The sequence below is a fragment of the Phyllopteryx taeniolatus genome, unplaced genomic scaffold (assembly GCF_024500385.1).
Source record: "Phyllopteryx taeniolatus isolate TA_2022b unplaced genomic scaffold, UOR_Ptae_1.2 contig_24, whole genome shotgun sequence".
Lineage (NCBI taxonomy): Eukaryota > Metazoa > Chordata > Actinopteri > Syngnathiformes > Syngnathidae > Phyllopteryx > Phyllopteryx taeniolatus.
Genome location: NW_026903162.1, coordinates 3,404,531 through 3,692,888, shown reverse-complemented (window position 1 = coordinate 3,692,888; position 288,358 = coordinate 3,404,531). Strand labels below are relative to the sequence as shown.

Below are 288,358 nucleotides of genomic sequence, written 5' to 3'. Positions count from 1 at the left end.
TAGTTCTCAAACTGCGGTCACGGGACAACTGTGAGCTATAACTCAGGGGTTTGTGAAATAAGTTGCAATAAATGTCTTTTATTTATTTATTTTTTTTTTTTTTTATTGTGTACCTACAAGCCGACCAACAAATATACTAAACCAATTACAGGCTTAGTCATCATCTCCTTTTTTTAATTTAATTTTTTATTTTTAACATTACAAGCTGATGCTCGATCCAATTTACTTCTGAAGTACAAATACTTCAGTACGTACAGTAATTACTCGGGATGCACCGAAAATGTTTGGCCAAAAATGTCACAAAAGTGTATTTTTGGTTTTGGGCTGAAAGACTTTTGTCGGCGAAACAAAGTGGCCAAAACAGGATGCAATTCTCTGGATAAAGCTTGGAGGGGCCACCGACAACAAAGTGGCGTGCTCCGTGGGCTTCTCAGTCTCGCTGTTAAGCAGTTATGACAGTCCATCAAAATATGGCTTAATCAGGCCTCGGCGGTCATAAAACAATAAAGATGCATATCTCAAAATAGCTCTTCCTTGATGAACATTTGATAGCTGGCCAGTAGACTTGGATAGCTTGCGTTCATACGTTTTGACAGACATTATGAACAGCCAATATGAAGGCAAGTTGCTCCACGCTGAACCAATCATGTGGCGTGAATAGAACCATATAAAGTTGGGTTGACACACAGAGTATATTAATTAAGCAATGTGCAACAAGCGCTAATGTTTGTAGCCTACTGCTGCAACTGTGGGAGATTAGTTTCTTGTGAGACATTACCAAACCAAAATAACTCGACACTGCCAAAATTTACAGGCCTTTCTTGTGAACGATGTCATCATGTACCCCACCCCCCTCGGAAAACAACAAAGAGATTGTTTTGCAAAAAACATGCTACCAGTAAGCGCATTTGAAAATATGGGATTCAAGTGAATAATTAAATTAATGCCAGGAAATGGAAAACTTGAAAGCTTTTGCATGAATAGATTATTCATGTTTATGAATATGTACGTTGTATTTGTCTTACACAGTTGTACAGTATAATGTGCAGGGATCTCGTTTGACGTGTGTCCTGTGTCTGAGATGCACAAGAATGAGCGAGGATGTATAAAGTAAGATCAATCAATGTATAAGGGAAAATGAAAGACTTTCACATTTTATAAATGTATGCCCCCATCGAGAGGTTATGAAAAAGCTGTACACTTTCATTCTAGTATGAGGTGTAGCCGACACGTTCATTCCAATATGACAGGCGTACATATTACTGCGTATATGTACAATTGTGCTCATAAGTTAACATACCCAGGCAGAATTTGTGAAATATTAAATCAACCATCGTTTAAGTTCTTTATGGTTCTGTTTTGTTTAATGATAATGCTTATCTGAAATGCTGGACAGTTTATTTTTGTTTTCTTTAAAGAATTGTACACATCTTACAAAATTCTGCCTGGGTAATCAAAAATATGAGCACAACTGTGTGTTTTCTCATTTACTAAATACAAGTAGGGCTGTGAATTTCAAAATAAGAGCAAGTAAACAAAAGTATTTCAAAATAAGAGCAAGTAAACAAAGTATTATGTGTTCAAATAAAGTGCTTAACTTCAGAATAATTACAGTGGGTATGGAAATTTGTCAGACCCCATTAAATTTTTTCACTTTGTTATATTGCAGCCATTTGTTAAAATGATTTAAGTTACAATTTTTTCCTCATTAATGTACACACAGCACCCCATATTGACAGAAACAATGGAATTGTTGAGATTTTTGCTGATTTATTAAAAAAGAAAAACTGAAATATCACACAGACATAAGTATTCAGACCCTTTGCTGTGACACTCATATATTTAACTCGGGTGCTGTCCATTTCTTCTGATCATCCTTAAGATGGTTCTACACCTTCATTGGAGTCCAGCTGTGTTTGATTATACTGATTGGACATGATTAGGAAAGCCTGTCTATATAAGACTTTACAGCCTGTGTATAAGACTTTACAGCACACAGTGCAGGTCAGAGAAAACGAGAATCATGAGGTCAAAGGAACTGCCTGAAGAGCTCAGAGACAGAACTGTGACAAGGCACAGATCTGACCATGGTTACAAAAAAATTTCTGCTGCACTTAAGGTTCCTAAGAGCACAGTGGCCTCCATAATCCTGAAATGGAAGATGTTTGGGACGATCAGAACGGGAGAAAGTTCTAGAAAGTCACCCATCACTGCAGCCCTCCACCAGTCGGGTCTTTATGGCAGAGTAGCTCGACGGAAGCCTCTCCTCAGTGCAAGACACGTGAAACCCCGCATGGAGTTTGCTAAAAAAAAAAAAAAAGACCTGAAGGACTCCCAAGATGGTGAGAAATAAGATTCTCTGGTCTGATGAGACCAAGATGGAAATTGTTGGCCTTAATTCTATGTGGCATGTGTGGAGAAAACCAAGCAGAGCTCATCACCTGTCCAATACAGTCCCAACAGTGAAGTGTGGTGGTGGCAGCATCATGCTGTGGGTGTGTTTTTCAGCTGCAGGGACAGGGAGACTGGTTGCAATCGAAGACAAGATGAATGCGGCCAAGTACAAGTAAGGATATCCTGGACGAAAACCTTCTCCAGAATGCTCAGAACCTCTGACAGGGGTGACGGTTCACCTTCAAAAAAGACAATGAGCACACAGCTAAATTACCGAAGGAGTGGCTTCAGAACAACTCCGTGACTGTTTTTGAATGGTCCAGACAGAGCCCTGACTTAAACCCAATTGAGCATTTCTGGAAAGACCTGAAAATGGCTGCCCACCAACGTTCACCATCCAACCTGACAGAACTGGAGAGAATCTGCAAGGAGGAACGGCAGACGATCCCCAAATCCAGGTGTGAAAAACTTGTTGCATCAGTCCCAAAAAGACTCATGGCTATCTTGTGTCAAAAGGGTGCTTCTCCTAAATACTCAGCATTATCTGGGTCTGCATTATACATGACAAATTACGGAAATATATTGAGAGACAGGGAGAGAGAGAGAGAGAGAGAGAGCGTGCACTGGATACCACAAAAATATTGTCAAAACAATATAAAAAAATATAGTAACAACTGTAATAATCTGCAGTATAGTGGGACAGCAAAGCAAGATCTGTGATATAGCGGAGGATTACTGTATATGTATTCCGTGATGATAAGTTGCAGGGAATCATTGTTCTAGGGCTGGGACTCACTGTTTCTAGACGTGCATCCTGGGACTCACGTAGTTTCAAGTGTGAAATGATCTATGAATGTGCCATGTCATGTTAAACCTTTGACAGAAAATAAACATTTCAATCAAAAGTATACGGGTAACTGGGAAGATTTAAGTTTCATATCGTGATATATATTAATATCGACTCATATGAAAAAAATATTGTGATAGGACTTAGAGAGGTTAGTACCGAGTTATGCCATAAATGCAATTTTACTTATACCTGGCATAAAAAGTTCTTTTTTAAGTTTTTGTGCCTTGGTTTCCTCATTTTTGGTTTCGGTTTGGGCCAAGAATTTTCATTTCGGTGCATCACTAGTAATTACACTTATAAAACCTATTTTATTAATTTTTTTACATTCACCTTTATTATGTTTCATTATGTTTTCTATACAATACATTGATATTTTTCTTAATTAATAAAATGTAACAAAAAATGTGTGCTTTGTTTCCGGAATGAATTTATGTATTGAAACTCATTTCAATGGGGAGAATGGATTTAATATATGAAAAATTTAGTTACAAGCTTGGTCATGGAAAGAATTAAACTTGTTAGTCTGGGGGGGGGGGGGGACAAATTAGTTTGACAACCACTGCGTTACTTGTCAATGTGTCACCTTGACGCCGCCGTTTGTCAGTCTGCACCCTCAGGTCCGCTGGTACCAGACGTCCACATCATTGAGCGTCACGCTGAAGATGAGGGACCCGCAGCGTCAGCGCTGCGACTTCCACCCCGACCGCGCAGTCTACAGGTCTGTCAGGACGCCGCTGCCCGTTGTTCGCGTGCCTCACTCGGCCATCGGCGGCCACTGGGGCCTTTTGGCCAGAGCTCTGTACACTGGAGGCAGTGGCTACATGTTTAGCAAGGCTCACTTTGTCTGAAGGGAGCGCTCACGCCCTCATCATGCTTGTGTTTTCAAATCATTTTACACTTGACTCATCATTCGGAGTCTGTCTACAAAAGCTGCTTGTCTTTTGTGCTACAGTGGCACCTTCACTTACAAGTGCCCCACTTAGGTTTTTCCAGTCGCGAACCATCACTTGGTTAATGTTGTGTGTATGTGATCATGTAGTTTATGCTTTATTCATTTTATTTATTTATATGTACTCATGTATTTATACAATACAAAGCTATTTTTCTTTATTAAAATTTTTTTGGGGGTCTGGAACAGATTAATGGCATTTCAAATCGTTTCAACAGGCAAAAGCGATTTGATATTTGAGGAAATTCTATTCAAAATTGGACACAGAACAAAAATAAACTTGTCAAGGTACCACTGTATATTGAAATAAGGATGACTGGCATAGTTGGAAAAAAGCATTTTTTGTTCTTACATTTTAAATTGGCCATATACCTGTAACAGACTGTTGAGCTGTCATCTTTTTCAAGAATGTTTCTCACTTTTAGTTTGTCTTGGTTGTCAACGTTTTTCTCAAGCTTGTAATAAAACCTTGATTCAATCGTTTAACATCACATGATTATTACTGTATTTTTCATTCATGACTGCTCGCTTGCTGTGCTAATATGTAGAACATATGTAATATGAGACGTCTTATTGAGAACACAATGTAGTACAGTATATTCAAAGTTACCCACTATAACAGTGAAAAAAAATGATTGAAGTGACAACAAGGTTCATAAAGAGCGAGCAGCGTACATTATAAGCCTTGATGTGTGTGTGTTCAGTGGAAACGTGGATGGTCGCCGCTACAGAGCAGATCTGGATCTCTACGCGGGCGTGTTGGCCGAGCGCTGCCGCTGCGAGTTGAAGTCCAGCGAGCCTGTCCTCACACTGGTCAAACGAGAGTGCGGCTACTGGCCCACGCTTCTCAGGAGCAAGGTGCTCATTGATGTCAACCCCTCGCATTCCCATCAAAGCAACATGTTGAGCCCATTGTGATTTTCCCCCACAGAACATTTTTGTGAGTTACGATATGGAGCACCTGGAGGAGGAGGAAGACAACGTGTCAACTCATAGTAAGCACATTACAAACACTCTTCAGTAGGCCTGGGTGATTAACTGATTTTATCCATTAATTTGAATTTAATAATAATAATTTTCTTTGAGCGGAATTATTTTCATATTCTTTCTCGTTTGATAAAAGCAAAAGTCGTAATTTATCCACAAGATGGAAACTTCTGTGCTTTGAGCCGCTAATATTTTGCAGCAGTGGCTGTGCCTAACCTGTACAATGTCACGTGAGAAAAGATTGTGAGAGAGCTGGCAATAGACGTGGATCAGCCAATACATAAAATTGGACAGGTCATTTGATGATGATAAATTGTTAATGATCGTGTTCACATACACTATTTCTATTTTCTTTGGAAGTTGATGCAAGTCAATGCTGTTAAAGGTTCCCCTCCATCAGAATCCATTTTTTACTGTTTTATGCATGACACGGTTCAAGTTTGACATCTGTGATTTGTCGATGGAATGCAAAATTTAATAAACGGCACGAGGCTTGCAAAATGGGTGGATTTGAAATCGCTGACATAGTAATGTAGTTTTGGCAATTAATGTTCAAAGTTCCTGCCGACTTCGTGGTTGGTACCCACTTTGTTGTTGGTGCCCACCCGCTCAACTCAGCGGAACAGCAACATGTCATTTCCAGGTTTTAAACAAGCGAGTCTCAGCCGCTGCCAAGCCTTAAAAATAGCCTATAAAGTATATGTGTTGTCTTTTACAACAACACTTATTCATACTATATTCATAATTTATGATGTAATCGTAGATGAAATAGCCAATCAGTGGGAGCGGACGACCAGCATAAACCTTCTTTTCATCAACGTCCTCTTTCGGCTTATATTTCCCCAGTAGGCCAACAATCCAACGCTTTGGCGAAATGTGCTTCACAATGATAGTACCGGGGGACAGGCGCCGGCTGCGATGGTTGCGCGTTGGAGGGGCTGAAATGGAGAGCAGAACAGGGAAGGAAAACAAAAAAATAAAGGAAACAATTATCAGATTTTTAGCACCACACATCTACTGACGGAAAAATAACCACCATAAGTCGGGTTTTGTGGCTCCACATACAATATACGTATACTGTATTGTATTATTTGTATACAACTCCAAAAGCATGGCGTGATTGTCGAGGAAGAATCGTATTGCCACAAAGAAAGTAAACGGGAGAATAAAGGAGAGACTAAGAACATTTTTACAGGCTGTTGGCAATGATTGAGCACCGTCGCTCAATGTACGCAGGGCCTTTCAGCTGCAAATATTCGCATTAAGTCATGATGTGAATGTCAGCGTTTGCTGTAATTGTTAATTGACGAGTGCTCAGAATGAGTGTGTGTGTTTGTGTACGTGTGTACTTCATCTATGTGCCCTGAGCAACCTCGGCACACGGGACACTGCTTTGTTGTTTAGGTGTCGCGTTTGTGGGCGACACGGGAGGAGACTACCACTTTGTCGACAGAGACAGCAGCACCGACAGCGACTCCACATGCTGAAGATTGTCAATTTTATGCTGCAAGGAGACATCCACCAAGCCCTTTGTGACAGTGCTTGTGTCACAACAAGAGGTTTGGATTCTAGAAGTCCTCCAAAAGACTGAAGAACATTGTAGAGATGTGACCAAAGCCGTAAAAAACAAAATCTGGACCGTGACCCACGAGGGTCCCATAAATTAACCCAGCTTGACATCGTCATTATGCAACGCAATTGGCTAGTTCCAAAATTGACCATATATAAGGAACATTTTCCACAGAAACCTCTAATTTATATATACAGTTCCGTGAAAAGGTATTTGCCCCCTTCTCAAATTATTATTTTTTGCATAGTTTCCCCACTTTAAGATGTCAAACAAACATAAAATGCAGCTTTTTAAATGATTTCATTTATTAAGAAAAAAAACCTCTTCAAAGCCACCTGGCCTCGTGTAGAAAAAGTATTTACCACCCTTATTAAATCATGAATGTGGCTAAACACATTTAAATAGAACCCGTCTGAAAAAAGGAAGTTGGAAAAAGTTCTCAAAAAACTGCAACAAATGCCACAGTGCTCATCTTTTGCAAAAAAAAAAAAATAAAGAAACATCTGAATGATTCCCAAAACTTACGGGGAATATTCTGTAGACTGATGAGACGAAAGTTGAACTTTTTGGAAGGTGTGTGTCTCGAGACATCTGGCAAAAATGTAACACAGCATTTCAGAAAAAGAACCTACAGTATCAACATTCAAACATGGTGGCCGTAGTGTGATGGTCTGGGGCTGCTTACTCCTTCAGGACCTGAACGACTTGCTGTGATTGATGGAACCATAATTCTTCACCAGAAAATCCTGAAGTAGAATGTTCGGCCATCATTTTGTGACCTATTTCCACAGAGATGTGAAAGACTCATTGGCAGTTTGAGAAAACGCTTGATTTCAGTTTTTGCTCCTGAGGGTAGCCCAGTTTTTGAATGGGGATTTTATTTATTAAGGAAAGAAAAAAAACAACTATTCAAAAGCTACTTGGCTCTGTGTGAAAAAGTAATGGCCCCCTAAACCTAAAAACTGGTTGGGCCACCCTCTTCAGTTTTCTATTACTGGCAATGAGTCTTGAAGATCTCTGTGGAGATATTTCAGCCCACTTTGCTTTGCAGAATTGTTGTAATCCAGCAATACTGGACGGTTTTCAAGCATGAGCAGCCTTTTTAAGGTCATGCCACCGCATTTCAATCGGATTCAAGTCCGGACTTTGACTAGGCCACTCCATAACCTTCTCCCTCCGAGCCATTCATAAGTTGACTTGCTGTTGTGTTTTGGATCGTTGTTCTGCAGCTGAAGCCAAGTGCGCTTCAGCGTGTGGTCACCAACTGTTGACCAAACATTCTCCTTCAGGATTTTCTGGTAAAGAGCAGAATTAATGGTTCCATCAATCACAGTAAGTCGTCCAAGTCCTGAAAGTGAAAAGCAGCCCCAGACCATCATACTACCCCCCACCATGTTTGAATGTTGGTATGATGTTATTTTTCTGAACTGCTGTGTTACATTTACGCCAGATGTCGCGAGACACACACCTTCCAAAAAGTTCAACTTTTGTCTCGTCAGTCCATAGAATATTCCTTGAAAAGTCTTGGGGAAACAATCAGATGTTTCCTGTGCTCTTGGAGTCATTTTTGTAGGCTGGCCACTCTTGGGAAGGTTCACCACTGTTCCATGTTTGTGGATATCTGTTCTCACTGTGGTTTGCTGGAGTGCTAAAGCTTTAGAAATGACTTTGTAACGATTTCCAGACTGATGTCAATTATTTTATTTCTCATCGGTTCTTGAATTTCTTTGGGCTGTGGCATTTTGTTGCCATTTTTTTTTGAGGATTTATTATTTTAATTTTTTCCCCAACTTAATTTTGTCAGATTCTAGTTAGATTTCTTGATTGAACAAATCTGGAGGTCATCAGGCTTGGGTGTGGTCAGTGAAAATGAACTCATCTTTAAAATAAAATAAAAAGTGATTAGCCACAGATAATTCATGATTTAACAAGGGGGTCAATTATTTTTTTCACCCACGGCCAGGTAGATTAGAATATTTTTTCTATCCTAAAATGATAATTAAAAAACTGCATTGTATGGTTATCTTTGTCCGATATTTACATTTGTTTGATCATCGTAACGTTAAAGTGTTGGTACTATGCAAAAAAGAATTTGAGAAGGGGGGGCAAATTCTTTTTTTGTGGCACCGTACATTGAATAAAACAATACGCGAGTTGAGTGCGTGGGCGTCAGTTGTGGCCGTAGCAGCTAGTTTATGAATGTGTTTATTACATGTATATTTAGTTACCGTTTGTTCAATAAAGCGATTGAAACCTCTATCCTTGAACACTTTTGGGGGCATTACAATTCGTTCAAACTAGCAGTGGCAGGCTATATTTATTTAAAAAGGATCCCCATTAGCTTATGTCATCGGGGTTTGATTATCTTCCTGGGGTCCACATTTAATCAACAATACATAAATCTGTATCATACATCAGTACAGTAGTTACACTTGATTCATCGATTCACTCGTTACCCAAACTACATGCTACATAGTTGAACAAAAGTAAACTAACACAAAACTCACCAGTTGTTAATCTGATACGGTGTGAAAAGAAAGTTAGAAAATCAAAAAAATTATTTTGATCCTCAAGCAGCACCTCTCAGATGCAAAGTATCACATAGATAATAATAAAATCAAATAAATAATTTGAAAAAAGTAAAATAAAACAAAGCAATAACTTGACATTAATAAGTGTAACTTTTGTTTCTTTTTAAGTTAATGAAATAAAAAAAGAATTCCTGGCAGATATCGAGTGCTATTTCATTCCATATTGAATCATGGTCTGAGCATATAAGTTTAACCTTGTCAACTTGTTTAAAAGGTTCTTTGGATATATAGTATGTAGATTCAGTTTAGTTTGTTATTAGACCTGAAAACAATACTCTTAGGTCTTTGGTCTATTAAAAACTAGCTTGTTTAATCATGTAATCCATCCTTGCACTAATTCCAATTCCTTTGATAAAACTATATACGTTATACATTTTCGCTGCAATAAATTAGCATCGATACCTTGTGTTGGCGATCTTGAATGTGCTGTTGTACTACACAATGCACTCTCTCTTCTTTTTTAAGTGTGAAATGATGCCAAACTTCGGACATTCTTTTCCGCACTCTTTCGTCCTGGCTTGGCAGTGTTTTGTTCGCTCCAAACATAGCTGTTGGAGTAACGGCAAAAAAGTTTAACATTGGTGTCATCGGACCTTAATACATTTTCCCACATGCGTTTGGCAGATTTCAAGTGTTTTTATTTTGTTTGTAAGATAAGCCCCAGACATATGAAGAAGACAGGAGATTGTTGCCACATGTACAACCCCAATTCCAATGAAGTTGGGACCTTGTGTTAAACAAATAAAAACAGAATACAATGACTTGCAAATCATGTTCAACCTATATTTAATTGAATACACTACAAAGACATTTAATTTTCAAACTGATAAACTTGATTTTAGCAAATAATCATTAACTTAGAATGTTATGGCTGCAACAGATTCCAAAAAAGACTGAGAAAAGTTGAGGAATGCTCATCACATCCCACAGGTCCAATCCATCCATTTTCTACCGCTGATCCGAGGTCGCGGGGGCAATAGCTTTAGCAGGGACGCCTAGAATTCCCTCTCCCCAACCACTCCATCCAGCTCCTCCGGGGGGATCCCAGGCCAGCCGAAGGACGTAGTCTCTCCGGGGTCTCCTCCCGGTGGGACATGCCCGGAACACCTCACCAGGGAGGCATCCGAATCAGATGCCCCAGCCACCTCATCTGGCTCCTCTCGATGTGGAGGAGCAGCGGCTGTAGTCTGAGATCCTCCCGGATGACAGAGCTTCTCACCCTATCTCTAAGGGAGAACCCGGACACCCTGCAGAGGAAACTCATTTCGGCCGCTTGTATCCAGGATCTCGTTCTTTCGGTCACGACCCACAGCTTGTGACCATAGGTGAGGGTAGGACTGTAGATCGACCGATAAATCGAGAGCTTCGCCTTTCGGCTTAGCTCCTTCTTTATCACAATGGATCAATACAATGTCCGCATCACTGCAGACGCTGCACCGATCCGCCTGTCGATCTCCCGTTCCATTCTTCCCTAACTCGTGAAGTAGATCCCAATCTACTTAAACTCCTCCACTTGGGGCAGGATTTCATCCCCGACCCGGAGAGGGCACGCCGCCCTTTTCCGACTGAGGACCATGCTCTCAGATTTGGAGGTGCTGCTTCACACTCAGCTGCGAACTGCTCCAGTGAGAGTTGGAGATCACGGCTTGATGAAGCCAACAGAACCAGATCTGCAAAAAGCAGAGATGCAATACTGAGGCCACCAAACCGGACCCCCTCTACGCCTCGGCTGCGCCTATAAATTCTGTCCATAAAAGTTATGAACAGAATCGGTGACAAAGGGCAGCCTTGCCGGAGTCCAACCCTCACCGGACACGAGTCCGACTTACTGCCAGATATGCGGACCAAACTCTGACTCCGGTCGTACAGGGACCGAACAGCCCGTATCAGGTACCCCATACTCCAGAAGCACCCCCCACAGGACTCCCCGAGGGACACGGTCGAATGCCTTCTCCAAGTCCACAAAACGCGTAAACTGGTTGGGCGAAACTCCCACGCACCCTCGAGGACCGTGCCAAGGGTGTAGAGCTGGTCCACGGCCAGGACGAAAACCACACTGCTTCTCCTGAATCTGAGATTCAACTTCCCGACGGACCCTCCTCTCCAGCACCCCTGAATAGACCTTACCAGGGAGGCTGAGGAGTGTGATCTCCCTGTAGTTGGAACACACCCTCCGGTCCCCCTTCTTAAAAAGGGGGACCACCACCCCAATCCAGAGGCACTGTCCCCGATGTCCACACGATGTTGCAGAGGCATGTCAACTCGCACACTCGGTGACCTCAACCCCAGCGGCAGATGCTGCGCTTCCCATCGCCACACGCAAGAAGACTTTGACAGGAAGTAGTCGATGAAAGGTGAGAAGAAGAAACCCGACACGTTTGACACCTGAGATGATGACGACGTTCTCACACGCCCAAAGATGACAACACCTGACTTTGGAGTGACTCAGCACTTTGTGCAACTTTATTCAAGAGATAAAATATCTATTGTGTGTGATGTCATAGGATAGGGTATCACAGATAGATGGTTCAGTCCAGTGTGTTGAATGACATCATGTATAATGTCGTTAATATACAACGGCATACATACTATGCTATCAGAGAGTATGATGTCATAGTAGTGGACCCCTACAAAAATCTGCAAATAATTGACACTCATTGTACTGCATTGAAATAAAAATACAAAAAATAGATACAAATTCCTGAATAAGCGTGAATATACCACAAATAAGCGTGGAGTGGTTTTTTTTAATTGAAAAAGAATTGGGGGGGGGAGGGAAGGTGAATCTGCGGTTAACGAACTGCAAATATGCGGGGGTCCACTGTATATGATGAGATCCGAGTGATTTTTGAGTCACGAGCCTTGTCCTCGTGTCGCTTTGTGTAAAGTTTGGCGCGTCAGTGCGCGCCAATGGCGTCGTTGAGGTAGCTGGAGGCGGCTGCGTCCTGCAGCAGCGTCTTGGTGACATCGTCGAGTTGTTGTCGGTACGCCAGGCGGTAGCGCAGGTAAACGTCGTCGCAATACGTCAGTAGGCGACGCACGTTCGCGGTCACGCCACAGGGGGCGCCGTCCAGCCTGAAATGCAAACAAGTGATGTCGTCACAATGTACGGTGAACCTCCCTGCCGTATTTGCAGTTTGGCACGGCAGTCACGTATTTGGATTTTGTATATGCGGCCAGTGACTCACTTCTTAAAAATGTCCTCAAAGAGGCCAGAGGTTAGTGGGCGGAGTCTCTTCAGCTCATCCAAGTAGGCAAAGTCGGCGTTAAGGACAGTCTTCTGGTACACCAGCTCCGCCCAGTCCGGACTGTAGCCGTACGCCTCCGACAACACCAACACCTTAAACGTGTGACGTCATCACGTCACGTGACATCATGTGACGTCGTGACGGCGGGCACCCACCTGGTAGCATCTGGGCAGCGCCACGGCGGCGTCCATCATATCAGCAGGCTGCAGGTTGACCAAGCGGAGGGCGGAGCCTTGATCGAGGAAGTGCAGCTGAAGCGTGACCAGCTTGGCCAATCGCACGCAGCGACTGGCCTGATGCACGCACGAGTCCTGTCACGCACACGCACACGTACAGAGTAAACGCGGCTGTCAGGCAGACAGGAAGTTGGCGATGGCGAGCCGTGAATGACCTTGGCGAAGCTTTCTGCGGCATCCTTGAGCAGAGACAAAACTTTGAGCAGAGAACTTTTGAGCTCCGGCGACGACACTGCTGACGACAACAAGCACACAAGGCACTGTGTCGTGATGCCTTGAGATATGAGCTTTTCTTTTTTTTTTTTCACTTCTACTTGCGACCGCAAACCTGAGATGCGAGCTAAACTCAACTCACTTGAAAACAACCAAACTACGTTGCACTACGAACGACTACCGCTAGCTTAAGGCTAAAAGAAAATCAACACCTCGTGAAAACTAGTTGCTGAGGGTCAGCAGCCAGTACAACTAGTTATAGGTGATAATATTGCTAACGAGTTACTACATGTAGTTATGGGAGGCCAACAACTTTTGTACAGTTGGCAATTCAAATTCTTTTTGGGGCTCGGTGCGGAACGGCCGGCAAAAGCGAGGGGGTTCGCCGTAGCCGTCGACATCTCACCCCAGGCCTGAGACCGGATGATCTTGAGCTGCGTCCGGGCCGCCATCTCGTGGTTCTCGCCGATCTCGCGCCTCATGCTGAAACACAGCGCCACCATGTTGTGCTTCTCGCTGTCCGCCGGCAGGCAGCACTTGATGTAGTCCAGCAGCGCAGTCTTCAGGCTCGAACTCTGGGGGCGGGGTGACACATCAGCATCAGTGCATCTGCGCGTGTGTGCACGTGCGCGTCGCACCTGTCCCCTGTCCATGTCCGTTTTCTTCCCAAGCAGCATCTCAAAGCGATGGTTCTGATGCAACAGGTCAAACACGTACGTCATCTCGTTGTATCTGCCAATTCCCGTCAGCACGCGCACCTGAACGCACCATTGCTTCCTTCAATTTCTACGACAACAGTTGGAAATGCCAGCCTTGGTGGTGAGTTCAATGTCTTGCAACTTATGTGGTTAGTTCAAGGTGTGGAACCGCAGCGTGTTAGTACGTGTGCAGGTTTTAGAAGAAGCGACGTCAGCGCTCACCAAGAGGCCGTAGTGCTCGCCGGGCGCCAAGTAGGCGTGGCTTAAGTGCCTGGCGGCCTGCAGGACTCTGACGATTCCTTCCATGTTACACGTCACGCTGAAGCAGTCGTGGGCCACGATCAGCAACTCCACAACTACAACAACAACGTGAGTGACTGAGACACAATCGTGTGTATTAGGCGTGTATATGTAGATGCGTTTGTGTGCGAGCGTCATACTGCAGCCGAGGTCCCGCAGCGGCACGCCCTTCAGCTTTTCCAGAACTTTGAGTCCGACCAGGTTAGGATCCTCACACAAAGTAATCAGCTGGACCAGCGAGTCCCGACCCTCTGCCGGCCGGAACGCTTGCCTCTCTGCGCACACACGAACATCCAAACGTAAGCACACACGCGCACAGACAGAGACCGTATGTAACGCAGCCACGTGAGCGTTGCAAAGGTGTCCGCTCTGTTGCCGCCACGTACCACTTTGCATCTGGTGGGCGTGCTGCTCCTGCTTGGCGCGCACCAACGCGGCCGCCACCATCGCGGCTACGACGTCGGCGGAGAAACTCTGAGCTCGGATGAACATTTGAGCGTTCCGGAAGCGTTCGGGATGATCGCGCAGCAGAAGCTTCTCGAGAACGCGGCCGGGGTCCTCGCTGCTCAGCTCCATAAAGGGACACTGCAGCTCCTGTCAACAGGCACGCACGCGCAAAGACACACACATACATGCACCCGCGCGCACACAAAAAGGCGCAAAGACGCACAGACATAAACGCGTAAACGCACACAAAAAGACGTGCGCACAAATACACACGCAAACACGAACAAATAGCCACATACACACAAAAGGATGCATATACACACACAAAAGGCGCATTAACACAGGCAGATAAAAACACACAAAACTGTGTCAAGACTCCAAGAGTTGTCCCGAGAGGACATTTGATCGATTAATCGATTGATTGACCTATGAATGGATGATGCTGCCGTCTACCTTGGAGAGCTGGTAGAGGCTGAGGACTTGTTTGCAGTAGCCGTTACCATGGCGACACTGCTCGGCCATCTTCTGCAACTGGACGGCGACGTCGTCTTCGGCAAGAGGAGGAAGCAGCGCGAAGGACGACGAGCTGCTCACAGACGGCGCTGACGAAACAAAAAGGTGACTATCACTTCGCGATGATGCTAACATGCTAGCATAGGGAGCGACGGTTCCAGATTGTCAAGTCGTGAAAACTAGTTGCAGACGGTCTGCAACTAACAAGAAACTAAATATGTGCGGGGAACAACGAATGAAATCTGTTTACAGATGGTAGTCAAATCATGAACATCAATGAAAAGTGGTCACCAACTGATGAAATCGAGTTGCTGACAGTGTGTTCCTCACAGGCGTGTAGGAGCCTCCGGGGCAGCACTTCGGGCTCATCCGGCATCTGGTGCGTTTGGGGTCCGAGTTCTCCGGACGCCAGGGCTCGGCAGCGCAGAAGCAGCCAGAGATCTGGATGGTAGAGCGAGAAGTATCGACAGGCGCGGCTGACTTCGTGGACGCTTCCCGCGTCCAACGCGGCGTCCAGCAGCAGCGCCAGCGTCTTCTTCTCCGCCGGCTCGAGGAGCGGATCCGCGTCCGCGCGTTCCTCGGCCGGACCGGGAAGTCCTTCCGGGCTGAGGAGCGCGTCCGTGCGGAGCTCCGGAATGTCGCAGAAGGAAAAGTCCTTCATGAAAAGGTCGTACGCGTTGACGTCCGGCGGAAGGAGGTTGAAGACGCTCTCCCTCCGCATGGCGGCCACCAGGGCGTGCTGTCGGACGCGGCCCACCCACAGCCTCTTCTCCAGGCTCTCCATCTGCTCCACTGGAGCCGGCCGGCGCAGTGACAGCCAGCGGGCGGCCGCGGCGAGCAGCAGGCAGCCTTCTCGGGCCGCCCGCAGCTCCGACTGAAACTCCGAGGCCGTCGACGACTCGGACAACGCGGAGTCCGCCTGGGACAGGAAAAAGCGTGCAGCCGAGTCGGGATCCACGTGCTCGTCCTCCAGCTGTTGGTGACACTTCCTCCAAAAGCACACGCGACTCTCTAGCCGGGACCACTGGCGCGTGGAACGCTGAAGCTCCAGCTCCTGGACCAGCTTCACAGCCACACAACCAACATGGCGCGTTTTAGAATCAAAACATCATACGGGTACACACAGGGATTCGAAACAAGGCCAGAAAAAATGCCGAGACAGGAAGTAGAATCATGGCGACAAGTAATGAGCAGACAGGAAGAAGAAGGTTGCTACCTGACACATGAGCAGCCGTTGTACAGGAAGTTGCGCGAGCGTGGCGACGCTTTGTGCTCGTGCGTAGAATCCTCTCGCCTGCAAAGCGTCGACAGTGGCCTGGAACTCCTCCTCCTGGACGGAGGACGAATTACATTGCAGCAACCTGGGAGACACCGCCACTCCTGAACCCTGCAGGAGGTCACTCAGCTGACTCAGCTTCCTGAAGTCGAGACCTGCACGCACACACGCACGCGATCAGAATCCACTTTCTTTTGCCAAGTATGTCCAAAAAAAAACACACAAGGAATTTGTCTCCGGTAGTTGGAGCCACTCTAGTACGACAACAGACAGTCAATTGACAGAGAACACTTTGGAGACTTCAAGGAGTGTACGCGGTTTAAAGTGACGAGTAGTGCGATCATCTGGGACAATGTCGATTGTGCAAATGTTGCAGATGTGATGTGACATGATAACAATGTGTCCATAAGCTCCTCCTTAGGGTGTTGTGTGTCCTCTCACCGTTGTCCTTGTTCATCATGTCGACGTCAGCCAAGACCTGCAGGAGGCGCCGCAGCTCAAAGTGTGAGCGCGCACACTGACACAACTGTAAGAGTAAAAACCACGCCTCGCTGCACAGCCACTGCAGTGGCAGACCACCAGGGGGCGCATCGCCGCTGATGCTCAGCTGCACGGCACAGGAAGGAGAAAAAGGAGATAAAGATGATGAGCCATGGAGAGGAGGAGTGGTGAAGTGTGAAGATGATGAATAAGAAGAGTGGTAAAGACGATGTGATAATAATGAGGAGTGGTGATGATGATGAGTGATGAGGCGTCATCAAGAAAGATGCTGATGATGAAGATGAGGCATGCTGCGTGTGCGTGCGTCGTTTACTGACTTTGGTGATGTTGGTGTGGAAGTTTTGGAGTTTGACTTTGGCTTCGGTGAAGTTCTTGTGGTCACAGCAGAGCAGGAACATGCTGAGCACGTCCAGCAGGGGGCAGTCCTGGCAGGACAAAAAAAAAAACAACAACAACAAAAGCACCATCAGGAGCTGACGCCCAAGACATGGCACATTTTAAATTTGGGGGTACAATTTTTTAATTGCCCTTTAACACACACACACACACACACAACAACCTCAGGGTGTAAGACAGTGGTGGTGTTTACCCGCATGAAGAGTTGGAACCCCCGCAGGAGGGTTTGGGCCCCCAGCAGGCCCCAGCCCAGGAGGGTCCTCCAGATGACTGACAGGTGGTGCAGGGTCCACCGATGGGGCTCGAGGGGGGGCGACAGGCAGGCGGCGACTTCCTGGGCGCTGACGTCGTCGATGACGGTGAGAAGCCACGTGCACAGGCACGGCACAAGCCCCGCCTCCTGTCAATCAACACACGCACGCTAAGCGATCTGGCTAACGCTAGTGGTGTGAGCTTTGACGGTAGGCGGGGCTAAGGTCACCTGTACACAGGCAGCGAGCACGGCCAATGAGTGGCTGCGATGCGTCAACGCCTCCTGCAGCAGGTACCTGCTAGGCTCCGCCTCCTCCTGACTCCGCAGCAGCAACTGGAAGAGGCCTCGGGGGGACGCCGGCGCCCCCGAGGACCCCCGGGTGTAGAACGGCAGCTCACCAAACGCCACGTGAAGGTGGTCCTGGAGGGCGGGGCTAAACTGAGACACCAGAGAGCCAACCTGGCCGTACAGGAAGTAGAACCAGGGTAAGACAGGAAGTAGAAAGTGACGAGACCGGAAGTAGAAACATGGTGGTCACGTCACCTGCTGTGCCGTGAAGTGATGAAGTTGTACGAACAACAGGAAGTTGAGGAAGTGTCCGTCACGCGCACAGTGGGCGGGATAAATGCTGCTGAGAGGAAGTCCGTGAAGACGACAAAACTCCACTGGCAACGACCAATCCTGAGCCGCCTCCCACGAACATCTGACCGCACAAAACAAACATGACCACGATGACGGCGAAGATGACAACGACGATCTTACAAACAACGATGACGATGATGATGCTCACCTGTTGACATCTTTGACTTCCAGGCTGTCAATCACAGCTGCTTCCAGGTAGCCAATCAGCTCCTCCGCTGCTCCTGGCTCCGCCTCCACCAGCTTGACACCTTTGGACACTGACGATGCCGTGTGCGTCTTTACAAGCTACTTTGCGTTTATAAGTTGTGCGTCTGTTTGTGTGTAGATACTGTGTATGTGTGTGCGAGAGAGTGCTGAGACCGTGTGTGTTTGTGTGTCTACCCAGTGTGTGCAGAGGCCGCGTGTGTCCACAGTGCGTTTGCTTGAGTTTCCAGTGCGTCCAGACGGCGTTGAGGACCTTGACGTCCACTCGCATTCGGTGGCTGCCGAGGCCGAGAAGCTCACAGAAGCAAACTGCGGCCGACACCGCCGACGGCGAGTCGAAATTCCGCACCGCCAAAATGTGTACCCGCTGCCGGGCCTGCTGCAAACTGACACGCATGCGCACAAGCTCAAAGGCTGATCTCACCAGTGACACTGAGCGGTTCATGTCTCACGTTTGGCCGATGCGCTGGCAGCCGATCAGCTGCTGCAGCAGGAAGGTGGCAAAGGCGACGGCCGGCCGGCCGCGTCGCAGGTAGTACGGGAAGTCCAGCCGCTCTACCAGCGCGAAAGCGTCCACCAGGTGCAGGCTGGAGAAGTGAGGTAGCTCCGTGGTTTCTGCGGCGACGCGGAACACACGAATTCAGCTGGCCGTCACGCGATCGGGTAGCGCGTGTGCCAATCGACCCACCGACGGAGTTCAGAGAGTTTGCCGCCTGCCAGCCGAACAGTCGGCAAGGGTCCAGAGGATGCAGTGCCTGCAACGACCACGAGGAGGCACTGAGCACCACAAGCAGCATTTTTGAAAACTTGTGACCACAATATTAAAGATAAACCCATTCAAATATACTAATTTGTGGCTGCCCAATAGGCAGACAGTGTATTGTGAATTTGTATTTTGAGCACATTATAGCTATTTTATTTATTTTCTTGGCCCACCTGCAGAAGGTGGTACACGGACACGTCTGTGAAGGGGCCGGGCGCTCGCTGTCCTGCCGGGAACAGCGCTGCCTTCAGTTTGGGGTACGCCGTCAGCGCCATCTTCATCAGCTGAGGGTCCACTGAGCACTCCGCCCGGGAACGATTTTCACCCTGCACCACCACCTGCCAAACAGGAAGCAGCCCACAACTCTGTGAAAGGGGGACAGGTCAGGGTGAATGAGTGTGGAAAGTAGTGTGAAAGGGGCACAATTAGTGTATAAGTCATACTAACTTAAACTATAAAGGGATAGAAGTTGGCATAAAAGGGTATGTGTCAGTGTGAGGTCTTTGTAAAAAGGGTGCAAGTCAGCGTGAAAGTCCAAGTCAGCGTGAAATAAGTAACGTAAGGGTCAGTGTGAAAGGGGGTCGCGGGCACAAAGCCGACCTGGTCGATGCCCCCTGGGGCGAACATGATGGTGGCGAGGGCGAGGAGGCTGTGACCCTCCAGAAGAAGAGAACTGAGGGACGGCGGACTTCCTGGTAGGAGAACTTGAGCGCACGTCAGACTGGCCTGGTAGACCAGCGCCGGCTCTGAAGGACACACAGGAAGTAGAAGAAGAGAATAACTGTGATTAGCTAATGTGTGAAAAGAGGCGGGTCTTGGGGTTATCATCATCCAATCTACTGGTTTCACATCTATCTTGTAAACAATGAACAATGGCGACCAGATTGATTCTCCAACTGACAATGACTTGTCGTGTGATAAAACGGTCGGGGCAAAAAAAAATTATTATTATTATTATTTTTTTTAATTAAGTTGGGGCCACTGAAGTTAGTCGGAAGCGCTTATATGTGTATTTTACTAGATAAATCCCGTATACCTATGCAACTACCGGTATGCATGCGTTTATTTATATACAGTAGATCTATGCGACGTCCCACCTGTCAGGTTCGTGGTGATCTCTTGCATTTTCACCATCAACTCCGACCAGGGCTGGGTGTGAGTCGGGCCTCCGTTGGACAGCACAGGACAGTTCCTGGGAGTCAACCTGCCCACAAACAACACGCTAGACTTTCCCTCACAAGATAAATGAAGTACCTACCGACCCACCTACCTACTTACCCACAGTGCTGTGAAAAAAGTGTTTTCCCCGTTCCTGATTGTTTTGCTTACTTATCACACTGAAATGTTTCAGATCATCGAAGCAATTTCAATCGCACCAAGACAACCCAAGTAAATACCGTAATCCCGCTTTCCTTACCACCCCGTGATGGACTTTCCAGGTACGAGACTTCTGGCCCACCCACCGTGCATAAGTGGCTCATGGGAGCGCAATTGCGTCAGCGGTTAACTGAATCAAAACAAGTGATACGATGTTTAATTTATTCATTAAGGGGAAAAAAATACCAACCTTTCTGACCCAAAGTGAAAAGGTAATTGCCCCGTGAACACTAAATACAATCAAGTGTTTTGCAATTGCTGTGGTGAATTTCTGGTGACACTCTAGTTCGCAAAACTGTTTGAACTCACATATTGGATTTTTTTTCCCCCAACATGAACTGCAAGTTTAACATCTAAAAAGTGGCGAGCGCACCTGTAGTGCTCCAGGTAGGCGTAGAGGAGAAACTGCAGGTGGCGCTCCAGACACCAACCGATGACCCGCGAATGGAAGTCCAGGCCGAGGTGCCGAGGGACGGGCGGCGGCGACGACATCAGACCGTCGGCCTGAGCTACGCGCCACAAAAGTTGATCCAGATCGGACAGCTCGTCAGGGATGAACACGCCCCGCCTACGGGGGTGGGGAATATGGCGGCGTGAAAGCAAGAAAACAAGTCAGTGTAGAAGAGGTATAAGCCAGTATGAAAGTGAGAAAGGGGTACGAGTAAGCGTCAGAGGGGAACACGTTAGTGCGGAAGGGGTACACACATGTCAGTGTGTAAGGGTTATGTCGGCGTGAAAGGCGTACAAATTAGCGGGAAAGTGGTAGAAGCAAATTTAAAAAAAGGCGTATACAGTATGTCAGCGTGCAGGAACGACACAGGAAGTCTTCGACGTGTTTGGCCGCATGACGGTGGTGAACGCGTGTCCCACCTGGCGAGCGTGTCCAGGATTTCCTCCCTGAGGAAGCGGCTGCTCAGCGTGTTGCCGTTGACCACGTCCGCCGTCAGCTTTGGCCACCGGGCGGCGCCAGAGGCCTCGCCGCTCTCCATCCAGGACACCAGGGCGGCGTGGTTGTGCAACGAGGTCATGTGACCCCACAGCACCGCGGCCTCGCACCAGCTTAACTCTGAACATCGCATCAGGGATGTACGTTCAGTTTCAATACAGACAAAATTGTTGGTACCCCTCAGTTCACAAAAGACAAAACCCACAATGGTCACTTAAATTCAATTATATATATATATATATATATATTATTATTTTTTAAATGATTCTGTCGAACCACAATTCAAAAGCATTGTTTGATTTTCACTCATTGAAACAATGCGGCCACATGAGGAATGTTGGCTCTCCTACCGCAACGCTGGCGTCTGGACAACAAGATGGCCGCCCTGCTGCTCTGTTCCCAGTTCATCACCCAATCCAGCCTCACTTCCTGCCAAAGCCCCGCCTCTTGCTGCTCACGCATTTTCTGTCCCAGTAATTCCTCCAGGACGTCCCCGCCTCCCGCCGCTTCCTCGCGCAGGACCAACTGTAGCGGCCTGGACGATGGGCAGGTGATGTCACGTTATCACGGCGACCGCCAGCGCGGCCGCTCGACGGCGGGTTTGGTCACCTGCTCCCCGAAGCGCCGTCTGCGTGGCGGCGAAGCGGTAGAGAGGCCAAATGCGTCGCCTCCTTGATGAACGCCATGCTGCCCAGCTCCTCCTCGGAAAAGTAACGCCGTCTGCACAGCTCCTCCCCCTGACGAAGCAATGACGAGTCAGGAAGAAAATGAACAAAACCAACACCGTGTGACACTAACATGTGATGTCACACATGAGCATATGACTAAGTGTAAAGGGGGTACAAGTCATTGTAAAAGGTGTATAAGTCAGTGTGAAAGGGGTACGATATGGCAGTGTGAAAGGGGGTACACGTCAGCACAAGACAGGAAGCAGACGACTGACCACAAAGTCCCTGAGGTCCCTGTCATGCGTGTAGACGCAGATGCGATGCAGTTCCTTCTTCACGTTGAAACCCTGACAAAAAGACAAGAACAGGTGTCGTTGGAGGAGGAGCTAAAACAGACTTCCTGTCCAGACACCCACCATGTTGGTGAGGAGCGTGATGGCGGTCGGGAGGTCTCGTCCCTGCAGACACGAGTAGACCAGGCGCAGACCCATCGCCCGCAGGGCCGGAAGACGCCCCTCGGGGAGGCCTCGCCGTCTAAACACCGCCTGGGCTCTGGGGATCTGATTGGTCAGGACGGACAGGCGGACCACTTCCTGTAAAAGGGTTATATGCCCGTTTGAAAGGGGAACATGTCACTGTAAAAGTGTTACACGTCAGTGTAACGGTGCGTTCACACTGGACGCGAATTGAACCATTTGCAACTGTTGTTGCTTGTACTTTACTGTGAGACAAGCTAGCAATAGCATTAGCTAAAGTTTTAGCACAGCCACTGCCCACCAGTGATACCAAAACAAAAACAAAAAACAAAACTGACACAACACTGGTTTCCGGTTACGTGTGTCGCGAATGAAGCGAATTCCCATTCGGCGTGTACACAGCGATACACAACTCCCACGATCATGCTAGTAAAACGAGGTGAAAGTTTGCTTCGCGTCCGGTGAGAAGGCAGCATAAAAGCGTTACGTTTCAGTGAACTGGGAAGGGGTTAAATGTCAGTGTGAAAGTCATACATGACAGTGTGAAAGGTGCGCGCCAGTATGCCCGACGGAAGGCCACGCCTCCTAAACACCTCCTGAGCTCTCGGAAACTCATTGGTCGGGACTGAGCGACTGAAAACTCCCTGGCGTTCCCTGGGGGGGGAAATAAACGAGCAAATGAGGAGTCACCTGTGTGTGAAGCCCCTCCCACTCGTCCTCCTCCTCCTCCACGGATGCTTTGTGGTCTTTGGTGCCGTGTGCAGGCCACGGATATTTCTTCAAGAAGGTCCTGAGCTCTGTCAGGTACTCGCTCAGGACGTCCACGCATCCGCGCACGTCTTCGTCCTCATCTGCACAACGCACACCCGCACACGATGCTAATGCTAAAGTAGCATTGTGCTGTGTGTGCACGCTCGCCGTCTTACAGTTCTTGTGCGTTAGCACGTAGCGTATCTGCGCGTTGACGAAACTCAGCGTGACGTTGAGCAGCTGCTCCGAGAACTGGCGGCTCTGCGCGTCGTTGCTCGATTCCCTGATGGCGGCGCACAGCAGGTCCAAGGCGGGACATAATGTCTGGACGCCTGTGCGGAGGAAAACACGCAAACATTGTATGTGCATTCCCCCCCCTCACCCCCACCCATTTTCTCCTCAAACGTTGGGTCGTACGTTCCGTGAAGCCGGCGTCGCTGGGCGCCGTCAAAAGATCTTCTTTGCTCTTCAGGTAGAAGTCCACCGTGTCCAGTTGCCGGTTCTTAACTCCCGCCTGCAGGACGACAGCGGCGCACAAAATGGACGACGCGGGCGAAGGCACGCCGGCGGGACGACTCGGGCTCCGCCTCCTACCTTCAGGGAGTGGATGGGGATGGAGCAGCGCCCCCATTTGTTGAGGTGACAAAGCGCGTCCGCGGTGGCCGCGCTGCCGAACATCATCAAGCTGCTGAGGAGCTCCCGCTGCGACACCGAGAACAAAACCTGGAACATTCCCGACTCTGCGCAGGACATCGGACGAGCACCAATCAGAAATCCCAAAGCTGTTTTTTCTTAAACTAAAGTGAAGCCCCTTTGTGCATTTATTCCATATTCTTAATATCCGGCTTACGGTCCATTAAGTAGTACACTTTTTTTCCTCACTAGTATGACAATTCAGCGCACTAGTAAAATGACTGTCATACTACTAACACTGCTAAACTGTGCGCTCCTTGACATGTATGTGCTACTAGTGAAGCGCTATAGATGTTGACTAGAAGAATGCTATGTTGTCTTTCATAGTACTAGTCGCACGCAGTTGTACTACAGCAGTAACATGTAGTTCGACGAGTACGCCAAATTTGCCCTACTAGTGAGGATGTCGAGCATACTAGTACACGGAGCTATAGCTGGATATCAATGATCGAGAATATTTGCTTCTATTTGATGGCTTAGCCTTGACATCCAACTTAAGCTTCCTGTACTAGTACATTGTTCATACAATTCGGCACACTAGTAGAATGACTGTCTTACTAACAGCTGGACATCAAGGATGGAGAATAAATGCTCAAGGGGCTTCCCACAGACTCACTCTTGAGGAGCACAGCGTGATGTTTCTGTCCGCACAATTCCACCGCCGCCGCCGCCGTCGCCTGGTGGTAGCTCACGCTCCCGGACCCCAAGTCCCACAGGACGGCGGTGGTCCGCATGTTTGCGGGGGACGCTAGCACCAACATAGCGGAGAAGTCGCAGACGGACAGCAGAGACGGGACGGACAACTCCGGGACGGCCAGGGCGACGGTGGCGCCCCCCGCAGGGACTCGGGCGCGGGCCGGCGGCGCGGCCGGGAGGGACCCGTGGCGCGGGAGCGACGAGGACCAGGAGGCGGCGACCGGTCGGAGCGCCGAGGGCGAGGAAGACTTCTGGGCCGCGTTGAACATGGACGCCAGACGAGACCCCCAAGACCTGCTCGGGGAGTCCGAAATCAGAACTGCGAGGCGGGTGGACTAACCGCGAGGTCTGAGCGCCAAAAATAAGAAATCTGAGCAGGAGTTCACCGGTCAGCATTGAAGTCGCGTCCCAGCGCGGCCAGGCTGCAGTTGGCGCTCGTCACGTTGTCCTCGTCCATCGGTCGCTGGGGTCTCAGGGGCGGGCCGGTGGGCGTGGCCTGACACAGCAGGTGCTCGGGGTTCCTCCTGGAAGAAGACGAGGACGACGGGGGAGGTCAGAGAGGGCGGGGCTAGGTCATCGCATTCACACGCACACAAACGCATTTGAATAATCAATTCAGCTGTGTTTTTGTCCAGTAATGAAAAACAAAAATATTTAATCTTTTAAATAAAACCATCACCAAAAATAATAATACAAATAGTACAAAAATCAATCAAAAAATATTACCTGCTTTGTTGAAAAGGTATAATCCATTTTTTTTATTTAAAATTTAAATAGTGCTATAATTTATTAATTTATTACTAATGATCATCTAAACTAGATTTTAAAAAGATCAATAATAATTTATACTGTAAATCATATAAATATATCATTAATAATACAAAAATATAAAAGTACAAAACTCAAAAAACTTCTGTGAAAAGGTATAATCAATTCCAAAATATTATTGTTAAACAATCAAATATAACAATGATCGTAAAATACTTCAAATTAAAAAATATATATTTTAAATAAATCATAAAAAAAATAAAAACAAAAATCGAACAAAAAAAAAGACCTATTTTGAAGACGTACAATGAATATAAAAAAAATATAGAATTTTAATATTTCATCAACTATCATAAATTAACTAAAAACGATAGAAAATTTAAAAAGAATGTTAAAAACAATTATATCTTATTAATTAATAGCATGCAGCACATAAGACAATATATTATTATTATTATAATAAAAAGAGAAAGAAAAAAAAGAAGAAAAAGATGATGATGAACTCTACCCGAAGTAGTGGTCAAGGTCGATGGCGGCGGCGGCGTTGTCGCGCGTCACGACGACGGCTGTGCTCATGTCGGCCGACACCTCCAGGTGGCGCAATCGTGACCACGTGGCGGCCGTCTCCGTCTCCGCCGTGAGGCTCCCGCTCAGGTAGGCGGGAACGTCCACGAAGGCCAGCAGGTCGCCGTCGGTGACATCGTAGATGGCTGGGCGCCCAGTTAAGAGGTTTGAACACCATCCTGCTCCTTTTGTTTGTCGCTTTTTCGACAAATAGTCGTTCGAGGGGTCGGAGAAGTCACCGACTGCTTTTGCGAACCACCTCCTCTCTATTTGCAGCCAATTAATAGAGCGACGTAATCGCCCAGCCCTACGTGAAAGTCGCCATGACAAACCCTTGTTGTTAATGATAAATCTTCAATCTGGTATACGTGCGAACCTACGTCCGCATTTTGGATATTTTAATATAAAATACTTTTTTGTGGATGTGTCACTTTTAGTGTAAAAAGCTCTGGAAAGCTTTTGAAAAGTTCTTTTAACTCTACATATATGTATACATCTCGCGCCATAAACAGGGGTTAACTATACGCAAAACAAACAAAAGTCATCGCCCCGGCAACCATGTCTACGCACTGAGGATACAGATGAGTCCGCTCTCGCCGAGGGTGAAGGCGACGTGTTGGCGCACGCAGCAGCGGACCGCAGCCGCGGCGCCGCCGCCCTCCGCCGGGCTCAGGCGGCAGCAGCTGAGCGCCCGTGCGGCTTTCTGCCCGGGCGACCACTCCAGCCGCAGCAGCCGGTCGCCGTCCAGGAACACTTGGCAGCGTCCCGAAGCAAATGACAGCACGCGCGCCACCTGCGGGGCGCGCGCACCTAGACATGCAATCGTGACACATGAAAGCGTTAGAACCAAGGCTCCACCTCTGAGCTTCATTCACGCCAACACGGTCGCCATACTGTTAGCTTTTTTTTGCTAGAGACATAAATTAAGGTGGTGCCAGTGCTGGAGTACTCACGCTCGTCCTGCAGGAGGCGCTGTGCAGGACACTCGCCAGCTGGGCGAACTGAGAGCGACATTCCTCTCCGGGTGTCCACCTCCAACATCCTCAGCTGGCAGCTGGAGCCCACTGCCAGCAAGCGCTTGGCTCCGCCTCCTCCAGGCCCAGCAATCACAGGCTCCTCCCAGCTAAAGCTGCGGGAAGAACGAACACGCTTCAAATGACTGACGCCAAAGAAAGCACGTACAAATAAAAGTTTCCCGATGGGTATCGTGTGACTGCGGAGGGCTTCCGCTGAATCCACGGAAGCAGTAAACAGTCGGTACGGAAAGCATTCACACCCCCCAAAGATCTTTCACTCTTTGTTATATTGCAGCCTGCGAGGAGGAATGGCAGACGATCCCCAAATCCAGGTGTGAAAAACCTGTTGCATCATTCCCAAAAAAGACTCCTGTGGCTGTATTAGCTTCAAAATACCTGGTCTGGAAGTATCCAAACAAATATCGAATTCACTAGGAGCTATTTGAAGGTTTAGAATTACAGTAACATCTAGTCTAATTTCCGTTACCCTGTCGATGGCATATCATATTCTATGTTAGCATTTAGCTAGAGGATTTGCCTCTCTTTTGGGGGGGAAGTGTGCCAGCCAGAGTGGGCTAACAATTGCTATGAAGGTAAAAGAAGGGGACTCACTCCTGGTAGCATCCGTCCAGCAAGACCGGAGCAGCCTCCTCGTCGGCCGGGTCCCACAACACCAGCGTCCCGTCGAGCTCCAGGCAGCCGAGCAAAGTGCCGCCGGGGGCCAGCTGAGCCTTGACCACGTCGGCGACCTCGCGCCAGTGCCGCTTGCCCGGCAGGAGAGCCACCTCCAGGGCGGACGCCATCTTGTCCCCAGGAGGAAACTTCTTCTTTTCGGACAACACGCCGAAGCTCACAAAAACGCGTCCAGCGGAGCCATTTTTGGTGAACTCCCGGTCAGGTGACACAGTCCAGGTGTCAGCTGACTGCGTCTGACCAATGAGAGGACAAGCAAAGAAGGCCCACTCAATCAAAAGACGAATATCAATTCTGTGAGTTGCACGTCAGTCACGTTAGCAAATCACATCAGACCATTCATTTGCTCTCAAGCCATAATACAAGCTTTTCATTTACTCGGATTAACATTAGTGGTAACAACCAAACAAATGTGTGGGAACATTCGAGCCGTCCGGAATGTCAACGGCAGACTTTTTTTGTTCCGCTTGCAGCCGGCACGACTGCTCGGGCATCGATTGCTTTTGCCGGAAACAAAATGTCCGCCTGCCGTTGTTATCTAGCGACTTGGGTGAAAAAGAGAACTGCTGACGCGCTGCCTTCTTTTCGAGTGTAAAAGTCAACTTTTTTTGTTTTTTTTTGTCGTGTTATCGCAGACCATCACGCACGGTGCCACACTTTGACGCCAGGAATGTTCCGAGGAGCAAAAGAATGGAAGAGAAAGCCTTAGAAGTGTACGGTGGGTGGCTCCGTTGAAAAAGTGCTCGTTTTAACAACAGCCGCCGTTCGGAAAAATGACTTGATTAAATATAAAGTCGTCATCGGCTTCAAGTTTGCTCTGAAAGGATTTTTTTATTTTTTATTTGTGAGCGTGTGTTGCTTTTATTTTTCGGTGCTCTGCTGCGTTCATATTTTAATGACGTAATATTAATTCCACGTTTAAAAAAAAATAATAATAATAAAAATAAACAGTTTCTTTCTTTCGATTGTATTTGATGTGATCTGATCTTTTGTGGTTCCCGCCGCGCCAGACGTGATCCGATCCATCCGAGACCCGGAGAAGCCCAGCACGCTGGAGGAGCTGGACGTGGTGACGGAGAAGTGCGTGGAGGTCCGGGAGCTGGGCCCCGACGAGTACCTCATCGTCATCAAGTTCTCGCCGACCGTCCCGCACTGCTCCCTGGCCACGCTCATCGGTCGCTCGATCTCGGCCGCTTCCCGTCGTGCGCCTCATCCTCATCCTGACTGTTTTTTGTTTTTGTGTGTGTCTGTGTGTGTTTTGTTTGTCATGCGTGCAGGTTTGTGTTTACAAGTCAAGCTGCAGAGATGTCTGCCCTTCAAACATAAAGTGAGTGCGCCACTGACAACGGCCACATGACGTCATATCGCCAATGTTGGGAATCCCTCTCCGTCTGCCTGCTTTGGTGCCATCGACAAACTGTGCTCCATTTGGACAAAAGTAGTGCTTTGCCACCACTTTGTGGCCTCTACAATCAAAATGCACCGGAGCGCCGACGCTGCCTGCTGTCAGTCGCATCGGTTGGCGTGCGACAACGTAAAAAACAACAAGCGCCGGCGCTCCCCTTCCCTTCCATATTTATGATGGCCGTTTACGTTAGGATTGAGCGGTTGCGTTTGGATTTCCAGTGAACTCCACACGTCCGTCGCATAATAAAACCCCTACACAGCGAGCGAGTGATTCCCAACAGAGTCGCTAGTGTGCACTAGTGACAAAAACCTATTTCTCGTCAGCTGGAGATTTACATCAGCGAGGGAACGCACTCCACCGAGGAGGACGGTAAGTCACTTTACATCTTTTAATTACGCGTCTCGTCTGTCATTCGTGTATGAACCTAACTCGCCAACCCTGACTCGAACCCTATGGCCAATTCATTTTAAATTGCATTCATTCTAAACAACATATATTCTATTAATTCAATTCACGTATTGTTTTAATCCACAGAATAAATTGCGAACATAATGACTAACATATATTTATATATATTACTTGAAATACATTTTTATACTCAATCCATATAAAATGTGTGCTGCGTTTTTTTGCGCGTTTTGCTTTCAGTCAACAAGCAGATCAACGACAAGGAACGCGTGGCCGCCGCCATGGAGAATCCCGACCTCAGGGAAATCGTGGAGCAGTGCGTCATCGAACCTGACGACTGACTCATCACGCCGCGTGTGTGCGTCTCCGTATATGTGTGTGTGTGTGTCTGTGTATGCATGTAAAGCGTGTGTATAGATGTGAAATGTGTGTGTGTGTCTGTAGATGCAGGCATCTTGGCCTAAACTCCCATAATTCCTCTCTGCCGTGGCGATGGGTCGGAGGTGTCTGATTGCTATTCTGCTTTCCTTCCTGGACATAAAAGTTCGAGATTTTCTTTTCCATGGTGACACGCACGCACGCACGCGCGCGCAAACTCACGCATCAATGCAAATGTCCTGTTTGTGCGTTGACTTGCTGTCAGGAAAGTTTTATTAAAAGCACCGTCAAAGGCGTCTGACTAATTGTGATGACTTCAAGTGGAGTTTGCAGCTTTTGAAAACACCTTTTCTTCGACAAAATAACATTGTATGTCATATGAAGCCAGGGAGATCGCAGAGGATTGGGGGTGGGGGGGGGAGGCAGTAAAACAAAGAAATATGAATTATACGATTGTACAGCTTTTTGGTTCGTGCATTTAGATTGGGATGAGAACGAACATAATGTGTTTGCTGCGCACGAATGTAAAGCTATGCACAATAAAGTAATTGCGTTGGAGTCGCGCAAAGAATTCTGGGACACAGCCGCAGTTTGTCCAAATGGAGTTGCCGTACTCCACCTGCTGAACTCTTAAACGCTCTTACTAGTAAGAGTATTAAATAATCCCTCCCGGATGAGTACTGGACGCAGTGAAAGCCCTCGAAAGAATACGGCCGTCAGCACGTCGCTGGACCAAAACATCAAATTGGATTTTGTTGTCGCCTCGATGCACGCCGAGCTTTCTCGTCTGCAGCTAGCTTAGCATAGTTTAGCTTAGCTCAGCTCGCTAGCCGTTAGCAAAGTGACGCGTTCGTCAGTCATCAAGTAGGGGGGGGGGGGGGGGGGGGGTAAAACGTTTTGATTATCGTGTGAAAATGTGCACGAGAAAGACAGCGGAGTGGAAGGAGGAACTTTCTGGAACCAAGGAGGAGACGGAGTCACAACTTCTCCAAGTGGACGCTGTGTTCCGACCGCCTCGAGATGCGCGGAGCGGAGCAGGTTTGTGCACTTCTTACTCTCACTCGTTGAACAACTACTTCCTACAAAATAGAAGTGAGAGTCAGTCTTCATTGGTGAGGTGAGGTGGGGGGGGGGGGGGGGAGTACCGCGGCCGGTTACTGAGGTACCCCAAAGCTCTATTCTTGGGCCTCTCCTCTTCTCCCTTCCTACACATGAGTCCATCGTCCGAAAAGCACAGCATCTCTTTTATTTCTATGCATATGCCAAAATATACATGCCGCTGACGCGGGAAAATGCAAAACCTCTCGTAAGGTGCAATGAAAACAAATCTGATTTGACTACACGTCCTTTGTTTTCAAGGTTAAAAGTCAGAGGTCCTGATGTTTGGGCCAAGGGAAGCTGTCATACTTCAGGCGAACCCGGGTCCCTTGGGTCAACATTCTAACATTTCAAGTCTTGTCTGGGAAAATAGAGCACGTGCTGACCCAAACAAAACACATCCATAATGGAGGAAAAACATTTTCAACTTGTTGGCGCCCCTCCTAAACTGCCGGCCTCACAAACACAATAAAATGGCCTGGTGGGCTGCGGGTGCGCTTCCGACGGACAGCATTACGCCTCTGAGAATGCGCCATCTCGTCTGATCTTAGAAGGGACAAAGGCAAATTCGGGGCTCTTATGCTTTCATATTTTGCTTTTACTGTACAGTGCTATTTGTTTCAAAACATGTACCCTGAGTAATTTGAGTTACAAGCTTGGTCACAGAATGAAATAAACTCACGACTCAAGGCACCGCTGTATAAACGATAATGCACAGCATCAAAGTCGCAACATGAGACAAGGCTTTAACGACGCAGATGTGTTTTTGTCTTCTGGTGTCCTGCAGACGTCAGTGAAGATCTTTGTCCTGAGCAGCAGGAGCCAGAGTCCCCTCTCATGAAAGAGGAAGAAGAGAAGGAAGAGGAAGCGTTCTTTTGCATTAAAGTGGAAGATGAGGATGAGGAGCACCTCATTAAAGAGCCAGAGCCACCGAACATTAAAGAGGAAAAGGAAGATGCTCTCACCAAGTTGCCATTGATTCTTGTCCCATTCAAGACTGAGGATGATGAAGGTAAAGCTCAAAGTGAGGAGCGCAAAGGGGCGGAGCCTCCAAGCAACAGCAGCTCAAGTCAACACATGACAACAGGTGATAGAGACCACTGTGGAGGATCACACACAGAAAGCCTCTTAGCGCCACTGTCAGATAGTGACGACATAACGTCACATTCTCATGATGATGATGATGATGAACACTCTCGAGGTGAAATGACATGTCACGCTCACAACAAACGCTGGGAATGTTCTCAGTGTGGGAAAACATTTAGTTCAAAGGGGAATTTGAAAGGACATATGAGAACGCACACAGGAGAGAAACCTTTTGCCTGCTCAGTTTGTGGTAAAAGATTTTCTAAAAAGGCACACTTGAAACCACACGCGAGAACACACACTGGGGAGAAACCATTTGCGTGTCCAGTTTGTGATAAAAGCTTCTCTGTAAAGATAAGTTTAATAAGACACACAAGAACACACGTGGGAGAGAAAACATTTGCCTGCTCAGTTTGTGGTAAAAGATTCTTTGAAAAGGCACACATGGAACAACATGCAAGAATACATACTGGGGAGAAACCTTTTGCCTGCTCAGTTTGTGGAAAAAGATACATTGGTAAGGGAAGCTTAAGAAAACATGCGATAACGCACACTGAAGAAAAACCATTTGCCTGCTCAGTTTGTGGTAAAAAATTCATTGAGAAGCGAAGCTTAAGAAACCACGCAAGAACCCACACCGGCGAGAAACCGTTTACCTGCTCAGTTTGTGATAAAAGCTTCTCTATAAAGGAAAGTCTAAGAAGACACACAAGAAAACATACAGGAGAGAAACCTTTTCCCTGTTCAGTTTGTGGTAAAAGATTCTCTTTAAGAGGGAACCTACGAACACACTTAAGAACACACACTGGAGAGAAACCTTTTAGCTGTCCAATTTGTTGTAAAAGATTCTCTTTAAGGGGGAATTTACGAACGCACATCGCCACACACAAGAAACCATTTGCATGTTCAGTTTGTGGGGAAACGTTCACTTTCAAGAGAGATTTAATAGCACATACAAAAGCACACACAGGAGAGAAACCTTTTGCCTGTTCAGTTTGTGCTAAAAGATTTTCCATTAAGGCAAATTTAACAAGGCATTCAAGAACACATACTGGGGAGAAACCATTCAGTTGCAATGTGTGTGCTAAAAGATTTTCCAGTAAGAATTATGTTACGAAACACAAGTGTGCTGGTGAGAAGAGCAGCGATCAATGAATCGATAATAATAATAATAATAATAATTAGACTGTGCTGAAGCTGATTTTTTGTGTGGTAAGGAAAAGCCTGAATAAAATACAATTCTTGAAACTCTGGTAGTGTTCAGTTGCTTTCCATCTCCTCATTCTTTTTTGTCTTGTGTTTGTCACATGATACTTGAGTTCCAGTGGAGCGCGCATATTTGCCATCCAGCATTTATGAATTTATCCATTCACGGATATTTTCCCCTTGCAAAATACTATCCAGTCTGTACGCTATACCCGTGTGTGTGCGCCTCTCTTTAATTCAGATGACAAATGGAGCCAAAATAAAACCAAACTAGTTGTCCGCTGAACCACATTGTGTGGGTAGGCCGAGGTTTGCAAGTGCTTCAAATGCTCTTAAAGTCTTTGTGGTTCTATTTTCTGGTATATTTATGGTTCAAAGTAACTATTGATATAGATAGGCAATTATAATTACTTATAATGATCGATGTTGCGTCGGTTATAACCCTTTAAACAGCGGAGATTTGAACACAAATGGTGCAGCAACAACGTAGTCAGGCAATATAACAATACTCCATCCATCCATTTTATGTATCGCTCATCCTCACTAGAGTCGCGGGCGTGCTGGAGCCTCTCCCAGCTGTCTTCGGGCGAGAGGCGGAGTACACCCTGAACCGGACGCCAGCCAATCACAGGGCACATATAAACAAAGAAGCATTCACACTCACATTCACACCTACGGCCAATGTAGAGCCTTCAATCAACCTACCACGTATGTTTTTGGGATGTGGGAGGAAACCGGAATGCCCGGAGAAAAACCCACGCAGGCACGGGGAGAACATGCAAACCCCAAACAGGCGAGGCCGGGATTGAACCCCGGTCTTCAGAAATGTGAGGCAGACGTGCTAACCAGTCCCCCACCATGCCACCCATAACAATACTCACAGGCAAATATTCTTTGTCCTCTGCGAAAAAAAATGACTCCTATTACTGCAGCCTAATTGCAACGTCTTGTCCGTGTTATGACCACCATCAAATCAAAATATTAGTATTACTGTACATCTACGTCTACATTATTATCAGTGATGGCATGAAGATCGACAATGTCTCTCACCGAACAGTAACTTGTAGATGACTCAAAGAGCAATCCAAGTGTGCAGTAGTATTGTTGTTGTTGATCGGTAGCGGCTCCCTGAGGGCAGGACCCGGAAGAGCCGTGACCAGGATGTCGAGGGTCCGAGAGGATTTGGCACGTTCTTGTCTTAGTTCTGGCAGCGTGTAAGTCCTCAAGGGTGGGCAGGGGGGTTATCGACGATCCTTTCAGCAGTTTTGATTGTCCGTCGCAATCGGAGTTTGTCCTTTTTTGTAGCAGCACCAAACCAGACTGTGAGGGAAGAACACAGGACTGAGTCGATGACCGCTGTGTAGAACTGCCGCAGCAGCTCCCAACCTCGTCCCAGATTATCGCACTACTAACTAGTCACTTTAAACTGCATACATTTCTTGGAAGTCTCGGCGCCCTTTGCGCAGTGCAATTTGTGTGTACTTGACAGCGGCGGGTCCGAGCTTGAATGGTGCCCTATGCAAGACCCCCTTGGCACCCCACCACCCAAACACACCAATTAAAACACACAATTGTATTTTATCATTTTATTTGAAAATATAAATCAACAAATTAGGATACAGCAACAGCGAAGAATAATGAGAATCAAGGCAACATACAGAAAAAAAACAAAAACTTCCAACAACTTTTATATTGTGCAAATCAAATAACACTTAAGAGTATGTTACTGCAACAATTTTATACCCAGCATGATGACTGGCTAAATTGCTCCCCAGATGCAAATGAGTATTTATTTCTGATCAACAATTTCAAGATGGTGCCCACCCTCCCCTTTCCGATTTTAAGTAACGTAAGCGAAACGATGCAACGATGTGAACTCTAAAGAATGACCGAATGAATCCCATCTCTGAGCTGCGGGCGCTTTGATTGGCCAATCGACAGCAAACGAACGGCTGCCTCACGAAAAAGAAAAATAACCCCACAGCACAAGTCCAAAAAATGTTCGGAATTATTAGTGTTTTTGTCAACGTGCTGCGGTTGTTGTCTGTTGGTCTCCTTCAGTTGCGTCATTTTGTTTGTAGCGTGACTAGAGATGAGAATTGGTGTGATTTTGGTTCCGTGATCGATACCGCTTATCAAGCAGATTTCTTATCGATTTTTTAATGGGTGAGGGACTTAAAGGGACTTCATTGATTGCTGCTCTCCTTACCTGCACACTTAACCTCTCTTAACCTCACGCTGAATCATTACTCTAAACCATGAGTACTTGCGTGTGTTGCTAAATTTGTCTTTCTGTTGAATGTTTTCCCACAAACTGAGCAAGCAAAGGGTTTCTCACCAGTGTGTGTTCTTGTGTGCCTTGTTAAATTTGTCTTTTGAGTGAAGCTAAGACCACAAACAGAGCAGGCAAAAGGTTTCTCCCCAGTGTGTGTTCTTGTGTGTGTTGTTAAAATCGTAGTTCTCGAGAATCTCTGACCGCACACTGAGCAAGCAAAAGGTTTCACCCCAGTGTGTATTCTTGTGTGTATTTTTAAATCTTCCTTTGTAGAGAATCTTTTACCACAAACTAAGCAGGCAAAAGGTTTCTCACCATTGTGCCTTCTTTTGTGCCTTGTTAAGTTTGTCTTAATCGAGAATCCTTTGCCACAAACTGAGCAGACAAAAGGTTTTTCTCCAGTGTGTGTTCGTATGTGTCTTTTCAAATTTGAGTTGTTGTAAAACGTTTTGTCACACTGAGAACATTTCACGCGTTTGTTGTCAGTGTGACATGTCATGTCACCTTTTGAGTGTTCATCATCATCGTCGTCGTCGTCGTCTTCAGTGTCAAGCGTTTGTGACATTACGTCATCGCTATCTGATAATGGCGCTAAGAGGCCATCTTCTTGTGATCCTCCACATTGGTCTCCATCACCTTCTTCGTCATCGTCGTCATCTTCACTCTTCACAATGACAGTTAGTGGAAAGTTGGTGATATCAACTTCCTGCTCTTCCTCTTTCATGTCAGGGGGCTTTGACTCCTCGATCTCGTTAATGTAAGTGGGATCCGGCTCCTCTTTTTTAATGTGACTGGGCTCTGGCTCCTGCTGCTCCGAAGGAAGATCTTCGCTGACGTCTGCAGGACACAAGAAGACAAAGCCACGGTTGGGTAAAGTCAAGCTTTGCTCAGCCAAGTCTCACCTTGTGACTTTGGTGTTTATTATTGTTGCGAAATGCTTTTCGGCTCCAGTGGGGGGCCCCGGTGATCCGCGTCCGGGCAAGGGAAAACTGAGTCCATTGTTTGTCGTCATCATAAGGGGTCTTTGAGCCGTGCTTTGTCTAGTCCCTCACCTAGGACCTGTTTGTGATGGGTGACCCTGCCAGGGGCATAAAGCCCCAGACAACTTAGCTCCCAGGATCATTGGGACACACAAACCCCTCCACCGCGATCAGGTGACGGCTCAAGGAGCGGGCAAATCAAATCAAATCATTGTATTCTGTTTTTATTTGTGTTTAACCTTTGTGGAATGCATCATACGGTCAGAAAGAGATAAGAAGGTGCTTCCTTTCGAACATAGGGGAGGACATATTTCACCTACGTGACTAAGTCGTCTTTCCGGTTCTTTTCCAACATAACGTCGCCCAGGCATTGAAATCCATGCCATAGGCTTTACTGACCCCTAGGGGTAGAAGCAGCACACAGCACATCTCGATACAGACACCACTGTTTCAAATGAATTCAGGGGGTTCACATGAATGAATTGGAGTCCAGCCCTTATCCAGCTGTTGTCCATTTTTTGGGGACATTTTTGGACTTTGATGTATTCCGCCTAAGACAAAACAGTTAAAGTCAAAGGTCAGGGGGCTGAAATTTGGCCCCCCCAGTTTTGAACAAGTTAAAAAAAAAAAAAAACATGGAGCATTTTCCAAGTTATTAGAAATAGGAGATAAACATTGATGATACACTATTTACACTATTCCATTCTATGGCGCTATTAATTCCCATTATAAATCACATTTTTCAATGTACTGTAAACCTGATGTGTTAATGCTTTTCCTATAAATACTGAATGAATCCAAGCATTGGGGTGTGCTTGGTGTGTATTTCCACCCCTAAACCACCAACCGGAACCGGAGACCAAACCATTATTATTATTATTATTATCATCATCACAGCTAATTTGAAACTGAATTTGTCGAACTGAATCTGAAATGATCAAACTGAATGTGAAGCGATATCATTTTAATTTGCACTGCGGATAAAAACAAATTTCTTACATTCACTTTCAAGTTTATCGGACTGCAGTTTTAATACAAATTCAAACTCAATTCCTGGCGGCAATGTCATCAAACCAGTAGCTGCATTTTTTTCATTTTTTTTTTTAAGTCCACTGACTTAAGGTTAACACATAATAGGAAACGCCAAAGACGTACTATTAGCCAGCCCCCACGCGGGTACCGACATTTTGACAAATTATTGACCAATCACCATCATCTTTGCATCTGCACGGTTGCAAAATGTAACTGTGTTGATTATATTTGACTCTAATGCAATCCCACTCACTAAATAAAGCATAAAGCGACATTTTTGGTGACAGTAATAACTTAGCCCCGCAGACTGTTCATTTGTGACACGTGTCAATGGCGTGACGTCATATATTCCAAATCTTGTGAGCTAACAAGCTAAACACAGGAGGAATGTTTTTTTTTTTTTTCTTTTCCATCACAGAAAGTAGTTAGTAAAGAAGTGAGAAGTGCACAAACCTCCTGTGTGTATGCCATCTGCAGGCTGCCTGCGAACAGCGTCCAGGAATCCATCTTGTGGCACCTTCTCCTCTTTCCTTGCCCAAAGTTCCTCCTCGTACTCTGCTGTCGGATTTGCACACATTTTCACACGATAATCACAGGCATTTACGCTCACACTCGATCCCCGACAAGCGATATTGTCTGCACACGTCTCTTTGTTAGCGGTTAGCAAGCAAAGCTAAGCTAAACTAGCTCAAAATGCTTCTGTGCACCGAGGCGAGTTTATCCGGACACGAAGATCTGATGACGATGTTTTAGTCCAGTTTTTGAACGCACTGCGTCGAGACTTGAGGGCGTTGAGGAGCAGAGTCCAAAGTGAAGCAAAGTGCGTGATGCGAATTCCTTTTAGCACCTCCTGACAATGTGGCGGCCGAAGAAACACTTCCGGGTCGCGTTACAACCAACCAGGAGCGACAGAGGACGTGGTGACGTAGATTATTATTATTTTTTTATATATTTTTTTAAATTAAGGTTTTATTTAGGAATACCAAACATACAAGTTCAATTAATACAGGGAATCAATCAGTCTCATTACAAAAAATAAATTATATAAAACACATAATTCCAAAGTTTTGTGTGCTTTCACGTTCGTGGATTGTACCAGTACTTTTTTTTTTTGCACGCAGGTGCATAGTTAATGAGCCTAAACAATATATCCATCCATCCATTTTCTGAGCCGCTTCTCCTCACTAAAGCAAATATATAGAGTACTATCAAATTATAAATATCTTTCCATAATTGGGCAATTCCAAAAGAAATGAAAAATATTTTCAGGGGCTCCTTCACATAAACAGCAATTAGTATCAATGTCATTGTAGTATCAATTTCTTTTATGACATGATATGAAGTTCGGACTCGATGACACACACTTTTAAAAAAACATAATGACTCCAGTATACATTGCATTTATAACAATATCAAATTCCCTAAGACAAAATAGTTCCATAGCCATTTGAGTTAAATAATTGACCAAGTGAAAGACTGCTATTCGAAAAAAGGTTTTGTTTCTATATACAATGTCTTTATTATTCCATAAGTGGTAAAAAAAAAACGTGGCGGAACCAAGTGCAGGGAAGCCGGGGAGGCAAGGCAGGAGTCTCAAAAATTTGATTTAATTTCCCAAAAAAGGGGCAAACAAGGAACATTGAAAAAGCAACCTAAACAAAGTCCCGCAACAGTTGACCAAAGTAACACTTGAATGAACCTAAAACTGGAAACAAAACATGACTGGTGACTAAGATGTGGCACAGACAGAGACAAAGACGCCTGAAAACGACACTGAACCGACAAGAAGTGAAAGAAACCAGGGAACTAAATGCAAACAGACTGACGAGACAACGAGGAACACCTGGACAAGACGCGAGCGGCCGGAGGGAGCCGATTGGTCGACACGAGGTAGGTTGACGAGAACAGGTGGACGCGCTAACTAAATGAGCACACGAGACATGAACAACGGGGAACGCAGGAAAACGTGAAACAAAACTAACTGCAAACCAAAACGCAGACGGTGATGCCGAATTCCCAAAAAATACAATTTGGGAGACAATTCCACATCGGGAATGGGTTCTTTATGAATCGCTTCCTAATAATTTGTCCACATTAACCCATTCACTGCCAGGCCTCCCAGTTAACGTGGATATTTGACTTCTAAAGCCGTCAATGGCAGTTAATGTGTTTTAAACAGTTCATTTTCGAAACGAAAAGTCACAAAGAACAAGCGAGGAATCTCCACCTTCAAACACTAGTCATCCTGGGCCTGTTTGAAGCCTCTTGGTATCTTCCTATAGGCGGTGGACTACATCAATGTCATTTGTAATTTTTTGCTGGTAGGTAGGTACCATAGCACAGCGGCATATGGTCGGCATTTGGGCTGCAAGTATCAGACTCACGATTCTTTCTTTGAGCTTGGCCGCCGTGAGTCGAGCGAGTCGGCTGGGAGCGGAAACTGAAGTGCTCAAGCGTTCTGTCACTCACTTCTGAATGTTCGGCGAGTGACCAATGAGCAGCCAGCGTCGGTCGTTGAACTTCTTCGTTGGTGATCCGCTAAGGAGCGATGAGTGATTCGTTTACGCAACGAACTGTTCTGACGTCCTCGTGGAGATAGCTGTCAAATAGCAGCTTCAAGCTAACGGCTCTTTTTTTTCTCATTTGGATCAATAAATGAATGAGGAAGCACTTGAAGGATTTTGTGGAAAAAAACTGAACGATTCGAATCTTTTCAATGAACTAATTCGAATCGTTCATCGACTCAAAAGAACTGCCGTGCCCCTCACTATCAGGCAGTTGGAAAGTGACGCCCCACGATCGCAGTTAGCAGCGTAGCTAGTTTTAGCTCAGCTGTGTAAGGTTGGCTAACTTCCGGTCCGTCAAAACGAGACAATTCGGTTGATTTGAGCTCGAAGACCGGAGTGTAACGTACATTGAGATCGGTAACTCACGGGAGGTGAAGATTGATGGTGTCATGCGTAAAGTCAATAATAATAATGTCAGCCATTGCTCAGCCCGACAACTTTGGTCCGTCTCGGTCGCCATCTTGCTTTAGTCGCGTAGAAAACCACGAGACGTTGTCCTATTTTGTCCAAGTGGAGCCGCCGTACGACTTGTGAGCACGCTCGACGTGACGTGCGCGTCACGCAATCATCCTCCCTGACGTGAGCTCTTCACGGACTAAACTCGACGCATGACCGCCATCACTAGATTACCCGACTAAAACATCATTGGTTAATTATCCGGAAGCGGAAAAAAAATAAAAAATAAAAATAAAAAAAATTCGTCGCGGTGCACGTTGAAGCTCCTCGAGCGAGTTTAGCTTCGCTTAGCCTGTTAGCCCGCTAACAAACAGAGATACAGTGCGAAGTGTTGTGATTATCGTGTGAAAATGTGCAATGAAAGTCGGGAAGAAGAAGAGTGCGAGGGGGATCTTTGCGGGACAAGAGAGGAGACCGAGCGACAAGGTCACAATATCCCTCTGCTTATTTCGTGTTTTTTTTGGGTCATAAACAGCGACGCACGGGAACGGTAATAACTTGTGCTCCGTTGACATACGAGTTTCATGCGTTCCGTGACCAAGCACGTAACTCGAATCACTCACATATGAAGTCAATCGTGGCCATTTACTTGAATTGAAAGGCCGTTCATGTATTCCGGCCGCCTTTGTTGAGAGACAACGAATCGGGCCTCAGTTAATGTGCAGTACCATGCTTGTGCCACAGTGAGGCGCAAGGTCACAAACGCATTGTACTGTATGTATGTATGTGCTATGTATTACTGTATTTCAACTGCTGTAACAGCCGAATCTCCCCTTTGCAGATCAATAAAGATGATCATTGGCAAAAAAATGTGTATCAACAATAATGCGCAACATCGAAGTCACAACATGACCAAACAACGTGCCTTTGTCTTCTTGTCTTGTGCAGATGTCGCTGAAGAAGGTCTCGGTCCTGAGCAGCAGAAGCCCGAGCCTCCTCACGTGAAAGAGGAAGAGGAGGAGGCCGATATCACCCGGTTCCCAGTGGCGGCTGGCGTTGTGAAGCGGGAAGACGATGAAGAGCGAGGTCAGCGGCCACGTCTTCATCCCAAAGTGACGGACTGAGCAAAACGGGTAGTTAGCAAAACGTGCATTTGTCTTCTTGTGTCCTGCAGACGCCATTGAAGGTCTTCGTCCTGAGCGTCAGGAGCCAGAGCGCACGCACTTTAAAGAAGAGGATGATATCGCAAAGTTTCCCTTGATTGGTGTCATTGTGAAGCGGGACGAAGGCGATGACGGATCCCAATCAGGTGGCCTCATAGCTCCGCTGTCAGATAGTGACGACATAACGTCGCACTCCCCTGACACTGTTGTTGCAGATGATGATGAATACGCTCAAGGTGTTTTGACACGTCACACTCACAACAAACTTGTTAAATGCTCTCATTGTGACAAAACCTTTTACAAGTCGTCACTGAAAAGACACAAAAGAACACACACCGGAGAAAAACCTTTCGCATGCTCAGTTTGTGGTAAAAGATTCTCGATCAAAACAAATTTAGCAAGGCACACAAAAACACACACTGGAGAGAAACCTTTTTTCTGCTCAGTTTGCGGCAAACGATTCTCTTTAAAAACAAATTTAACAACGCACGCAAGGACACACACGGGGGAGAAACCTTTTGCTTGCTTAGTTTGTGGAAAAGGATTCTCGATAAAGACAAATTTAACAACGCACATGAGAACTCATGCTGGAGAGAAGCCATTTGCCTGCTCATTTTGTGCTAAAAGATTCACTCAAAAGGAGCATTTAATAGTGCACACTAGAACACACACTGGGGAGAAGCCCTTTGTCTGCTCAGTTTGCAGCTTAAGTTTCAGTGAAGGTTCAACATTGGTTCAACACATGCGTACACACACTGGGGAGAAACCCTATTCCTGCTCAGTATGCAGTAAAAGTTTCTCTACAAAGACCAATTTAACAACACACACACGGACACACGCTGGTGAGAATTCTTTTTCCTGCGAAGTTTGTGGTAAAAGATTCATTCGAGAGGGACATTTAATCGCACATACAAAAACACACACTGGGGAGGAACACGGTTCCTGCGAAGTTTGTGGTAAACAATTCTCTCAAAGGGCAAGTTTGACAAGACACGCAAGAACACACAGTGGTGAGAAACCTTTTGCCTGTTCCGTGTGTGGCAAAAGATTCTCCAGAAAGGCGCATTTAAGAACACACACAAGAACACACACTGGGGAGAAACCCTTTTCCTGCTCAGTTTGCGGCCAAAGATTCTCCTTAAAGACAAATTTAACGATACACATAAGAAGGCACACTGGTGAGAAACCTTTCAGTTGTAGTGCATGTGATAAAAGATTCGCTCATAAGTGCCAGGTCACGAAACACAAGTGCGCCGGCGGGCAGGGCAACGCTCAAAGAATAAACCGAAGAACCTGAGGCTATGTTCGGAAATAACTGACTCATTCCCTAATCACTATGTCCCAATTTCTTATTTTGTTATAGTGGACAACAGATTCCACTAAAACTATAGATTTCACAAAGTGACAGTCTTCGCAATCCTTGGCTCATTCCCTACTCCCTAATCGCTATTTTTGAAATGCTATATAGTGGTCTGTCAAATAAAAAATGAGAACATGTTTTCGACTAGCACACATGTAAGCATTAAGCTAGCGGACCTTTGTTATACAACATATCTTTTGGATGAACATTATGGTGATTAAATATACAAAGATGAATTTTCTTTTTCTTACTGCATGTGTCAGTAACAGTAAAGCTCTACTGGAAGTTCCAAACCGCTCGAAGCAAGCACACTTTGTCTCTAATCGGAGAACTATGCGAGTGGGACAAGAAGAACGGGTGCGAATGAATACTTTCAAAAAAGTTCGAATGCGGTGTCAAATAAAATAAATATTGTCGAAATGGTCTGTACATTGTGACAATCTCCAGTGCTACCCTGTAAAGAGCATATGATTGTTTAATACTATTGAAAGAAAATCCATAAAATAAGACTGAATTGGAAAATGTAATGAAAACATCAGCTAGATTGAATGCACTGATCATAAATTGATATCTGAAGATGTGTACAAATTTAATCTCATCCGAATATTCTGTTAGTGATTAACGTTACAAAAGATGCAAAAATAATATAGTATAAATACAAGCAGCACATCGACTGTCCTACCAGGGAAAATAACATTTTGGACCACTGCTATACGACGTTAAAAAACGCATGCCGTGCCAAACTTCGTGCAGCACTGGGCTCGTCCGATCACTGCTTAATTCACTTAATACCGACGTACAGGCAAGAACTTAAAAGTGCGAAGCCTACGGTGAAAACAGTGAAAAAGTGGACCACTGAAGTAAAGATGGAACTTCGAAGGTGCTTAGACTGCACAGACTGGAGTGTCTTTGAAAATTCAGCCGGCAGCCTGGCTGAATATACGGACACTGTCACATCCTATATCAGTTTCTGTGAAGAGGTTTGCGTACCAACAAAGTCATTTCGCACATTCAATAAGGCATCCGAATCAGATGCCCCAGCCACCTCATCTGGCTGGTAAATCGAGAGCTTCGCCTTTCAGCTTAGCTTCTTCTTCACAACAACTGCCACGTCGGACCGGCATCTTCCTCCACTATCGGAGCCAACTCACAACCAGGTGGTGATCAGTTGACAGCTCCGCCCCTCTCTTCACCCGAGTGTCCAAGACATGCGGCCGCAAGTCCGATGGCACGACCACAAAGTCGATCCTCGAACTGCGACCTAGGGTGTCTTGGTGCCAAGTGCACGTGTGGACACCCTTATGCTTGAACATGGTGTTCGTTATGGACAATCCGTGGTGAGCACAGAAGTCCAATATCAGAACACCGCTCGAGTTCTGACCCTTCCAGGTCTCACTGTCATTGCCCACGTGAGCATTGGAGTCCCAAGCGGGAGTGCTCTCCAGCACCCCCTCCAAGGACTCCAAAAAGGGTGGGTACTCTGAACTGCTGTTTGGTGCATAGGCACAAACAACAGTCAGGACCCGTCCCCCCACCCGAAGGCGGAGGCAGGCTTCCCTCTCATCCACCAGGGTGAACCCCAACATATGGGTGCTTAGCCGGTGGGCAATAAGTATACCCACACCTGCTCGGCGCCTCTCACCGTAGGCAACTCCAGAGTGGAAAAGAGTCCAACCCCTCTCGAGAGGACTGGTACCAGAGCCCAAGCTGGTGTGAGGAGGCGAGTCCGACTATAACTAGTCGTACACCAGCTTGGGCTCCTTCCCTGCCAGAGAGGTGACATTCCACGTCCCGAGAGCCAGCTTCTGTAGCCGGGGATCGGATCGCCAAGGTCCCTGCCTTCGGCCACCGCCCAGCTCACACTTCACCCGACCCCTTTGGCCCCTCCCACAGGTGGTGAGCCCATGGGAAGGGGGACCCACGTTACCCTTTCGGGCTGTGCCCGGCCAGGCCCCACAGGTGCAGGCCCTGCCACCAGGCGCTCGCCTTCTAGTCCCACCTCCAGGCCTGGCTCCAGAGGGGGGCCCCGGTCACCCGCATCCGGGCAAGGGAAACCTAGATCCATTTGTTTCTTTCTTCATAGGGGTTTTTGGAGCCGTGCTTTGTCTGGTCCCTCACCTAGAACCTGTTTGCCATGGGTGACCCTACCAGGGGCGTGAAGCCCCAGACAACTTAGCTCCTTGGATCATTGGGACACACAAACTCCTCCACCACGATAAGGTGACAGCTTCCAGGAGGGGAGTAATTAACATTGCAAAGAGGAACTATGCAGCAAAGTTGGAAAAACAGTTTAGCGCTAACGACTCTAAATCAGTCTGGCATGCATTCCAATCGCGGACCAATTACAAGCGACGATCTCCCCAAGCTGAGAACAATAGTAGACTTACCGACGACTTGAATACCTTCTACTGCAGATTTGAAAAGGACACTTTCACATCCCACACCCACCCGGCCGCACCCCCAACCACAATCACACCTCTGACTTCTGCGTTAACCATCCGTGAACAGGATGTGAGATGCATCTTCAAACAACAAAAGATTAACAAAACGGCAGGCCCAGACCATGTGTCCCCATCCTGCCTCAAAGTCTGCGCGGACCAGCTCGCGCCAGTCTTCACTCAGATCTTCAATAGATCTCTGGAACTGTGCGAAGTACCATCCTGTTTCAAACGCTCCACCATCATTCCAGTCCCCAAGAAACCTGCAATCTTGGCTTGTCGCCTTGACATCTGTGGGCATAAAGTCCTTTGAACGTCTCGCGGTGGACCACCTCAAGAGCGTCACAGGTCCCCTGCAGTTTGCGTACCGAGCGAACAAGTCTGCGGATGATGCAGTCAACATGCACTTCATCCTAGAACACCTCGACAGTGCAGGAACCTACGCGAGGATCCTGTTCGTGGACTTGAGCTAAGCGTTCAACACCATCATCCCTGAACTCCTTTCCTCCAAGCTTCTCTAGCTCAGCGTCTCACCTGCCATCTGCCAGTGGATTTACAGCTTCCTGACGGGCAGGACACAGCAGGTGAGGCTGGGGGAGGCCACCTCATCCACACGCAGCATCAGCACTGGGGCGCCCCAAGGTTGTGTCCTTTCTCCGCTGCTCTTCTCTCTCTACACGAACAACTGCACCTCAACGCACCCGGCTGTCAAACTCCTGAAGTTTGCAGATGACACCACTGTCATCGGCCTCATCAAGGACGGTGACGAGTCTGCATATCGACAGGAAGCGGAGCGGCTGGAGCTGTGGTGCGGACGACGCAACCTGGAGCTGAACACGATCGAGACTGTAGAGATGATCGTGGACTTCAGGAGGCATCCTTCGCCACAGCTGAACCTCACACTGTCCAGCTGCTTTGTGTCAACCGTCAAAACCTTCAAGTTCTTGGGAATTACAGTCTGTCAGGACCTGAAGTGGGCGACCAACATCGACTCCGTCCTCAAAAAGGCCCAGCAGAAGATGTACTTCCTGCAGCTTCTGAGAAAGCACGGCCTGCCACGGGAGCTTTTGAGGCAGTTCTACACAGCGGTCATCGAATCAGTCCTGTGTTCGTCCATCACAGTCTGGTTTGGTGCTGCTACAAAAAAGGACAAACTCTGACTGCAACGGACAATCAAAACTGCTGAAAGGATTGTCGGTACCCCCGTACCCACCCTTGAGGACTTGCACGCTGCCAGAACTAAGACAAGAGCGTGCAAAATCCTCTCGGACCCTCCGCAACCTGGTCACCGGCTCTTCCAGCTCCTTCCCTCAGGTAGGCGCAACCGATCAATGCGAACTAGAACTAGCAGACATTCCAACAGCTTCTTCCCTCTTGCGATCAACTTCTTAAACACCTGTTCCATTACAACATGCTGGCAATTTTTTGACTTGAGTTCGTTGTCACATTTCTGTCGGGCCAATCATATATTGCTCGTGCACTCACTGTAGTAGTCTCGCCACGCTGCACTATTTGCATATCTGTTGTTGACCAATACAGGCCACTCATGCCAGACTAGCATCTGCTCCATTTGCACACTGACCGAGGAGTATCTGCACCATTTGCACAATCAACATTGTCCCAGATTATCGTACTACTCGCTTGAAGTCTCGGCGCCCTTTGCACAATGGTCATTGCACCGGACTGTTGCAATATTAGTCTTTCGAACTGCTCTAAGTGCTAGACGACTCTGCATCTTTTTGCACAATTGTCCAAAAATAAATAAATAAAACATTTGTACCGGCATTACCAGATATCCAACTACCGGAGACAAATTCCTTGTGTGTTTTTTGGACATTCTTGGCAAATAAAGATGATTCTGATTCTGAAGGAACGTGCAATTCTCATGCCGAAACGGTAGTAACGATCAACATATTGCCAATCGTCGTCCAATTACCCTGTCGAAGACTGATTTGACTGACTGTCTAGACCTGATTGCACAAAGATTCGTACATAGTTTGACTCCGATTATAAATGACACTTAATCTGGTTTACTTCACAAACGCAGTATCAAATTAGTAATAGATTGATGATCGCCACACGGAGCCCCCTTACCCGCCCACGCGATTGTGACACCAGGCAACGGAAGCCACCCGAGAGGCTCGTGGAACAAGCGTCACCTTTTGATAGGGGTTGACCGATATTTTGCTTCGCGCACGCTGGACACATATTGGCATCTGGTACGCAGAGATTTGGTTTGGAAGGGGATAGAGTGATATGTGCTAAATGAAGTATCGCCCATAGGTGGCAGTGTTACCTCAGGAGACATTTGTACGAGGGTTTTTTTTTGTTTGTTTTTTTTGTTTTTTTTTGTCGCTGAAGCCGAATGCGTGATGAAATAAACAGATAACTCAAACTAATATACATGTTCAAGTCGTTACTTTATTAAGTCGTATAATAACTACGCGGGCATCCTTCAACTGCAGGCTGCAGAGCCCGGATTGCAAACCACTCCTAGTTTGTCCAAGTGGGGTTGCCATACTCCGCTTTCCGTGCAAAGGTTTTCCTGGAGTTTGCCACGCTCCACTAAACAATTCTTCTTCGTTTAGTACTGAACGCACCGAAGCCTCGACGCACTTCGCTGCAGAAAGTCATCATTTGGCAAAGCTCCGTGTCCGTTTAGACTCGTCCCGGTGCACGTCGAAGCGTCTCCAGCTAGCTTAGGTTAGTTTAGCTTAGCTTGCTAGCCGCTAACAAACGGACGTCTTTTGTTTACTGTAGCAACAAGTCGGGCAGCGGAGATCGAGTTGCGATTGTCGTGCGGGAAAAACAAAACAAAAAATGTGTGCGAATATTGCGAAAGAAGAATACAAGGAGGATGTTTGTGTCACAAAAGAGGACGAGCGACCGCGTCGACAACTGGACGCTGTTTGCAGGCCTCGAGTGCTCCACGGAGCAGGTTCGTACACGTCCTCTGTTCTCCCTCCCCTCACTCGTGTTCTAACTTGCTCCCAGGGATGGGACGGAGTCAAATATGGGCAAGCAACAAGTAATAATTCGCCGATCCAGTGGTAGGAACCAACAAAGTACAAATAAGAGACGAGTCAGAAAGACGACGTTGATATCTACAATAGTGGATAATCAAAGTGCGGTTTTCCACAAATACTTGGTTTCAGCCTGCAACGCGGGGGAAGCGTCAACAACAACAACAAGAGGAACGGATTCAGGGAAGCAAGATATTCCCCATCCGTGGCCATAAGTACTTAAGTACAGCGTATTAGTACTTTTTCTACTTCTTGTTGTTGTAACTTGTATTTTATACACTATAATTTTCCAAGTTGTTATTTGATTATTTTTCCTTCATTGAGCTCATTTGATAACCTTTGCTGGTTCCTTTTTTTTTAAATTTTTTTGTTTTTTTTTAAGCTTTTGAGTTATTGCTGCGGTCGCACTAAACTCGGATAACAAAATTTCCAAGTGGCCCGCCGAAAAATGGGCCAGAAGCGCATTTTCAGTTGCAGACTGAAATATTTTTTAGCATCGAAACATCCCGTCCGAGACTGGCTGTCGTGATGACGCAAAAAACCGCAACCGGCGTGCGCCTGACTGGATAAACGAGCGTCAATCATCTGGAAGATAACGAGAACTTTATTCCTCATAGAAGTAAGACAACACGCACCAAAACAACATTACGACACTATCGTAACACTGGGCGGAATACGGCATACGGCCGGCATGTGTAAATTATATATATATATATATATATATATTGCATTATTGCAATGCCTTGGTTTTGGTGAGGTTTTGAGATGACAAAAAGGTGGATGAATTATATATATTTTTTTTAAAGAGCCACGTTGCCGGAGAGCCGAAAATCCACAACGGCTTCTGCAGTGCTGTCATCAGGCGCCGTGGTCGGCAGTCACGTTATGTCCCCGCCGATGACCGCAAGTTGGCTTGTGTGCTTATTTTATTTATTTATTCATTTCACAGTAGTGATTCCATTTTGAAGGTGAGGCGAAGTTGATTTTCCCCGCACAGGTTCAAATCCTGTTCGTGACGAATTGTTTTTTTTCCCCCCAGAAGAGGCAGGAACATAGGGGGACCTACAAGAGCGGAGGTAGAAGCACGCAGGTGGATTACATCTTGTGCAGACGATGTCATCTGAAGGAGGTTACCGACTGGAAGGAAGTGGTAGGGGAGAGTGTGGCTAGACAGCATAGAATGGTGGTGTGTAAGATGACTGGTGGTGGGGAGGACGATTAGGAAGACAAAGGCAGAGGAGAGAACCATGTGGTGGAAGCTGAGACAGGACGAGTGTTGTGCAGCTTTTCACGAAGAGGTGAGACGGGCTCTCGGTGGACAGGAGGAGTTTTCAGAAGACTGGAATGCCTGACGAATGGAGGAAAAGTGTGCTGGTGCCCATTTTTAAGAACAAGGGTGATGTGCAGAGCTGTGGGAACTATGGAGGAATAAAGTTGATGAGCCACACAATGAAGGTATGGGAAAGAGTAGTGGAGGCTAGACTCAGGACAGAAGTGAGTATTTGCGAGCAACAGTATGGTTTCATGCCTAGAAAGTGTACCACAGATGCATTATTTGCCTTGAGGATGTTGATGGAAAAGTACAGAGAAGGTCAGAAGGAGCTACATTGTGTCTTTGTAGATCTAGAGAAAGCCTATGACAGAGTACCCAGAGAGGAACTGTGGTACTGCATGCGGAAGTCTGGAGTGGCAGAGAAGTATGTTAGAATAATACATGACATGTACAAGGGCAGCAGAACAGCGGTGAGGTATGCTGTAGGTGTGACAGAGAAGTTAAAGGTGGAGGTGGGACTGCATCAGGGATCACCCCTGAGCCCCTTGCCGTTTGCAGTGGTGATGGATAGGCTGACAGATGAGTTTAGACGGGAATCCCCGTGGACCGTGATGTTTGCGGATGACATTGTGATCTGCAGTGAAAGCAGGGAGCAGGTGGAGGAACAGTTAGAAAGATGGAGGCATGCACTGGAAAGCAGAGGAATGAAGATTAGCCGAAGTAAGACAGAATATATGTGCATGAATGAGAGGGGTGGTGGGGGAAGAGTGAGGCTACAGGGAGAAGAGATAGCAAGGGTGGAGGACTTGAAATACTTGGGGTCAACCGTCCGGAGCAATGGTGAGTGTGGTCAGGAAGTGAAGAAACGGGTCCAAGCAGGTTGGAACGGGTGGAGGAAGGTGTCAGGTGTGTTATCTTATGATCTTATCGGCCTGATCGGTATCGGCCGATAATTAGCATTTTATGCTGATCGGCTTTGATGTCATAAATCTCCGCAAAAGATATTTACTCCGCGTTGCCATTGTGTACAGTATATTTGAATCCCAAAGCTAGTTTATTTTTAGCCTTGTCGCGTGTCTTTTGACGTAATACTGTAAATATCGGACCGCCAATAAAGTTATTTAAAAAAAAAAAAAAACATGTCGGCGGTGTGGGACAGACAACACGTAATGCCCCGGATCTAACTACAAGACAAATGAGCTCTTTCACGATTGCACTACGTCAGACTACTGCAATAAAATCTTGTATTCCGATACCACCGCATCCTGTTTTTTTTTTTTACGATCACTGGGCTTTATCTTGTCAATTCAAACGCGACCGGATACACTCGTTACTATGGCGACGACATCGTGACGCGTGTACTATAAAAAAAAAATAAGAATCTCACGGCACACCAACAAATAAAAATGTCACAAAAAGTGGATATATTAACTACTTTATGTACTTCCTGGCATCTAATAGAAGACCAATCATTTGCCTCACTGGCATAAATAGAGGAACAACGATACATTATTTATTGTAAATATAATTTTGGAGCAATTAAGTAAATGAACAAGTCATTTAAATAGACACATTGCTCCATGTTGTGATCGGATCGGTGGTCGTTTATCGTTTTTTTTTTTTTTTTTTAATAGCAGGCTCCATGAATAAGCAATCATTTTTTAAATTGGAAATTGGCGAAGCTCCACCATAATGACGAGCATTGCAAAATGACCGGGATCCATTGCGCTGTGTTTTTTTTCCCTGTCTGTTATGCGAGGCTGCTTCATACGACATCAGTGACGTCATTTGTCTGTAACCAATCACGCTGCGATGCACGATTCATAAACTACTTCCTGGATTTCGCAACACGCTTCCAAGCCTGGGCACAATTTGTCCCATCACTAGCGTCCGGCATTCGTCGCCCCTCCCCCACTAAAAGATGTGTTGAGCGTCGTGTGAGGAGGAGGCGACGCCGCGGAGGAGACCGCCGCCCATCCGCTTGCTGAGAGGAGCCCAGAAAGCCTGTTAGCTCGCAAGCGAGCTGTTGGTTAGCACATGATCTTTTAATGTCTTCTGCACCGAAGTGGGACAATAGTGCAGTTTTGTTGTTCACCGTGCAATGACAATAAAGATGATAAATTATAAATGGAGCACACGTGAGAATATTCTCTTCTTCAAATGTCTGGGTTATGGGGCACAGTGGCAAGACAACAAGCTTATCTTCTAACTTCACCAAAACGTGCGTTTGTCTTGTTCTCTTCTGCATACGTCACAGATGAAGATGTTCATCCTGAGCATCAGGAGCCAGAGCCCCCACACGTTAAAGAGGAAGAGCAGGAAGCTGAAATCACGGCGTTTACATTTACGGGTGTCATTATGAAGAGTGAGGATGACGGAGAGCAAGGTCAAGGTCAGCTTCATCCCTGTCAAAGTGTGGAGCAACATCAAAGTCACAACATGAGTGGACTGAGCAAAGCTTGACTTTACCAAACCGTGTGCGTTTGTCTTCTTGTGTCCTGCAGACGTCAGTGAAGAAAATCTTCGCCTCGAGCAGCAGGAGCCGGAGCGCGCACACAAAGAAGACGAGCAGGAGGACGATGTGACCGAGTTTCCATTGATTGTCATTGTGAAGAGTGAAGATTGCGATGAACACCACTATGGAGGATTCAATTCAGAAAACCTCTTAGCTCCACTCTCAGTTGGTGACCACATCGCGGAACACTATCCTGACATTGACGTTGATGGTGACGAACACTCTAAAGGTGATATGCCTTGTCACACTGACAGCAAACACTTGAAATGTTCTCAGTGTGACAGAACCTTTTACAACACGTCAACACTGAAAAGACACACAAGAACACACACCGGAGAAAAACCTTTTGCCTGCTCAATTTGTGACAAAGGATTCACTCAAAAGGGACATTTAATAGCACACACACGGACACACACTGGGGAGAAACCGTTTGCCTGCTCAGTATGCGGTAAAGGGTTTTCCAGAAAGGGAGATTTAAGTATACACACAAGAACACACACTGGTGAGAAACCCTTTGCCTGCTCAGTTTGTGGTACAAGATTCAGACAGAAGGGAGATTTAATAGCGCACTCAAGAACCCACACTGGGGAGAAACCTTTTGCCTGCTCATTTTGTGGCACAAGGTTTACCCAGAAGGGACATCTAATAGCACACACAAAAACACACACCGGAGAGAAAACCTTTGCCTGTTCATTTTGTGGTTCAAGATTTACACAGAAGGGAGATTTAAGAATACATATAAGAACACACACTGGGGAAAAACCTTTTGCTTGCTCAGTTTGCAACTTAAGTTTCAGTGTACGTTCAACATTAATTCAACACATGAGGACACACACTGGTGAGAAACCCTTTTCCTGCTCAGTTTGTAGTAAACGTTTCTCTAAAAAGACCAATTTAACTGCACATACTAGAACGCATGCTGGAGAGAAACCTTTTGCCTGCACAGTTTGTGGGAAAGGTTTCACTCAGAAGGGACATTTAATGGCACACACAAGAACACACACTGGGGAGAAAACTTTTGCCTGCTCAGTTTGTGATAAAAGATACACTCAGAAGGAACATTTAACAACACACATACGAACGCACACTGGTGAGAAACCATTCAGTTGCAGTGTGTGTGATAAAAGATTCCATGTTAAGCGTCAGGTTAAGAGACACAAGTGTGCTGGTGTCAGAGCAGTGGTCAATGATGCTATAGAATAAACCTAAGAAACTGAGGTTGTGTTGGATGTTGTTCCCAAAAACCGAATCAATTTAGGAACATTATTGTGGTCTGGGCTACAGTATATAATTGACTCATCAAATGAAAAATGGGAACATTGTTATAATGGTTAGCAAAATGTGTTGTACATAATTGACAGTAAGAAGGACTTGTTTCTATTTTCTTTATATCTCCTTATTCCACATATACCGGTGGCGACCATTCACACATTTATTTGATATCGAAATCCTTATAAATCCTATATGACTTCGATCAGCGTATGTGTACAATACATATTGAATATAAACAACCCGAACATGTTCTATGTTAATTGAATCATCTTGCGGAAAGTTGTATTTGAAATTAAAGGCGCTGTTTGAACACATAACCTCATGTCAATGACTGAAAGGATGAACTGATATCTGTCTGGGTGTACACTATACAGTACTTGAGAAGCTCAAACTAATAGATATGATCTGCATTTGCTTTTTTTTTTTTTTTTTTTTTTTTCAATATGGAACATTAACAATAGGTTGACATGTTTTCCTCTCCTATCACAATTTGTATGGGTGCGGCTCAACTTACAGACCACAAGGAAATTGTTTTCGTGTGAGAATGATTTTTTTCTTTTCTTGTACATTGGGGTTTGTGTACCAGACCTTGTGTTCCCCGATTTCAATGTTCTGATTGCTCTCATTGTATTGTCTGTCCGCAAAACATTTCCATATCCTTTCATGTTTAGAGGCCAGTAAATTTGCTGTCGAGCTCTGTAGCGCTTTCATGCTTGCTCACTGTAAATAAAGTTGTCTTTTGTTCGACAACCTTGTATCAGTGGAGTCTTCCTTCAACATCAACGCCGGATCATTTTCCATCCCGGGAAGGAGAAGGTCCCTGATGCACCACATCCCAGAATCTCACCGCTCGCCTGAGCACTTTCCGTTTTCCTATCAATGAAAGTCATTTTCATGTTTTGCTTCTGAATACTTTGTATCGCGCGAACGCAATCGGGCACGCATGTCAAGCTCGCGTCCACATTTAGCTCGTTATTTGCTACCGCAGTGGATACGTTCCACACCCACCCGCAATAGATGAAATGAGGCGGTATAGGGAGACCAGATTAAAAAATTTTACCCTCTGATGTATTTTAAACACATTTAAACTTATTAAAACACACCTTTTAAAAGTATTCATTAGCTCCTAGCCTCACGCATGCTCATACAGATTTCCAAAAAGAGGCTCCGCTTGCTTGCTTCAAGCGGTCCAGTGTGTGTTCTATTAAATGTCTTTTTATTGAGAATCTTTTATCGCAAACTGAGCAGGCAAGAGGATTTTCTCCAGTGTGTGTTCTCGTGTGCCTTTTCAACGATGAACTATAGAAAAATGTTTTGTCGCACTGAGAACATTTCATGCGTTTGTTGTCAGGGTTGCATGTCATATGACCGTTAGTGTTTTCTTTATCATCAACATCCTCATCATCGTCAGAACAGTGGGCCATTACGTCCTCAGAATCTGATAGTGGCGCTAGGAGGCCGTCTGCTCGTGACCCTCCACGGTGGTCTCCATCACCTTCTTCATCATCATCTTCACAATGACAGTCAATGGAAACTCTGCAATGTCAGCCTCCTCCTCTTCCTCTTCCTCTTTGATGTTGGGGGGGGGGAGCTCTGGCTCCTCCTGCTCAGGGCGGACATCTTGACTGACGTCTGCAGGACACAAGAAGACAAACACAAATGGTTCCGTAAATTCAAGCTTTGCTCAGTCCACTCTCATGTTGTGACTTTGATGTGTGGTATTGTTCATTCAGCGGATGTAACGGACCTCGATAGAACAGACTAATAGGGGGAAAGGGTCGTCCATTAAATTCGACTGTCCGTTAAATTGAAGCACTCTTTTGTTGGCTAAAAACAGCATTACATTACAAAATTATTTTTTTGTACTTTTTGTCATGGGCTTCACCCAGTAAAGTACAAAGTATATAAAAAAATGCTTCAAAATGTTTGAAAGGTTTTAAGGTTTTTCCAAACTTACCTGACTGGTGCATGACAGGGGTGATTTGGAGCTCCAACTGGACACTATTTTCTGTATGTTAAATTTGAAGGCCGTTAAATTGAGGTCTGTTAAATCAAGGTTCAACCGTACATGTTTTTGGCAATGTTTATTGGGAATATGTATAATTACCACCTGTGGGAGGGGCCATAGGGGTCGGGTGCAGTGTGAGCTGGGCGGTGGCCGAAGACTGGGACCTTGGCGATCTGATCCCCAGCTACAGAACCTGGCTCTAGGGACGTGGAATGTCACCTCTGTGGCAGGGAAGGAGCCCGAGCTGGTCTGTGAGGTCGAGAAGTTCTGACTAGATCTAATCGGGCTCGCCTCCACACACGGCTTGGGCTCTGGTACCAGTCCTCTTGAGAGGGGTTGGACTCTCTTCACTCTGGTGAGAGGCGCCGAGCAGGTGTGGGTATATTTATTGCCTCCTGGCTCGGTGCCTATACGTTGGGGTTCACCCCAGTGGACGAGAGGGTAGCCTCCCTCCGCCTTGGGGTGGGGGGGTGGGTCCTGACTGTTGTTTGTGCCTATGCACAAAACAGCAGTTCAGAGTACCCACCCTTTTTGGAGTCCTTGGAGGGGGTGCTGGAGACCACTTCCACTGGGGACTCCCTTGTTCTGCTGGGGGACTTCAATGCTCACGTGGACAATGACAGTGAGACCTGGAAGGGCGTGATTGGGAGAAACAGGAATCCCCTGTCAGAAGGAGTTTCAACTCCCACCTCCGACAGAACAATCCCCGAACCCGTTGGTGAACACCAACGGTGAGGGATGCCGTCAAGCTGAAGAAGGAGTCCTATCGGGCCTTTTTGGCCTGTGGAACTCCTGAGGCAGCTGATGGGTACCGGCTGGCCAAGCGGAATGCAGTTTTGGTGGTCGCTGAGGCAAAAACTCAGGTATGGGAGGAGTTTGGTGAGGCCATGGAGAATGACTTCCGGAAATTCTGCTCCACCATCCGGCGTCTCAGGTGGGGGAAGCAGTGCACCATCAACACTGATGGGGCGCTGCTGACCTCGACAGGGGACGTTGTGAGTCGGTAGGGAGAATACTTCGAAGATCTCCTCAATTCCACCGACACACCTTCCCATGAGGAAGCAGAGTCTGGGTTCTCTGAGGCGGGCTCTCCTATCTCTGGGGTTGAGGTCACCGAGGTGGTTTAAAAGATTTCCTGAAATAAGCAAGGTGAATGGCACAGTTTGGTGGGTAACAGCGGAGATGATACGGCCATCCGGGGCTGTGACCTTCTTTGGAGATGGAAGCAGTTGGAGAGGAATTTGGAGCTGGTGAATTATGGCTTCATGAATGAAATTGTCATCGGCACCGGAATCAATCAGGGTAGTGTTGGGGGTGTTAAGAGCCGAAACTATAATGCAAGCGGGAACGGTCATGCGAGAAGGAGAGCTTGAGGGTATGGCATTTTAGCTCACCGCGACGCTCTCAGGTTGCGGTGAGTCTTTTGGCCTGAGGGGACATGGAGAAATAAAGTGACCGGTTTGACCGCAGTAGATACACAGCCGCTGGGCGATATGACGCTGACGCTCCTGTGGATCTAACCGTGTCTTAGCAACTTGCATGGGCTTTTCTGGCGAATCAGATGCCCCAGCCACCTCATCTGGCTCCTCTCGATGTGGAGGAGCAGCGACTCTACTCTGAGATCCTCCCGGGTGACCGAGCTTCTCACCCTATCTCTAAGGGAGAGCCCGGACACCCTGCGGAAGAAACTCATTTCGGCCCCTTGTATCCGGGATCTTGTTCTTTCGGTTATGACCCACAGCTCGTGACCATAGGTGAGGGTAGGACTGTAGATCAACCGATAAATCGAGAGCTTCGCCTTTCGGCTTAGCTCCTTCTTTACCACAACGGACCGATACAAAGTCCGCATCACTGCAGACGCTGCACCAATCCGCCTGTCGATCTTCTGTCCCGTTCTTCCCTCACTCGTGAACAAGACCCCAAGATACTTGAACTCCTCCACCACCCCAGTCTGCCAATCCAGAGGCACTGTCCCCGATGTCCACGCGATGTTGCAGAGGCGTGTCAACCAGGACAGCCCCACAACATCTAGAGCCTTTAGGAACTCTGGGCGAATCTCATCCACCCCTGGGGCCTTGCCACCGAGGATCTTTTTAACCACCTCGGTGACCTCAACCCCAGAGATAGGAGAGCTCGCCTCAGAGAACCCAGACTCTGCTTCCTCATGGGAAAGTCGATCATCGAACTGCGACCTAGGGTGTCCTGGTGCCAAGTGCACGTGTGGACATCCTTATGCTTGAACATGGTATTCGTTATGGACAATCCGTGGTGAGCACAGAAGTCCAATAACAGAACACCGCTCGGGTTCTGATCGGGGGGGGCGTTCCTCCCAATCACGCCCTTCCAGGTCTCACTGTCATTGCCCACGTGAGCATTGAAGTCCCCCAGCAGAACGATGGAGTCCCCAGCGGGAGCGCTCTCCAAGGACTCCAAAAAGGCCTCTGAACTCTGAACGGCTGTTTGGGGCATAGGCACAAACAACAGTCAGGACCCGCCCCCCCACCCAAAGGCGGAGGGAGGCTACCCTCTCGTCCACCGGGGTGAACCCCAACGTACAGGCGCCGAGCCGGGAGGCAATAAGTATTCCCACACTTGATCGGCGCCTCTCGTCGTAGGCAACTCCAGAGTGGAAGAGAGTCCAACCCCTCTCGAGAGGACTGGTACCAGAGCCCAAGCTGTGCGTGGAGGCGAGTCCGACTATATCTAGTCGGAACTTCTCGACCTCACACACCAGCTTGGGCTCCTTCCCTGCCAGAGAGGTGACATTCCACGTCCCTAGAGCCAGGTTCTGTAGCCGAGGATCGGATCGCCAAGGTCCCCGCCTTCGTCCACCGCCCAGCTCACACTGCACCCGACCAAAATGACCCCTCCCACAGGTGGTGAGCCCATGGGAAGGGAGACCCACGTTACCCTTTCGGGCTGTGCCCGGCCGGGCCGCATGGGTGCAGGACTGGCCACTAGGCGCTCGCCTTCGCGGCCCACCACCAGGCCTGGCTCCAGTGGGGGGCCCCGGTGACCCGCGTCCAGGCAAGGGAAAACCAAGTTCATTGTTTGTCGTCATCATTAGGGGTCTTTGAGCCGTGCTTTGTCTGGTCCCTCACCTAGGACCTGTTTGTCATGGGTGACCCTGCCAGGGGCATAAAGCCTCAGACAACTTAGCTCCTTGGATCACTGGGACACACAAACCCCTCCACCACGACAGGATGACGGCTCAAGGGGGGGCAAAACAATCTAAAAAAAGTAAAACATGATTTTTTTAAAATATTTTTTTGTAGTTAATGACATATATTTTATTCAGGAACATTTAAAAAATCAAGTCCTCCCTACTCCACGTCGCCTGGCACACGAACGAAGTTTGTCCAAGTGGCGTTGCCGTACAACTTCGGCTGCAGTGGACGGTTTGCGGTTTGTTTAATCCCACGCGCTTCGCTCACTAAAACGTCCCGAATGAATATTAACTGTTTAATATTCACGAAGCCTCGACGCAGGAGATCAAAAACGATCACCCACAAAATACTCGTTTCCGGATAAACTCGTCTGTGTGCACGTTGAAGCTTCTCCAGCTAGCTTAGCCTAGCTTAGTTTAGCTCGCTAGCCGCTAACACAGCGACGCCTTTGTATTTGTTTTGACGCCTCGCCAAGCGGAGGTCAAGCGGGCGTGGAGCGCGTTGCGTTCATCGTGCGAAAATGCGTGCAAGAAGTGTGAAAGAAGAAGAGTACGAGGAGCATCTTTGTGGAACAAAAGAGGAAAACGATCGCCAACGTCAACTAGCTGTTTGCAAGCAGCCCCGAGTTGTGTTACACAGAGCAGGTTGGATTAAGTTGAAATATTTTTGTTTAGGTTCCCCTACGACACGGGTAGATTGAATTTCCCCCGTCATTAACATAACAAGTGAATCGGTCACCATCATATCAGAATTGATATTTTAAAAAGTAAAAAAAAAAAAATCCTCTGATTTCAGCCTCTGTATTTGTGAATACTTTCTGATTCCCTTAGTCTTTACATGAAAGCAGACAAATGGTCTTTTCGGCAAAACAAGCCATTCTGCTTGGGTGTCAGAAAACGGATCAACACTGGTGCCTGTTTTCTTAAATGTTCTGAATCCAAATCTACCAGTGCACTCTTTCCCAAGACTTAAGAGTGCCAGTGTCCAATTCGAAATGGGAAAATCATCTGAAACCCACCAAAACCTCAAATACATCTTCTTACCTCTCTGTTACATACTCTTAAATGTACTCCAATGTTATCTCGATTTCCGAAACTCCTATTGAACCTGCCTGAATACTCCCTAAAAGTTACACTGAAAATCAACTGAAATAGTCCCTAAAAGTTACATAAATACTCACTAAATGAACGGGTCTCGTACGTTACATAAATGTTAAATCTACTGAAGTGTCGGAGAGTTCCCAAACTCCTATTGAACTAAAATTACTCATTCACTGCCAGCCTTCCCAGTTAACATGGATATTTGACTTCTAAAGCCGTCAATGGCAGTGAATGTGTTAAGTTACCTTAACATTCCTATACCTATCGAAATCTCCCAAGTTACCGAAATACTCCGAGATGTACTCAAATACTTCTTAAAAGTTATCTACTTACAGTATATGTATTGAAATACTGCCCAACTGTTGCCTACGTCTACTGTAATGTACTACTGTTACTGTACTAAAGCTTATTGACAACTGTCGAAAATGAACTCATTACTCATTAAGCAAAAAAATGCTTTGATATCAATAAATTATTGCAGAATTTAAACAAAACTAAGTTTAGAATTTTTGGCAACAAACAAATGAAAGGGTATATATATACAGTAAGAATACATTTCTCGGCATGATCATTGATGCCAAGCTTTGTTGGAAGCCACACAAACAATGTTAAAAACCAAAATGTAAAAAAAAATAAAATAAAAAAAATGCCACAGTATTCAAAAGCTGTTTGAAATCAGATAGAGTTGTTATATATAATCTGAGGGGAACACACACACACACACACACAAAAACAAGACAAGCCAATATATAGCAAAGATGTGTCCGTTCGAAGTGTTACTTTGTGGAACCACTGAGAATGAGAATGATCTGAAAATGTGTGGTTCACTTGCACTTTTTAAAAGTATGTTGACAACTAAAGTACTAAGAAAATATATGAATTGGACATTGTTGAAATAGTTTACCTTTTGTGTTATCTTGACTGTTGGGACAAATTTCTGCATCAATTGTTTTTTTTGTTTTTTCCTTATTTCTTTTTGCTTAATGAATTCTACGGAGTGAAATGTTGAATGATATTGAAATTTGTGTTGGTGCCTTGACCATTTTTTCCCTTTTTTCCCCCTTTTACTGAAGTATTATTAATTTAGTTTCGTAAAGAAGGGCGTGGCATAGTAAATTGTAAGATAATTGAATAAAAACCATCAATTAAAATAATCCTCACTATATCGATTTTGTAAGGACAGTTAGTGTATTTGAACAATGAAGATGGGATTGGGTTTAATAACCAGTCCAATTCCCTCAGGAATATGAACATGTTTTAAAATAATCAACATTATGTTTACATTACCTATTCATTTGGCATAAATTGTCTACATTATCCACGTGCAATCGCTTTACTCAATTTACATTGTGTACAACAGGCACCATAGCCACTGTGAAAAAAAATCATTAAATGTCCACCTTGGCCACCTGGGAGCAGTGAAAGGCACTCAGATGGATATACTGTTCGTTGAGGCGTTATCATAAATCCCACTTGAGTTCTAAGCAGGCCTTGCCGACATGCGGCAACCAATCATATGGCAGCGTGTCATAACAGCCTCTCTGGGCTCATCGGTACGGCACTAATATTAGTCGTTCTATATCAACGGATAATGAAAATGACTGTTATATTGTCTGTTGCATGTTGTTGTTCACAGCCACCATACACCGCTTGTATCTCAAGTTTACACTCGCAAGTCACAGCAACAAAAAAAACAAAAAACGGCCCACTTTAGTCCCTGGTGGGCGGTGTGCGCTTGGGGTTAATGGTTTTCACTCTGTCCCGACAAAAATATTTACGTAAAAAAAAGTCACCTTTACTGTACCGTTACATCAGGTCGACTAATAATTAGTATATTGCTTTACTAACCTGAATTAAGTTTAAAAAGATGCTGGCTTTCAAAACGGGAGACGATGACGCCACGGTTTGCGCAGAATGAGGAAACAGGTGGATTTTTACATTTTGCAGACATTTTGAACGTTCGAGAGTGTCTATGGATTTATTCGCAGGCTATTTTCACCACTTTAAATTGGTTAATATTGTTTAACAAAAACCCACAAAGGACAGACCAATAGTATCGATTTGTGAAAAAATTTGAAACTGACCATATTTGGATATGCAGGGTTTCCGCCCGAACGTGACAATATGCTAAATGTTAGCTGGGTATTTGCATTTGAGTTGACCCACCGTTTTAGGTCTAGTTTAACCTGCAGTATTTTGGCATAAGACATTTTTTAAGAATTGTTAGACTTAGCTGATTCTACTTCGGTACGGTCACTGCGGTGCTTGGCCGAAGGTCGGAAGCAGAGGAAGTGGCAGCGGAGGACGGCCGACGCAGCATGCCAAAGACGGTGTTAATTCCACTCCCTGTTGCCGGAGGTCGTTTGATCATATTGGCTGTGCGACCTCCTCTGCACGATAGCCAAACTTTTTATCACCACCGCAGACACACTTGCTGTGAATTATTCTTCGTTGGTGTTCGGCGTTGGACTAAGCTTTGACATTTTTAACTGGCTTGCGCTTATCGCTACGTGACTCTTTAGTACCAGTGTGTGGCAAAATGATAAGCATAAAATTTGCGATACAAAATTTGGATATTTACAATATAAAAACCTGCAATACAGTGAAACAAGAAAAAGTGAACCACAATATGCAGAGGGCTGACTCGACAGCAGTTCCAATTACTGAACTGTTCTTAATAATAGCCCCCCCCCCCCCCCACACACACACACCCCTTATTTCAATTCAGATTTTATTTTTAAAAAAAAAGTATTGAGTAATTTATTTTCTTTCTTACTATTTGTTTGTTAATTATTATTCTTATTTGTTTTAATTACTGTAACATTTGACGTTCCCCTCTGGGGATCAGTAATGTAATGTTACCTTAAACATTGCCTTCCTGTGTCCTGCAGACATCAGCGAAGATCTTCGTCCTGAGCGGCAGGAGTCGGAGTCCCCGAACACTAAAAAGGAAAACGAGCTAGAGCCCCCTCACATCAAAGAGGAGGAGGAGCCAGAGACCCCCCACATTAAAGAAGAAGAACAGGAGGACGATATCAGCAAGATTCCATTGACTGTCATTGTGAAGAGTGAAGATGGAGACCACAGTGGAGGATCGCAAGCACTCGGCCTCATAGCTCCACTATCAGATAGTGACGCCGTCACGTCGCACTCTTCTGACACTGACGACGATAATGATTGCGAAAACCCTCAAGGCGATATGACACGTCACACGGGCAACAAGCATGTGAAATGTTCTCGGTGTGACAAAACGTTTGTCGACAAGTCGTCCTTGAAAAGACACACAAAAACCCACACTAGAGAAAAACATTTTTCCTGCTCAGTTTGTGGTAAAAGGTTCTTTAGAAAGGGACATTTATTAGAACACACAAAAACTCACACTGGAGAAAAACCTTTTACTTGCTCAGTTTGCAGTAAAAGATTCTCTCTAAAGGCACAGTTAACATTGCACACAAGAACACACACTGGGGAGAAACCTTTTCCCTGCTCAGTTTGTGGGAAAAGATTTTCTCAAAAGCCAAATTTAACGTCACACACAAGAACACACACTAGAGAAAAACCTTTTGCCTGCTCGGTTTGTGGCAAAAGATACTCGGAAAAGAAAACTTTAACAGCACACACAAGAACACACACAGGACAAGAACCTTTTGCCTGCTCAGTATGCGGAAAAAGATTCACGCAGAAGATACTTTTAATAGCACACACAAGAACACACTCCGGAGAAAAACCTTTTCCGTGCTCAGTTTGTGGTAAAAGATTCTCTTTGCAGGGACATTTAATAGTTCACACAAGAACACACACTGGGGAAAAACCTTTTCCCTGCTCCATTTGTAGTAAACGATTCACTCAGAATGAGCACTTAATAAAACACACTAGAACACACACTGGCGAGAAGCCATTCAGCTGCAGTGTGTGTGACAAAAGATTCTCTCAGAAGGGTCAGGTTAAGAGACACAAGTGTGCTCGTGAGAAGAGCAGCGCTCAATGAAGCTGTTCCCTACTCCCTAATCTACGGGTGGACAAGATTCAATACTCAAAGAGCCATTTGGACCGTCTCCCACAGAAAGAAATAACACCGGGAGCCACAAAACCCCTTTGACATCTAAAGTGAGGGTAAGACGGCATATTTATTTTTTACTTGTATGTATTAAAAAGAAAACTAGTGTGTCGCTTTTATAAAATCCGTGAACTGCTACAGAGAACATGATTTTTTATTTTTTTTTAATTCTGAAAGACTTGTATGAAGCTTACTTTTAAATAAAATAGTCTTTAATGGGCCTCCTCTTATTCATGAAATTAAAGCCAAACTTAAACACTTGGGAAAAATTTGAAAAAAAACATTCTGTTGAGTTAGATATTTATGCCAAGTAAAACTAAAATTGGCATGCTGATTCCAGAATTGCAGTCAGTTTTTTTCAAGCACGTCAAGTTTACCCTCCAGATAAGCAAAATTCCACTGATTAGCTGTAGTAAGACTTGCCATCTGATTACGATAGGACGCATCTACAGCTACGTGTCAACTTGTTTGTGAAGTAACCATTGAGAGGTGTGTGCAGCTCCCAATAGGTCAGTACTATCAATAACTGCAAACAGAAAGATAGCATATTAGGAATTAAGAGGATTCGTGCTGGCTTTTCTCCTAACCTTGTAACCATGGGCATACCGTTGTCAAGTTATATTTCGTTTTATGCTGTTTTTTTTAGTTTTCAAAGCTTGTAACTCTTCCATCTTAGTGTTTTATTTAGATAGATATATATTTCCTTTCTTCCACTTTGTTCAAACACTTGACGTCATAGAGAAAAACGGAGATCAGTTTTGGATTCTGTGAAAGATAGTGAACATAAGTTATCAAATGACCACACACACACACACACAAACACACGCCTACTGACCTACTGACCATGACTATATTATGGCATGTTTTTGTACTTGTGCTTCATACTCTCATACCATGTAATATAACCGCCCACCAAATGTAAATCAAAAGAGCTCCGCAAGGACGGGCACCAAAGAGGAGTTGGGAGAGATAAGCGTGGTGCTTGTTCTTGTAGCTGGTCTCACTTTGCAAAGTTACGTAATTGACTCAAGTTGTGATTCTTGCTTCTGTCTCCTTCCTTGGGGTGAGCGTGTTGGTTAAAATAACGCTGACAAAACTTGGTCCTTCGAGCCGGACGCCAACATATCTGTGGTCCTCGGGGGTGTTGCTGACGGCGACGGAAGACTGTGCACAGCCAGATGAGCTCTGTAAAAGAAGTCCACTTTCCGTGGCCGGTTGCGTCAGCTTCCTCCCCGGGATCGTGGATTGACGGCAGTCCGAATTCAGGCACCATCGAGGAGGACAGACGAGGAGTCACAAATTGTGAGTGCAACCTTTCTTGTGTACGTGCGTGTCACAGCTGGGTTTGATTCCCATGCCGGAGGGGGGAGGAAGTCCCGGCCTCGACCAGAAAGGAGGGTTTGTAGTCCCGCACGTACTTAAAAGTGGAGTTTAAAGCGCTCACTTAATCGAAAAAGTGGTTTTTAAGTCCGGCACTTAATCAAAAACGTGGAGTACAGTGTCCTGTCCAATAGAAAACATGGGGTACAGTCCCGCACGTAGTTAAAAAGGCTCCGCGGTACACGGGAAGGGTTGAGGTGTGAAAGAGTGGGAGTGTGTGTAGTATGAATGCAACGAGTCACTAAAGCAGCGGGCAGCCGGAAACCTGACGGTGTTAACGTAAGACTGTCGTTTGTTGTAGTAGGTGGCAAGTGATAAGTCGTTGATATTTCTTGCAGTCAAAAGGTGAATCTAAAACGAACAAGCTCCACTGAGAGATTTTCACTCTGTTTGCTGCACTGTTGTCATAGTTAATTATGGGAAATTGTTGTTGCAAAAGCCAAGCTGGCAGGGAATTGGCTGGTGATGAAAAATACATGAAACAAAAACATGAAGGATCAGTGGAATGTGCAGAGGGAGGATGATGAGACTCAACAACAGAGAGAAGGAGGGAGTGTAGCATCGGCCCAATAGTGTAGCATCGGCTTTACAAAGCTTTACAAACAGCAGCATAATAGATGACGGTCAACCAGGAGGCGCGTACCAATGGCAATTGAAAAATGTCATATTGACAGGCATGAAAGCAGAAGTAAGAGAGTGGATTAGAAAGCATAATGTGAGCATGCCAACCCAAAGCTTAGATGACTTTATGAACCATGCTAGACATGCAGAAAATGTGGCTAAAAAGAAAAAGCCACAGATTGGAAACCTACAACTGACAAAAGAATAGAATACAGTAAAAATGTACATCTGTGGAGAACCTATCTAGGATGGCATATCAGGGCAACACATAGCTGACACTTACATTTTACATTTGAAGGAAATAAATACACATACACATGGCTCAAGACCAGTGCTTCCAAAAGGCCTATTCAAATGGGCAGCAATTATGAGCCATGGGCTTTGCCATGTCTCAACAGGAGGGTTGGCGCAGATAATAGAGTATCACTTTGTTGCAGACGGATTCCCATGCGTGATCTGTGCTAAACATAACTCACAAGGAAATGTTAGACCGAAAAGAGGGCAGTTTCCTCAAGCAAAATATCTGTTCCACATGATACACATGGATTTCATTGAGTTGAACAGATCAAAACAATACAGATATTGCTGTAAACACATCATCCCACAATATGGGATACCACAAATTATTTGGACCATTTACAACCCCAATTCCAATGAAGTTGGGACGTTGTGTTAAACATAAATAAAAACAGAATACAACAATTTTCAAATTGTTCAACCTATATTTATTTGAATACACTACAAAGACAAGATATGATATAATGTTCAAACTGATCATGTTTATTTTTTTTTTAGCAAATAATCATGAACTTAGAATTTTATAGCTGCAACACGTTCAAAAAAAGCTGGGACAGGTGGCAAAAAAGACTGAGAAAGTTGAGGAATGCTCATCAAACACCTGTTTGAAACATCCCACAGGTGAACAGGCTTATTGGGACCAGGTGGGTGCCATGATTGGGCAGAAAAGGAGCTTCCCTGAATTGCTCAGTCATTCACAAGCAAAGATGGGGCGAGGTTCACCTCTTTGGGAACAAGTGCGTGAGAAAATAAGTCCAACAGTTAAAGGACAATGTTCCTCAACGTACAATTGCAAGGAATTTAGGGATTTCATCATCTATGGTCCATAATATCATGAAAAGGTTCAGAGAATCTGGAGAAATCACTGCATGTAAGCGGCAAGGCCGAAAAACAACATTGAATGCCCGTGACCTTCGATCCCTCAGGCGGCGCTGCATCAAAAACCGACATCAAAGTGTAAAGGATATCACCGCGTGGGCTCAGGAACACTTCAGAAAACCAATGTCAGTAAATACAGTTCGGCGCTACATCCGTAAGTGCAACTTGAAACTCTACTATGCAAAGCAAAAGCCATTCATCAACAACACCCAGAAACGCCGCCGGCTTCTCTGAGCCCGAGCTCATCTAAGATGGACTGACGCAAAGTGGAACAGTGTTCTGTGGTCCGACGAGTCCACATTTCAAATTGTTTTTGGAAATTGTGGACGTCGTGTCCTCCGGGCCAAAGAGGAAAAGAACCATCCGGACTCTTATGGACGCAAAGTTCAAAAGCCAGCATCTGTGATGCTATGGGGCTGTGTTAGTGCCAATGGCATGGGTAACTTACACATCTGTGAAGGCACCATTAATGCTGAAAGGTACATACAGGTTTTGGAGAAACATATGCTGCCATCCAAGCGACGTCTTTTTCATGGACGCCCCTGCTTATTTCAGCTAGACAATCCCAAAGCACATTATGCATGTGTTACAGCAGCGTGGCTTTGTAGTAAAAGAGTGCGGGTACTAGACTGGCCTGCCTGCAGTCCAGACCTGTCTCCCATTGAAAATGTGTGACGCATTATGAAGCGTAAAATACCCCGGACTGTTGAACAGCTGAAGCTGTACATCGAGCAAGAATGGGAAAGAATTCCACCTACAAAGCTTCAGCAATTAGTGTCCTCAGTTCCCAAATGTTTATTGAATGTTGTTAAAAGAAAAGGTGATGTAACACAGCGGTAAACCTGACCCTGTCCCAGCTTTTTTGGAACATGTTGCAGCCATAAAATTCCAAGTTCATGAATATTTGCTAAAAACAATCAAGTTTATCAGTTTGAAGATTAAATATCTTGTCTTTGTAGTGTATTCAATTAAATATAGGTTGAACATGATTTTCAAATCATTGTTTTCTGTTTTTATTTGTTTAACACAACGTTCCAACTTTATTGGAATTGGGGTTGTAAATTTCCAGTAACTGATTTTCCAATAACTCCTGAACAAATGCAAAATATTGATCTAAGTGACTATATGAGGAAATTATTAAAAGCTAAAGAAGTAGCAATGTGCAACCAGCTGCCGGATGAGCCTTTGTCTTTGCAGGAGGGCTAAACGCCCATCAAACCTGGTGACTGGGTCCTCGTCAAAGTCATAAAGCGGAAGTTTACATCTGGCGGATGGACGATTGGCCTCCTCAAAATTTTCACTCCAATTCTAATAATTCTATTATTGTTTTGCCTATTTACTGGTTGCATCTTTCCTTATCTTTGCGGCATGATGACTAAAATGGCGACTAAGTATGTTTCTGGCATCATGCTAAGCGATGAATACTTGTCACTCCTAAAAGAAGAAACAACTGATGTGTATTGAAATGTCACGTGATAATGAGAACAAGGGTGATGTGCAGAGCAGCGGGAACTACAGAGTTGATGAGCCACACAATGAAGTTATGGGAAAGAGTAGTGGAGGCTAGACTCAGGACAGAAGTGAGTATTGGCAAGCAACAGTATGGTTTCATGCCTAGAAAAACTACCACAGATGCATTATTTGCCTTGAGGATGTTGATGGAAAAGTACAGAGAAGGTCAGAAGGAGATACATTGTATCTTTGGAGATCTGGAGAAAGCCTATGACAGAGTACCCAGAGAGGAACTGTGGTACTGCATGCGGAGGTCTGGAGTGGCAGAGAAGTATGTTAGAATAATACAGGACATGTACGAGGGCAGCAGAACAGTGGTGAGGTGTGTTGTAGGTGTGACAAAGAAGTTAAAGGTAGAGCTGGGACTGCATCAGGGATGAGCCCTGAGCCCCTTCGTGTTTGTAGTGGTGATGGATAAGCTGACAGATGAGGTTAGACTGGAATCCCCGTGGACCGTGATGTTTGCGGATGACATTGTGATCTGCAGTGAAACCAGGGAGCAGGTGGAGGAACAGTGAGAAAGATGGAGGCATGCACTGGAAAGCAGAGGAATGAAGATTAGCTGAAGTAAGACAGAATATATGTGCATGAATGAGAGGGGTGGTGGGGGAAGAGTGAGGCTACAGGGAGAAGAGATAGCAAGGGTGGAGGACTTGAAATACTTGGGGTCAACCGTCCAGAGCAATGGAGCTGCCAGTCAAGAGAGCAAGAGGAAGACCAAAGAGAAGGTTGATGGATGTCATGAGGGAAGACATGAGAGCAGTTGGTGTTCGAGAGGAGGATGCAGGAGAAAGTCCGACATGGAAAAGGATGACGGGCTGTGGCGACCTTTAAAGGGACAAGCCCAAAGGAAAAGAAGAAGATTGATGTTATTATTTGTATACCGTCTTCTGTAGCGCCGCGGGGCCTTGAGTACCGTAATTTCAATCCTCTGTATGTTTTACGCATATTGAAGAATTGACAATAAAAGTACCTTGTACCTTCTAGTTACTGTATTTTAATGTTGGGCATCACGGTGGTACCTAGAGAGATAAAAAAAAATTGTTAGGGGGGTATTTGGTTTAAAAGTGAATACAAGAGAGCACGTTACAGAGGCGTCCACCTGTGTCGGCGCAATCTTGGATGCCAAAAATCTGTCTGGTCCAAAAACTCTGCTCAGCCGTGTGTCAAGACCCAATGGAACGTGGCCCGAGTGAGGGTGCGTGTGTCTCGGTACGGATCGCGGCCCGAATGAGGGCGCGTGTGTCTCGGTACGGATCGCGGCCCCGTCTGCTTCCTGTCTGTCTCGATCGTTGCGGGGACGCTCAAGCCGCCCGCTGTCGCTTGCTGGCCGGCCAAAATACAGCGCGGAACGCCGGCGTCTCCTGCCTGCCCGCCTGGCCGCTGGGAACGAGTGTGGACGAGGGGCCGGAACGTGTGACCTTAGCGGGGCGACGACGGAATGCCGGCGGTGTCGAAAGGGGACGGAATGCGCGGCCTGGCCGTCTTCATCTCCGACATCAGGAACTGTAAGTTCGCCGCCGAATAAACAAGACTTGACGAAGTGTTCAACTGGAGACGAGGAGTCGCTTCTGGACGTCATTGAGTGATTTCTGTTGTTTCCTGGGGTGCGGACGCTCTTCAGTCGCAACTTGGAAATGCAAATTCGTGACTTTTTGACAGCTAGCCGACCAACTAATTAGCTGTTAGCTGCTAGCTGTTAGCTGCTAGCTGTTAGCTGCTAGCCTCTAACGTCACGACGTAGGGCGTGACCGCCACACACTTTTAACACAAATGTCACACTTTCAAGTCTTGGAAAGTCCTGACAAGAAAGGGTCACAAACGTTAGGTTTGGACTCACTTGTCACTAGTTACTCGATTTAACCGCTACTTGCTAACTTGAAGATGATAGCTTCGAGTCATACGTTGTTGAGGTATCATATTTTTATTTTTTTTAATTTTAGTATAGTTATTCAGATGTCGTAAGATTAACAGTTACGACAAAAACAAATGACAGAAACAGGAGAGTGATATTAAATATTATTTTCGTTACAGGTAATGTGAAAAAAGTCAACGATTAATCGGCAACTATTTCATTTTAAATGACAGAAATAATCATGTAATTCCAGAAATAGTTGCAGCCCTATGTACGTTAACTTAGTCCATAATAAATGAAAATTTGAAATGATAAAAAAAAAGAACTATCCTGACTAATAAACTGGAAATATTCGATAATCACTCAGCTCTACAGATAAGTGTTGAAAATAACTTTTCACAAAGTCGCTGTGCTAATTGTACTCATTTATCCCTATTTAACTCAGTTTAATACATGAATTCATAGCGAACTCAACTTTGTAGATGATTGATTTCATGACAAGTGCGAGTCATACATGGTTTTGGTGTCATATTTACATTACCATTTTGTTAAAACGTCACATTATTAACAGTCACAACAGCGACCCCAGGCATCAAAGTCTTGAAATAGTCAACAAAATGCGATTTAGCCTTGACTGTCAATCATCTGCTGAAAACAGGACGTGACCCAAACAGAAGTTGATGATCTTTGTTGTTGTAATTTTGTATTGTTGTATTTGTTTACAGGTAAAAGTAAAGAGGCAGAGATCAAGAGGATCAACAAGGAACTGGCCAACATCCGATCAAAATTTAAAGGTAAGTGGACATGATAAGTGTGTACATACCAAACACCACAGTATTTTCCAAACGCACTCACAACAGTCAAAAATCTGTTTTTATCTATAGCTTATATCAGGAACACAAACAATATGTCTCCTTCCTGGCAATAGGCTGACGTTGTGTTGCACGTGTGTGTGTGTACAGGCGACAAGGCTCTCGACGGCTACAGCAAGAAAAAGTATGTGTGCAAGCTGCTCTTCATCTTCCTTCTGGGCCACGATATCGACTTTGGGCACATGGAGGCCGTCAACCTGCTCAGCTCCAACAAGTACACGGAGAAACAAATTGTAAGCCCACGTGTTCCCTTAAGACCTACGGGGTCTTACCAAATTCACTGCATAGCCGCTGTGGAAAAAGAAATGTACTGCACTTTAAATATTAACTCATATTTTATATATCATTGCTGTTGCTGACAAAATTTGTCTTGTTCAACCAACCAACAAGCTTGTTTTCGTGTTTTTTTTTCTTTCCCCCACTCTGTGAAATTCTTCAGGGACGTGCGGTAAAATTTGGTTTTGGCCTCGCGTTTACGCTTTGGAGAGCAAAAATTCGAACTTTATGAGGGGTGTTGAAGTGGAAGCTTTTGAAAATGACATTGTCTCCCGCGCTGAAAGATGCGGAAGTTCCGTTCCTGCGACACCGTTGTGACGAGAGGCGCAACAATAAAACTAGTTTGATAATCGATTGTTTAGAGTTTAACTTAAAATTGTCCATATCCTCGCAATTTCATCCTGTCAACAACAAATATCCTCAGTTTACTGTTGTCCTCCATGAAAGCAGACTGCGACGGTGTCATTTTGCCTCGTGTTGCCTTCAGGGTTACCTGTTCATCTCGGTGCTGGTCAACTCCAACAGTGACCTGATCCGCCTCATCAACAACGCCATCAAGAACGACCTGAGGAGCCGCAACCCCACCTTCATGAACCTGGCGCTTCACTGCATCGCCAACGTGGGCAGCCGCGAGATGGCCGAGGCCTTCGCCAACGACATCCCCCGCATCCTCGTGGCCGGGTGCGTGTGTTCGTATGGGGACCGACGCGCCCCCCCAAAAAAATCAACCAGTTACAGAATGAATGAGAATTGTCTTTTTTTAAATTTTATTTTTAATATATTTCTTTTTCCCTCCATTCAGCAAAACTTTAATATCATAATACCACAACCTTATCTTGGCAAAATACGGCTTTATTCTCATTTTACCCCTTTAACTTTTTATTGTTACTATTGTCCTGTTTTTTTTTTTTTTTTTCACGAACAAAAGAATGCAGTCCTATTTTTTTTAGCGAATAAAGGGCTCTTTTCCAGAATGGAATGCTTACAGTTGTATTTTTGTAAAATTGTTAAAATATGACTTTCCCCTCTGAAAACTTTGACTTTGTCACAAACTTGGGAAAAATCCGAGCTTTTTTTTTCTCTCGCAAGATTGTGACTTCCTCGACAAGATCTGACTTTGTTCTTGTCACTTTTCTTGAAAACAATGTAACTGTATTCTCATACCATTCCAGCTAGATGTTTCTAATCGCAAGATTGTGTTTAGGGACACCATGGACAGTGTGAAGCAGAGTGCGGCGCTTTGCCTTCTGCGCCTGAACAGGACGTCACCTGACCTGGTGTGCATGGGCGAGTGGACGTCCAGGGTGGTCCACCTGCTCAACGACCAGCACCTGGTAACACTTTGCTCACCCACGCCCGCCTGATGGTGGCAAAGCTTACGCAAGGCCTTTTGTCTTGAAGGCTGGCAGGATTGCTTCTTCCTATCTACCAAATAAATGTACATATGGAGTATAAATCCAAATGCAACTCAAAATCCACCCAATATATTTAAGCCGGATGAAGGGCGATACGTTTGGTATTGCCGATACTGATACCAATTCCAATACTTGATATCTGACAGATATGATTTAAGTGGAAGTAAAAAAGGATGGCTGGATGATTTAAAGTATGAATTGAAATGTAATTTAAAATCCATCCACTTGAGTTTTCAACTTGCGATGTCACGCAGGTGTTCTGCAAAGACCCGTTTGTGTGTTTTCAGGGTGTCGTGACAGCAGCCACCAGCCTCATCAGCAGGCTGGCCCAAAAGAGTCCGGACGAGTTCAAAACGTCCGTGTCGTTGGCGGTGGCCCGACTCAGCAGGGTGGGTGTCGCTGGGCAGCTAGCTGGGGGGAAAAAAAAATAAAAATAAGCTTTTATAGAAAACATTTTTGCGCAGATTGTGACGTCGGCGTCCATCGACCTTCAGGACTACACGTACTACTTTGTGGCGGCGCCGTGGCTCTCCGTTAAACTGCTGAGACTGCTGCAGTGCTACCCTCCGCCTGGTACGTATTCTTGTCCTCATGACATCTCGCGCGTGTGCGTGCGCTCAAGTCCTCACCTACGCAGATGTGATGTGATTACTAACACCGATTGTATTGTCTGTATTAACATTCCAAAAGTGGAACTCGCATTGCACAGCTGTATTAAACACGAAGGAAAATACTTTTAAGAAAGCCCACTCATACCTAATATTTATATTCTAAATCATTTTGATTATTTATTTCGTATTCTGATTGTTGAGATATTTCTCAGGGGTTTTTGTTAGCTATAATAATGAACATTATAGGAAATTGTTGAAATACTAAATGCGCTGTTCTACCACTGCAGTGCAGTCCGCTGTCAAACGAACATCTTCCCTGAAGTGAAGTGAGTGAAAGCGAGTGAGTGGTCTTCCGGTTGTCTTCCACAGAGGACACGGCGCTGCGAAGTCGCTTGACAGAATGTGTGGAGACCATCTTGAACAAAGCCCAGGACCCTCCCAAGTCCAAGAAGGTTCAGCACTCCAACGCCAAGAACGCCGTTCTCTTTGAAGCCATTTCGCTCATCATCCACCATGACAGGTCCAACTCTCAGCAGCAAAACACTCAATAGACCATTTGATAGTGTTTGGAAAGATTAGGCACCGATGTACTTCCGGGTGGCAGAATGCGGTTGACGACTACTGCTGCTTACCTCGACTCAAACCATGACAGAAACAGTTATTGACATGTTTGCAACATAACATAAATACACAAATCTAATTGCAACGGGAATTCCATTTCTTCTTCTCGACTGACTGCAGTGAGCCCACGCTGCTGGTGCGAGCGTGCAACCAGCTGGGTCAGTTCCTGCAGCACCGTGAGACCAACCTGCGCTACTTGGCCTTGGAGAGCATGTGCACCCTGGCCAGCTCCGAGTTCTCCCACGAGGCCGTCAAGACGCACATCGACACCGTCATTAACGCTCTCAAGGTCAGCGCACGCCTGCTGCTGCGCTGCTGCTCTTTGAACAATTGCAGAAACAAAACTGAAAAAGTACTGCACGCTGATTTAAAAATGATGTAGTGCGACGATCATCACGACGTATTGTAATTCAAACACACTTGGGAAGAAGAAGAAGAAAAAAAAAAAAAGTTTTTATTTTTGGAATTCATCTTGAAAAGCTCGACTAGCGCATAAAGGAACAGTGAGTCGAGCAAAGAATAAGCTCTTTGCTGTTAAATGTGCTAAAATGTGTGTACATTATACATGAATTAAATCATAACCGAGAAATAACATGTTCTACTTAATTTAATAAAGCACATTTATAAAAACGTATACTTTATAGTTAGACCTCTTTCAAAATGATAGCTTGCAAACTACTACCTATGAAATGAATCTTTACATGTGTAGATCTTTGGCTTTCTGTCGCTTATGTTGCACGCTCTGTTACGGTAGTCATCAGATTAGCCTGGAACGATCTTGTTGCCGCGTGTCTTTGTGGCAGACGGAGCGAGACGTGAGCGTTCGCCAGCGTGCGGTGGACCTCCTCTACGCCATGTGCGACCGCAGCAACGCCAAGCAGATCGTGGCGGAGATGCTGAGCTACCTGGAGAACGCCGACTACTCCATCCGAGAGGAGATAGTACGTCACGCTTACTTGTTAAGATTGCACTCCACTATAAAAAATATATCCATCAATCAATTTTTGAGAAAGTAACTTGCGCAGTACCAACTTTTGAACGTGCAGCCATCTTGCCGGAGGAGGTTTCAAACACAGACTTTTATCACTCCCCACGGTTACGCCAATGCCGTGGTTCTTGTTAGGAAAAGGCTACTTACTACAAGAGGTGAACTTTTTTTTTGGGGGGGGGTTAATCAGATGCACTTTGTAAGGCAGGTGTGTGCTGACTCTCGTTTAACAACTTTGAATGTTCATTTGGAACACGCACGTCACATCCCCACTTATGAAGATGTGCACACTCGTGTAACCAACTGCATCAACTCATCCGTTTATTTTTACTTCCCTCCTGTAAAATTTGTTTTTTTTTTTAGGTAACATATTTGAACAGGGGTGTGTAGACTTTGAGAAATCCAATTTTCAACGCCGGTTTCCTCCCCTCCAGGTGCTCAAGGTGGCCATCCTGGCCGAGAAGTACGCGGTGGACTACACCTGGTACGTGGACACCATCCTCAACCTCATCCGCCTCGCCGGGGACCACGTGAGCGAGGAGGTGTGGTATCGCGTCATCCAGATCGTCATCAACAGAGACGACGTGCAGGGCTACGCCGCCAAGACCGTCTTTGAGGTGAGCGCCGACGAGCCGGCGCGTGTGTCTCGAGACGTGGCCCTGGACTTCCATCTCACCATCGGCGAATCCCCCCGTAGGCTCTTCAGGCGCCCGCCTGCCACGAGAACCTGGTCAAAGTGGGAGGCTACATCCTGGGGGAGTTTGGCAACCTGATTGCTGGAGATCCGCGCTCCAGGTACATGTGGTAGTTATGTTCACTTGCTGTAATACACTTGCTAAACAATCAAATGGGGGGGGGGTTGTCTTCAGCCCGCTGGTCCAGTTCAACCTGCTGCACTCGAAGTTCCACCTGTGCTCGGTGCCTACGCGGGCGCTGCTGCTGTCCGCCTACATCAAGTTCATCAACCTGTTCCCGGAGGTGAAGGGCACCATCCAGGAGGTTCTGCGCTCAGACAGCCAGCTCCGCAACGCCGACGTGGAGCTGCAGCAGAGGGCCGTGGAGTACCTGAGGCTCAGCTGCATCGCCACCACGGACATCCTGGTATCACGCTTCATGTCTTCAGCTGCCACTCCTCTCGTACATTTTTATTCGGATAAACCCCTAGAGATGTATCATCTTGTTTCTGAGCGGGGTCCTGTCGTACATCACGAGCAAAACAAATGCCAAAAAGAACTTGCCTGTATACTGTAGAAGCCCATCAAAAAAATAGTGCTTTAAAATCTACAATATAGTCTATTTGAAAGAAAAGTAACCGGAGTGTTTAAACAAAGGCATTGCCGTGATAGCGCTTAGGTCAGCTGGCAAACTATTCCAATCTGATGGAGCTTTGGATTTCAAGAAGAACTTTAAAAAGCTGTTTTGCACCACAGGCCACCGTCTTGGAAGAAATGCCTCCTTTTCCAGAGAGGGAGTCTTCCATCCTGGCTAAGTTGAAGAAGAAGAAGGGACCCGGCAATCTGCCCGGCATCGACGACACGCGGCGCAACGTGAACGGCGCTACGGAACACTGCAACGGCGAGAACGGCGACGCCGCCACCACGGTAGCGCCAAACTTCACGTGCTCGCTTTGCTTTTGTCTGCACGCTGACTTTCACTTCTTCTTTTTCCCTGCTTTTTCCTCCCTCCGTCAGTCCTCTCCTTCACTGATGATGGCGCCTCTCGCCAACAGGCCCCGTCCCGCCCACTCTGTTCCCATCATGCTCTCTGCCGGCACGATGGTACATCCCGACTGTAGCATTATCTGTGCCCCCCCCCCCCCCGCTTAAGATGCAGCTGCACGACCTAATGAGAGCCAACATAGAATGATGTGTGCCTAACGTTGTGGCCCATGATTGCATATAAGATGAGGCTTAACAATGTTTACGGTGTTGTGATTTGCTAAAATATGCATGTTAACGATTCATTTATTTGTGCCGATAGCATGGAGTGCTGCATACAATACGTGAGCTCTTTTTTGGGTTTAAAACATCCCGACTTTGCTTGTCATTGTCGAGTTTAGCAAGTGCGCTTGCTGCGGCTCTGCACGACACAGCGTAAACTCTGCATGAACGTTGTTTTGTGAGAAAGCAAGAGTCTGTTTTCTTTCGAGATGAATTTTGTCTCACGCATCCCACCCAGAACTCAGCGCATCCCTTCAACGACCTGCTCAACCTGAACTCACCCGCCGCCGCCGCCAACTCCAGTCTGCTGGTGGACGTCTTCTCGGACGCCACGCCGGAGCCCGCCTTCGCCTCCCCGCCTGTGCCCGACGTGTCTGACGAGAGTTTCGGCAGGTTTGTCCCACTAAAACTAATACAAGTTCTTTAATAGTGGAGGAGGGGCAACTCATGCCGGACGCCGATATGTCGTTTTAGCCACGGCCCCCAAAAATCAGTAAGGCTGAAATGGTGAAAAGCAGTTTTAACGCTTTATCTCCACAATTCAGTACTACATAGTTCTTAAGTCCTTACACGTTTTCAGCATTGATCTTCGAACACGCCTAAACCCCGCTGTTGTGTTGTCGTGTGTGTCTTTTTACGTGTTCATGCAGGTTTGTGTGTAAGAACAACGGTGTCCTCTATGAGAATCACCTTTTGCAGATTGGCCTGAAGTCCGAGTACCGGCAGAACCTGGGTGAGCAGCGTTCATTCCGCCGAGATCTTTGCCAGTAGACTCTTGTACGTTATGCAAATGAGGGTGAAGTCCCTCCCCCTGGAAACACTTCAACTTGTCATACATAATGTGCGAGAGCCCACACAAGTGTGTACCTGGTGCTAGTAGTAGTCGTGAATGCAAAGCTCCTTGTCCTCCCTGGTAAGACAATTTAGTGCGCTAGTAGATCAACTTACTAGTAATTTCCCCCCCACTGTCCTCTACATATTACTAGTGAGGCAAAACTGTGCACTAGTGGACAACTCTGTGCTGCTGGTATTACTAGGGACATAAAATTCTACTAGTTCACATGTAGCCCTTCACTAGTAGTACTAAAAGCATACAGATGTCAACTACTATACAGTTTTGCCTCACTAGTAACACATAGTTATTCTACTCGTTTACGATAAGATATAGTCATAGTACTAGTGTGCTGAATTGCCCATGTCCTAATAAGGACAAAGAGCGTACTAGTACGTGGAATGAATGTTGCGTCCTCGTCATGTTCAATGTGGGCCCTCCAGGTCGCATGTACGTGTTCTTTGGCAACAAGACGTCCAGCCAGTTCCTCGGCTTCTCCTCGTGTGTGACCAGTGACGACACACTCCAAACTCATATCCTTTCGAAGTTTAAATTTTTTTTTTTTTTTTTAAACGCAGCTTTTCATTGCTCTGTGCGCATCTGTCTGTTTTATACTGCCCCCTGGTGGTTAAAGCACGCACACCAGGTGTGCGCTTCATTGTTGCAATAGAAGTTGTCGATTTATTTATTTTTTTCCAGCACAGGTAACTTACTAACAGCAGTGGCGTTTCGTGGTTCTTTCTTTAATCACGAAGCCACATGTGAACGTCCACGCCAAGGCGGTGGATCCCGTGATCGACGGTGGCGCTCAGGTTCAGCAAGTCCTCAACATCGAATGCGTGACGGAGTTCACCGACGCCCCTCTACTCAACATCCAGTTCAGGTAGGCGACCCTGCGCTCGCTTATTATATACAGGACATCCCAAAATGATCACGCTTTCCAAATTTGATTATGTGACAACCTTATTCCAGAATGGATTAAATTCATTTTTTTCCACCTAATATTTCGACATACAAAAACCACAATGACGATGATTTTTGGAGATTTAAAAAATAAATAAATATCATAACAGAAGTATTCACGGACAGCCTTTGCCATGACGCTTACAAATTACTTTTTTACCCATAAATTTGCATTTTTCTCATAAAACGATGGCTTTTTTTTCCCGTCAATATACAACTTAATTCTTCTGGGGAAAAAATTTGAATCGTAAAAATATAACTTGATTCTCCCAAAATCTCCCCCCCCCTCATCAGGATTTTTTTTTTCTTGTAAAATAATGTTTTCAGAAACTTTGGAGTCTTTAATAATAATATAATTTCAAAATTGTTTTCATCTCCCCGATAAAACTATCACTGAAATTCCACGTTGTGACACGATGTGGTACTAAAGGCACGCAACTCTAAATTCGGACTTGGCTGTATACTGTAAAAAATGCTTAAAAATCTTTGATATAGCGGGCGTTCACTGTACACGAGATGGACAGACTGGCACATCTGTGTGTGTGCTTGCGGGTGGGCACAGGTACGGCGGCGCAGCACAAAACATCTCCATCAAACTCCCCGTGATGCTCAACAAGTTCTTCCAACCGACGGAGATGACGACACAAGACTTCTTCCAACGCTGGAAGCAGCTCGGCCTGTGAGCCCCCGCACGCGGAGACGCCCCAAAGAGCCGCATCAGTCGTAACAGATTCGCTTGTTTTCCCTCTTCTCAGCCCTCAGCAGGAAGTCCAGAAGATCTTCAAGCCCAAACACCCGATGGACACTGAAGTGACCAAGGCCAAGGTTGGCTTTCAACAGTTAGCCCAAAAAAAAAACAACACAATCAGTTGGGCTTAATGTTTTGGTGACACTGATTTGTATAGTTAACATATTCTGTTTTGTTGTTTTACCTTTCCCTATTAACACCTCCGTTGTGGTTATTTTTGTTGCTTGTTAGATTTTAGGCTTTGGCGTGGCTCTGCTGGAGGGCGTGGATCCCAACGCCGCAAACTTTGTCGGAGCTGGCGTGGTTCACACCAAAACCTCTCAGGTGGGATGTCTTCTCAGGCTGGAGCCCAACACGCAAGCGCAGGTAACACGCACACACGAACGCACACATATGTGTGTTAGCTCAGTGCGTAACTGTGCATGTCCGTGTGTGTCTCTCATCAGATGTATCGTTTGACTCTGCGGACCAGCCGTGACACCGTGTCTCAAAGACTTTGTGATCTGCTCTCAGATCAGTTCTAGAAGCTTCTTTGTACAGTGTAAAGTCTATTTTTTTTTTTTTCTAAACTATTTTTGGCACATACAGTGAGTGCCACCAGAAAGTATTCACACCCCTTCACGTTTTCTACATTTTGCTCTGTTACAGACTTATTCTGCATTAAGTATTCACACCCTTTGCTATGACATCTGATTTCCACTGATCATCCTTGAGATGCTTCTAAAACTTGAATGGTACCCACCTGTGGTAAATTCAGTCGATTGAACATCATTTGGAATGGCACACAGCTGTCTACAGTCTATAAGGTCTCATAGTTGGCAGTGCATATCAGAGCAGAAACCAAGCAATGACGTCTAAGGAATTGTCTGCAGGCCTCCGAGACCGGATTGTGTCGAGGCACAAATCCGGGGAAGAATTTCAGCAACATTGAAGGTCCCGAAAAGCACTGTGGTGGTCCCCATTATTCGGAAATGGAAGAAGTTTGGAACCACCAGGGACCCTTCCTAGATCTGGCCGTCCGACCGACCTGACTAACCATTGAAGAAGGGCCTCAGACAGACAGGTGAACAAGAACCCTACGGTCACTAAGGCGGAGCTCCAGTGTTCCCTTGCAGAGGTCGGAGAACCATCCAGAAGGTCAACCATTGCTAACGCACTCCACCAATCAGGCCTTTATGGTACAGTGGCCACCTTAAGGATTCTCAGACCTGCAGAAACAAAATTCTCTGGTCTGGGGAAACGTTTTGGTATACTTTTTGACCTGAATTGCAAGTGTCATATCTGGAGAAGAAGAGGCACTGCTCATCACCTGGCTAACACTATCCCACTATAACACTAACACTATAACTTGCTCCAGAGTGCTGTGGAACTCAGACTAGGGCGTCGATTCACCTTCAAACACGACAAGGACCCAAATCACCCAGCCAAGATAACAAAGGAGTGGCTTCAGGAGCAGCCTGCGATTGTCCTCGAGTGGCCCAGCCAGAGTCCGGACTTGAATCCGATCAAACATCCCTGGAAAGACCTAGAAATGGCTGTCTACTGGAACTGCCCATCCAACCTGACTGACCTTGAGAGGATCTGCAGAGAAGAATGGGAGAAAAAGCAGGTGTGCCAAGCTCGCAGAGACATACCCAAGAAGACGTGAGGCTGGGATTGCTGCAACAAAATATTACGCCAAGGGTGTGAATACTTACGGACCTATTATGTTTACATTTTCAATAAATTTGCACACTTGTCTGAAAACGTTTTTACTTTGTCATTCTGGGATATTTTATATTTTAAAAGAAAACTATACTCAAATCTGCTTTAGAATAACTACAACATAGCAAAATGTGGGGAAAAAAAGTGAAGGGGTGTGAATACTTTCCGGTGGCATTGTAGCTTTACGGCCTTTGACTCGCAACTGTCCACTTCTCCAATGCGCCGACCTGTGGGCTGAGCACACTATTAAAGTTTTTATTTTTTTTTAAAATTCAACTAAGGCTCTTGCCGTCTTGTCCCCATTTTGCACGTGAGTATGATGTTACCATGGCGACGGTGCTTTTAACACACCGGCGTTGTAGCCACGTTGTTGTTGTTTGCAGACCTTTAAAGCAACACGCGCACACACTTAGTACTGGAGCTCCCAATGGTGCCTTTTACATGAAACAAAGCACACTGCCTCACTACTTCTACCTGAATGCATTTCACATGCTAGACACTCGATGTTTCTATTTTCTAATGCTTGTCACTGCCTTAAGAGTGGTTTTGTTTGGAAATAAACGCTTTCTCCTCTTAAACGGCCGCTTGTATGTCCTTTTAACGGGGATTTAGAAGGTAATGGAATGGAAATTTGAAAGTTTCACACCATTTTTAAATATACAGCGGTACAGAAGCGTAATGCTGCCTCATGATTAAAAAAAAAAAATCATAATTTATCACGTGATTAATTTCATATGTGATAAGTTCAGTATGACGAACGTTATGACGTGATAAAGTTCACGTGGCGACATGATAAATTCCATGTTTTAACGTGATAAATTCAGTATCACGCTATAACGTAAAGTTGTAACAAATTTCCTGTTATAATGTGATGTTTCACATGATTACATAAAAAAATACCTAAAAACAATTTCAAACACTTCAATCAAGGCAATGCGATAACAAGCCTCCCGGTCTGCTCGGCAACATCTGTGTTAATACATCCCGTCAAAAGTCAGACCTTCGAAATAAAAGCACGGCTTGACCACACTTTCTTGGGCTACGTAGCAGCGTAATATCGGGAATTCCGACAATCGACACAGATAAAGTAATTCTAGTGTTTTATTAAAATGACAAGTGTGCACAATAAACAAGCAGAGCTGATTAGAAAGTGTAAAGATCAATCAAAACGCGAGGTTGCTTTCGACAAAATAAGTCCAATTTGATGCAAGTGGTCGTTTGGAAGGCGGCGCGTCAGTCTCTGTAGCGCACCTCGCCTCGGAGCTCCTTGGTGACGTAGTTGAGCAGGGCGGTGACCACCTGCTGCTGCAACGTGGCGTTGCCCATCACCAAGGCCACCAGCTGGGCCGCGTCCGTCCAGTTCAGACCGGCCAGCACCGCGCTCACGTCCTCGCACAGTTTGCGCTGCTGCGCCGGCGGGAGCTCGGCCAGGATCTGTGGGAGCGGACGGAACTGACCGCTGGACAGCCAGCCGGCCAGCAGGCTGCCCACGACGCCCCCTGCAGGACGGAAAGGGGAACGGCCACACGGTCACCTGAGAGCCACACGTGCACCTTTGCTCTTCCTGATTTCCTTGCTTCCTTCAGAAAGTCTTTTCTTGCATCCTTACATCCATCCTCCCTTCACTAAAACCTACTTTTCTGCCTGCCTTCCTTCCTTCCCCTCTGACCCGCTGGCATCCCCTGGCCAGCTTCTCTTCTTTTGGCTCACGAAGCCGTTGGCAAACACTTGCTGTCATGGCAGCAGGTTATTTGGGGCGTTCAGACCCTCCCGCTGCCGCAAATAACTCCTGCAAAGAAGCGTCTGCACCAGCAGGCTGAAAATAGTCCTGACAAGAGCAGCGTCTTCCAGTTCCAGTAACTTCTCACTTTCACCGTTCCTCATTAACATCCGTTAGCTTTCTGACTGGCTCGCATTGGTGGCTATTTTCAGAAGAAAAAGCTCCCTTAAATGTGCCAAGTCATCAGAAATCCATACTTTGCGTAACTTCAAGTGGATCTTAAGGCCCCGGTAAGTACGCCACTAATTTTGGAATAAGGGTCGTAAAAACACCCAAAAAAATGGTACGTAAATGGAGAAAAACTCCAAATTGACTATGACCTCTACAGAAAAAAATCTTTGTAATTTTAACCAAGCGTTAGTCAGGGCTAGACAGCAACACTTTTCTGAAATCATCAGTAAGAACTTCAATAATATTCATACTCTGTTTGCTGTGGTACTGTAGACTGTAGAGTAAACGGTTCAGCAGCTGAAACCATCAACCTGTTCAGCCTGCATATGCTACCCTTGGGTCGAATTCTTCAGAACTTTAATTTTGACTATCATAGCTATGCAGATGACACACCGTTATATCTAGCAGTGTCTCCAGATGACTACAGCTCAATTGAGGTGTTGTGTCACTGTCTAAAACAGATAAATAACTGGATGAGCCAAAATTTTCTTCAATTAAACCACAACAAAACTGAGATAATTGTTTTTGCCAATAAAGAAAAGAGGATTGCTGTTAGTAAATACCTGGACTCACTCTCTTTAAAAACCAAAGACCTTCGTGTTCTGATAGATTCCGACCTGACTTTCAACAGTCATATAAATTCAATGACTAAAACTGCCTTCTACCATCTGAAGAACATATCCAGAGTGAAGGCTTGCATGTGTCAAGCAGACCAGGAGAAGCTCATCCATGCTTTTATCTCAAGTAGACTTGACTATTGTAATGGTCTTCTGACTGGACTCCCTAAAAAGAGCATGAAACAGCTGAAGCTCATTCAGAATGCTGCGGCTCTGGTTCTGACCAGAACAAAGAGGTCAGAGCATATTACTCCAATTCAGCTTCCGAATAGATTTTAAAGTTCTGCTACTGGTCTATAAATCACTAAGCGGTTTAGGCCCTGAATACATGACAGAAATGCTCATGGAATATAAACCCAGTAGGGCTCTGAGATGGACAGACTCAGGTCAAATAGTGGAGCACAGAGTCCAAAGCAAACGTGGTGAAGCAGCATTTCGCAATTATGCTGCACACAAATGGAACAAGTTGCCAACAGAAGTCACGTCAGGCCCAAGTATGCATGTTTTTAAATTCAGGCTAAAAACTCTTCTTTTTTCTCATGCTTTTTAGGGTATTTCCATTTTAAAATGATACCTATTGCACTGTACGCTGTTGTAATTCGACTTTTATTGATTTTTTTTCTCTCGGTTTTAAATGTTTATTTCTTGGTTTTGAAATGCTTTTAATCCTGCAAAGCACATTTGAGTTACCTTGTGTGCGAAATGCGCTATAGAAATACATTGCCGTGCTCCCTCCAATGAACTAACTTCACCGACGGTGACTTGAAAATGTCTGCAAATGAAAACCCCACCAATTAGTGCCTTCTTTATAAAGACGGAAAAAAAAAAAACCCTCGCCCAATACTTGACATTGTTTGTGCTTATTGGAGATAGTTTGTAGTTGTTCTTACCAACAGCGATGCCGGGCGGTCCGCCCACCAGGCCTCCGACGAAGGCGCTGCCGCCCGCCATCAAGGCTCCTTTGGCCGAGCTTTTGACCGCCACCTTGATGTGCTCGTGAGCAGAGAGGTCGCAGCACAGACGCATGACGTCGTTCACCCTGGGCGCCATCTTGCTAACAGCGCTGCGGGGACGCACATCACACAGAATTTAGGAAACACGTCTGTTAAGGCTGCACGATACTGGGAAGAAATCACATTGCGATGTTCAACCTGGTGATACATCCTGCGGTATTCAAAAAAATATATAGGGAAACATAAAACAGACATGGAAACCAGCACGTTTATTTTTCCCTCTCTGATTTACTTTTAAGTTTATCATTGCTTCAGTAGAAAACATACTATGTTCAGTTGAGCACAGACATATACTGAGGACTACCTGCATTTAAATTTACCATCGTGAGCAGGTTACTAGTCCTACCAGACTTCGAGTTAAAATAATTTCTTTTCATGCCAAATTATACTGTATAGCCATGAGCACATTCCTAACACGACTCATTTGTTTTTCCACCAATCTGTTATTTTATACATATGTTTTAACATACTATGCATTCTATATTTCAGGGCATTAGTTAACGCAACACGTTGTTGTGTACAGCTTCAGTTTGTCAGCCGTCGGTGCTAATTTCTGTTAGCTTGTGTATGGTTTTTCACATTACTGAATGTTAGCATTAACATTCCTGTTTTTTTTTTTTTTTTTTTTTTTTTAAACTTTGTTTTACGTGTCAGTTTTACAGCGTACTACAACTGGGAGTGACAAACAGCTTGAAGCAAACAAGTTGTGCCTCTCATTGAGAGAATTGTCAAACTGCACACTGTCACACTAAAAAAAAAAAAAATCTAGGCCTAAAAGACAAAGCAACATGAAATCTTTTCAGAATTGCATTTCTCGTAATCAATCCAAATTAAAATAAAAGGTTAAATAAATAAAATAGAACAGATACGCGTGTTTTCCTGCCTTAGCGCAACAAGTTGCGTTTGGTTCAGTTGAACAACCTTCAAGCAACAAGAGTACTCGTAGTAACGAATTACATTGCTTTCGTTTTTGTTTTCAATTTACGACAACTAAATCATCTTCATACTTGCGTCCTCGACGAATGTCAGGAAGAAGGAACACGTCTGCCTTTCAAAACGGTTCAACGCGATCATTAAATTTGACTTGAATGTGTTCAAACAGTCGTTAAAGCACTTTTCTTACCTGTACTCGTGTTGTAGGAATAATAAAGTTTGGTCGCGTTGTTGCTGGGACTCTTGTCGACGACTTCCGGAATCGTGTCGGAGAGTGAACAGTTGAGACAAGAGGGTTCCTCCCAAAACGAAAGGCCATTTAGTCTTGTTAAAAAAACGTATTAATTTAAGGAAAATCCATCAACCCAACAACTACTGACTATTTATGATACATTTTCATCAAAACGGTTCGAAAGACTTGAATGAATATGCCATCGTCGCGCTTCTTGAGGACACGTGCCGTAAGTCTACACTTTTGGTCGGATATTGATGACGTAAAAGACGCTGGCCAGAATGATTTGGCGATTAAAAAAAAAAATCAAATAGACAAATATTAAGAATCAATATTAATGTACACATTTTATCAAAACAGTTACTAAGACAAAAAAATAGAAACTATCTGCCTGAGCACGCCTGACGTTGCGGTCAAGATACGAACACACGTGGCGGCCATGTTGGGGAGGTAAACGTTACCATCAAAGGCCATGCATGTCCAATGAGATTAGAGTCGTAATTTGCAAATTTCTCAACCGATTTTAATGAGGTGTACTTTTTTGCCAATGTCAAAAGCTATCAATACAGAACATTTAGAAAAAAAAGTATTTAATAAAAATAATCACAACCACTTTGAATACACATTGTAACAAAACAAGTTCCAAAGATTTGAAAAAAGCTGGAGGACGCCAGACGTCCATGTGACGCCTCCCGCCTCTTTTGGGCGGCTCTTGATGACGTAGACGTGGCTGGGAGACGGACTCTTTGGCTAAACAACAAGCTCGCGATCAAAACAAATCTGCAGCATCAACTCAGCGCGACGACCGCGCCCTTGGGAAAAAGAAGAATAAAAGACATTTTGCAGTCCCTCAGGTGAGTTGAAAACACGCGTGTCATCTTTGAGGAGAAACATGACAACTTTTTACAAATCTGCCTGGAACCTTCTTCCTCTTTTTGTCCTCGGCCATGACGTCACATGGGCTTTTGTTGCCCAAACAAGTGAATATGAGGGATACAAAATGTCACAAAATAGCAGGCAATATACGTGCAAGTCTTAAGTCATTCTTAGGTTTTAAAGTTGACGATTTATGCAAGACCCAATCAAATTTGTTAAGTCATACAGTCTGGTCAGCCACGCAATGCAGTTTTTCTTCAACATTAGGACTTTCTCAAAACGTTAATTTCGAGAAAAATAAGTCTCGTTTTGATCCCCAAAAAAGGTATATTTGAAAGTCACTTTTGTCCAGTAATTTGCAAAATGATAAAACCAAAAACGTCACTGCCGTTACTGTATGTGATGACGTAATGAAATTCGATGCGTTTGCCTTCGAATGTTGGTTACGTCACTTGGAGGCGACGTTCCGGGGTAAGATCATATCTGTTGCTTTTTAAAAGCCATTGAAGTCACTGTGACGTCATACGTCAAACGTCTGACAACTCCTGACAAGCGTCGTGCGCAGATGGCCACAAGAGGGAGACAGTCATTATTAGTACATGTACTTGTACTATATTCTTTATTCTTTTTTTCTATTTCATTACATGTTTTTTTTAACGTTGTATCATATAGATGACCTTTTTGACCTTTATAATGAACTGATAAGTCAATTTTGGGGCCCTTGACCACTTTAATCCAGTTTTAACAAGAGAACAAAAAGCATTATTCAGTTAATATTTGATGTTGCCTTGTTTGTCGTTGCCCAGGTTGCCGTGACGATGATCGGCAAGCTCATTTCTCAGCTGCTCGGCGGCGGCGAATGCGAGGAGGGCCGGGACGCTCTGGAGGAAGTGCTGGAGTTTGAAGAGGGAGGCTGGGTCATCGTCAGTCTGCCAGGTGACAATCGCAAACGCGCGCGCGCACCTGAATGCGATCCAGGAAGACACACGTGGGTTTTGTGCGTGGTAGACGTGGGGCCCGTCCTGTCCCCCGAGGCGCCGGACCCACTGGAGGACCCCCGGATCCAACATCCCGGCATGTCCGTCTATCAGATGAAACGCCGGCTGAGCGGAGGAGCCGAGGAGGACCGAGAAGACGAGGGAGAAGAAGGTTCGGATGAAGATGAGGAAAACGCTTCTTCCAGGTGACTCGCGCTCGACGACGGGGAAAAAAAAAAACGCCTCCTTGTCTTGAAAAATCGGAGTTAAAACAAATAAAAAACATTACTTAAAAAAAACATTTTCTCAGGGGGAAAACAGTCAAAATGCTAAAACAGTGAAATTTCTAAAAACATTTTCATGAAAAAAACCAAACCTGACTTTTTGCAAGTCGGCAAATGGGGGAAAATGGCCCAAAACCCTACATTCAAAAGGTCATAGGTCACTTCCCGTTAAGGCTGATATATATATATTTTTTTGTGTGTGTTTCCAGGCCGGTCACGTCATCGTCTTTGGCGGTCCCGCGTCGTCGGGTCTCGTGGCGTCTGGCGGCGTGGGGTGTCCCGCTGCCCGCCGACGGCCTTCCGCTGGCGTCCGGCAGGGGCGCGACGGCGGCGGCTGAGCGCAGGAAGCTGAGCCGGGGCGCCCTGCTCAGGCAAAACCTGGCGGTTAAGACACGGCGCTCGCCGGCGGCCGAGCGCCGCGTCAAGCAGCCCAGCCAACGCCCGTACAACTATTGAACAGGCTGCCCTTGATGATGATGATGATGATGATGAGGTCCTCAGCTTGTTTTGTACACTTTGTAATAATTAGGTAAAGTTTGTTGTGTCTTTTGGTTGTTACGCACACGTTTGATGTGTAAATATATGCTTTTTTTTAATTTATAAAATGTAAAAAAAAAAGAACAATGCAAATAAATTGTAACTTAAATGTCATTTTTTTGATGGTTAGCTGGTATGACAATTTTGAAAAATCAAAAGTCCCATTTATTTTTTATATGATTTTTTGTGATATTTTTTGTTCAAAATTTACTGCAAACTCAAAGGCTCCATTTGAAATCTAAGTTTGAAAGAAATTTTTATTTTTTGGGGCCCAATCAAGTTAATTTTTGAATTTTGAAAGTTATCTTAAATGTACAAAAAGAAAGTCAAAATTAAATCCCCCAATTTCTTTAATGAAAAGCTACATTTTATTTCAACTTAGTGTTGATATAGTATACATTTTTTTTGTAGTTTCTTTTGGGCATGCAAAGCAATTATTTACAGCAATTTATAACTCTCAGTATATTATTTTTTAATTACCAGTTTTTTTAAATCAAGCAACATTTTATTTTCAATTCAATTGGATGAATTAGATTTTTGTGTGAAAGCCAATCTTGAAAAAAAATCAACACAGTTATGAAATCAATGAATTTACAAAAAGGTATATATTTTTTTTAAATCAAATTTGTGTTGGTGTTAATGAATTAAGGCTAGTGTAATAACTTTATGAAACTAAATCGTTTTTGGAGAATTTTGTTTGGGGTAATAGTTATGAAATCACGTCGCATTTGAAATTTTAAACATTTTGAATTTTTAAGTTTCACTTAATTTTCATTTTTTGAAAGTTATTTCATTTAAAAACTTCCTTTTTTTTAAATTTTGAATTTTGATTATATATTTTTTTGGGTGAAATCTAAAAAATAATCTACATTCAATTTTCAATATAGTAAAAAAAAAAAGTAAAACATTTGTGAAATCTATTTTCATTTAATTTACAAAAAAAATAAAATAAAAATTCTGAAATTCTCAAAAATAAAATTTTTATTCTCAACAGTCAATTATTTTTATTTTTTTGGGGGGGGCTATATTTAGTTGTTTGTTTAACTCGTCAAATTTAGGTTTGATTTGCACAAGCCTTGCTAACGTCACGCGCGCGTCTACAGACGACAAAAAGACAAAAACAAGAACATACCAGACACCGTCGGTCGCTTTTGGACCAGCCTGTTTTTTTTTGTTTTTTTTTTTTTTTTTTAGTTGGAATACATTTTATTTTTCTTATAAGTACAGTTCAGTAGTTACAAAACGAAGCATCTGCCATGAGGATACAGCCGAACAAACACAAGACATCAGGAGAGGACGCGGAACGCTCCTTCGGCGACCGCTCGCCGCCGATCCTTCCGCGCGCCATCGGAGAGCTGCTCGCCGCGGCTCCGAGGAAGTCCAAAGAAAAAGTCAAAGCCACATCGAGTATAGATCCAACTTAAGTCTTGGATGGGAGGAAGAAAACAGGTGGGGGTGGGGGGGGGGGATTATTATCATTTTTATTATTATTATTATTATTATTATATCGGGGACTGTACATTAGCGCGTTAGAGTCGTTCTCTTCACATAAAAACGAGGAAAAAAAAAAGACGTAGAAACATTTCACGATGTCAAGGGGACGCACAAACACACAACCTTCACTTTAGTTAGTTAGCTAGTGTCGCGTTTGGAATCATCATCATTAATACCGTCATCATCATCATCATCATCATCATAATACTATCACAGTGCAAAATACTTCCGAGAAAACAAAACAGTTAAAGAGTCAAATAAAAGGTCAAAAGGAGAAAGAGAGAGAGAAAGAGAGAGAGAGAAAGAGAGAGAGAGAGAGAGAGAGAGAGAGAGAAGTCCCGCTATGCGTAAGAATCCGAATGTGGTTGAAACACTTTGCAGCACAGGAGACGATTGTCATCTTTTTGTTGTTGTTGTTTTTTTTTGTTTGTTTTATTGCGTTTTGCTCATTTTCTTTCTCGATGGAGCGCGACGACGGAGGAGGCGGTCACGTGCGCCACTCGCCCAAAAAAAAAAACAACCTTCCGGATAACCGCACTTGGCGGTGAAATTTCCTGAAATGAACCTGATATGCGCCATAACCTTGAACCGTTGACCTTTCTTTGACCTTATGTTAAGTTTTGAGTGTCCACGTGTTGAATGAAATTAAGTTCAACCGTAAAAGTTCGAGAGCATTTTAAGTTCACCCGGAAATTTCACCCCAAAGTTGAATATCCCCAACTTTTTGTGAGTGGCGTATGCTCAATATATACACAACCCCAATTCCAATGAAGTTGGGACGTTGTGTTAAACATAAATAAAAACAGTGTACAATGACTTGCAAATCATGTTCAACCTATATTTAATTGTATACACTACAAAGACGAGATATTTAATGTTCAAACTGATCAACTTGATTGTTTTTAGCAAATCATGAACTTCGAATTTTGTGGCTGCAACCTTTTCTTTGAACAACATTCAATAAACGTTTGGGAACTGAGGTCACGAATTGTTGAAGCTTTGTGGTGGAATTCTTTTCCCATTCTTGCTCGATGTACAGCTTCAGCTGTTCAACGGTCCGCGGTCTCCGTTGTCGTATTTTACGCTTCATAATGCGCCGCACATTTTCAATGGGAGACAGGTCTAGTACCCGCACTCTTTTACTACGAAGCCACGCTGTTGTAACACGTGCAGAATGTGGTTTGGCATTGTCTTGCTGAACTAAGCAGGGGCGTCCATGAAAAAGACGTTGCTTGGATGGCAGCATATGTTTCTCCAAAACCTGTATGTACCTTTCAGCATTAACGGTGCCTTCACAGATGTGTAAGTTAGCCATGCCATTGGCACTAACACAGCCCCATACCATCACAGATGCTGGCTTTTGAACTTTGCGTCCATAACAGTCCGGATGGTTCTTTTCCTCTTTGGCCCAGAGGACACAACGTCCACAATTTCCAAAAACAATTTGAAATGTGGACTCGTCGGACCACAACACTTTTCCACTTTGCGTCAGTCCATCTTAGATGAGCTCAGGCCCAGAGAAGCCGGCGGCGTTTCTGGCTGTTGTTGATAAATGGCTTTTGCTTTGCATAGTAGAGTTTTAAGTTGCATTACGGATGTCGCGCCAAACTGTATTTACTGACATTGGTTTTCTAAAGTGTTCCTGAACCCACGTGGTGATATCCTTTACACATTGATGTCGGTTTTTGATGCAGTGCCGCCTGAGGGATCGAAGGTCACGGGCATTCAATGTCGGTTTTTGGCCTTGCCGCTGACATGCGGTGATTTCTTCACTTTCTCAGTCATTTTTTGCCACCTGTCCCAGCTTTTTTGGAACGTGTTACACCCATAAAATTGTAAGTTCCTGATTATTTGCGAAAAACAATCAAGTTGATCAGTTTGAACATTAAATATCTTGTCTTTTGTAGTGTTTTCAATTAAATATAGGTTGAACATGATTTGTAAATGATTGTATTCTGTTTTTATTGATGTTTAACACAACGTCCCAACTTCATTGGAATTGGGGGTGTATATATGTGTGTGTGTGTGTGTGTGTGTATAAAAGAACCCAAAATGAGCGAAATGAAAGCAAACCGTACGTCCTAGAGACTAGCACAGCTACGCGGCTTGGTCCAAGCTAAGGCTATACACAACATGTCGGCTTTTTCCAGTTTTTTTTTTTTTTTTTTCCCATTTGTTTTTCTTCTCACACAGTAAGTAAATACATCCTCGTCAGCCTCAACCTCATCTTCATCATCAGTAGTATTCAGCAACACCGTGCGACGACGACGGCTGGCAGTATTTTACAAAACCCCTTGTTTTGTTCTTGTTTTTTTTCTTTTAATTCTTCCTAAGAAGAACGTCGGCTTGATAAACGCCACTTTTTTTTTTCTTTTCTTTTACGACGCTCCTTGGGAACGTCTAGCTAAAATCTCTTTATGTACACCGAGACGAGACCCCCCTCAAAAAGAGGGCGGTGGTGGTGGTGGTGGTGGGGAGGTTATGCCGCTATGTGGGCAGAGGGGTTAAGTACATCTTGGGGCAGTTCAAGTGCTCCTTGTTCACAATCATCAATAACGTCAGCAGCGTAGCGCTGGTTCTTTCCAAAAATGGAACGTTTTAAAAAAGTGACTGATTATTCCCAAACAACGAAACACCCAAAAAAAAAAAAAAAAAAAAAAAAAAGAGATTTTTCACATTTCAGACAAAAAAAACCCAAAACTTTATTCGGATAATATTACACCCTTTTTTTTTTTCAAGAATAAAGTCCTATTTTATTTGTATTTATTTGTTTCATTATAGGAGAGTTGTTTTTGATTCACGTGCTAAAACAAGACTTTCTTCTTTCATTTAACTTTGAATTTAATGTAACATTTGGATTTTTATCTTGGGGAAAAAAAATACCCCTTTATTCTCATAATTTATTGTATTTTTTGGATAATCGGCAACATTTTTATTCCAATGACATTTAGGGGTAAATATCGTCGCCGTCGGGCAGAAAGCCCGTATGTCCAAATATGGTCAATTTAAAACAATTTTTTCTTTCAAAAACCGACACTATTGGTCTGCCCCCACTTCGTCTGTTATTTTTAGGCAATATTAAAGTTGTAAAAATAGCTTGAGAACAAACTTATTAGCGCTCTCGCACGCTCAAAATGTCTGTGAAGTGTTGTAAAAACTCTTTGTTCCGTAGAATATTTCGGATGTTTTTTTTTTTTTTATAGACAATAAATAAAGTGAAAATAGTGAGGTTAGCTAAATTTGAGTAGGCTTGTTTTGTTAAAATTTATTGCGTCATTGCAGAAGGACACTCACGAGTCGTCATGCAGATGAAGACTTGCCCAATATTTTTTGAGTTCGCGCATTGTTCTATTTATTGCATCGCTCATAGCGTTCAGACTTTTGAAAAAGAGTTTGGGAAGATGACGTAACACGGGTGTTTGCTTTTGTGACGTCTAAATCGTCCAGATCGTGAATCGAACACAGGATAAGAAATTAGCGATGATGATTTTGGGGTCAGGCCATTTTTCACTTTTGTGTTACATTAAAACAAATCAAATTCCAAAAATAATAATAATCAGTCACTTTTCGATTACCAGTTTAAAATGGAAAGAACCGACGTCACCCGGATTCAAAGTCCTCCTCTGTTTTTTTTTTTTTTTTTTTTTTTTGTATTTGTCCCCCCCCCCCCCCCCCCCCCCGGTTTAGCCACGCCTGGAAACGTCGCTACGTCGTTAACAGTTAGCCGGCTCGCTAACATCGCTAATCTACAGAAGAATACATTCCGGGTACGATATATTTATACGTATAGAAAGTCTTGGTGGTGGAATACAGGAGAGACACTCAAGAAAAATGGAAACCAAAAAGTTGTGTGTGTATGTCTGCATCTGGCTGGGGGAATGCCTGAAAGATGACAGGAAGTGCTCGTCGTCACACAGGTAGTTTCAAAACAAAAGTTTTTTTTTTTTTTTTTTTTTTTTTTTTAGGTCCGCCTTCCAGAGAGTCCCTTGACGCTCACGTGTGTGTGTGTGTGTTTAAATAAAGTTTTCCTTCTCCATCATCAACGGCGGTTAGTCTCGCTCGCTCCGGTCGAGGTCGGCCAGCTCGTCGAGGTCGCTGTTGAGGTGGTCCTGGTCCAGGGTCAGCGCGAGGTCAAGGGTCACCGACCGGTCCTCCTCTGACATCCACCCGGGCACTAGGACCCAACGGAACACAGGAAGGTCAGCAAACATTTTTGTTTTTGTCATATACTGTACATATGATACTACCACTATTACTACTACTACTACTACTACTAATTCATATTATATAATTTATGTCTAAAAATTATAAAATAAATAAATTTTAACAATATTTTTTTGGGGCTGAACAACCCATGCTAAATTCATCAGTTCTTCCAAATAATAATAATAAATAAGTAATAAAGCATAATAAGGAAGGAATCATGCCAAAGAAGAACCACGTGTGACCAGCAGATGGCAGTGCAACACAGGAAGCGCATCTGACACGTCCATCACCCTCAAAAATTGCATTTGTATTGGGAGAGAAGAATTGAAATGACAATGACATTAGATATGAATTTATATCCCCAAGTCACACTATGAAAAGCGAAAAACTTCCTTTGCTTTCGCTTCCATTTGATTTCCCGGCACGGGAAACGTCCATATTTGATTTTCACTCTTCATTAAGCGAGCCACCTGGAACGTTATTTAAGCGTCTCCCCGAACGACTGCCGATCGGCCAACTTTACACATTTAGCGCAACTTTCCTCACATGATTTCCCCCCCCCCCCTCCCCCACACACTTTTTCTTCCCATTTCCCATTTGGGCAGCAGATGTACCACAAATACACACAAACAAACAAACGCCGCACATGCCCGGCATGATTTATCCCGGGAATATTACGTTTTTTTTTTTTTTTTTTTCCTGTTTTGTTTTGTCCTTCGAGCAGAAGAGGGAAAATCGAGTCACATGACTTGACAGGTGTCACACTTAACCCTTTATACTAGTGATTCTCAAAGTGTGGCAATGCAGTTTAGTTGTATTTAACTTTTTCGTTGACTCTTCGAGTTTGTTTTTGGAACTTTTATTTAAGTATGAATTTTTTTTTTGAATGTGAAATACATTTGAATGGGAAAAATTTTTTCAAGAAAAATGTGTTTTGCAAAAACCCTGAATTTGTGATTATTTTCAGCAAAATGCAACGTCCGTCTTGTTATTTGAGTATTTGTGGCGATCGGTGGAACAGCTTATTTTGGCTTCTGGACGAATGGATGAACGGATGAACGGATGGATGGATGGATGACATTTAGGACGACTGGACCGAGCGCAATTCCAAAGGCATACGGAGAATTTTCCTGAAGTCAACAGCCAAGTGTCTACCATTTGAATTACAATGAGTGCAGCTGACATTCCCGATGACGCATATTCGTACGTCATGTTGATTTTTCAAAAAAAAAAAAATCGGAACCATTTTTTTCCATTTAAACAGAGGATTAATTCTAAATACATGTGCATACATTTGCACACTCATGCACAGTCGGTATGGAAAGTATTCAGAACCCCTTTAATTTTTTCACCTTTTTTTTTATATTGCAGCCATTTGTTAAAATCATTTCAGTTCATTTTTTTTGTCCACATTGATGTGCACACAGCACCCCATATTGACAGAACAAAAACGGAATCGTTGAAATTTTTGCAGATTTATTAAAAGAGACAAACTGAAATATGACACAGCCATAAGTATTCAGACCATTTGCTGAGTATTTAGTAGAAGCCCCCTTTTGAGCTAATACAGCCGTGAGTGTTTTTGGGAATGACGCAACAAGTTTTTCACACCTGGATTTGGGGATCGTCTGCCGTTCCTCCTCGCAGATCCTCTCCAGTTCTGTCAGGTTGGATGGTGAACGTTGGTGGGCAGCCATTTTCAGGTCTCTCCAGAGATGCTCCATTGGGTTTAAGTCAGGGCTCTGGCTGGGCCATTCAAGAACAGTCACGGAGTTGTTCTGAAGCCACTCCTTTGTTATTTTAGCTCTGTGCTTAGGGTCATTGCCTTGTTGGAAGGTGAACCTTCGGCCCAGTCTGAGGTTCTGAGAAGGTGTTCGTCCAGGACATCCCCGTACTTGGCCGCATTCATCTTTTCTTCGATTGCAACTGGTCTCCCTGTCCCTGCAGCTGAAAAACACACCCACAGCATAATGCTGCCACCACTATCTCCCGACTGCATCTCCGGAGCCCAGCCACAGTGATCTTTGGGTTCTTCTTGACCTCGGTCACCAAGGCTCTTCTCCCCCGATTGCTCACTTTGGCCGGACGGCCAGCTCTAGGGAGGGTTCCGGTCGTCCCAAACGTCTTCTATTTCAGGATTATGGAGGCCACTGTGCTCTTAAGTGCAGGAACCTTAAGTGCAGCAGCAATTGTTTCGTAACTTTGGGCAGATCTGAGCCTTGCCACAATTCTGTCTCTGAGCTCTTCAGGCAGTTCCTTTGACCTCATGATTCTCATTTGCTCTGACATGCACTGTGAGCTGTAAGGTCTTATATAGACAGGGGTGTGGCTTTCCTAATCGAGTCCAATCAGAATAATCAAACACAGCTGGACTCCAATGAAGGTGTAGAACCATTTTAAGGATGATCAGAAGAAATGGACAGCAAAATCTGCAAACATTTCAACAATTCCGTTTTTTTTCTTCCTGTCAATATGGAGTGCTGTGTGTACATTCATGAGGACAAAAATGAACTGTCACGATTTTTTGTTCGTTGTGCACGTATTGCTTCGGAAAAGCTTCAAAACGCAATGACGGAAACTCAAGTTCTTTGCAGCTTACAGCATCCCGTCTCTCTGGTATTTGTGGCAGCTCTAGGAAGGGCTCTTTACGGTAGGCAAGCCCACCGAATTTCACGTTGCCAAATCAAACTGGCTTCAGGTGCTGAGTTGTGAAAAAATAAAGAGGACAAGTTCATCTTTGACGGACTGCTAGAGACGGCCAAAATGACCATAAAATGGCTGCTCCAAACCAAAATGGCGGATTTCCCGTTTGTTGTACGCCGTGGCTTCCTGAGACTTTTTTGTGGGCCTACCCATGATTCGACTTTTTAACCAAATATCACATTGCTAAGTGACATTGGCTCCGGGGGCGCGATTTTCAAAGCATTCATGAGCCGAGACGGTCACAGAGTTTTGTGTTTTATGGCGACTGACCGACTTTGCCGCCTTGCCCCCGCCCACACGCACGGGCGAACACTCACATTCTTAGAGTGGCACATCGGTTTAGTATACGTGCACATTAAGCGTTTTGTCGTGAGTAAGAGCAATTTTGGGAGCTTGGTGTATTGGCTGCATCAGTCGCGGGTGCAGTCTACTTCCTGGGGTGACACTGAAGGACTTATTAAAGACTTATTTTGTTCCTTACAAAGGCCCGGTTCAAGCCAAAGCCACTTGATTTAACAATCATAAATATGTAAATATGAGCGCAACGAGGAGAGTCGAGGAAGTGAGCGCACCGTGCGCCCCCCCCCCCAACACACACACACACACACACACACAAAAAACAAAAACAACAACCATATTTTTAGATGGTTTTAATGAATACAGGATGTTTATAGACAGGCCCGCCGCTCTCTGTGATTCGCACAAAAGACGAGAAAAATCCACATTCTCCCTCCCCAGCCCTCAAAGCGCTCGGAGGAGGAAGAACAAGCGGCGGGAAAAGAGAATTTGTGGCGGCGGGATTGTTGTGTGTCTTCGCTCTGCTTTTTTTTTTTTTTTTCCGGCTTGCGTCCTATTAGACGAACACGCCCTGCAGTGGAGGGCGTGCGCGCCGGCACGCACATCAAAAGTCAATTTGTGTGCTCGTTGTGTTTAGTAAAGTGGCAGAAAATAACCTAAAAAGACGATTCAAAACTTGTTTTCCTGATTTTTTTTTTTTTTTTTTTTTTTTTTTAGACGGTGTGCACGGTAGGAACAAAATGAAAAGATTCCTTGTCGGAATTTAGGAGCGGAGTTGTTGCTTGTGTACATTTCTGATAGTAGCGGGCGCAAATAAATCTCTTCAGGACAAAGTTGGACAAACTCTTTCGGACAAGTTCGCCTTTGAAGGATTTTTGTAAATAAAGCGCTTTGTCGAGTGAGGTTTGACGACGTACTTCGTTACACGAGCGCCTCACCATGTTAGCGTTGTTGCGATGAGCCGCGTGAGTGGGAAGGGGCTCGGGGCGCTGCCTTGTTGCGTCCCACTTCGGTCGTTTTAATTGGATTGAAGAGGAGCTACAGCGCATGGCAACATTTTAACCAGAGTCAGAAGGTAAAGATTTAGACAACACAAATGAATGAAATAACTTTACTCATCATGAATTACATGCTATTTATTCTGCTCATCTAAAAATAGATATACTCTATGTATAGTTCACAATGTTTTTTCTTGATTATAAATATTTCTATTTATTTTTTTGACGTAGTAAAGCAGGGCTCACCAATGTGGTAGCCTGTTCTAAAAATAGCCGACGTTGCGATTTTCTAGGAATATAGCAAAAGTGCTTATTTGAAAACGTAAACACTGGCAGAGATTTATCGAAACAAATGGTCGTGTGTTGATTTTTATCTGTCTTCTAATGATTGTGAGGAAACCATGAACACGATCACGTCGTCGCATAAATGAATATCAATAATTATTAATAATTTTGCGAGTGTGGGAAAGCCCTCCAAAAATGTATTTGGCCTAAGGATAATAACAATGAAGAAAGGGAGCAATGTCAAGCCTTTAATGAGAGTGCTCTTTTTTTTTTTTTTTTTTTCTTTTAAATAAAATAAGCGAGCGAGTGAAGTGCACGTTTGTTCTCGTCGGTGGTGCGCGGCGCCTCTCAAACTATTTCTGAGGCTGAAAGATTGGCGTGGAGATAAAAGCTCCGCTGAGCAATTTAAGCCCAAACACTGCGATGCTACAATCTGTCTTGTGTGCCTGATAGCGCTTTCCTCCGCTCGCCTCTCCAAATTACTTTCTTTCATATCTAATTATATTTGCTAATGATCTTATAAGAGAATAATGGAATGTGCTTGATCTATTACCTTTTTTTTTTTTTTTTTTCCTGCAGTGCATAAATACAATGCGGCTGGAAATGACTGCCGCAGACGGGAAGAAATGTTTTTTTTTCTTTCTTCTCCCTTCTTAATGTTTTTGATGAGAGGGGAAAATGGAGCTGGGAGCGGCGAGGTCGTTAATGGCGACGGGCGGCGAGGTCATCGCTCACGTGGCGACGACGGCTGGATGCTGCGCCGCCGCCACCGGGAGGCGCTCTAACGAGGCCCGAAGGAAACGCTTTGATAAAATGCGCTTCTGCAAGCCAAAAAAAAAAAACACAATTCATGTAATTAGTAAATATTGGTTGCTTTGTTGGTTTATTTTACTGCATAGTTTCTTACTAACGTCATTCAGTTTTATTTTTTAAACCTTAAAATTCCGAACGCGCAGATTGTAAAACAACCTCAAACATTTTTCTTTTCATTCTCACCTTTTTTTTTTTTTTTTTTATTAAATATACAGCCGTGCCTTGAGATACGAGCTTAAATCGTTCCGTGACATGCTCGTAAGTCAAAACACTGAAAGCATCTTCCCCCATTGAAATGAAAGGAAGTGCCATTCATCTTTTGCAGCTCCCCATAAAGCACGAACAAAAAATGTTTGTAACGTGTTTTAATACGTGAACAGGAAAACTACTGGTACTGTACTCTTTAAAATAAATAAATAAATAAATACAGTAATAACAATGAAATAGAACGTCACGCTTCACGGTTTAATGCTTCAATTCAATTCATTGTGCTGCTCCTCATTAACGCAGCCACACAAGACAAAAAGCGAACGGTCACCGCCCATCTCAGTGATGAAATAAGATTTCTCTTGCGTCCAGAGGGTAAAGAACCTATGCCCCGTGAGTATTGTTATATTGTGTGTGTCTCCATTTCATTATTGTTTTTTTTTTCAAACATGACTTTTTAAAAGTTATCAACTTTCAAATTTTTGGGGGAAAATTTTGATTTGAAAAAAAAAAACTATCAAAAATAAATCCATTTTATTAAAAAAAACGCTTTACTGTTATTTCTGTCCAAACGCAAAATGACACAAAACGGCTCACGTTTTGCATTCCAAATCCCCTCCCCCATCCCTCCCTCCATGTCATCTCCTCGCGAGTGCGAGGACGCATCACGGCCATGACAGCCACGTTAAAGCCGGACGGAAATGGCATTCAATCTCTGTTTGATCTCCTAATCATTGGCGCTCAAATGATAATTAGCGCCCTCGCAATCCTCCCACAGAGGAGGACGGGAGGACGGGCGGTGAGGAGGGGAGCGCATGGTAGTCACATGTAGACACATCCGTCCGTGCGTCTGTTTTCCAGAGGCGGGGTTCGCGCCGGGTCCCCGTCAGGCTGGTCGCCAGACAAATTCACTCGCGGACAATTTTGAGTCTTTAGTCAAGCTAGCACAGCAACAGGCTAGCTCGTTTTTTTCGGAATGCGCCAGGAGAAACATGCAAACTCCACAAAGGGAAGTGCCGAGCACGGAATCGAAACTGCGAGGCGGGCATGCTAACCGCTAGTCCACATTTAAGACAAAACCACGTTTTCATTGAGTTTCTTCTTCTCCTGCATTTCCCATCCTCTCGCTCGCTCGCACGCACGCGCACACTCCCGCGCTGCGTGCGATTCTTTTGCGCTGACATAATCCTGATTGATTCGTTCAGCAGATAAAAAGTGGTCCACTTTTGCCCCTTTACTGGCTTGCGTGGGGGCGGGGGCGCGTAACATAATACGGCCTTTTATTCATCAACAATGTCACATAATGGCGCAGGAATGTGCAGGCAGAAAGGCCACGGCTTTAAATGGCGGCGACGCTGCGCTCTGGTGTAAAAGAGGAGAACGAGCTCATTAAGGACGACGCCCGCCCGCTGCCGCCGCCGCCGCTACACGCTAACAAGGACACAAACTTATTTTCTTTAACGGCAACCTTCTTTTCACCCCTCAAATAAATTGGGAGCATCAAAGCGCCTTTTATTTATTTTTTTCTCTCTCCCAAAGTAGGAAGTCAAGCGTTTGTGTCTGCCCGAGACAGGAAGTGGACAATTGGCGTGTTCCTGTACGATTCGGGAATGTTGACATCTTACGATAAAAAAACAAAAAACAAAGACATTGTCAAATTCACCAGGCCAGTTCAAAGGTGGCATATGCATATTCAAACTTATTTTTTGGAGTCTCAGGGAACACTCAGTTAGTTTAGTTTTCTTCGAGACTAAAATGAATAAAGTTTCAAAACTAATTTCCATACATCCATATCGTCATCATAGACTAAATAGTTTAGATGTTTATGAAAATGCGTACAAGTTATAGTAGTTCAGACTCTTCAAGGTTTTTGATGCCTTGAAGACGAAATCGTTTGATACTCCAGGTTTGTTAAAGAGCAAATATTCTTAAATGATGACAAAAAAATTTATGTTACATTAATTTTAATCTAAAACACGGAGGTGAGGTGCTATGAAAACTCATAATCCTCTTTGATGTTTTCCGATTACACTCTTGTAATTGTAACATCTTTGATGTTTATGAAACAAAAATCGTACGTTAGTTGAACTGTCTTCAGTGTTTACAAAATGTCCAAGTTGAGCAAAGACCAGATCGCACTTGATGTCGTTCGGTTCTTTAAAAACTCAAAATCGTCTTTGCTGTTTGCGAGCTGCACGTTACGTTTTCGAAAGACTGAAATTGAAGTTCGTCAACGGTCTTTGATCACAGCACGTTTGTCTTATGGTCTTCATTGTCGACAGAAAAATGGACGTATACACGCTAAACGGCATCCAACGTTCACGATAATTTATAGAACACTCAAAAATTGTCTTTGTTGTTTACGGAAGCATGCGTGCTAGTTTTTTTAAAAAGCCTTCCTTGACATGTCTGTGATTTTTACCCCCAAAAATGATGCTAAATTGTCTCCAACGCTTACGGTATTTTCAATAGTACGTGCACAATTAAATTGTCTCAATTGTCTTTAATTCATTCCATTGAGGTTATACGTTAGAGACAAGGCAACAAACAAACACCAGGGGGCGTCATCTCCTCGCCAACATGCGGGCCTTGAACAAGTTTGGATTTGTCGCCAGCTATATGGACAATAATATAATTGTACTGGATTGTAAAGTGTGAACATCTTATAACGGATGTAAAGATGTGGATCAGGGGGCGGAGCTAAGCAGCAAATAGGCCAAGACTATATAGGCCACGATGCATTTTATATGGGACAAGCCTAAGTTGGCCCGCTTAACTCCCGAACAAAAAACTACGACTAAAAACTTTTTAGTGTGTGCTAATAACAACAGACATCCCAGCATATCATAGCAAGACACAAAAAGGACATTTAATAACAACAAAGCCACTGGCTGAGTCTATTTCCACGCATCTTTGAGGCCCGCTCCATTTTGTTTTTCTTTGATGCTCGAAGACCACATTGTCTTGGAGTTTTACAATAAACAGTTACGTTTGATTTGTTTCAGACAAAAATGATCAGGTTGCGAACGTGCAGAAATTAAGTCAGTCGAAGACGCCACAATTGTCTGTGATGTTTGCAAAAACTCTTTCGGTAAGGTCACGTTAGTTCTGAACTGAACAAAGTTGATGCTAATCCACGTGTTTGTTCTCCTTTTGAGAATCGATGGGAGAACTGATCAAGAATTCAACCGTGAAGCAGTATTGAAAATGGAATCGGAAAAATCGTACCAATTCCCATCCGTAGTTCTCCTGCTGAAATCCGGTTCAAGTTTCGAGATCCCAAGACGTGCGTCGACGGGATGACACGCCGAGGATGGAGGCATGCGGCACGTGAATTTGACGCAGCTCTGTCGAAACGCGGTCTTGTACGGACGCCCGATCAACGTCCGGAGGTCAGCGTGAACTTTCAAACTTTCAAACTCGCCATCTCCACCCTCGCGTTGGGAACGTTGCCGCCCGAAACGTTCGAGTTTGAAGGGAGGTCGCGAGGGAAAGGTCCAAAGTGTCAGCGTCAATAAAAGGAAAACAAAACAAAACAAACTCTCGTCTGTGACCTCCAGATGAACTCTGCAGCTTCACTTTCACCAAATAAACCTTCTCATCTCCTTCACACCTGCTTTCTTTTTTTGGGGGTCTTTTTTTCTCTTTTCTTTTCTTTTCTCCTTTCTTTGTGTTTTCTTTCAACTTCCGCGACTTTCTTCCCGCGCTTTTGTTGTTACGGGAGCAGTCAATCATCCAGCATGGAAGTTGTTTTGTAGCCACGAGCACGTGTTTACCTTTCGTTGAAACAAATCAAACTATACAGCCGGCGTAATACCTCCACCCCAGATGTGATGCCCTCACCTGCGTGTGGACAACTTCCGCTTTACACTTTTGTGAACAGGGATGAAACAGTTGATCAATAAATCTTGAATTCAAATTGGAGACGGTTAGTTTGACCGTTTGACGCCTTCATTGTCGGCACGACCGTATTTAACGCTTGTCCACGCCTCGCCCTGTGTAAACGAGCCAGACGAGAGGAGCGGGGCGGGGTCGGGGGTCGGGGGCCTGGAGGCCGAGCTACAAGACGAGGCGGGAAGATGTTAAAAGGCGCTGGGAGGTTCTGGCACGCCGTTTCAAAGGAAAACCAGGCAGCGGCGATGCCAAGGCTGGCATCACTTTTAAGGCAAGAAGAAGAAGGACGACACAAGAAGAACCCCCCCCCAACCCCAACCCAACCCCAAACCCCCGCCGACTACCTCCTTCATCATGAGCTCCTTCCTGCTCGCAACAAGCGAGGACGAGCGCCGCGGTGCCATTATGTAAATGTAAACAGGATTTCCCGCCGTTCGCGCTCTGACCCGTTCGCCTCACAAATCTTCCGTTTAAGAGCAATCCCCCCCGGGTGGGCGGGGCCAGGGGAGGCGGTTGGGGGTTGGGGGGCGCGCGGCGCTCTTACTTAACAGGATAATTAGGCTCGAGCAAACCTTTCCAAGATCATACAAGCCCTCCCTACCCTGGTGCGCTTCTTATTCGCTGACAACTATGGCGGGCTAACTGCGGTCTCGTCAATTTGAAGTTACGCTGAATGGAGAAAAGGTGAGTACCGGGTCCAAATCGAGCGTTAGTCCCAAATCTGATCAATAGGGGGCAGTCCTTTGGTGCACGACTCAGAAAGTAAGTAGCGCTTTATTTGGCTCGGATGCCGGGGGTCCAAGCGAAAACGGGTTGAATCTGACGGACGTCTGGAATTAGACCACCGTTGCGCTGAACTTGTTCCCCCCCCCCCCCTAATCCCAACTTGTTTCTTTTCTTTCAGGAAACCGAGATGATGCTGAACAGGATCCAATTTATGAAACTGAAGATTTGGATGAAATCAAAATCCTCATATTTGGCAAAATGCCCAAATCGGGGGACGACAACAATCGGCTCTTTACACAAAATCTCCCGTGTTGCGCGAGAGCGGCTCTGTCATTTTCCAGTGAGGACGTCGCTGAATTTGGATCACGATGCATAGATCGCAACAAAACAATGTTCACCGTATTGTTTGTGTTGCTTTTGGAATTAAAAAACAAAACAAAAAAAAGAATATTCTATTTGAAAATCATGAAAATGAAATTGACTGTGAAGACGAACTCATTAGAAACTAAATTGAAACGTGTATTGTCAAAGGTCACACAACTGTTTTATTATTTTATTTGTAGCTATTATTAGATTTTGAGCCCTGTAATGAAAATAAGCAATATTCATGTTTTAATCAAATGAAAGAATCTTGGACAAAATGTTTGCAGGACTAAAATTAGAAGCCAATAATGCAATTATTCTGCCTGGTGGATACAAGTTAAATTTTATTAGTGAGTAAGGAAAACAACATGTACAACTTATTTAATACTTTTTGTAATTAAATTTAGGGAGATCAAAAAAAGAATATGTTGGATTTGAAAGCGCAAACGTCCCGCCCTTGAAATGGGAATTGTGTGCCTGAGGAATGACTTTGCCGAATGACCTTGAAGAGCTCTCGCGAGGCGAGACCCTCGTCCACGCCCACCCGTTGAAAAACGTCGATGGCAGTAAACGGTTGGACTTCAGTTGACGAGTACAAACGTTCACGGCAGCGCATGGGTTTAGCTACTTTCTTCACGCGACCCTTCGAAGATGTTATAACATTACGGGAAAAAATCGTTAATAAAGCGCAAAATGAAGGGAAGGGGCTTAAGCGCGAGATCGATTGCGACATCAGATGAAGAGAAGAAACACAACAATCCTCTCATTGGACTTTTTGAGGCGCTGAGTAAGAGCAACCTCTTCCTGAACTCCCATTTTAGCCGCTTCGATCCGTAACGTTTTCCTTTTGTTCCCGTCTTACTTTTTTGTTTAGTTTTTTTTTTTCTTTTCTTCCCAAGGCCGTCCGACTTCAGTCATGAGAACGGCGCGCGGTAAACGACGGGAAAAGCGTACCTGGATTAGCAGCCATTGACAAATAACCTTGGTGATGGACGCCGGATCACCGGGCTTCAAAGCTTCTCCGAAGAGATTAGTCCGACTTGTTATCGGCGTCGGGGAAATGTGCTTAAAGTCACATTGATTTATTGAGAGATTCCCCAATAGCGGCGGTGCTGCCGTGTCATGTGAACGCGCGCTTCAAATAAATTACACCGCCTGATGCTGCTTTAAGAGAAGGGGGGGAAAACCCCAAAAAACCAAGAGAAGAAGAACACGCTTCGTTCAACCATCCAACAAGGCTGCTTTGTTATCAACTGCGCTTCCACTAGATGGCGCAATGCAAATTCACTTACGTTTGTTGGTAACCTGAGATGAGAGGATCATAATTAGAAGTTGATGGGATTTCTGCGACGTTTTCCTGTTTCCCGTCATTGTCACTCACGTCCCGGCCCAGCCAATCACAGCGTCTCCCTATTGTCCCGCCTTTCAAGAATTCCCTAAAACACCGAGGACGACTCGATGCGGGGACGCCGCGACACGCTTGCAACTCTAGATGGCGCTCAGCTGCTACTCGTGGGGATGCGCGCGCGTGTTAAGCTGAGACAATAAAAACATTAATTTGGCCTGAAATCATTTGTGACGTGGCGGCGCGGGTCTCGTGGCCGTAATGAAGCGTGCGCCATCTCGCCGCCTCCTAATTGGACCAGTCGGACGAGTCCATTACGCGGCTAACAGACAGCGGCCAATCCTTTCTGGTCAGTTGAGGCTCACTTAGCCGCAGCCTGCCACTGGACAAATTGTCCCGGCCTCATCATCATCATCAGCATCAGCATCATCATCATCATCAGCAGCAGCATCATCATCATCATCATCAGCACCATCCTCCTACTCTTCCTCTTCCACCTCGCCGCGTTGACGTACTTCGCGCCTCCCTTTATTTATTAGCGCTCTGTTTTTAGGAACAAGCAGTGACACCTTGAGATACGAGCGACCCGACTTACAAGTTTTTTTTCGACATTTGGCAGATGGTTGCGGTTGACTGTCAAACTAAACATCCAACAAAGATAATCACACGCGTTTAAAAACGATCCCATTGCTTTGCCCTAGGACAATCTGTTTAGCTTCAGGCTAACACGCGATGCAAAACGTTACAGATCACAAAGTTAGCATCTTATAACCTTTTAAGCAATATATATTTGAACGACAGGTTGACAGATAATATAAGAATACTCACAGGCAAAACGATCAATATTACTGCAGCTTACTGAGCATTTGTGACTGTTTTATGTCTGTTTTATACTGCCCCCAGGTGGCCAAGGCGCACACAGCATTCTTTATATTCTATTTAGTTCGTTATGTTTTGAATATATATGTTTTTACAAAGTATAATATTGCAGAGTGCTATTTACCTTATGGAAAATTAGCGACCTTACCACAATACAGAAGTTAAGTTACATTTAGATCCATCAATCATGACATATATTATTAAGCAATCCATGACTCATGAAAATGAAATGTTCAAACTTTATAATATCATAATACATCATTTTATAAAAATAATGGAGCAAAAACTAATGTTACAATAATTATAACAATTGATTTGAAACTAGAAACAAAATAAACGGAAAACTATTAGTATTATGAGAGCCTAAATTAGTTGAATTATGCATTAAAATGATCAAAATAATAGTAATAATGATTTAATTTTGTGTCTTATTAAAAAAATATTTTTTTAGATTTTTTTTCTTTCTTGAGATATGATTGTTTGATTTGATTTCAACTTAAAAAAAAATAAATAAATCCGTCAATGACTTTTTGTTTTGTTTTGCTATTACTACTTTATTTCTGTCAATTTATTCAAGTACTGTAAATATAGAGGTTACTTTAAAAAATAATTGAAGTGTTTTTTTTGTTGTTTTTTTTTTTCTTCACACGTACAAAAATTCTACTGGCGTGTATCTCGACAATACGCGCACACACACACACACACACACACACACACAGACATGCTAGCAGAGAGATTAGCTGCAATCCTGCATCACACTGCGTTCTGTACTCGCAGCAACACTGATTAGCACAAGAAACATTCCACCTTTTCAACCTGGCTTGACAGCGTGAGTGTGTGCGTGCGCACTCACATGCGAGTGTGTGCGTGTGAGTGTGTGTGCGCGCCCTCGGAAGTGATGGTTTGACATGTGACAAGCCTGCATTGCTGACAGCATTCATGCCAAAATGGGTGTGTGTGTGTGTGGGGGGGGGGGGGGGGGGGGGGTGTACACTGTGTGTGTGTGTGTTTGTGCTCTAATGCAACACACACACACGCACACACACACACACACACTCTTTCCAATCACATATTCATCGCCCCCATTTGATTCTCCCTCTTGTCCCCCCTTTCTCCCCCCCCCAGCACAGTGTGTCAATAATGCTACCAGCTGTTCCACCATCACTGTGTGTGTGTGTGTGTGTGCGTGTGACAGGCAGAGAAGAAGAAGAGGGCGGGGCCGAGCTCACACACCTATAGGTATACAGTATATGCGGCGGACATAAAGGGCTTGATGTGAAAGGTAATTATGGCGTCACAAATAACACACATTGGAATTCCGCGCGAGGTGTTCTCCGTGCGTGCAGTGCGTTAGCGCCTGGGAAAAATGACACTTTCCAACGTATGGAGCGTGGCAAAAAATAAATAAATAAATAAAAAAAAGCTACTTATCGTGGGCAAATTGAGGTCAAACAAGTGACAATTGAGCAAATACAATTCTTGGCTTAAAGCAAACACAATTGATTCATATGGTGAAAAGGTGCAAAAAACAACAACAATTATTATAATTATTTTGAAAAAGAATATTGATAAAGTGGTTGCATAAGGATGCAGCACCCCTTTTATTAATGCTCTCCTGGAAACAATTGAGATTTTCAATTAATAATTCAAGTCAAACACAGAAGTTTAACATAATTACATTTTTCCCCCTTAATATTAGTTGAAAAATGACGACCATGAAATAATTTTAGCACTGACATGACAAGATATTTGTTTTTACATCAGTGTATCAATTTAAAATGATTTTAATAAATTCATACAGCATTAAAAATACATTTGGATTTCCGTACATTTAATAATGGTAATTGCTTCGCTTGTGGTAAAATCATAAAACAAAACATCATATGACAAACTTCTTCAAAAAACAAAATTTGAATCTGTATTTTGAATATATTAAAATATAGCATTGTAATGATAATGATTGAAATAGAAATTCTACATAAAAATGACAAAACGGTGTATGCAATGTTACACGAGTTGTGGAACCATTAAATAAAAAAAAAAAAAAAAAAAAAATATATATATATTTTTTTTAAATGAGTGTTTGAGTCCCGACGGTAGTCCGATAACAGACTAAACTGTCAATCCTTTCCGATGTGACAGACAGCTCCATATTGGCTTTTTTTTTTCCCTTTCCTTTTTGACACTTCCCCCCCCACACCCCCCCCCAAAAAAATAATAAATAAATAATAAAAAAAAAAGTTAAAATCTCCTTGACAGAAACGTTTGTAATTTTCATCTTTACTGACAAACTGGTTGTAAATGCTAAAGTGCCGACCGGAGGTTAATGGGAGGCCACTTTGTGCCAGTAAACATTTAACATGAATGACTTCATTCTTCTTTCCCGCGCGCGTGTGCGCGTGCGTGCTTCCTGTTTCAGATTATACTCACTGATTAAAAAGAGAATAATAATTTAAAAAAAAAAAAAAAAGTGCCACATTTTTAGCAGCTTTGCGCAGCACATGTTCGGGATTTATGCTTGATAAACGCTTTCAGTTATTTCTTACGTGTGAAAATCATTTCCAGCAGGGCTTGTTTTTTCGCGCGGGGTCTTTTCTTCTTTTTTCTTTTTGTGTTTGAACTCTCTCTTTCTGCTTGTACTTTTTAAAACATCGCAGGCCACACGTTCACGTACATATTTAATAATAACAACGGCGAGTGCACATGTGCGCTGAAGTCTTAGACCACCCTGAGAGTTGTTGTTGTAGAAATGTCACGACCGCACGCAATTACTTCAAAATCTCCAGAAAAATAAACGACAAGGATCTGAACAGTTTACATCCACTTTTATGGACTTAAAGACAATTATGACATTATGGAAGTCCTAATGATGTTGTTCTGATGGTTCAGTCTTTGTTAGGCTTTCCCGGGCTCGTGGTGCCACCACCAGTCGCCGTTTCGCCGCCCCGACTACTCACGTCGCGTTTTAACGTCAATGTCAAATCAAAACTCGGGATTGCGGACTACGCTTTGCCGCCTGTTGGCAAAATCAAGCCAATGTAATAAAAAAACCAGGCCGTAAATGCGCTGATGCAACGTCCCGCTAAGAGTGAGTCGATGCTCGGCATGCTAACCCTCGATGCTAACGAGCCGCTCGCGCCTCCGCTGGGAATTCGCGTCCACTTTCTTTCCGCGACCAGCTACAGCGTGTCAGTTGCGATCAAATGAGGTCAACTTAAGGAAGTGGGGTACTTTTTACTCATCATCATCACCGCCGTCCTTCTTCCCGACAGGCTCCGTCGTTGGCATTGACGGGCACGAAGAGGACAGATGAAATATTTCTCCTCCAGCGTACGAGGTTTTCCGCCGGGGCCCGGCCGATGCCGTGATTGGGGCTGACGGATGGACGGGGGCCGGCGGTTTTGAAGTGGCTTTGATGAACAGGCGACCGCGGCGGAAGTCGAAGAAAGCAGTCAGGACTGGCGGCGGAGTTTGTTTGAAGTTGACACGACGCCCGCCTTCCCCCTTTCCCCCTGTGCCACGCAACACGCCCCCCCAACCCCGCTTCGCGCCTTACCCACTGCCTCCTGCACTTTCCACCCTTTCCGTGTCCTTAAATGCCTCACCAGCGTCTTCCTCCAACTTCCCTTCAGTCTTCCCAGAGCGAGTGTCACTTCGACTTCCTGTTTCCCGCTTCCGTCCCCCGCAGATCCCCCCTGAGTCATCACCGTCACCAAGCGTCACCGCCAGACATTTTAGACATCCGCCGACTCGCTATCAGTTGACGACGTTGATGAACCAGGCGCTTCCCGAATGCTAACAACGATGGGATGGATACAAAAAGAAGCTATTTTTCTCCACCTAGGACCACCATTTTGTAATCTTATAACAACTTGCCCTTTCGACGCATTTAACGCCACAGCTCTAATACAGTGGTGCCTTGCGATACGAGTGACCCGACTTATGTTATGTTTTTCCAGATTTGAGCCATCATCGGGCCATCATATTACCCGTTCTTCACAGAGGATAAAGAATATATGCTGGTGAGTGGCAAAGACGATTTACTAAGCCTGTGCGCTGAAAATGTCCGCTTGCTGCGAAGTGGGAAGCGGTCGTTTCAAGTCGCAATGGGGGGAAGAAAACAAAAAAAACAGGCCAGACATTTTGTACAGTAAGTTTTGTCACTTGTAGAATTGAAGACGACATGGCCGAGGAAGTGTCGAAAAGCAAAAACAAGACTGTGACACAGGGCGTCGATGCGGGTCTTTCGACAGATGGCCTTTGCCGTGTTAACCCGATCGCCACGCGAGCGTCTCCCGCATAAACACTTTTGCCTCAAGCGGGCCTCGGAATTCGCGCGTATCGCTTTACACACAAATTGCGCGTGGCACATTAACGGGGAGCCCCAGCTGGTGGCGGCGTGCTCCTAAGAGCCCCGCGATCGAGTTACGCTGCCTCTTTTACCGCAAACTTATTAAATGCGGGAAACCACATTATTTCTTTTTTTTTTTTTTCCCAGAGTGTACGTGTAATTATTGTCACACACCTGTGACTCCCCGCCATCCACGGCAGCCGTGATGAGGAGGGATGATGGGTGAGTGGGGCGGGATGGGAGTGAGGGTGGGGTGGGGGGGGGGGGATGATGATGATGAGGGGGGCTGGATGTCGTCGGGAGCAGCGGGAGTCCTCGTTTCAGGAACGAGGGAGGGAAACAAGAGCGCTTTGCTAATCAGACACTTTCTGTCGCCGCCGACCTCATCATTCACGCCCACCTGATGACATCACGCCTGAACCGCCATTACCGCCATTCATGCCATGACAAAAGAACAACAAACAGCAAAGCAGAACATCAAGGCCTAAAAGAGTATTACACATACAAAAAAAAAAATAAGTTGCATTGTAAATCCCAATATGTACTGAGGTTTCCAAAGTGTCCTTGAATGTGGCACTTTGCTTATGTGAAATGTCCAATAGGACTCAATGCAATCTCCCCTCAGGTGGATCACTCCAAAAAAAAAAAAGAAAAAGAAAAAAAAAAGGCCTAAAAAAAAAAAAAAAAGGGGAGCGATGCGAGCGAGCGGGCGAGCGAGCGAGCGAGAGCGCTGCCTTATTTTGTCTGTGATGTTTTAATAGAAAGCAGATGGCTTCAGACGCGTTGCCGCACGCCGCCGGTGATCTTTAATATTTTAGAGTGGTCTTTGCTGTAAATATGGCAGCAGCTGTTTCCCCGCACGCTGTAAATTTACAGCATTTTTCTTTTTTTTCCCCCTTTCTTTGACTCTGCATGAGTGGCAGCGATTGGATTTGGTGTAAATTAGAAAAAGGAATACGGGAAAGTGACGGGGTGGAGTGGGGGGGGGCAGGAGGGGCCGGGATGTGTGACTTCCCGCCACTCGCCCGACTGCCGACTGTTCTCTTATTTTGGCGCGGCGTTGCGTGGAGGTGATATTCAAATGTAAAGTGATATTAAAGTAACGAGCTGATGGAGGCGCATGAGATAAATGCAATTATTTGCCGAGCGCGCCGTTGGCCGCAGGTTGCCTTTTAATGTCAGCTGTCTGCCAGATGAAGGTGATTGGCATCGGTTTGTGTTTTGGCATTTAAAAAGCGCCGCGCTCCAATATATTTGAAATGCAAATACAGCTGCCGGACGGAGCGAGAGCAAATTATTTATTCAGCTGTTTGTTTCATTAGGGTGCAAAGGCCCTCTCGAAAACCGCTTCGTTTCTTTGTTATAGTTCTTCGGCCAATTGAAGCAACATTTGGAGGGCTTTGTCCGCACTCCCCCCAAAAAAACAAAAAAACGATCCACGTTATGCAGGTGTGTTCATTGGCACTGTCGCGACGCACAGAATATTTTGAAATTCAGCTCCGGGAGCCAGTTTAAGTTAGCGACGTGATCTTCGGTAGCCATGTCTACGGCGAGTTGACCCACAGAGAAGTCTGAAGAAGCCACGCCTAAAAAGACACAAGAAGTCATTGCAGACGTGTTGGGGCCAATTGGTCCATTGCCAACGGCAACCGAGAGACTTATAGGCGCCCCCTACTGGCAAATATATACATGCAATAATGCTCTCTCTGGTACGCTGACGTCCTTCAAACTGGGTACACGCGCACTGAATCTTCCCGTCTGGCGGGGGGGTGCGAGGGGGGGGTGCGCTTGAAGCTTTAATTTATTCATCTGTTTGTCTCATTTTTATTTGGATTACAGCACGGCGCGAACCATGACAAGAAGAAGAAAAAAACAAAACTCCACTTTGTGCCTTTATTCTCCGTCTCGGGCTCTTTATGTGCGCCGCCTTTCGTGTTAAGTCAACACCGTTCAAATCCGTCCCGTCCGCTCTCAGCTGAGCACATAAAGAACACGAATTTCCATATTCACGTGTTATGATTCTTATTAGGCTCAGTGCCGGGCAAACACGCGCTCTCTTTAAACAAACAAGCGAGCGGGAATGTTTGTTTATCCCGCGTAAATATTTGCCCGGAATCGAGTAAGAGATCCCCGTAAGTGAAGACGACGTACAGCAGTAGAAAAGCCGAAGATCACCATCACCTCGCACTTTTCACGCGTTTCATTCCCCCCCCCCAAACTTCCACAATCTGCTTGTTTCCCGCCTCGCCGGCTTGTGTTCCATTTCCAGCCCCGCCCCCCCCAACAAGAAAACATGGATGGAAAATATGATTTTCTCTCGCTCTCGTCGTCCCCCGCCCCCCGCGCTCGCTCCATCTCTCTTACGCCACAGTTATTTAAACGTCGATAGCCATTCATCTTCTTTAGAAGGCACTCGTTCTCATATTGATATTTGGATATGATCATTACTCTGCACACGCTAAAGCACACTTTGTAAAAAAAAAAAAAAAAAAAAAGTCCGATACTGCAACCTCGGCATTCCAACCCAATAAGACTTTTTTTTTTTCGCTGCAAGAGGCTCTATAGTGTCAAATATTTCATATTTAAAGTGCAAAAACAAGTGCACTCATGTTACAAATATCTATCTATCTATAAATCTATCTATCCTGGGACAGGTTATTTCTATTTACGCTATTTCCCCATGAGTAAATTATAAATACAAAGAAACCATGCAGGATTCAAAACGTAACAAGAAAAAAGTAATGCACTCCAATCCTTTTCAGGTGATCAAAATGTTTGAATTATGGATAGTTTGATGAGTATGGATGTTAAAAGGTGAAAAAATGAGCCCGCCGCCGCCAAGAAAAAACAAAAATTAAAGCGCCTCCGACCTACTTGGGGAAGGCAAACAATCCTCAAAGTTCGAATTCTTGCTGTGGCACCTTTGCAAACTTTGTTGTAATGCAGAACAGAAAACAAGCCCCTCTTCTCTCTTTCTCAAAAAAATAAATAAAATACATGAGAAACGTGTTAATTTAGCAGCCTGCAAGCAAGTCGGCTCGCTGCTGTTGAGTCTCCAGGTGAGCTGGTGGCACTTTGCAACAAAGCTTCTGTCTAATAAACACGCCGTTTTATTTCCTTCGCGTGAGCGCACGCGCGACGACGGTGCCTAACCTGTCGTGCCCTCGTTGAAAACGGCCTCCCTCCTCGTCCATCCGCTGTGACGGCCGGCGACGACCCGTGCTGAGACGCTAATGACGACATGAAAGCGCCATCGGAGGGCCATTATGATTGTAAAAACCATATCAATGTTTCATCGCCTCATCATATTATTACACAGAGATAACAAATTGATGGATAACTCGTTTTGAAATCAGAAATCAAGGATAATGGTTTGTTCAACTCTTGTTCAAGTAACTGTAAAAGGGGTTTGGAGGCAAAACATGCTTGCAATAGTTCATTGCTATTTATTACATATGAATATTATGCAAAAATTTGGAACAGATTTGAGCAAGAATCGTGGAAGTTGACACACATGATTTGCTTTCGCAGGCCACATAAAATGATGTGGCGGGCCGGATCTGGCCCCCGGGCCTTGAGTTTGACACCTGTGCGGCGGATCTGCTCGCCGCTCATTTTAGGAACGTTATGATGCGATCACGAGGTGGCTCACGACAAGCCGAGATCTTGGACAAACACGAGGAAGGCGAGGAGAGGGGAGCGGGGGGCTTTGGGGGAGGTAGGGAGGAAGGAAAGGGGGCGGCGAGGAGGAGGGAGGGAGGGAGGGGGGACTGAGAAATAAAGCGTCTCCCATCTGATGAGCAGCTTGTCCATAATACTCCTCGTCCATCCGCTGCCAAGTCTGCTGCCTGATACAGAAACAGCATGCACACGTTTCTGGACAACATTTGCTTCTTGTTCATGTGTTCACGCGCACACATGCTCAAAAGTGACATTACATTACAGAGCTGGAAGTGAATAAAGACAGAGAGAGAGAGCGAGAAGGAGAGAGAGAGGAGGGGGAAAAAAAGAAGGATGCGGCCAGCAATTAGAGGACAGATGATGCGGCCATCTTGAGGTCGTTTGTCATGTGTCGGTCCGTGTTGACCTTGCAACAAACGGCGCCCCGTGCGCCGATATCATCTTTTATGATGAAGGAGGAGGAGGAGGAGGAAGAGGAAGAGAGTGTTGTTGTTGTTGTTGTTTTTTTAACCACTAAAGACAACATGAATGTCTTCCATTTGTGCGCCGCCGCTTTAAGAATCCCTCACATGGAATTGCATCGCAGAATGGTTTGAATGATCCGTTACGGTGTCGCGTTGAACGAGTGACGTGACAACAGGAGGAATAAATGGAAGGATGGAGGGATGAAAGACGGAGGATTGGGTCGGGCCAAAAACTGCGATGGAAGATGGGAGGATGGGAATTCACGATAGAGGAGAGAGTCATGACAGATGGAGAATAGAAGTGATAGAGGATGGAGAATGATGGAAGATGGAGGGATGAAAAAGACGGGTTGCACAAGTGATGAAGGGAGGGAGTAATTAGCGTGAGAGATGGGGTGATATAGGGTGGAGGTGAACAAGGGTGATGGAGGGATGGAAGGCAAGGGTGGGGAAGAGATGGCGTGATGAAAGAGGGACAGATGTGGAGGGGTGGAGAATGAAAAATGGAGTGATGGTATGATAGATGGGACTGAGAGAAGGAGATGATGGTGGCTGGATGGATGGATGAAGGAAAGCGGTCGATGTGCGAGTGAAAGAGTGATGAGGAAACAGAAGATGGACAGATGCATTTGGGGAATGAGAGATGGCGTGGTGAGGGCTGGATGGCAGGCAAGAACGGAGTGATGGATGGTAAAGTGATAGAAGGAGAAGTGGGTGACGATGGAGTGATGGCCGATGAAGTGAAAGACGACGGAGTGACGGAAGATGGAGAGAGAGGACTGAAGGGAAGAGATTTATTGACACGAGATGGAACGTCATGGGTGATAAAAAGTGATAGAAGAACGGAGCGATGAAGTGATGGAAGTGACAGAAGATGGGGAGAGAACGTGATGGGATGACGAAGGGATAGAACATAGCCAGAAGTTGTGATGTATGGTCAAAAATGGAGTGATGATAGATGGTTGCTGATGGAGTGATGGTGATGTAGGGATGGTGACAGAAGATGGAGAGATGATCACAAAGTTAGAGAAGATACAGCGATGGCGTGATGACGGAGCGATGAAATGATGGCGACAGAGTGACAGAAGATGGAGTGATGGTGATCAAAGCGGTGGAAGATGGAGAGATGTAGTGATGGATGGTACAAAATGGAGTGATGCAAGATGGGGACGGTCGGCTTCTCTGTGGTGTTACAAAAACTCGTCCAAGCCATTGTTTAGCGCAGTTAGCTTGTTTGTTAGCGCTAGTTAGCCCCCCCCAAAACCAAAAAACCCTCGAGTCGCCCTCGGCCGGCATGAAAAAATGGGGAACGCTTCCTTTTTGGGAATGAGCGGGGATGAGGTTTCACATTAAAGGAGCTTTATCTTAAAGTACGCTTCTAATCCCCCGCTTTTAATCCCGACACCCTCCCCTTCCTCTCGCGGTGCCGGAATCTGGCCGTCAACCTCGCCGCCGTCGCGCCCTCCTCTCACGGCGCAGCGCAGTTCCAGCCGAGGCCTCGCAAGGGAGATTCCGCCAACTGCGTGACATTCCTATTATCGGCAGGATTTCGAACTCCGAGAGGCAATAGCGGAGCGCGAGACTCTTCGCAGGGAAAGGTTCAAATGATTCGAGGATTCCCGACCCAACGAGAAGAGCGCGATATTTCGCCGCCGCGCTTTCCTCCGAGCCCCGCGCTCTTCATTTCACGAGGATAGCCAACCTCGCAAGAAAAGCAGGTTTGACGAGAGCGACGACGGAAATGGCGGCGCCGGAGCCAGAATCTCGCCGCCGTCCGCTGCAAGCTGCTCAGGCGAGGAAGCATATGGCCCGCGCGACCACCGCGGCCCACTTCATGAATATTTGATTCACAAGGAAAAAGGCGCACATTCATTTCAGAATGTCTTTCCGAGACGCTGCGATGACAACGCTCGGGAATCAAAGAGTCAGTCGGAGCGGGACAAAAAAAGTTGTTCCGGTGGGAACAAAGAGGTGCAGTGTTTGGAGGGACGCTTACTGTACCTCTCATAATTCCCATGAAAGCATATCTCTTAAAACGGACGATTCATGTTACTGCGAACGCGCCGCGGAGGTCCTTCCCATCCGGGAAATTCTAATCCCGCCCGTAATGACCGGCAATCTGCTGGCCTTTTGTGCGCTTTCTAACGACGGCCACATTAATTTTTGCTAATGATGTAAAGCATCACAAAGCGAGCTTTTGTGCGTCGAGGTCGGCTGTTGCCCACTGAAAACGAGGTTATATGTGATTATTAATCTGATTAAAGTGGATTGCTGGAGCCCGCCTGCTGTTTAACGAGGCTTCGGGTTTAAAAAAAAAAAAAATAAATAAAAAAATTCAATCAAAAGCAGCCATTGTTTTAGCGCATCCAGGATGTCGTTTCTAAAGATGACTTTTCCCCCTCACATCCTTCCTGCAGGACGAGTTTGGGCCAGGTAACCTCGCTAATCCTGATTAAAAGTGATCCACAATTAAAACTGTGCATATGCTGATCCATTTTTGGATTACTTTTCAATTCCAATTCAACCTGCCTGAAACGCTAACCAGTCAACGTTCATTTGAGCGTACGTCGGGAGTCGCTGCTGTTTACACATCAGTCCCTTAGGTGGCGGTAGCGGGCTTTCATATTGTCGTTGGCGGTCAGAACACAAACGACAAAGCAATACCGTCGACTGCATCGCTTGTGATAGGAAGTCAACGCTAACTAACTTACAGTGAAGCCACAACTGGACTGCTCCAGACGTTAACGCATCAAATTATCTGAATACGTCTCGTTTTGGTTCTGACGTTGTTTTGAGATGACATAGGTGGAACGTCTCAAGTCACAGCCCCCTTGTGTTGAGAGCAATTGTAGCCTGCGCTCGCTATGTCACGCGTCACATGATCTCAATGCGTGCATCTCCAACAGCTGTGGGAATGTGCACTTTGGGGAGTTTTGTCGAAAAGGCACAGGCGAATAAAGGTTTACCGTATGAGATCACAGACCAGACTTCTGAAACAACACGAATTCATCCCGACGATTGGACGACTAATCAGGAGCTGCCAGTCGTTTCCGTATGAACGACGAAGCCTGAAATAGTAAAAAAAAAAAGCGAATCGAATGGGGTGTAATTGGCACAGTATGGCGATCTTAAAAAAAAAAAAAAAAACAGCCTTTAAAAAGATGCAGTTGTTCGGATTCTGTCGTTGGGATTTGCGGCGCACTGGCGTTTTACATTTTTTGTCAGTGCTAATGATATTATTAACGTCTTTGTGTGCATGCTCGCTATTCGTGTTTTATTCCCTCCTGGTTTCCACAATCCTCCTCCCCTTCCCGAACCTTCCGTGCTTCGCCGCAACTTTGTTTACTTGACTTATTTATGTGCACCTCGCCGGTGTCGGATGTCGGAATCAAACGTCCCGATTGAGCAAGTGGTCGTGATAACGCTCGGCGAAGTCGGCGTATTTGTCCTTAATTGCCACAGAGCGCTTCAAAGTGTGTATAGCGGTGTATGTTTTTCTGTTTGCATCAACGCCGCCGCACGCCGCCATTGATGTGGAATAACACGGGAAATAAAAGTTGACATAGTTTCTTGGTTTTCACCCACCCACCTCCTGCTCCCTCTGCTGTGCGCTGCATAGTTTTTTTTATATATGTGCGCTTTTTTTCCTTGAAGTGGCGTTGTCGGCGTCTCATTACGCGTAAGTGTCGTTATTACACCCGACGCTCGGCGGCTGCCTCGCGAGCGTCGCTCTCCGCGAGTCGAGCCGGCTTTACGAGTACGATTCCTCCGGGGCGCCTTCCTCCTCACATCTCGGGGGGGGCGCCTGGGGACGGGGAAGGAGGCATCCTTAAGAGGATGGCGTCAAAGTGAACAAAGTCTCCAGGAGTCGGCGAAGAAACGAAACAAACAGCAAACTAACGAGACGGCAAGCAGAGATCATGTCAGATATATCGGGTTGGAAGGCCAATTTATGAGCCATTTCTTCATGTTTGGCAGCATCCGATGCCGTACGCAGCGCTATTGTGTGTGTGTGGGAGCGTATACATAAAAGAAGTGCACATACACAATCTAATCTTGAGCTTCCCGGGAAGCTCCCACACTATCTCTTCCCGTCCCCCCCCCCTTGCGGAATAATGAATAGAATAATTGTCGCGGAACTTTGCTGTCCTCGCCGGCGTAACTGGATCCAGGCTTTCCAGGTAGCACCATGTGGCCGTTGTCGCCGCAGAGCTTTTGAAAACGGTGAGATGAAAGCCAGCAACAGGTATGCCTGAATGGCAAACAATCGGTGAAGGGAATCTCCAGTGTGACTGCGCGGTTTTATCCTGATGTCAGGCCAGGCAGCGGATCGCATCGCAGCCTACAGACGGCTTAATCACTCCACCGCCCTCCCTCTCTCTTCCCCCAACCCACCCGGCAAAGATGAGGCAGAGAAGACAAGTGTGGGAAGTTCCCGGAGGGTCCGCAGTTTGGACCGGCGCTCCGGATCCGCACCGCTCCGCTCGGCCCTCCGCGTGGATGCCGGTCAAACTCCGGTGAAAGTTGTAATCTGGTTAAGCTGTTTACAAGACCCTTTGCCAACCCGCAATTCAATTTGCAGCCAGTAAACGGTTTAAGGGGGCGGTCTGCTCTGGCGGCGGTCGCGACTTTGACATTCTCGCTCCCGTGACAGGTCACCACTTTCATCTTGACGTGCACATGAGGCCAGCGTTCGACTCGGGGCGCCACCAAAAGTATCTTTGAACAGCAACAAACCTGAATGCTCAAGACTCACGCTTGTTTTATCATAATAAACTCAATCATCTTCTGACTCTTATTCATATGTCTGGACTTGGAATGTACCTCCTGCAATTCTTTCCCTCTTCGTTTCTAAAGAGGGAAAGAATTTAATTTTTGACCCCCAAACTATATTTTATGTACCAAGCTAAGACCAAAAATACCCTTCAACGAGAGCCCATTACTCTAACTTCAAGCCTCGAGACAACAATTCCACTTCAGCAATCAGTTGCGAGGTGCCAACTGCACTTTTAACTCGGAGCTAAGACTACAGTTACCTTTAAACACCAATTACCCTTCAACTTGGAGCTCAGAGACACACATTACCCTTTAAACTCCAAGCGTGGAGACACCAACTACCCTTTCACGTCGAGTTTGGACATTACATAAAAAAAGATAGTAGACGAGAATCACCATTCAACTCTGAGCTAAGAGACAACTTCAAATACTTAGAACTTTTAACAACCCCCTCACTCCACGCTTTGGCATGACAATTACCCTTTCACTTTTACAGACCTTTAACTCTGAGCTAAGAGATGCCAACTATGATTTAACTCTGAGCTATGAGACGCCAATGAGCCTTTAACTAAGTTAAGACGCCAAATACTCAACCGACACTCGGAGCTACGATGCTCTCCTTTAATTTTAACAAACCTTAAAGTCAGAGCTACAGCACACCATTTAACTGAGCTAAGACACAAAAGCGACTCGTCAACTACCTTCAATCTTTTACAAACCTTTTACTCTGAGTTCAGAGCTGTCAAATACCAATCAGAGAGACAATGACAAACCTTTAAAGAGAGAGACAAGCTAAGAAACACCCAATATGCTTTATTTTATTTTAATTAAAACATCTTTTAGTCTGAGCTAAGAGATGCCAGTTACCCATAATTATTACGACACCGAATACTGATCTAAGAGACATCAAATACCCTAAAATGTCATATTGAGACACAAAATACTAAGGTGAGACACATCAACTACCCTTTCACTTCAACTTGAGGCCGAACACTGAGCTAGTAGACGACTACTTCTCTTCTGTATTAAACAGCTCTTTATCTATCCGCTAAAATACACCACCTACCTTTTAACGTCATGTTAAGACACCAAACACCGATCTAAGAGACAAAAGGCGTTAGATATTACACTTTACCTCCAATCTAAGACACAAACTAACCATCAAATGTCCTTAAACTTTTAAGTCAATATACCAAATACCAAGCTAATACTCTTTAACATCAATTACCCCGTAAACATGGAGTTACTATAAGAGACACTGCCTATCCTATAACTTCCATTAAGACACCAAATACAGAGCTAAGAAACATCAACTACCGCTTTGACTTGGGGGCTAAGAGACGCAGCCTACACTTCAACTTCCAATATGTCACCAAATACAGATCTAAGGAACATCAACTACCGCTTTGACTTGGGGGCTAGAGACGAAGCCGACTCTTTAAGTTCAACAATCCTCCAAGTCAGAGAGGCAAGAGACGCCCATTAGCTTTTACCTTGAAACTCAGAAACATCAACGGCCTCTTTCACTTTGACTTAAGATGCTGACTACCGAGCTAGTACATCAACTACCCCTTTTAACTCTGAGCTAAGAGACGCCCATTAGCCTTTAGCGCGAAGCTGAGAAACATCAACGACCCTTTCACTTAGACTTAAGATGCCGAGTGCCGAGCCAGTTGACGACAACTACCCTTTAAGTCAAATGCACAAGCTGAGCGACGGCTGGCTGCTCTTTGTGAGCGTGTCATCACAAGACAAGTGAGGAGTGACTGAAGCTTGGCGGCATCGAAGCTGGCAAAGGGAACAAAGGTTCTTGTAACAAAGGCACTCGGGTGTATAATCATACGCACACTCTACGTGCACTACAAGTAGAGTCTTCACTCAACATGGAGAAGAAAGAGTGAAGCGAGGAAATGGAGAGCTAACCCGTCTTTAATGCAAACGACCGTGACGGGTCCGCCTGGATCTTTGGTACTTCTACGAGATCCTCTAGATCAGTGGACTAAGGACCAACTGCATTAAAAACAAGAGGAGCACTTACTCTACAAAACATTATACGTCCCACGACTCTTAAGTATCCTTTGAAACCATCAGAACAACCCAGAAATTGAGTCCAAATGTAGAACAAGAGTTCAGAATTTCACAACTGATCTTCTCCGTCTCTCTTTATTTTTTGTATCTTTTCTTTAGCTTTTTTTGTGTGAGTATCTTTTCATAAGGTGGATTACCACCAGGAAATGACAAAACCCCCAGAAAAACAGAATATTCACTCCAAAATGGCTGACTACTTCATGGTTCACACACAAGTTCTATTTTGATTTTTTGTGTCCTGTAATGATGAACATGCGTGCAGAATTTTGTACCGGTAGCAGTTGCTAAAAAATGTTTTCGAGGAGTTTGTTCTTGGAAATAGCCGGAACCTGTGAGCCAAAATGGCTGACTATCGACATAAACTTTCAGATGTACTTCAACGGGTCGAAAACAATAAGCAGCGCGCAGGTGAGATCTCTGTCAAGCTCATTAGTAAACACACTGGTGTCTCCAAACTCCACCCATTTCAACCTGTCAGAGCATTGTGTGTGTGTGTGTGACAGCAAGCACATTCATGGTAATTAACCACCTGATGAGGATGATATTGGCAATTACCAGGTTTTGCTTTATCACAAGTTTGAAGTGTGTGTGTGCGTGCGTTGGTGTGAATAAAAATGCGCAGGTGTGTACGCTTAAGGTGCAAAGACAACAGCGGTGATAAAAAATGAGGTGTGGTGCGAGATTGGAGTCAAGCTGTGAGCGCACAAGTTGGCTGATCGCACATGCCGAGATTGATTGCTTCAGTCTGAGAGTTTTTCCGACGTTCACCAAGTTTGTTTTGCCAAGCACTCCTCACCGCTGCAACATTTTAGTTGATCGGTGAAGTGAAAAGTGAATATCTTTAACACTTGTAACTGATTGGTGGTTGGGCGTGAATCACATTGCATCACAATTGGAGCCAATTGAATCGCATTTGAATTGGAACAAATCACATCACATCCAAATTGTAACCTACCGCATTGTAATTGTAGTGAAGTGAATTGTATGGTATCAAAATTGTATCACGACAAAATTGCCATAAATCGTATGGTATGAAAATCATATTGAATCATAATTAAAGTGAACTGTATGGTATCAAAATCGTATTTTATTACATCACAATTAGAGTGAATCATATTGCATCGCATCGTATCATCACATTGTACAGGTATTTCATCGTAATCGTAGTAAATTGTATCAAACCATAACTTTCGTGAATTGTATCATCAAATTGTATTGTACTGTAATTGGAGCGAATCGTATCCATATCCCATTACAAATTTGGGTGAATCGTATCACAACACATAGTATTTAGAGTGAAGGGATTGTATCCTCTCGTACTTTAAGTGAATCTTATTGTGAACAAATCATATCTTATCACATGGGAATTGGAGTGAATAGTATCGTATCCAAATTGGATTGAACAGCAACGAATTTGGAGTGAACCATATCGTTCAACACCATCATACCTGAAGTCCTTTCACCAAGCTTCTCCAGCTCAGCGTCTCACCTGCCATCTGCCAGTGGATTTACAGCTTCCTGACGGGCAGGACACAGCAGGTGAGGCTGGGGGAGGCCACCTCATCCATATGCAGCATCAGCACTGGAGCACCCCAAGGTTGTGTCCTCTCTCTGCTGCTCTTCTCTCTCTACACGAACGACTGGACCTCAACGCACCCAGATGTCAAACTCCTGAAGTTTGCAGATGACACCACTGCCATCGGCCTCATCAAGGACGGTGACGAGTCTGCATATCGACAGGAAGCGGAGCGGCTTGACCTGAGGTGCGGCCGACGCAACCTGGAGCTGAACACGCTCAAAACTGTAGAGATAAGCGTGGACTTCAGGAGGCCTCCTTCGCCACAGCTGTGCCTCAAGCTGTCCAGCTGCCTTGTGTCAACCGTCGAGACCTTCAAGTTCCTGGGAATTACAGTCTCCCAGGACCTGAAGTGGGCGATCAACATCAACTCCGTCCTCAAAAAGGCCCAGCAGAGGATGTACTTCCTGCAGCTTCTGAGAAAGCACGGCCTGCCACAGGAGCTGCTGAGGCACAGCGGTCATATGTTCTACCATCACAGTCTGGTTTGGTGCTGCTACAAAAAAGGACAAACTCCGACTGCAACGGACAATAAAAACTGCTGAAAAGATTGTGGGGAGCCCTCTACCCACACTTGAGGACTTGCACGTTGCCAGAACTAAGGCACGAGCGTGCAAAATCCACTCCGAGCGACCCTCCGCATCCCGGTCACCGGCTCTTCCGGCTCCTTCCCTCAGGTAGGCGCTACTGATCAATGCAAACTAGAACTAACAGACACTCCAACAGCTTCTTCCATCTTGCAAACAACTTCTTAAACAGCTAACTTACAATCTTATCACATCGGAATCGTAGTTGGGGCAAATCGTATCATAAAATTGCATTGTATTGTAATTGGAACAGATTGCATTGCCTTATAACTGGGAGTGAATCATATTGTCTCGCAACTGTATAAACTTCTAAAACAAGTCACATCATAATTGGAGTGAGTCGTGTTGCATCGTAATTGGAGTGAATCATACCGTATCATTTATCGCGTAATAATTGGAGTGAATCGTACCGCATTGTAACTGAAATGAAGGAAATCGTAATTGGAGTGAATCAAACTGGATTATTATTGGAATGAAATGTATCTCATCACAATCGGAGTAATATGCAATAATTTTATTGAATTGAATTGCATCGTAATCAAAGTGAATGGTATCATACCACATTGTTAAAATGTTACGTAAAACTGCTTACTGTACAGTTAAAAATGCTTGATAATGACTCTGGATACCTTATTTTCGATTTACATTATTTTATGTTGGAAATGTGAGTTTAAATTTGACTTCCTATCCAGTAATGGGCATTGAAGGCGTGGCACGTCGTTGACGTTCTTTTAAATCACGAGGCTCGGCGTGTGAAAGCTATCGATCGCTATCGATTGCACGTCGCACGCCACGCAACAGCCTGGCGGGTTAGAAGCGCGTCTGAGACTTCGGGGCTCGCTGTTAATCACTTTTATTGATAAATGGAATTCCTGGGCCACTTAGGCAGTTGCACTGTAGTTTAGCACTTCAGCGCCACAAATGCGGGTAAACACTTGCACTTTCGTGTACGTAGAAAGTGACGCCAACCCCCCACCCACATAGAGTGCCATAAGACTTGAAGATGGATTGACAGCCTATTCGCATGCAAAAGTTAAAGAAAATTTAGATTTCTTGAGGCGCTTTCTCACAGAGATCCCGCAAATTTCGTAAATCAAGAGTCAGAACAGAACATTCATCAGCTGGTGCCTTTAACACAAAATCCAGTGCTATTCCGCCTAGTTGGCGCTTTCACACAGTCTACAATGCATCCTACAAACAAATAGATCACTTTTAATGATCCTCAAAGATGCTTTAGAATTGCACGCATTACTCATTCTCTCCACAGTCACACCTGGCGGTATTAAGCTACTTGCGGTCATTGCTGAATGTGGGGTGTTCCGGCTTTCCGTTTTTTTCCTTTCACACAGACGTTACCCCACCTCTGATTCTACCTCGCGAGCCGGTAAGTTTCGGTGCCGACTTCAACATCGCCCATTCCGTGTCGGTACCGTTAAAATGGCTGACGGACAGACAATCGCTTTCAACAGGCGGGAGAAGAGAGACGTGTTTTTAGGTCAATTCCAAGATGCCACCCCGCCTCCGTTACATCAGGTCTTGTTAGGATGAACAACAACAAATTTAGAGTGTGGTATCTTAAGATCAGAATGCCGAAGAAAATATGCCACAAAGGCCTTTATTACGCAGGCTTATCGACAAAAGGTCAAACATTCCTAATTCCGCCTACATGCTCGTCATGGCACACAAAGGAAAAGCTTGATGAGCTGGAATATTGAACATGTTCGGTGTACGGAACCCGCAGGAATGTGTACATGTTAGCATTATAAGAGTGAGATCCTTGACGACAGACCATCTGTTGTCACTCAAAAAGGTCACAGGATGCTAATTCCTGTATCATTAATATTCGTCGTAAAGTCATCTCAGGGTGGACTGTTGTCCGATTCATGGAGCGAAACAATGCATCTTTTTATATTTGCAGTATCAGTAACTATATTTGAACATGCTGAATGACTGCTTAGCACATCTCCCTCACAGTTCTGATGACCGGGGTTCAAATCCCGGCCCCGCCTGTGTATAGTTTGCATGTTCTCCCCGTGCCTGCGTGGGTTTTCTCCGGGGATTCCGGTTTCCACCCACATCCCAAAAACATGCGTGGTAGGTTGATTGACGACTCTTAAATTGCCCGTCGGTGTGAATGTGAGTGCGAATGGTTGTTGGTTTCTATGTGCCCTGCGATTGGCTGGCGACCGGTTCAGGGTGGACCCCGCCTCCCGCCCGAAGATAGCTGGGATAGGCTCCAGCACGCCCGCGGCCCTAGTGAGGATAAACGGTAATATGAAATTCGTCATATGATTACTATTGTCGATGAATTTTGGACCAACATTGTATATTTTCCACATGAAATCCATGTGGTGATATTCACTTCTTCCATCTGTTGCTGCAATCAAGACAAAATCCCACATGTCCCACTAGGAGCTCACAAGTTTGCAACTCATGAAATTGCTTTCTGAATACATTTTTTCAAATCGTTTTTTAAAGGCTTTTTCATGGCTAATCCACCAATTGATCATCAAACTTTGATGACATGCGGTGTCCACATTACAGTACAACCCCAATTCCAATGAAGTTGGGACGTTGTGTTAAACATAAATAAAAACAGAATGCAATGATTTGCAAATCATGTTCAACCTATATTTAATTGAATACACTACAAAGACAAGATATTTCATGTTCAAACTGATCAACTTGATTGTTTTTAGCAAATAATCATTGACTTAGAATGTTATGGCTGCAACACGTTCCAAAAAAGCTGGGACAGGTGGCAAAAAAGACTGAGAAAGTTGAGAAATGCTCATCAAACACCTGTTTGGAACATCCCACAGGTGAACAGGCTCATTGGGACCAGGTGGGTGCCATGATTGGGGAGAAAAGGAGCTTCCCTGAATTGCTCAGTCATTCACAAGCAAAGATGGGGCGAGTTTCAAGTGCGTGAGAAAATAGTCGAACAGTTTAAGGACAATGTTCCTCAACTCAATTGCAAGGAATTTAGGGATTTCATCTTCTACGGTTCATAATATCATCAAAAGGTTCAGAGAATCTGTAGAAATCACTGCTTGTAAGCGGCAAGGCCGAAAACCAACATTGAATGCCCGTGACCTTCGCTCCCTCGGCACTGCATCAAAAACCGACACCAATGTGTAAAGGATATCACCGCATGGGCTCAGGAACACTTCAGAAAACCAATGTCAGTAAATACAGTTCGGCGCTACATCCGTAATTGCAACTTGAAACTCTACTATGCAAAGCAAAAGCCATTTATCAACAACACCCAGAAACGCCGCCGGCTTCTCTGGGTTTCTCATCTAAGATGGACTGACGCAAAGTGGAAAAGTGTTCTGTGGTCCGACAAGTCCACATTTCAAATTGTTTTTGGAAATTGTGGACGTCGTGTCCTCCGGGCCAAAGAGGAAAAGAACCATCCGGACTGTTATGGAAGCAAAGTTCAAAAGCCAGCATTTGTGATGGCATGGCTAACTTACACATCTGTGAAGGCACCATTAATGCTGGAAGGTACATGCAGGTTTTGGAGAAAAACATGCTGCCATCGAAGCAACATCTTTTTCATGGACGCCCCTGCTTATTTCAGCAAGACAATGCCAAACCACATTCTGCACGTGTTACAACAGCGTGGCTTCGTAGTAAAAGAGTGCGGGTACTAGACTGCCCTGCCTACAGTGCAGACCTGTCTCCCATTGAAAATGTGTGGCGCATTATGAAGCGTAAAATACGACGACAGAGCTGTTGAACAGCTGAAGCTGCACATCAAGCAAGAATGGGAAAGAATTCCACTTACAAAGCTTCAACAATTAGTGTCCTCAGTTCCCAAATGTTTATTGAATGTTGTTCAAAGAAAAGGTGATGTAACCCTGTGGTAAACACGACCCTGTCCCAGCTTTTTTGGAAGGTGTTGCAGACGTAAAATTCGAAGTTCATGATTATTTGCTAAAAACAATCACGTTGATCAGTTTGAACATTAAATATCTTGTCTTTGTAGTGTGTTCAATTAAATATCGGTTGAAGATGATTTGCAAATCATTGTATTCTGTTTTTATTTATGTTTAACACAACGTCCCAACTTCATTGGAATTGGGGTTGTACATGCTGCAACAGAGGCATCAATAAATAAATAAAGAAAAAAAGCTTCACAATTTAGCGTTGCCCATGTGTCTAGGACACCTGCTTGTGATTGCATTAACACAGCAAAAAAATGGCCAGCATAGAGCCTAGAAGGTTAAATGACAATCAAACCTGACAACACGTGAAAGAGTATGTGCCACCATAATGTTTTATGCCCCGCGTTTAAAGCAGCAACACGAGTTTGCAATGTTTTTCCTTCCGTCCGGAGACACTAAGGCGGCGGCTCTAAAGTGCACGAGAGCCCAGTAAAAAGTGTAAAAAGAGACAAAGAGAAAAACGATTTCCTTGCCGGGTCTCGGGGAGCGGCTGTAACCCGAGCACAATCATGAAAGCTGGCAGTTCATTTTTCACAGGGTCATACATCGACCAGTCTTATAAAGTAATGGGCTTCTTCTGGGAGGCGGCTTTATGAACACTGAGATAGTTAGGAGACATACGGAGGAGCTCCAGGTCCTGCTCGGACTTGCGCCGGGTTATTCCCTCCTGGCGGCGGCGCCGTGCGAGGGAGGCGCTGCTCCCCGTAATATCAACGCGTAATAAAGATTAATCTGTTGCTGGGCGCCCCACTGATTACTCCTCAACTTGCTTGAAATAAGACTGAAATCACTTCAGAGACGTTCCCGGGACCTTCTGTGGGTGTCAGTGTCTTTGCCGCCCGGAAACTGAATTTACCTTTCAGACACGAGTCTTGATCACTTTTTCTTTGTGCTTCTTTGATTGGATTTAAACAACATGTTTCAAGTCAGACTTTTTGCTCCCATACTTTGGACATACTGGACATCAGGGCAGCAGAAAGAAACAAAACAACGCAAGAAATCGGATATCCTGAGATTGGAATCAGACAACTCATCCAAATGGGATCTGTATCGGATATCTGCCAATGTAACTGCGCCATAAACAGATTGGATCTACCCTCTCAATGTGAGCCTGACGTCATCGGAACACACCACCGATCAATCATTTCCCGATATCTACGCAAACTAAACACAATGAAAGAACGCTTGTAAATAAAAAAGTACAACAAAAGCAGAGACAATCTCGTCTAATCTAATGGGTGTGTGTCTTTAGACAACATTTGGCTCCCGGGTGGCAAAATTTGAAGATGCGTCAAGACAGCATGAAGAGAAAATGAACACGCATGGAATCGGATATCGTAAGATGGGAATCAGACCTTTTTCAAAATGTGTTATGAACCTGATATATGCGGCGGAATGGACAGATCGGATCTACCTCGTTGATGAGAGCCTGACGTCGTCAGAATACGCAGATTGGTGACCCATACACGCCCACGCCTATTCAAATTTCACCAATAAACACAACGTGAAAGCGTAGACCATTAAACCTTGTTGAGTGTCTGGTCTTTGCTGTGGGATAACTCGATCACTTTCAGATGTGGGCCTTTGGGACTGGATTTGACTGGCTTTACCATGCATGCTTTAGGTGACAAAATGTGGATTTATTTTTTTTTTGCTCCCAATCAGCACAATTTGGAAATGCGTACAGACAAAAGCACGCATGAAATAAGATAACCTGAGATCAAATATGACATGAAGCAGATATCTGCAGCGGAAACAGACAGACTGGATCGACCCCGTTGATGCCAGCCTGACGTCATCGGAATTCACAGATCAGTGACATATTTACACCGAGGTCTGCACACGTATTGTAATACGTAATGTAATTGTAAAGACTTTGTGTTTCCTGAGGGGTGTGAAAAAGCGGTTCAGGACTCACCGGGTGCGTCAGGCCTCTTCACGTTGAAGGCCGGCAGGTTGTCGCCTCCGTAGGCTCGGAGCACGGACATCATGTTCATCTGCTGCTCGGCCTTCAGAAGTCCCGGTGGGGCTTCGGATTGGGGCAGGAGGTTGAGGCCTTGCTGCCAAGGCTTCTCCAGGGACAACATTTGCTTCTGGTTTTGCTGGAAAAGCGGCGACGTCATGGCTGAGGACGAGGCGACCAAAGCATCTTGCAGCTGCTTGTGGTGGTTGTGGACGTGGTCCGGTGCCGGACTTCCTTCTTCCTCTCGGTCCATGTCGTCATCTCGCTCCTCATCCTCTTCGGCAGCCTCCCTCTCCCGCTGCTCCTCGTCGGAGTGATTTTGCCCTCGTTTGGGCGTGGCTAACAGGTTGTCGCCGGTGACGTGTGCCTCCGATTTGACAACCTCATCATCGGATCCGACCTGCTCCTCGTCGGGTTCTTCACAGGAGCTCCTTTCGCCAACTTGGTCATCCCCAGCCAAAGACGCTCCTCTGAAGGCCTTGCCTGGAAGTTCCAGTCCCTGCTCAGTGGCAGCCATGCAGCCTTGGAGACCCTGGGCCGCCCCCCGGGTGGATCCATCATACAAGCCGCCGAAGCGCCTGTAGAAGTCGCTCTGGAAGGGGTTGTAGGGCTGGTCCATGTGGTTATTCCAGCCCACCTGGCTCCTTTCTCCGTCGCCGTCTTTGTCCGAAAGCAAACTCTTGATGTTAGGAGAAGTCTCTTCATGTACTTCCTTCCCCATTTCGGCCCTCTGCACCTGGGCCTGACCCAGATGGTTGGCCTGGAGGTGAAGGGCCATGAGCTCCAGTGACGCAGTGGAGAAAGAGCAGAAGAGGCAGCCGTGCCACACCACGTTGTCATGGATGGTGACAGAGGAGCCGGGGAGAGAACCGGATCCAGACTCCGGCCGGACCGACACCGACAGATCCAGCGGCTCAAACTGGGAGCCGGGTTTTCCGGATGCTGGATTCTGTTTGGCCTCGAGTTTCTCATCTCTGTCCTGGTCTGCCAGGGCTGCTCTCTTGGCTCTGGGCTCTCCGTTATCGTGGTAGGACTGGGGGGCTTGGATCTGGACTGGATTATGGTTGTCCTTCATGTCTTTCTTCATGGAGCTGAGGACAAAGTTGTCCATGAAGGCCTGCAGGGAGCCTTGGAAGTGAACTCCATTTCCCATCATGCTTTGGTATGCCCGGCTCAGATCGGAGAAGCTGGCAGGACCATCTGCGGAAACCGAGGATGCGGGACCGTCGTTGGCCTTCATGTTCTCGGTGATGGCATCGAAATGGCGATCCCCCCGGTCATTTGCCGCCATGACGCCAGCGGACGCCCACTGATGTGGCAGCAAGGGCCCCGACCTGAAGTCCAAGTTGGGGGGGATGCCCTTAAAGACATTGCGCAGAACGTCGGGGCGGGCAAAGACGCCGCCGCCCATCGCCTTCCCGTGGTCGTCCTTGTGGTCCGACGAGGGGGCATGCGGAGGGGCGGCCGAGCCGTTCTGGCGCTCACGGTGGTGGCGCTCCAGGTGGTACTTGAGACTGGCGGACTGGGTGCCGGCGTAGTCGCAATGAGGGCAGCGGTAGGGCTTCTCTCCTGAGGGAAAGAGCGGAAGAGCGAATCATTAACCTGATTATTAGCGGCTGGATATCCAAAAGCTATTTGCTGGAGCAGGAACGCCGACCCGAGGGTCATGTCACCTCCCCGGAGGAGGAAAAGGAGGTCAGAGCGGCAAATGAAACACATTTCATTATCGCGGATAACAAAAGAGGATGTTTCAACAGCGGTTTGCAAACCTTTTTTCAATCATGTAACCCCTTGGGAATGTTTTTTTTCAGCCAGAAAATTGATTAGAACATATCTTCATTTATATTTTGTAGGCTGTTTTCTCCTTTCTTGGTCTTCGTAACTTAAGCTTGCGCATTGAAAACCAAACGGCATCTTCATTGTCACTCGGGTAAAAATAACATTGAAAATAGTAAATAGTAACAAAATGTGGGACAGTGACAATGGCTTTCAACACAAAGGAGCATGCATGGCCAGTGAATCCGGCTTGTTAAACTTCACAGAACTTTTTTCTTCCAAAATATGACTTGGTTCTGGTGAGATTACGTAATTTTCCTGCACAACACAAACAAACTAATGCCGCCCTTTATGCTAACGGCTTTCGATATTTCATTTTTACATTAGTCCAGCAGATGGCGCTAGTTAGTATTCGGCAAAATCGTACACCTTTTATTGTCGTATCAACCCTAACTGAGGACAAGCGCCATAGAAAATGTATGGAAGGACAGTTTACACTTTCCCGTTATTGTATTTTGGCTTCGTGTGAACAGCAAACAAACGGCGAAAGCAGAAAACAGCGTCGAGAGATGGAGATGAAGTACGAAATCGGACTCCATATCGTCAAATCCCGTGAACAAGATGACAACGGAGTTTGACGATCATCGTGATTTGCCGTGATGCGTTCATCACTGCTTTCAACTTTAATTTTTGGTGGCCTTTTTTTTTGGAGCAAAATAGTGGATCATTTTGGTCACAAAAAAAATCATGTTAACTTTTCATGTCATTTCATTTCAACCCCCCCCTTTTTTTTTTTTCCCTCTGTAGCCCCATTTGAGAAAGGCTGCTCTAAAAACAAAAAAAGCGAGGCGGAAGAGCTGATGAAGGCGAGTTTAATACGAGTGTCGACAAGAGCGAGAGTCATAAAGATAAACATCTAACCACCCACTGCCTTGTCAGCGCCGCTCCATTTCATGTGTCTTACTGCTCGCTGTCGGGGGGTGGGGCGCTGAAGGCGTTTGAATTTGGGTCGATGCGGCCTCGGCGAGCCAGCCATCACTCATGTCTGCGTCATAAAAAATAACAAGTGGCCATATGGCCACCGCGAACTGCCATATTTCTATTTAAATCACTCCTTCGCACCCATTGGAAAGTTTGCCCAAATGAGCACCAATCGGAGGAAAGTATCCTCGAAAGATGGCCGACGCTACATTTGAAGCAATTTTGGCTAAGTCATGTCATGTGGGTGGAGCATGACGTCAAATTTTTTCAGTTTATCATAACAGGACACACGAAAAACTCTCAAGGACCCATTGGCGATACCGAACAGGAAGTTGGTCAATTTGTGTTGAAGTAGCAGTTTTTGGCCAATTTTGATACATAAACTCATTTAGTAGCACCCATTGGAAAGTAAAAAAAATAAAAATAAATCACCTATCTGATTTATATCCACAATACGAAAGAGGCCCGGGACGGAGCTGTAAAAACCTGACTTCTACTGTTCACACTGACGTGGAAACTCAGATACGTCACATTGAGCAAAGCAATCGGAATTGACCTGCGTGTGTTTGACCTCTGTGCGTGTGAACATAGCCAACTTTTGGTGGGCGTCTCTATTGTCATGGGATGCATGAAAAAGTCTCAAGGACCCTTGTCGGCCATTTTTTTTTTTTTTTTGCAGCAGCCATTCAAGGGCTCGTACTACTATGAACCCTGACCCAATCGGAAGCAGGTTAGGATTGCTAAAATTGAAGCTTTTTATTGAGCCAACCAATGCAGGCAAGCCACCGCTCAAGTCGGTGTCATGAAACTAACACGTGACCGCTCCCTGCGCAGCGCCGTATTTCCAAGCGACGGCCGTACCGTGTGGCCTGCGCCCGATTCTCTCGGACATTCGCCGATGTTTGCGGATCAAAGCCGGTAAACGAGGGGTGAATCTATTGTGATGCCGTATATTTATTTATGCCGCGCATGCATATTCATGTTGCGCGCTCTTGTTGTTAATGCTGGAAGACGAACGCGCCGCTTGCCAGAAGTGGATGTTCCACCGCGGCGATACACATCCTGCAAGCAATTATAAGAGGCTTGGAGTCACCGCCAGATTTAGCTTCATTAAACAATGAACACAGAGGGGAAAAAATGCAAAGCTCCCCTCCTTCTTTTAAAGAAAAAAAAGTTCCAAAAGTGGGATTTGTGTGCGCGCGCGCGGAGGATTGATGGGGAATAAAAGCGAGTGAAGTGCATATTTCTAAACATACAATCATATAATGTTTAGAGTCGACACATGGAAACGCTTGCGCGCGGCTGGGAGGAGAAAGGAAAAAAAAAAAAAAGGCATTGTTACGCCAGGCTGCTTTGAATGATTTAAGTCGGGCTGTGTAGTAAATCATGGATATAATTAGCAAATGGCATACTGCTCAAGTCGTTTATCATTATTTAGAGGGCACCATTCCAGAAAAAGACTGCGCAATCTGCAGACCTACTGCCGAGCCGTGGCATAAAGGGCCACAAACAGCGACTCAATACAATATTGATACAGGCCGGCAGAGAATAGGAACTTGCACAAAGGGAAATGGAGCGCGCCTCCGACTACAGATAGCGAGACGCTGATTTGATCCATTTTCTTTTTACGCCGTCAAGCTCAGCCGGCCCAGTGTATTTAAAGTCAAGCACAAGAGATGAGCTTTTAACCCAATAAGCGCTGCTGCTGGTGCAGGCTCGCTGCTGATTGAATAAGGAAACGTCCCCCATGCAAATTACCATCCGCGATTCCTCTAACTGGACAAAATGATATTCCGGCGGCCAAATTAGACGCAAATTAGACTGATGTGATTTTTTTTTCTCCTCGCCCCCCCCCCCCCCCCCCCCCCCCCAGCCTCTCCTCTTAAGAGCTCGTTAATGTGCGTGAGGGCGAATCAAGACGAATGCAAGCGTATCTGCGTCTAAATATGCCGAATGGAGGGGAAAACATTCGTTATGTTTATGGGACCGGCGCGCGTCCTCCAGCTGTCTGTTAAGATGAACACTTTAACCCTCCACTCAGCCATTTTTATTTCCGAGCCATTTGACGGTGTTGAATGAATAGAGGCCCAATTTGCCAGAGGATAGTAATGAAAACAACAGAATTGCCATCGAGCTTAAAACGCCAGAGCGACACAAAAAGCATTAAAAACAAGAAATGAAGCTGCAGCTACCGTCGCCCAATTCAAAGCGTGCAGAAAAAAATGTCTCACTGTTTTCTGCAAGGTTTTCGACTTGGAAATCATACGATTCCAACTTTGTTTCTCCAGAAAAAAAATCCGGCTTTATTTTTGGGAAAATAAAACTTTATTCTTGTTGTCGACCTTGAGACATATTCTGTTGTTATTTGGCACTGTGTAAAAATAAAAGTGGACCGAACTCTTAAATGTTAATTTTTGACATTTGTCCACCAAATGGTGCTGCTTTTCCCGATTCAAAGCATGCAGCAAAATTGTCACAACTTTCATTGCCTTCTGAGCGTGTCACGACTGATGATGGCTAAAGCTGGAAATGCCTTGTGTGGTTGTTATTACTGTGAGAAAAAGAGCGAAAAATTAAGGGATTATTGCTGGGCGGCGCGGTGGACGACTGGTTAGAGCGTCTGCCTAACGGTTCTGAGGACCGGGGTTGAAATCCCGGCCCCGCCTGTGTGGAGTTTGCATGTTCTCCCCGTGCCACATCCCAAAAACATGCACGCTAGGTTGATTGACGACTTTAAATTGCCCGTAGGTGTGAATGTGAGTGCGAATGGTTGTTTGTTTCTATGTGCCCTGCGGTTGGCTGGCAACCAGTCCGGGGTGTACCCCGCCTCCTGCCCGACGACAGCTGGTATGGGCTCCAGCGCTCCCGCGACCCTTGTGAGGATGGGTGGCTCAGAGAATGGATGGATGGATAAGGACTATATCCGTGGGAATATTGTTATATTGTCTGTCTACATGTGGTGTGGCACGGTTTTGTTCAGATATTCACCCTTAAAGTGTTTTAACATCACCACGTATGATGCATGTGCTGCTTTTCCAGCCGTTTTGGTGAGCGTTGCCACTATTTGTCATACGGATAATTAAAGGAGCTCTTCGGGGTTAAGCCTACGCTTCCACCATTTGCAAAGTGTGTGCTGGAGGAGCGCGCGTAGCTGCGAGGACATCTGCTCCGTCATACGTCAAGGGGGGGCTGCCGTGACATCTGGGGACTCTACTGTATCCTGCCTTGCAACATTACACACAATTTACAGCTAAAGGTCATTATGTAGCCGTTAATCCACTTTTAATTGATATCAGCGCAAACAGCCCAACCTCCCCCGCCCCCCGCCGCCCGACACATGACGCATCGCCAGCCAGCAGGAAATTGATGCTCGGGGAGTTAAAAATAGGACGGGAGAACTTTTTGTTGCGCGTTCGGAGATGAAAGCCGACGGCGAGGTTGTTTGCCCTGGAAAACATCGCCGATCTCGGAGAACACATCCTCCTCTTGATCACCGTGTTCAGTGTGCTCCTTTTTATTTAGCGTCCGCTTTTGTTGGTGACATAGCAACCAACAAGCGAGGCAAAACCTGCATTTGGCCAAACTCCGGTATGCACCGCGATATTTAACATGTTGACCGGGAAGGCTGGCAGTGAGTGATATGTATTGATTGCCCACGTCAGAAAGCAAAACATGTTCACTTGACGTCACAACGTAATTATCTGAATGCGCGAAATAGCCACAAGAGCTGTACGTATGCGTAGGCAGTACAAAGTGTGTATGGCGATCATGAGAAAAGATGGAGCAGTTGAGGGAGCGAATGACACACGGCATGTAAAAAAGCCACTGAAGTTCAACTTCGGTGTCGTACGAGAGCGGCTCCAACTACCGGAGACAAATTCCTTGTGTGTGTTTTTTTGGGACATACTTGGCAAATACAGATGATTCCGATTCTGATTCTGTGGGTCTCGAAAACTAAGCTCCGTCAAAATGCTTTAAAACAGCCGGCAATGTGTGGAACTCGACTTTGTAAACTGCTGGCAGTGAACGAGTGAATGAATCACGGACAACATTGATTACAAAGAAAGAAATCAATACGCCGCACGGAGAGGAGAACTAAAATGGAAAATAATTGTCTCGAATCATTATTTGTTTCTGCTTTGCTGTTCGCGATGTTCCGCACGTCTCCGGTTCCATCCCGAGAAGAACCACGGCGCGCTGACGAAATGCTAAGCTAAGGTAGCAGCGCAAAGGGAGCTGCCGTGCGTCTCGACGGCAAGGTTAAAGTAAGGTTAGGTGACACGCTCTCACGCCACCCTGCCTCAAGAAACTATTGTCACAGCAGAGGACTTTTCTTTTTTATTTTTAATTATTATTCCTCCCTCCTCCCCCCCCACACACACAGCTGCTTACTGCTAAATAGCGCCTCGTCCAGAAGGGGACAATCTGGCCCTCTAATTGCTGTCACTGAAGCCGGGATTCATTATGTGACTTTCCCATTAAAATGTGAGCATTAATTTGTATAATGAAATATCACCCACCGCAGTGTGTTCATTAGCTCGCTGGTGTTAGCTACCTCCGAAAAACTCTGCTCCATTCCGCTAATGGAGATTTGCCCACTCCCCGTTCGAGATGAAACGACGGCCGTAACGTTAGCTCTTGAGCGCTAAATTTGAGCTCACTTCATTTCTTTCAAGCGGCTGTTAGCGCCTCGTTAATCTCTCGCTCAAAGGCCTGGGAAAAAAAAAAGAGAGCGGGTCTGGATCTGGAACCGCTCCTGGACTGGATCAGCATCGCCACAGATGAGCTCATAGCAATGATTTAAGGCCGCCGCTCGCATATGCGGAAAAGATGCGCCGGGCCAAAAAAAACATCCGACGCCGGGCCCTTCGTCGCCTTGTCGTACATTCGACTTTAATGGGGGACGAAAATGGGGATGATGTGTCAAACATCAATTGAGATCTGATGGAAGTCTAACACAGGGTGAGGAAGATCAGAGATTCCAAATGAAAACACATCTGGTGGACTCAGTGACACTATTAGGACGGTCCGGGTAAGGACTAGAAGGTTAAGGCTAGGACTAGGGGGTTAGGGTTAGGATTATGGCTAGTGAGTTAGGGTCATCAACATACACAAACATTAGCTAACATTTACTCAGTTTGGCAGGACTTGTTTTGTGGACAGGTTATGGTTTAGTTTTAGGGTCAGGTCAATTGGGTTAGATTAATTCAGGTTAAATTGACTGGTTAGGGAGTTAAGGTCATCAAAATACACAAACATAACCAAACAGTCACTTTGGTTTGTGTCAATTGTCACGAGTAAAGTTGGATTTCTGTTTGGTTGTTCGGTTGTGCACAATGTTTTTTGTTTTTTTTATTATTATTTTTAACATTCACAGTTGTCATAAGTGTAAAACAAAGTGACCCACCGTTCAAAGCAAAACACGAGGAAACGAAAAAGCAATTAACTTTTGAGCGCCGGAAAACATGCGCCCGTTCCTCTTCCTTGTCCTGACCTCATTGTCACTTCCTGTTCTTGGCGGCATCCTAATCCTCGAGTGCCGAGGCGCGGGAGAGTCCGAGTGGAAATCCTTCACAGCTGAAAAACATCAATGCTGCATTCTTTGCTTCTTCTTGGTCGTCATTTTTTTTTGCGGCGAGCTAAAGATGAGACCACCCGGGCGGTGTAATCCCCCCTTGCGGTGGCCTCATACTGTACTACCAGACGAGCGCTAATGTAGCACAGTTAGCATGTGCGCATTTGACGAGGTCGCTCAGATTGCGTTCAGTTCGAGTTTCCACCATACGGCCGTTGAGCATTTGAAAAACGCTTCCCACCTGAAAATACCAACAACACGCACGCCGTATGTGTGCATAATTGTTTTGGGATAAGCAATTAACTACTGAAATCAAGAAAATGTGTTAACAGTGATTACTTTATTTGTACTCTTTTATGACAGTTAAAGTGGCTGCAAAGTGAAAATAAAAGTAAATCAATTTGACGCACCGCAGATGAGTATCATTAACAACCCTGTCAGATTTGAGATACAAAATAAATAAATCACAAAAGTGTACAAAAATGAGGCTTCGAATTTGTGAAAAATCAAGTCGCCGTCTCTGCTCTCAAAAGCTGTGGGCGTGTCTGCTGAATGCGCCGAAACCACGCCCCGCTCAACTGCCAATCAAATACCTGCACTATGACATGGAAAATTGGATGCTGCATTTTTCCAACGTCTCTCTCAAGCTTACTTATCGAAAATATATTTGCAAATGATATCTGCTGAAAGCCTCAGGTGCCTGGAATACATGCCACCGTGTCGTTGTGGGGCTTTTCTGCACCGCAACAACGAGGCGCTCGCTCCGAGCGGCCACACCAGTGCAAAGCCGCTGTCCAAACACTGGCTGTCAAGTTGGATTTGGAAAAAAACGTTTTCCCCCTACTCGGTGTTCTGTGAACGGGTGCACCCACGGCCAACAACGAGGCACTCTAAAGTGGCCACGCGCAGCGGACTGATGCGTTTTCGGGGTGAGCGCATTGCCAGCTAGCTAACTGCAAGTCGCAATTGCACCGGGTAACTGCTGATGCGAATGAAGGCGCTCACGTTCTCCGATAGTGTGGGAGGCCCGGCTCGTGCCAGCCTCATGCCACTCTGTTTTAGCCACGCCCCTCAAAAAATCTGGGAAACTGAAAGAGCTACACAAGTGAGTACTACATAGTTCTCAGTCTTCGCACATTTTCGCGGTGCCCCAAATGTGAACCACCGTTCCAGTTTGGGGGACGACTTTAAAACCAAGTGTCCTTGTGTGGGCTACTTGTGGCTTTAACCTGGATCGTCGCTGGTGCGTTTGACAGCCCGCGGAGGGATTTAACCTCACGCGGCATCTCCCGGCTTCCTCCAGGAACGGCGGCGCGGTCGAGCGCGTCGAGACTAAGGGGGGTCGTCCCGCTCGACCGAGGGGATAAAGTGAAATCAACGAGGCCCGCCGTCGCACTGGCGAGGACTGACCCCCGAGTGAGGACAGGCCGCCTTTGTTGTGCCACGGAAGTTATTGAGAGCCAGCCAGCGTGAAAGGGAGCGATGGCACCGCGGGACACTGAGGCCTTGTTGGAAGGCAAAGACGAGAATAACGACAACTTTGCTGACACACACACGCAGAGGCAAGGACTAGCTAATGAGGTCGCGGTGGACTAACGAGGACTAACGAGAGTGTGCGCGGGCATCGCTCGCACGTTCAGGGAACGTGCGACTCGGAAGCCGAGACCATCTGCGTGCTCGACATGTCGCCCGCCGCACTTCCTGTCGCTCGGAACTGGACGGCGACGGCGAAGGATGTCAATCAAACGGGTGCGGGAAACCTCCAAAGTGGAACGGGTCAAAGAGTCGGGAAAAATACACCTCAAAATTCAAACCCCCCTCCCCCCAAAAAAAAGGGTGACATCGTAACTGCATAAGAAGAAATGGAGCGATTTAGGGAAAGTTACGGCATGGCATGTGAGATGTATTGCATGGATAATAAGAACAACAATTATTTTTAAAAAAGTAAAAAAATGAAAAAAAATAAAAGTAACATTGTAAAGTGAAGACATAATAATAATAATAATGTATTTATTTATTCTATTTAGAGATAACAGTAAATTGAGCTGTAAAAATAAAGGAATTTAATAATAATAATAATAATAATAACCTGTTACTACTTCTACTACTCATACTACTAATAATAGTGGAAAGTATGAAAGTAAGTAAAGAGGTGCAAAGTCGCTAATGTGACTCTATATCCCTCATTTATAACTTTTCCTGAACTCGAATTTCACCGAAGGTGGTTCTACTGACCTGTGTGTATACGCAGGTGGACCTTGAGGTGATGCGAGGTGCGGAAGGACTTCCCGCAGTAGGGGCAGTCTTTGGAGGCCGAGCCCAGGGAGCGCTCGCGATGCTGCGACATCGACGGCGGCGCGCCAACGGCCGCCTTGCCCGCCGCCAAAGCCGCCTCCTCCCCGGCATCTGGGGACAAAACGGAGGGTGTCGCTGATAACATATTGCGCTATCATCGAAACGTCCTCATCATCATCATCGTCATCATCATCATCACGCTATCATCATAACCGTCATCGTCGCATCTGGAGGGAGAGAAAACGCTTGCTTGCCACTGCCACTGACTTACTGCTGAATCAGCAAAATTCTATCATATTGTCATATTTTATAAATAGAAATATATATACTGTATATATATATATATATATATATATATAAATATATATATAAAAATCATATTGAATACATATGCACCAAATGACCATATTTCCATCATATTTCACATTCTATATATCTCTAATGAAGCGTATTCACATCCGTATTTAATGTCTACACACCTCTAATATACCATATTTACATTTTAAAGATTGATTCACATACAATAAAAGTGAATCCCAAATTGAATCAATTGTAAACAGCAGATGAAGGCATTGAATGTACTTTATTTGTTTCACATTTAATGGATGTGTAATATATCATATTTCCCATCGTTGATGTCTATCCATTTCGAATCTATCACACTTGAACATATTTACTGATTTAATATAGAATAATAAAAGTGCAAACAAGCCAGACCAGAAGAATCTCAGCGAACAAATGGCGGACTTGCTGCAGGATGACGAAGAATCGAGAGCGAAGTATCGGAAAGCGTCGCGGCATTAGCACGCAGCAGCGGCGATGCTAAGCTTCTTCAGCAAATGCATACAGAATGTTACAGACGTTTATTTCACGTCTATTCCTTTTCAAGATGGCTGACGGGAAGTTTCCCCCTTTCGCCGCCTCCCATTTTTCTCCCCGTTTGTGGCGGCGCCGAAGACGTAGGAACAATGGCGACAAACAGAAATAGATTCGCCTGTGTCAGCACGGCAGGATTTTTCTCTCTCGCGCCGCCAGCTGATTGTGACAGCTCGCTGTCACAGATATGACGGGGTGATAACGCTTTTGACCGTGCGCGCCCCCCCCCCCCGCCCACCGCCGAGAAAAAAAACGATGACGCCGGCGCTTTAGTGCGACGCCGCGTCTGTTATCAATGCGATCACCTCCGACGACGACGGCGTTGACAGCGGCATAATGCGAGGTGAGGGCGAGCGACGTTACGCCGGCCGCCTCTGATGTGCTGACAGTCGGCGGAGCGCGGCGCAACAACAACAACAAAAAGGGGCCCAGACAACACGCGTCGCTCAATTAAAAATACCCACAATGGGCTTGATGGATGGGACGCCGAGCACAGGTGGAGCATCAAAAGCGTCGTCGACACGTCACGTGACATGAAAACGTCGTTTGTACTGATGGCAATTAATGGCATTTGAATCCAGTGCAAATAATGAACGCAATATGACATTTCACCTGTTGTGGAAAAAAATGAGAATACCTGAAACAAATACAAATACGACTGTCAGGCGGTCAGAGAAAGAAAGAAACAGCAGGTGGTCTCTTTCCCTCGTCGGCCTCATCATTTCGCGATTGTTCTTGAACAGACAGACTCGAGTCACTTCTTGTGTATTCGAATTTTAATCAACTGTTGCAGTTCACTATTAATGGTACGATTAAACATGGCACCGCGAGTACGCAAAGTCACGTGACCAAGGCAGCCAGATGACTTGAACGATGATTTTCTTCTCGCGGGGTGACATCGACGCTAATTTACGTTAGCCCGTCTGTGACGTTTCGCAATATATTAGCATTACGCTAGCGGACTTATTGTATGCACTTATTGTATATTGTACGGTTTGGTTAAACATTTTTTTAAACACAAATTTGTGTGAGGGGTAGAACTACAAATGTATATTCTCTATGTTTTCACCAATCACAGCTCTCGCGTAAACGGGTATACAGTATGCGTGAAAAGACGGCTGCAGCAAACTAGTTATGAAAAAAGAAAAACAATTTTTTTTTTAAACATCCTTTTTTTCCTGTAATTATTGAATGGCAATGAAGGCGTTAAAGTCCCATCCCGAGTCGTTTGTGAAGACTTTAACTCACCGACATTTTGTCATGAATAAAAATGTTTGCGATGATTCGATAAAAGATGGCCGCCAGTACCGCCTCACAATAAGAAGACTTTTTTCTGCGTGCGCCGCACACTCGCTCGCAGGTCGACAGAATGGAAAGAGTCAAGTCAGCAGGTCACGCATAATAAGACGGGACGCCATTCAGCAGCCACGGTGAAAAACATTGCAAGGCAGCCACAAATGCAAGCGGAGGAATTCCGACGCATTTCCGATAGCAGCAAAGAAGAGCACGGGATTCTCTTTTTAAGTAATCGAAAGTGTGCATCTGGCTTCTCTAAAATGAGGCTAAAGGATGGAATTAACTCTCCAATGAAAAAGTAAAGTTGTAATAAAATGAAAAAAAAAAGCTTTAAGAACTCTTCTCGCAGAGGGTCTGCAAAATTGGCGCATGAGAGAATGGCCTCCTGTGCCTTTCACACAGAACCGAGTGTGTGGATGTCAGGTGTTAAACGTCCCGGCTTCTTTTCTGTATTGTATTATGATTTTATTATTTATACCACTATACTGACAATTTAACAGAACAGGACAGAAAAAGACAAGATAAAGAAGGTAGCACATCACAGGAAAAGGCAGAACAGGACAAGACAAGACATGGCAACATGCCCGGCCGAGATAGGACAGCACAGGAAGAGAGAAGACAAGTCAGAACAGGATAAAACAGGTCAGGACAAGAGGTAAGGAGAGAGGAGAAGAGAAGATTGGACAGGTCGAAGCAGAACATGGCAGAGTAACAGAGGAAAAGACATGACAAAACAGGACAAGAAAGAACAGGACAACTCAGGACAAGATGAGACGAAACAAAGTCAGGAAAAGGCAGGACAGGACAGGATAAGAGGTGACAAGACTTGGCAAGACAAGAAACGGCAAGACAAGGCAGGATACGGGACAAGAAATCAAGGCAGGAAAAGACAGGACAATAAAGGACAGGACAAGCCAAGACGAAAACGGACAGGACAGATGGATGGACAGAAATAGATGCATCCGAATTGAGGTGCGCCTCTTGTTGAAAATATTGGATTTCATGCTCATTAAAGCATTGCTACTTATTTTTGCACAATGCTGTATGTTGATAAAGTACATATTTCATATTATAGTATATCATTTTTGTGAACTATCCAAGGTTGATAGATCGTGTGACTCCTCATCTCAGAGTGGAAACTCATTTGCATTGGACTCCATGTTAAAAAGAAATATATATATATTTTTTAAATGTAGCCTGTAGACAGTAAATAAATCCCAAAAATAAAGACGCGACGATTTCCCTCGAGGCTGTTGCCGTCTTAAGAAAATCGATTAGAAACTGTGAAGAGCACGGAAGCCCCCCCACAAAGACGGCATCGATTACATTTTCCCTGGTGGAGGCAGCACTTCACCACCACATCACGTTTGTCAATTAGTGTGCGGATCTGTGCATGTGGCGCATGCAGCGGAAACTTGAGCAAGCAATGGAGTATGTGCTGCTTATGAGAAGCAAACTCTTCGCATCGCTTTTGGCGATGACATCGTAGTGTTTCCCCCAGCCGCATCTTGAAAATGACTCGGTCTAAACCCAGCCAGCTGGCAGGTCACGGGCGGGATTATGTAAATTAGCGCAATTCCGATGTCAAATTTCGACTTGTGACATTTTTGCAAAATTTCGAATGGGAAGGTGACAAAGTGGACTATTGTATTTGTATACACCGCAATCACGTCACTTTTACACATGATGTCCAATTTAATAGTAAATCCCAAAACACACACACCTGTTGAAAAGTGTGTGTGTGTGTGTGTTGGCCTATAGGTAGACGTGTTTATGTGTGTGTGTGCGCGTCTTTAATCAGTCGACTGATCCATCTCTTTTAATGTGGCCGCTCCAATTACTGTAAAAGTCACGTCGCTGCACATAACCACAAATATTGACACTTTATTGCACAACACATTCATGACATTTTGAAGGTCACCTCGTATATTAGGGCCTCATCGCTCACATCCAGTCGGCCGGCCGGACCGAGGAATCTTCCGGCGATATTGATCCGCCCGCTTTTTTTCTTTTCCTTGTCTATGCAAAGCGTCCGGTCTGTCGGAGGCGTTAACGCGCGCTGTATTGCGGCCCGTTAAAGGTCGACCGACGTCTGGCGCGCCTCGCTTTAATCGCGCGCTGGTCAGATAAGACGTGTTTGGACGGCTATTCAAAATGTTGACTGACGGTCTGATTAGCGGCGCGCAAATACGCCAAAGACCAACAAGCACAAGATTGTATTTGGACGATAGATTTCAAATAACAGTCAACCTGAAACGCCCGTTTTGTTGCGTGCCAAATTGACCTTTTGTTAATATTTTCAAAATGCAAAAAGAAAAGAAAAATTCTCACATACCTTTTGATAACATTTGTAAACAATAGGCATCAGGGTAGAAAGTAATTGGCGTCTGCTGACTTGAGCTACAAACGGTGGCAAAAACTTGTTGTGTTTGGGGTTGTGTGGCCACATACCAAAAATCTAAACAAATCCAAAAATTAATCCTATTTTATTTTATTTTGGGAAAATAGTCCAAATTCGGACGGAGCGGCCACTGGAGGCTTTGTCATCGGGGACCATATCCACCCAAAGTTCGAGACCTTTTTTCGGGCAGTCCAGTTCAGTTCGTCCTTTAAAGGAGTCAGACTCTGGAATTTGCTTCCCGGTGGATGCTGATCATTAATTTTTTTTTTATTATCAGGGACCTAAAACAACGGCTCAATCTGGGCAGATCTGCTCACATGAAAATTCAGATGCTTAATGTTGACATGACTTGCCAGGACACTGATTCTAAATCTAGACTAATTAACTTGTCTGTAATCTGCCTAAAATCCTGTATTTGATCTATTTTACATTTACCTTTTTAAAAGCATTTCAAATTGTTCAGAACTTCTATATGTTCGCTATTTTCAAAATACGTTTGCTTCCAATATATCTCACTCACTGACTGCCATGGACGTTTATATTTGTCAACTGGAATCCAACCGTTTGCGCCCACATTTTTCACCGTGTCGGCGTGGTAGAGGGTCTCGCCCAGCTGGTCTGTGAAATTCAGGTTTGTAAACTACTGTGATGACGCTTTGGATTTGAGATCAGCACGGCTTTGGAGTAGAAGTCAGAGACTAGGAGGTGGAGGAGAGCAAGACAAGACTTCCCCCTTTTATAAATAATAATAATAATGTCTCGCATCACATTATTAAGACAGATGGTCAACTTGTATCAGAATGATGGCATGAGAAAAATGGGATCCAAAGCATACCACATCATGTGTCAAACTCAAGTTTGCGTTATCCGTTGCCGATGGTTTATGCCAATGTACGACTGACATATTTTGAGTACGCATTTCATATTGTCGCTTGAAAATATGTACGTTCATGCAAATTTGATGGTGGAGTGTCGACGGCTGATCTGACATCTGTTCTTTCAATCAGGCCTAATTCCTAAGCATGTACACTCGCACTCGCACACCCCAAAAAAAAAAAATATATATATTCCAAATCCATAAACGGATCTTTAAATGTGACATTCAAAGCGCTTTTATTCCATCAATGTTAAAATCCTATGAATTTATCATCTGTGAGGGCGCGAAAGCTGCGAGTGTGTCTGTGTGTGTGTGTGTGTGTGTGTGTGGAAAGCGAAGAGGAGAGGAAAGGCATGTTTAATTCAAGTGTATCTGATCTGAGAGCAGCTCCTCTCCCCTCTGCCTTTACTGGTGTCACGGCGGCGTAATGGAACATGCCAGAACAAAGGCTCCCGGATCAGATTGGAGCAGAGTTGAACGGGCCATCTGGGAGGCAGGCTGAGTATCAGTCACTCCGCCGGCTGTCGGCTGCACTCCGCGCACACTTCCCCTCGGCGTGTGCGTGTGTGTGCGTGCGTGCGTGCGCGCGACACACCTCCTCCCTGCCTTGCCGCCACACGCCTCCACAGGGACACCGGGGCATCCTCCACGACTGACTGACAAATATATAAATTGATAAAGATCTGCCACTGTGCGAGTGTGCGCGCGTGTGTGCGGAGCGACCGCAACCACACCCAGCTCTCATTAATGGAGGACAGGGGGGAAAAAAAAGACGGCATCAACAACAGCAGCCCCAAAAAAAAACAACAAAAAAAAAAACGAGATGCTTGATACAGTAACTCCCACACGCCGGCCGAATATGAAATATGACTTGTTACAGCGTATGTTCAAATATGTTCTAGAGTACAATTAAATAGGGCACCTTCTTGATAGGAATGCATGAAATTCTGAATATTTTCCAGAATATGTCTCATACGGCTTATGAATGAATTTAGTGTTGTTTCAAAATGCATTTCATGGGGCCCTACAGTTACCCATCATTTTTCAAATTCATTTCAATAGGAATCAGCATGAAATTCTGACTATTTTGAGAATGTTTTTGAATATGTTCTCGAAAGTCATTCTCATGTTGCAAAATGTTTTTTCACATCACATTGTAGATTGCATTTCAAAAACATTTCTCCAACATGTATTTGATGTATTTGAAACATTCTAGAATGCATTTAAATGATACAATTATCATGATCCAGAAAGTTCCAGAGTGCGGAGACGATTTAAAGGGAACGAGAAAAGCCCTTTCGATTGGACAGTCGGCTGTGACGACGCCCACACCGGTGCGGACGTCGCACTTTCAAACGCCCGTCCGCGGAATTGCCGAGACCGTGCAGAGTCACGCCAGGCAATTTGCACGAGTTATGAAAATAATCAAATATGTGCAATAAAATTTCAAAAATACAATAAAATAAATGACGTCAATGTTTTGGAGCTGTTTGTTTTTGTAGCTACTAATGAAGCCTTTGATGTGACAGAAGAGTTTTGGACTCCAGATGCGATGAGTCACTTGTGGATCAAGTTCAGACTGTCGAGGAGGACATTTGTGCTCACAAATGGCGTCCGTTGTCCCTCCCGCCCTGAACCCGGACGGCCGCCATATCACTTTCAGGAAATCAAAGTGTCGTAAAAAAAAAAAAAAAAAACAATACTGAAATGTTTGTGCGCTTCTCGCCGGTCCATTATTCTAATGTGTCACGTGACCGGCCCCAAAATTGGACGGGGAGGGGCAGAAATTAGGAGGGTGTGGGGGGTGGCTAAAATGTGATGACATCATTTGAAAGGCATTAGGCTTTTCAAAATGCGCCCGCCGGGACTTGATTTCCTTACGCCGGAGCAACACAACACCATCCGGCCTCACACGCACCCGCGCGCACACACTTCTTTCGATTTGGAGCGCTGCCATCTTTGCGAGCGCGCGGTCGGCGCGAGTTAATCAACTTGAGGTTTAGTTACACTGCTGACGCTCGCGTTCCCGCCGATCGCCGCGCACGGAATTTATTAAGCAAACAACAATTATCATTAAACGCCGCCGCATTAGTTGCACGTTTACTACCTGACAAGGAAGTCTTCTTCACAGCACACCCGCACCAGGGATGTACGACCAAAACGTCTTGGCTGTTGCACCAAAATTTTGAATATTTGCCTTATTACTTTAACAAAAAAAGCTGTGATTCATCAGTTTTTCCGAAATAACTATAATATAGACATTTAAACCTCGTTTTTTTTTGTTTTTGTGGATAATCTGTTGCAGAAAGTCGGACAGAAACCGAACCAAAACCAGGATGTCATGCCGATGCAGCTCTAACATGGCCGAGTGTTGCCGAGCGGACCGGGAGGCTTGTTATCGCCTTGAGTCGTCAATAAAAGCTTGCGCCGTGGACTACGCCTTGCATTGAAATAAGGCATGTTCTCGATTGTCTTTAATATATAATCGTCAAAGTGACTATGTCGATTAATGTCAAAAGTTTTAGAAGAAGTCAGTGTCAAGCTGCAGATGTTGCTGATTGTTTTCATTTTTTTATTATTATTATTTTTTTAAATCTATATTTTGCCGCTGCGGGGGTCCGGCGGGGGATGTGACAAATCTCGGAGGAATCACAACAACCAGAAGGCAGACGAGAAGAAAGGAAGAGTGAAGTGGGGGAGGGGCGACATTGCTTCCAAATTTCACACGGCGACGCAGATTCACCGCCGCCACTTCCTGTTTGACCCCGGCGAGCTGCGGGACGACAGCCAAGACAAAAACAACAAAAAGAAAAAAAAGAAAAAGAAAAAAAAGTGAGCAAATAAATGGAAATAACGGCACGTTGTTGTTTTGCGCGAGATGAAAACAGAATGCTCGCGCGCGGCGGTAAACAGGGGCACCAGATGTTCTTTGATGTTAATAATGGCATTTATTATTAATATTAATTAGACCGCACTCAGCAATACATTTGGGCCATTTCCAAGTCAATTAAGCAAAATGGCATTCGGGAGATGTTGAGACGACATTTTAAGGCAGGTGTTCACCCACCGCCCTCGCTAAACCCCCCCTTCTCTTCCCTTAATAAAACATTTTTGCAGCTTGTGAAAAACGACCCATTTTTAGGCACTTTTGATTTATTTTGCCTTTGTTTGCTCTTCCCTTCGCCTGCCGCACGCTCGCAATCTCCAAAAACGCATACGCCGCCATTGCTGCGTTTACATAAACTCCACGTTGATTCCATTTTAAAAGTGTGTAATGACACACGAGCAGACATAGACATTTCCAAATTTCCCATTTTAGATGCACTATAGTCGATATGAAAAGTCTACACACCCCTGTTCAAATGCCAGGTTTATGCTACATAAACGTCTTCCACCGTGAATGTTAACTTCTACGTCTCAATTGAGAAAAAAAAACATGTTTGCAAAAGTGTGCACACCCTCTGTTAATTGAGTATGTAGCTGTGTTCACAAGTAACCAATCCCATTTGAACTGCCAAAATGTTAAATGGGAGTCAGCACACACCTGCCACAATTTAAAGTGCCTCTGCCAAAACGTTCAGCTGTTCTAGTAGGCTTTTTTTGACATTTTTTTGTAGGACACTGTCTGCTATTTGGAACTGTACATAATTCCCTTCACCTTGACTAAGGTCCTAGTTCCAGTTGGTTCATCTTGGTCTCATTTTTTATCACATCACAAAAATGTGGTATTTGAACAGGGGTGTGTAGACAAGACGTTTTATAGCTACTATATGTACTGTAGAATGCTATAATGAGGTCCCAGCAAATAGACACGTCCAAAGTGAGCTTAAATCTTAACGAATTCGGGTCGAGCGGTGCCTTGAGATTCTCAAGTCAACTCACTTCGCCAAAAGCAGCAGTTGATGCTCACGGGCATGCATTTTTGTATTTTATTTGATATTTATCTTCTTTGTCATTTGCAACAAAACTCACTGCTGCAGCTGACAGTCAGCTGGAAATTCTTCTTCGTGTGCAACAATCCTAACACTCGCCGGATTTTATTTTATTTTTCGTTATTTTTTTTTTTCGGCTTTCCGGTGTGTTTTTCCTCCTCGGCGGCGTACGCAAGTACATTAACAATCTGCGCGTTCATTTGTCAGCGATTTGGACACTCTGGCCTGTGCGGCGTGGTGGCACTTTTTCCATGACGGGAAATTAATGGAGGAGCCTTCGCCTGACGACAAACGCGCACCTGTTCCGCCAAGATGCTAATCACAAACATTTATATTTATTAGCCACAGCCGCAAATGCACAACAACAAGAATGAGAGCACACAGAGAGATTTGAGACTTTTTTTGTTTGGGGGGGTGGGGGGTGGGGGCAGGCTGCTGAAAGACAAACTTGTGTTCTGTGACGTTATTTGAATGGAGGTGCCGGTTGACTTATTTTTACACTTGTAAGACCAGAAAAAGGACGTGTGAGGCAGGAATAACCTTCCCTGTCTTTATTAGTTACAAAGAGAGGGAAAAAAATGGGTTTCTCCCACATTCTGTGATTACATATAAAGCTAAATGCTAATTGATTAACTCAAACTCAATTAAATTAACGAAAAATCTACCTCATTTACAATAACAACAATATTATATTAGGTCATAAATATTTAACAAATATAGAGAAGGACGTCAGTAATTATTTTATCATTTGACAACATTTTCAAATAATGACAATAACACTCATTAATTAAACATGGTTTATTATTAAATGTAAAAACCTTTGTACATTTAAAAAATAGTGATATATAGTATAATTAATCTCAATAAATCAATGTTTAAATGCAAAACGACGTTAAAAAAAAAAAAATATATATATTGGCCCCCACGTAATAATGCCACAAATGAAGTTTGACTTATTTATCATCTTCATCGTCGTCACTACAAGTAGGGGATTTCATTTCACGTTTCGCCTCCTCTTCCTCCCCATCGCTTTTCTATCCTCCCCGCACGCACCCTCCCGTGGCCCCCTCCCCGACAGAAGGCGGCCCGACGACGGCGAGGAGCAAGAGGAGCGCCGCCATAAGTTTCTCCCTGGCACCGACCCACCTTTGCTTCAATGACATGGACATTGTGCTGCTCCTTCGGGTGTGCACGCCTCGGCCACCTGGGGGCACTGTAATACAGACTCACCGATATACATAGAGCCTCCTCGTTCCTCAGTAAGCCTCACTAATATTAAGCCCTTTGCAGAATAATAATAAAGAATATATGTCTGTGAGTATTGTTGTATCTGTCTACATGTGTTGCTTTACCTTTTGTGAGCAAATATTCATTGCTATGCGTTAGCCCGTCTATGGGGTTTCCCATTATGTGTGAGCCCGAAGATTGTAAAGGCTCGGGAATGGAAAGAGAGAGACGAAAAGAAAAGTTAGGGGCAGGAGAGGGAGGGCAGAGGAAAGGAAGAGCACGCGGCATGGGAAAGGAAAACGGGAAAATGGACGGAGAGTGAAAAAGGAAAGCAAAGGAAGGGTGGAAAGGGAAAGAAAAAAAGAAAAAGTCAAGAAAGGGAATTTTCAGCACAAGAAGGAAAGTGACGAGGAAAAAGGAGAAGATGTTGGAGAGTGGCAGGGGAAAGAAACGGGAAGAGAGACGGAAAAAGAAAATCAAATGAGTGGCAGGGGAACAAAACGAAAAGAAAGGGAGGACAGGGGAAAAGAAAAGGAAACAATGTAAGAAAGGCAAAACAAAAGGGAGGGGAAGATATATATATATATATATATATATATATATATATATATAGACCAAAGATATGAATACATATGTCCACATTGTTTGAATGGATGAAATATGACAACGAGATCAGACGATGTTATTCCTTAATGCGGAATGACATCATCACAAGCCCTCCGTGAGAACACGTTGATTTCCTATTCACGTCGAATCAACAGCCCGCACAATGGGCCAATCAGCGAGCGCCGTCGCCACACGCGCGGCTACACAACGCTGCACATCATCCCGCACGCGCTGCACAGCACGCAATTAAGCCCCCCCGCCCCCCTCCCAACCCCCCCGTTATTAACGCGCGCTAACCATCACCGGGTGATCGATAATGGCGTCACGTGTATTTTCAACATGGCCGAATGCAAAGAGGGGCGTGTATCAATGTGTGTTTCAATGTAGGCGTGCGTGTGTGTGTGTGTGTGTGGCCGGGCAGTAAATCCAAGGAGCAAGGACGCGTCGCTTCTCCTCCTCTATGAACTTGTCCACTGTCTCAGAAAATGAAATCCAAAGATTTATACCGCAAACGCGCACACACGCGCGCGCCAAATGGACACCGCCACTCGCGTACGTGTTGATGAGACAACAAGCGATAGCGCCGTGGAAGCTAAGTGACGCTAACACATGTGCCGGAGTAAACTCGAAGACAATTATGCGTAATAAACTAACGTACTGCACGCGTTTGCATCAACGTCGAAGGCAGAGCGAGAGAACAAGATTCGACAAATATAAAAGACAAAATGCGGCTGTGAGGCGGGGTCGACCCGGTGCTGGTAATTATACGAACAAACGACGACGCATTCAATTCATCGATTCCATCACGCGCTTGTGAATTTAAAAAAACAACAACAACAACAACAAAAAAACACAGTAAACATGCTGTGTGTGAATTATGATGTGGCCGGTGAGGAAACAGTTAAACCCTGCAGGCCTGTCTTCAGCCTCTGGCCATTGTGCAACACATACACACACACACAATCTCACACACACACACACACACACAGTGCCCATTAAAGAGCACGCTCTGTCCCACTCGCATAATTTTAATTTGTTATGAAGGTCATTGACAGCAAGTAATAATCACCATTGGGGATCTAACAATTTGCCATTTCTGAACATTGAGGCACTGATGACTCAACTATTAATAGACTGCCCCCTTCCTTACCCACTGCCCACCCAGCGCACGCACACACACACGCACACATGCACGCAAACACACAGTGTCCTCTTAAATAATTAGAAACCATTAACCTTATTTTTCCTCTCTCTCTCTCTCTCTCTCTCACACACACGCTCACATCTTAAATAAGCTTGACGCTGTTATTTCACGTGCAGTTAAACTGCACGACCTGCAGGGGGGTGCATGCGCGTGCACATTTGTCACATTTTCAAAGAACCAAATGTATGTTTTCGGCGAACACCCCAAAATGTAGCCTATTTTGACTAACCGAACGTGTGTTTTATATAAAACCCAAAAGACGATATTAATTTCGACTGCATCTTAAATAATCTTGGTGTTATTTCAAGTGTAGTTAAACAACACGACCAGCAGGGTGTGTGTGTGTGTGTGTGTGTGTAAACGAGTTTGTTTCTGCGGCGCCAAACAACAAGAACAACGACAACAATGGCGAGCTTTTTACGGCCAAAGAAACTCATTTAGCGTCACCCCGAGCAAACAAATAAGTTTCGGAGCTTAAGCTCTTATTTTTATCCCACATTGGTTCTTTTTTTTTTTTTTTTTTTAAAGTGATCGTCAGCGTTTGTCGGACGCCTTTATCTGCGCCAGGCTCAACCACTCAAGACTAATTACAAATTAATCTGCGCGCGGATATCTGCGGCGAGAACGCAGAGAAAAGACACAACACACACGCGCGAAGCCAAAAGAGACGTCAGGCCGTAATTGCCCGCTCGCCTGAGCCGCACGGCGACATCACGATGACCGATTGCGCCGATGAATAATTGATGGTTGGCCCGATAGCGTCCACGGCGCTCGACTTTTAAAAGCCGCCGCGTTGACGTTCATTCCGGGTGACTCCTCTGGGGGGCGCCATCTACTGTCACAGTCAGAGAAGCTCGACTGTCTACTGTACTGTACTTTTACAGTACGTAGTTTTTAATCCGTGACGGTTTTCAGTTTCCACTGAACGCAATGTAGAGACAATGAAACGTTGCAAACAACCGTGATGTATGGTTTAACTAAACAAAACAAAAAAAAAATTATTTATTGATTTATTATTATTTTTTTTTACAGTTTTCAAACCTTAAAGACAAACTTCAAATAGTGTTCAGTTGTCACCAAACCTACTGTATATTTCTATTCACCATCTAAGACAATTTAGAATTTAGAAGGTTTGATAACATCAAAAACTATTATTTTGTTTTCGTAAACAAACGCACTTATGTTTTTCGTGAAAGTCAATCATGAGTTTTCAGGTAACCTGATGTTGATGTTGCATGAGCATCAAATACATTTTTGACCATCTCACTTTTCAGTCCGCAATTATTGCTGCTGCTTCACCAACGCCCACAATTAGCATATTGGCTTTGCTTGTTATTGCCGATTGGCCGGGAGAAGCCAATCACGTGCGTCTCCGGTGAGGCGTTCAGGGTCCACTTGAGTTACTTGACCTATAAAGTTAATGGATCCACCTGCCGAATTGATACTTTAACCCGGTTTCTCTCCTTCTCGTGTGTGCTCGCGCGTGTGCGTGCGTGCGTGCGTTCTCAGACCACCGCTTAGCTTCCTGCTGGGAAAATCAGCTTTGATTTGCTGCCCGCTAGCCGAGCTACGTCGCTATCTATTACTCACTGTGTCTGTACAGGGTGTGTGTGCACGCCCACCCCCACTCTCTCACATCCCCCCCCCCGCCCACTCCACCTCTGGGCACCTTGACGGAGGTTTAACTGCCGGTGGCACGTGGCGACGGAGGAAATGGGTCATTAAACGCCACTAACTGGGGCCAGCCCCCCCCGCCCCCCTCCACGGAACCCCCCTCCGGTGGCGCGGATGTGTTTCCAATCAGATAGACTTCACTTACATGAGCGATGGCGAGCCAGCCGGGAGAGCAGCCCACAGCGGACATTAGCGGCGCGGCGGCACCGCGCGTCTAATAGCGGCGGCTAACAAGGAGCCCGGCACGACTTCTTCTCTCTTTTATTGATGCGCCACCGCGCTGCGGAATCTTTGAGCGCTGCGCACCTGTTCCATCCTGGATGTGGCGGCGCTAACTTCATCACATACAAGAAGCTAAATCAAAGAAAAAAATGCTTCATAATGTTTATTTGTAGACAATTTCGTGTCCTTATCGAAGAAAATAATGTACGTTTTTAGTAAACATCGAGTTCCATCGTCAGTTTTCCAAGAATCAATTTTCATTTTTTTATTATAAAGTATGTACGTTTTTAGTAAACATAAATGCCTAGTTTGTGATTTCAGCGAAAGCAGCGTCCGATTTTAATAAACAACAATGACAATTTTCCGATTTCAGTGAAAACTGTACGATTTTAGTTAACATCAATGACAATAGCAAGATTTGAACAAAAGCTGTGTACATTTTAAGGAAAGCCAGTTTTCCATTTTCAATGAATAATAAAGTGTACTTTTTTGGGGTAAACATTAATGACAATCTAGAGAATTGAATACAATTTGAGTTGTCTATGAAAACCTTGAGTCAAGTTCATGTTTTCGGAAGTATACAAAACGGTTTAGTTGTCTTTGAAATCGTCGGTCACGCATTTAAAAAAAAAAAAAAAAAAAACATCTAAGAACAGCAGGTTTTCCCGCTGTGTTTTTTTTCAACAAAGATGGCAATTCTGCATCGTCATCGGATTTAAAAAAAATAAATAAATAATCACCAAAGACGATTGAGAATCTTCGTTAAACATAACATACGTTTTCTGGAGACAATTTTGAGTGTGACTTCCTCTATTGGCAGTCTTTAACGTTTGAGAAGCGCACTTCTTAACAAGCAAAGATGGGAAAATGCCATATATTTCAACGTATGCAGACAAAACGATCGCAAAGAGTTTTGGGCTCTGTGACTTGTCCCGCGTTGAGCCAGAAAAGGGCAGACGTTTGCTACAAAAGCAAATAATTCAAATGTTAGCCTGCAGACAATCTTCGATTTGTCCTTTAGCCAGATGCTAAAGAATACACACGCGCACACACATACACACACACACACGCTCGGTCTCGTTTGTGTAAAGATCAAAGACTTTGTTTGTTGTCTTTGATGAAGATTTGTGACTGTTTTGAAATAGTAAAGACTGTATTTAGTCGTCATTGAAACTAATGTGTTTTTGTCAACAAAGAGAATTTACGACCTATCTTATGACCTTTTTTTTTTTTTTTTTTTTTTTTTTTTTAAATAAAATTATTCCAGCTAGTTGATATTTATTGAAATGAATGTACATTTGAAAAGTTTTTTTTTTTTTTTTTTTTTAAAGATTAACAAACATTTGGAGACTTCAGCTAATCATCTGTAGGCCTTGCATGTGCTCGGACAAAATTTTTGTCTTCAATGAAACTTCAATTTGCATTTTCCTAAACACCAAATACAGTTTAGAGTCTGAAACAGTAAAATGTATGGATTTTTATTTTTATTTTTTGCTTCGGTCCTTTTCCCAGAATAAGATAAATGACAGTTTTGAGAAGTTTTTGGAAACACCAAAGACATTTTGGACTTTCTTTCCTCCAGAATAAGATGAACGAAGGAGGTTTTGTTTGAGAAGTCTTAAATGGATTTCCTAAGCTTGACAAAAGAATTCGTGTCGTCAACAAACTTTTTGTATCCATTTTTGTAAACCTCAGATGTATTTGTCTTAAACTGACCAAATTACGTGATTTTTGTCTTTTCTTTTTTTTTTTCTTCCGCCGAACAAATGAGCAAGTTCCTTTTGTTGTGTCTTTTTTTTTGCGTCTTATTAGCGACGGCTCTGCCCACTTGTTGGCCATCCTTCTATTATCTCTGCCTTCTCCTCACTATTGCTTTTGTTCTTTCCCCAGAAAAAGATAAATGAAGGAGGAACGTTTGTCGCACCTGTATGCCTCCCCGTCCCCTCGTCCCCCTCACTCCTCGCACCCCCTCCCCACCGCCCGACGATAACGGATTTCATTAACGTGAGAACGTGGGTCCTGAAAGAAAACATAATTGCTTGGCTGTTGTTGTCCTCTCCGCCGCCGCCCTAATTTCCTCCTCGCCTTACTCTTGACTGTTAAGTGATCATTATATCAACACCGGGGGAGGGGGGCCAAGGGTAAAGTATTGACAAAGTGCGGTCACGTTTGTGCGGGGGGGGGGGGGGGGATGAAACACTAAAAATAAAAGCAAGGAGACAGGAGGGAGGAGGATAGCGAGGAGGTAACAGAGGGACAGCAAGGACGCAAGGCAATATGATCAATGGGGAAAAGATGGTCACGACCGCTATTAATTTCAACGGCCCCCCCCCCCCCCCACCCCAAATGATGGACAGGAGTGTGTCAAAGACACATAATGTGGCCCACTTGCCATTTACACAGCATTGCACCTGGAAGGCGGCCCGGCATAATAGACACTTTCAAATGTCAGCACGCAGAGTAAGTAAGAGAGACGGCTTGACCGGCAGAATCTTAATTAGACTTCCTGGACCGCCGTCTGGCACCTGCACGTGCACGCTAGACTGTGTGTGTGTGCGTGCGTGCGTGGCGGGCTGATAGGAACACACACAAATGAGCTCATTTGAATGCGCTTGCAAATGTACATGAGGACATTTTGTGACATGTTGCCGGTGGTGAAAGTCTTTAACTGCACACTTGATGGCTTTTCCTCGAATTACACACACACACACACACACACACACACACACACAAGGTACTGTGAGGATAAAGTGTCTTATACCCACTCGCATCCAAAAATCACAGAAGAGTGAGGCAGGTCCATCCATCCATCCATCCATCCATTTTCTATCGCTTATCCGAGGTCGGGTCGCCCGGGCAGCAGCCACAGCAGGGAAGCCCAGACTTCCCTCTCCCCAGCCACTTCCTCCAGCTCTTCCGAGGGGATCCCAAGGCGTTCCCAGGTCTCTCCAGCGTATCCTGGGTCGTCCCCGGGGTGTCCTCCCGGTGGGACGTGCCCGGAACACCTCACCCACCGGGGAGGCGTCCGAATCAGATGCCCCAGCCACCTCATCTGGCTCCTCTCGATGCGGAGGAGCAGCGGCTCTACTCTGAGATCCTCCTGGATGACCGAGCTTCTCACCCTATCTCTAAGGGAGAGCCCGGACACCCTGCGGAGGAAACTCATTTCGGCCACCTGTATCCGGGACCTTGTGCTTTCGGTCACGACCCACAGCCCGTGACCATAGGTGAGGGTAGGAAAGTAGATCGAGCGGTAAATCGAGAGCTTCGCCATTCGGCTTAGCTCCTTCTTTACCACAGCGGATCGATGCAAAGTCCGCATCACTGCAGACGCTGCACCGATCCGCCTGTCGATCTCCCGTTCCGTTCTTTCCTCGCTCATGAACAAGACCCCAAGATACTTGAACTCCTCCACTTGGGGCAGGATCTCATCCCCGACACGGAGAGGGCACGCCACCCTTTTCCGACTGAGGACCACCTTCTCAGATTTGGAGGTACTGATTCTCATCCCATCTGCTTCACACTCGGCTGCAAACTGCTCCAGTGAGAGTTGGAGGTCACGGCTTGATGACGCCAACAGAACCACATCATCTGCTAAAAGCAGAGATGCAATACTGAGGCCACCAAACCGGACCCCCTCTGCGCCTTGAAATTCTGTCCATAAAAGTTATGAACAGAATCGGTGACAAAGGGCATTGACGGAGTCCAACCCTCACTGGAAACGAGTCCGACTTACTGCCGGATATGCGGACCAAACGCTGACTCCGGTCTTACAGGGATCAAACTCTACACACAGCTTGGGCTCTGGTATCAGTCCTCTTGAGAGGGGTTGGACTCTCTTCCATTCTGGAGGTGACCACGGTGAGAGGCACCGAGCAGGTGTGGGTATACTTATTGCGCAAGCCAACATCTGGTACAGTGCCTCTGGATTGGCAGTCTAGGGTGGTGGTGCCCCTTTTTAAGAAGGGAGACCGGAGGGTGTGTTCCAACTACAGGGGATCACACTCCTCAGCCTCCCTGGTAAGGTCTATTCAGGGGTGCTGGAGAGGAGGGTCCGTCGGGAAGACGAATCTCAGATTCAGGAGGAGCAATGTGGTTTTCGTCTTGGCCGTGGAACAGTGGACCAGCTCTACACCCTTGGCAGGGTCCTCGAGGGTGCATGGGAGTTCGCCCAAGGTGAGGCAGGTCAATTTATTTCTTTATTTTTGTAGCTGCAGACTGAAAACATTTTGGCTTGTGTTTGCAGGTATTTTCAGTACGTTTAAATGGGATACACAACCGCTACATGTACACAAGTGTGAGGCGTAACCAACACGGTTGCAATACGCAATCCTATTGGTCGATGTCAAGGCACTATGTCGGGGGCTGTCGTTATATGTCAGGCCCAATGTGGGAAATCGGCCATGATAGCAAATCGGGACAATAACGGTGCTAAAAACCTGCAGTCTGATCTAGGCATAACCCAAGTTCGTAAACTTCCAAGATAGTTTTTATTCTTCAGCAGACAATACATTTTTGTAAACGACAACTTAATCTTCAATGAATGATGGTATGAGTTATTAAACTTCATTGAAGCTATCATAAATGTTTTTGTAATGATCAATGACAATTTTGATTCTCCAAAGAGCAAATGTACGCATTTTAGTAGTGCTACGAACGAATAAGTGGTGATTTGGATTGACTCGTGAATCCCAATGAAAAAACAAAACCCAAATCAAAATTTTCGCATTCGAATGAAAAAAAGTCAAATAATAAAATACTGCAGTGGTCTCCACTTACGCCGCCATTTTGACTAAGTGCACATCACGTCTGTGCAAGTACGCATTGCAGCTTCACAAAGATCTCCATAAAGTTTGTTTCAAAAAATAAAACAAAACGAGCTCGCCGTTGAAGGAGGCGTGCGTTTAGCTTAGCTCTGCAATGAGCTGTCGGATAAAATGAAAGCGCCACAACGGACAAAGTTGGTCCAAAACAGCATGAAGCTGGAGCGGCTAGGTAGCCAGCAGCCTAAATAGCAGCAGGCTAGCCGAGAAGGCGGCGACTCCGCGAGGATTTATTAGCACCGATGAGTGCAAAACAGAACCGGGATGCTACCTGGGATCCTGGTTAAAGTAAGCCATTAGAAACGCAAAAGAAAAACTTTCCTGTACGGAGAGGTGGCAGCTAAAACACGTCAGTCAAAACGTGCCAGCATACTCAACAGATAGTTTTTAAGTAATCAAAATGGAATTTTCATTTGTTGAACTTTTATTTTAGAATACGGCAAGTAGTAGTAATTCATCACTGTTGATACGATTAGCGATCGTGGTTTTAGGGGGCGGGTTCGACCGCTACATACGACAACTTAGAGACTTCAATGTACATTATTAATAAGTTTTTAGACTTTACCAATGCTATCCTACGAAACATCAAAGGATAACTTTGATTGGTCAAAGATAAAATGGACGCATTTTTTTTATGGTAAAACATCAAAGAGTGCTCAGCGAACACTGGCGCAAGTTTTAACTGAAGCCGCCGCGCGTGGAACAATTTCAAGACTCTTTAAATGAACCGAACGAAACAGTTTGCTTTGAGGACCCTTTTACGCTATTGTGTTACTGCAGCTGCACACTTGATATCAGTCTTCATATCCACACTTACAGACACACACACATTGTCAGGCATTCCAACATCAGTGCAATTAGACCCCCCCCACACACACACCCACCTCCTCTCACACCTCCTCATTCAACCTTAATTTCACGCCTCCAGCTGACCAGGGTCCGGGCGCATCTCGCCGTCGTCGTCGCCGGAACGTTCTGGAGCGTCGTGTATGGGATTTACCTATCTATCTCGCAGCAGACCTGGCTGTTGAGACGCAGCCAGCGCCACATGATTGTGTTAATTAATCTGCCATTGTGCGTGAGGGGAACAGCTGCACGGGCTCTCGCGGCGGCGCTGTCAAAGCAAAACAATGCCATGTTAAGCTTCCCGCCGCCGCATCTTCCGTTACAAAGGAGCCGGCACAACGGGGCTAAATTCATAAGTCCACAGATCAATTTTTTTACCAGCACTAATGTCTGACCTTTAAAGAAAAAAAAAAAAAAGGGGGTTTTGCTATTTATTTATTTTTTTAAATGATGTGACATGCTTCATTTGAAATATGGTCAGATATGTGATACCTCGGATTGAGTCCAAATCCCCCCCCCCCCCTTTTCCATCATCCTCCCTTCATCCTGGAAGACAAACACAGTCATGTGATGTGATGGAGGCATGAAGGAAGAACATTAGCACACAGACCAATCGGTGGCGTCACCGGCTCACACTCGAAAGAAAACAATTAGCAGGACAGCAGAAATCTGTCGTTGTGGATCTGAACTACAGACAAAATTCATTTTGATTCAAAAATGCTCGTTTTCTCCACTTTTGGGCCAGAAAGTGCGGTCTTTAGTGAAACCAATCCATGTTCTACTGCTGATTACTCAAGACCGGAAAGAGGGAGAACATATTTTTTACTGGTTGAAAGAAGCGAGTCTACTGAGTAGAAATGCTCAAATGTCGACATAAGACTTATTTTTTACACTTTGGCATTTAATTAAAGTTCCTGTAGGCCTGTTTTACTGCCGCTTCTCCTTTCTCCTCCCCCCTCCTGTCCTGCTGGGATCTGAGGTGGACCACTCCCCCAGAGGCGTTGCTGTGGAGGATTCTGCCACTGCCTGTCAAAATGCTCTCAAACAGTGCGCAATATTGGGAACTGTGCTTTTAAAACGGCTGGCAGTCAGTGAGTTGATATAATACAAAGTGCAAAGAGGTACGATAAGTGACACTCATATGAAATTTGATACATTAGGAGGAGAGGCAAGACAATTTGATTTTGTAGAAGATGACGGGCCAGTGTGCATTTTGGGCAATGCATTTATTTATTTTATTTGTTTGTAAAAGTTATAAGTAATCTTTTTATATTCCTATTTCCTAAACATTTTGCTTCCTTCTGTCCGGTCTTTTATCTGTGACACTACGGCAGGTCTTGGCGATGTGGCAATGGGTGGCTTGGCCCCCCTCGCACCTCTCTGGCGAAAGGCACGGCCTTGGTGCTCGTTTGGCATTGGCCGAGAGATGCTGATGCACCCAGAGAAAGAAAAAAAAGAAAAGCCGGGGGGAGTGGGGGGGGGGGGGGGATCATCAAGATGCCTGGCGCTCGCTGAGGCCGTCTGTCTGGCGGAAACACTCCAAGAGCCTGCTGAGTGCGCGGGAAGACGGGAGTTTGGTAGAAAAGTGGGGTGGGCGGCAGAGTACGAGATGCGCTTACATGGCGGGACGTGGGGGTCACGCCCGATTGGAAATATTGCACTTTTGAAAAGACGAACAGAAGCCATAGGAAGTTGCAATGGTTAAGAGAATGTACGATACAGTATAACACGATAAGATTTGTTTGGCTACAGTGCCATAAGTTTGCTAATGAGAAAATAAGATATAATAAGATAGACTACAGTAACTTATTGTGAAATATGTTAACATAGGATGCAGTGGGATATGATGCTGTACGATTAGTTGGGTAACCAGACAACAACATAAGGTATGAAAAGATAAAATACAGTGCCATGTGGGAGGCTAAGTTGTGCAATGAGAAAAAAGGATAGGATAAGGATAACGACAAGATACAGTACAGTACTGTTAGATATGTTACTGTAATTTCTCGTGTATAAAGCGCACCCATGTACAATACGCACCCCCAAATTTGACCTCAAAATTCTGGAAAACCCTTCTACCTATGTATAATGTATTTTTACAATGCATGATTTTGCTTCTACCCATTATCTGTATTTTGTTAGTTTTGCCAAAGAATTATTCTGAAGTTAAGTACTGTATTTGAACACGTAATACTTTCTTTTTAGCATTTCAGAAAAGTATTATCATTAAACAAAACTTAACCATAAAGAAATTAATGATGGTTGTCATTAATTTCGGTGTCAGTCGTATTTAAATTTCACAAATTCTGCCAGGGTATGTAAAAACCTATGAGCACAACTGTACATATATGTACATATATGACCCCTGTCATATTGGATGCAAAGTGGAGGCTACAGCTTTTTCATGTGGTGGTGGCACATTTGAATGAAAGTGTACACCTTTCTCATAACCTCTAGGTGGTGTTGGCATATTGGAATGAAAGTGTACAGCTTTTTATAACCCATAGATGGCGGCATACATTTATAAAATGTGAACGTTTTTTTTCATTTTCCCCAACACGGATATATAATGCACACAATTTACGCTGGACATTTTTTGGGGGGAAAAAATGCGCATTATACATGAGAGATTATGGTAAGTTTAGATACAGTGCGATACAATGCGGTATGATAAGATGCAATACAGTAAGATATGTTAAGATGCAGTGGGATACAATGCGATACGATAAGTTGGGTAATGACACAATAACATAACGTACGATGAGATGAGATACAGTGCAATGCGGTACAATAAGTTCCGTAACAAGACTGCAAAATAAGGTACGATAAAATTTGACTCAGTCAATTTGTGAGTATATTAAGAAGATCCCGTCATTATTTCAGTATATTTACTCTTTGGGACAGTTTTGTTTAGTTGTTTGCTGTTAGATGTATGTCATGTGTGCCGTGTGCCGGGCCTTAAAGGTTGAAACACCGAAATAAGATACACTACGGGACAAGTTGCTAAGATACGCTGAGACGTGTTTAAAAGATAATATGGACATTGCTGTGTTTTTAAAAGACAAGATAAAGCTACAAATGAAAGGCGATGAGAAGTTGCAATCAGCAGCCGGCGTTCCCGAGCACTGACACTGAATAATAGCGTTGAATTCCAAATCTGGGCAAATGTTCTTTGTGGCACACGCCCCAAACTTGAGTGACTTGAGACGAAGGTTTGCAGATGGCGGCGACGTCTCACCCTCGCCGCCGTCTCCGTCTTCACCTGGCCAACACGCCAAGTCTCGCCGAGGCGTCAGCTGGCGCGTTTGCCGCAACGCTGAGCGAGAAGAGCGAAAGACCGAGTTTGATGTCGGACGTATGTGACAGGTGAGATTCGTGCCGTTTACATCCCGTCATCTTACGAGAGGGCGTATCAAATTAAAAGAAGGACTTTTTCTTTGAGGCAGCGTGGTTGCCTAGTGATTACGTCTGCCTCACGGTTGGGTTTCGGAGTTTGAATCTCTCTTTCTGCTGTTCTTTTGTTTGTTCAACAGACACTCAAGCTTCTTCCCAAATTCCAAAAATATGCAATCTGGGTTCATTGAAAACTTGGAATTGCCCTGCAACTGACTTGCAATCAGTCCATGGTGTACCTCACCTCTCGTCCCAACTCAGCTGGGATATGTGTTCCATACGTACATATGTATAGAAAATGGATAAATAGACTTTTTCTTCCTCTTGCCTGATTGAGCCTCGCGCAAAAATAAGGATCATGGAAATAGATCCTATTGACAACGTGCCACGCTCCCAACTGTGAGCAGCTTGCAGCCTCGTGAACGTAATCCAGAAACGTCCTCCAAAAACTTCCCTGACGCAAAACTTTCCTTCATCCTCTCTTTGCCCTTTCTCTCCAAGCAAGGAAGAAGAAGGAGCCAACAGGAGAAAACAACCAACCAACAAATCCCGCATTGTCAAGACACAGCAAAACATTGAGGATCAGGACTTGAGGATTGACCAAGACATCCTCCTCATCCTCATCCCTGTGTCCAATAGGGAATACCTTCTGTTTACGGCGCTGCGCCGGCCCGATTACACTTCACCTGGCAGCCGTGCCAGGGGAGGTGGCATTTGGACGACTGCGAGCTCGTGTCTTAAGACCAAGGACGGCGGGAATGAGGAGCACCGCTAGGGACGAGCGCGAGACTCTCCGGGATAAACCTCAAGTCCTCAGGAGGAAAGGAGATCGCTGGATGGAAGCCCAGAGGTTGAAGCGAGAAGAGCAACAAAGGCTTTGCTTATCAGCGAAGCACCTTCATGCAAACAGCCAGCAAGGACACCAGAGCTCATGTTAGTGTCTCAGTAACTGGCTGCGAGAGGAGAAGAAACGGACTTTTGAGGCCAATGGCATCTCTTTTTCATGCAAAAGACCTCAGAATGTCAGCCTAAAAGTGGAAGGCTGGTGAAGGATGTCCATGTAAGTGCAGGAATATAAGGACTAATCCAATCCCGGGAGTGACTGTGAGTTCATTAGCGTAAACGTCATACGCGCTAGGAGTATAACACAGAACTAGTTTTCCAAGATAATACTCAAAACTACATCCGCCCCGCAGAACACACATTTGACCCATTAGTACCCCAACACATAAACACATGAGCGTGAATGAAAATACGTTTGATGCCCATTTGAATTTAAAACCTTCAACATACAAAGTGACTCTTCAAAATAAGTTTGGAATTCTGTATTCTAACCCTAACAACAAAAACGGGCTCACACTCATCCTAAGAATCTAACATGCGGTGTTGACTGTAGATTTAAAAAAAAAAAAAAAAAAGTATATCAACATGTTTTGGTTGGCAAGACTACTGGAGACATTCCGGAAGCGTTATTTTAATAAGACATTGCCATAAAACGTATATTAACATCTTTTTATTGCCTTCGCTGAAAGCAAACACCTTGGCTAATTTGCACACAAAACATCGGCCGCCCTCGTCGGCCAATCAGGTGCACCGCACGCTCCCTCGGTGCAAAATGAAAGCGAAAGATTAAAAAAAAACACAAACACAAAAGGTGTAAAGCGTCCAAATCGCAATTGCACCGCATCTTGCAAAACAAACACTTAGCTTTGTCACCACGTCAACTGAGACAACGCGATTGGCGCCACGCTGTCTGGACCGACTCCATCCACGCGTGAGCGGCTTAAGAGCAGATCTGGAGGCGGGAACGCGCAGACTCAGCCCCGCAGCCGTCGCGGATTGAAGATAGTCCGGCAAAAGCACATTCTGCACGCGCCACCTTGCCAGCCGCTTTAAGCCGGCGCTCGTCTGCACGCGTTGGACTCATCGCTGGTGTTTAAGTCGCGATAAGCTGGCCGCTGCGCCGCTCGCAACGCCGGCTTTAACATTTGTATTTAATACATCTATCTGGGGAAAACAATGACACATCCTCCGTCCGGCGCCTGCAAATGAATTCAGCTCGGGAGCTAATTAATCCACAAAGGTTTCATGTCTTAATCCCCAAAGTCAAGGGGGTCATTGTCCTCACAAATGAGGTCAGCGTCGCTCCCGATGGAAATAAAGAGCACAACACGGCGGGAGAGCGCTCAGACGCGAGATGATCTGCGCCAGCACGGGGAATATCAAGTCCATATTTGACAGGGAAGGATCAGAATTCCAGGAGGACAAGCGGACATGAAACAAAATGAGCCCCAGTCGCTTGGCAACGGTGTCAGCAGGTGGGAAGTATTTGACACCATCCACCACGCGGACATTATCAACCAGGTGGGTGAAAACATCCAAATTCACTGTCGATAGCGCGAGTCAGACACGGGACTTCCAGGACGTTCGGTGGGGTGACCGATCGCTCAGTAGCCAAGCGATTGTTCTTGGTGAACTGACCAACACCTCTGAACCCACCTTAGCCCTACCCAAGTCTCTGGAAACCAGAACCCTACCCCCACCTAACTCTAATCTCTCCCCTTCCCTAATCATACCCCTAACCCTATTTTACACACACGCCCACTCAGAACCGAGCAACACCCCTAAAACCAACCCCTAACCTGAACCGCCGAACTGTAACACTAACCCTCCCCTTCCCTCCCTCCACCGTTGACACAAACCCCTAACCTCAATCTCGAAACTCTAACCCAATTTTAACCCTCTCCTGATCTAATCCCACGATGGTTTATTGTGTGGCATTTGGTTGTACAAATGGTCTAGGCGGCGGCAAGAGTTTTTTTTTTGGGGGCTTTCCAAGTGAAGAAGGAATACGTGACCAGTGGATAGGGAAAGTCAATCGAAACGTGCTCCGCTATGGGTGCCCAGCAAGTATTCCAAACTCCGTGCCGATCACTTCGAACCGGCGTGTTTTGAGAAAGCATTGGATACACAGGTGTAGTTAGGCAGAGGCAGACGCTTTGACGATGCCGAGTTCAGTCGGTTGCTCCCGTACGTCGAAATCCTCCTCCTCCGCACATTCCGACACGTTGCTCGCCATTGCGTATAGAGGGGAGCGCGCTGTGTTTGGCAATTGCAACGTCACCTCTGGTAGCCCTTGCGGTGGATGGAGTAGTATGTTCCGGGAGGACTCAATATGCGTCGTAAAAACCTCCTTTTTAGCTAAACTATGGTTGAAAACGTGTATGTATTACATAACATATAAACAATGCAAATATGAATTTTAACTGACCCCATAACATCTTTGTCATCTGACCTTTAAATAATCTGAATTTCCTAACCCCCAAATACAAACTAACTCCACCCAACCTCTAACCCGTAATCATATGCCTCAGAACCCGCAAAAAAGCTTATTTTTAAATGTCCACAAATGGCCACACAACACATCGAGTGGATCTGTATCCGCTCAGGGGATATCAAGCCCATATTAGACATGGAAGAATCACAATTCCAGGAGGACTTGCAAACCTGGAACAAAACATGTTCAGCATGTCGCTTGGCAACAGAGTCAGCACGTGGACCTTTCGAACAGGGTGGGCAAAAAGGGTTCGTGGCAACTGTCAATAGGGAGAGCCGGACCTTGACGGTGCGGGCCTCCGTCTGGTGGAATGACCACCCAAGCCACCTGACGCACACACACCCACGCAGCAGCCAAGAGGTGGTCCGGGGGAACCAATCAACACCCCCTCGGACCACCCTCAAGAAAGCTTTCCAGGGATCCTTCAAGTCATCCAATCAAGAGGCCAGCCAATCAGAGCCAGGCGAACCTGGCAGGTCAGCCAATAGCGGGCCAGGCTGGACGTCCAAGATGACACAATCAACAGCTTGCCGCAATCTGCTGCAGTCGCTGAATGGTCGCATGCTGGATGACGCCAGACCGAACCCTTTTAGCGGCACAGAATTTTCCGGAACAAGCCAACTGGACTTGAACCGGATCACCCGCTGTCGCCAGTCACTGTGCATAATGCAGCGGACCAGTAATACCCGACATTGTTAAAGTACAATCAGTGTAAATTCAGTCTTAAAGGAACCATGTCTCCATCGGCTAACCGCTCATTTTATATGATACAGAGCAGCAATGATAAAATGTTACACAGTTGAACAGGCCAGATGTCATCCAATTGATTTCATTGGTCAGGGTGGAAGTGATGAAAACAAAATAAACCATTTTTGTATGGTGTCTGATTGGTCCGTGGGTTTTAAAAGAATATTATACGACACATTTTCAAAAAGCCCGCTTAATGGCGCAAGAGATTTTGTGGCTGGATTTCGGCGCAGGCAACCCGTGTCGGTTGACGTCTTTCACACGGGCCTGCGACTGGGTAATTGAGGTTATTAGCGCATGTTCGGTTGATTCTGAATTTAGCATTTCCAAAAGTGACACCTGACCATTTTGATGCACTTGTCATGCTACGCGTGGCCCGCGAGGAGCTAGCAGCAGACTGAAACATGATGACAGTCGTCTTGTTTGCACACTTGAACGCTCCGGAGGAAGCTTTTGCGCGACTAGCCCGCCGCACCCCCCCGAGAGTGAACGAGACAACTCGGCTTTGTGCTCTATCTGTTAGCGCCCGTGCTACACCTGCTCGTCTAATCCTGGCAGGCCCGGCGTCTCCGCCACCGCCTTATGGCTCGGCGAGCCGCACTCAGTCGCGGGTTTGTCGGCATTACTTGCAAAGCTCAGGAACAAGTGCGGGCGGTTGGGGGGGCGGGTGTGTGTGTGGGGGGGGGTTACCTACCCCTCCTCTTCCTCATCTTCCTTTCGGGCAAACATGTCAGCGGCGATGTGAGGACGAGCAGTGGATTGCGGTGGTGACGGCGAGCGACACAAAGTCCCACAAATCAACAACCTGCGACGATGGCTATTAAACGCGAGGCAGCGGCGGCTGCGGTTTGGGGGGACGCTAACTTTAATGGCCCTACTGGGTTTTTAATGAGCGCTGTGCCACAAACAAAACGAGCTAATTAGTGTTAGCATCCATATATCACACCCTACACCGTCGATATCATATAAACACACCGTTATATTGCAGTTCATCGTTCGTGCCCTGGCTATAATGAAGAGTTTTAAGCGATCGATTTTTGTTTTGTTTTAGGTAGTTGTTTGTTTTTTTACAGTACAAATTGAAGTCCAAATTAAGAGTTGCACCCCTTCATTGTAGTATCACAGTGCGCCACAATATGTTGGGCGGCGCTGAGTTCCGATGGAAGAGATGCAGCAAAATGGAAGCAGAGGAAGTCATATTTGCTGGTCCCACTGTCAAATACAAAACACAAATTTCCAACTAGATTCTTTTTGTTTGTTGTATTTGATGTGTTTTTCTTGTTTCCCCAAAACAAACTTGGGCAATTATGATATTAGGCTAACAACTTGGAGAACTGTGCGAGCCTTCACTTCCTCAATGTGATGCTTTAACAGTTGAAAGAGTGAGAAAATGTTTTTAAAGTGTGTGGGAGGTGTAAAGCAATAAAAGTGATATGGTCTCGCTATATCGGGGAGAGCAGGTGGGTCATGTTTCATTGAATGAGTTGCAAATGAATGAATGAATTCAAATGGTGCCTATTTTTTGGTTGCAAGCAAGTTGTAAAATCAATGTAACAGATTCAGAATTCGTGAACCGATGGTTTGCCATAGTGCTACCGGGTTTGGGTGCCCAACCCCGCCCTTTGGGGGTGGGTCACGTGTCACTCGCTTGTCCTTCAACCCCCCCCCTCCCCCCCGCCCGCCCCCCCGTGAGCTCGCCGATTATGTCGGCACTGGTTTAGGAGCGGGATAACAATGCTGCCGCCGAAACACGAGCGGGGCTCAAGGCAATAACCCGGCATTTGCGCCCGAGTCGTTACCTGTTGTTTGTCACGCCGCAGCATCGCCGTGACCGTGCCGCCGCCGCCCCCTGCCAGCCCCCACTTTATTCCTTGCACTAAGCCTATTATAAAATCAATAAACAATTGAGCTCCCCCTCTCCTCACAGTCCTTTTAAATCTTTTTCTCCTCTGTAGATCCGCTGAGGCGACGGGGAAGCATGAAGGCGGTGAGACGGAAGGTTCGAGGGTGCGGGAAATGTCAAGTGACGTGACTTTTGAACCAACTTCAGCTCCCTTGTGTCACCGTAGCAACACGCTGGATTAAAACCAGATCAGAAGCGTCTGGAAGCCCCGCCCACCGATCAATTCCTCTTGATCGAGTTATCCCTCCAATCAACGTCAGGACAAAAGTTTAGCCGTCAGATTGTCCGCCCGGGTCGATTGGTGACCGGTTTAAGAGCGATTGAAGCACTTTGCCTTGTTGGCGCAATTACATTAACACGTTGGGAAATCTTTACGTTCGTGACCCTGCACGCCATCAGCAGCGATGGACTTTCGAAAGCTTTCACACTGCCGCACAAAGCTGACTATTTCCTGCTTTTATTTAAAAATTATTATTATTTTTTAAACAAAGCAGCTCTGTATGAACGGCACTGACACGAAATGATTTCTGACTTCCGAGGCAGTACCAGAGCCGTAACAGAGTCTTCTTCTTCTCCTTTCGGCTTGTCCCGTTAGGGGTCGCCACAGCGCGTCATCCTTTTCCATGTAAGAGCCGTAACAGAGTATATCGCGCAAACACTCCTGCCGTGTTGCCGCTGTACGACAAGCAATTTATACGTCACACCGGATGCTGGTTCTGACATTGGCAAATTTTTAGTCTACCCACAAATTTCCTGGAAGTCTAACCATGCCGAAGATTTTTTTTTGGCCTCTTTTACACAGCGATCCCGTAAAACCCCCAAACCAGAAGATCCAGTAAGAAGCGGCCTTTGCCTTCTCGACAGAATCCGCTGAAGGCTATTGTCAGCCGTTGTCGCTTTCAACACAACAGGGCTGGAGACATGATTGGATTACGGCATGCACGGCCCACGTACAGGTAGCGTCTTGCCTCTGTTACGCCTCCAATACCACCTTGGAAGCCTTGGAATAAGTTATTCCTCTTCTAACATGAGCCGCTGCACTTTTGTTCAAGGAGAAGAAAGTTGATTTCCGAGAGAAAGCTGATTATGTTTGCGACGCTTTTCGACAATCTCCCTGTTCAGAAACACATGCGGGGGTCCGCATGTGTTTTTCATCTCTCAAGTTGATGGAGGGATTTTTAATTGTCACATTGTTGAAATGTAATAACCTTCCAGTTGATAAAAATCTGCTAAGAGCGAGCGTGACAGCCGATGTTGAGATGAGGCATCAAACGACGTGACATTAGCAGACTTTTAATTCCCTCTGTCAGGTCAAACTCATATTTCAACAGTGGGGATGACAACGTAAACCTTTTTATTCGCAGGCAAGTTGCAAATGAGAATGTCTGTCGCAAAGCCGAGCAGCCCCGACTACTTCTCCTCATTTCCTCCCTTTGTTTGCCCAAGGACTTTTCTTGGAGAGCCGTCACCATCGTCATCAGGCATCAAACTCATCGTCTTCATCCCCAGGAGATCAACAAACAAACTTTTTGACATGTCGTACAATATTTGTTCCAAACACTGTGGATAGTTTGGTAATGAAACGATCGGGAAGAATATTGGATCATTTCTGAAATTATGTACCTCTTTACAAAATAATAATAATTCTATCGAGAAACAGTCAAGAATCAGTCCAAATCCGCGATGGCTGATTTTTGACTGTTTCTCGGCTTCAAAGTGAGTGCACGTGAGTGTGTGTGTGTGTGTGTGTGTGTGTGTGTGTGCATGTTTACTGTCTCTTGACTTAAGACCAAACTCAAAACCAGTGAAGAATCTGTCAAGAACTGAGTCGAGAACCAATGAACAACCAAGTCAACAATGAGTCAAAAACAAGTCAAGAACCTTGCTGAGAACAAAGACACGAATTATGCCGAGAACCGAGTCAAGAAGCAATTCAAAAACTGTGGCAAGAACAGAGACAAGAACCAAGTCTAGAAATCGTTAAGAATCAGTCAGGAAAGTGGCCCACGGAACTCAACAGTCTCTAGGACCTGAACCTTCCAGTGTCGATGAAAAGTCAGCGTTATTACTGATGAGAGCAATTTTATAACTGTAGCGGATGGCTCGGGTGTATGTTTGGTCCCGCCATTGCCGGCGTTATCAAGTAATCGCCAGGCATTGCTTTCGGAAACGGCGTCTTGCGGCCAAGGCGGCGATGCGGTCGGAGGTTCTCGGGGTCTGCGTATTAGCGCTGTTGATGAGATATACGAGTTTGCCATTTGCCCGCGTCTCACACAGCAGCCGCCACCATATGGCGGCCGGGAGATTTCCCCCCTCGCCGCCTCCGACAGCTGGATGCCTGCTAACTGGGGACGAGGAGGCTTGGCAGCTGGAGAGCTTTGATGCAGCTCGCCCTTCGCGCTCTCTCTCTCTCACACACACACACACAAACACGGACATACACACACAACATGCTTCGACACTCACACACACACACTTGTACACGTGCGCAAACATACACGGGCATGCGCACACGCACTAGCACGCTCGCTCACTCACTCACTCTCCCGCAGACTTAGACAGGTACGCACACGCGAGCGTGTGAAAAGTTTTCTTTTAAGCGCATTAAGTTGATGGGGGGGAATGAGGCGGAGCGTCCTAATTGGCATGAAGACTACATTTCCCATCAGCACCCTCTCACAAACTTGTAGTATGCATTAGAGCAGAACTGTCCCAGACATAACATGGGATTTAAAAACAAATATTTTTTTTACAAAGATATAACGTGCAGACAAATTGCTAATTTGTGGCCAGGAAATAGGTCAAATGTGTCCATCAAATACTAAATTGTGGCTGATAAAAAAAAAAAAACAAAAAAAAAAGTCAAAATTAGGCCCAATTAGCCATTTTCCCTCCACGGTGTCATGTGACTTGTTAGTGTTACAAGGTCTCAGGTGCGAATGAGGAGCAGGGTGTGTTAGACGTGATGCTCAGCGGAAGTCCAAGATGGCAAAGAACTGCCCAAAAAATGGCCCAAAAAAAACCAATTGTTGCTCTCCATAAAGATGAGCGAGGCTCGGCGGTTGCAAAAGTGAGCTGGCGTACGACAGTGCGACAATGCTATATATTGACCACTGCATCGAATTACTCGTGCCTGAAGGACGCCTTTTGTAAAGAAGGTGCACGCAAACATGGATGGATTATTCAACGATTTTTTTTTTGGGTGTGTGTGTGTGTATATGTATTAATTGAACATGTACTGTATATGTGTTGGCAGTCTGAGGGAGACCACAACTAGGATGTGGCCAAGCAGTTAAAAATGAGTTTGAGGGGTGTACACACAAAAGTCACTTTGCGAGTATGAACGCCGTACGAATAAAATGCACTTGCGGACTTAGTTTAACCCCGCTTCCCAACCTTTTCGGACCGTTCCCATCTTCCCTCGCTCTTTCCGAGCTCCCCCGTTGCCGCCTGCTGTCGAGTGGAGCGGCGAGGATGAAGAGGAGGATGGAGGGACGGAGGGGGGGGGGGGGGATTGGGGGTGAGGAAGAGGAGCGTTTGGCTGGAGCGCAGGGCGAGCAGCTGGGCACGGCTAACGGGGAATGATAATGACCTCGGAAATGTGGCGCTCGCTCCACAACAATAGTGCGCTCAGCCGCCTGGAAAATTGTGTTCATCAGCGAGGCTCTGCTCACTTACTAATTGACATTGCCAAATATTTTAAGAACAATTGGAATGTGGCAGGGGGGGGGGGGGGGGGGGGGGGGGGGGGGGGGGGTGGGGGGGGGGGGGGGGCGGAGAGGGAGAAGAGGGAGGAGGGTGAAGAAAGCTCCGAGATCTTAATCCCTGGACTTAATTCCTCCCTCTCTCTCTCTCTCTCTCTCTCTCTTTTTCTCTTCCCTTCTCTTGTCTTTGTGATGAGGCGATAGCGGCGAGCGAGCACATTTCTCATGTCACATTTGTCATGTCAGCGCCCTGATGTTGACACAAAAGACTTTTATGTGACCTGTCAAAGGCCTCAAGAGGAGGAGGAGGACGACGACGAAGAAGAGAGAGAGCGCGATTCCTCAGTGGCGGTGTCACATGTCAGCTTCTCCATTTTTAATGAGGGAAAGGTCAACGTATGCTCCCACCGCTTCGCCACCCTCATGCCCAAGTTCGCTTGTTCATACAAACTGAGCCCCAACACGGACCCCTAGCCCCCCCCCCCCCCCCCCCCCCCCCCTTGCCCCGTCCCACCGTCCACTTATACTGACCCCGAATAGTTCACAAAGCACTGAAACACACACACACTTTTAAAGCCAAGCACATTCAAAGTCACAGATACCACAGTGTAGAACGTGAGGATGGCAACCCTGAAGTGGACAAAAATAATACCTGCACCCCCTGCATGCATATCTTCTACCGGTATGATGCAACATCCATTTTATGCGATTACCCAAACAATCGATTGGATGATCTCTAGAATAATCGATGATAAAGAATATTTGCTAGCTCCCGCCCCTAATGGGAAGAGTACGGGAACGGTTACGAAGAGTTACTTCAACTTGTCCCGTGTCATTTTGTTGACGGTCACAATTTCCCCTTTTTTCCTTTTTTTAAAATCTCATCTCACTTTAATCGTCTCCCAGGAATTGATCTTATGTCATATATGGCCAAACCTTATCGCCGTTCTCACTCGAATCATATCTCAGGCCTCATCACCTCAAAATCAACACGATTCCCATTCAGCAGTCTTACTGAACACGTGCGAGAGCGGTTTTCTCCTCATTTCAAGTCAGGCGGACTGTTTTCTCAGGTGCATGTCGCACTGCGCATTTCTATGCAAAAAAACCCCAAAACAAAACAAAAAAAGTGGAAAATGGAGGGAAATTCACTTTCGCATGCAAAGGAAAAGTTGAGCTCATGACAACATGAGAAGGACGCGAATAAAATATGTTGATTAGTCTGTTTTTGATGGACGTGGACTTTCCTGGAATAAAATGGGGCGGTTCTCTTTTCACTTTCCTCAAAGACGTGAAGATTCTGCGCGGTGACTTTTAAGTGCACGTTATTCCCGATCTGCGCGCGCCCATGTGGTCGGCAACGGTTTCCAACACTCATGCGACTGCGATGCTAATTTATGTGTCTCATTTGTGTTCGTTTGTGTTTTTCCCCCCCGACTTTTCCCTCGCCAAGCCGAAACGTCGCCGTCGCCTTCGCCGAGTCGCCGTCGACGACAAGAGCGGCATTAATATGCAAAGCGGCCACCTAGCCTGCTGTTACCCCAAGATAAATATTGTCTTTTCATTATAAAAACATAAAACAGACGGAAGACGTGCGAATGCCTTTATCCAAATCGACTGCACTCTGAAGAACGAGTAGATCGAGTTTTGATTAGTACATCGATTTTCCATTGAACTTCATTTTAAATAGATATGCTGCTCGAAATGCAAATATTACATATAAAATGAACCGCAAGTGTATATGCAAAGAGCCAAATATGTGCGCTTGATGACAGGGTGGACATTTTTGGCCAATGTTAGCATTTTATCAGCACATGGTAAACCCTTGTCAAGGTAAATATCGTGTTTTAATAATAAAAAAGAATTAATATGGAAGCGAGTGTGTGTGTGTGTGTGTGTGTTGTTCCAGGAGGAAAGTAGGAAGCCATGTTTTGGCGTCACGTGACACCGTGTCACGAGTCCCAGCCCCATTCCGACCCGTCCCGGCTTCACAAGCCGGCGGGGATCGCTAACTCCATCATTAGGACATAAAACGGGCTGATATAAATGTTTCATTAGGACGAGGCCGGCCGGCGCGGGCTGGCGGGAACGTTTGGCCTCCATCAAACGCACGCTGTCGGAATACAGTCGGAATTTTACAGGATCTAAAAAGGACTGGCCTAATTCCCAGCACGGGAAACATTTACAAAGCGCACATGAGAGAGGAGAGAGAGCGCAAAATCAAATGAACTGAAGACGAAATGAGCCTTTCATGCAAAAATACAGTGAAAAAGAAAAAAGTTGGCATTTTATCCGCCGCCGGGCGTCAATCAGAGCGACACGCTGACAATTAACACGTTTCAATACAACTTTATTATCAGCCGGCGGAAATACAAGCAGCGTGCTGACCTCGAACACACACACACACACACACACACACACACCATCCAATTTGTGTATTTTTACTGGTTATAGATATGAAACGTTTCTGACTTTAAATCATGGAGAGAATAAGACAAATAATGCACATCCATACATTTCGGCAATATTGAGCATTTTACACGACTGGGTTGTTTTGTTCATTCAATTATGTTTGCATGACGTGTTTCCTTTTTGAGCGCTTAGAAGTGCTAAAGTGTTGTGTATTGTGTGTGCGTGCGTGTGCGCGCGCAGACTCGTCATGCATAGTCATGACGCACTCTCAATCCACTCCACTGGCCTGTTAATGACGTATTAATTACACAGCGACACTTTGCGTGCGTGCGAGTGTGTAACGGCGAATATTCCGCCGCCTCCGCAACCTCGGGCGCTGAGTCACATTTCAATTTGCGAGCGCTCGTCTTGTTTGTTTGAGCCCGGCTAAAGACCGCGGGATGCGCGGCTAATCCCCGCCGCCATGTTTGCGGCGGCGGCGCCGCTTTTTTTCAGACGAAGGCGACACGCGCACAGGGTGGTGGAGGGGGCAGGGGGGGGGGGGGGGGAGTGGGGGGGCGGGGGTGTTTTCTACGAGGGGTGGGAGGGGCCTGTAAAGGAGACGCGACGCGCCGGCCGAGTGTTTTACAAGGTGTGTAACGTGCTTGCCTGCAACCGCTGACAGCTCGGCGAGCCAAAGACTGAATGAAGATGGTGACAGAAAAAAATGATTGACAAGTGCACGGGCCAATGATTTGCACTCTTTTTGCATTCGTTTGGCGTCACCTTGTGAACATTTTGAAAAGAGCAAAACTTCCAAAGACTTCTGTTGATTGAAAAGTGTGTTTAGGCCGGTTGGTCAACCTTGACCTTCGTTCACGCTCGACATGTTATTGTTGATTACCGTAATTCAACTTTCCTACCATTAGTGGAGAGTTTGGGGGGGTAGCACACGCACACACAAACGTGCGCACGCACACGCACACATTCATGCACGTACACATACACGCTCACAGGAGGAGCAACACCTTTCTATGTTTTTTTTCTCACATCCGTAAGTTTCTGATTTGAGTCTCTCACTTTCAATTCACTTGTTTTCATTATTATCCCCCCCCTCCCTCCCCCTGCCCCTCCCTGAGCCTTCACCTTATCGTGGTGGAGGGGTTTGTGTGTCCCAATGATCCTAGGAGCTAAGTTGTCTGGGGCTTCACGCCCCCGGTAGGGTCACCCATGGTAAACAGGTCCTAGGTGAGGGACAAGACAAAGCATGGCTAAAAGACCCCGATGTTGAAAAATGTAAGTGGATCGAGGTTTCCCTTGCCCGGATGGGGGTCACTGGGGCCCCCCTTTCGAGCCAGGCCTGGAGGTGGGGTTCTAAGGCAAGCGCCCGGTGGCCGGGCCTGCACCCATGGGGCCCGGCCCGGCACAGCCTGAAAGGGTAACGTGGGTCCCCCTTCCCATGGGCTCACCACCTGTAGGAGGGGCCATAGGGGTCGGGTGGAATGTCACCTCTCTGGCAGGGAAGGAGCCCGAGCTGGTGTGTGAGGTCGAGAAGTTCAGACTAGATCTAGTCGGGCTCGCCTCCACGCACAGCTTGGGCTCTGGTACCAGTCCTCTTGAGAGGGGTTGGACTCTCTTCCACTCTGGCGTTGCCCACGGTGAGAGGCGCCGAGCAGGTGTGGGTATACTTAATGCCCCCCGGGTCAGCGCCTGTACCTTGGGGTTCACCCCGGTGGATGAGAGGGAAGACTCCCTCCGCCTTCGGGTGGGGGGGACGGGTCCTGACTCTTGTGGAGGAGTTCGGTGAGGGCATGGAGAAAGACTTCCCCCTCCTGGTCCACCATCCGGCGTCTCAGGAGGGGGAAGCAGTGCACCATCAACACTGTGTATAGTGGGGATGGGGCGCTGCTGACCATGACTCAGGACGTTGTCAGCCGGTGGGGAGAGTGTGGGTTCTCTGAGGCGGGCTCTCCTATCTCTGGGGTTGAGGTCACTGAGGTGGTTAAAAAGCTCCTCGGTGGCAAGGCCCCGGGGGTGGGTGAGATTCCCCCGGAGTTCCTAAAGGCTCTGGATGTTGTGGGGCTGTCCCGGTTGACACGCCTCTGCAACATCGCGTGGACATCTAGGACAGTGGCTCTGGATTGGCAGTCTGGGGTGGTGTGGTCCCCGGAGATTACGTTCCAAGTACAGGGGGATCACACTCCTCTGCCTCCCTGGTAAGGGGTGCTGGAGAGGAGGGTCCATCGGGAAGTTGAATCTCAGATTCAGGAGGAGCAGTGTGGTTTTCGTCCTGGCCGTGCAACAGTGGAGCAGCTCTACACCCTCGACAGGGTCCTCGAGGGTGGGAGTTTGCCCAAACAGTCTACATGTTTTGTGGACTTGGAGAAGGCGTTCGAGCGTGTCCCTCGGGGAGTCCTGTGGGGGGTGCTTTGGGAGTATGGGGTACCGAACCCCCTGATACGGGCTGTTCGGTCCCTGTACGACCGGTGTTTGGTTCGCATTGCCGGCAGTAAGTCGGACTCGTTTCCGGTGAGGGTTGGACTCCGCCAAGGCTGCCCTTTGTCACCGATTCTGTTCAGAACTTTTACGGACATAATTTCTAGACGGAGCCGAGGCGTAGAGGTGCTCTGGTATGGTGGCCTTTCCCCCCTCCTGGAAGCCGTCCATCTTGGTGGAGGGGTTTGTGTGTCCCAATGATCCAATGACCTAAGTTGTCTGGGGCTTCACGCCCCCGGTAGGGTCACCCATGGCAAACAGGTCCTCGGTGAGGGACCAGACAAAGCACGGCTAAAAGACTCCGATGATGAAAAATGTAAGTGGATCGAGGGTCCCCTTGCCCGGACGCGGTCATAGCCAAATTAGCACTTTTTTTTACGTGTGACGTCATCGTTAAAGACATATTCTTTGATCCAGTGATGACAATGTATTAATAGTTGGGTGTTTTAATCCAACATTCAAATATGGCACCGAGGGGGCAGACTTAAGCTCCCTTTGTGCTGAGTGTTTTATTTTATTTATTTTTTTAGCGACGGACGCTAGCATAACACAAGACGAAGAGTCAAAGCCAGCGCATTAAAATTCAGCAGCTAATTACGTCGGCGACACCCCCAGCCTGTTGAGAAAGTGTTGTGTTTAATAGTCTCTATAAAGAAAATAGCTTTTTATCTCGTGCTCATTTTCATTAATTCCTAATTGGGGTGGGGGGAGCAAGGGTGTGTGTGTGTGTTATTATTTCTTAGATTAAAATAAACATCGCCCATCCCGTGTACAAACCCATCACACTACACGCGTGTGATAAGGACTTCATGCCTCTGTGAATATATAAACAATTTAATCTCCACTGGTGGAATTAAGTTGCTTACAGCCTTAAGCTAAGACGCTCTCATTTATATTTATATTTATATTTCTCTCCAAAGACTTAAAAGCACATGCCAGCTTTGGCAAATTAACTTCTTTTTTTTTTTTGACCTGCTTTATATGTATATCTTTAATTAGTGTCTTGTTTAGCTTAAACTGACTGATTATCGCACAGTCGTGACCTAATTACCGCGCTCGCGTTTCCTCGGCTGCCCCGAGGAGCTCGCCAAAGTTACCTTTAAAAAGTCGTGTAATCGCCCGCGACGAGCCACGCTTAATCCCAATAAACGTGCACTCAGACGGACGCCGTCTTATTACGCCGTGTGAAGAATTTCAGCTATGAGAAGAACGTGTGCTTTGACTGCGCTTTTGCTGTTTTTCATTGCCGTTAAAGACAAAATGTGCTCACATTGATGCAATTATGCAACCACACAAGACAATAAATAACGGATAAACTCTTCGCTTGCTAAGCTTGTATCCAATCCTAATGGTAATGGTTACCAAAACGGGAACGCTAACCCTACTACAATGCTTTGGTTCAGTGGTATAAGTTTGTAGCCTTACTCTAACCCTAGTTTTTAAGAGAGACAGCATTTGTGTTTTTCCCTGCCACTGTTTGATTCCTGGGCAACGCAAACTGTGGCTTCGTACGTACCGCGACATGACAGCAAACGCGCCAACGTTCTGGCTTTACGTTTTAGCAATCAAAATGATCCTCGTTCATGCAGACTTGCAAAATACAATGCAAATGCTCTAATATGCACACCAGGCCACTAGTTTGCAATGTCATTTGTAAAAAAACAAACAAACAAACAAACAAAAAAACACAACACCAACTTGCTAACTCCAAAATACCCATCGTTGACAAATCTGTGAGATTAGAAAGAGATTTATGAAACTCTCTGACCTTCCATTGTTGTTCTATGAAGCACTCGTCAAACAATACTAGCTTCATTTTCCAAAACTATCACTCATAGTTACAGTTACATGTTCAAGGAATGTTGCGCGGTCACTGGAAAATTCAAACAGTTTGGAGACACCTCTCACTGGATAGACGCTAAGATCCCGAGACTCGGAAGCCACATTTGGTTCTGGAAGAACAAGAGCCAGTCGCTTACTGAGAAAGTTCAGCATCTTACCTGAGGAAGGTGAGGAGGGATGCGGGCTGTCTTCCTGGACGCTTCCCGTCTGCGAGTGTCCACCTCCGGCTCCGCTCTCCTCAGTCACGTTGGAGGACCCGGGGGTGGTAGAGCGGCTGATGGACTGGGACTCGGGGTCACTGGCGGAGCCGCGGCGTTCGTCCACACCTTGCTGCTGGAGCGCTTCTTCCGTGCCTCGCCGGTCCTTGCCATGGATGCGGGAGTGGACGACCATCTGGTGATAGGTTCTGAAAACCCGGCCGCAGTCGGGGCACTCTGTCGGCTTGTCCTTCAGGTTTGAGAGGCCGTAGTCCATGATGGGGTTCCCCAAGCCAGACAGGCTGCCGGGAGTCTCGGCACCGATGTGGTGGGACATGAAGTCAAAGCCTCTCGCGTCGTCCTTCATGGACATCATGGCAGCACTGGCAGCCTTGGAGCCCTGCAAAGCCTCGGAGAGCTGCTTCTTGGAGCCATCTGTGGAAGCCATGAGGGCAAAGTCTTGTTTCTCCTTGGAGAAAGAAGAAGCCACGGCACCTGCCATGTCGTCTTCCAGCCCCGGGGCGGCATGGTGCTGCTGCTCCTTGGGCATGAAGGCACGGTCCATAGCAATGCCACGAGCCATGATCTGCCACGCTTGGTAGCTGTTGAGGGAATCCATCTCGGCCACCTTGGCGGCGGCCTGCAGACGCTCCATGCAGCTGGACTTGAGCGGCGGGACGAGGTTGAGGCAACCCAAGAGGGAGCGCTTCTCGTTCTCGCCGAGCCCGTGACCGATTCCCGCTGCCATGGGGCCCAGGAGCTTCCCGAGCATTTCCTTCTCCTTCATGGCGATCCCGGCCTTTGCCAACATTTGGTGCTGCTCGCTCAGAACCTGCTTGTCCGGGGAAAGGAAGCCTCCCTGAAGGCAGGTGATGTAGCGGGAGTACAAGTTGGCGTGGGCTTCCTGAGCCAGGCTGCTCATGCTGTTGACGGACGCCATGTCCTGCTCAGTGGGCTGTGGCGGCTTGCTCTTGATGGCCAGTTTGTTGAGATGGACCTTCATGTGGTTCTTGAGGAACCAGGGTTCCTTGAAGCGGCGTCCGCATATTTGGCAGCAGTGCTCAAACGAGTCCTTGTGCTTACGCATGTGGCCCTTGAGGAACCAGGCCTGGCTGAACACCTGGCTGCACACATCACAGCGGAACTCGGTGGCCACCTGCGTGCCGCCCGCTGCGCCGGAACCCTGGCCCTGTGTGTTCTCCGCAGTTATGTGGGCCTTCTCCACGTGGCTAATAAGTTCCTCCTCGTGGGCGGCGGCAAACTCACACAGCGTACATTTGTAGGGCTTGTGGAGGATGCGGATGTGGCGGTCCAGCTCTTCGCGCTTCTTGAACTTGCCCTTGCAGAAGGTGCAGCGGAAGCCCGCGGCCGGGTTGAGGGACTGCTCATCCTGGGCGCCGGTCGGCTTGGGCGAGGACGACGGCTGGGAAGCTGTTTCCGGGGCGGCGAGGCCCAGGGGCGGTGGCAGGCCGCAGGCCGAACCCAGCTGCTGCTGGAGGGCGTTGGCGCTGTTGTTGAGGCTGACATGGGGCTCACGTGGGGCCGCCTGCAGGAGGCCGCCGCTGCCTCGCATCTGCTTGTCCCGCAAGATGGCTCGCTCTTCTAGCTCGTGGAGCAGCCGGTTCTCCTCGCGGACTCGGCCGCGGCCTTTGCCCAGGTTGCCCAGCTTGTGGGTGCGCAGGTGGATCTTCAGGTTGCCCTTCTGAGCCGCCCGGTGGTCACAGTAGGGACATTTGAAGGGCTTCTCGCCCGTGTGGGTGCGCATGTGCAGCGATAGGATGCTGTTAAAGCGGAAGCGCTTCCCGCACAGCGGGCACGGGTACTTCCTGTTCTTGCGGGCATCATCTTCGATGTCGTTCATCTGGGACATGATTCCCAGGTTCTGGCCGTTGAGGAACTGCTGTAGGTCAACGCGGCCGTTCAAGCCGCTCAGCGCGCCAGCGTCGATGTCGCGGTTGAGCTGGTTGGCCAGCAGCGCCATCTGGCTGCTGATGGGCTGGCTGGCTAGGGCGGCATGGTGGCTCTTTTCGTCCAAGGGCGCAGCCGCTTTCTCCTCTGGGATCTGCTGCGGGCGGTGCAGGTCAGGGAAGGCGTGTCCGAGCTGGGCGGTGAGCTGGTGGAGCTTCTGGCTGATTGGGTAGCGGCCGTTGAGCACCGCGCTGCTCAGGTGGGCTTCGGTGTCGACCACCGCTGATGACATACCAAGGCACAAACTAGAGTCCTCCATCCTAGAAGAACAACAACAAAAACGACGAGGTGTTAAGAATACTCAAGAAGAAATTACTTAGAGTCCTGTAGTGTCCTATTTTGAAACGAGATTCATAAAAGTGTAATTTGTCCAATTATCATTCTCACATACTTCTCAAGTTGAAGTGACCGCAAATGGTTTCTTACCATCTTAAGGGTGAAATTAGGAGCTGAAATTGTAGTGCTGATCTCCTATTGAATTGTATTGAGCGTGTGTACCTAATGAAGTAGCCAACTGCATCGGTGGAACACGTTGAGGGTTTGCAGAAATGCTGCGTTCCCCCCACCCCCCCAAAAAAAAGGCAACATTTCGGACCTAATAATTAGTCTTGTCGACACTGAGCTAGCGGCGCTTAATTAGGCTACTTGTGCCCATCCTATCGGAATTGCGCCAATTACGCGCCCTAATGGAAGGCGGCGACGCCATTGTGAGACCACAATTAGGGCGCTGGCACTAAATAGCGCTTTAAACAGACAACAACAGTGTGACTCGCTATATCGATTTTTCTTTCTGTATAATTCAGGAGAGAAAATTCAAGGAAACAGGAAATGCTATTTCTGTATAAACTGGTTTTGAAAAAAAAAAAAAAGGGAGGGACTAATAATCCAAATTCTGAATTTTGCTGGCACAATGTAGATAAAAACCTTAAATGCACATCCATCTGCTGTCCAGATGGAGAGGTATAAACACGTCGGCGAGCACGTGCTTCCCCCGGCTGCTGGTGGGGTCAAAGCCGCCCAAACAATAAGCACACTTTTTGCTTTGCTCGACAAAATATTGTATAATGTCTCATTAAGCTGATTAGCGTCGCTGCCTGGTAACAGTGGCCGCAATCATCAAAAAAATAAAAAATAAAAGACGGTGCATGGCGAGGAGGCGGAGGAGGCGGAGGCCACATTGTGTCGGTGAGTCAGTGGGAGCTGCTCGGACACGAGAGCAGAATGTTGGTGTTGTTCTTTGCAGGACGCGAACATGAATCCCGCTCTGTTGTTGTGAAGGAACGCGGCGGCCCTCGGAATTCTCCTCACTCCGTCCCGCTGTGCCCACACGTCGGCTCGCCGCGCTAGCGACTTTCAACTTTTGCCCTCTGTGATTGTCTGGAATCACGTCGACGATATTTGGGGGGAAACGTGTCAAAAAAAAAAAGCAACTATACTACTTTTTCAAGTAAACAGTATAGGAGCCATTTCGCTCAAACGGTGCCCATTGCGTCCTCACGCAATATAATGTATAAATGCACAGTAAAATGAACTGCAATTTCATTATTATTTTGTTGTTATTATTGCGCCAAGTGTCCCGCATATTAATCTGAATGCAAGTCTCATAAATACAATTCAAAAGATTCATTTAAACTACCTCGAACACTGGAAAAAACAGCATTTGTTGCATGTTACTGCTTCCTAAAATTTGACTTTACTATCACATCTAATCCTTTAAATCCTTTAAAAATTTTGTTTTTTTTCTTTTTCCACACGATCCACAAGATGTTGCATCATTTTAATCATCCGTATGCCATGGGAAGGCCAAAAGTAAGGGGCGTGGGGTGGGGGAGGGGGGGGGGGGGGGGCGTTATTATCTCAGCACAGTCCTGTTACTTAAATGATTTTTGGGATGTTATTTATTTATTTTCTAGATACATTTTTTTTGTTGGGGTGTGAAGCACTGTGATGTGCTTCGTGTCAACATTGCATTTTCTATACAAATGAAATAATGGCATGGAAACTAAAGCTGCGTGCGAATGGTTGGCCAACACACATTTTTTGACCAGTTCAGTATGTGCATTATGAGATTTAGAGTTGAAACAAAAGACAGAAATGGAAGTTTATTTTGAGCGGTAGAACACGCGAATGGCATCGATTCGGCAATAAAACAGCAGCTGCCATTAACATTTTTTTTAATTGCTTTTTTTTAAATTATTGAAACATTAAGGGGAAATACAATCAGTTTTAATAAAATATTCGATGCTGTACAAGTGTTTATCCTGTTGCAAAAATGTCTTAATGGCTGTTTTTCCCGACAATACTCAACATTCATCTACTATTTAAAAGAAAAGGGAAAAAAAAAGTCTTTTTTTTTCACACAATCATCGCCGGGTGCTGACAGATCCGTTTAAAAGTGCGGCGGAAACAATTTGACATATCACCCCAACCTATTTACTGAGAGAATATTATGGCTTCCGTTATTCTTCTTATTATTAGAGAGCGTGCGCTACATAAAGTTTTCGGCGCACGCGTGTGTGTATGTGACAGGCAGCCTCCATCATTGGGAAGGAGAAGCGATTTGAACGAAACGCGCGCGCAAAAAAAAAAAAAAAAAAAAAAACGTCGCCTTTTGGAATCCAAATCTGTGATTTAAAGTCGCCTGATGAGCTGTTGCTCATTTGACGAGATAGCAGCCGTGCCCTTTTCTCCAATTTGATGCCCGCCTTTATCTTCGACATACAACAAAGGCACATAGACAATGGAATCACGTGAAATGAACTGACGAATCCACTTTTTTTTTTTTGTGGGTGTACGCGTGCGCGTGTGTGCGTTTTTAAGCGACGTATCCGGGCTGACGAGCGTATGCAAATGAGCCGCATTCATATGCGCGTCTTGCTCCCGACTCATTTTATATTTTTCCTCCTGATTAAAAAGGACATTTCTTATGTGACATCCCCCCACCCCACACACACACGCGCGCATCTCCTCCTTTGCTCATATCATACACACACACACACAACAATTCAATATGCGGATGCCCTCTAAAAGACACGGCGCCTGTTTAGCAACTCAAATGCTGCAACAGGCCTGACAAGAGGACGCCGGAACGCATTTTTGTCCCGTCGTGGAACGCTCATCACTCCCTGGCGCTCATTAAAAACAACAACGATACAAAAAACACGCGCACGCACACACACACACACACACACACGTGTTCAGGTGCAGACAGGTGGCGGCTAACACACACAAACATCATCGTCATGCACTTTGTATGTGTGTGCGTGTCTCTCACAGTTCAATTCAGTCTTATCAATATTAGCAGGCATCACAAATGCATGAGGGATTTATATGTGCTTCACTCTAATTGTAACCATATCAATTATTGAAGCAAAGGCAATAGTGGGGATAGCTATTAGAAAGGCTCATTATAAATTCATACGGAAATAAACAGTTTCGGAATATAAAGCTTCTCTGTCGGCGTCAAACTTTGGAGCGTTGTTGGGGTCGATGGAAAAGCTATTAGCTTTTTTCCCCCCCTCTTTTTGAAATTTTATTTTTTTTGTGTGTCGTGCATCGACGCGAGGCCATCGACTGATCACAAAGCGATAGATCGTTAAGGCCTAATGCACGCTGCCGGGAAACGAATCCATTTTCATTCACAAAGCGCACATTGCCGTCATACATGCTGGATGGATTTACTGTTTGATGCCATCCTGAACGCAGAGCGGACAAATCATGACTTATCTCATACGGACGTCGTTGCCAGACTAACAACAATTGGCTCTGGCCAAAGGCCAAGTTTTTTAAATTTTTTTATTTTAAGGAGCCAGTTTCAAAAAAATGTCATTTTCCACCAGTTGCAGGTCTCCTTCAAAGATGAACTCATCCTCGAAACGTTCGCTGAGGTTCTTCCAAATTTGAGCCACGGATACAAATGTCAAAAACATGAACCTGTTGCGCTGGGCCTCCCTGAGGGTGAGAAAGTAGAGCGATGACGAGACCCCGCCCCCCCTCGCCCCCCCGCCCGCCGCTGTGGCACAGTGGACTATTGAGGACGGCCGGAGAGCACTTGTCAACAGGTACTTCCACTCTCAGCTCATCCTCACGCACAAACCCGCCACAGGGAGAACAGACAAACCTGTGTGTGTGTGTGTGTGTGTGTGTGTGTGTGTGTGTGTGTCTCCGCGTGTGTGCGTGTAGAGGGCGGAGTGGGGCGGGCACCGCGGGAGGAAGATCAATGCGGGACAAACGGATTCCCACAGTTCATTGTTCCTCGCCGGCCAAATCCTCTTCCCAAGACGGCCGCCAGCTCAAAGCTTCCCTTCTTGATAAGCATCGCTGCTGTGTGTGTGTGTGTGCGCGCGCGTGGGTCGGTGAAGCCTAGCCGCAATAAGCAGCATTTCTCCGTTGAGCGTAAATAAATGAAAACGCCAAATGTACAGAGTTTGCTGGCCCGACGTATCAGGCGCCATCTTCAATGCAAGCGTAGTGCTAATTAGTCACTTCATAGTCAACAAAACAAATAAATGAGCAAAGTTAGAGGTTAGAGGTCGTCAACAAATTTTCTGAATCTGAATTAGGGCCGCCAAATTTTCCCCACATTTGCTGTCAAAACAAAGTATTTTATTTATTTTATTTTATTTTTTTAAAAGGAGCAAATTTTTTAAAAGGAGCAACACGCGCAACACAGATTGAGGATAGCAAACAATGCAATGCATATCGCCAATATATATATTTCGACTGATTTCTGCACAATTTGACCTTAGATAAACCAAACTGACCCGATTTTACGTTCAAAATGCTCATGTATTTCTAGAATAAAGACAATGTGAAAGAAAGGAATTATGATATGCAACTATTCCCACATTTTGGGTAAAATTCAGTCCAGATTTTGAGATATAATCTGGTCACTGGCAGCCATATATATATATAAAAAAAAACAAAGAACAACCAGAAGAGAATTGAATGATATTATATAGGGAACTACTAATGGTGTGTGATTAATAACATCAAGATGTCATATTTTTATGTAGCACCATCCCAAGTTGAGGCTGTTTAAGTCTTTAGCTGTCATTTCTTTTCGCCTTCTTTCCAGGAAGGCGCACATGGAAATAATTTCAACGGGGAAATTGAAAGCAAATGTCGGAGAACGAGAAACATACTTTTTCGCTTTCTTCGCGTCCACTTTACATGTTTGTTTCTTTTTTTTTTTTTTAAATACTCAACACTGCCTCGTATTTTTTTTATTTTAAACCAAAGTATCATTCGCGCTGACCGTTTGATGCTAAAGTGTCTTTGATATCAGCATCTTGCACGCTGTGAAAGTCTTTGACGTCAGCACTACTGAGCGTTAATGTGTCTTAAAATGCCCCAAAGTGTCTTTGATGTTGACCATCTTGAACTCGTAAATCGCGATCTTAAATCATAAGTCTCTCTGATGTCTGACATTGCATATCGCCGAAATCCTCAAAACCAGTAAAATGTCTTTGATGTTGGCTGTCTTGCGTGTTTAGTTTTAAAAGACGTTAAGTGTCTGTGATGTCATACATTTGGTATGTCTTATTCTTTGAAAGTCTTCAGTGTCTTTGATGTTGGCCATCTCATATCGTTTTAAATTGTAAAAAATCATATGCGACTTTGACGTCAGCCATCTTTAATGTCTAAATCTTTAAATGTCACACAAGAAGTGTCTTTGACCCGCGACATCTTGTACGTTAGTTTGTGTCTTTGATGTCCGACGTCTTGTACGTTTGAATCTTTACGTCGTGTGTCTTTGATCGTATCTTATACTGTATATTGTTTGTCGAAATCCTTAAAAGTGTACTTGACGTTGGGACTCTTGTAAGATTATATCTTTAAACGATATTTGTCGTACGTACATACATGGCCCAAAAGTAAAAAATCAGGGCAGATTAAAAAAAAATAATACAAAAATAAATAAAAAAATGAAGCTTTTGTGTGGCCTTTTGCTTTGTGTGTGTCCACATTTGTGCGAGACTCTTCTTCCTGTCAAGTCATTCAGAAAACAAGGACACAACAAACACGGCAGCCATTAAGGAGACAATGGCCACAGTGTGTCCGCGCTCGCTTACATCAGCGTCGCATGCGAAGGCCGACCGAGTTAACACGCACGAATAAACGTCACGAGAATCGCGGGGGCTTCAATTTCTGGAAATATCAGAAATAATTGCGTTTTCGCTCACGCCGGCCTCTATTTTTACAATGGCAGCAACGGTGAAGAGGGACAAACTGACAAAAGAACCTACCTGCTTAACTAATGAAACTAACTGACAAATTAACTAATTCACTGACTCGCTGACAAACGAACTAATGAAAGAACTGAAAAACAAAACAAATAAAATAAATAAATGTCAGACTAATAAACTAGGGAACTGAGAAAGTCATGGTGGAATAGAAACTAATACACTTACTAACCATCGAACTGACAAGCAAACTGACAAATTAATGATCAAGCTAACAAACTCACTAACTGAAGAGATAACTGTGCAACAAGCAAAACGAAATAACTGACTAACCAGCAAACTAACTGACTGACAAACTAATTCAACTAACTGACTAACGAAACTAACACACAAAAAGGAACAACCAAAGCTCACTGTCGAAAAAGGAAACAGACAAACGAGCTGACTGAAAAACTCATGGTGGCTATTACAAAGACACAAACTAAATAACTGATTGACAAACTAACCATTAAACTGACAAACTAACCAACAACCAAAGTAACTGTCAAGAAAACTCACTGTTGAACTAAGACACCGAAAAACAAACTAACGGGCCCCAACACTCACTAACTTACAGAGAAACTAACTGTAACCAACTAACTAACTGTACTAAGGAATAACTGACTAACTGAGAGACAAATTAACTAACTGACAAATTCACAGTTGAACTAACAAAGAAACAAGCTAACAAAATAAGTGGCAAACTACAAAAAAAAACTGTCAAAGTAGAAAAACTGATGAAACTCATTGTGGAACAAACAAACAAACAAAATAACTGACTGAACTAACTGTCTGAATGGACAGGTGACACTGTTTCCCTCCAGTCCTGTAGGTGGCGGTCATGCCGGCAGTCATTTTGTCTTTCCACATCCGACGGTTGCGTCGGTTCTTCGGGAAATCCGAAATAATTGCATTTGGCCGGCGTTTTGCATAACGGCGGCGGCGTTAAAGAGGGAGGAGTTGTTGTGACAGGTGCTGCCACGCCACGCCGGGGTTCCATTTGCTAAGGGGAGACTTTTTAATCGCGGCACAACTAATTAGCGGCACGGCGGCGACGGGCAACATGTCCGTCAAAGTGGCCGTCGCGACGGCGGTGCCCCCTCTTCCTCGCTGGGAGTTTGGGACTTCCTCTCTCGACGCTTTTATCCGCTAAAACAAACGTCGGCAGCTAATTAGTGGCGCTGCTTACAGGAAGCCAGTCAGGTAATTATTTTGGGGTAATTGAATGATTCTTCAATGTCTAAGCGTCTTCTTCTTCCTCCGCCTCCTCCTCCTCTTCTTCTTCTTCCTCTTTGAGCAGATAAGATACAGGTAGCGAGAGGCTCCATATGCTCTTCAACCACAAAGCAAACGCGATTCTTCAATAGTCAAAGTCCGCCTTGAATGGCGGCGTCTTCAATCTTTCCGTCTTTGATAAGGCCCACCTCAACTTCCTGCGTACACCCTCTGAAGAGTTACCAGAGAAGTGGCACACTTCCTCTTTCAGAGCTCGTCTCGACGACAATGGGGAAAAGACGACTTGAGCTACTTTGTACACCAAGATGGCATGGCTTCTTACTAACCAACCAACTGATGAAACAAACAAGTTCGGAACTAATACACAATTCTGATCTAGAGTTAACTGACAAACACTCTCACTAACTGACAAAAAAATCAATTAAGAAGTAAGAGATGAACTCGTGGATGTTCTAAAGGTCGATCGCAGAAACTGAACCGATGAAAAATGAAGTGGTTAACTAACAGTCTAAACCACTGCGGAGCCAAGTAGCTAACTAATGAGCTAGCAAAATGACAAAGTTATTGTCAAACTAACCAGCACTTTTACTAACAAACACATGAAAAGACTTATAAACCTTAAAAAAAAAAAAAAAAAAAACTAGCAAGCACTATGCAACAATCTAACAAACCAACCAGCCAATGATGAAGGCCAAACAATCCTCAAAAACAACAAGTGACACTGTTGCCCTCCAGTGCACTAGGTGGCGGCATACCAGGTGTACTCTTTGTACTCGCCCCGCTGCATCCACGTTCTGCGTACCCTCTGTAGAGTTGCTGTCGGAAACTGGAGAAGTGCCACACTTCCTGTTGAAGCAAACCCATTTATCTTCTTATCCGAGTTATCAGGAAATGCTCCTTTTAGTTGTCTTTGCGGCCTTTCATCCAATAAAAACGACAGCGCCGGTGTCGCGCGAGATGCAGCGCAACTCGTGCCGAGATCATTATCTGCTCGGGCGCAGCGAGTGCTTTGCAGGGGCGTGGTCTCGGCGGGGACATAAGCGAGCGCGTCGTCCTGATCACAGCGGACGGCTGGCGACCGCGCTTAAGTTCACACGCATCGCGTGAAAGCGTTTCCACGGGGACGCTAAAAACTACACGTCGGGAAGAAACGCGCCAGCGCGACGGCGTTTGCCGCTCTGCCAAGGTTGGCGCCATGAAAGCACCAAAAGAGAAGCGTTTACCGGAATCCAACGGCAGAAAACGTCTGTTCAGCGTTCAAATCCTGGAGGAGGACGTCACAGAATTTGAAGCAGACAAACAAGGAAGATTTGAGGGACTTGCGGGGATTTCTTATTTTCTTTTTAATGTGCTATGCTAATGTTACCTTAGCCTGTCGCTACAGTTCACAGCGACATGCCCACAAGCATTTGGCGGGTCACTCCCCCCTGACGCTGGCAGACGGTAAAATTGACTTGGATGACTAACTAACTGACTAACACATTGACAAACTAACAGATGAACTCACCGACTAACTGCCAAAATGGGCTAACTGAAAAACAAACAAAAAACAAAGCGACGAACAAAATGACAAATGAGCTAACGAATAAAATACCAGACAAACTAGATTACTGACAAACTACTACTAACAAAAACTAATAGAAAAGCTGACCAACTCATTTACACAAACATACTAAAATCTAACTAAATAACTGAAGAAACAACCAAGTCAGGAACTGACAGAAGAACTAACGGCTAAACTAACCGGTCGAACGTGCTAGGTACAGTATCTGACAGACTAAACTGATCCAATAACCAACTTTCAAACTTTTTTTGGCCGCTATTAACCGATTACTAACCGACTTATTATCCAACCAATTACTGATAACTAACCACCAAGGCAAATGGACCGAAACCTGGATTGCCACCAAATATTTGCAAGTTCTTCCTGCAGCAACACCGCTGGTCAAAGTGTTGCGTCTTTTTGTGTGTAACCCTGCTAACTAACCCACAGCGAGTGACAAAACGTAGCACGTTGCGACACTCGGCAGAGGTCAGCGCCGCGCTAATAAAGTTGTTCGAGTTTTTAATCTGGACGCGCGAACAAAAACCCAGTTGTGCGCGGCGTCCCGGCATTCCCCGCGCCGCCAGCGCCCGCGCGCCCAACGCTTTTCATATCTCGCATTTCTTTCCCACCCTGACTGACCTTCACTATCATCTCACACTTATCTCCCCACGCCAAGGTTGCGCACGCACGCGCACACACTTATGAAAGCCTCCCTCCCGCCTCCTGATCTGACTTGAGTGCATCGAAATATGTAAAACAAACACGTGTGTAAAGTGCGAGGAGCGTCTCGAGTTTTTGCGTCTGATGAGGTGCTAAACGGCCGGAATGTTTTATTTAAATTGGGCACAGTGGCCTTCTGGGAAGACGCCCGCTCGGACTTTTTGACATTTGCAGCAGGCCGAGAGCCAGGCGGCAGACACACGCACGCACACACGCGCGCGCGGACACACACACCCAAACGACTAGCCGGCCGCAAAGACCACGATAAATCCTACGACTGCTTTTTTCCCGTCCTGAAATTTTGGGCCGCGCCAAATTTTGTACACCGGGCCGAGCGCCACCTTTACCCCACCTCCCACCCCCGCCGACGCGTTTGGTGTGCAGTTGCAATGCGCATGCCCTCCTCACCGTCTTTTCTTCAGCCCCCCCCCCCCCCACCCCCACCCCCCATTCTGCATCTGATTAAGTTAACAATGCGCTGTTATTTGCATGCTGATTTCGCAGATCCCGCCGCACCCCCTTCGCCCCCGCCTTTACGCACCCCACCCCCCGGCCCCTACCTCGCCGCCACCCGCCCCCCCCCCCCCCCAGCCCCCTTCTCAAACAAGCGAGGCAGGATCAGAGTAATGTGATCGCACAGCATCCAGCCGACACAATGCGCCTCAAAGAGCAGGTGCCCACCCTCCACCTCCCTCGTCATTCCTCCTCTTCTCGTCTTCACCCCTTTTCTTCCTCCTCCTCCTCTTCCTCGGCCTGTTTATGAGCTGGTATTATAATCAAATCTTCAGCGAGGGAGGCCTGTCTTTTTTTATTAATTATAGGCCGCGCCTGATGCCGACGCGTCGGGAAGGCATCTTCAAAATAGGTCGACTGCTACACTTTGCTATTCTTATCGCATTTAAATGTCAACACGGTGCAAAGCTCTACAAATTAGTTCAGGCAGGCTTCAACCCCCATTTAACATTTAAGGCGCCGATTTCAAAGCGCTTTCTCGCGCACACACACACACACACACGCGCGCGCGCACACACACATATAAGCCATATAAATACAAAATAGAGAGATACCGCCGCGTCTTTCAAACTTCTCATTTCAGCACAAACGCCGAGCTGCCAACCTTTCCGCCCGACAACAAAAAGAAACAGAAACAATGCATTAGCCCCCATGAATAATACATCGGCAACAAAACATCCCCGCTTTTTCGCCGTCTCCACTTAAATCCGCCGTCCAACTCCACAGATGCGAAGTGGCTAAGGAGCTTCCCCCCCCCCCCACCCCTCCTCTCTTTAAATTTTGGGCCACCAGTTGCGACGACTCCGCCACTTAAACGGGTAGTGGAGGTGGGTGGCTGCTTTTCAGATGCAGTGCATACACTGGTTTTATTTGCTCTTGAAGCTTTGCGCCGCCAGTCGCGACCGAGTGCACCGCTTAAACGGGCAGCGGAGGTGTGAGGCTGTGGGCGAGGCGGGCGACGAAATGCTGATTTTTGAAATTGAATTATGACCACTGAAATTTCTACAACGAGCCATTTCTCTTCTCCTGCAATTTTTGCGCCACCTGCTGCGACGACTCCGCCGCTTCAACGGGTAGCGGTGGTGGCAAGGGAGGACGACGGAACGCAGATTTGCCAAATTAATATCACTATTACCTTCCCTTTATAAATGTCACTCCGCGATGTGTTTTGGGGCATCTGAGAGGTCTTAAGTCTTCTCCAATTTCAAGTGACTCGCCGCCTAAACGGGTAGTAGTTGAAATTGTGTTTTCTTTTTGTGATGACCATACTATACTTCTACTGGGTTTTTTTTCCCGCCAGTTACGAGTGGCTCCTCTGCTTTTCCTCTCTTGCAAATCTGCGCTTCCAGCTGCAACTGAATCTTCCGCTTAAATGGGTGGTGGCGCAAGAAGCTGAAACCGTTTGTTTGCGACATTGTTACGACCACTACTGTGGTACGCTATGAAGTGTTACTACTCCCCCTGCTTAAATGGGTAGCTAGTGACGCAAGAAGCTTTTCAGCTGCAAAATAGAGATTTCATGCCGAGAGGTGATGCCGTGCAGGCTCAAGCGACGCCCCCCTGCGGACTAGCGGACAAAAGGAAGCCCGGCGTCGCACTTGACGCTCTCGTCCGACTCGGACGCCTTCGGGAATACCAAAGGAGACGAACACAAACAAGTCAACACGTCCGGCCCAGTGTAAAAGAGTCAACGGTATTATCTCGCGTTGCATTGTCTCTGCCTGAATGGCGAGACAACTCGCTGGGAATTACAAAAGCAGAAAAAACGTGATGGCTGCACAAGACCCGAGTTGGGGAAAGTTGGGAAAAGAAAACTCGGAGAACTACTACACCTCAATTTCTTCTGTTAGAAATGTCAAACATTCGTTTATTTCATGAAAATAATGAAAACATACACACACATACATATGTAGCTTTTTTTTTTTTTTTTATAAAACACAAAACCGTTCATAAATATTGTCACAACACATCCAAAATAAATGGCTACATTTAAAAAACAATTTCCAAAAACCTATTGAATCCAAACACATTCGACAAAATGTAAATATGGCGAAAACATATACATGGAACTAAAAAAGTAAATATTCCAGTTATTATTCTTATTATTCTTGTCTTGTACTTTTTGCTAGTTGGGTAGTCGGGATTACCATTTTATTTTATTTATTTATTTATTTTTGTTTTGCTCTCTTAAAAAAGGAGAATGCCATTGGGCACACTTCCAACCGCCCTAGCAAGTACGCGCGCTAACTAGCTTTCGCGGAGACCCCACCCGCGCGTCTCCCACCTCCAGGCCCGACTATGCGCAATGCTCCGTAACGTGTTATACTTCCTTTAACGCACAGTGCGCGTGAAAACACAAATATCACTCATTGGTTTAGGTGCTCCAAAGTCCGTTTTGGTTATATGCTTGCAGTTTTCAAGAGAACTGTCTGTGTTTCCACCACATTTGCACAGGGCCCCGCAGAAACGCGCGCCTGTCGGTCTTTAAAGCGCCTCGTCGTGGGCCGTGAGTACACGCGGGCTTGGACTTGACAGCCGGCGGGTGGACCGGGGCATGGAGTTGGCGGGGCTGCATTAGAGTGCCTCGTTGTTCGCAGTGAGTCACTATCTTGAAGATTTGTTTTAATCATTCAAATTTGTCAGGGTTGTTAACAACTCTCTTCTCTTTTTCTTTTTTTTTTTTTTTTTTACTTTGCAGGGACTTTAAGAAAAAGCTCAGTGGGTTAAGCAGGCACACATTCAAAGCATTAAAACAAACCAAATCAAAGTTTACGTTAACTTCTGTGAATTCCACACTTTGGCGGCGAGACGGTTTGAAGACGAGCTCCGTCGCTCCGGAATGTCGTCTCGCCGAAAGGAAAACAAAAGACGGCGTAATGGCTCATTAGAGGCGAGTGAGACGATTTGGGCAAAACAAAGCCGCCTTCAGCGACGTGTCACGGAGACGCCGCCGCTGCCGCCGCGACGGGACGAGCGAAGCCACAAACGACTTCCTCCCACTTGCGTCAACATTTTGACGCGTTTGTTGAAAACGTGCAAGCACTCGACAATGTGCTAGAGAGACAACACAAAATTTTTTATATTTTTTTTTTACAATATGCAGGAGAAGAACCCAAACTTACATTGAAGTTTAGCATTATGTTGTTATATCGTATGATAACATCTTTCCGGGCTGGTTACTTTTTGAAAAAAATAATTAAAACAAAAACTGGAATCGGTAAAATTTCAGCCAGCTTTCATAAAGCGTGGCAAATAAATGCCGACGTAACTAATTATATTGTTCCTTGTGAGCTATTAAAGTTAACTGCTACTTTGCGTAACAGAAATTAACTGATGTACAATCGGAAAAAAAAAAAATATTTATTGCACACTCGGTCATGAACAATTATTGCAATATGATTGCTCTTTGTGAGTTATTCATAATAACCGGCAACTTGTACAATATAACGAAAAAAAACAAAAACGAAAAAAACCAAAAACAAAAAAAAACGTGTTTCTGACAAAAAAAAAGCAGAGAAAATTCCGAGGCACGGAGAGAGGAAAGAAACAGTTGCGGAAAAAAATGGAAATGTATCTTGACGTGAAGGAATGCATGTGATGAATCCAAGTGACGACTTCTAGAAATTCTAATAATCATTGTTAGGATGATGATCATCCCCCCCCCCACCCCACCCCCCATGCAAATGCAAGTTTGGCACGCTTGGAAGAGGTGCAGGTCATCCACACGCTGCCTTGCACAACAGCAATAATCCACAGAGTAAACAAAAAAAAAACCAAAACAAAAAGTTCACTGCATGCTGAGTCACATGCATGGAAGGTGCCGCCTTGACATACAACTACCATGTCTTCTGTGACCGCGCTCGCAACCCAAAACACTTCAAATCATCCTTCCCCATTGAAATGAACAGAGACGCTACTAATCCGTTACACTGCACTAATATTAGTCGTTCTCTCACAGACGATGAAGCATAACATGCCTGCGGGTATTGTTATATTACTTGTCTTCACGCATCGCTTCACCGTTTCTGTTCAAGTATCCGTGGCTTGTTAGCCAATCTATGGCCTTTCACATGTAACATGTAATTCTCTTTGTTTTCTGTTTCGTTTGACAGGAAACTTGACCTGGAAAAATCGTTTTTTCGAGAATGGTTCACTAATTCCAAACTGCTGCTTGTCAAGTTTTTGCTCGCAAGTCCAAAAATTTGCCGCGCGACGGCCTATAAGTTGGGTCACGTGGGTCCCAAGGCAGCGCCGGACAATATACGGGTCAGATCATTTACGCGATCGTTGCTCACCATAACCGCCGCTTTGCACCATAGAAATAAACACAATAACGCGCAATAATCCAGAAAGTCGGCGAAAGCCGCAGTCTTCCGGCATCGTACGACGAAGAGCTAACGCTTCGAGAAGTTGGAGTTGTTCCTAATTCCCGTCGATGCGTTTGTCACCATTAAACTGAAAGAGATGATGGCGATAAACTCCACTGTTCTTGAGCCTGTCTGAAACAATGGCACAAAATAAACAACTAAGTACAAACATGAGAAGGGCGGGTGGATTTGCCGAGTGCGGAAGTCATAATTGTCTTTGGGCTTGACGGCGACTAAAAATACGCAGACAATAGCGGCGAGATGAGCCTTGGCAGCGCATGTTTTGTCCTTCAATACTCTTGTTTTTTTTTTCTTTTTTTTGTTGTTTTTATCCTGCCTTTGCCGCTCGCGTTCCCACCCCGCGCCGAATAAACGGATATGTGAATTAAATGCCATTGTTTTAAGCAGATCGCCGGCTAAATTTAGGCTCTTGTTCTCCTCCAGCGCGCCGGAATTTTGTTCATTATGTTTGCACTTGGGCTTTATCCTCCATCTTATTCATGCCTGCGTGTGTGTGTGTGTGTGTTGCCTTAAGACACACACATACACACACACACACATATAGTTCAGCCATGCGTTTTTTGCAATTATAAAAGACACAAAAATAATTATTCCGCCGCGCAGTCAACACGACGTATCCCGGAGTCGATGGTGCACGGATCACGTGTTTAATAAAAAAGGTTAATCAGTTGTTAATCAGAGGATTAATAACTTGCTATTTTCTTTTACAAAAGCATTCATATCCCGCCATAAATATTTCATGCTTTTTCTTTTTGTTGTGGAGTTTTTTTTGCCGAGGCGGGGGCGGGACGAGCGCCCCGGTGTTGCAGGGCACACTGAGCAATATCCCGACATTAATGTGCGTTAATCACGCTTTGCCGAATAGCCAATAAATTCATTCATGTTTATTAATACAAAGCTGGGAGAAAACAATACTCTTTACATTATTCACCCACTTATTAATAAAGCTCTCATGAGCAAGGACCGGCACAAGACGGGATAAGAAAAACGGGGGGCAGGGTCCAAGCGAGTCCAGGCCGGGAGCAAAAGTTCATTAAGGACTGTAAGTATCCTCCACATTTTTTGGTTTTTTTTGATTTACAAATTGCCCGGCCAGTTTGTTAATCACGGCAAAACAAATATTGCTTTTGGTGCGCTCCATTTGTTTGAAGCCACACACACACACACACACACACACACACGTTCCCAAAATACTCATTCCCGGCTCCCATGTAATTAAAGAGCGCCTTTAGTGAAAACACGCAGCCCGACTCCAATTAGTTGTGTGGATGTCGCCGGCTGAAAGGCGCAGCGTGGCGTCGGGTACTGGGCGCGCCCGGGGGCACCTGGGGGTCCCGGAATGGAAGAAGTGTGTGGCGGTAGTGGATGAGCGAACGGGGGATGGGAGGCTTCCGAGGGCGAGTGTGCGCTGTTAAGGACGGGTTTGTTCTTCTGTGCGTTTGCAACTAAAAGAACCCAAAAGTGCGTTCAAACTGCGTTCGAACTAACCTATCATAAATAATGACCCTAACTAACCCTTACCCTTACCCTAAACCCAAGCCGCAAACTCAACGCTACCTTAACCCAAGCCGTAATCAACCCTAACCCTAAACCAAACCCAAACCCAAGTGCAACCCCAATCCAAGCCTAATTTGAACCCTAAACAAACACAAAACCTTAATCTGAACAACCCTAACTCCGATCAAACCAAATCTTAAACCTGACCTAAGATAAACCCTCACCTTGAAGAACCCTAAACTAACCCAAATTGAACTCTAACCCTAGCCGTAACCTGGACCCTTTACTAATCCTAACATTAACCTTAATCCACCACAACGAAAACTCTAAACCCTATCCTAACTCCAACGGTTTACCCTAACCCAGTTGTGCTTTACCTGATCATCTGATTGACTCTCTGGTACTGCGATTGGGAATTGTGGGTTATCTGAAGTCGGCACTCGGTTCGATCTATTGGTCTATTTCTGGTTGAGACCTTCAGGAATACCAGTTTGGCCTCTAGTTGAGTCTTTGTGTTGATTCTCTGATCTTCTGTTCTCTGCTTGGTACTGTGGTTGGGATTTGGCTTGTGTCTGTAAATGGGACTTAATTTCATGCCTTGTGTTCGAGTTTCTGGTTGCTATCTCTTTTGGGGCGTACTCTTCTGTGGATAATGGGTCTGGTTGGCTTTTTGAATAGAATCTTCTGTTTAGCATTTGGGTCGTATATGTAGATGGAACCCGGTGTTACGTCTCTTGTTAAGACTGTTTGGGACTCTTGTGAGTACTAGTTCTCTTGTCGAGTCTGATTGGGACACTTCTTGGGGTTCTGGTTTTGTCTAAAACTGAGTCTCTATGGAGGTATCTGGTTCTCTTGTTGAATCTCTGATTTGGATTCTTTCTTTGTTGAGAGTTTTTGTTCATCTCCGGTTAGGACTTGTTTCTGGTCGCTTATTAGTTCTCTGTTTGGATCTTTGGTTTACAATAAAACACGTAAGCGTGTCCTGTCCGTCCCGTCACACAATGTGCTCTTTTTCAGACACACTGTCGTAATCTAAACACATCGATGTACACAAACACACAAAGGAAACCAGAACCGCAAATGGTCCGATGACCCTTAACGATTGCGTCTGAATTCAGCCTGTCCATCACCACCGGGCGCTCCTCCAGGCATAAACCGACGCCCTGATTGCAAATATTTAAAAGATGACATTTCCTGCGTTTGTGCTGGACATCAGGAGGTGAAGATACAATATTTTCCATTCTAGCCCACCTCCCCCCCCCATCCCCCTCCGCCTTCCTCTTTGTCTTAAGCTCCAAATTGTGTTTTTATTGAAGGCCAATATGGATCGCGCCACAAAATGTCATCCGTCAAGCTGTCGATGAATCCGTCTTTTCATTTAATGATCGGCCGACCGGCCCGATGTGCCTTCCACGCCGCGCCGTACACCTTTAACGGGAATCAATGGCGTGCAAATAACACTTGAGGCGTGCTCAGATGTGGACGCCATTTGTCCAAACGCTCCCACCGCACGTGTGAATATTGGATGCGTGATCCCGCCGCCGCGCACTCGGCGAGAAGCTGAACGGAGGCGACAGGAGGAAGCGGCGAGGGCCGGGAATGATGAAGCCAGCGGGACAATTAAGCAAAGAGGGACGAGGAGGTGGGGGGTGGGGCTTTAAAAAGGGAGACGGGGGCCAAGAGGCGAGGGACGGACGTCCGCCGCCTTTGCCGCCTCCGCCGCTTCACTTAAAAACTGATTTCATGATATGATTGAGGGGGAGGGAGGGTGACGGCTCTAAAACACATAACTTTTTACGAAGCGAAAATCAAATATTAAAAATGACAGGCCTTATAAGTGCAGCGAGCGAGCGCGGGTCACGCAGGGAGGGGCGGCGGCGGCGGCCTGTCAGCTACTATCTGTCAGGGCCAATTAGAAACAATCAGGGCCCAGTGAAAGGGAAGGTGATTGTTATTAAGCGGTGCGGCCCGGCGAGCGGCGGCCCAGATGTGGCCGTGCATATCAAAGAACAGGAAGCCGCCGCTTTAATTCAGGAAGCTAGCGGTGGCGAGCGAGCGAGCGAGCAGGCGGGCCGACGCCAGCCACAATGGAAAGTCAAAGAGGGAAATGGGCTGGATTGGGAGGGGGGGGGGGGGGGGGGAATGTCCCTTGTGGAAGCGTTTGTACGATGGCGGAACATCACTTTTATGGGAATGAGAAACACATTTACAAGAATTCAAACGAAACAACGAAACTCCAAACGCAATGAAAGATGTGAGCGGCGACGAATGACAATCAAACTTTGAGCTCGGACGGGAAAAAAAACAAAACAAACAAACAAACAAAAAAAAAAGCTTCGGAATTTAACTTTTGAATAATTGAGTATCGTCCATCTGTCTAGCGTGCAACATAAACGTTTGGTAGAAATTTCACAAACTCTTTCGAAGACGTTTGCGGTTGGGGAACGCACGAACACAACCAAATGAACCTTAACCCCAGTTTCAAACTTGAACCCAAGGTTAACCCTAACCTTGACTTCCACGCCTAACTTGAAAACCCAATTCTAAACTCTAACCCTGTCTTGAAACCCTACTTTAAAACCTTAATCCTAGTTCAAAACCTTAACATTTACTCACAAACCTAACTTCAAACCCTAAACTGAAACTCAAACCTTGACTTGAAACACTACCCATGGTTTAAAACCCAAACCCGGGTTTAAAACCCTACTTTGAAACTCTAACTCTGGCTTGAAACCCTGACCCAGGCTTAAAACCCTAAACCCTTCTCTTGAGACCCTACTTTTAAAGTAGCAGTCGTTTGAAATAGCAACCATGCATTGAAACCCAAAGCCTACTTTAAAACCCTAACCTTGGCTTCAGACCCTAACTCGAAACCCTAAACCTTGCTTAGAGCCCAAATTTGAAACCCTCGCCCTCGATGTAGAAGCAGCGCAGGTGTTGCATTGAGTCGTCGGGGTCCGTCAGTCGAGCGCGGTTGAAATGAGCGACGCGGCAGTCGAGCGGCCGCCGATGATCGCGGTCGCGGCGCGAAAGGCACGCGGCGCTATTTGAAGGCTTCACTACGCAAACGACGACACTTGAGTGACGGCGAGCGACAGGAGGCCGCCGACTCAAAGTCACCGCGCCATTAGAAATACAACTCGACGGCGACGCTTTCTTCTCTTCTTGACTTCCCCTCGCAGTCGTCGTGTGAAGTTGAAAGACTTCGTGTCAAACGCTTCCGCTTAAGAGGAGGGGGAAAAAAAACGACGCTTGTTAAGACATTTTCTTTTTCATATAGTGCGCGCGGCACTCGGGGGGCTTTGATTCCTCGCCCGCTTTGTAGCAAGAGCGGGAAGACGGAGAAGCTGAGCGTGCGAAAGCCGCCTTCCCGCTTTCCCCGCCGTCGGACAACCTGCCGCCGCCTCGCCGCCGTAACCGAGGTTAAGGTGTTAAACGCAGCGGTTACGGCATTCAGTGTATTTACGAGTCTGCAATACAGTGGAAAGTAACTCTAAATCCAAATTGCTGGCAACAAAAGTGAGTACACCTTTAAGTGAAACCATCCAAACTGGGCACTTCATTAACTGGCTACTTAAAAAACCCTACCTCAGGCTTGGGACACTTACTCAAATCTTAACCCTTAACCCCCATTTGAAACCATAAACATGGCTTGAAGCCTTACTCCTAATTTAAAACCCAATTTTGAAAACCTAATCCTTGTCTGAAACCACAAACCTGTCTTGAAACCCAACCTAATTTGAAATCCTAACCCTGCTTTGAAAGCATTGGTTGAAACCTTACTTTGAAGCTTGATCCCAACTTTGAAAGTCTATTTCAGTCTTGAAACCCTAGCACCGCTTTGAAACCCGAGTTGAAACCCCAAACCTTATTTAAAACAATAGTCTTTAACTTACTCTTACAACCTTACTTTTAAACCCTAATTTCTGTTTGAAACCACAATCCTTGCTTGAAACACAAATTTGAAACCAAAACCGTAACCACGAACCCGAGTTTGAAAACCCGATTTGAATTTAAAAAAGTGTAATTTTCCTACCCCTGCGAATAACTCAACACACAGCCATTAATGCCTCAACCGTTGGCAACAAAAGTGACTGGACCACTGATTGAAAATGTCCACATTGGGTACTCACTCATCGTGTGCACATTAATGGCCTTTTTGTTGTTGTTGTTGTTATTTAAATCTCACACAAGGAGCCAATAGCGCGCCATCAAATTGACACCAAAGCAACAGGTGGCGCTATAAACCCTAACTGTATTTGAACTCAACGAGGGCGCACTCGAGCTACGCGAGGCTGGCGATTTTTGTCAAAGCGAGCATGGACGCCGCCGTGGGCGAGCGGCGACATTTGAAAACGCCCTCGAGGCAAAACCGCTAGCGAATGAACCGACGGCAGCCGGCAGTCAAATGGGATTAAGGCGCATTTAACGCTCGCAAATTACACTGGGCGCGCTTTTGTCGCTTCCGCTCACGCCGACGCACAATAAGAACGCTTTTAAAATTAACTCCTATTTCCAATGCAACACTGTATGATTTCTGTAAAAAAAATAAAATTAAATTAAAAAAAAATGAAAAAAACATTTAATGTTTGTCTTCTGAGATTCAGTAACTACTCAATGTGGATTTTGAAAAGAAAAAAAAATATTTTTAATATAATAATACTGTGTGAAAAAAAGAGGAAATTAATTTAAAATCAAAACTAAAAGAAAAATAAGATAAATTCTAAAAATGAAACATAAATTTAAATTAACTAATATAATAGATAAAATAATTAACATGAAAGTAGAAAATAAAATCAGAATGTAAAAAAAAGAAAAAAAAACAAACATAACTTTATTCGTGAAAATAAACGTTAAAAAGATAATAGTAAGATAAAAACAAAAACAAATACATTAAATAAAAACTCAAATTATAAAATATTAAATTAAATAAAAGTAATTAAAAAAAAAAGCCAGAAAAAAAACATTTTTAAACGACTAAATTAAAATCATGAATTGTAAATCAATTAAAATTTTAAATCCCTGGTCAATAATGCAATACTCAAAATTGTAAACATTTGTCAAATTCTGAAGTGTCTGGACTTGAGTGTATATAATGTTAATATTATAGTGTATTGGAAATGCACTCAGATCTCTTAAGTCGCCATTCGAACAAACGAGCCAACCCGAAAGCAAAGCTTTCGCATGTGAGAACTAGAAAGTCCCACCCGACGATGCCGCGGCCCTAAAATTAGACGAAAGTTTCCACCGGCTCGGATCGTGTGACCGACCGCACGCGGCGGCGACAAGGTGAGACGGACGGACCGTAAAAACCTCAGCGCCCGTCCACCCCCAACCCGCCCGACGCCTATTTTACGATTATTTTATTTTTTATTTTTTTTTCCCGTCCTCTCTCCTCTCTGCACTATGAATAAATTGCGGCTGTCCGGACATGAAAATGTCAAATACCTAAAATACACCTAGGCTAAATAGCATATTAATTTTTAATGCCTGCTCATCCTATGCTGCTATTCTCATATCAGGCCTGTCTGCCAACAGCTGTTGCGCCCGCCCGCCGCCCGACCGGAATTTATCATCCATCTCGTTCAAGGAGGCAGCGAGCGAGCGAGCAAGGGAGGGAGGACATTGTTCCCCGCGTCGGGAACGAGGGAGCCCACTCGACGGTTTCCATGCAGCCCGTGCTGCAAAAAAACTGGGATCAAAAAAATGTCAGGAGGAATAGTTTCAAAGAAGAAATATCCCCAACTCTGCTTTCAAACCTTAACCCCGGCCCGAAAACCTAACTCTTGTTTGAAACCACAACACTTGTTAGAAGCCTTTGTATGAAACCCTAATTTGAAAACCAAACTCTTGTTTGAAACGCTAACTGCAGCTCGAAACCATATATTTTTGAAACCCTGATTTCAAATGTTAACCCTTCCTTTAAAACCCGAAATCTTGTTTGAAACCCAAACCGTAGCTCGAAACCATATATTCTGAAAGCCTTATTTCAAATCTCAACCCTTGTTTAAAACCCTAATTTGAAACCCGAACTCTTTGCTCGAAACCCGAACCCTGCCTTAAAACACGAACCCTTGTTAGCAACCCTGATTAGAATCCCAGCCTTTTTATGAACCCCTAATTTGAAACCCGAACTCTTGTTTGAAACCCAAACCGTAGCTCGAAACCATATATTTTGAAAGCCTTATTTCAAATATTGACCCTTGCTTGAAAACCCTAATTTGAAACCCGAACTCTTTGCTCGAAACCCGAACCCTTCCTTGAAACACAAACCCTTGTTTGAAACCCTAATTTGAAACAATAACACTTTACCCAGGCCTGAAACCCTTCAGAACCCTTAACCTTGTTCGAAACCCTAATTTGAAACCTTTTCTAGAAATGGTACCGCAGGCTTGAGGCTTGAAACCACATTTTTGTGTTGGCAAGTATATTTTGCGGCTCGTTTTGAGACATTTTACCTGGTTTCCGTGTGACGTTCTGCAATAATTCAAGCGTGTGCCTCACCTCGCTTTTTGGTATACGAGCGTGATTCAATTACACTAATGCCAAACATAAATTGTTCAACAACCCCACCGCCCCTCGCCCCCCGGCCCCTCCCCCGCCCGATGGTGACATTGACGGCGGAGGTAGTGACATTGGCGCATGGAGGCGGCACGGCGGAATGCCACCCGAGTGTGTTTTTAGGCGGCATGTGGCGGCTGATTATGGTAGATTATCACAATCCAGATTGTTACAAGTTGAGCGTGCGTGTGTGTACGTGTGTGTGCGCTTAAAGACACAACGCCTTTGGGGATAAGTCGAACTGGCGAGTGAGTGATGAACAGTTGGCGTGTGTGTGTGTGATGTTCTTTATCGTCACACAGCAAGGACGATATAGTTTAGTAACGGGCTGAAAGGAAAATCGATCAACTCTGATCTTAGTAATATTTTACTTTACTTGAGTACGTCCGCAGGCAGAATGACCCCCCAAAAAAAGCATAAAATGAAATGCTGACCCTGCATAGGAAAATTTCGACCATCTGTCAAATCATACAAATTTAAATTAAATTTTTTATTATTTTTTTAAAGTGTAATAAAATTTCAAAAATAAACACATTTAGGATCAAATTTAAAAAGTTAAAAAAAAAAGGTTTTGCATTAGAAATTGCTAAGAAAATAACATTATATGTAAAATAAATTAAAATATATACATTAAACTAAAAATAAAATACAATGACAATAAATACTACTGTATCATGACAAGAGTACTATTAAAACTATGAGTCAGATATGTCAAATACAATTAAAAACAAGCTTTAATGCCAAATTAAACGACATTGAACACAAAATAAAAAAAACAAAATACAAATAATTAATCAAATTAAAATGTATTTTAAAATTAATTAAAACAATAAAATGAGTGAGCAGGAGTTAAACAAAAAGCATTATTAGAATAAAAAAAACAATTGAATACAAATATGTTTTAAATAAAAAACATGTTAATGAATTCCAAAATTTGAAACGCTGACTCAAAATTCATTCAAAAACAATTCCATAGTACCAAATGTTTTCCATAATTGCGTGTTGTATTCTTAGAGCGGACCGCCACGCAGCACCACAACCGCGACGTCACGCGCAGATCACCCCAGATCCGCGAAGGAGCACACTTGGCAAAACCGCACGGCAGGTTTGCTTACCTTAGCACGCCAACAGCATACTGGAGTGAACCTCGGTGTTGGATCGAGCCGCCTGTGGCTGGCACTGCTGAAGGGAACGCCACCTGGAGGAAGAACAAAAGGACGTCAGCAGAAGGAGATGGTGACGGTGTGGTGGAAATGCAGACAGTTCTCGGGAATGTTAAAAAAAAAACTAAAACGTGAACACGATACCATTAAAAAATACAGTTGAAACTCAGTTGTCCGTGATTTCTTTTCATCTAAATTTCGTCCTTGTTTTCATACATCCGATTAGTTTCTGTACAAAAAAAAAAAAAAAAAACCTGACTCGGACCTCATTTCTCAGAATCGATGCGCGTTCATCCAAAGCTAAGTTTTGTAAAAAGTGTTCAAAAGACGACAAGGTGTATTCCACAAAGCAAGTGTTTCTTCACAACTTAAGGCAATAACAACCCTCCCAGTCTGCTCGGCAACACTCAGGCAACACCTGCGTAAAAACATCCAAGCAAAAGTCTGACCTTCAAAATAAAAGCATTTAGTGTACATTGGTGCTTCCTGAGCCACTTCCCGAGAGAGAGACGACCACCCACCAGCTTGAGCCTACGGTCAAGAGTAGACGCCGCAACGCTATCGCCAGGACCGCAACATTAGTGCCTAATAATTTCGGGGGAAATTACTAGCTTCAGACAAGACCTCAACTTTGTCCTCTCTCTCCCGTCCGCACTGGACGCAGTAAACGTTCACGTTTCCAACTGTAGTCCAACACACGATGTTCTAGTTCCCTTTTCGTACGCCCATTTTCCTTCATGTTACCATTATTAGTTATTTTCTTTCTTTAGTTAGACCCTTGGTGTGTTTCCCTCTAAATCCCTTGTAGTTGCCATTAAATATACTATAAAATTGTGTTTTGTGTGTGTTCTGAGTTTAAGTAAGCCTCTGTCATGGAGAACTCAAAATTTCATAAACTGTAGCAACCTTCAAACTACGAGACTGATAAAAAGGTTTCTCGTCACTTTCCCTACATTTTATCCTCATCAAACGTGACACGGTGCCCCTTTACGAGATATATTACTTTGATTTTAACAATAAAACTTAAAATTACGGTAAACCGGAAGTAACGCAAGCGTCGTTTCCGCCTCATTCTTTTCTGCTAAATTAATTCCATTTTGATTTGACTAATCTATGCTACAGCAGTAACGATAGAGTCATCAAATGAAGAAAATGTTCTATTTCATATTTTAAATTGCGTGGCATGTTATCTTATAAATTGCAAGCGATGTTAAAAACTACTGGTATTCGACTTTTTTGAAAGCTTATTTAAATCATTGATGGAGGGGGGGGCGCCGTATAAAATCTGGCCTGTTCCAAAGAACCCCGTACCTACTGTGAAACACGGGGGTGGAAACATCATGCTTCGGGGCTGTTTTTCTGCAAAGGGACCAGGACGACTGATCCGTGGAAAGGAAAGAATGAATGGGGCCGTGTATCGTGAGATTCTGGCATTTCAAGGTCCTGGAGTGGCCTAGTCAGTCTCCAGATCTCAACCCCATAGAAAATCTTTGGCGGGAGTTGAAAATCTGTGTTGGCCAGCGACTTTAGTCAGACTTTGCGGAACAGATTAATCACGTAAACCGAGGTTCCGCTGGACACAAAAACACGACTTGGACTCTTTTGCTGTTTCAAGATTCCCTCGTGACCCTACCAAGACCAACAGGTGCATTTTTCTGCGGTCGATGTGGTGGAAATGCAGAAAGCTCTCGCTAATCTTTCAAGCTCCCTCTTGAACACTGTTACCACTGCACCATTTGCATCTTTGTGTATTTTTGCGTCACTTTAGGAAAAGTCATCAAATTCCAGGGTGAAAAAAAATGACATTTAGCCTGTTTTTATTGCTGTCAAAATGTCAAAACGAGTCAAATTTGATGGCAACAGTACAGATGAAATCAAATCGCGCGCCCCGGAGGCACGTTTTGGAAATCCACCCCTCAAAAGCGAGACCAACACGCTGAAGCTAAATACTCGGGGACCTTTCATTTTCACGCGATCAATACTAGCTGCCACCCCTGACAAGCTGCACTTCATCCCCACGCTTCTTATCGTCGTCATCCTGCTCCTCCGCCAGGGCCTCCTGGATGGAGGACATCCTGGACTGCCAACAAAATCGCCATCACGACACTCAAAACAATTTCAGGAATTTTGAAAATTCAGCCCCCAAAGCCAGTTACACTTAGCAACCTGAAATTTGGTGGACATATCTATTATGAGTAGACCCAGAAAAAAGTCTCAGGAAGCGATGCCGGAAAAGACACACGAGCCCTTCCATTTTGGTTTAAAACAGCCACTTTAGGATATTTTTGCCAATGTCTGGCATTTTGAAAATTCAGGCCCCAAAGCCAGTTACACTTAGCAACCTCAAATTTGGTGGACATCTCTACCATGAGTAGACCCACAAAAAAGTCTCAAGAATCCATATCCGAAAAGAGACGGGAGGTCTGGCATTTTGCTTCTAAGAGGCCATTTTAGGATTATTTTGTCCATTTCCAGGCGTTTTTCAAATACAAACCCCACTGAAAGATTTTGTCCGATTGCCACCAAACCTGAACCTCGTTTACTAGACAGACGGGCAAGGCTATTCTAAAAGTTTTTGGAACCCCCACAACATCTACTGTCATTTTTTGAAAATCCGGCCCAGTAACCCAGTAGCCCAGTTTGATTTAGCAGCATCACAAGTGGGAGGCATGAGGAGACCCCCAAAAAGTCTCAAGCAGACAGGAAGTCTGTCATTTGGCTTTGAAGCGACCATTTCAGGCTCAACATGGCCATGACCAGGTAGATGCGAACAAATTTAAACCCCGTATGTCAGGCAGATGCTGAATCGGAATGATGGTTAGGGTGATTACGTCATTGCATTTAAAGCCACATTTGCACTAACGGTTGAGTCGTCGTCAAAAGCAAAACAACGGCAAACGGGGTCTCTTATGTCGCTAAATGTGTTCGAAATAAGCGAAACATGTGAGCGTAGGAGGCGTAGGGCTTAAAATGACTGTCTGTCTAATCATCTGCACAACAATATTTGCTGTGAGGCATTCTAAATAGATTATCGCTGGTCCATCTGTGTCATCATTGATTTATAAGGCATTAAAGCTACTCGGGGAGGAGATCGGGCTCCGCTTTTTAAAGGGGCTCCTCGTCGCTGTCGGGTTGGGGGGTGGAGATGGTGGTGGTGGTCGGGTGGGGGAACCGGTCGATTCACCTCCCCTTTAACGTGGAAAGGAAGTGGAAACGGGACGGGAAAAAGGGAATCCAAAAATGTTCGGCATCTCTTTTTGTTTGGTGATACAAAAGAGGCTGGGAGGAGGGGAGGAAGTACAGGAGGAAACACACACACACACACAGGAAGAGAGAAAAAAAAAAAAACAAGGGCCATGATTAACATATGAATGCTATATGCAAATGGTGGGGAGAGAGCAGATGTTGGTGCATTTAATTGACCTATATGTGAATTGGATCCAAACCTTTCAGTGTGCTTTCTGGGGCCCGCCGAGTGCAGTTTGGACGCTTTGGCGTTCGAGTGGCACTCGGCGCGCCAGCACGCCACTGCCGCCATTTAAACGCCATGCCGCCAGTAAAAAAAAACAAAAAACAAAAAAAAAAAAAAACAAAAACACGCACACAACTAAAATCGAGCTCAAAGTATCCGTGCAAACTATTTCTACATTGTTTAATAAATGAGTGGAAAAATACGAGGGAAAAAAATAAAAACAGTCAAAATATGAATAATATTGGAAAAAGATGAGACAAATGGTCAAATATGAGTGAAGCTCTTTTTAAAGAAAAATGATAAACTAAGCTAAATCACGTAATGGTTTGACAGAAAATTGGAAAAAAACGTGAAAATAGTTTTTTTTTTTTTTTAAAAAGGCAAAATTTGTGTTAAACTGTCAAAAAATGGGGGAAAACAGTCAAACTGTAAAAAAGAAAAAAAACTGAAAACAAAAAGGATTGTAAATGTGTCAAAATAAAACATTACTTAACAATTCTTCGAAAATGATTAAACATGGACAAAAGCTGAGTGTAAATAAAGGCAAAGAATGAAAAAAAAAGTCAAAATGTCGGAAAAATGAGGGAAATTTTAAAAAGATGAGTGATCACGATACAAAAAAAAACCCAAAAAACGAGTGAACCGCGTTCAACAAATGAAAAGCTGAGAATTTCTTTGGATTAAATAATGGGTGAAAACAATGAATGATAAACCTCACGATGACTGGAGAGGAAGCGACTGAGTGAAGGTGACACCACTGCACGGGCGAGCCATTTAAAACACACACAGCGTATTTCCACATCTCTTCGTCCTCCTCGCCTTCATCCCCCCCCTCCCCCCGCAACAAACACACACACACACATGCTTGGCAATGTCATTAAATCGTATTAAATTGCCTTTTGTCCGGGGGGCAAGGACCACCCGATATATGATAATACGCGAAGGCCTCGGTGTAGCAGCCACTGAGCCGAGACCGTCCTGCCGACAACACCGCGCGCGCGTGTTCAAGAAGCCGGTGAAAGGCGGCACAGAGAGGCGCATGTGGCTCCCTAACAAGTGGGACACACACTAATAGAAACGTAGCTCATAAATTACAAGCCTTCACGCCGGCTGCCGAGCTGACATTTTTGTGTGCAGCGCAAACTGCTTCGAGATTCTGTCAAATAAGGAGTCGGAATGTTCAAAAATGAGTGAAAAATTGTCCCAAAATTGGTTAAAAAAAAAAAAAAGGCATGAGAAATGAGTGAAGTGCAAATTGTAAAGACTGATTGAAATTTGTTGGAAAGTGATTTTTTTTTTTCAAAAAGGAGAGAAAATGGACAAAAATAAGTCAACATTTGGAAAAAAAATTGCACAGTTGAAATAAAATGAGACAAGAAAGGGCATGCAAATTTTGCAAACCGAAAAAGGTCAAAAAATGCAGGAAACAAAATGATCAGATATGGAATGGGTGAAAATGCTCATGAGTGAACAACAAATTAGTGGAAATTTGCCAGAAGATGAAAATGAAAAAAAAGTCAAATAGTCATATGTCAAAAATAAAAATAAAAATAGTAAAAAATGGTCATGAGTGGAAATTTTCAAAAGAGTGAAAACTGATAAATATTCGAGGCATTTTTCAAATGTTTTACTGTTAAAAAGGAAGTGAACATTGCAGAGAAAGAAGAAGCAACGGAGAAAAAAAAATCACATATGTTAAGTTTTCACTCATTTTTCTGCCAAATTTGAATTATTTTGACATTTTTCACCTAGTTTTAAAACATTTCAAGCTATTTTGTGGGGGAAAAAAAGTCACAAATATGAAAATAGTTAGTGATAATCGTTTGAAAAAGTGAAAATTGGACTTGAAAATGAGGGCAATTTGTCAAATAAACAACATTCACAATTGCTATAAAATGAGTGAAGAAAATTAAATTTGACCAAAATGAGTGAAATTTGACAAAAAGAAGGAATCGTTTCAGGGGGGAATGATGAAAAAAGGAATGGAAGATTTCTGAAAATTTCAGTAAATAAAGTCACACAACAAATGCAAATTGTATAAAACTGAGTGAAAATTGTTATAAAATTCGTTAAAATTTGACTAAGACATTTTTGAAAACTTGACAAAAGTACACAATTTTAAAAATTGTCCAAGATGGAAAGACTAAGTGAAAATGTTTTAAAAACGACCGTAAAATTAGTCAATTTATTAAAGAATAAAAACATTGTGAAAACTAAAATGAGTAAAAACCGCCAAAAATAATTAAAAATTCTCATAAATCTGTAAAACTTTCTGCAAAAATGAAGAATGTTTTTAAAGATTCGACAATTGTTGATATTTCTGGAAAAAAATTGTGAAAAAATAATAATTGTTATAACCCAAATTTTATTGAACTTTTTGACATGTCATAAAATCAGCAAAAATGTGACAGAATTGTGAAAAATGTTCCAAAAAAATGGAAAACCAGAGTGAAAATGATTTAAAAAAAATTAAAAATAAAAGCAAAACTTTTCCGAAATGTGACACACACTAATATAAACATAGCTCATAAATTACAAGCGTTCACGCCGGCTGCCGAGCTCATATTTTCTGTGCGGGGCAATTTTTATACGGGTGACGGGCGGGCGGCCGGGCAGTTTGGGGGACGGGGAGGAGGGGGGCCGCGGGGCCGAGCCGCATTAGCATAAAAATTAACACTTAAATGTGGGCTTATTGTCAAGCGCAGCCTGCCGCACAACAATCAATTCCTCTTAGAAATCTGATTAGATGCCATGACGCTTATTATCCCGCTCATGTCCGCCTGCCCCTCTCTCTCTCTCTCACACACACACACACACACACACGCATTAACACGCACACACGGCCGCCATTACACGGTCGACGCAGTTTGTTTACGAGCACGTCAAGAAGGACAGCTCGCCTTCATTTGCATTGTCCAAAGTGAAATGCTTTAAAAAGCACACGAAAGCGCATCCATCCCATCACTCACACACTAATGATGGCCTTTGTTGCCATGGTAACAATCCCCCCGTACGCAACATCAGGACCGGGCAGGATCTCGCTCGTGACTCTTGTCGCCACATTTTTGGCAGCCTCAAGTTGGGGGCACCCAAAAAAGGTAGGTTCCAGAGCCACGACAAAGAGAGACCATTGAGAGGAAAAAAAAAAAAAAAAAAAAACACGTTTCAAAATGTAAAACCCAGGCACGTGCACAGACATTTTTGGGGCAGATGCACTAGCCCAAGAAAATGGCAGCCATTGTTATTAAAAAAAAAAAAAAAACAACAACAACATTTAAACAATTACCAATAGCAGTAGTATCTATTTAAATGACGTATTTATTTCTGCTAACACAATCAAGACAGTCAATAGCGAAACTATTAGCAGAGGAGGTGAAGGGTAGTTGCAGCGGATATAAAAAATCTACACACACCGTTTGAAATGGCAGGTTTTTGTGATCAACAAAATGAGACCGAGATGAATCATTTTTAAACTTTTTTTCCCCCACTTTTAGTTAACCTATAACCTGTATAACTCAACTGAAAAAAAGATGGGGAAGGAAAAGTAAACAACTGAGATAACGTGGTTGCACAAGTGCGCACACCCTCTTATAAATGTGTTCACAATGATGCAATCAAATTCAAACTCATGTTAAATGAGGGTCAGCACACACCTGCTACCATTTAAAGTTCCTCTGATGAATCCCAAATAAATTAAGCTGGGAGCATATGTACAATTCTCCAAAGGCCTGAAATAAATGCAGCTCAAATATCAAAACACTAATTTTTATTCCTTTAAATATTGATGAATAAAGGGGTTAAAAAAAAAGAAAAAAAAGGCTGCAGCAAAAAGGGCACTTTTTTATTCAGGGTAAAAGGACAGGTGCTTGAGTACCACTTGAGGTCTATGCGTACATGTGCCAGAAAAAAAAAAAAAAAAAAAAAACGACGGCTTAAAAATCTACGACATCGCGAAGGTGCGAAAGATAAACGGCGATATAGAGGGGGAGATCACTGTCGACACAGTGCAGTGTGTTGATTGGCGGACGGCGTTCGCTCCCCTTCCAGAACGGAACGAAGACAAAAAGGCCCATGAAGATGTCACCTGCAATGTATCCGCCTTTTTAGGTTCAACGCTCGCGTTTGAGGTGCTCTTAAGCAATGCACACAACTCTTAAATCTCTTTTGTAAGTGTAAACTGAATTTCTCCTCCGGGAGCGACCTAGTTGAATAAATCAAAAGTAGGCAAATGAGTGTTAAATGTGAGTGTTTGGATGTTTTCCTCGCTTTTATTTATCTGCTGAAGATCTCTTAAAGGCGTCCTCGAGTGGGCCGCCGCCAGTGTGTAAACATCAGAGTTGATCTCTCGAGACCACCGCCATGAAGTATTTGTCAATAATGCCGGGTGGCTTGCTTGCGATATTGAGATACGATGAGCTATGTCATTGGTCAAATGTGAGTCAAAAAATTGTAAATTGTAAAATGAGAGAAATTGTTAAAAAAATAAAAAATAAAAAAATAAAACAATCAAAATGAGTAAAATTTGTTTAAAATGAGTGGACTTAAAAAAATAAAAGCTGACACGAAATGCTGACTAAAAACCAAAGTGAAAATAGATCATATTGTTAAAAAAGGGTCACGAGTGAGCAATAAATGTGAGCACAGTATAAAACGTACAAATATTTCACAATAATGGTCACGAACAAGTTTAAGAACTAACAAAACATTTTTAAAATGTCATCAAACAAGAACAATTTAACCAAAATGAGCTAGGTTTAAAAAAAATGGAAAAATGAAATGAACAGTATTGAAAAAATTGTGGAAAATGAAAATTTCTGAACACTTCAAAACATTGAATGAAAATGAAAAGAAAAAAAAAAAGAGAAAAACTTGTTAAAATGAGGGAAAATCTGTCAAAAGAATTGTCAGCTAGTGAGGATCAATTAGAAAATTTACAATGACTAGCAAATATGCACCACAGTATATGACCTGATAGTATAAGTATTTCGCTTTGATTGATCATCTGAAGTCACGCTCCTCAAAGTGTTCCTCCTCTTTCAGCGTATAAACACAAGCAAGCGTCCGTTTCTCTGGCGGCGCTGGAATATTTGTCAATAGCGCTCGCTCGTTGGGTGGCTTGGCCCGAGACCCTCCGCTGTTTACGCAAATGTCGCTTTATCGCATCCAGATGTTCCAACGCCGCTTTGCTGATGTATACAAACACCCCAATAGACTTTCCGACATCTCCTTTACCCTTGCCTTTAACTGGTTACGTTACCGCTGTACACGTTCACTTAGCTAGGAGCTCAGCTTTAACGGACCGCGGGCAAATTCCCTGCGTTTCAACACACTTTGCCAATAAGGATTCTGAACGTGAAGTTGCCGTTCAGCCACAGATCGCAGGTGATCTTTCCGGTGCGGCGCCACCAGGTGTTCAAACAGAGCGGGCAACAAAGTGTCTCGATGTCGTAAGTGGATAACAGCGGCCCCCGCGACGCTAAAACTATTTCAAGCCCCCCACCCTCCCTTCCCCGCTGCCTTCCTTCCTCCTGCGCCGCCTCCATTCTTATGTTAACACAGTGAAAGCGGCGCTGGGGCCACCCAGCAGCAACTTAACTCAAATAATCCACACGCACACGAAGGCTGAAGCCCAAGTAGACACAGCGGAGGGTGAGCGGGGTCACCAGCGTGCCTTTAAAGCATATTACTTTCAGACGAGACTTTGAAGAATAATAAACGCGGCGCTTAACGGGGGCTCTTTTCTCTCGCCGTGAAGCGGGAGCGGCGGCGGGAATCATCGGCGAAAACCAAACACGGGCGTCTTTGTTGACCGATCCCCACCCCCCACCCCCCCAAAACACTCTGCCGTGTTATTACAGTAATCGCCTGCTATATCGTGGTTCACACCACATAGCAACATTTTTTGGGTGAACCATTTTTTTTTTTGGTGTTTACTGGTGGCAACAAAAGTGAGTCCACCCCCCCCCCCCCCGCCCCCCCAAGGGAAAATGTCCAATAATGGTGACCACACAAAATATTGACACTTTAGGCACATTTTGGATTGTACCACGACGTACCTTATCGAATCGTATCACATCTCGTGTTGTCTGTCACCGCATCGCACCGTATCATATTGTATAGTTCCCTTCGACACCATATGATATCTTGCGTTGTCCGTTCTATTGCGCCAGCTACGTAGTCTCTTACCTCACCGAACCTGACCAAACCGTACCGTACCGTCATGGCACAGAATTGCATCGGATCGTATAGTGCACTTTGCCATACTGTGCCTTATCGTACGCATATCCCATCGTAACACGCCTTGTCGCATCTCCCGCAAGCGTATCTGATCATACCTTTCCTTATCATATTGCATTACAATATGTCTATTAATCTCTAATGTCATTTGCCCGGCATGTTTATATGCTGGTCGGCTGCTTTGTTTGCTATCCAAACAGCACATGCGAGGTGTACGCCTTGTTTTTTTCAAACATCTTTAAATCCCTCGGAATGACTGACTGTGGCGGCGGTGAAGAAAACGGGGTCATATTTTATTCTGGTTTATTTTCACGGGCCTTGGTAATTAACGCAGCATGTCCTGTATCTGGCCCAGGGCCTGGAGTTAAACAAGTTTATTGTGAAATGTTTGCGTTCTCAGTGGCGGCGGCGAGGCCGAGGAGCCCACACACGGAATATTATTTCATACCATAGGGCGGGAGAAAAAAAAAAAAAAAAAAGCGGGGCTGGGGAGGACTTTGGAGCGCTTATTGTTTTTGATTACAATAAGAGTCTTTTTAAAATAGATCAGCGAGGATGTCTGAAGGTGTTTACACAAGCCCCTGATGTTCCAGATTAGCGTTTTTTTGGGTGGGAGCCGGTTTGCAATACGGACGAGCTCAACGAGCCCCTTTTGAAGCCTAACGTGTGCAGCTGCTACATTATGGGGACATTTCGGGAAAATAATTCTCAGTGGTCTTATCCAAGACATCATTTGAGGAAGGGGTGACACGCACACCGCTACTTGTTAGCACATTAGTGTCGACATAAGAAATGTCAGAACCAAACGCTTCGACCCGCAACACCAGTGTAAAAGTTTGTAGTTTGCAGTATGATAAGATGTGAAAGATTGTACAGTACGGTAATGCGAAACACATCAAGATGTGATTACAATAAAGTACAGTATGATAACATACTGTATGATACGGTACGGCAGGATTAGATAAAACAAGGTTAGTTCGTAAGGTTCAGCACGGCGTGGCAAGATAAGATACAGTACGGCACAGTGCCATCGTGTTCCACACGATCTGATATTTTGCATTACATCGTCGCCATCATAAAAGGCGGAAAAGATGAGAGAAGGTAAGGCGACATGTGATACAGTACGATAAGGTGCAATAAGGTAAAGATAAAATGAGATAAAATGCAATAAAGTGTATTATGGTCAGATGAAATAAGGTATAACATGACACTGCGCAGAATGATAAACTAGAATATACTGTAGTACAATAATACATACATGTTACATACATTTATCTACAGTATATATGTATTTTACAGCACACGCGCACACACACACGCACGCACACATACTCCGCACGCACGCCCTCAACAAGTAGCGGCCGAGTTGCATCGATCCACTTGACTCAAAGGCCCAAATCTCGACTGTACCATTTGAACCTTTTCAATATTTAATCACCACACACACACACACACACACACACACACACACACACACACACACACACACACACACACACACACACACACGCACATCCACTTTTACTACAGATGGCACTTATTCGTGCGTATGCGTGTGCGCGCGCTTGTGTGTACGTGTACACGTAAATGGCGTGTGGCGGCCGTCTTGCACCCAGACTGCAGCCCGCTTCGACCTTGAGCGACCATATTCATTACATCATTAAGTTACCTCTTCATTAACTTTTCATTGTTTATGAAGAAGAAGAAGAAGAAGAGGAAGGGGTGGGAGAGGGGGCTCGTCATAGGCAAACTGTCCTCTTCTTTCTGGTGTGTTAGCGTGCTATAATATGTATCATCCTATTGTTTTCTCAATTGTTTTGCTTCATATGTCACATAGTTTTGCCCAGACCGTTGTTTATGGTCTTAACTACGAACAAAGAAGAAATGACGAAATCAACAACAATAGAGGCAGACGCACAGCTAAAATGGGCAAAGTCAAAGCAAAGCGACAGAGACGGAGGTTGAAACATCGCTACCAATGGTAGCCGCATTGCTAAATTTAGATAGCAGAGGTTAAACAAAGCAAAAATGCTAACTGTGGCTCCTAAACTGCTTGGAGACAGGTAATAGAAGTTCAAATGTAGCGAACGTGCTAAAGGACGGACGGCAGATGCTAACAAAGGTTTCCACACTAACACATGACGGAGGCTCAAATACACTTCACGGGCCACCGGAGGCTACCACACTTCGAAGGGACATAGACCACAATCAAAAATGCTAATAGCTGCTACACTGCTAAGAGTCATAACATGACTAGCACAAGGTTAAGGGAGGACACACAGCTAACATGGGCAAGATCCTTGCGAAGTGACACACAAAAAAAAAGATGGTAAAACACTTGATGCTGAGACATAGCGAACAGTCTTGGACACTGCTAACTGATAGAAAACAGAGGCTAAAACAAAACCAATGTGCTCCCAAATGCCTCCACACTGCTAATTGACAGATAACAGATTTGAAAACACAGCTAACACAGGAGTCCACATTGCTAGCAAAACTACCGCTATGCTAAGGGAAGTGAACAGAAGCTAAAATCCGTTAGGGTTACCACCACATGCCTATGGCGAGATAGCAGAGGGTAACGGCTAACATGGACAACCAAAATGCTAAGAGACACATAACAGAGGCTACAACATAACTAAAATATGCTTCCACAATGCTAATAAACATGACAGCGGCTAAAACTTCCATCATGCTAAGAGAGGCAAACTGCAAAGGGACAGATAGCAGAGGCAAAAAGACAGCTAACAAAGGTTTCCAAACTGCTAACAGGATGAAAACAGGCTGACAGACAGCTAATGCGCTAATAAAGGGTGTTCAAAACAGAGATAGCACAGGCTAAAATGCAGCGAACACACCAACAGAGGCTTAACCGCAATGCTTCCACATATAAAACAGAGGCTAACATGCTGCAAAAATGAAATAACAAATGGAGAGCAAGTTTGTACTTGATCGCATCATTTTTTTAAATGTTTTTTTTCAAGTTATTTTTATTACGTTTGCGCAGCACTGAGGCTGAGCGGCGAAAGATCACGGCGCAATTAGTGAGCCCGACGCGTTAAGGCGGGGGAACAGGAAAAAAAAAAAAAAAAAAGAAGTCTCAAGAGGCGTTAATAAAACAACTTTAAACATGCTGAGCAGGACATTTATGCAAATGTGAAAAAAAGGAGGGGGAAAAATGCAATGTGTAATCAAATTGGGGCAAGGCAGATAAAGCATCTTTTTCCACTGTGGGTGTTCTTTCTCTTATTTCGCAAGAGAGAGGGCCGCTAAGAACGCAGGAATTTGCATTTTTTTGTTTTTTTTCCTGCTTTGCTGCGTCTTGTTTTGTGGAGACAAACACACGCGCGCCCACTCGTCGTAAGTGGACTTAACAAACAACACCGTTTGTTACATTTCATTCACGTATTAGTTTGTCGGTGAGTAAATTTGTATTGTTCTCTGACATTATTAGTGAATTGATCCTCGAGTTATGTTATTCACGGGCCTTCACGTGATATTGGACTGAGGACTGTTGCACTCACACTGCTCGGGGACAGATAACGGAGGGTAAAACACAGCTAACGTGCTAACCGTGGATACGACACTGCTTGTCCATACACACTGGAGGCTACCATCAGCTAACGTGCTAACCGTGGATACAACACTGCTTGTCCATCCACAATGGAGGCTAGCACGCAGCTAACGTGCTAACCATGGATACAACACTGCTTGTCCATATACAATGGAGGCTACCACGCAACTAACATGCTAAACGTTAAATTGAAACGGATTAACCCCCAATGAACCTCGGCTGTTCTAGGAGGCTTTTCACAGCCATATAGACTTTTTTTTTTTCTATCCACTGTACACACAAGAGCGGTGGCAACGCTGCTAGCACGAGCAGTAGCTTGCACACGCCACTTCTTTTGGAGCTGAGGCGTCAAAATGGAATTTTGATGCATTCCAGTCCTAGAGCTCTCGTTTTGTGAGCACGTGAGGCTCACTTCTTGTTCCATTTATCGTGACTTGTTATTTTTGTACGTATATATTTTCCGAATTGAGTAACATTGTCAAGTGTGACGCACGCACGCACAGGCACAGCTGCACTGCGTCAACGCCGATGTGTCGTCATCGGGCGTGCGTGTGTGTGTGTGTGTGTGACACGTGCGCGCGGGGGAACGAGGGACCTGCTCGCCCCGGGGATGGTGTGTCACATAAGCTCCATCACAAGACCGCTTTATTGAGCCTGGCATGGGTCAGACCCGCACTGTCGCCTTCAAATATGGCCGCCACCTGCTCGCCTTACACACGCACGCACGCGCGCACGCACACATACGCACGCGCGCACGCACACATACACACACACACGTGTCCATATGTGCGCACACACCCAGAATTCATCTGGTGTTTTGTGGTCAATTGCAACAAAAAGACAAAAATGTTCACTTCCCAGGAACCGCAGCCGAAGCGAGTGGCTAATTTCTTACAGGCTTTTCTTACATGCATGCTGACTTTTTAGTTTGATCACTTTATTAATTTTTGAATATTTTTTTAAGAATAATAATAATTTTATTTAGTTTTTAATTACACTGTAATTGGGATTTTATTTTACAGTCCCTGTTAATTAATGATTTCTTTTTATTTAAATGTTATCTTTTCGTAACGCAAATCATGTTTTAGTTTTATTTTATTTTGTAATATATTTTCATTTGAACTGTATTTTTCATTTATTTAATTTGTATTTGTATTATTTATAATATATATATATATATATATATATAGTTACTATTAATCATATATACACATACATATATATTTGATCAAATTACTCAAATATTTATATGAAAGTATTTAATATATTTTCTTATAAATCTATCTTTTTTATTAACTTAAATTCAATTGTAATCCATATTTTCTTTTCTTCATTCATTTTTCTTAATTCAAATGTTATTCTAATTGATGTAATAAATGTTTGACAACCTCCAAACGTTTCGTATATCCATCAAGAAGCTTTTTTTCCCACTTCTCAGGTGCTATTTTCTCCCGCTCTTCCTTTGCAATTTGTTCAAGCTCTTGAACATCTGCAGGGTTCTTTTCCCCGATGGCAGATTTCAGCTCCTCCCAAAGATTTTCAATTGGACTCAGATCGGGACTCATTGCTGACCGCTTGAAAACAATCCATTTTTTTCCCTTTTCAACCATTCCTGTGTGCTTTTGGGTCTTTGTCTTGCCGGAGGACCCGTGATCTTCATTTCAAACCAAGTTTCTTACACTGAGTTAGACATTTCGATATTTTTTTTTTATTTCATGGTACCTGTGATACAGTCAAGGCTTCCAGTACCAGATGTAGGAAAGCAGCCCCAAGGCATTATGGATCCTGCACCATGCTTGACTGTTGGCAGGATGTTGTTTTCCTTCTTCAAAGGCTTCTTTGCGCCATCAGTAAACCTACTGTTTGTGTGTGCATTGCTAAAAAGCTCTATTTTTGTTTCATCTGTCCATAAAATATTGTTTATCATTTGCTCTTTTGTATCAAGCACAAGTTCCCTACAGAAAAAATATTGTTTCACTTGATTAATTTTCTTCAAGAGATAGTCCACATTTAGTACTTATACTTCACGGGTGCCAATAATTGTAATATATATTATTATATATTATTAGAGCTGTCTCTATCAAATCTTTTCAGAATCAATTCTCCTATTGATTATTGGTTGAATAATCAAATAATAATTGCCCCCTTCCGTGATTAATTTTTCTTTGTATTTTTTATTATTATTATTTTTTTTTATGACTAAGATACATTTTATTCTCATTTATGAGGGATGCATGGATCTATTTTTGTAGTCGACTAAGTTATTAATTTTATTTTATTAGTTATTTGATTTATATATATATATATATATATATATATATATATATATATATATATATATATATAAATCATGTCGTATCATATATATTATTTTATGTATAGTTTAACTGTATTGTAATTTGCGTTTTGCTTCATCGTATTTGCATTTATTTTTTATTCTAATCAAAGTGTTTTATTCATATTCTAATTATTTTCATTTGTACTTACTTTGAATTGTAATTTTAGATGAATTTGCACTGAATTTCTATTTAATTTCATTTTCATTTCAATTTTAATTGTCATTTTTTGCACGGTCTTCTCCAGCAGCATTAAAAAAAAAAAAAATCGAAGCAAAACGTGTGCGTCGATGCCACGCTGCCTTCACATTCCACACGTCTGCACCAAACACACACACACACACACACACACGCAGGCACACAGACGCGCTCGCAGGCACGCACACTCACACACTGTATTATTAACGCAGTGGAACATCGAAATTCTCATTCTCTCAACAAAAGGAAGTATTATTATTATTGTATTTTTTTTTTTTTTTACTCCTACACTATCAACAGTTGTAACTTTTCTTTACTCTTTTTTATGACAGTTAGGATTGTTATAAAAGCAATAAAAAAAATGAGGCACGACAGAAATGGGCATAAATCACCTTAGGATTTCACTTTTGTTCATATTTTTGTGGGGTTTTTTTCATGCTACTCTTTAGAATATATTCCTTTTATGCTTGTATGCATCACACTTGAATTTGTCGTAAAGGGGCGAATTGAGCCAGTAAGAACTTGAGTGGGCTCACTCCTTTTGTGTCGTTTATAAGTGCCGAAATTATTAGAGAAAAGCGTATCTTTCAGATGAAGATGCATTTTTTTTGCAATGTTCCTGCGTTAATCAGTGCAACAATGGGCCAACTCCAAATTACAAGATTCATGAAATATTGACAAATTTGATGGCTGTCTGGACTTAGATGACTATTGCACTAACTGTTTTTATTTCCTAATCATCAAGAAAAATATTTTATTTTATTTCGGCCATAACACAAAAATGGACTTAGCTCACTCAGCTCACAAAGTTGATGTGACTTAAAACATTGCCTGTACAGTTTTTCAAGATCCACTGTATCATCATCATTGTTGTTATTATCGTTCTTCTTATTATTATGATAGTAACGTTTTAATTAGCAATGCAATAAACATTTGGCACAATCCCTCAGGCAAAGCTTCCTTCCAGCTCCGCAAAATCTGCTTTTTCTCCCCCAAAACAATGCGAATGTCATGCTTTATATCCACCGTGTGACAGCATGTGTGCGCGGGCGTGTGCGCGGGCGTGTGCGCGCGCGCGTTCCCCGATGGAGATAAGTCTGAGTGGTTAGGAGGGAACAGATGTCAGCTGGTGTCGGCTGCCAGGAAGACTGAACAAAGCCAATCAACGTCGGCTTCCTGTCCAAACGCACGGCAGCGGAGGGAGACCTGAGTCCAAACGCAATTTAGCGCACACACCCAAAACACGCGCGCACGCGCACATATGCACGCCCCGCCCGCCACCATCACGAGCCGTGCGGAATCGTAAGGGCCATAGGAAAGATTGCCAAGTGACAAAATGGCGTCCGAAACGTGATCGGCTAGGAGACATCGTCGTTGACAAGCTGGCGAGAAGCCTTCGCTTGCAACAGATTTTTATTCCGTTGACTGTGCTGCGCGAGTCCGCTTCAATTTGTTCATAAAGATCGTCACAGGTACAAGTGACGACTGTTGTTTGCAAAAACGAATGTTTTGCATTCGTCTTTTAATGTTAAGAAAATGTGTGGTTGGTTTGTTGAAGATTTGAAATCGTCTGATTTTTTTTTTTTGTGTGTGTTTTGAAAACTGACTGCGAGGTTTATAAGGACTAAATTGTCTTTGACAATTACAAAATTTGTGGTAGTTTAATTGATGACTAAGCATCGGTTTTGTTTTTGGGGTTGGACGTTAAGGAGGTTTTGGGTGCAAATCAAGCGGCGTGTTGGGCGGCCTCGCCATCCATCAGCGGGCGAAGACGTTTGAGTGCCAAGTAATGGCGCGTGACGCCTCGCATGCGTCTCGACGCCTCGCTAAATAAGATCCATTTAGCCCGGCTGTTCGGGCCACGCCCCCTAACAACAACCATTGAAAATCATGGAAATACAAATAGTGCGTGAAACAGGCACCATCATAAAACCTTTATTTACTGGGAATGCTTTTAAGTCACATTTATACACATATATACTTTAATAAGTTGAATATGTTTAGTCGTACATCCATCCACGCATCCATATTGCCATATTATAAAAATAATTAAAAACCATTAAAAACAGTCAGTCTTGATGTCAGTGACGGTAAGTCCTGTCTCAGATGCTAACGTCGCCACTTGTCGTATTAGCGTGAAACCCAGTTCGCCACTGTTACTTGTGAAAGGTTAAAACAAAAAAAAAGCGACCTTTGGTGCACTTTGTCGAAGAAGACAGCCATCGCGTGTGGAGCGGCGTCACGTATGCAAAGAAACGAATGAAGAAAGAAAGGAATTAAACAAAAGGGCGAATGAGGGGGGCGAGGGGGGGGGGCGAGCTAACAGAGAGACCTTTGATTTCTGCAAATAGACGACGACGACGACAACAACGGTGTCCTTGTGGGAGGTAATAAACTTTTTTCCACGCCATCACGCCGCACGGAAGATCTCCACACGCCACGGCGAGACCATTTTGTGTGTGTGTGTTACTTCCTGTTGGTTTGTTTACGCCACCATTGTCCCACCACTTTCACAGCAGCCTAGCTATCTAATGATGCGTTTAGCGCTAGCATTAAGCGGTGCAGAGAGGGGAGGGGCCGGGAGGGAGGTTGGGGGGTGGCGGTGGTTAGTGAGAGGGTCCCATTGACAACCGGTCACAATGGTGGAGAAAAAAAAAAAAAAAAGTGTGCGTCATCCTCCGCAGAGCGGGTGATCGCGGTGGCGAGGGACACCCGCTCAAGAGAATAAAAGATAGACAATGTTTGCACGCGATACATAAGTAACCATGAAAAACGGCAAAATGTCGACAAAGAGGTATGGAAGTACAGCAAACCTGTGCAATATCGCAGATTATTAAGCGACTTTTTTATTTTTATTTTTAATATTTTACAGGCAAGTTCCAATTTAAATTTGGCCGACTTCAGTGTAGTACCACGTTGTTGCCACAACGTGTGTGGCAGCACTGAGTTTACTGGATGCAGATGAAGCGGAATTAACAGCAAGAGGCGGAGGTGAGCTTGCGATACGCTCTGTCTGTATGCGTTGCTGCTCCGTCCGTGTGTGTTCAATTAGCACCTGTTTGAAAGTTTAGAATTAAGCTATAATTCACGTGAGCCCATGTATGGTGTGTCGCATTGTATATTATATTATTGTATATTAGCATTAAGCTAGCGGACCTTCAATGATTGAACGTTTCGGTGGTTTTATAGCGTTAGCTTAATAGGATGAATGCCTCAGTCACTTTTGAACGTTTTCGGAAAGCAAGGCAGCAAATTGAACGCAAAAGAAGAATCCGGTTGCCTCGATTCGACCTTTGCGGATTACCGCGACCCGGACGACTGAGAATCTCTACAGACATAAAACCTTTAGCAAGTGTTTGGCTATTTCTTTAATTCTCAATAAATATCCATTACAATACTAAGAAACCACAGCGACAGCTTAAAAACTCCACTGTGACAAAAGGCATAAAAGGGATACAGATCCTTTATTCAGCTTTACCTAACAGCCGAAAAAAAAAATACAAATTGACGTCGGCAATAATGCTATTAGGCTAGCAATATGCAATGTTTTGTTGGATGTGTCAGTCTTACAGCAAACTTCAACTGGAAGAGACAAATAAAACCGCTTGAAGCAAGCACGCTGTGCCTCTTATCTGGAGAAATGTGTCATCGCAATAGTCTTTTCATTTCCTCAGAAATGGCACGGATAAACTGTTGTACTTATACTGTACATAGTATATAGATATACATGTATAGTTCCGTACAGAGGAGGAAAAGAATCCTAATGATGCTTTTTAGCCGCCAGCGCGAAGCGTCTCTCTCTCTCGCTCTCTCGCTCGCTACACCTCTCGGGCGGCTATTAGCGGCGCACTTGAACCGGCGACAACAAAAGAGCGGGAGAAAGATGACCGCCTTAATTGTGCGTCTTTAGTCACGCAAACGTTGAGCCTCACGGGCAGCTCGCTGTCGCCGCTGCCACGGTCACCGGGGTCGCCCTCCATGGCTCACAAGGTCAATTTATGATGTCCCCCCCCACCCCCCCTCACCCCAGCCTCCTTTTAGCACTCACATAATGAGGACATTTACATTTATATTGATATTAAAACATTACATGCATGATACAGTAACCAGGTGTATTTATGTATAGCTTGAACTCACTGGACATATCTTAAGTACTACTGGTACAGCATATTGAAGCATTTTTACGATTCAAAGTTTCAATTGTTATGAATTTCAAAATGTATTTATTTTTTTTTTGGTTAATTTTCATCACTCGAGCTATGTGAAGAAATATATTTTATTAATAACGCATACCAATATGGTTACATTTCAATTCTCAGTGAAGATGTCACGTTGTTTTTAATCACATTTTCTAATTTATATAATAAAAAAATCAATAGAGGCGTACTACATTCAAACAATAATTCATGATTTCATTCATTTCAAAATGTATTTTATTGTTTATTATTATTATTAATAAACAATTTCAAGTAACATTCTGTTTGTTAATTATACAATATTTAAATTTTGTGCAATCCAGTTAATAAAATTAATTTTTTCATTATTTTTTTGCTTTTTCTTTTTTTCCTTATAATTATTGATGTAATTATTTTATTCAATTTCACTTGGGGATTAGTGAGACAAGGAACAATAGTAACACCATATAAAATTCCCATTTCACTTGATATTTCTGTAACTTTCTTCACTTTAGTTGCAAACCAGTTTGACACAAACTCTACCCGTGGCTATTTTTGTGAGCAAAATCCGTACCGAACCCCAAAAAAAAAAAAATGAACGAGAGGGTGCTTGAATGCAAGAAATCCCAGTGAATTGTTCCTGCAAAAAAGCAATTGAGACTTGTGCGCGCGTGTAAGTAAAGTTGATGCACAAAGAAAAGACGCGGGGCATTGATCACTGGGGCCCTAAAGCTATTATCATGATCTAATTAGCTTTAACATACGTCTGTGTCACGGCCCGGTACAAGGCCGACTCGTCCCCGATTCCACGCTGTCACTGCCTCAGCGCTAAATATAGCACACATGCGAACACACACACACACACACACACACACACACAGACACACACACACGCGCACACACTCACAGCATGAGTTGAAACTATTAGAATACCGACAGGAAGTGAGGACAAAAAGTAATTGGCGACCAAAAGGGTCTGAACAAAAGTATTGGGACACATACGAGATGTGAAAAGTCAATCAAATGCGGAATTTGGACAAAAAGTATCGGGCGCGTCCAGGAAGCGGAAAGCGAAGAAAAAACGCATATCGTACAATAACACTGCAGACAATTCAGATTCGTTAACTCATCCAACCTGTCACTGATTCCTTTATTGATTAAGATCTGCGTGTCTCAATACTTTCCTCTAAAGTAGGCATTTTGGAAAAAAAAAAAAAAGGCCTTCCGTGTGCGTCATCCATTAGCGCTGATGCTATATTTAAAACACGTCATTGATTATTCTTATCTGGGCTTCCCGCTCGAGTGTCTATTATTTCCCAGCATGATTAGCGACGACGTGCTAGGCCAACACAGTGGGTGGCGCGCGCACACACATGCACACGCGTGGGCTCAGAACTTCACCTGCACCCTTTCCTTATTTCCTAGTACAGTTGTGAGGAAAAACGGGAAGTATGAAGTCTATTCGCAAGTGAAGGACTAACCCACACCCCCCCCGGGCCCCCCATTACCGCTTAGCCCATGCCGCCCTGGTTTGATTGATATGTGAAATCCGTCTCCCTCGGCGGTCGCTGCGAGTACGTGTGAAAGGTGCTCATTGTGGAGTGGAGACCACTTTGTCAGGAAACAATCGTGGAAAGCCTTAAAAAAAAAAAAAAAGGATACAGCCTCTCATTGTGCCGGAACTTTCATTTTGCGTGTGAGGTCATTTTAATCCTGATGAATTTTCATAGCGGTTGCCGCTAAGAGTTCAATGGCCGCCCCCGAAAGGACACGCAAGAATGGGAACCCACCCACGGGCGCCGGCGACGAGGCCGCACTTAACAGCGGAGGCCGGGAGCGACGTTCCTTTGTCCGGCTTAAATGCGTCCCACAAAGGACGTCGCCCCCCCCCTTCGCCTTTTTTAAACTTGCCGCTGCCGTCCCTAAACATCATCAAAATCGCAATTCCGAGCTGTGACTTTGACACGAATACATATTTTTTCCGCTTTCTTCACATCTCAGACTACAAAACAACAAAAATGAGAAATTATTACAATATCCTTTGAAGGAATTCAATTGTAGAATTCTTCTTTTCTTTCAGATTAATTGATGAAAAATGGATTTTATACATTTTATTCTCATGACTTGGGATGGGCAGTAGACTAAATGTACAATAGTTTAAAAAAAATAAACATTGCCTTGACTTAAATTCGTTTTGTTAGCTAAAATAAAAACAGAAAGTTGGTTTTCTTAATCATTTGTTCGTACTTAGTTCAAATACAATTACAAGGTCTGTTGACACAAGAATATCGAGTAGTTACATTTTCAAATATATATACATACATATTTATATATTTTTTTAATGATTTGTACGCAACAACTTTGGAGCTAGCGGTTTAGTTAGCATAGCTGTTTATTTTCCCAAACAGCGCGCGGCTCGTTTTTTCCCGACGATTCCGCATCGAAATTTGACCAAGTTTCCAGCTTGTCGGTCGGTTTCGAGGCAAACATGTTTTCGTGTGGCTCATTAGCATTGCGGCTAAATGTGAAGCGCGTCCCGTTTTGGACCGCGGCGGGGTGCTAGCGTTCATAATGCTTATTTATGTAGCATGTAGCTGAGAGCAGCAGGGGGTCCTGGCCGCCGTTCTCCACGACAGCTTCTTCTTTTTCTTGCCTGATGATTTTTGTCCGCTCTGCGTGCTTACGATGAAAATAAACTTGTTTTTGGTCATGCCCCCAAAAATAATGACGTAGGAGATGGAGTGTAGCACTTTTGGTTAGCCACCGTATCTGGTCACCAGCCAAACAATCAATAAAAACAAACATTTTAAATAAGTTTTCTTCACCTACTTCCTGTTTTCTATAAATGTCAGCAGGGGTTACTGTGAGTATAAGCAGCTTTAATTCGGATATTTTAAAATTTCATCTTCTCTGTTCTTCTCGAAGATTTTAACAAGATGTTGTTGTGGGAGTTTTGATGATCACGCTTTGAAAATTAAGCATTTACTTGAGTAATATTATGCATTATTTACACAATTTTTTTTTTACTTTGTAATAATACAAATGCGTATTTTATAGAATTTAATTTACTGACTAAGAGAAAATTAGTATATAAAAATAATTTGAATTTAATGAAATTAATAACAAAAAAAAATCATAATAAATAATAAAATGTATTTGTAATAGTACGAGAGAAGACTGGCATTTCTGTTTGTGTGGAAATTCTGGTACTTTCTAGATAAAATCCCCAAAATTATTTTCGCAACAAACATTTTGGAAAAATCTCTTCTTTTATCAATTTATTTTAATATTATTATGACTTACGAATGAGCATCTGTCAAAATTCCTAGTTAATTACAAAGTACTTGTACTTGTTTATTTTTTGTTTTTTTGAAATGATCTCAACTTAATTCAGTCTACTACAACTAGGAATGAGCCTCTGGCAAAAGTTCAAATTAATGAACTACTGGTTATTTTTTTTTTTTTAATCAAATGAAAACGAACTACAGCGGTGGCTTGAGATGCGGCATTGATTTGTTCCGTGACCATGCTCTCATCTCAAAAAACATTTCCCCATTAAAATAAATGGAACTGCGTGAGCGTGAACGGCTGCCGTCTTTTGCAGATGTAACTCCGGAACTTCTCCGGCATAATGGATCTCTTGTCCACAGCTTAAAATTGTTTTAAACACCCTTGGGTGTTTTTTTTTTTGTTTTTGTTTGTTTTTTTAAATGCGCGCGTGTGTGTGTTTTGTTAGTTGCTAGCCTGCGTGGCTGTGGTGTTTTTCATTGTATGGAGTTGTTTGAAATACACTACATGGTAGCAATCATCATCTTCAAGCCCCCTGTTTTTTTTTTTAAGACTGTTTACCAATTATGCCCGCCAAACTGCCGCTTGTCGTCAAGTGAGTGCCGCCAAACTGCCGTCATTAAGTCGGGGCTCGCGAGTCAAAGCAAAAACTCGGCCGACTCGGCTCGTATCTCGAAAAAACCTTGAAGGCGGGGCAGCACTTATATTACTAACTTCATTAAAAATGGCATTTATTCATGCAAACGTATGTTTTTTCTTATATTACAACTTTATTGAAAAAAAAATTATATATATATATATATATATATATATATATATATATATATATCCACGTTCGTTAGCCGCCGCATTGCGACGCTATTAAAGACGTTTTATATTTCTTATTAAAAGCGAAGCTCGTTCCCGCGCACGCGGTGTACGCGGGGTATGTAGGTCACATGGCAGCGCGGTGCGACCGTCGGACGTGGGCTTAGGCTCGCCGTTTGTCGACTATTAAACCATTGTGCCGACTCAGCGCTCCTTTTTCACACAGCTGTGCCACTGAAAGGAGGAGAGAAGAAAAAAAAAATCACCTCTCTCTCACACACACACACAAACGCACACTCCATTTCACACGTCTTTGTACATCAACCTGTTAGCATCAAACCTCCACGTTTCCCGTAAAAAGATCCGGAGGTAAACTCCCTGACCTGATGCGGTGGCCCGGGCCACCGGAGTCTTTAGTCCCCTTTTGCACTGCACACCGAAGACGAATTTCTACAATTGGTGAAATAAACACGATACATTTGCTACCGAAGCAGATAACGAGCTAGCAAGCATGGCTAACATCAGTTCATATATGTATAAATGCGTATCAACTGTTTATTTTCTTTCTACATTTACTAATGCGCCTATGGAAAGAAGTTTTCGTCATTCACCCAAACCTTTCAAAATAATCCATTTAAAAGCTGTACTTGCAATTCCGTGATGTGGTGAAACTGTAATGTTTTTGCTCACGGTTAGCATACTTTGAGAATTTCATCCCAGGCCCGCACGAGACGCAATGAGCGTCCAATGAGACCCCCCCCCCCCCCCCCGTGCAACCCCCTGCGAGGCCTCGGCAAGCGTGCCAGGAGGGCGCACCTGCTCAGATGGCGAGGGTGGCAAAGAACTGCCGGCTTAAAAAGAGAAAAAAGGACGGTAAGAGGTGGCGGGGCCAGGGGGGGGCACGCGCATGTACGTATCGAAGCGTTACCATACCGCCGCGCACACCCAGCAACGAACCCCCTTCACCAAATGCACCCAGATGGTGATTGATTTTTCAAGTGTTGACATCCCCTGCTTGAAAAACATCCCTTGTATGTGCACGCACACGTTTCTTTGTGTCGAACAAGTGAGGCACGCCAAAATCGTACCTTCATCATCATCCACCTCCTCCTCCTCCTCCGTGTGAATGCTAACAGCCGCCATTGATTGACGAAATAGTAAATACACAAACACCTGACTGACAATGATTAAAAGGGAGTTTGTTATTTTCAAGAAAATCACTTGATCTATTAGTAGTTAGTTATACAGTTATATAGTTATATAGTATTAATACGTGGTGGTACCGATACAGCAGGCGTGGCTCGTTTACGGCGCTAATGCTAGCTTAGTGTTGCTAGCACTTTGTTGAAGCTGGACAGCATTCTCAGCTACGACGCACTTTTGGAAGCGCATTCCATTATGAATGTCTGGGAAGGGGCGTGGCTTTCGGTCGGAGACGTCGCTTTCGACACCGCGACGGAACGCCGGCGTCGGGTTCCTTACGAGCTGCTGCTGGCCGGGGCCACTAGGGGGCGCCCGGGAGATGGCTGATATTCGTCCATATCAACGGTAAGACACTCAAGAGTGAATTTGCTCCTAAATACATGATACACATTTGCAAATAATTGGCAACAAAATGTGCAAGGGGGGGAAGGACTCTAACAATGCCGCAGCCAGGACAAAACGTTTTTTTGTCTCAAAAACAAATCAAGAAAATAAATAGCATTCTTGCGGCGACAAAACAGACAAGAAGAGTTGTGTAAAACTCAATGAGCCGCAGCGGAAGCCCATGAATGAAAGTGTGACAAATGAAGATAAAAGACAAGATGGCCTTGTTCTTCTTCTCCATCCGTCTCCTCGAGGGCACGTTTAAGTGTTAAGGCATTTGGCCATTACGTGGCATTAACCTCATTACCAAACACTCCACGAGCCACCGGCACATCCAATTGATTTACAGCTGCCATTTTGTCGCGCCGCTCTCGATCAATGCTTAAACTCTCCCTTTACGGCTCGTGCTTTTTTTTTTTTTTTCTCTCCTTAACTGCGTTTTAATTTCAAGCCGGACGCCGTGCCAAAGCGGGAAAAAGTCCGGAGGGTCCCGGAAGGGAACGCACGCTAACGGAGGCTACCAATTCCGGGTTAGGGTTTCAAAGCCGCTGTTCGGATTTCAAGTGAGGGTCGCGCCTACAAAGTAAAAATAAAGCTTCAAAATATGGTTATGGCTTCAAGGTAGGGTTAGCATTTCATAACATGGGTAGGGTTTTAAAGTAGTGCTCCAAATCAGGATTATGGTTTCAGTCTGCGGTTAGGGTTTCAAGTCGGGTTTCCGTTCAGGGTTAGGGTTCCAAATTAGGTTGACAAGACTGAGTTAGTGACTGAAAGTAAGGTTTCAAGTTAGGGTCAGGGCTTTAGACAAGAGTTAGGGTTTCAAAGTAAGGTTTCCAAATGGGTATTTTTAAGCCAGGGTTAGGCCTTCAAAGTAAGGTTTCAAGTCAGGGTCACACCTTGGGGAAAATATCGTGAAAGGCCAGCAGCAGAAAACTCCCGCTCTGATTGGCCGACATCTGACGGTCACAAAGCCTTCAACGAAACGGCAGCTTGCTTGGACAAATCAATAGGAACGCTTTCAGCACTCCCGCCCGCCCCGCCCGTCTTCCAATCGATCCAATCGCCTGCGTGGAGCCACGTCGTCATCATCATCATCATCATCATCATCCTCTCGGGGTCAGGTGACACGCCGCCCCTCCCCTCCCCACCCCGCTTTCCTCCGCACTTTTCACACGTCAATAAAATATGAAGACTTTGTGATTCACGTCCTCCACGGCGACCTCGCACCAACACGACGAGACGCCCGCGAGCTCCAAACAGTCTGACCCAAAAAAAGAATCATTTTAAAAACGTAATCACTTCTACGGTAGGGTTTCAAGTAGACTCTCTCGAAGTCAGGATTAGGGTTTGAAGAATGGGTTTAGGTCAGGCGAGGGTTTAAAGGTAGGTTTTCAAGAATGGGTTAGGATTAGGGTTTCAAAACCGGGCTTTGGTTTCAAACTGGAGGTAGGGCTTCCGAGTGAGGTTTCAAGTCACAGTTAGGGTTTCAAGCCAGGGTTAATGTTTCAAGGCTGAGTTTGGCTTTTAAACAAGGGTTAGGGGTTTAAGTCATGGTTGGGGATTCAAAGTAAGGTTTCAAGATTTGGTTTAAGTCAGGTGAGCATTTCCAGTTAGGGATCAAGAATGGGTCAGGGTTTCAAGTCAGGATTAGGTTTCAAGAGTGATTTAGTTGTCAAACAAGGTTTGTAACCCTCGTTTCAAACCCTAAATTCTAAACGAGGGTCACAAGCCAAGATTAGGGTTTCAAGTTAGTAATATGTATTAGGGTCTCAATTTGGGCTTTCAAGACAGCTTTGAGGTTTCAAAGTAGGGTTTCAAGTCAGGGTTAGGGTTTCAAAGGGAGGCCGTGGCTCCATAAAGAAACATGGTTCTAAAATAATAATGTGTCCGAAATTATGTTTTATTTTTATTTATTATTATTATTGAATTTTTTACGCAAACACGTATGTAAGCAAAGCACATTTAGTTCTATAGCGCATTTCATACACAAGGTAACTCAATGTGCTTAACCTGCACATTACCTGCTTTACCTTTCAAAACAAAAGAAATTAACAAACAGCTTATAAACATGTAAAACCATGTTTGCTTTGGACTCTGTGCTCCACTATTTGACCTGAGTCTGTCCATCTCAGAGCCCTACCGAGTTTATATGTTATTAGCATTTCATTCGTGTATTCAGGACTTAAACCGTTTCGTGATTTATAGACCAATAGCACAACTTTAAAATCTATTCCAAAGCTGACTGGAAGCCAGTGGAAAGACTTTAGAATTGGGAGTAATATGCTCTGACCTCTTTGTTCTGGTCAGAACCCGAGCCGCAGCGTTCTGAATGAGCTGCAGCTGTTTAATGCTCTTTTTAGGGGAGTCCAGTCAGAAGACCATTACAATAGTCAAGTCTACTTGACATAAAAGCATGGATGAGCTTCTCCTGGTCTGCTTGACACATGCAAGCCTTCACTCTGGATTTGTTCTTCAGATGGTAGAAGGCAGTTTTAGTAACTGATTTGAATCAATCAGAACACCAAGGTTTTGGACTCGGTCTTTGGTTTTTCAAGAGAGTGACTCCAGGTATTTACTAACAATAGAGACGATATCAAGCGTCTAAAAATGCGAAGCAAAGGCGGCGGCGCTCTGCACATGAACGCGAGCTGCTCATCCGCAGGTTGGTGAGAATTTCCCGGAATGACGACGACACACACTTTTAGCTTTTTCTTTACCACGTCTGGTACCCCCAGCAACACGCACACACACACACACACACACACACACACACACACACACACCTATGTTACATAAGCGTCTGGACGGCTTACAGGCAGACGGACGGACTGACGGACAAACCCTTGAAGCGGCGTCAGCTAATGAGATTAAGCGGGGAATTACGCGCTGATACGTTTACGTTATACAGCAGAATACTCGGCAACCTCCAAAGCCGAACGCCCCAAAAGCGGAACAAATCGCCGCCGAAGTCTGGCCCGAGACGCGACAAACGCCACGGCGACCACGCAGCAGGAAATGCAACACGGCCGAGAGCGTGACGGGTGCGCTACAACAGTTTTACGTTGTTTTTGTAGGATTTTATTTTCATTTGATTTCCTTTATTTACAGTTTTACTTTATCTTTGCAGTAGTTGTACTTTCTTTTCAGCTGTATTTTATTTGGTAGTAGTTTTACTTTATTTTAGTTTCTTCTTCTTTTCCTTTCGGCTTGTCCTGTTAGGGGTCGCCACAGCGCGTCATCCTTTTCCATGAGAGCCTATCTCCTGCATCCTCCTCTCGAACACCAACTGCCATCATGTCTTCCCTCACGACATCCATCAACCTTCTCTTTGGTCTTCCTCTAGCTCTCTTGCCTGGCAGCTCCATCCTCATCATCCTTCTACCAATATACTCACTCTCTCTCCTCTGGACGTGTCCAAACCATTGAAGTCTGCTCTCTCTAACTTTGTCTCCAAAACATCGAACCTTGGCTGTCCCTCTGATGAGCTCATTTCTAATTTTATCCAACCTGGTCACTCCGAGAGCGAACCTCAACATCTTCATTTCCGCCACCTCCAGCTCTGCTTCCTGTTTTCTCTTCAGTGCCACTGTCTCTAATCCATACATCATGGCTGGCCTCACCACTGTTTTATAAACTTTGCCCTTCATCCTAGCAGAGACTCTTCTGTCACATGACACACCTGACACCTTCCTCCTCCCGTTCCAACCTGCTTGGACCCGTTTCTTCACTTCCTGACCACACTCACCATTGCTCTGGACGGTTGACCCCAAGTATTTAAAGTCCTCTACCCTTGCCATCTCTTCTCCCTGTAGCCTCATTCTTCCCCCACCACCCCTCTCATTCATGCACATATATTCTGTTTTACTTCGGCTAATCTTCATTCCTCTTCTTTCCAGTGCATGCCTCCATCTTTCTAACTGTTCCTCCAGCTGCTCCCTGCTTTCACTGCAGATCACAATGTCATCTGCAAGCATCATGGTCCACGGGGATTCCAGTCTAACCTCATCTGTCAGCCTATCCATCACCACTGTAAAAAGGAAGGGGCTCAGGGCTGATCCCTGATGCAGTCCCACGTCCACCTTAAATTCGTCTGTCACACCTCCAGCACACCTCACCGCTGTTCTGCTGCCCTCGTACATGTCCTGTATTATTCTAACATACTTCTCTGCCACTCCAGACTTCCGCATGCAGTACCACAGTTCCTCTCTGGGTACTCTGTCATAGGCTTTCTCTAGATCTACAAAGACACAATGTAGCTCCTTCTGACCTTCTCTGTACTTTTCCATCAACATCCTCAAGGCAAATAATGCATCTGTGGTACTCTTTCTAGGCATGAAACCATACTGTTGCTCGCAAATACTCACTTCTGTCCTGAGTCTAGCCTCCACTACTCTTTCCCATAACTTCATTGTGTGGCTCATCAACTTTATTCCTCTATAGTTGCCACAGCTCTGCACATCACCTTTGTTAGATTGTCTTTATTTTAGCAGTAATTTTAGTATAGTTAAGTTGTAGATTTACTCGTAGTTGTACAATACCTTGTAATTACTTTATTTGAGTGGTGTTATTTGTTATTATAGTCCTAGTTTTACAATTTCAGAAATAGCTTTCCTCTGTTTTCGAAGTAGTTTTACATTATTTTAATGGGTTGGTCGTATTGCATTATTTTGCATTGCATTTAACTTAACTTGAGTTTAATTAACTTTCACTTGCAAACAGTGCAAAAATTAAAAAAAATTATTTAAAGCGTTTGCTTTTTCTTTGGCTTTGTGTGTGTGTGTGTGTGTGTGTGTGACGGAGCCTAACACACACACCTGCTGCTTCATCTTCCTCACCTGAGCCGACCTCCTTACTTCCCAGAAGCCCCTGAGTCGCCTCTCAGAAAGAGGGGGGGGGGGTCATGGATAAAGGGGGGGGGGGGGGGGGGGTGCTGGTCACATGACCCGACTTACCCTGGTTAAGCCGGGGTCGGCGTCAGCTCCTCCCGTACTCGGCGCGGAATCCTACGGCAGAGAAACAAGCGGACAAGATGAGAAACTTTCACCACCGACGACCGCTTGCAACTCTTCGTCCTCCTCTTCCTCCTTTCTCGCAAATGCGTCACATGATCAAACGGCGGCCCGACGACAAACCGCACTCATAGGACACTTCATTAGGTACACCGGCTCATCGAGCTGCACGGAAACTTCCATTTCGATCCACACTGTCACAAACATTCATTCATTTGACTAACACAGGACTTCATTTGTCAGTTGTTATAAATGGGGTAAAAAAAAAAAAAAAATACAAAAAAAAAAAATAGCGTTAAAGGGTAAAAAGAGCATTAACAAAATGCATTATGTTAATTACAAAAAGACAAAAAAACCTCATTTATTTAAAAATATTAAAATAGCCTAAAACTGGATTTCTTGTAGAAGTGCAAAAAAAAAAAAATTAAATAAAATAGATACAGAACATGAAAAAAAATACACCCAAAAAATTTAAAGTGTGTAAAATGTGTACATGCAACGATTAAAAACAAGAATTTAAATTAAACAACCGGTTCATAAATATAATTGTAATTTTATTTAATTTCTACAGGGTGAGGTTAAAGCGCTAAAGAAACCGGATATTAGATGGTGTACCTAATAAAGTGTCCAGTGAATGTAAATCTACGTTTACTCCGTTCAGTCACATTTTGATATCGAGCACCAATAACAAAGTCATTATGAGAAAAAAAAAAAAAAAAAAACAGCGCCACTGCCTTTGTTTTTTTTTTTGCTGCCCGCAGCATCCTGGTCACATGACCTGACGTGAATGTTTCATGCTGTACATCTCACAGCCATTAAACAACATTTTGACACTTTTTCTTTATTATTATTTTTTTTTTTACGACTTCCACCCTCGTTTAATCAGACTTTACTCCGCGCAGCTGCTGACTCAGAGAAGAACGGCCCGAAAAAAAAAATTCACGTGGGAATCTTCTGGAAGCTTTGCCGACAGCTCCACCGCACACACTGCACGTGGAAAACAAAAAGCTAACGTTTTGTTGAAAAGTGTATGTTTACTTTGCGCAGACAAAAGGGTGCCACGGTCTTTCCATTTACAATGCTTCTGATTGTGTTGGGTGGACAAAAGTAATTGGACACCACTACAATCTTCAACTTTATTTTTTGTGGACAAAATTACTCGGCTTCCACTACAGTCGACTTGCTTTTGGTGGACAACAGCATTTGAGCGCCACTGGAATTTTGCCCTACAAAACACCCTATTATTGTTTTGTGCACAAAAGTACATTTTGACTCCACCGCGTCATTGTTTTGCTCACAAAGTGCCCTTTGATGCTGGATGAAACGAGGTCGAGTGAGGCGCGCTGGCCTGATGTGGTGACATCACTCAATGGTGATCTACGCACAGGTTGTGGATTTCGTCGACGTCTCTTTGATTAGCCCCTCCCCTTTCCCGCCTCATTCTCTTCACACGCGCACAGACACGCTGAGATAAGTCAAAAGAAAATTGATGCCCATGTTTTGTCAGACCACCTGTTCATCCTGGATACAAGACTTGCGGCCCACGAAGGGTTAACAGTCTTTGTGGGAGGGAGCCAGGATTGTGTGTGTGTGTGTGTGTGTGTGTGTGTGCGCCCGTGGGCCGTCTGAAGCGTGCCCCAGGAGTGGCAGACTGGCACAGGCTGGAGGGTGAAGAGGAGGTGGCGGGGCACAACCTGCTGCTTGACCCCCCCCCCCCCCGCCCCACCCCCTTCCACAACCACACACACATACTTGTCTTCATGCATGTAGACGACACCTCAATAGCCCCAAACCTACACACACATACAAGGTCCCGTCCGTCATGTCTCATGGGGAACACATCTCGTGGGATTACGAGAGGAAAGCTCACAATCAGAATGACAAAACTATGGATATTTAAATAAATCGGGGGGGAAAAAAATGGAGTTAAATCAACTAGATAGCAACAAATGGACTCAGATGCACTAAACAAGTCATCAAAGATCCAATTAAAAGTCATTTGGTCACAAAAAATGTGATCAATACTGGCTTTGGACTAGCATGACGCTCAGACACTCTGGAAAATATTTTGATCTCAAAGTGTTCCATTACTTTTGGTGGACAAAGTACACGGGCACCAGCGCAGTCGTCCGCTTACTTTTTGAGGACAAAGTCTTCGCCACAGTCTTTTCTGCTTGGACCGCGTCCACTGACTTCATGCTAACTTCCTAATCTGAAGCCCAGGGGTGTGCATTGGGCAGGGCACAACCCCGGCGGGTGGGGTGTTGTGGGCCAGGTGACCTTTGTGTGTCATTGTGCCGCCTCACACCTCGCCCGGCGCGAACGGGAAGGAGCTCAGCGCCTTACACCTGCCACCGAGCGGACAGCTTGGCTTGAGGGCCGCTTGATTCGACTTGAGGGAGTTTCGCTGAAACGGGGTACGCTTGATTTTGAAGTGGCGGTAGGAAGCGTCCCACCCGGGGTTCGTTGTCAGTGAAGGCTCTGCTTTCGACACAATTGCGATACTTTATGATATCAGTGAATATCTGAAGAAGGGCAAATATCAAAATTTGATTCCTGTGTGATAATACTGTTTTGTTGTACTGAAAAAACAACATTTCCTTCAAAATACATATCTGGCATATCGATATGATATCATGAGAGTTAGGTAGGTGCATCGCAATATCGATACTTGTCCTCACTTTGAGTTTTCTGTTCTTACAAGCTGAAAATTTGACAGTCAACATCTCGAGGTGCGTTTGTGTGTCATGATGACAAAGAGAGTTTGACTTTGGGCCCGCTCAATGAGGTCAGCTAAATCAAGCGCACCTTGTTAAAATTGAGGCTGATCAACACCAGAGTGAGATCTCGAAACACGCTGCATTCGGGGGGGGGGGGGGGGGGGGGGAAGGTAGAAAGGAGAGGTTTTGACACCAGGCCCGCTAAATGTGGTTTGATAAATCAAGCGCACCTGGCTGGCTGAAAAGGGGGTGCGCCTGATTGAGTCTCGGTGGCAGGAAGTGTCTCACCCAGGGCTAGTTGTCAGTGAAGGATCTTCTGTCATGTCTTGTCGCCGCCGCGCTGCAGGCCAACGCGTCGCCGCCATTGTGACGGATGTTTGAGCGTCTCCCGTGCGGCGGGGCGGCGCACCGGTGACACCCGTCATATTTCAAACAGGAGGTCTGAGCGAGAAATGAAGATTGATGCGCAAAAGCCGACACCCATCCGATACATATATTATCATTTGGGCATCCGTGTGCGTGCGCACGGGCACGCGCGCCGGCTGACGTGGGCGCCGCGCACGTTATTAGAACCATGTGATCTAATTGCATTTGATGTGCAAATAAACAGGGAACGAGTCCATCTCCTGGCGCGGCAGACAGACGTGATGGACGAGCGCATTAGCGGCGGGGACAACATTAGATTTGCTCAAAATTATTGATCTTTTGTTTGCCAGCCAAGTCGGCCATAAATAACGGGCGCACGGGAGATGTGACTCATTATCGCCGTGCCAAAAGCCCGACAGACCTCCGTCAAAACAACCCCCACGCACTCGCACCTCTACGCCCACCCTCGCTCCCTCCTCAGCTTCCTTTCATCTCCATCACTTCAAACCAATTTAGTGTACACGGACGCTGTTGAACCGTATTTACAAGCTGAAAATTGGACGTAAAGGGACGCAAATGCGTCACGTGGGCAGTCCAACTCCCGATAATATCGATATTGCTCGACATCCAGAAATCGAAATCTCCCGGCGCGCTTGATTCCACTCTACATCAGGCCAACTCAACGAGGTTGGATAAATGAAGCGCACCTGGCACGGAATGGCCTGAAAAGCGGGTGCACGTGATTGAGTCTGGAGGAAGTTTCTCACTCAGGGATCGTTTTAGCATAAAAGGTAATATGCAATCGTGATATTGATATTGTCTCACTCTGAGTTTACACCAGACACTTTTTTTTGTTTTGTTTTTTTAACAATTTTTAAAAGCTGACAATTTGATGCTGCAAATGAATGCTATTATGGAATTTCGATAATATCGATAGAGATCTGTACCAGTGTAATGAGATGGCCTTTCTGAAGAAGGGAGAATATCGATGTATTGATATTGCATTGTATTATTTTTGTGTATTATTTAAAATATATATATGCAGCCACATATCTGATACTTTTTCTCCCCCCTGCAGTTAGGCCAGATGCTTTTTTTAAATTGTTTTTAATTTTTAAACCATTTTGAAAATTTGACGCAAACGGACGCGATCTAACATGTAATGCGGAAAGTCCCAAAAATATCGATAATATCGATACTGGTCGACAAAAGCGCATTGAGATCTTGACTTTAAAATCTTCAGGTGCGCTTGGTTGGACTTGAGGCAGAAAAGAGCAACAGTGTTCCGTCAACAGCCCCCGCCGCCCCCCCACACTCACGCCCCGCCCCCTTGTACACACCCCCTTCCTCAGCTTCCTTTCATCGCCATCACTGCAAACCAATTTAATCTGTTTTTAATCCTTTCCTCTCCTCCTCGCTGTCACTATCTTATTTCTTTACAATTTTAATCCCGCGTTGATAACCCTCTTTTATTACACACATGCAAACATGTCCAGCTCATGTTTAGTGTTTTATTCCTCTTTACCTTTTTAGCATCTGCATGTGTGTGTGTGTGTGTGTGTGTGTGTGGAGGGGGGAATCCTTTTATCACACAAAGGGTAATTTATATCCATTACCAGGGTTTTCAATCCTTTTCAGCGCGCCTGTCACTGCCTTTGGCACGCGCGTGATTAATGTGATCTAATAATAGTGCGCCATTATATTTCCTTTAGTAAAACATGTGGCAACATCCTATTCGCTGCAGTCAAATTCATTGGGCCCTTAAAATACTTCATTCGCCTTTCACACACAAGATGGCTGCCGGGGGCCCCTTCTACGCACACGCATACACACACGCTCACACACACATATGACGTAGCTTAGCTTGGCTAACGAAAGGTGTGCTCGGTTGGCGAGCTGTTGCACGGTGGTAGACATTTTAATTACTTCTACGTTACATTTTGCTTACAGTGGTGCCTTGAGATACGAGTGACCCGACTTTTTTCGCTTTGACTTGGGAACGCAAACTTGAGTTAAGAGTGCTGTATGGCGGCAACGAACTCGACAATTTATCCAAAAAAGCTTCAAGCTGTTTACTGCCACACCCAGTTGACGTTTACAGTAAAATAAAAATATATGTGCTACTTTCTTTATTAAAAAAACACCCTACAAAAAATGTTTTGCTTATTTTGTGGGGGGGGCCAGAACGGATTAATGGCACTTTCATTCATTTCAATGAGGAAAGATGACTTGAGAGCAAACATACACCTGACATTGGCATATTCATACTGTATCATGTATCCCAATAATCAATAATTTGTCTCAAACTTAGTTTACAGCAGCCGCTTTTGAAAACTGTTTTCACATGCTGAAAATTTGCTTTGAACTATCGCTTTTCATCTAATATGGTCAAATATCGATATCGATACTAATCCGTGCTATTTTAGTTTCAGTCGAAATTCTGTCGGAATTTCTTTATTTTTTTGTTTTTCCTGTAAACCGATAATATCTCCCTCAAGCTCTACAGCCACACAGGTGTGCAACCGATACTGTAGCTTGAGCTATCACGATACATTCGCGGCATTTTTTCCCCAACTGAAAATCTTTGTACGATATCTTGATATCTGAACATAACGACAAAACGGGACAGCTGACGCAATAAAATGTTCTCAGGTCCTCATTTGCATATTTAAAGAGCAATGAACCCAGGGAATAATGGCGTCGAGCAGCTCAAAAAGAGCAACGTCGAAATCCTCTGGCACGTCTAATCGACTCCCAGGCGGCTGTATCGTGGCGTTCCCGTCGCATACCGCCGGCGGGATTCCAAAGACGGCGGCGGAAGCGACGTCTCACTCCCACGCCGGCGTCGCTTCTCTCGCTCGCACTCTCTCTCGCTGGCGTGTCACTTTTTAAACACACATATCAGAGAGGCGGCGGCATTGAAGCGGCGTTCCGTGTCAAAAGGTACAAAATGAAAAGATCACAGGCGAGCGGGATGAATCCTTAAAGGACGTCGCCTCCGATGGGCTGGCGGCGTTTTCAAAGCCTCCGCAGCTGCGCGCCGGCGTTCCTAATCTGGCGGCCTGTCAGTTACTCGTGTTCCACGGGAAAGGGGGTTGTGTTTTTGTTTTTTTAAAATTTTTTTTTAAACACAACCAGTGAGTGAGTGGGGGAATCAAAGCGGGAATATTAAGCGGCGAGATAAGGGAGCGTGGAGGCTTTTGTGAGGAGGAGTGATTCATGTGCTCTCCACGCGCACTCTGACCTCCACGCGTTAGCGCCGTACGCCCGCCATGATAGCGACGGCGCCCGCCGCTGCGCACCTGCCGCGCAGGCCGAATTATTACAGCAGGTCAAAGGTGGAGTGTTATCGCTGAGTGATTGACGGGAAGGATGTGAAATGATGGAAATTAAAGCTGAAGTTCATTTTTAATTTAGCATTTGAAGTCGTTTTGATGGAATTTTAATGATCTTTTTGCAAGATTGTCAAATTGCAATTAGTCCTGGAGGCCATAGGGGATGTTCTATTCATTTTTTAATCGTACTCCGACTTCAGAAATGAATTTGGAAGTTATATGGAATTTTGTGTGTGTCATTTAAGATCTGGAATTGTGGATATTTTATAACGTTTTAAGTCATTTTGATGACATTTGTTTTTTGGGGGGGGGGGGTTCCGATCACTCCCTGAACACCATTTGTGTAAAAATTTATTTTTCCGTGCCGTGTCCATTTTGGGAAGAAATCAGATGCTCGGCCAAGGATAAGACGGAAAAAGATTTTGTGCAAAAGGATTATCCTAATATTCCGAAGTATGGAAGTGAAAGGGTTAAAAACACACGAGATGTCCAAAAACAAGCCCTAATCCCAGAGAGCCGCCTGTAGTGCCCGCGTGTGTGTGTCCATGCGCGTATCCGACATGTGTACCATCCAGAGCGAGGCTCTTCCCTGGCAGGGACCAGATTGCGGGGGCCGGTCGGGGCCTGTCAGAACCGGTCGATCCCCCATGAGGAGTCACAGCCTCCATTTAGCTTCCTGATCCCGTGCAAACGAGACCCCCCCCCACCCCCCCTCGTGTTAGCGTGCTAGCGGCGTCTGGCAAATGTTCAATTTCCAGCCGTGTCTTTTATATTCCCTCCCGCTGCCGCTCTAACGACGCTCCAGCTTCTCCCTCCCTCCCGTCGTCCCGTGCGAGAGGCAGTTTATGTGCCTCACGTGGTGCTGCTGGTTTGGTTAGCAAGAGAGTTCAAATTGGCTCAGCAGTTTTTTTTTCTTTGACGTCCCAATGTGGGTTAGGACGACTCCACAAGATTACACTTTCATTCATCTGAGACACTGATTACATGCCTTGCTCTATACTACGGCTTACACGCTTGCTAACCTAACTAGTGAGTTTGGGTAACAGTCTTAACGTGTCAGGATAAGGGTAGGTTTGGTGTCGGTTAGGGTATAGGGTTAATACGGGTTATAGTTTTTATGTTTGGGGTTCGGGTTAAGGTTGGGGTTGGTTTTAGGCCCTAAAGAGATAATACACCCTTGCCCCCTAAAGTTTAGGGGGCGGGTGGATTGGGGTGGTTAAACCAGGAAAATCTTAATCGAACATCTGAAATTTATTTGTGGTTAATCAGAGGCACTTGTGTTTTACACTGTAAAAACCTGGCGCTTAAACAGGGAGGTCGGGGAGTTTGAAGGAGCGTGTGCGCGGCGGACGCACATTTAGCGTGTTAGCGTTAGCCGGCAAAACCTTCAATTCCCATCCGTGTCTTCTGTATCCGCTGCTTGTTTCTGTTGCCGCCTTCTTGCCCTAACGACGCTTTCCCCCAGTCATTCCCTTTCCCCTCCTCCGTTGAACACAACACAACACAGCGGAGTCGTTAGGACCCTCTCTTCATTACTTGAAAAAAGCAATCATTAGACACCAGAGTATATACGTAATTAGAAAATCACTTCCTTTGCAATGGCGGCTAAGTAGTTTACATACTGTAATTACAGGGACAAAATCAATTTTTAATCATTTCACTGATTGGGCTCATCAGCTCAGTAGGAACATTGTATCCTGCTTGTTGTGCCGCCGCCACCGTCGCAACATCTGGGCTAAAACAATTAGCCTTTTGTGGCGCACGCCGCCGTTACCGCCGCAGTACCGCCTCGCGTCTCCGCTTCGCGCTCGTCTCCAAAATGCCGTTTGGACATTCGGGACTCGGGCCTTCCGACAACACTTAATCACGGCAAAATGTTCGACATCAATGCCATGCAGAAACGCTGTGCCACGTACATCATCTGGAGCAGTTCCCCAACAATATTTACCCCAACAACATACACAAATGTTAAAAGTGTTTTCATAAAACACATCTTACTCGCCAGATATGCTCTTCATTACATGTATTAGTGCGTGCAGATTGCTACAGCCGTGTTTTGCTCGTGAAATCTTGACTTACTCTGACCAACCAGTCAGAGGAAGGAAATCCGCTGACATCATCAAGGCCCCCCCGCTCTGTCCCTGTGAGAGCGAATTTGATATCTGATAGGGAAAAGAAACAGTTCCATTGCTAATACAGTTGAATGAAGGCAATGGAACAGCTGAAGTTTCAAGGGATACAATTGCCCCCGTCTGCCATCCGGCCCTTGACTTGAACACGGTGATGGTAATGAATCAATACGTTATAATAAGACGCAAAGAACCAGAGAGGGGGGTGGATATAAAAACAACATATTGCTCTTTTTAACAGCTCTTGTTGTTTTTAACCCGTGTGGTGTTTTTTTTTCTTCTTCTTTTTTCCCACCAACTGTTTGGAACGAGGCCCTGCAGAGATGCCACCTTGCTTGCCGCGTGCGCTAACACTTAACACAATAACACATGGCGATAGACTTAAAAAATAAATAAATAAATAGATGAAAATAATAATACAAAAAAAAAAACTGAGGATTCTTTTAAAAGAAGAATTGGAACTAGAAACCGTCTGTATCAAACTCATTAACAATCGTTATAACGACTGTCTTGACTTGAACGTTTCGGCTAATGGACGCATATTCGTGATTGCACTTTGTAATAGCACATTTCTTCAGTCAGTAATTTTTTTGTATTATTATCCATCATTTATTCTAATTTAAAAAATCATTTTGAACTGAAAACTGTTGCATATTGTTTGTTGAAAAGTAGTGCAATAAAAATAAAACTAAATATAAATAAGATAAAAGATTTTTCCCTAACATGAGGAATAATCGTGATTACAATATTAATCAAAACAATCATGCCATAATTGTCCAGCCCTAATGCAAATGAGGCTGCATATACAGTATTGGTTATCTTTCTCATTGACTACTAATAATTATCTGTATCAGCCCTGAAAAAAAGCATATCGGTCCATCTAAAAAAAGAAAAACTAAATAAACAATTCATAAATAAAATAATATTATTAATAATAATAATAATAGTAAATAAGAATTAAAAATAGGAATATTTATTATTATAATCATCGTCATTACAATATTAAACCGTATTTATAATTGTCAAATGTACTACTAACTGTCAAAATGCAAAAGCTTAATCATAACGTTACCTTACGTTTAGTCATTTTAATTCAAGTATTCACTGAGTTTTATTGTCAGACCGACACACTATTACATATGATATAGCACAAAATGTGTTACCTCAATGTCCCTGATTAGCCCAATAAGTCATACACACACAATACAATTTGAGTTTCCAATTCTAAACAAGTGTAAAAGAAGTTAGGGTGTGTGTGTGTTAAGGATGGATGTCTGTCTGTGTGTGTGTGTGTTTGTGTGCGTGTGCACGCCATCATCGGCTAATCAAACGCTTTGTATTCGTATGTGAAGGCGGCCGATCGATGAGCATTAGCTTCAACTCTCTCGCTCACTTTGAAACTCAGGAAATCACATTTCAAGAGGTGGGGGTGGGGGGGGGGGGGGAGGCGATGGTCCGGTGGGCCGAAGGGGGCCAGAAGAAATCGGTTAATGCATTGATCACCGGGCCTGTATGCAAATCACATTTTCGCCGATCAATGGCGTTCATTAACGGCTTCATTTTAGCCCCTGCGTCCGCTATCCTGTTAGCTGCCGCTAACCTCACAGATGATGGGTGTCGCCATGGCGCCGAGCACGCACGTAAATTCCAAGAATTCAATTTGACCCTGAGCCAGCCAGCAGTAAAACATGAGCAGCAAACGTCCCGCACGCACTACATTTATTTATGACCACACGCTTTATTGCAAATATATATACATATTTTTTTTATATATAGTATGGGGGGCACAAGCCAGTGCAAACTGTAGGCCGGTCCCAAGCCCGAATAAGTGCAGAGGCTTGCGTCTGGAAGGGCAATGATTAGTAAGGGGGAAGTTAGAAAGGCGCTAAAGAGAACAAGGGTGATGTGCAGAGCAGCGCGAACTACAGAGGACTAAAGTTGATGAGCCACACAAAGTTATGGGAAAGAGTAGTGGAGGCTAGAAGTGAGTATTTGCAAGCAAAAGTATGGTTTCATGCCTAGAAAGAGTACCAAAGATGCCTTGAGGATGTTGATGGAAAAGTACAGAGAAGGTCAGAGGGAGCTACATTGTGTCTTTGTAGCTCTAGAGAAAGCCTATGACAGAGTACCCAGAGAGGAACTGTGGTACTGCATGCAGGAGTCTGGAGTGGCAGAGAACTATGTTAGAATAGTACAGGACATGTACAAGGGCAGCAGAACAGTGGTGAGGTGTGCTGGAGGTGTGACAGGGGAGTTTAAGGTGGAGGTGGGACTGCATCAGGGATCAGCCCTGAGCCCCTTCCTGTTTACAGTGGTGATGGATAGGCTGACAGATTAGGTTAGACTGGAATCCCCGTGGACCATGATGTTCGCAGATGACATTGTGATCTGCAGTGAAAGCAGGGAGCAGGTGGAGGAACAGTTAGAAAGGTGTAGGCATGCACTGGAAAGGAGAGGAATGAAGATGAGTCGAAGTAAGACAGAATTTATGTGCGGAGGGGAAGAGTGAGATTGCAGGGAGAAGAGATAGCGAGGGTGGCGGACTTGAAATACTTGGGGTCAACAGTTCAGCGCCATGGTGAGTGTGGTAAGGAAGTGAAGAAAGGGGTCTCTGACAAGCCGAAAGGAAAAGAAGATACAGTACAGTTCATCCACCTCTACACAGTTAGCCACAATATATGTTAATTACCGTTTCCACTAATGTCGGCAAACTCGACACATTTCCGCTAATTATATCTGCGTTCACTAGCTCAGTCGATGTAAGTGTGCTAACTGTTCTAGTTGCTAAATGCTATTATACTATTGTAGCTACTGACGTCAGCTAATTAGATAAGGTTCTGTTTTTTTGCTAATTATATGTGCTAGTGTCCTGTGCTATCATATTTTCTCCCTGCTAACAATCAGAACATATATCAGGTAAGTATCTCAGTCGATGTGCTAGAGTCCTCTGCTAACTATTGTTGCCAATTTCAGGTAACTAGCTGTGCTAACGCTCTGAGCAAATTACGTATTGTAGCTAATATCAGCAAACTACATGCGCTTCTGCTACTTGCTAACTCGATGTCATGGTGTCTGCTAACTAAAGACTATGTGCTGACCATCATAGCTCCTGAGGTCAGCTCACTAGACCAAGCTTCTACTATTTCCAATTATATGTGCTAATGTATTTTACAACTATGCTAGTTGCTAAATGCTAACTATTGTATCTTATGTCAGTTAATGAGCTCAGTGGCTTTGCTGTTGTACGTGCTATTTAATGTACTTACAGATATGAGCTCACCATAAGTGCTTCAGCAAACTAGACAAGCTTATGCTATTTCTAATCAGATGGACTAGTTTTCTGTGCTCACTACTGCAGCTACTGATGTCAGCTAACGAGACAAACTTCTGCTATTCATTAATTTGATTATTTTGTATTATGTACTAACCAGACAAATTACTGCCACTTGCTAATTCTAGTGGATATTTGCCAACTATACAAAACTCTGCTAATTGCTAATGAGATATGCTAGTGTTTGTGCTAAACCTTTAGCCAATGATGTCAACTAACTCGATTGGCTTCCATTTGCTTGTAATATGAGCTAGTTTTTGTTTGCGATTATTACTATATACTATTCAAGATACTGATGTCAGCTAACTAAATAAGCCTCTGCTAGTTGCTAATTTAATGTGCTAGTGTTTTGTGCTATCTTTTGCTGCTACTGATGAATGCTAACTCAAGTTTTTGCTAATTGATATTTGAATGCCCAAGTGTTTTACGCTACCTATTGTATTTTCTATGCGCTTATCTGCTAACAATTGTAACTACTAATGTCAGCTAACTTGATAAGCTTCTGCTATTTGCCATTTAGATGAGCTAGTGTCCCGTATTAACTATTCTCACTAATTTAGCCACTAATGAGGACTAACTTTTATCGCTACTGACATACTATAGTGTGCATAGGTGTGTGCAATGTTTCAGAGCTAATATTTCAGCTGTTGGGTTCCTTGCTGTGTTTTCACTCACTAGCTGCTGCCTGGTAATCAGAATAGCAGCAGTGTGCTAACCAGGAGAGAGAACAATATCCATTTATTGAAATACTTATTGGTCCCAAAATGCTCTTTAGCGCTTTCGCTTTGAAGCGAGCGAGTGTTTTGGATGCTCTGCGCTGGGGGCTTTAGAGGTTTGAGAAGGGGTGGGGTGGTGGTGGTGCGGGCGGACGGGGTATAGGGGCAATCGAGGAGACCGGGGGGTTGGATTGGCGGGTGGGCCTTGCTCATTTGAAGAGCTTTAGAAATTATACAATTAGTCAGGAATGTAGGCCAGCGGACCCTGGATAAGTTCCCTCGCTTGCTTTCTAGTTAGCTTCTCTAAACAGGAAGTCAATTCATTTACAGCAAAAGCGGCACACCCCCCGCCCCTGTTTCCCCCTCAGGAGGTGCGTCATCCTCAGGCAATGCGACGGCGCTAATAGATGACGTGACAGGTCGCTCAGGTCTTCTCTCCTAGCATGCCTCAAAAGTCTATTATCAATTTAGCCCCTCGTCTCTTCCCCCTTTGTTTTGCTGCAGTAAATTGGTTGACTACGCAGGCCAAATTGTTTTGCAATTAAGACATTCCCCGGATATACTCAGCACTCTTTATTAGGATTCCCACATAGTTTCCAGGCAGGACACACCCCACTGCAACATGATTGGCTCCTGTGTCACATGAAGGGCAGGCTACGCAGATGTAACGAGATGACCATCCCAAACATGTATCATCACATTGTTATAAAATAAAAACAAAGAAGTTCGTTATGGTTAGGTTTAGGGCAAGGGTTGAGTCTTAAGGCGGTTTAGTACGGGTTAAGGTTCAGATTAGGGTGGGTTCGGGTTAGTGGGAAACATTAACGCCGCTGCACTTAAGTCACATACTTCTTTTCCCGTCCGGAAGCAATAGTGCATGTTCTGCCAATCATCCAGCAGCCAATCACCGAGCCAGTAATATTGGAGCAGGGCGTGTCCTGCCCGGAAACTATATGGAAATCCTCATAACGCACGCAGCACGCCTATTTGCCACTAATCAAAAACTCGGAATTTGGGGCACTGTGAGTCTGAAGACATGGGACCATCCATCCATTGTCTTCCGCTTATCTGAGGTCGGGTCGCGGGGGCAGCAGCCTCAGCAGGGAAGCCCAGACTTCCCTCTCCCCAGCCACTTTCTCTAGCTCTTCCAAGGGGATCCGGAGGCGTTCCCAGGCAAGCCGAGAGACGTAGTCTCTCCAGCGTGTCCTGGGTCGTCCCCGGGGTCTCCTCCCGGTGGGACGTGCCCGTAACACCTCACCAGGGAGGCGTCCGGGAGGCATCCTAAATCGATGCCCGAGCCACCTCATCTGGCTCCTCTCAATTTGGAGGAGCATTGAGAGGAGCTACTCTGAGCCCCTACCGGATGACCGAGCTTCTCACCCTATCTCTAAGGGAGAGCCCGGACACCCTGCGGAGGAAACTCATTTCGGCCGCTTGTAACCGGGATCTTGTTCTTTCGGTCAACGACCCACAGCTCGTGACCATAGGTGAGGGTAGGAACGTAGATCGACCGGTAAATTGAGAGCTTCGCGTTTCGGCTTAGCTCCTTCTTTACCACAACGGATCAATACAAAGTCTGCATCACTGCAGACGCTGCACCAATCCGCCTGTCAATCTCCTGTTCCATTCTTCCCTCACTCGTGAACAAGACCCCAAGATACTTGAACTCCTCCACTTGGGGCAGGATCTCATTCCCGACCCGGAGAGGGCACTCCACCCTTATCCGACTGAGGACCATGGTCTCAGATTTGGAGGTGCTGATTCTCATCCCAGGCCCTTCACACTCTGCTGCGAACCGCTCCAGTGAGAGTTGGAGATGATGGCTTGATGAAGCCAACAGAACCACATCATCTGCAAAAAGTAGAGATGGAATTCTGAGGCCACCAAACCGGATCTCCTCTACGCCTCAGCTGCGCCTAGAAATTCTGTCCATAAAAGTTATGAACAGAATCGGTGACAAAGGGCAGCATCCAACCCTCACCGGAAACGAGTCAGAGTTACTGCCGGCAATGCGGACCAAACTCTGACTCCGGTCATACAGGGACCGGACAGCCCGTATCAGGTGGTTCGGTACCCCATACTCCCGGAGCAACCCCCACAGGACTCCACGAGGGACACGGTCGAACGCCTTCTCTAAGTCCACAAAACACATGTAGACTGGTTGGGCGAACTCCCATGCACCCTCGAGGACCCTGCCGAGGGTGTAGAGCTGGTCCACTGTTCCACGGCCAGGACGAAAACCACACTGCTCCTCCTGAATCTGAGATTTGACTTCCCGACGGACCCTCAGGAGTCCCACAGGTCAAAAAGGCCCGATAGGACTCCTTCAGCTTGATGGCAACCCTCACAATTGGTGTCCACCAACGGGTTCGGGGATTACCGCCTCGACAGCCAAGACTACCTTACGGCCACAGGTCTGGTCGGCCGCCTCGGCAATAGAAGCGCGGAACATGGTCCACTCGGACTCAATGTCCCCCGCCTCCCCCAGGACATGGGTGAAGTTCTGCCGGAGGTTGGATTTGAAACTCCTTCTGACAGGGGATTCTGCCAGACGTTCCCAGCAGTCCGTCACAATATGTTTGGGCCTGCCACGTCGGACTGAAATCTTCCCCCACCTATGGCCCATCCCACAGGTGGTGAGCCCATGGGAAGGGGGACCTACGTTACCCTTTCAGGCTGTGCCCGGCCAGGCCCCACGGGTGCAGGCCCGGCCACCAGGCGTTCGCCTTGGAGTCCCTCCTCCAGGCCTGGCTCCAGAGGGGGGCCCCGGTGACCCGTGTCTGGGCAAGAAAAAAAACCGAGATCCATATATTTTGTTCTTCATAGGGGTTTTGGGAGCCGTGCTTTGTCTGGTCCCCCACCTAGGACCTGTTTGCCATGGGTGACCCTACCAAGGGCGTGAAGCCCCAGACAACTTAGCTCCAAGGATCATTGGGACATACAAACCCCTCCACCACGATAAGGTGAAGGCTCAAGGAGAGGAAGACATGGGACTTCTTTAACTAATCACATTTCAAATTGGCTTCATGTTTTCTGTCATATGACTGGTTGGTTTGAGCAATACTGTTACAGCCAAGTTGGACTAGCAAATCTGCTCGCAACAGAGAATGCCCACTAGCTAAACAAGACACAATGCTAGGCTATGTGGCTACAGCAGGAAGCGTCGCGTATCATTTGTCGCCATGCTGATTTGCTGTAATCTGCGTGTGCTGATTAGGACCACAAGCACAAAAGCTCTTAAATAATTATCCCGCCATGTAAAAAAAAAAAAATGCTAATAATTATCCTCATTAACTCCCGCCAAGTGTGACACTCGTCCCCCAAATGAAGGCTGTCAGATGAAGACGTGAAGAGACTTCCGCCAGGATGCCAATCACGTCTTATTTATACCCGCCGAGCCGCCGCTAACCGCTAACTAAGCCTGGAGATGCTATAGAGAACGGAAGAAAAAAAATAAAATAAAAATGGACCCTTGCCATATGCCATGCCCCGTATACCAAGATGGCGTCCCAATGATGTCGTTTTGGGAACGTTCAAATGAATCGGTCGCCGTGTTCACAACTGTGACCATATTTGGAGAGCAGACGCAAATTCCGTCCCCCCCTGTGTGGAGTTTGCATGTTCTCCCCGTGCCTGCGTGGGTTTTCTCCGGGCACTCCGGTTTCCTCCCACATCCCAAAAACATGCATTAATTGCAGACTCTAAATTGCCCGTAGGCATGACTGTGAGTGCGAATGGTTGTTTGTTTCTATGTGCCCTGCGATTGGCTGGCAACCAGTTCAGGGTGTACCCCGCCTCCTGCCCGATGACAGCTGGGATAGGCTCCAGCATGCCCGCGACCCTAGTGAGGAGAAGCGGCTCAGAAAATGGATGGATGGACATATGTATTCATCTTTTTTTCATGTTTTAAGCGTGTTGTGTCTGCTTTGGAGTGAATAAGATTTTTCCCACAGAAAAAAAAAAAAAAAAGGTTTGCATTGATTTGGAATTTAGCACCGATCAATTTTCACAAACTCCCTTGAACTCACCGCGCGCACACCCCGCCCCGCTTATGCACCGTTCATGGAACAACAATAATGTTTATAATATTTGTATTTATAACATGGCTCATACTAAATTCCATCATGGACATATAAGATGACTCACAAAGCCATATGAATCACAGTTAACAACCACACTAACAACAATAATAATAATACTGTAAAATGAAGAAAAAAATAAATAAAATAGGATTTGCATGTATAAATGTGTATAATCCATAAATAAACGGTAGTAAAAAATAAAAAAATCTAAAGAATTAAAATAATTCAGATACATTTGTGTTACTGAAGTGATTAATAAGTTACAGTGTTAGAACAACAACAACATTAATAATAATACCACATTTTATATTCATTTTACTGACAAATGTATCTTAATTAAATTATTTTTCAATTTTCTTATCATATATTTTAAACAACATTAGTAGTAGTGGTAGTAGTATTGTTGTTGTTGTTTTTGTTATTATTATTGTTAACATTATCACTAATACTACTACAATAGCAATGCAATAAAATATTGCTTGCTGTACATCTATTGTGTATTTGTAAAAGACATTATTGATTTATTTATTTATCAATAATAATAATAGTAAATATGAGCAGTGGCGCTTGCTAAATAATTGAATGAACTTCAACTCAGTTTCATAATTTTCATAAGCCGGCTTGCGAAATCACATCACATTGCTGCACATTTTGTTCCTTGAAAGATGCAATAAAACCACAACAACAATCCCACAATGCAATGCATGTTGTACTCACTCACTCACTCACTCAGTCCCTCACTCACTCACTCACTCGTGTACAACTGTTATGCCTCATATTTACAGATCTGTATTATATTTATATTATAATGCAATGTGTGGTGTTTGACGCATTGTTTATGCAACAATCAAAATTAAAAGAGAATGGCCATCTGACTATGATGATGACGGTGATGGCAGCTTGTTGATTACGCACACGCACACAAATGGTGGCGAGGGTCCAGCAATAATCATATGTACCATTTTGTGATGTCATCACGCTGGCGGATTGTCTTTCCCACACAGGAAGTGATGTCGAAGATAGCAGCGCTAACAAGACGACACCCTCATGACTTCACAACCAAAAGTGTTCTTGCGCTAACGTAGAACACATCTCTGAAAATTCAAATCAGATCAGCGGAGAATTGTGACAAAGAGCAAACTCAATGGAGTTGCCATTGTCACGCAACGACAATCTCTCAAACTGATTCCAAAACCAAAAATGGTGTTGCACTAACATGAAAACGGAAAATTGTGATTGGCCGCAAGCTGGCCCAACTGACTTAAAAACCAATAGTGTTACTGCTCTAACATAGAGAAAATCTTAGTCTCTGAATGTTCAAATAAGATCGAAGAAGAACGTAGCGATGGCAAAAACATTTTTGGTAGATCACACAACGACAATCACGCAAGTTGACAGCAAAGCCAAAGGCGTTCTTGCTGTGACATGAAAAGTGTATGATGTAATGTATGAGGATTGCGACTGGTTGCAGGACGAAATACAGTCAAATGTCAAATATCATTCCGTGCCATCTCGTGTGCTCCAATCAGCTGCTAATACAAAATGGATGAAATTGATATTCGTGATAACGAACATTTTCGATTGTACCTGTTGATGTACACCGCTCGCTAGCCCGTTAGCTCTCGCCACGTGGCAGGAAGAAGATGGCCGGCCAACACCAGGCTGCAAGCAAAAAGAAATTTACAGTCAAATCATTTGAAGTGTGATGACAACAGTGAGGTAGCTACAATGCTAACATGCCATTAATTGATGAGGGCCATTATTCTAACTGATAGCAAGATAGCATCCCGAGTAGAGAAAGCGCATGAGTCGATTGAAAAAGGGTTTTGCATTTGTCCCTGGAGTCAGGTAACATTTGGAAGTGAGAAGGCATAACATGCTAACATACATATAGCATGATAACACTCTATGTACTGAAGATGCTAAGGTTGACCAGTAAGAGTTTATGTAAAACACATTTATAAAATTCGAACATGCTAACAGTTGGTGTGCTAACATATACAATAGTGACAGCAGCTTGAATACTGAAAGTACAAAGCAGACAAATAAGACGAGATTTGGTCATGTGGTCAGATACTAGTTAAAACAAATGCAGATACAATGCTGACATGCTAACAGTCCATTTGGTATCACAGAACAAGATTTATGTTCTCAAATGTTTGTGAGGCAGACCCATAAGATATATATATATTTTTTTATTCCAGACCATTCAGTGCTACCTCAAATGAGGATGGATAAAAAATGTTAACATGGTAACACTTGGTGCGCTAACTAACATACAGAAAGATAGCAAGTCAAATGTTTGAGAGATTTAAAGTCAGATCAGATGAATGACGAAACAGTTTCCCCTTATAAAATTGCTAATTTCATGAGAATATGTGCACGTGCGTGTTACTTTTTAATCGATAGTTGCAAACTATTTTGACTGTAATGACAGTCCTGCAGGAGAACACTTGCAAAATAGAGCAGCAAACTCCCAAAAGCATTGTGTGTCTTTGTGTGTGTGTGTGTCGGGGTGGTCTCAGGTTACAGTAGCATATGCGCTCAGTACTCAGGAAACACACACAATGCCTTTGGTGAACAAGGTAGTCGGAGGCCCCTGGGAGCCAATTTAGATTGTGACTTAAGGCAACATGATGGCTTTGTACGTGCGTGTGTGTGTGTGTGTGTGCGTGCGTACGTAGTTGCGGGTGGCCCTCCGTGCAGACCCTCCACCACATCTGCGTACCCCCCACCTTCCCCACGAGGAAGTTGTTAGCGCGACGACTTTTAAGAGATAGCGCGTGATTGACAGCGTATCTTTGCGTCAAGCGGAACAACAACAACAACGCAACAGCACGACGACGCACATTTGAATGGAAAAACACTCGAAAACAAGCGCGAGATAAAACATTGCGGATTAGCCTCGGATGTAAATAATTGCTATGCTGGTTGTTATTGGTATGGACTGTTAGCATGTTAGCATTTTATCCATTTTAATTTTAAATTGAATCTGAACACAATGCATAATTTAGTGTCATCGGTCATGTTGCTAACTCGCTATATGTTAGTGTGCTAAATGTTAGGTTATGAATTGCTAACGGCGTGAGGGGATAACATGCTAACATTTTAACCTCTTACAAGATTGGTGAATATGCTAACATGCTAAAAGACAGTTTCAGCAGTTGCACTTTTCTGTGCCAGTTCAAGTGAAAACGTTTGCTATTTTCAAGTAGTGTGGCACATCTGCCGTCTTTCGGGCCTCCTTTTTTGGACGGAACGGTCGGTCGGCCGGCTGGAGTGTGACGGCGGCGTGCGCGGAAGGAAAAGGAAAAAAAAAAAAAAAAAGCTATTTGGAGGCCTTGTCACTTGTGATTAGGAGGCCGGCGTTCATGTTTGTGAGGAGGCTGAGTGCAGATGGCAGAGTGGAAGAAATGGATCACTAATTTTAACAATGATTAATGAACAGAGATGGAAAATGAATTACATCCCAGCGCACACACGCACACGCTCAAAAATCCGCTGCCAGACACACAACCCTGCTCTGGATTTACACTCCGTGTGTGCGCGCGCGTGTCATTGTGCATTACACGCTCCCCGTGTGTGTGTATTGCATTTGCTATGTTTGTGTTGTGTGTGTTTTGATGTGTGTATTTTCCCCCTGCATCTTTTGTAGAATCAACAACACTTGACTGCTCTCGCCTTATTACTTTACTGCTTTAAACTCGGCTTACTTCACGCTATTGTTTCCTGTTGTGTATCTGTGTGTGTGTGTGTGCGTGTGAAGGAAAAGGTTAGCGTGCTTTTTGTGCACGCCATAATAAAGTTTTGCCTTGAAAGCGTCCCTCTGCAGTCACTCCTAGGATGACATATTTTCATCGAAATAATGCTTAAATCTTACAAGGCCACAAATGTAATATTTTGTTCACCCTCCTGTTGTGTTGTGGGTCAAATTGACCCGCTCTATAAAAAAAATACAAAATATGTATTTTTTTTAATGTAAAAACCTAAATTTTGCCTGTTTTTTTTTCTTTTTCTACTTTAACGATATATATATATATATATATATATATATATGTGTGTGTGTGTGTGTTTAAATAATGTTTTAAATGATTAAACATTGGGTCTGATTAAACTTGTATGTAAAAAAAAAATTGTCTAGTTTTGTTCTTTTTTTTAATTTAATATATATATATATATATATATATATGTGTGTGTGTGTGTGTGTTTAAATGTTTTAAATGATTAAAAATTGGCTCTGATTAAAAAAAATTGAAATTGTCTTTAGTTTTGTTCTTTTAATTGAATCCATACATAATGGCTAAACATGGTCTCAAATTGACACATTGTAAATAAATAAATTAAAAATAATAATAATAAAATAAAATTGTTTTTGTTCTTTCCTTCTTTTAATATACTGTACATATTGTTTTGAAATACATTTTTAATGAATCTTTTCAGCACGTGGCTCAAAATGGGCTCAAATAAAGTAAACCAGCCGTAAATAATAAATATATGTAAATCAAATTCTCCCCCCCCCAACCCCCGTTTTCTTCTTATAATTACAGCCAGGTGCTAAATAACTTTGGTCAAAAATGGGTCGCCTTCCACACCTTGCTTCTGTGTCAGAATCTTCCACACAGAATGCTGGCACGAATGTGTGTGCGTGTGCATGTGTGTGTGTGTTAATGTATATTTTAATGGCCTCTAAGAGAAGCTTCTTGACGCCGCTAAGTGCCAACCACGACGGCGGCCGACGACTCATTCATCTGTTCACCCAACTGTTGTCTACACGCACATGCACGCGCGCGCACGCACGCACGCACACCTCCTCCACGTCCCTACACACACGCAATATGTTACCACGCGCACACACACGCCGAGTGAGGAAACAGACACCTGAATGAGTTTGCGTCTTCCTCCCTTTCCTTCCTTCCTTCTGTCCTTCTTTTAATTCTGTCAGGGAAAAGGCCTAAATTGACTTCACGCATTTAATGTCCTCTTTATTTGTTCTTTCTTTTTCTTGCTCTTTATCCCTTGCTTTCTGCCGTCACTTCCTTTTTTCCTTCATCTTTTCTTTTTTGTTTTTAATCCATTTGTTCTTCATTTCATGACTTCCTTTTTTTGTTCATTTTCCCCCGCTTCCATATTTCCATCATCTTTCCTCCCTTTTTCTAATCTTTTCTTCCTTCTTTCCTCCTGCTTCCTTCTTTGGTCCGTTTCCATTTCTTTCTTTGTTCCTTACTTTTCCCAGCTTTTCTTTTTTTTTAAATCCTGCCTTTGTTACTCCTTTCCTGCTTCTTTCATCCTTCTTCCCTCATTTCTTTCCACGTTCTTTCTTTCTTTCTTTCTTTCTTTCTTCCATCCATCCATTCATCCATCATTCCTACAATAATTCATGCCAAACAAGATGTCTGCTCCGGCGTCTGGCACGTGCTAGCATTAGCACGGCGGCTAAAGTAAATAAGACGGATGCTGGTTTGTTTGCCCCCCCCCCATTTGTGGCGTGGTGTAAAATTATATAAGGCTGGCACATGGCTTAAATTTTTGTCGAGCTTTTTGAGAAAATCCCGCTTATGTTTGCCTCTCAGTGCCAAAAAGTTCATCTGGCCTGTAAATTTAAGCAGGGATTACAAATATTCAAATCACAAGCTTACTGTTCAAATAAACATTTGCAGTGGGGAGTAAAAAAATAAAATAAATAATAATAATAAAATAAAAAAAGTTGCAAGGCGCACACTTTGGCCACAATTCGTCCTTGGAGCACCGCCCCTTTCCATTGCCGCTAATAAAACGAGCACAAAGGGCGTTACGGCGAGGTAAGGGGGGGGGGGGGGGGGGGGGAGTTAAGAAGCAAGAGGGCGGGGGGAATGCAAAAACAAAAGTTGGGCCTCTTCTTGACGCTGCATAAACACACTTGATGAAATATGTCATTAATGTAATTGTAACCACCACCTCCGCAATTACCGCAGCCAGGGTGGGCTCGCCGGCCGGGACAATAGGCCACCTTATTATTCAGCCGGGGGGTGGGGGGGGGGGTTAAGCCGGTCAGCTGCTCGCCACATGCTAGAAATAACAAGCGGTGAGGTCACACTGGAGCTGGGAAGAAGTACACACGCAAAAAGAAGGAGATGTGATGTCATTGTGAGGTCATGGCAGGGGAGGGGGGGGTTGGGGAGGGGGGCTCGTCAACCACGGCTCAACAATGTGTCGGACGTCAGCCGCAAAAAACGGAGCGCGATTACATGGGAGCTGGCAAAATGGAGGCTAACGATGCCATTAACAACCCTGCCAAATTTGAATGATGGGAGAAATATAGAAAATGCTATAAAGCTTCAAAAATCAGCGATCGGCTCTGCTCTCAAACCTGTGTGTGTGTCGGCTGATTCCGCCGAAACCACGCCCAGCTCATCTGTCAACAGTCAATCAAATACCGCTTTTATCACTTGGAAAAAAAAAAAGGATGCTAATTGTTCTAGCGTCGTGGAGCTTATCCATGCCGCGACAACGAGGCGCTCTACAGCGGCCACGCATGCTAGCTGTCAAGTAGGACGTCTTTTTTTTTTTTTTTTTTCCCCCCAAGTCCGACTTTTTCAAAAACTTTCAGTGCCCTCGTCACTCTTCCGTCTTTCTCTGCGTGCCGTGTGTCCACTCATGGCCTACGGCGAGGCGCTCGAAAAGCGGCTACGCCGGCATACTCTCCAAAAAGAAAAAGATGCATTTTCGGGGTGTAGCTAGCTGGCTAACCGAATGTCGGACCTGCGCTGGGTAGCCGCTGATGCGGACGAAGGAGCTGAAACTCTGGGGAGGAGAGTTGTTTGTTGTCGCTGCATTTTGTACCGGTACCTTTTGCACCGCCCCCGTGCCTCGACTCTGATAAGATTGAGTGTCGTATTGTTTTTTGACGCATTAATACAGGTTGTCCCAAAAGTCACTATACACTCTTCCTTTTCCCAATTTGGTTCCAGGTATCAGCATTTGACAACTTGGGCTTTGCAGGTTTTGTGAACATAAAACTTGCTCGCCCGTGACTCGCCAATTGACTTTGGAACAGCGTTGCAAAACAGCCACCTGACAAGACGTTTTTCTTCCCACGAGTGCAGTTCGGCGCCAGTTTGACAAGCTTTACGACCATCCAGCCACGACGACGCGCGGTACAATTGCACGCTATCGACGGCAAGTTTCTCGAAACGGGATGTGTTCGTGACAAACCGCGCAGCAGAAGGCTCAGCCAGCACCAGGCACTGATGAAAACACCGAACTCCTAGAGCAGGCATTTGCGCAAAGCCAGGCGAAGTCCATCTGGAGGGGCTGCAACGGAATTCAGCATCCGCAAAAACTCTTCTGCTTGAAGCCTTTTGGAAAAAAGAAAGTGTTCAGTGACTTTTGGGAAAGCATGTGTTAACAGTGCCTAACTTCTTCTATGACAGTTAAGAGCGCTGACGTGACTTAAAACATTGTCTGTAGCGTTAATAAAGCTCTTTATGATGGAGCACATTATTTCTATTTCAGTGATTTCCTTTGGGGGAGGTGGGGGGACGATTCCCAAAGCCCGATTGTGCGGAACGTACGTCAGTTTGAGTCCAGGTGCGGACCACCAGCGTCGCCCGACGTGTCTTCGTGACGGCTTTCGTCATCCCCGGGGTTAAAAATAGCCTTCCCCTCTTCTTCTTCGTTCGATTTTTCGCGGCCTTTCTTTCCGACGGGCTCAAGTGTGCGCGCGTACATTTGCAAAATTGCAAACAGATGCAAGTCAAGTACCTGCGAATAATCTGCCAAGACCCATTTGAGAATATGTGCCTGTCATTAAGAGGCCGGCCGGCCGGACCGGCGAGCCCGCCGCCGCCAGATGGGTTCTAAAACCTTTTATTCGCCGCCGCACACGCGCGCGCACAGCATCGGAGGCGTGAGTGCGCGTGCGTGACAACAATATCGGAAGTTTGAGAGGCGAGTACGTAATGTCACATTTCCTTTTGAATCTTTTCATCTTCCGTGCAGCCTCGTGCGTGCGTGCGTGTGTGTGCGTGCATGTATAAAAGAGATTGAAAGCTTTTATTGTTTTGTACAGATGATTTTGTACCCCCCCCAAAAAAAAAAAAACAGGATTAAAAGTATGTTTTTGTTGTTGTTGTTCAGTCGCACGTGACGTTTGGTCTTTAAAGCGACGACAAAGCGTTTGTTTTTTGTGTTTTTTTTATTTATTTTTTGCCGCCCAATTAGAGAGCGTTTTAACAGCGAGAGGTGCGCCAAACTTTCATCAATCGCGCGTCGCCAAACAGGAAGTGCTTGAACCGGAGGAGGTGGCGTCAACAAACGAAGCCAGACGAGACTTTTTAAACATTAAAACAAACAAACCCTTCCCCCCCCCCCCCCCCCTTAAAAAACAAAACAAAACAAAAAAGTCTCGCAGGTCCTTCAAACAAAACGCCTTCATTTGAATTCTTGTTAATTGTGAGAGTCCAAAAGCACGCGGCACACAACAAACGCGCTTTGTTGTGAGAGGCGGCGGACGAGGAAGACAAGGAGGAGGAGGATGAAGAGGAGGGACACAAGCGGGTCGCCGAAGGAAAATTGGAAGACGCACACGGATACGCGCACGATGTGCGTAATTGGGCTCGTGCAGGACTGACTGTGGATAAAAACTTGAGGTGAAGGTGTCATCTTGTATTAGTAAAATTATTTTTTACCCCTAAAAAATAGAAGACAAAATATCACAATTTTATTACAATGAATTTGGGATTTCCTGCTAATATTCTCATAAATTCAAGTTTTTTTTTTTTTTATATTGTCATAATATTATGACTTTATTCTAATAACTTGTTTCCCCTGTTAAAATATTAATCCTTTAATTTTAATAAAATTAGTTTTTCTCTTGTATTATTGGAACATTATTCTCCTAAAGTTAATTTTTTAAGGTAAAATAATTCGGCTCGAAAAAATGTTTTATCATACTATGAGTTTTTCATAAAATTATCATTATTTATGGTAAACTATTGCAACTTCTTATAAAGTGTGGATTCCCCCCCCCCCCCCCATCATAATTTTATTACTTCATCACATGAAACCATTTTCTTGAAATAATAAAATGTTATTCTTCTAAAATGCATTTATTCCCTGGTAAAATAATAAGTATTTAGTCTTTTTAACTTGTAGTATTATAATTTTATTCTCATAAAGTTACCACTTTTACGGTCAAATATTATGACCTTAAATTAAAATTAGTTTTAAATATTATAAAATATAAAATATGACTTTTTTAAAAACTTTTTTTCACATAACTGCGATTTAGTCTTCAAAATCACTTGTTTCTCCCCTCAGAATATGAAAACTATTCATATAATTCCTTGCCCTGTAATATACTATATTTGTGTAAAATTATCATTTTCCCATACATTTTCCCTCAAATATGACTTTTCGCTCATAAAAATATATTTTCATGAGGTAAAACAAAACACAACTATTGTCATAAAATATATTATATTAATTTAAATCATAAAATTAAGATTTTTTTGTAATATTACAGAATTATTCTCCTCAATCTATTTTTCCCTTGTAAATAAGTACAGTCTTAATTCTAATGAAGTATTATATTTATTGCAGTTCTAAAACATCATTTACATGAAAATAATGAAAAATGTTAAATGTTATTGTGACTTCAAACTCATAAATCTTTCATAATATTATAACTCACAAAATAATAATGACTTCTGATTGAATGTGTTTTTTTTTTTTTTTCTTTATTCTCATAAAATCAGGATATTTTTCTTGTATTATTATGACTTCATAATACACATTGAGGTATTTTGGCAATATTACGACTTCATTGTAGAATTGGTTTGTTTGTTTGTGTGGTAATATTATCTTATTCACATAAGACCAGGAGTCATTTTCTCTTTCTCACGCACACACGCACGCACGCACACACACACAGACACACACAGAGCATAATTGGGTGTTGCACAAGGAGTGAGCTTCGTGCTTGTGCATGACAGATTGGTGATAAAAACTTGAGGAGGCTAGTAAGCTGTATACACGCACACACACAGCGTGTGTGTGTGTGTGTGTGTGTGTGTGTGCGTGCGTGCGTGCGTGCGTGCGTGTACCCCCAGTGTTCCCCCAGGACGAGGCGACTGTGCGACAGGGTGCGCACATCAAGCGCTAACCTTCTAAAATATGAAATGATGCCATAGCCATGAAAGATACATACTAGTTTTTTGTCTTGTAATATTGCGACTATTTTCTGAAGTATTCAGACCGTATTTTTTTGCATAATATTACAGCTGTATTCTTATAAATTTACCAATTTTATTCCAGTCAAAAAAATGATTGACGTTTAAGTAAATCAGGTCAAATATTGTCATTGTTCTCATGGATTCGTCCATTTTTTTTTTGGCGGTATTGTGATTTTACTTTTACAATAACATTCTCATTAAAAAAAAAAAAAAATACAATCTGGTGAAATATTAGGACTGTCATACAACTTCATTCTCATAAATTATCATTTATTTTCTGAAAACTATATTATGACTTTAATTCAGATGAAATATGCCATTATTCTTATCAATGATTATTTTTTTCCTATCATATTAGAAAAACACTCAAATTTTTTTTTTTCTGGTAAAAATATTATTTTAATCTCATGAAATTCCCAGTTTTTTGCCATGAATATTTGTTTCACATTCCCAATTGTACGCCGTAAACAGACTTTAGTAAAAATAAAAAAAATAAAATAAAAAAATAAAAAAAGACTGTTGTGTGGCGTCGTCATAGAAACAATGTGTGCTACTTTTACTGTAAAAGAAGAAGGAGGAGGAGGAGGATGCTAATCATCTTCTTAGCATGTTTTATGTAAAGGCCATCTGCTTTGTCGCACTTCAGCACCCAGGCAACCTTTAATAATATAAGTACGCGCGCACACACGCGCGCACACACGCCCAAAAAAACCCCAAATGCCAGTCACGCCGTTTAACCCCGGCGGCAGCGGCCCATCCCTTGACACAAAATGTCACAGTTAATTCCCATTAGGGCCACTAGCAGCTAAACTAAGCTGAGCTAACTAGCACTAGCCACTTTGTGTATCATTGCACCTAGCGCTACAGAGATTGGCTCACAGTGTTGCTTTCTATGCTAACTAACACTACATGCGGAGCAGATGTGTTAGCATACAAGCTAATGATAAATCAATTCAAGATGATTTTTTTTTTTTCATTCTTGTTTTTCTGGAGTTGAGTTTGGAACCAAAAAAGTAGACATTTAGCATCTGACAAACATTGTACTTGCCAAAGCAGCTAAGCAAAACTGCAGTCGCCGCTTAGCCGAGACATTAACATTTCAGCTACAGTCATTCAAGTTGTTGTCTTTGATTTTTATTTTTTTTTTCCTGGAGGGCATTTTGGAAGAAAAAGAGCACTTTAAGCAAACAATTCTACTAGCACAGGAAGCTAAACTAACTAGTAGTTACCACTTAGCAAAGACTTTAGCGTGTGAGCTAAATCGACCTGCATTTAGGAAATCTTTCATTCTTTTTTTAAATTTGTATTTAGTTTTGAACATTTGCAACCCCCCCACCCAAAAAAATTACATTCAGCACCTTACAAAAACAATGAGCAAATGCAGCTAACTAGCGTATCCATTGTAACTAGCTTCACAAATGGCTACACGTTATATTTCTTCATAATATTTTTAATTTCATCTTCGAAAACTTGCTAACTTCGGCCTGATACACACGAGCATTTTTCAAATCTTAAAAGATATTTTTTTTCCATCTATGAAAGAGCCGCACATGGATATTAAAAGAAATTGGGATTTGGCAGTTAACTACTGGTAGCTACTTGGCATAGCTAAGCAAGCGGCTTTAAAAATGTTTACAACATTAGTTGTTAATGTTTTGATTTCATCTTTCAAACCTTGCTAGGTTATGCTATATGCACAACAGAGAGGTTAACATTCGAGCGAATAATAAGTTCAGTCAAGCCAATGCAGTATTTTGTGATTGTTTTTCTTTCACATTTCTTTCTTACAAAAACTCTTCTTGCATGGTCTGCTAAGCTAGTTATAGCCACTTATCTAACCCATTGTAAGTAGCTTTATAAATGCGGTGAACTTTGCTAACTTATGCTACATACACAGCAGGGGCGTTAGCATCTGAGCCAATGCTACGTTTAGCCCAGACTTACTTTTTTTTTTTTTTTTTTTTGACTGCTGTCATGCTTAACCTCGACATGACCCGGAAATGGCTTCAGCAAAGACCCCCGAGAGAATGGTGGGAGGTTAGTTGTTGGGGTGGGGGTATCATGGCGAGGACACACACACAGACACACACGTACACACGCTGTGGTCACCTTTTCAGTGTCCATCAGGATTGCGAGTCTAATCCTCATCGGATCATCTCGTCAATGCCTCGCCTCTTTCTGTGTAATGGATCCCGTCTCGGGCCCCCACAGCCCCCACCCGAGACCCCCATCCCAACTCACCGTCATGTTCACACACACGCACACACCTATACGCACACACCAGGGTATGTGCAGCGTTAAGGAAGCCAAATTTCCAGCTTTTTTTCACGACCTCTTCTTCATTAAATGTGACCACTTGTGTGGCCTTGAAATGACTTCATCATGTTTGGACAAATTGTGCAATAATATTTTTTGATAAGGAAAATATAATTTAATAAAAAAATTTTTTATCCAATCCACATCAATAGACTTTTATCTTAACGCAACAACATGGAATATTCCCTTTGAAGTTTCTATTTAGAACAACAAAGTGCCTTTTTTAAGACCTTTGAACGGCACATTTAAGCATCATGCGTCTTTTTTTTTTTTTTTAAGAAAAATTCCATTCAGGTTATCTAATTTAAGACTTTTTTTGAAGACTTCAAAGGATCTCTGCTCCTTTAACTCTTCTTTTTCCTTTTTTACTTGTTCAGACCGCTTGACCCGGGACCAAAATGTATTTTTAAATATTGTAAATAATATTTAATATTAAATGAAACAATTTAGAGGGGCCTTGTTCTTTTCTTCTTTATTAAGATGTATTTTTCAATTGACCAGTTATACACAAGCGGCAACAATTATACATCATACACTTTGTTTTTTACAAATGGACCATCCTGAAGTTCAAAATAACGAAATTTAAAAATCTTAAGAAAATTGGACATTGTTTTTCATTCTTTTTATGACATTGTTTTAAAAATGTTTTTTTTAATTAACATAGTATAAATATCCATCCATCCATTTTCTGAGCCGCTTCTCCTCACTAGGGTCGCGGGCGTGCTGGAGCCTATCCCAGCTATCATCGGGCAAGAGGCGGGGTACACCCTAAACTGGTTGCCAGCCAATCGCAGGGCACATACAAACAAACAACATTCGCACTCACGTTCACACCTACGGGCAATTTAGAGTTCCCAATTAATGCATGTTTTTGGGATGTGGGAGGAAACCGGAGTGCCCGGAGAAAACCCCTCGCAGGCACGGGGAGAACATGCAAACTCCACACAGGCGGGACCGGGGATTGAACCCCGCTCCTCAGAACTGTGAGGCTGACGCTCTAACCAGTCGGCCACCATGCCGCCTAGTATAAATATATGATGAAATATTTAAAAGGTTTAAAATGTTACGCACAATGATTTTTTTTTATATCTGGTATTTGCTAATAGACACAAACATGATTATTATTATTATTTAAATTGAAAATTTTTTAACATTAAAAATAAATAGAATAAAACAGGATGGACTTGTGGGCGGCACGGTGGCGGACTGGTTAGAGCGTCAGCCTCACAGTTCTGAGGACCCGGGTTCAATCCCCGGCCCCGCCTGTGTGGAGTTTGCATGTTCTCCCCGTGCCTGCGTGGGTTTTCTCCGGGTACTCCGGTTTCCTCCCACATCCCAAAAACATGCATGAATTGGAGACTCTAAATTGCCCGTAGGCATGACTGTGAGTGTGAATGGTTGTTTGTTCCTATGTGCCCTGCGATTGGCTGGCAACCAGTTCAGGGTGTACCCCGCCTCCTGCCCGATGACAGCTGGGATAGGCTCCAGCACGCCCGCGACCCTAGTGAGGAGAAGCGGCTCAGAAAATGGATGGATGGATGGAGGATGGACTTGTTATTTTCATCTTTTTATTTCAATTATTTTTCATGTACGGGCTACATTAAATGAATTAAATATGCAGTGAAAAAAAAAAACGTTTTTAATTCATACACCCATACTGTATTTAAATATTTCTGGTATTGTCAAATATGAATAAACTACTACTATTTATTATGAATATTTATTTATTATTTATATCAATTAAGATTTTTTGTCTCCAATTTTATTTTATTCATTTGAAAGAAAGAAAAATCAATAATTGCGATTATTTTTAATAATCCAAGCAACAGCATGTGTAATTAAACCCTGTTTTATTTTGTGCACTTTATTATTATTTTTTTTGTAGTGTGTAATATAGACGATGTTCATGGCGGAGGTCCTAGCGTTCCCCTTCGCCCTCATTAGCAAATAACGACACCGTTTGATTAAAAGCGTGTTTGGCGTAGAAAAAGCGAGGCGAAGAAATGGGGGGTGGGGTCTTTGTGGTTTACTGAGGGGGAGTGGTCCCGTACCTCCATAATTAAGATCACTTGGCAGATTACCTCCGGCAACAAAAGCGTACGAGAGGCCGCCTGCAGACACCGAAATTGGAGGAAAAAAGGACAACGACGAGGAGGAGAGTGACCTCTGCCTGGGGAAGCACAACAGGCGAAAAACACTGTCACAACCCTCCAATCACAGCACTGGGAGCTAAGCTAGCTAGCAGCATCCATTGTAACTGGCTTTACAAATGTTGCAGGATTTTGCTGCTTCATGTTTGGATTGCTAATTTACAATACAAACGTAGCAGACATTGTTCACATTCAAGCTAAACTAATGAGCTTTCGAAATATTTCGTTGGCAGTGTTTTGGTAATCCATGTTTGGATTGTTAATTAACAAGAATATCAGATAAATTAGCATTCAAGCAAAGCTAAGTATATATATATATAAACACGCCACTGGCGTTTTCGTAATTAATGTTTGGATCGTTAATTTACGTTACAAGCATTGTCGATAAGTTAGCATTCGAGCTAAGGTAATAGTTTTTAAAAATCTGGTGCGCAGTGTTTTGGTAGTTAATGTTTCGAATGCTAATTTATGCGACGCGCATAGCAGAGATGTTCAAATTTGAGCTAGGCTAACTAGATTGCACACACTGTTTTGGAAATTAATGCTTGGTTTACCTTACATGCAGAGCAGCGATGTTAGCATTAGGGCTCAGCTACAGTAATTAGCTTTACAAATGTTAGTTAGCGGTGTTTTTCTTAATAATGTTTGGATTGCTAATTTCCATTACACACATACGGAATACTGTTTCTTTTGTGTTTGTTTTTAGTGGTGTTGATTATTTGGGACCACAAAACTTAGCATGTTATGAAAACTCTACTAGCACAGACAGTTAAGTTAACTAGCAGTAGCCACAAATTTATTAGAACAAGTTAAAAAACAACATTCTTTCTGGCTGAACCAGATACAAAACATACACTTTTTACATCAAATTTCTATATCTGGTTAAAAAAAAAAGTTTTGTGTTATTATGAAAGAAAGATCATTTTAAAGTCTAAATGTTTCCCCAAAACTTTTCTTAGGGTTAAAAGCAATGGACATATTTGAGGAGGTCCAGGCGGTCGGAAATAAACAGACGCATATTTACCTGGAATAAAACAAAAATATCTCCATAAATAAGACAGTTTCCTCGCTGTGAGCGGCGCTTTTCACGCGAGGCGTTCACAGACGCTCGTGTGTTCGCTCCGTTTGCCTTCCGGGACCTTTCTTGTTGACTTTTGCATAAACGTCCAACACTAATGTGGAATTAAGCATGCCGTCTCCAGGGACCTTCTACTTCTTTTTTTTTTTCTTCTTCTTCTTCTATTTTATTTTTTCTTTCTGAAACATTAAGGCACTGGGTAGCACATGCTAAAGGTCCCCACAAATATAATCTAGAAATCTTGTTTTCCAACTCACAAGCTAACAAATAAATAGTTCACGAACAATCAGCATAGCTTAGTTGTTTATTATCGGAAAAATGTGCGAGTTGGCAAAATGACGAATCGTTGTGGGTTCACTGCAGAGGTGGGTGACTCGAGTCAAATGACTTGACTCGACTCAGACAACAAGTTTGTGATGTTGGCCTTCTTAAAAACGTGAAGGTTTAGACTTGAGACTTGTTCTGACTTCCTCCCGCCTCCCGTTCACCGTAACGACAAAAAAGTCCCGCCAGGCAAAGAGAACGGGCGCCTTGATGCCGCCGCTGCCACTCGGAGGAATAATACCAAAAAAAAAAAAAGAAAGAAGCTGTGAGCGCTTTGGATTGAGTCTTTAATTCACGCCTGTGTGACATTAAAACCCTTCGCTTGACTCGCGCGGCTGCTGACAAATGCGGCGGCGCTTAATAGAGGTGTGCCGCCATTTCGCGCCACTTTTATCAAAGCCAATTTATCAACGCCGCCGCCGCCGATCTGCGGAAGTCGCTCGTTGAGAGGCAAACCTCCAGATAGCGTTAAGTACATCATCCCTCCTCGCCGCGTCCGCCTTCATCCACTTCTTCTTTCTGTCATCGCGCATTCGTCTGCTCGCCGGCGGCCATGTTTGACAACAATTAGCCCAAGAAGAAGAAACACCTCAAGTGTGCTCAAAAGTCTTCATTATTCACGCGCGAACTGTTTGCAATTAGGGGACAAAAGTCGCCAAAGACGCTGCTTGGTGTTTAGAGCATGAGTGGGCAAAGTACGGCCCGGGGGCTTCAATCCGGCCCACTGAGTGTTTAAAATGGAATATTTGTTGCATTCATTTGAATGTCCCCCCCACCATCCCTTTAATATTGGGATCATTGATACACAGTTCTCCATTTTTCAAATTCATTCATCTCATTAAATTGTCATTCATTTATGGAAACTGTATTATGGTCAAATAAATAAGAAAAATTCACTTTCAATTGATTCAGTCAAAAAGAAGAAAAGAAAGAAAGATGGAGAAAGTGGATGGAGGTATGGCAGAAGGAGAGAGGATGGATGGATGGATGGATGGATGAGGAGTACTGTGGCGAAGAGCCCTCGTAGCCCGCCGGTCGGAGGGCTAAGAGGGGTCGGCGCTCACTTGAGCTTCTGGAAGCCCGGCTGACCCGCTAAGCGTCACCTGAGCTCCACTCTGACACACGATACACTCCAGCGCGGCTCGGCCAAGGGAAAGTGATGCTCGCTCGCACGCACGCGCTGCACTTGAACGTGCCGCTGTTAGCCTTTGCTGGCTGCTAGCTTCAAAGACACCATCTACTCATGCCCTACTCTTTGAATAATAATAACAACGATCGTAGTAATGAATCTGTAGCTGGATTGAAATGGTGCGGAATTAATTAAATTGTCGGGAGTTTCATCGTGAAAAGCTGGGAATGCCATAAACGGTTCCCAATATGTCCGGAAGTAGCCAAAGTTTGAAGTTGAAATGGTTGAAATTGGTCAGCAAGTGCAGAATGACGATATAAATATGTAAAATCCCTCTCAATTTGAGAATTTGACTGTGAAAATTTGGGAATGTTTTTGGGATGTGGGAGGAAACCAGAGTGCCCGGAGAAAACCCACCCGGGCACGGGGAGAACATGCAAACCCAATACAGGCGAGGTTGGGATTGGAACCCCGGTCCCCAGAACTGTGAGGCAGCTATGCTAACCAGTCATCCTCCGTGCCGGCGGATGGAGGTGGTAATTATGTAAAATAGATTGACATTTTCTGAATTTCATGATCAAACTGGTCCCCGTCCCACAGTCAACAATGGTTCCATTCCCGTATTACAGTCGGTTATGTTTGCTGCAACGCGATGGAAAATGGAACCGTCCCCCCGACACAAACTCAAAAATGTTACGATCCTGTCGTCCTGCAGTACGTTGTATGCATTGGGCGATCCCAATTATTTGATTGATTTTTGATAATGTTTCAATATCGATGGTCTCCTTTTAGATGGCTTGTGTCCACTTTTTTTTATGATGACATTGATACAGTATGTCAAAAAAATGAAAAACAGTCGCTCCAAATATTTACTACATTTTCAAAATCATAAGCAATTTAAATTTTTTATTTTTTTGCAAATAACTGCAAAGTGTCACGTTGGACATTTGAACATTGTAGTCCTGTTAGCATTTGCTAGCTTGCCGCTGGCAACTGGGATTTCAAAATGACAGAAAGCTAAAGTTGACCACATCCACCCAAATACAAGACAGTTTTTCATGTTAGTGCAAGTTAACTCATTCACTGCCGTGGACTTTTACATTTGTCAACTGGAATCTAACCGTTCACTGCCACCCACGTATATATTCGTCAATGAGTTTTTCAACAGGGTAGGCGTGGAAGAGTCTGTCACTCAGCTTGTCTGTGAAATTCAGCTTTGTAAAGCAATGTAATGACAAACAGTTTCCTGCAGATGGCGACGTTGCGTCACTGGATTTGAGATCAGCGTAGAAGTTAAAGATTAGGAGCTGAATCTCATCTTGTCACGTCGATTATGAGGGAGCGAACAGTCAACACGTTGGAAGTCAGACAAGTTTAAGCACCTCACACTCGAACAGAGTACGTATATTGTATGTATGGTACAAACATAGTATGGTAGTTAGTAAAAAGTGTGCGTCGTGATTGTGGGAAAAGATGTGAAAAAGCCACTGACGTACAACTCCAGCCATGCAGTGAGTCAGCATCATTCACGGCGCGTTTGTAGTATCTGTAAATTGTTATTTTGGCATCAAAAGAACTTTTGTTGTTGTTTGAAGTGTCACAAAAAGCAAAAAATGTTAGCGTAAAAGTCACTGTTCTGCATGTTTCTTTCCATAAATAGTTTGTTTTCTCTGCTTTAGGGTCACAAATCTTTGTTTTTGCCACACCAGAACATGTTCTACTGCTGCTTACGAAAGAACGGAAAAAGCTAGAAGCAAACTGTTTGTTGTTTTTTTTTCCTGGTGAAAGAATAGTCTATTCTTTCTTTTGGTAGCTTCGCTGCTTATATTGTCACGGAACACAATGGCCTGTGGGTCTTGAAAATCTGTCAAAATGCTTTAAAAACTGTATGGGAAACTGCTTTGAAAACGGCTGGCAATCAATGAGTTAATATACGAAGAATATGTCAGCATTTTTTTCCCCTTTTAAGCATCAACCTTGGCAGAGGTCTCCTTTTAGCTTGTTTTCGCGTCTCTTTTTAATGACGACGTTAACCGTCGCTCCAAATATTTACGACGGTTTCGATTAATTAAGAAAAGAGTTGATCGTAAACGATTTAAATCCACTTTCGTCGTGCCACTGTCAGAGGTCGGGGCGCGTGTGCGGGATTTTTAACGTCGTGACATTTTAACGCAATGCAGTTTAATCAATCAATTTGCCAAGTTGGACTTAAAAAGAAGAAGAAGAAGCAGCAGCTGTCTTTCACAGGAACACGTCGACAGAATGTCAACGGCACGAGCGCCCCCGTCCCGTCGTCGTCCTCCTCCGTCAGTCCATCCCGAACACAAAGTGACGGAGAAAAATTCCGATCAAGGCATTGTCAAAGAAAATAGAATTCCACTGGATGAGCGGCGTAACAAGTCACACACACACACACACACACACACACACACACACACGAAGGCCCAGATGAACGCGTACCCCCGGGAGGGACAATATCCCGCTATTGTGGTTTTAACCCGCCAGACCTGGCGCGGAATGTAAACGCTTTCACATCACATTTGTAAGCTCTGATGAGCACGCGGCAGCCGCTCGCTTTTATTTGACTTTTTTTTTTTTTTTTTTAAACGTGCTTCACACTCTCAAATGAGGGTTTCGAGTTTGAGTAACGGCGGTCGGACAAGTGTTTCAAATAATGCTAGAGGATTTCAAGTTCGGGTTTTCAAGAAAGCTTTTGGGTTCCAAGTTAAGACACTGGGAAGGGTTTCAAAGAAAATGTTCCAATTTAAGGAAAATTCAATTTCAACTCTTGATTACAGTTTCCAAAAAGGGCTTTCCGGGCAGGGCTGGGGGTTAAAGTTCAAGCCTTGGTTCGGGTCTCAATTAAGGGTTTGGTTTTTAAAATAAAGTTTGAGGGATTCAATTTAGTGTTTCAATCCAAGTGTGTCAATACAGGATGGGTTTCAAGTCAGGGTTCGAGTTTCGAACAGGGTTAACCTCAATTAGGGTTTCACACGAGGATTGTATTTTTTTTAGGGATTCAAATTAAGGTTTCAAGTCAGGGTTAGGGTTTCCAGCAAGCATTGGGTTTTTTAAAGTTTGAGAGTTTCAAGTCTTGATAAGGATGTCAAATCAGGATTTTCAGACGGGGTCAAAATTAAGGATTCAAGCCTTTGTTAGGGGGTCAAAGGACGTTCGGTTTTGAAAGTAGGGTTCCAAGTGAGGCTCAAGGAATCAAATCAGGGGTTCAAATTCGGTTTCCAAGACGAAGGAGGAAGAAGAGAAAGGACGAGGAGGTAAAGACGAGGCAAAAGGTGAAAAAGACGAGGACAAGAAGGAGGAATAGGGAGGCGGAGGAAGAAGAACGAGGAGGACGTCGAGGATAAGCAGGAGGAGAAAGAAGAGGAAGGAGGAGAAAGAGGTCAAGGAGGAAGAAGTAGACGATGGAGGAGGAAGTAGGGAGGAGTGGAAGGAGGTGCTCCTCAGAGGTCGAGGAGGAGGAGGAGAATAATAACGTGGGAGAGGAAGAAGAACGAGGGAGGAAGCTGAGCTCCTTGTCCTCTGGGGAGGAGAAAAACAAGGATGAGGAGGGTAACAGCAAGGAGGAGAAAAGGACGAGGTGCTCTCCATAAATAAAGGGCGCGCCTCCTCCTTTCTCCTTGGCCTTTGAGAAAGATTATGAGGAAGAGCACCTCCTCCTCCTCAGACACGGAGAAGCAGGAAGTGGAAAAAGTGCAGAAGAAGAGGAGAAGAACGGGGAGGAGGAGGAGGTGCTCTTCATCATAAAGATTTGTCTCCGCCTCCTCGTTGGCCTCTGAGGGGAGGAGGAGGAAAAGAAGAACGAGGAGGAGGAAGAAGTAGAAGAAGAGGAGAAGAACGACAACAAGGATGCGGACGGCGAGGAGACGAGGAGGAAGTGCTCTTCATCATGCCGAAACGGGCACCTCCTCCTCCACCTCCTCGGCCTCCATCTTGTTCGACCGCGACTCGTTAGCGTCAGGTTTCCCCCTTCGGCGGCTGCAAAACGCCCGCACGCGTTTCCTGATCCGCTCGCCAACGCCGTGTGAACTGTGCGACGGGACGTGACCCTCGCGCGCGCGCACACACACATTCGCACGTGAACACGCACTCTCGCTCCTGTCGAGAGCGCGTGAATGCTAAACAGTAGCCGCCTGATTGACAGCCGCTAAGCTGTTGTCTCCGGGAATGACATGGCGGAAAACAGGCACATCAAAGATGGAGGTGGGGGGCGGAAGAGGGGGTGGGGGACGTGGGGGGGTTCTTGACATCCCAAAATCCCAAATGAACTTTGGGAAAAAGAACAACAACAAACAGAAGAGAAGAGAAGAGTGAAGCCGAGCAAACAAAAACATGAACAGCAATTCTGTCTTTTTTCTTTTTTTTTTTTTTTAAGCACGCACGCACACACGAGTTGCACTTGTGTCAAGGCCACACAACTTCTGGCGCGGTTGATACACGCGCACACACTCCCGCACACCTGCGCCGCAAAAAAATTCAAAACACTCCTTATCCAACACACACACAATAGAATGCAAGCCAGTGGCATAATTCAATAGGGATGAACAAGAGTAATAATAATAAAAAAAAAAAGTCAAAATACTGTATACAAGTTGTTTATTAATTCAGGCAACAAATGTGACAGGACCCCCTGCTGCAACCCTAATGCACACACACACACACACACAAACTCATCCCAAATCTTGCTGGCCTTCCAAAAACATTCTCAGCATGAAGAGGCAAGTCCCTTTTTCCTCTCTCACAAATGTTTTTTAGTTTCAGGCAACAAATGTGACGCCACCCCCCACTCCCACTCTCTCACACACACACACACACACACACCCTCCACCTATCCCAAATTGTGCACCCCCTTCCAAAGATAATTTGAAACCCTTTCTGGCATGAAAGTCAAGTCTGTTTCTGTCCAGCACTTTTTTTTTTATTTTATTTTTTTGTTTTTTATACAGGCATCACATTTGACAACCTACCAACCCCCACCCACCCCCCGCCCCCCAATCCCCCAAAACAGACACACACACACACTCATCCCGAATCCACTCCACGCCGTCACAAGTCTCTTTCTGTGCCACACTTTTAACTCAGGCATCAACTTTGATGACCCCCACTCAGACCCCCATTAGGACCCCTCCACCACACACACACACATAAACACACGCGTGCAACACATGCTTGCACTATTCGACATCACAAAACCTGCTGCTATTACACGATAATGTCACTGGACCGGATTTGATCTACAACAAACAAAATGGATGACCAATCCTAAAATAGTTTCAAAAATAATGATTGAATCTGACATAAAATAATAAATACAATATAATATATTCAAGTTTTTGACTGAGGATGGTTCCGACCCCGCTGAGGAAAACTTCCTGCCTCTCCATTCCCATCTGCAAAAAAAATGCTAAATATGCTATAAACTGCATTTATTATTTTTTTTAATTCATGTATCAAACTTGACGCCCGAGCCACCCCCACAAGGACCCCCACGTCTCATATCACACACACACACGCTCCAGAGTGACACACTTATACCGCGAGGAGACATGACGACATCATCATGCATTCTGGTCTTCATCATCATCATCATCATCATCGTCGTCATTAATGTGACACACACACACAATGCTCCACAAGCGGCAGGCCCACTTTGACACGGAACATTTATTCCCCCCCCCCCCCCCCCCCACAGGAATATGAAGAACGCCACTCTTGACTGCGCGTGATCAATTCTCATCGTTGGAATTATTTACTTATTAAATATGTATTGTTAAATTATTCCGACAGAGAGACCCCCCTCCCTGGGCGTCCCTTCTTTTGGGGGACAAGGTCGCTTTTGTCGGGAAGTGACAGGTTCTCGAACTACAGCGGCAAAAAAAAAAATAATATTACGATTCATATTTATCCATGTGTTTGATCCAAGTGTGTATGTGTGCGCGCGCATTGCATATTAAACTTGGTAGAAAACTAAACTAATCGAACTGCAGCATCGAGTCATGAAGTGTGTTACTAATTGACATGTCGCGCGTGTGTGTGTGTGTGTTAGTGCGATTTGCGTTGCGTATTAAACTTGCGTATCAAAGCGACAAACCACACTAAATTATGACACCAAGTAATGACCTATGACCCGTGGAGGCGATTAGTCGCGCGTTCATCTCGAGTGAAAGAAAAAAAAAGAAAAACAAGAAGAAAAATTTTTTTTATATTTATGTACTTGGTTTTTATTTTATTATTATTTATTATTAATCATTTACGTGCTTAGTTGTGTGTGGTAAATTCAAGTGTGTGTGTGTGCGCGCGCCGGAGAGTTTGAGGTCACGGCGCGACACGAGCGAGGCCGCGGCGGCATGTCGGCGTCGCCGCGGGGGGCACGGCGGTCGTCGGGCGGGAGGTGGAGGGAGGGGGGGGGCTGCTGTAACACACACGCGCGCACTCAGATGTTCGGCAGGTACGAGCAGGAAGTGGCTGTTGTGACAATGACTGTTAATTAAAGCCCCCCCCCCACACCAGGTCTGGGGTGGGCTCTGGGGGGGCAAAGGGGGTTCCACGGCACGGCGAGTCGAATCGCCGTGCGCGCGAGGCGCTCGCGTGGCGTAAAACGACGACGGCGTCACGCGCCGGTGATTGACAGGCGGCTCAGAAACCTCACTTCCTGCAATTCCAAAGTGGGGCGGGGGGGGGGGGGGGGGGGTACTAAATTACAAATCCACGAGGTCTCAAATGGACTTTTTAAATCCTAATTTGATCAAATGGCGACGGCGAGGCCTCATCAAGAAGCCGACATTCACACAACATGGCCGCCGACCCTAATTGTCGGCGAGCCTCTCGACAGACCCCCCCCCCGCCCCCCTGCCCCTGAGGTGCAGGTGGCAGGCTCGAGTCACGTGACCTCGGGTTCAAAGGGCACGCACTTGCAATGGGATTACAAGGCTGGTGTGTCGCTCGCCCATTCGAGTGCCGCGAAACCCGTCAAAGTGCACGAAGAGGTTGGAAAGATGGAAGACGCAGACAACGTGACTTGAGGGGGGGGTCCTTCCCTCGACATTCGGCCAACTTTCTGGCCGGGTTCGAGCCCCTGCGGAAGCCCCCCACCCCCTCCCGCCCGCAGTGACATCTGCTCCGCGTCGCTTACAAAATGGCAGCTAGACGCTCTCTTCTCTCATCTTTTTTTTTTTTTTTGGCCAACTTTCTGTCCGAGATGTTTTTTTTTTTTTTTTTTTTTCCACCGAGAGGGACGCCGCGCGCTCAAGTTGGAAAACCCAAAGAAAAGCACGAAAGAGTCCACGTCCCAAAACAAAAAAAAAACAAAAAAATCCAGCAGCCCCATCGGCGCTCTAATTGCCGCGTGATGAATTTCACGCTCACCTTTTTAATGGTGCAAAAAAAAAATAATAATCCTAAAAAAAATTATAAAAAAAATCAGCAAAACGTACCAAAGAAATAAACAAACGCGCTCCGATGAGCTTACCTTTTTTTGAGGGAATTCCTGGCGCGTGCACGCAGACGGAGGGGGCGAAAGTGCGCGTGGGACCTGTTCGAGAGCTTCCACGCTCCGCGCGCGCATCCCGACCTGACGTGGGAATCTTGTCCTTGTGAACCCCCCCCCCCCCACCACCAACCCCCTCCCCTCCCCTCCACGCCGCTCGCTCGCTCTCTCTCTCTCCACTCCCTCCCTCTTTCTCTCTCCCTCTCCCTCTCTCTATCCTTCCTTCCTTCCGTCCTCGCTCCGCGTGTCCCGTGGATCGAGCCTCCGCGTCCGTCGGCACCGGGAATCATCCGCGCGGACGAAAGAAAAAACAAAAATCCACTTTCTTTTTTTTTTTGACCTCCACTGTTCCTGTTTTTTTTTTTGTTTGTTTGTTTTTGGGTTTTTTTTCCTCCCGGGTAAGGCGGCGACTAATCCCAAATTGTGCGGCGCTCGTGCACGTCCTCTCGCGCGTTTGACGCTTCCGCCGCCGCCACGCGAGACAGCAAAATTCCCGTGAGAAAAAAAAACAAAACCAAAACAAAAAACAAAAAAAAACAAGCAAAACAACACGAAAAGTGGAATTTCTCACCTTTGGGTGCCTCGAAGAAGAAAAAGAAGAAGAGTCCGGGGGGGGGGGCTCGTGCGCGTGGCGCGTTACCGTGCGCTTAAACAAGTCCCGAGCGCTCCAGATGACGAGCGTACGTATGCGGGCGCGCATGTCAGCCTGTTTGCGCGCGTGCGCGTGCGTGCGCGCACTGTAACCTTGTGGCGTATTTCATGTAAATAAGCCGCCTCGCCGAGATGCGCGCGCGCGCGCGCACACGCTCCTCCCCTCTGACGTCTCCACCTTCTCTCGCATTAATAATATAATCCAAATATGATGAGGTTATTTATGATATCTGCATAACGCTTCTCACTTCAAAACCCGAACGCGCTTGGGAACAACACTTTTGGAGGCAACTTTTGTTTTCTTTAAAAAAAAATTTAAAAAAAAAACACACACACACACGTACACGCGCACGAGGACGGGAACTGTGCGTTTGCGCGCGCAGTTTCCGCGCTCAATAATGCAATTATGCAGACGTGCACGCGCCAGGGCCGCAATGAATGGATGAATGGGGGGCTTTGTGGAGGGATGATATCATGATGATGATGATGGTGGTGGGCGCCGAATGACGACCACTCTCTGTCTCTCTCAAGTCTCACTTTTTTTTTTTTTGCGCACACAACAATATCAATTGTCATAAAACACACACGCGCGTGCGCGCGCGCGTGGTCCAACGTGCGCGTGCGCGCCGGATTCACACGGCTGCGCGCGCGCGAGAGAGAGTCAAAATGTCGATCGGATTGCGCTCGGAAGTGGACTCGCATAATAGGAGCGGGGAATAAGAGGAGGGGGTGAAAAAAAAAAGGAGGGGGTCATATTCATAAGATCCCCCCCCACACCATGGAGAAAGGGGACGGGGGGGGGGGGGGGGGGTGCCCCTGGCTGCCCCAAACAATGACTAGATGAATGGTCAGTGACACTCGTATAATACTGGATATGGAAATGAATTATCATAATAATGATAAATGTTTAGCACAATATGTGGCCCAACATCAAACCTGTATTTGATGGTTTGCTTTTTTTTATTTATTATGATCAGTGAGATGGATAATTCTATACTGTATGATTATTATTTTTTTAATGATATAAACAGATTCATTAATATCTAAATAAATATGAAGCAAAATATAATTCTACCTTGCTCACTTTTAATTTGACAATTTTTGACGATCAAACTGGAATTTAGAATTGGGGGGGTTCAAACTTTTTTTGTTGTAATTATAATAATAAATGATAATAATAACTGTCAATCAATAATATTAATGAAAAGCATTTTGTTCTCTTTGTTCTCTCTTCTTCCGCCTCAGTATTGAGTCTGCTTAGCTTAATGCTAACAACGGATGGAAAACACCATCGACATGCTAACAGTTAGCACGGAGAGTCGCAGTTTTAGAAGCAACGGAACACAAACGGTGGAGCTGCACATGCCGACAAAGTAACGATATATTCTTTATGCTATACGACTCACCTTCAGTTGAAGCAGATGAGGAGCTGTGCGACTCGTCTTCGTTTGAGTCTGCGTGACCGCGTTATACTGCCACCCGGTGGCCTACGCGGGCACGCCAGAAGGAGCAGAATGGAAAGGAACTGTACGAGTACTTCCAAAAGGTTTTCTTGCTCAGGACAGACTCTCCCCGCCCCGTCAAGCCTCGGCGTCTTGTTTTGACGAGCTGGTGGACAAAAAAAAAAAAAGTATCCCACGATAATAAGAACATTAGCATCTGTGGAAACAGCTGACTCCAATTGATGAACAATTGTTCCACACAGGAGGTCTCCGCGATCCGCTTTGGGATTATGATTGGATTACTTTTTTTTCAGTTTTTTTTTAACACGAAATCAACAGCCACATCACATCAAGGCACGCACGAACTTTGAACTCGGCCGGAGCAGACGTGTGAGTGAATTCGGTTCTTGTTTCCCCCACCCCGAGTAAGGCGACAGTAATTGCAGATTCGAAACGGTTTCAGACTGTCAGAACACATCGAAATTTCCGCCGTCAACATCGGAATTCCACCAATGTAATGTGCGCGGGAGGCCACTAGTTGGCAGTGTCATTTGGTAAAGAATGATGGGAAATGTGAAATTTGGTCACTCCGAAGCTGACCGACAATAAAAAAATAAAAATAAAAAAAAAACCTTGTTGTGTCACGTACGTGGTTAGGGCGAAGCCGAGGAACGCAAGGCAAGAACATGGTGGACCCAATTGCAGGGAAGCAGGGAGGCAAGGCAGGAGTGCGGGAGTCTCAAAATAATAATATTTAATCTTCAAAAAAGGATAACAAGGATATTGGATAAAGCAAAACTTACCACAATGATAAAGACAACTGGCGAAGACATGTGACAACGACAATGAACCGACCAGAACGGAAAGAAACAAATTGACGAGACAACGAGGGACACCTGGACAAGACTCGAGTGGCTGGAGAGAGCTGATTGGTCGACACAAAGTAGACGAGAACAGGTGGACACGACAACCTTAATGAGCACAAGACAAACAGGGAACCCAGGAAAACATGGAACAAAACTAAAACACAAACCAAAACTAAAACACAGACCATGAGACGTTGTTTATGTTTAAAGGACAACATCGGATTCTTGCCAGAAAACGCTTGAATATGCACGCCAGGCTACGAGTTGACAATGTCACCAAAAACATTTGACTTTTTATGTTTATGACTGCCAAGATCCGCGGCGGCGTTCCGGCCCGATGCCGCCTCGTCTTTCCAGCAGAGTCCACGTTCCCGGCGCCATCGTATTTTACTATTAGCTATCAATTGGTTGCTAATGGCGCTAACAAGGCAGCTAGCTGGCCAGCGACAGCGCGCTAACGGCCTCGCGGGGAGCATTAAGGAGGCCGGCTGATGCTGTGGGCCGCTAACGACCTACAGGCGTTGCCTAATGGCGCTAAATGACCTCCTCGGTGGCTATTAGCGCATAATTACAACCTGGAGACCCACGCCGACCTCCGCCGGACGCACACGATTACTCCCGGCTTCCTGCGGCCTTTCCCGGCGTCCACTGTGTCCACCTCTTGCCGCTTCCCGTGGGATTACACCCATTCATCTACTGCATGCTTTAAAAATAATAATAATAATAATAATCAATCCCCCAAAAAATAATAATAATGGGCTTGCCCTTGGTTTTCATGACTGCAAAACACTGGAATCTCTGAAAAATAAAATAAAATAAAGCGCTTTGTTCGCTCATTCCGCGGTTCTTAAAAGTCAAAAGGTAAAATGTGTCTTGCAACTTTGAGTTTTTTTTTGTAAATCTAACAAAAAAAAAAAAAAAAAAAAGAATCTAATCGTGAAAAACAAAGTATTAGTCATTGATAAAGTTTCACTGCAGGCCTGTAGGTGGCAGTGACGCGCAACACAAAGTGAAAAACAAGACTTGTCCGATGTTTTGCTTTGATTAGTTTTCACGAGGAAGGAATTTGTTCCGAAAAGCTTTAAACAATTTCTTCTATGGCTCATGACAGATAAAGTATTTTGCTTTAATTGTTTCTGACTTGGACTGCTAATAAACAGAAGAAGAAGACAACAAAAAACAAATGATCTTATACTATAAACACACAAAAATATGTTTTGAATTGCAAGGGATGTTATTTTGTTTTTTTCCCCGAGAGTGACGTGGAAGTGGTGCGCGTTTTCATCGGCAGCGAGTCGTCAAGGGCGAATGGGCGGCCCTCGTTTTTTTTCCCTAGCGCGACAACAAAGTGATCCAAGATGCACGCCCGTTTGTGCCTGATCAAAAAAACAAAACGGTGATGTCATTGAACTACTCATTTGTGGAATTCCGAGTCCGAACATAAACCAGAGCATTCCAAGGCAGGATCCGCTGGAAAGTGTGAGGCAGCGGCTACTGCTTGATCAAAGGCAGGTCCGCACTGTGTGAGGTCCACATTGGAGACGACAGGGGGCCTCCATGTTGGGATTTACAGAAAACCAACTATGTTGACGTTATTTGAGGCGCTCCATCCAGACAAAAGCAGCGCTTTGCCACAATCTGGTGGCGTTTTGGTGCCGAGGAACTATGGGTAACTGAGTTGAGGAACTTCATGGCAGTCATTACACCATCACGGCAATGTTTAAAGTTAAGGTCACTTTTCGAACATTTTTTACATTCATTTACGATAAATTTTGGACTGTACTGGGTGTCTTTAAGCCAGGGGGGGGAAAAAAAATACTCGCAAAAGATGAAATGCAAATGTGTTGTAAATTAAATACAACTGAACTGCACTTAACAAATGCACTCTGTAGGATTAAAAAAATAATAATAATCATAAATAACTATTGCAACAGGTTCAATGTGCTTAATTCAGTGATTCTTTTGTGTACCACTAGAGGGAGAACGGTGTCAATTCGCTTGCATGTGTCCGCAGAACATTATTTGTTTTCAATTTGAATGCTTGATAGATGATCTGTATAGTAACTAAAACCAATATATAACAGCAATTTGCCTTTGTGCGCGCAACGTGTTGGGGAAAGATCGACCATTCCCTCCACTGACGCAACTGAAAATCGACGACGCAAGAGTCAGGGAAGCGTGACAAACAGAAACCCAGGCGACACAGAAAGGAGTAATGGGTGTCGACTCAGCGAGTGGACTCGCGGCTGATAGAAAACTCACAGCGGGGGAAGTGTTTTATGGGGTGCGAGCAAAAAAACAACGAAGAAGAGTGGAAAAAGATGACAGGATTGTAAAAAAAAAAAAAAAAAGCATGACAGCAAAAAAACAAAAACAAAAAAAAGTAAGAAAACAGGAGGGGATGATGGGGCGGAGCCACTCAAGGTCGGCTCACTCTCAAAAATGTCGGAACGTTTCCAAGTGGACGCGTCAAGGACAAATTAAAGCTGGTTGTCACTTTAAATCATATATATATATATAAAATGGAACAACAAAAGAACTGCTCCTTTTTAGACCCACTTTTACACAGAACCTGGCAAAATGGAACAGAGTCCGTGTATTTTGTCGTACGGTTTGGCCGGACATTTTGGTGTTGAAATGTATGGTCAAGTTTGAAAGTAGGAAGTGACAATCAGCGTGAAATAAGCACACTTCGCCCCTTATTTGGAGAACTGTGTGAGCGGGTCTTCTTTTCCTTTCCTCCAAGTGATGTTATCCAATTGTTTCCCAGTAGGCGGGGGGTTCACCGGAAGCCACTTTCGCCTTTTCCACGACAAGTGGGTGAAACGGAAGAAGAAGAAGAAGAAGAAAAGGGGAAAGAGGAGGAAGAGGCCAGATGTGGAGATGGAAGCATCTCGGCCACAGCGTGAGCCAATTATTATGCGCAAGGCGTCCAAAAATAGTCTCTGGTTAGGATGCTGTCTTGTTTATTTGGGGGGGGTCGGCAGAGTGCGCCAATGCAGCTGTGAAAAAAATAAATAAATAAATAATTTTAAAAAAAGAAAGTCATCGAATCAACAAGTCAAATTCATTCTTTCAGTCAGTAAAATTAAGTTGAAGTAACTTAAGTAAAATTACAAACGGAAAATATTCTAAAAAAAAAATGTTCTAAAATATTTTGAAAAAACAATACAATAAAATTCATTAAGAAATGAAAAAAAAATTGAATGTCATTAAAAAAATACAAAAATAACTATTTAAAATACATGTAAAATATAATGGGGGAAAAAATGGGATGAGTAACTGAGAATTTTTTTTAAATATAAAATAACAAAAAAATATTTTAATCTAGAATCTAAGCAACCGTTTCATATCAAAATAAAGTAAATTCAACCCCAATTTTTTTTTTTTTGTGTGCATGAAGAAAATATCTGTCGCTTCAAATTGTATTAAAGAATATATCCCGAGTCGGCGTGCGTGCGGCTTTTCGACCCTTTCGGCAGGCCACTTGATTTTTTTTAAAAAAAAATTCTGAGGAGGGGGGGGGGGGGGACTGGAAATTAATTTGTGTTAATTTCCAGCGCACACACACACACACAAAAGTCCATAAGGCATAAATGTGAGCGGAGAGGGAAGCGAGAGAGCGAGCGCGAGCCACTGAAATTGAACTCGCACATCATCCATTTTCCGCAGATGGCCGCAGAGCCTCGGACGCACTTAATCAAGGAAAGGGCACACCTCCCAGTCTCCATTCGTTTCTAATGGCATTACGGCGCACAAGTAAGATTTACACATCCCTTAATGTGCCCCAGTCCTCTGCATAAAAGTATATACAAAGGTTAATATTGCAATAATATGTTCCTGGAGGGCATTGTAATCATTATCTCTCTGCTGGTATCAATTAGAAGCACTTTACTGCAGGTAATGACTAAGATTCCGCTACAAAATGACATTATTATTATTATCCTCATCTATAATTCCGGACTGGATACACAAGACGAGGAAGGCAGCGAGGGGTGGTGGGGGCGGCGGTGGGGGGGAAGGGGAAAAAGAGAAGCACAAGTTCAACAAAAGGTGGCCTTAAAAAGTGAGAGCGGGCCAGGAAGGAAACTCATTGGACTGCGTGTGTGCGTGTGTGTGTGTGTGTGTGTGTGTCTGCGCGCAGATGTGCTGGAAGTTTCAAAGGGTCAAATAATACACAAAAAAAATGTGCTTCCTCTTATTCATGTGTGTGTCCCACTTTCCTCAAAGCAGCTTGCGTGCGTGCGCGCATTATTTTTTTTGTGTGTGTTGTTGTGTGGGTGCTAAAGTTGCTGAAGTTTCTGCGCGTTGACCTGAGCTCATTTGGCAGCGTCGCTAACGAGTGCCCTCATCGCAAAGGTGTAATACGTTGTGTGCGTCCTTCTTTAATTGGCCGTCGCTGACATCCATAACACGGTTGCCATGGTGCTGACCTTTCAACGTGGGGCTATTCATAACCAGGAAGTGGCGTCTCTGCTGTCGAAATAGCCTCGTGGCTAATGTTAGCATGAGGCGCCCGCTTTCATTTCTGTTTGAGCGTGACGTCACGCGTGCTTCCAGGTGGCAAAAGGTGACGCTTCTCTACCGCCGTACTTTGAATGTGTGAACTTGTCCGCCGGAAAAAGGAAGACGTTACGCGGAGTAAATTGCTCGGACGGGAGGCGGAACGCCGGCTGTGATTTACATTTCAACAGGTAAGTTGATTCCAAAACAGACGTGGTTGAAATTGAGACATTTAACATGATCACCGAGGGACTGCTGAATGAATTTGCGCCGTGGCAATAAATGAAATGCCTTCCACTGGCTCCTTGTCCGCCTGAGATGGTTTCATGCTTTCAGATCACCAACAAGGTTTTTGACCATCTCTACAGAAGCCAGCTGGATCTTTGGGTCAGCGCTACTCACTCACGTTCGGCCACCCGGAAGTAACACCCACCTATTGGTTACAAAAATGATGAATTTTCCTATGCTACCACGATTTTATTTGAGATGGGGCTTTATTTCTTCTTCTTCTTTTCTTTTGGGCTCGTCTTCATTCCTCTGCTTTCCAGTGCATGCCTCCATCTTTCTAACTGTTCCTCCACCTGCTCCCTGCTTTCACTGCAGATCATCATCATGGTCCACGGGGATTCCAGTCTAACCTCATCTGTCAGCCTATCCATCACCACTGCAAACAGGAAGGGGCTCAGGGCTGATCCCTGATGCAGTCCCACCTCCACCTTAAATTCGTCTATCACACCTCCAGCACACCTCACCGCTGTTCTGCTGCCCTCGTACATGTCCTGTATTATTCTAACATACTTCTCTGCCACTCCAGACTCCCGCATGCAGTACCACAGTTCCTTTCTGGGTACTCTGTCATAGGCTTTCTCTAAATCTACAAAGACACAATGTAGCTCCCTCTGACCTTCTCTGTACTTTTCCATCAACATCCTCTAGGGAAATAATGCATCTGTGGTACTCTTACTAGGCATGAAACCATACTGTTGCTTGCAAATACTCACTTCAGTCCTGAGTCTACCCTCCACTACGCTTTCCCATAACGTCATTGTGTGGCTCATCAACTTTATTCCTCTATAGTTCCCACAGCTTTGCACATCACCCTTGTTCTTAAAAATGGGCAGCGGCACACTTTTCCTCCATTCCTCAGGAATCTTCTCACCCACTAGAATTCAGTTGAACAAGCTGGTCATGGTCAAAAACTCCACAGCCACCTCTCCTAGATCCTTCCATACCTCCACAGGAATGTCATCAGGACCAACTGCCTTTCCATTTTTTTCTGTTTAATGCCTTTCTAACTTCCCCCTTACGAATCATTGCCACTTCCTGGTCCACCACACTTGCCTCTTATACTCGCCCCTCTTCTCTCTCATTTTCCTCATTCATCAACTCCTCGAAGTATTCTTTCCATCTATCTAGCACACTACTGGCACCAGTCAACATATTTTCATCTCTATCCTTAATCACCCTAACCTGCTACACATCCTTCCCATCTCTATCCCTCTGTCTGGCCAACCTGTATCGATCCTTTTATCCTTCTTTCGTGTCCAACCTGGCATACGTGTCATCATATGGCTCTTGTTTGGCCTTTGCCACCTCAACCTTTGCCCTGTGTCGCATCTCAATGTATTCCTTTCGCCTCTCCTCGGTCCTCTCAGTGTCCCACTTCTTCTTCGCTAACCTTTTTCCTTGTATGATTTCCTGTACTGTGAGGTTCCACCACCAAGTCTCCTTCTCTCTTTTCCTACTAGAAGATACACCAAGTACTCTCCTGCCTGGCTCTCTGATCACCTTGGCTGCAGTGGTCCAGTCTTCTGGAAGCTCCTCCCATCCACCGAGAGCCTGTCTCACCTCTTCCAAGAAAAACCGAACAACACTCTTCCTTTCTCAGCTTCCACCACATGGTTCTCCGCTCTG

General features: G+C 44.7%; 9 protein-coding genes across 29 annotated transcripts in view; 5 read left to right on the top strand and 4 right to left on the bottom strand.

Moving 5' to 3' along the window:
* tdrd12 (tudor domain containing 12) overlaps positions 1-9,007 on the top strand; it is a 47,084-nt gene extending 38,077 nt beyond the window's left edge. For both annotated transcript variants that reach the window (XM_061764988.1, XM_061764989.1), the window contains 4 exons: positions 3,849-3,962; positions 4,898-5,051; positions 5,125-5,188; positions 6,585-9,007. In XM_061764988.1, coding sequence (XP_061620972.1) covers positions 3,849-3,962; positions 4,898-5,051; positions 5,125-5,188; positions 6,585-6,667 — 415 coding nt within the window. In that variant the 3' untranslated portion in view covers positions 6,668-9,007. The remainder of the gene's footprint in view (positions 1-3,848; positions 3,963-4,897; positions 5,052-5,124; positions 5,189-6,584) is intronic.
* Positions 9,008-11,775: 2,768 nt separating this feature from the next.
* On the bottom strand, positions 11,776-27,968 carry spg11 (SPG11 vesicle trafficking associated, spatacsin). Of its 8 annotated transcripts, none has more exons than XM_061764977.1 (40): positions 27,598-27,968; positions 26,923-27,098; positions 26,549-26,779; positions 25,914-26,115; positions 25,024-25,161; positions 24,558-24,931; positions 23,843-23,988; positions 23,666-23,762; positions 23,425-23,580; positions 23,189-23,349; positions 22,439-22,615; positions 22,298-22,369; positions 21,964-22,091; positions 21,705-21,889; positions 21,279-21,474; positions 20,782-20,976; positions 20,129-20,235; positions 19,632-19,777; positions 19,205-19,396; positions 18,957-19,023; positions 18,721-18,883; positions 18,446-18,654; positions 18,213-18,321; positions 17,966-18,125; positions 17,651-17,881; positions 17,363-17,569; positions 17,091-17,198; positions 16,714-16,879; positions 16,213-16,427; positions 15,327-16,059; positions 14,937-15,085; positions 14,423-14,630; positions 14,177-14,311; positions 13,959-14,092; positions 13,677-13,796; positions 13,445-13,613; positions 12,981-13,060; positions 12,745-12,900; positions 12,530-12,681; positions 11,776-12,416 (listed from the first exon to the last, which is right to left on the bottom strand). In XM_061764977.1, exons 1-40 carry the CDS (start codon positions 27,786-27,788, stop codon positions 12,239-12,241), a joined length of 7,119 nt encoding a protein of 2,372 aa, XP_061620961.1. In that variant the 5' UTR covers positions 27,789-27,968; the 3' UTR covers positions 11,776-12,238. The 8 variants fall into 8 exon arrangements, 7 of the variants coding, with proteins under 7 accessions (XP_061620961.1, XP_061620958.1, XP_061620957.1 ...); XM_061764974.1 differs by having other exon boundaries at positions 17,363-17,566; positions 27,598-27,900; XM_061764973.1 differs by having other exon boundaries at positions 12,981-13,057; positions 27,598-27,899.
* Positions 27,969-28,060: 92 nt separating this feature from the next.
* On the top strand, positions 28,061-30,168 carry ciao2a (cytosolic iron-sulfur assembly component 2A). 2 transcript variants are annotated; one of them, XM_061765008.1, is made up of 6 exons: positions 28,061-28,396; positions 28,689-28,853; positions 28,956-29,005; positions 29,410-29,455; positions 29,735-29,852; positions 29,939-30,168. In XM_061765008.1, exons 1-5 carry the CDS (start codon positions 28,369-28,371, stop codon positions 29,833-29,835), a joined length of 390 nt encoding a protein of 129 aa, XP_061620992.1. In that variant the 5' UTR covers positions 28,061-28,368; the 3' UTR covers positions 29,836-29,852; positions 29,939-30,168. The 2 variants fall into 2 exon arrangements, with proteins under 2 accessions (XP_061620992.1, XP_061620991.1); XM_061765007.1 differs by having other exon boundaries at positions 28,066-28,396; positions 29,735-30,168.
* Positions 30,169-30,767: 599 nt separating this feature from the next.
* On the top strand, positions 30,768-57,949 carry LOC133473333 (gastrula zinc finger protein XlCGF57.1-like). Of its 4 annotated transcripts, none has more exons than XM_061764993.1 (5): positions 30,768-30,910; positions 41,461-41,598; positions 41,687-41,821; positions 52,027-52,161; positions 52,274-54,306. In XM_061764993.1, exons 1-5 carry the CDS (start codon positions 30,787-30,789, stop codon positions 53,485-53,487), a joined length of 1,746 nt encoding a protein of 581 aa, XP_061620977.1. In that variant the 5' UTR covers positions 30,768-30,786; the 3' UTR covers positions 53,488-54,306. The 4 variants fall into 4 exon arrangements, 3 of the variants coding, with proteins under 3 accessions (XP_061620977.1, XP_061620978.1, XP_061620976.1); XM_061764992.1 differs by lacking the exon at positions 30,768-30,910 and adding an exon at positions 40,692-40,998 and having other exon boundaries at positions 41,687-41,911; XR_009787033.1 differs by lacking the exons at positions 52,027-52,161; positions 52,274-54,306 and adding an exon at positions 57,912-57,949 and having other exon boundaries at positions 41,687-44,424.
* LOC133473339 (histone-lysine N-methyltransferase PRDM9) lies at positions 34,834-40,682 on the bottom strand. 2 transcript variants are annotated; one of them, XM_061764999.1, is made up of 3 exons: positions 40,483-40,682; positions 38,003-38,107; positions 34,834-36,374 (listed from the first exon to the last, which is right to left on the bottom strand). In XM_061764999.1, the coding sequence occupies exons 1-3, from the start codon at positions 40,574-40,576 to the stop codon at positions 35,509-35,511; spliced, it is 1,065 nt and encodes a 354-aa protein (XP_061620983.1). In that variant the 5' UTR covers positions 40,577-40,682; the 3' UTR covers positions 34,834-35,508. The 2 variants fall into 2 exon arrangements, with proteins under 2 accessions (XP_061620983.1, XP_061620984.1); XM_061765000.1 differs by having other exon boundaries at positions 38,003-38,104.
* An 11,792-nt stretch (positions 57,950-69,741) lies between the features above and the next one.
* Positions 69,742-81,980, top strand: LOC133473332 (AP-2 complex subunit alpha-2-like). Of its 2 annotated transcripts, XM_061764991.1 has the most exons (23): positions 69,742-70,085; positions 71,158-71,226; positions 71,395-71,537; positions 72,068-72,261; positions 72,785-72,914; positions 73,283-73,384; positions 73,460-73,568; positions 73,976-74,126; positions 74,348-74,516; positions 75,031-75,168; positions 75,650-75,832; positions 75,913-76,010; positions 76,085-76,316; positions 76,646-76,816; positions 76,907-76,993; positions 77,394-77,548; positions 77,806-77,888; positions 78,431-78,520; positions 78,747-78,870; positions 79,513-79,629; positions 79,706-79,775; positions 79,930-80,064; positions 80,145-81,980. In XM_061764991.1, exons 1-23 carry the CDS (start codon positions 70,019-70,021, stop codon positions 80,220-80,222), a joined length of 2,895 nt encoding a protein of 964 aa, XP_061620975.1. In that variant the 5' UTR covers positions 69,742-70,018; the 3' UTR covers positions 80,223-81,980. The 2 variants fall into 2 exon arrangements, with proteins under 2 accessions (XP_061620975.1, XP_061620974.1); XM_061764990.1 differs by lacking the exons at positions 76,907-76,993; positions 79,513-79,629; positions 79,706-79,775; positions 79,930-80,064; positions 80,145-81,980 and having other exon boundaries at positions 69,752-70,085; positions 78,431-78,847.
* Positions 81,981-82,489: 509 nt separating this feature from the next.
* Positions 82,490-86,263, bottom strand: LOC133473343 (protein C19orf12 homolog). 2 transcript variants are annotated; one of them, XM_061765005.1, is made up of 3 exons: positions 86,107-86,263; positions 84,861-85,033; positions 82,490-82,901 (listed from the first exon to the last, which is right to left on the bottom strand). In XM_061765005.1, exons 2-3 carry the CDS (start codon positions 85,018-85,020, stop codon positions 82,636-82,638), a joined length of 426 nt encoding a protein of 141 aa, XP_061620989.1. In that variant the 5' UTR covers positions 85,021-85,033; positions 86,107-86,263; the 3' UTR covers positions 82,490-82,635. The 2 variants fall into 2 exon arrangements, with proteins under 2 accessions (XP_061620989.1, XP_061620990.1); XM_061765006.1 differs by having other exon boundaries at positions 85,991-86,110.
* A 584-nt stretch (positions 86,264-86,847) lies between these two features.
* Positions 86,848-88,765, top strand: si:ch211-260e23.9 (uncharacterized protein LOC555795 homolog). 2 transcript variants are annotated; one of them, XM_061765004.1, is made up of 4 exons: positions 86,850-87,002; positions 87,831-87,960; positions 88,033-88,207; positions 88,495-88,765. In XM_061765004.1, the coding sequence occupies exons 2-4, from the start codon at positions 87,843-87,845 to the stop codon at positions 88,739-88,741; spliced, it is 540 nt and encodes a 179-aa protein (XP_061620988.1). In that variant the 5' UTR covers positions 86,850-87,002; positions 87,831-87,842; the 3' UTR covers positions 88,742-88,765. The 2 variants fall into 2 exon arrangements, with proteins under 2 accessions (XP_061620987.1, XP_061620988.1); XM_061765003.1 differs by having other exon boundaries at positions 86,848-87,002; positions 87,831-88,207.
* Positions 88,766-93,977: 5,212 nt separating this feature from the next.
* On the bottom strand, positions 93,978-281,950 carry znf536 (zinc finger protein 536). Of its 5 annotated transcripts, XM_061764985.1 has the most exons (10): positions 281,879-281,950; positions 281,040-281,241; positions 261,462-261,604; positions 255,858-255,932; positions 237,535-237,585; positions 206,861-206,943; positions 181,054-183,320; positions 141,039-141,209; positions 130,427-132,040; positions 93,978-94,490 (listed from the first exon to the last, which is right to left on the bottom strand). In XM_061764985.1, the coding sequence occupies exons 7-10, from the start codon at positions 183,317-183,319 to the stop codon at positions 94,366-94,368; spliced, it is 4,176 nt and encodes a 1,391-aa protein (XP_061620969.1). In that variant the 5' UTR covers position 183,320; positions 206,861-206,943; positions 237,535-237,585; positions 255,858-255,932; positions 261,462-261,604; positions 281,040-281,241; positions 281,879-281,950; the 3' UTR covers positions 93,978-94,365. The 5 variants fall into 5 exon arrangements, with proteins under 5 accessions (XP_061620969.1, XP_061620971.1, XP_061620970.1 ...); XM_061764987.1 differs by lacking the exons at positions 281,040-281,241; positions 281,879-281,950 and adding an exon at positions 279,554-279,654; XM_061764986.1 differs by lacking the exons at positions 281,040-281,241; positions 281,879-281,950 and adding an exon at positions 278,965-279,115.
* Between the last annotated feature and the right edge of the window lie 6,408 nt (positions 281,951-288,358).

What these genes read in the sequence shown, in the direction of transcription:
- si:ch211-260e23.9 (XM_061765003.1), top strand. Translation starts at nt 87,843, where the DNA reads ATGATCGGCAAGCTCATTTCTCAGCTGCTCGGCGGCGGCGAATGCGAG. An exon ending in GAGGAAAACGCTTCTTCCAG is followed by an intron (nt 88,208 to 88,494) that starts GTGACTCGCGCT and finishes GTGTGTTTCCAG; the next exon opens with GCCGGTCACGTCATCGTCTT.
- ciao2a (XM_061765008.1), top strand. Translation starts at nt 28,369, where the DNA reads ATGGAAGAGAAAGCCTTAGAAGTGTACG. An exon ending in GAAAGCCTTAGAAGTGTACG is followed by an intron (nt 28,397 to 28,688) that starts GTGGGTGGCTCC and finishes CCGCCGCGCCAG; the next exon opens with ACGTGATCCGATCCATCCGA. An exon ending in CTCCCTGGCCACGCTCATCG is followed by an intron (nt 28,854 to 28,955) that starts GTCGCTCGATCT and finishes TCATGCGTGCAG; the next exon opens with GTTTGTGTTTACAAGTCAAG.
- LOC133473343 (XM_061765005.1), bottom strand. Translation starts at nt 85,020, where the DNA reads ATGGCGCCCAGGGTGAACGACGTCATGCGTCTGTGCTGCGACCTCTCT. An exon ending in ACCGCCCGGCATCGCTGTTG is followed by an intron (nt 82,902 to 84,860) that starts GTAAGAACAACT and finishes TCCGTCCTGCAG; the next exon opens with GGGGCGTCGTGGGCAGCCTG.
- LOC133473332 (XM_061764991.1), top strand. Translation starts at nt 70,019, where the DNA reads ATGCCGGCGGTGTCGAAAGGGGACGGAATGCGCGGCCTGGCCGTCTTC. An exon ending in ACTCCATCCGAGAGGAGATA is followed by an intron (nt 75,169 to 75,649) that starts GTACGTCACGCT and finishes CCTCCCCTCCAG; the next exon opens with GTGCTCAAGGTGGCCATCCT. An exon ending in CGAGTACCGGCAGAACCTGG is followed by an intron (nt 77,889 to 78,430) that starts GTGAGCAGCGTT and finishes TGGGCCCTCCAG; the next exon opens with GTCGCATGTACGTGTTCTTT.
- LOC133473339 (XM_061764999.1), bottom strand. Translation starts at nt 40,576, where the DNA reads ATGGCGACCGAGACGGACCAAAGTTGTCGGGCTGAGCAATGGCTGACA. An exon ending in ACCATCAATCTTCACCTCCC is followed by an intron (nt 38,108 to 40,482) that starts GTGAGTTACCGA and finishes CAAATCCGACAG; the next exon opens with CAGAGTACGAGGAGGAACTT. An exon ending in AGATGGCATACACACAGGAG is followed by an intron (nt 36,375 to 38,002) that starts GTTTGTGCACTT and finishes TGTGTCCTGCAG; the next exon opens with ACGTCAGCGAAGATCTTCCT.
- spg11 (XM_061764977.1), bottom strand. Translation starts at nt 27,788, where the DNA reads ATGGCGTCCGCCCTGGAGGTGGCTCTCCTGCCGGGCAAGCGGCACTGG. An exon ending in TGCTCGCTGCCTGTGTACAG is followed by an intron (nt 17,570 to 17,650) that starts GTGACCTTAGCC and finishes GTTGATTGACAG; the next exon opens with GAGGCGGGGCTTGTGCCGTG. An exon ending in CGCCCACCAGATGCAAAGTG is followed by an intron (nt 14,312 to 14,422) that starts GTACGTGGCGGC and finishes GTGTGTGCGCAG; the next exon opens with AGAGGCAAGCGTTCCGGCCG.
- LOC133473333 (XM_061764992.1), top strand. Translation starts at nt 40,923, where the DNA reads ATGTGCAATGAAAGTCGGGAAGAAGAAGAGTGCGAGGGGGATCTTTGC. An exon ending in GGAAGACGATGAAGAGCGAG is followed by an intron (nt 41,599 to 41,686) that starts GTCAGCGGCCAC and finishes TGTGTCCTGCAG; the next exon opens with ACGCCATTGAAGGTCTTCGT. An exon ending in TGACGGAGAGCAAGGTCAAG is followed by an intron (nt 52,162 to 52,273) that starts GTCAGCTTCATC and finishes TGTGTCCTGCAG; the next exon opens with ACGTCAGTGAAGAAAATCTT.
- znf536 (XM_061764982.1), bottom strand. Translation starts at nt 279,682, where the DNA reads ATGCGCGCCCGCATACGTACGCTCGTCATCTGGAGCGCTCGGGACTTG. An exon ending in TATGCTGTTGGCGTGCTAAG is followed by an intron (nt 183,321 to 206,860) that starts GTAAGCAAACCT and finishes TTGTTCTTCTAG; the next exon opens with GATGGAGGACTCTAGTTTGT. An exon ending in TCCCTCCTCACCTTCCTCAG is followed by an intron (nt 141,210 to 181,053) that starts GTAAGATGCTGA and finishes TTTTGTCCCCAG; the next exon opens with ATGCCGGGGAGGAGGCGGCT.